The sequence below is a fragment of the Natator depressus genome, chromosome 10 (assembly GCF_965152275.1).
Source record: "Natator depressus isolate rNatDep1 chromosome 10, rNatDep2.hap1, whole genome shotgun sequence".
Taxonomy (NCBI): domain Eukaryota; kingdom Metazoa; phylum Chordata; order Testudines; family Cheloniidae; genus Natator; species Natator depressus.
This window is the reverse complement of record NC_134243.1, coordinates 79,614,708-79,858,500: the sequence shown is the minus strand read 5'-3', so window position 1 is coordinate 79,858,500 and position 243,793 is coordinate 79,614,708. Positions and strand designations below refer to the sequence as shown.

The 243,793-nt window shown below is 44.8% G+C and overlaps 5 protein-coding genes and 1 long non-coding RNA gene across 9 annotated transcripts in view; 3 read left to right on the top strand and 3 right to left on the bottom strand.

Moving 5' to 3' along the window:
- Window positions 1-216: 216 nt before the first annotated feature.
- Window positions 217-17,361, top strand: CLN6 (CLN6 transmembrane ER protein). Its single transcript, XM_074966620.1, has 7 exons — window positions 217-364; window positions 3,415-3,529; window positions 4,525-4,623; window positions 7,538-7,726; window positions 7,833-7,888; window positions 10,840-10,962; window positions 14,063-17,361. The coding sequence occupies exons 1-7, from the start codon at window positions 282-284 to the stop codon at window positions 14,349-14,351; spliced, it is 954 nt and encodes a 317-aa protein (XP_074822721.1). The 5' UTR covers window positions 217-281; the 3' UTR covers window positions 14,352-17,361.
- A 2,946-nt stretch (window positions 17,362-20,307) lies between these two features.
- Window positions 20,308-34,059, top strand: CALML4 (calmodulin like 4). Its single transcript, XM_074966624.1, has 5 exons — window positions 20,308-20,436; window positions 20,537-20,567; window positions 25,750-25,890; window positions 27,301-27,489; window positions 32,972-34,059. Exons 1-5 carry the CDS (start codon window positions 20,434-20,436, stop codon window positions 33,067-33,069), a joined length of 462 nt encoding a protein of 153 aa, XP_074822725.1. The 5' UTR covers window positions 20,308-20,433; the 3' UTR covers window positions 33,070-34,059.
- A 5,083-nt stretch (window positions 34,060-39,142) lies between these two features.
- On the bottom strand, window positions 39,143-127,859 carry PIAS1 (protein inhibitor of activated STAT 1). 2 transcript variants are annotated; one of them, XM_074966616.1, is made up of 14 exons: window positions 127,819-127,859; window positions 87,972-88,416; window positions 62,314-62,398; window positions 61,555-61,602; window positions 60,061-60,151; window positions 58,979-59,113; window positions 53,694-53,799; window positions 51,609-51,682; window positions 46,128-46,288; window positions 44,577-44,734; window positions 44,003-44,180; window positions 42,374-42,516; window positions 42,005-42,042; window positions 39,143-40,777 (listed from the first exon to the last, which is right to left on the bottom strand). In XM_074966616.1, the coding sequence occupies exons 1-14, from the start codon at window positions 127,840-127,842 to the stop codon at window positions 40,484-40,486; spliced, it is 1,980 nt and encodes a 659-aa protein (XP_074822717.1). In that variant the 5' UTR covers window positions 127,843-127,859; the 3' UTR covers window positions 39,143-40,483. The 2 variants fall into 2 exon arrangements, with proteins under 2 accessions (XP_074822717.1, XP_074822718.1); XM_074966617.1 differs by having other exon boundaries at window positions 44,577-44,707.
- A 531-nt stretch (window positions 127,860-128,390) lies between these two features.
- Window positions 128,391-141,549, top strand: LOC141994595 (uncharacterized). The gene is made up of 3 exons (XR_012641179.1): window positions 128,391-128,695; window positions 130,001-130,088; window positions 141,239-141,549. It is a non-coding gene; the product is annotated as an uncharacterized LOC141994595 (long non-coding RNA).
- Window positions 141,550-176,023: 34,474 nt separating this feature from the next.
- Window positions 176,024-186,027, bottom strand: SKOR1 (SKI family transcriptional corepressor 1). 2 transcript variants are annotated; one of them, XM_074964837.1, is made up of 9 exons: window positions 185,759-186,027; window positions 181,855-183,775; window positions 180,977-181,073; window positions 180,188-180,295; window positions 179,389-179,460; window positions 178,009-178,083; window positions 177,679-177,753; window positions 177,102-177,167; window positions 176,024-176,744 (listed from the first exon to the last, which is right to left on the bottom strand). In XM_074964837.1, exons 2-9 carry the CDS (start codon window positions 183,757-183,759, stop codon window positions 176,647-176,649), a joined length of 2,496 nt encoding a protein of 831 aa, XP_074820938.1. In that variant the 5' UTR covers window positions 183,760-183,775; window positions 185,759-186,027; the 3' UTR covers window positions 176,024-176,646. The 2 variants fall into 2 exon arrangements, with proteins under 2 accessions (XP_074820938.1, XP_074820937.1); XM_074964836.1 differs by lacking the exon at window positions 185,759-186,027 and adding an exon at window positions 183,967-184,227.
- Window positions 186,028-201,517: 15,490 nt separating this feature from the next.
- The window catches only part of MAP2K5 (mitogen-activated protein kinase kinase 5), a 194,704-nt gene continuing 152,428 nt past the window's right edge, over window positions 201,518-243,793 (bottom strand). For both annotated transcript variants that reach the window (XM_074966609.1, XM_074966610.1), the window contains exons 20-22: window positions 240,956-241,017; window positions 238,262-238,307; window positions 201,518-203,309 (exon numbers count right to left, since the gene is read on the bottom strand). In XM_074966609.1, the coding sequence (XP_074822710.1) occupies window positions 203,205-203,309; window positions 238,262-238,307; window positions 240,956-241,017 (213 nt within the window). In that variant the 3' untranslated portion in view covers window positions 201,518-203,204. The remainder of the gene's footprint in view (window positions 203,310-238,261; window positions 238,308-240,955; window positions 241,018-243,793) is intronic.

Below are 243,793 nucleotides of genomic sequence, written 5' to 3'. Positions count from 1 at the left end.
GACAGAGGGGGCCCGGCCCAAGCTCAGGCTGGCTCCGTGGTCGTGACAGAGCCAGGGATAGGACCCAGGAGTCCTGGGGGCCAATCCGAGCGCAGGCAGCGGCTGCATTTCACCCCCGCCCCCCCGGCTTGCCGGCCAGCCAGCGTCCTCCCCCCGCCCTCCTTCCCCAACGACGCCCCGCCTCCCGCCCCGTCACCCTCCCTCTGGGGCGGGCGCACGGAGCCCCGGGCTGCAGCCGAGGCAGATGCGACGGGACGCGGAGCGGCCAGCGAGCCGGGCACATGCAGGGCTCGGCGCGGAGGCGGCAGTTCCCGCCGGCGGCCCCGGGCTCCCAGCAGCCGGGCGGGTCCTTGTACCAGGGCAGGTGAGCGCGTCCCCCGGCCGCCCCGGGAGATGGGCGCGGGGGAGCCGGGCGCGGGGGGGGGCCGCCTGGCCGCGCGGGAGCCGGGCGCGGGGGGGAGCCGTCTGGCCGCGGGCGAGCCGGGCGTCGCGGGGGAGAGCCGCCTGGCCGCGCGCCGCGGGCGAGCCGGGCGCGGGGGGGAGCCGCCTGGCCCCGAGCCGTGCGCTGCGGCCACCTGGCGAGGGCAGGTTCCGGAAAGCCCGGGCGCCTGGCTCGTTTGCACGGGAGGCGGGGATCAGCCCGCTCGGTGTGACCGGGCAGGGAGGCCAATGCTTGGGGCGCGCCCCGCCCCATGTACCGCCCCCTGCTCCAGCCTGCGGGTCCCGGTCTGCGCCCTGCTCGCTGCTTCAGAGCCGCGAATCCCCCTTCCGCTCCTGTCCGGCCCGGGCGGGCCCCGCGGGCAGCCCCCACCGCCTAAGCTCTTCACTGCAGCAATTGTTGCCCCCGTTTCGCTGCTCCTGCCTTTCCTTCCGGCGCGGCGACTAACCGCCCGGGCTCATGGTGCAAGGGTCTAGTACAGCAGGCCCTGGTCCGCTCTCGCTCTGGTTCGCAGAGGCGCAGGCCCTGCGTGCACTTTATGCGTGGTTAGTGAATCAGCAGCACTCTCTTTAATCCCCAAGGTCTGGCTGATTCCTCCAGGTCTGCACAGCTCCCAGCTTGCCTAATCCACCAGGAAAATACTCTCCTCCTCCCGGCGGAAACAACGCTCCTTTCCTCCTAAAGAGCCCTAGATAATCGTTCCAGCGTTGCCCCAAAATACACTCAGACACCCTCAGGAAGAGCAGCCCCCAGCCTGTCGCAGGGCCAGCCTAGGAATACACAAGAAACAAGACGAACATTCCCCCACCTTCTGCTGTGCAAAGTATCAAAAGTAAATCTAAAAGGGCCTTTTGCTTTCCCCCTCCTCTTGTTCTGTCACCCTACTGATCTGTCCACTCCTGTCTTTTTCTTCCCAAATAATAGTCACCGTTACTTGTCTGTATATATTAAATCCTACTTTCCTTGCACCAGAGATCTTAGGTAGAAGTTTTAAAAGCATCTATGAGAATTAGGAGCCTAAGTAGTCACTGGTGCCAATAAGATTTAAGTTCCTAAACTGCTTACTTGCTTTTGAAAATTTCACTCTTTACCTCACTTTTTTACCTTTGAAGAGTCCTGGAGGCCTCTGGCACTATGTGGGTAATAAATCTCTTATATAGATACCACCAGTCAGGGGAACACTCGGGACAGATAAATATTGCAACAAATAAAAGAATCAAGCCCAAGGATCCATACTTCCTTTGTGACACTAGATCTGGGGCACAGAAGAAGTGTACATATTGAACTCAGCGAAGCATCTCCTCTCCAGCTGGAGAACGGATGAAAAGGATGGGCCATTTTATTAACGAAGACCTGATCTACACTAGGAAATTAGCGGCAAAGAGTCCTGGGGCACCTTATAGACTAACAGACGTACTGGAGCATAAGCTTTCGTGGATGAATACCCACTTCATCGGATGCATACACAAAGTGGGTATTCACCCACAAAAGCGTATGCTCCAGTACGTCTGTTAGTCTATAAGGTGCCACAGGACTCTTTGCCGCTTGCACAGATCCAGACTAACACGGCGACCCTTCTGATACTAAGAAATTAGATCAGGATAATTGTTAAAAAATCCACATCCCCGAGTAACACAGTTAAATTGACCTAACCCCTGGCATAGACAGCTCTAGGTCGACAGGAGAAGTCGCCTCTCAGGGAGGTGGAGTACCCATGCCACTGGGATAACCCCTCCTGTCGGCATAGGTGGTGTCTTCCCTGAAGCGCTACTGCAGCCTCTTACGTGTAGACAAGCCCAAAGTCTCACAGGACCACTGGCTACTGTAAAGAAGAAAAAGCTTTTATAACATTAGATTTCCTTTCCAATACCATCACTCTTTCTGTATTGCAGCTTGTTTAGAATATGCCCCTTTGTAAGACAACTGTCAGCCATTGTGAGCTGGACGGGCTAAGAACTAAGCTTCAACATTAGATAATATTTTAGCATTTGATCTCTCGAAACAGTCTCAAGGGCAATAGGTTTCAGAACAGTGACATTAATGTAAAGCTGCTGTTTACCTCTAGGTGCACAAAGGCCTGATCCAGCTGTTGCATTCAAGGGGAAGACTCCCGTTACTTCAGTGGGAGTTGGATCACAAGGCATGCTAACGGGAGTTTGCACAGGCAGACGGAGAGAACAATAACCCCTAAATTAGAAAATAAAGGTGGACACATTTCCAAAGTCGCACCATTTCTTTTGCCATTCGAGTGGCATTGGGCTGCAAAGGAGGAGAGAAATTGCTGGGGGAGTAAGGCTTTGTCATGCAAAGTTTAAAAATAGTTGTATTTCGTTCAACACTTAAAATAAACACGTTCCCCAAAAAACGGCATACATGCTTATTTTTAGCCAGTAATTTTTTTTCACAAGTGTTTGTTGCTTTTGATGAATAGTGCTTTGCATTTCTGTACTGCCTCTCAACCAAGGATTTTAACCTTTGCTTGTTCCTCAGAGCGCAGTTCAACGGAGCTGCTTTGTCACACAGCAAAGCGTAAGAGAAGCAGTGGGGTCCAGGGGATAGGGCACTGAACTGGGCGTCCATACCCCTGGGTTTCAGTCCCAGCTTCTCCAGTGATCTGTTGTGTGACCTGGGGTTAGGTGCTTAAGTCAGACATTTAGGCACCACTGCTCAGCTGGTGCTCAAAGTCTCCTAGGCACCTAGGTTTCTGCTGGTAGGCATTGCAAAGCCACCTAAGTTTTTAACCTATTGCCCCCATCCAACAAGCTGCTTGGAGCTCTCACTCACACGTCTCATCCCCAGCAGGAGTCTCAAAGCAGGTGTTCCCCAGCCTGCTCTTCCACAACCCATTCATATCTTATTAAAATGGAGCCTTCTTAAAGTGCAGGACTAAAGGGTATTTTCTTCCCATTACTGTCAAGAAAGTGACCTTCTGGAAACATAAAGGGCTGAGGTTGTCTCTCCTATCTCGTTAATAGGCATGGGTCAGCCAAGAATGAAGACACGTTTAAGACTTCTCAGTTTCATTTTGACCTGTGGTTCTACTTCACTCTACAGAACTGGGTGTTGGACTTTGGCCGTCCAATAGCTATGGTGAGTAGGACAGCTTAGCTGGCAGTGCCAGTCAGCTGAGGGCAACACAAAGGGTGTAGGAGGATGTAGAAGGAAGAGATTTTGAGCAGTCCAAGGAGCAGTGGGTAAAATTAGTGGAACTATGTTAGCTAAGCACAGAGAATTATCCCTGCACACTGGAACCCCAAGGTCTAAATCCTACGTCTGCCAGAACAACTTAAATTGCATCTTCTCTGTTCTCTAGGGATGGTCTTTGATTGCGTATCATTGTCATCATGGTGCTATTGCTGTTGCCTGAGTTTCAGTGACTGGTGCTAACTATACTGCTTACTTGGCAGAGCAGAAACCTCAGAAGTTTGGTCTTATCTCAGTACCAGCTTCCCTGCATCAAAATTAAATGGAGAGGCTGGTAGCATCTGTCACTAATACACAGTACATTGTGCCCACCTCCAGGAACTGCCATGTCTGAGAGCAAAAATCCCATCTATCTATTATGGCTGACTGGTTTTCACTTTCAAGCTGTAATTTTTGTTGGGCTACATGATTGAAGATGACCCCAGTGCCGGGAAGCCTACAGAGTGTATTAAATAAACAATGGATTTGGAATGGGCTTCTTAACAACCAGCCATGCAAATTAACAGCATTAGCTTTTGGCATTGTTGTAGGAGTAAGTGGATAAGGAGGAGAAAGAGCAGTGTGTTCTCATCTTATTTCAAAGTTCCAGTTTTATGGAGGCTTAATATAAATCAGAAAATGTCTCTGGAAAATTGATAGTCAACTGGGTTTACTTCATTAACAGCTAGTCAAAGCCAAGACAATCAGTTGGGATGGGATGTGACTGCACACCAAAACTCATTCTCTTTCTTGTAATCACTAAACATTCAGCCAGTCACCGTGGGCTGCAGATAAAAGTTATAAATATCATGCAATACTTGTATTTAAATCCGTTGCCTGCTCTACATTACAGGCAAGGTATTTGAAGGCTTACTGACATTTTGTTTTTCTTCTCTCCTCAGATTATTCTACCTTTAGAGTGGTTTCCATTAAACAAACCTAGTGCAGGAGATTATTTTCATATGGCTTACAATGTTATCACACCATTTCTTCTTTTAAAGGTAAACCTCAAAGCATGGACGTTACATTTTTGAAACAAACACTGGGTATGGGCAAAACCTCCAAAGACAAGAGGTTTTGCTGCAGGAAATCTTGAGGGAGAGTATGCATAACAACCCTGCTCAAATTCAGAAATCCCTTGCCAGGGGCCAGTTCCACCCAGGGTAGAACTACTCTGAAATGCTTATGGGGGAAAAAATGGCAACTTTTAAAGAACAAGATGTTAACCAGCCTGAGGTAACTGTAAAGTTCATTTGTCTTCTGACCTGCTGAGGCTAGAAACATTTTTAGCGGTTGGGTAGAAATGTTTTCATTGTCAGTAACTTGTCCAAGCCCTGGGCCAATGATCAGGGACGGATTTGATCCTTTCATCGCTGTGTGGGGGTAGCACTTCTCATTCTTATTAATTTCCCCGCCTATCATGAACTGTACCTCCAGGTTGGTTTCCCCTCTGCCTGTTCATAGGAACATACAAAGTGCCGCACTGTATCAGACCCATGGTCCCATTGAGTTCAGTAGCCTGTCTCTGACGGTGGTCAAAATCAGAAGCTTCAGTGGATGGTTTCATAGATGTAAAGCCAGAATGGCCCACTAGGATTAGCTCTAGTCTGACTTCCTGTATAACACAAACCAGAGAGTTTCATCCAGTAATTTTTGCATCAGCCCAATAACTTCTAGGTAAACTTAAGGCATCCAGTCTTGAGTTAAGACTTCAGGTGTTGGAGAATCCACTATATCCAGAGGTTAATTGTTCCAGTGGTTAATTACCCAAATGGGGAAAAGTTTGCATCTTATCTCAAGCCTGAATTTTTCTAGCTTTAGCTTCCAGCCATTGGATCGTATGTCTTTGTCAGCTACAGTAAAGAGCCCTCTACTCTCAGAAAGCTTCTCCCAATCAGAACACGCAAGAAGCCCTGCAGTAAGCAGCTGTGAACATTTTGTGCTCAACCTTACTAGTTAGAAATTGAATTATGCCCTGGAGTGAATTATGCCCTTCCAAAAATTTTTTTTGTAAATCCTTACCTTGGATATGTGTTATTCACACCAATGTCCAATCCCTTTCTGAATCTTGTTAAGCTCTTGGCTGCAATGGTATCTTGTGGCTGAGAGTACCATAGGGTAACAAAGCATCAGGTGAGAAAGTGTGTCCTTCCATCAGTTTTCGCTTTCTGGCCTTTCAATTTAATTGGATATCTTCTTGGAATTTTATGAAAGGATGAATAGGAATGTCCAACCCAACATCTCTAGGTCATTCATTATTTAGTATACCTTTATCATGTCTTCTCTCATTTGTCTTCTACAATACAGCCCCTATCTTTTCCATCTGTCTTCGGTTGGAAGATTTTTGCTTGGCTCTTATCCGTGTTGCTCACCTCTGAACCCCTCTTTCTGACATTCATTAAGTCATTATAAAAAATCAATTGAAAGCTAAACTTTAAAAATAGATTGTCTTGATTATTACTATCTTTTGAAAAACTTCTGCTAAGAAGCTTATTATTGGCAGCAGAGAAAAGGGCAGGCAGAAGACCATTGTAGCTGATTTTTCCAAGCTAGGAAGGAGAACACAGCCAGAGCTATGGAGATGATCAGCTGTGTTTCCATGTGAAGCACCCTTATCAAAACTAGTCTTGAGAACTGACCTTTGGTGGAGTTTAGCTCTTCAACCAGCACTAGAGAGAAGCCAAGAATGCTTTCGGTCAGGAGGTGAAACTGTTCCAAAAGTCAGTCGGATTTGCAGCCACTCCAATGTTTTCCTTTAGGCCCTTGATCCCAGTCTCCCAAAGCATTGAAGGTCAAATTAATGCAGTCTAGAAGCCTCCCTGCTGTGGAAGCCACTGATAATCCAATTCGGGGCATTCGTGCTGCTTTGACGTCTCTGTTACTGAATTGTCCTTTCTGGGGTGAAATTCAGCCCTGGGCAGAGGACCTGCACAAGATGCTAGTGATTGCCCCACCCCAAGGATTGGGCCATAAGAGCTTGAGTAGAATACACACATGGTCGTGGGCAGGTTCCCACGCAGAGGAGAATTTCACCCATAAAGTTCAGCTTGGCTGCTGGTAGCAAAGGGTTATTGAATTCACCAAGCAATTTGATACGGTGCTTTGATTTTTCCCTTACATTAGTGCAGAGTAAAGGAAGCTTCACCTTCAGAAACAACTAATAACCTGAAGTATAGAGAAAAACGAGTCAAACTCCTCAGAACACAGTTCAGCAGAGAGTATAGTCCAGCAGACGTCTGCACGAATTGAAGGAGGAGTTAGAGCATCATACGGTAACTTGGAGCCTTGCTGGAGGTGACACTCACCACTGGAGAGCACAAAGAGGCTTTCAGACAGAATCATTATGCTGCTCAGAGCACGAACGACAGAAAGCCACAGCCGTTTTTCTTCTTAGGAATCGTGCTTTTGCTCATGGCTGATGAATAAATCAATAGCTTTGCGTACTATTTTGAATCATTGACTTAGTTGCAGTGCTGGTGCAGTTAAGGATGGGCTGTCAGGTTTGAGGCTAAAAATAAGGTGATTTATTTATTTTTCCTATCAAAATTATAAATAAATAAAACCCGTTTCTTTGGTCCCCTGAGCTATCTGCATCCCTGATACGGCAATAGGGGGAGTTAGGAAACAGCTTCTCCTCTGGGTAGTGGGTTCTATAATTGTCCAGCGGAAGATGCAAGGAATGCCTCAGGGGAGCATCTGACAGGATACAGGACTGGACGGACCACGGCTCTGATCTGCTAAGGCGACATGCAGTTTGCAATGTTGTGTGGAATAACTTACTTGTTGGGGAGGGGATGGACAAAGACTTAAAGCTGGCTTTTTACAGTGGCTAGACTCGATCGTGTTTTATTTCCCCTCTGTTTCTATCTTCTGCTTTCTGGTTCAGACACCCCTAACCAGCCCCTTGAATTGCAGCTCATTGAAAGGTCCCCTAAGACCCTGCCCAGATCAGTGGTCTACGTCAGCATCATCGTGTTTGTCATGGGAGCGAGCATCCATCTGGTGGGCGACTCCGTCAACCACCGTTTGATTTTCAGCGGGTACCAGCACCATCTGTCCGTAAGAGAGAACCCAATCATCAAAAACCTCAAGCCGGAGACGCTGGTAAGGACGCTGGGGTGTGCAGCAGCATTGGTTTTAAGCTGCCTGGTTTTGTGTACTACGGTAACGCCCCTGCATGCCATTCTAACCCTGCTTCATTCCGTTGCAGATTGATTCTTTTGAGCTGCTGTACTACTACGATGAATACTTAGGGCATTCAATGTGGTAAGTGATTTACAGCGTGTCTGAGAGCCGCAAAACGTGGCAGGAGATAAATCTGTTCTGTTCGCAGCTCGTAGGACGCAGAATAAAGCACACACTCTAGGAGACCTGGGTAGGTACATTCCCATAGCAGGTGCCAGTAGCACAAGCCATCCCTTTGGAAAACTGCCCCAGCCATTTTCACTTTGTCCCTGTCGCTATCCTTCCTCTGTCCACAATTCCAGACCACTCTGTGTTCTTGACAGCAGGAGGACTCTGTTCAGAGCCATGCTATTTTCTATATAGGATGAGCACTTGGGGCCCTTGAAATGGGCAGCTGTGTAGGGCTCTTAGGACGAGGAGCATCCTTGCAGGCACCGGTCAGGATTCTGCAGGCTCACTGTCTCTCGTCTTTTTCCCCTTTTAATGTTCTTCCACTCCAGGGGTGTCCCACTGGGGCATGTCTACACTGCAGTTAGACGCCTGTGCCAGCTGGCTCGGGCTCGCAGGGCTGTTTAACAGCAGTGTAGACATCCAGTGGAGTCCAGCCTCTAGGACCTGCGAGGAGTCCCAGAGGTCGGGCTGTAGCCTGCGCCTCGCAGTCTGCACAGCAACGAAACTGCCCCGCAAGCCTGAGGCGGCTGGCACAGGCCTGCTACGGGTTTTAATTACAGTGTAGCCCTTCCCCTTTGTGAGTAAGGTTGGACTTTGCTCCTTCAGCTGGCCAGAGGCAGTTGCCATGGAACAACACAAGGACTATGCATCTGCAGTAGTCGAGTCGCTGCCGGGCCTGGGAACTAGTGCATTTCCCAACCCAGCTTGCCCTGTGTCAGAGTTATTGCCGAATGGTGCGGAGCCTCCACGGCTTGGCCCAGGCAGCCGGGTTCGCTCAGCATCAATCTTGGTTTTTCACGAGGCAAATCTAGGACCAAACAGGCTCAGTAACAGCAGGCGCAACTGCTCAAGGAGTTGCAGGTCCTGCCTCAGCATGACTAGATGACCTCTCAAGATCCTTTCCCACCGTACACGTCTGCTATTAAACCCTCTGCCTACCAGTGCTACAGCCCCTGAAGGCATGAACCGATCGACGTCTTTACTCCAAAATGAAACTCCCCTGTGTCAGTTCATTAGTGAAACTCCCTGACCAGTTTTTCCTTAAGCTAGTTCCCATCTCTTATGCCATATAGACGCTCAGTAACCTCACTAGCAACTCACCGGTCAGGCTTGCATCCATCCGCTCTCAAATCCGTTGTGTTTCAGTTCACATGATCACAAAGAACTGCTGGCTGTTATTAGAGAAAGGACAGGACTGCTGAGTAAAACTGTGACTCACCCTTGCACATGGTGCGAATGGGGGTCTTGCTGTCTTCAAAGGAACACAGAAATTCCACAAAATCCTCCACAGTGCAATACGTTTTGGCTGGCACTGCAGTAGCAATAACCTTGCCTGAGCAGGCCCCCGCCCAGGGCAGGTTGAGGGACCCAGGCTCCCCACAGCTGCCAGCGTGGCTCTCCTCAACCCAGCTCTGCCAGAGGGGCGGCTCGGAGCCACAGCCCAGTCATGATACGAGCCAGGCAGGCATCTGTGGGGAGCCGCAGCAGACCGTCCATCTGCCCTGGGCGTAGGGCCCGAGCAGCCCCTGTCCCTACCCCCCAGGCCTTCCGCCCAGGGCAGGTGGAGGATCCGCTGCAGCTCCCCACAGCTGCCCACCTGCTCTTACCATCAGAGCCCTGCACGGATACAAAATGCGTATCCGCATCCACGCTGGTGTCCGCAGAAATGGCCCACGGATATAAAACGGATTTTCAGGGCTCTAGATATGAGCAGCCCCCATTCCTGAGAGAAACAGTCACTGCTCTGTGTGCATTTTGTCCTGGCAGTGGATTTTAGCATGGACCCCATAGTGTCTCTACTGCAAAAATGGCATGAGGCCTCCTTGAACGCTGCAAATATAAATACTTTCACCCACAAGCTATTGTCACGTCCCTGCAGTACTCGTTAGGGCTAGATCTGTGAAACAAGCAAAGTCAGTTTGTCTTAAGGAACACAAGTCAGCTGGCCCTTAACCAAGGCTCATTCAGTCTGTTTAAACCCCAGACTGGCTCTGCCCAGTGATGCCCGGCTTTTTAAACGCTGTCTTTCCAAGTGGCTCAATTTTTTTAATAAAGTCCCTACGCATCCTATCAAGCCAGACGGTGCAAAAAATGCAAGTGTCAGATGGGGAACTTGCATCACTTACTAATCAGCAAACTCTTGCTTGTCCTTTGAGAGGCAAGGACGTCTATTTTCCTTTGAAAGCACTTTGCACGCACCCCATATACAATAACTCAGTGCCAGGCATTGCCAGCACTTTGCATCTCTTATCCGCACAGCTGTAATCTTGTGGCTACAGCGGTGACCACAACAGAGGGGGCTGTAGCATTACAATCAACACAGTGGCATGACCCTGAATGCAGACCACGCCTTCCCATTGGTGCAGTGTTTCCAGCTAGCCACTTCAGCACAGGCCTTGGCCAGTTCGTGGGTTCACCGGAAGTGGCCCCCGTTAGCCTCACTCAATTTCATTTGCCAAAAGGATTCCTAGGTTTGGCCCAGGGAACTAGCTGATGGTAGCCAGAGTCTGAGGCAAATCTGTAGCTGCAGAGTAAAGGGTTTCAGCCCTTGCAAACTAACTCGGCTTTGGAAGGTTGTGAAAAGCCTCAGAACTACGTTCAGACTCTGACATGGAGAACAGCTCTTCAGCCTTGGCTCGGAATAGGCCTACCCGGCTGTTTTTAGCCCCAGAGCGTGAGCCCCACCAGCCCAAGACTGTAGACCCTGGCTCTGAGTTGCTGCCGTGGGTGTGTTGGTGGGGGGGGTTGCAGTCGAGACGTACCCTGTGAAAGGAGTCGTCCCATGTCTGTCTCAAGCCGGTGTGCTAGAATGGGGTTTTCGTTACTAGCAACCTGACCACAGCTTTCTTCTCCTGTCACAGGTATATTCCTTTCTTTCTCATACTCTTTATATATTTTACCGGCTGCTTCACACCCATTAAAGAAGAGAGCAGAATGCCATTAGCCGCCTTGCTGCTTATGGGGCCAAGCGGCCTTTATTACTGGTAAGTTAGCTAAGCTCCATGTGCAGGTAAGGGACATAGAAAACTAGCGGATGTTTGAATAATGATGCACGTGACTAGATGGCTCAGAGAATAGGTAATGAGAACCGAGCTGGTACAGTAACTGGCACTGCATAAGACCGCCTCTGTATGAGACTGTGCCCCTCAGAGCAGGGTGGGAGACACGCTGGTGGGTCTCACATCAGCTATTCTGGGGACAGAGGCTCTGGGACAGGCAGTGTCCAGCAGTTCAGCTCTCTGGTGGGAAAAGCAAATTGGTGGGTGCGGTGGGGGAAGTGAAAATTCCTTTACCATGAGATGCCATGGAGAAGTTGGCATTCCTGGCAGACAGAGCTGGCCTGGAGGAGCTTACAAATGACTTAACATCCAGGACCTGCTTTCTGCATCAGAACCTTTGCTTTGGAGCTAGTGGGCTGTCAGTCACCTCTCCTTCCTAAGGGGCAGCTTACATCACCACATGGGATCAACAATACAGCATCTCTTACACCCACCCACCCCCCCCCCGGTAGGGTCTGGCTGCCCTGCCGCTGGGAGTGAGCCTTGCAGCCCAGCTGAACAGACTCAGACTAGCACAAGAACAATAGCTTGGCCGTGCCAGCTCAGGCTGGCAGGCCTTTGGGGCGTTAGCTGGACTTGAGAGCCCGAGCACCAGCCTAAGTCGCAGTGTCCACATTGCTCTTTTTAGCACGCTAGCTTGAGTCTGTCTAGCCAGGCTGGGAGACCTGCTCCCAGCTGCAGTACGCAGGTACCCGGAGACTATGCCCATGACTACACCAGACTTTCGGGTCAGCAGCCGATCCCAGCCTACACCGTAAATCCGCCTGGTTAGCATGAAAAACACTGAATGCTACTTCACCATCTCACCATCCCCTAGGAGTATTCAAGTGAGATTATTATGATCTCTCGACTTCGGATGTTCAGCCTTGATTTTATTTGCCGTATGCACAATCTGTAGAGCCTGGAGCACGCTGTGTTCCATGCAACTTCTAGGAATATTCACCTTTCCTGTGCAAGTCAATCAACAATAATCATCCAAAGTTATTTATAATAATGGAAATCCCCTTTTATCAGTCATCTAGGCTTTTTAATATATAAATACAAGTCCTCTTCATCTGCATGCTGCTTTCCTGCTCTGCCTCCTTAGCTGGAATAGCCTTTGGAGAAAGGGCTTATTTATTTCCCATTTTCATTATTCTCCTCTTTCCAAATGCTTTCCCTGATGGCGACCAAAGAGCTTGTCATTTGTCTTCAGAGATTATGTTCTCTCTTATCCAGATCTCTGCCCCCTGCCAAGATTGTATTTCATACACTAAATTAATTTTTTATAGTCAAATCAGCTTAATGGTTTAGCCAACTCTCAGTTACCCCATTCTAATTTCCTTTAACTACATCAGCCTGGAGTTCTGCAATTCCTGTTCTTTTATGTATTTAGGAATGGAAAAGATTTAAAAGCCAGGGGGAGCTTAATTCCTTCACTTCTCCCTCCTCTCAGTTCCCTTTTTGGTTCAGATCTCTGTAAGCAGTAACCCATTTTATCATTCTGGTTTGGCTCTGTCCTGCCTGTCCCACTGTGATCTATTAATTAAGAGCTGTTCTATAAAGCCTCCAGTTAGTTTCCAATTTTCCTGATTCACTTTGCTGGCATCTCTAAGTCTCTCCTGGATCGTAGTACACAGCTTCATATTGATTCACACCAAGAACCAGGGCATGACTAGATAGGAGAGATATGGAGCACTATAAATGCCCCCACAAAAAAGTTGGATTTATGGCATTCATGAAAAATGCCAGCCACCCCTTTTAAAAAACAAACTTCTGCCTCTCATGGCCCAACCTCTACAATCGCTAATGCCCTGTCTATCCTGCAGGCTTTGCACTGATGAGACCACAGCAGTGCAAATCCTCAGTGTATACATGATGCACCAGTGCAAGTCTGGTGCACTGGTACAATCTGCTCTGCCAAATCACACTTGGGCAAGATCTGTTTGCACAGGTGCAGCACATCTGCATCAGGGTTTGCATTGGAGTGACTACCTCACAACGTAAGTACTGGGGCCTCGTGGATTGAGAGTAAAACTGGGACTCCGGAGACCTGGGTTCTATTCCCAGCTCAGCTACTGGCTCGCTGGGACCTTGGGCAAGCCACCTCCCATCTATGTGCCTCAGTTTCCCCATCTGTAAAATAGGGTGAACGGTATATTGTAAAGCTATACAAGAGTGAGGAGATATTTATATTATAGTATAGTTACACTGGTGCCAATTTCCTTAGTCTAGACAAGTCTCAAGTGTAAAGTGTCCTATTGAACCTCCCAGCCAATCAGCTTCTGCCCTGTGTGTTGCACTCTCACTCATCCGTCATGTTGAAGCTAGAATCTAGTCAGGTGGGAAGAGAGATGGCCAGTTTTAAAATCACATTCTGAACAAGGCGGGCAAACACATTGAGTTACTTATGGTACCAGTTACAACTTTTGGTTATTAAAACGGATTTAAAATACATAGTTTTCTAATTTCCACATTGAGAATTACCCTGACAACTGACAAATGTAAAGACGCAGCCCTGCAGCTAAGTTTCATTTTGGCTGAACAAATGCGTTCTAGTATCGTAAGGCGGAAAGAGTTTTAAAATTTAACTTTGAGAATTTATGCGGCTCGGACTCTCCCTCACCTTGGCCAATGAAAGTCAGTTACTGTCAAGTTCCCGGCATTGCAATGGCTGCATGAGGGAATGTTTATTTGAAAACATCTGTTCATGTATGAAATATAGGGAAGAGGCATGAGGCAGTGGTTTGAGAATGAGACTAGGAGCCAAAAATACTCCACTCTGATGGATTTCCTCTGGGGAAATCCCTTAATCCCCTGCCTCAGTTTCCCCAGCACTACATAATACCAGTTACTCACCGTGAAGCTTAGTGTTGGTAAAGGGGAAGATTTTCCAATGGTACAAGACACAGGTAGCTGCTCAGGTCCCACTGGAAGTCCCAAGTCTCCCCGCAAAGTGCTTTCCATCCATCAATAGCTATAGACAGGCTAAGGATTATGATTGCTGCGTAGTCACAGAGGCATGAATGATATTTTTGCATTGCAGGTATCTTGTGACAGAAGGTCAGATTTTCATCCTCTACATTTTTACGTTCTTTGCCATGATGGCTTTAGTCATGCACCAGAAACGGAAAGGACTGGTCTTGGACAGCAACGGACTCTTCCTCTTCTACTCTTTCATTACTACATTGGTCTTAATTGGTGCTTGGGTGGTTTGGCTGTGGAATGACAAAATCCTCAGGAAGAAGTATCCTGGCGTCATTTACATTCCAGAGCCCTGGGCCTTTTATACCTTACACCTGAGCAATCTCCATTCGGCAAAGGAAGGTTTTTAAGCGGCGATATCTTCGGAGCGGTGGATCTCTCGTTTTTCCTAATGTGGGTGTGTTTCAAATCAGTTACTGACTGCGGTAGCTGGACCGTGTGCTGTACGCGAACCCAACCCGGGGGCGGGGCTTTGTTTGAATTGGAGGGGAGGGGTTAAGTCCGCTGTGAAATACTTACCCTAGTGCGTTGGAAGTTACTTTCCAAAGCTGCCATTCTACACGTTCTAGTTTGCGTTCAATGCTGGTACATAACTGACCTTGGCGGGAGCGCTGACAGACTCCAGTCGGTATCCGAACAGACTGCAGAATGGCAGGCTCCTGTTGTACAGTAAAACTTGTCCTGAGCTAGCACACGGTGGGGCATTTCCCCCCAGTCTTTGGTAAAGGGCCAGCCTTTCCTTTCTGAGCTGAACGAGGGAAGTGCTCTCATTCCTGGACCTCTGGAACATGGCATGCAATGACTTTAGAGCAGCGGTTCTCACTTTGGGGTCCCAACCCACAGTTTAGGTCGCAACCCCATTTTAATGGGGTCGTCAAGGCTGGCGTTAGACTGGCTGGGGTCCGGGGCCAAAGCCCGAGCCTACCATCTGGGGCCAAAGCTGAAGACTGAGGGCTTCAGCCCTAGGTGGTGGGGGCTCAGGTTACAGGCCCCCCTGCCCGGGGCTGAAGCCCCAGTTTTGGCACCCCCACCCCCGCACGGGGTGGCAGGGCTCAGGTTTTGGCTTTGGCCCTCCCACCCAGGACAGCGAGGGCTTGGGCGGGCTCAGGCTTTGGTCCCCCCTCTTGGGGTCGTGTAGTAATTTTTATTGTCAGAAGGGGGTCGTGGTGCAGTGAAGTTTGAGAACCCCTGCTTTAGAGAGCCCTCCTCCCCTGAGCCTGGCACAGCCGAGCGATCCAACATCTTGGCATGGATCATTGAATTCATCCCCTCCTCCCATACTACGCAAAGGCATCACATAAGGGGCTGCACGGGGCTTGGAGGGGGCAGGGCAGTTCAGCCTACACTTGGTGGCTGCTCTTCCAGCCTGGAACAGGGGCTGCAACTGTGAGTGCCACTTACACCAGGGGTCATGGGCACTCGTGTATTTTAGACCCATGGCCACAGTCTCACCACCCCAATCCATGCACTAGGCTCTCCTATTGTGCACAGTTAATGTTAACTGAGAGAGAAAGTGAAACTAACCATCTTTGCACCCGTAAGTTACACATTCCTCAGCTGCTTTAAAGCAGAAAACACCCCCGCAACATGAACCAGGAACCAAAGAGCAGATGCGTTTAGCAGCTCACTGCGTTTCTGATCACAGGTGCTCAGCGGGTTAGGATTTAAGGGATAGCACCCCTTTGCCCCCTGAATCCCGCTGCCATGCACAGTGACTCTTGCGGACTGGCTTTAGTTCCTCCTGCCCATTGTGGATTTGGACTTTGCGACTGTGCTGAACACTCTCAGGGAGGGAGACTGGCTAACACCACAGCAATGAGGGCCAGGAAGGATTGATCGGACCACCCCGAGCTAGACAGGACTGGGGGCTAGGGGGCCTGCACAAAGGGTTAAACACCTCCCTGGGCTAATGACCTGGCTCACAAACCCTTCCCTCACCCAGCTATTTCCACCCCACTCACCCTAATCTTTTCCCCCCAGCCCAGCTGTTCCCCACATGCTTGTACTCCTGGGTCTTTCCGCTCACTCCTCTCCCTTCATCCTCTTCCCAGGCAGGGTAGGAGCTGGTATCTGGAGTGGTCTCTTTCTCAGGTCCCTCCTGGACCCTGGCATCCCCCAGAGGGGAGGGGAGGGGGCTGCAGGTCCTGCCTGGTATGGGGACTGGTGCAGTAGCCGGATTCTATCTGCACCCCTCCCCTCTCCACTGCTGCCTGCTTACTCTGCAGGTGCCCTTCAGCTGTTCCCCACTGACAATACGTCACTATAGGCTTAAAAATAGTACCAGGTTTCAGGAAACTCCTGCACCGTAGCCGTCTATAACCTGTCAGGATAGTCACAGCAACATTAGCAGGCTGAGTGTGTCGCTTGTGACTTGATATGCTTCTTGACTCAGTGAGAATTTAACGAATAGGTTTGACTAGATTCCCGTCTCAGGACAGGACCGGAGTAGCCAGGGATCCTTTTAATCTCCCCTCCCACCCAAACTCCTACCTTTGTTTCCTCACTCTCAGGTTATACAGTATTAATGCAGACTTTGATTTCCCTTCCTGGAAGCCTTTAACTAAATAAAGCAGGAATGACCCAGCGCTGCTCGGTTTTAACCTACCTACAGCTGAGATGGACTTCAATGCATATCTGCCAATTCTTCAGCATCTCCCCCTGCCTGGCAGCATGGCACGGGGCTCTCCAAGCCTGCCAGGTTCTGATCGCCATCTGCGTCCGCTGGTAGCAGCGAGGCTTGGCGACCTTCAGTGCCGCGCAGGATCAAGACCAAAGGGTGTCTCTCTGCAGCTTCTTTGCTCCGCAGAGCTCAAGGGAAGACTCATTTTGTTGGCGGGGCAGCTTGCCGATAACTGTGATGTGAAGCAGGCAAACCTGCAAAGATAAGAGACGCTGGCGTCAGTTCTTGTACCTGGCAGCTCCCTGGTTCTGCGTTTCTTTTCAGGCGCCCCAAAATGGGACCTGTTCAGTGAACATTCAGTTGCATTTGGCAGCTTGTCCAGCACAATCTAATGACCCCTTGAGTGGAAAGTGTCTAGGCAAGTGTAGAACGTACTGGACTTTGGTGACTCACCCACGCTCCTCCATTATTTTTGCATGCTACATCCAGTCTGGTGTCTGTCGCACCTTATGTCCTTTGTAACACAACTCATTAATTCTCTTCTGATACTCAGGTAGCAAACAATGCAATAGGTGTGCAGAATCTTTATGAACTAAAGCTGTTTTTTACCTCCTGGAATTCTTTGGCTAAATCCTTGTTATTTATATCCGTCACATCGTATTACACCCTAGTGTGGCACAACCCAAGTGTAAATGAAGTGTTCTTCACAAAAACCCCAAAATAAAAGCATTTGTGTATGGCTGGAAGTAGTTATTGAACCAGTTCTGTTCTTTATGGGAGGTGGGTGCCCAGCTGGTTGGAAAAAGCACACAGTGGTGGTTCACAGTCAAGCGGGAAGGGCATATCGAGTGGGGTCCCCCAGAGATCGGTCCTAGGTCTGGTTCTATCCAATATCTTCATAAACGATTTGGATAGTGGCATAGAGAGTACACTTATGAAGTTGGCAGACGATAACAAGCTGGGAGGACTTACAAGTAGTTTGGAAGACAGGATTAGAATTCAAAATGATCAACACAAACTGGAGAAATGGTCTGAAATAAGTCGGATGAAATTCAATAAGGACAAAGGCAAAGAGGAATAATCAATTGCACAAATACACATACAAAATAGAAATGACTGCCTAGGAAGGAGTACTGCAGAAAAGGATCTGGGGGTCATAGTGGATCACAAACTAAATACGAGTCCACAGTGCGATGATATTGCAAAAAAAGCGAACCTCACTGTATTAGCAGGAGTGTTGTAAGCAAGACATGAGAAGAAATTCTTCTGCTTTACTCAGTACTGATAAGGCCTCAACTGTCCAGTTCTAGGCACCACACTTTGGGAAAGATGTGAACAGACTGGAGAAAGTCCAGAGGAAGGCAACAAAAATTATTAAAGGTCTAGAAAACATGATGCAGGACGAAAGATTGAAAAAATTGAGTTTGTTTAGTCTGGAGAAGAGAAGACAGAGGGGACATGATAACAGTTTTCAAGTACATAAAAGGTGGTTACACGGAGGAGGGAGAAAAATTGTTCTAGTTAACCTCAGGATAGGACAAGTAACAATGGGCTTAAATTGCAGCCAGGGTGGTTTAGGTTAGTCATTAGGAAACAGTTCCTAACTGTCAGGGTAGGTAAGCAATGGAACAAATTACCTAGGGGAGTTGTGGAATCTCCATCACTGGAGATTTTTAAGAGCAGGTTGGACAAACACCTGTCAGGGATGGTCTAGAGAATACTTAGTCCTGCCTCAGTTCCAGGGATTGGGCTAGATGATCTATTAAAGTCCCTTCCTCTCTTACCTTTCTATGATTTTAAGATCTTTGGCCTAAAAGAACGTAAGGGCCCATCTACTGTACATTGTAAGTACAACCAAGCCAGAGGACTAATTTGCAGCACAGCTGGAACTGGCCTAAAGATTGGAAATGTGCTGCAATCAAGCAAATATTTTGTTACTAGGTCACAGGCTCAATTGTAATTGTAGCGTAGACAAGGTCCTGGGTGGCTGGGCCTCATCCCCACTCGTTCATTGTGCGATTGCCAGATTTTTCTTTATAAAGCATTGACAGCATCCGAGGGCCTGTACAAACAGGCGAGATGACACCATTCCTGCACTGAGAGTCTTACAATGTAAGTGGGTAACATATAGGCAAGGGGAGAGGCAGATGCTCAGATTCACTCTTTTGCAGGTGAAACACCAAACCATTTAGTATATTCAGACCCTGCACACAATGCTGTATGTAGCCTGACATGCTCGAAACATCAGGCTTCTGAGGGTTCCTTTAGACTGGTTTGAAAACCTTAGCTGGATGGATAAAGACCAGCTACATTTGAGGTCTTAAATTCCTTATCACTTCAGTGTAAGGGGGGGGGGTGTAGCGGAGAGGCAGTTGAAAATGTTGCTTACATTTTTTCCACAAAAAACAGCTTTTTGAACAATATGAAACGGCATCTCAGACGATTTCTGTATCCTTCAAACTCCCATTTTTCCACAGATCAATTCAAAACTAATTTTAAATATTGGATTTTTGCCCTTCTCTGGGCTTGGAAGGGGACAAAACATGGGAAAACTTGCATTTTGATTCCATCCAGTTTGAACAGAAATACATGTTTGGTTTCAAGTTTTCATCAAAAAGTTGGGAAAAAACAAAAAATTGAACATTTTTTGTTCAAAGTAATTCCTGTTTTTCAACCAACCCTGAGACTGTAGCTTTGTGTGTTTCTTTACAATGTATAGTAAAGGCCTGGACATAGATCCACCCCTTCCCTCCACTTTCAATATTTTTTCTGACCCCTCCCCCCATATTATATTTTTATATTTATATCTATCTATCTATCTATCTTCTTAGAAATATATATCTATGGGTTTTCCTAAGCAGAGAGCTGGGAAGGGGACTTTCAATCCTGAAGAATGTTTGCTCCAAGTGGTTTCATGAAATAAATATTAAAACTCTCTGGTCTGTTTTGAACAGTTTCAAAATCACCTCCCCTTTCTCTGATGTCAAATCTACTAACTCTCTAGACTTCCACAGAGCATTTAGGGGCAGATAAGACCTGCCACCTTTGCAATGGTTAAAAAAACCCCAAAACCAAGCACATCTTTCAATCCTCCTTTATACACCCTAAAAGCAGACAAGACTAATTCTAGTCACCTTTTGAACAACTGGCCAGTCGGGATATAATCATCAACATCATTTACAGAGCAAAACCTGTTGCAATTTGCTCATAGAGCGCTCAATTCAAAAACTAACTTCCTCTCTTGCCCAGCAGCAAAACCCTATCAAGAGTGAATTATATATAAATAAATACCCCCTTCTGCCCTTCTAAACAACCTCATTAGATATTAGTGATTCTATGGGCTTGTCTCTAAGTGTTGGTATTTAAGCACAGCATGAGGTGCATTGCACTCTATTGGGGATTACCAAGCCTTTTATACTCAACCTGGAGTTGTTTCATTATTGAGTCTGACCTAAGGCTGAAGGTGACCGCAAATTAGACAGAGGAAGAGTCTGCCCCCGGTTTCCTGCTCCTTTATAAACACTCCTTCAAGAATTCTGAAATTGTAAGCTTGTGGCAGGAGCAATCTTTTGATTAGAACAGAGTGTGTGTGCCTATCTGATTAACAGCTGTTGCTGGTAGTTGGAATCCAACCCCCAGCATGGATCAGGTCTTGTATCCATGGCAGCAGGGTATTTATTACAGTTCCTACCACTCTCCACCCAGGATTGGCGGACTTTAGCCCTTAATCATATCGAAAAGTAGGAGAACACAGGGACTGACTCTCTGACCAGCTGAAATAAAACAAAGGGGGGGGGGAGATTCCTTAACAAATGGTGAGTGACAAACGTTTTTGATCTATTTGAAACGTGCCTCATTGTGCTACATTCAGAAATTGAACATTTTTTCCTCCCCTCCTTCCTTTTTCCGCTACAGGCAAAATTTCTGTCCCAGGATCAAATTAATGGTACGTACCGTTGCTTTTTAATGAGCAGGATCAGTTTAACAAGTTTACCGCTAACAGCGTTTCTCATTAAAGGGTCTCATTCTGGGGAATTTACTTCGTTGTTTAACATTCTCATAATTCTTGAGGTGAACTGTCTCTGCTAGCTAATGTTTTTTAAAAGGGAACATTAGATGCAGTCAGCCGGAGACGTCCTCTCTGCAGTTGGCTGCTGGGGGTGGGGTGCGGTTTGGGCTAGCAAAGGAAAGGGAGCAAGAAACTGGAGTATCTTACAAACCATTTGTATGTATCGTTCTTAAAAACTAAGAACGCTGGATTTCAGGGGGAAAGAGGTTTAACTCCCCGCCCCCAACCCTTTAACATTACATCTCTGGACAAATAAGGAAGAGAGAATATTTGAAGCAATAATTGGAGATACTGACGCAGTACTGTAAAGCTTTGGACCTTAAGCAAACCCCTAGAAAGGCAGGGGAAGGCTGGTTTGTTGAGCAAAGCACGGGACCGAGTCAGGAGAGCCAAGTTCTAATTCCCACTTCTTCCTGCATGACCCTTGGCAAGTCACTTACCACCTCTCTCTGTGTTTCCCTCTCTCAAAATGGCCACAGCAGCGATCTGCCTTATTAACCACTTGGAAAGAGCAGCAGGATCCTTGAATGGGAGGCAAAATAGAAACCTTGGTTTGATTATATGAACCCGGGGTGGGAGAGCAGGCCCAGGGATTGGAGGGTGCTGATTTGGAGAGGTAGTAGGCAGACAGCTAAGACAGGGGATACCTGGGGGGGGGGGCAAATGGCATGCGGCAAGCAGCTGCCACTGGCCCTGCACAATACCGGCCGGCGAGGGGGATCGGAAAGGGTGGGAGAAAGTCAGGGTAGGGAGGAGCTGCAGAGCCAGCTCTGAGACGTGCTGGAAATCTTTCATCTCTGAGCCAGTCCCCCCAAGCCACTTAGTTCTTCACCCTGACCCACCAGGAAAGCACTGGGGGCAGGGCACACAAAACTTTGGCCTTTGAGCAGCATCAGTTGATCCCAAGCTGTTTCCCGGAAGCATCTTTTGAAAGGAGAATCACATACAACTAGGACAGGCTTCCTTACACCCCGGGTACAGACTCCTGCCCTTTGGAGCCCGTCTCTTAGCTGGAGCTGGTCTCAGGGAAGGTACCTCCACGGTATTGTCCACTCAGCCAGTCACAAAACTCTGCACTTTAACTCCAGGAAAGAGCTCATCACAATCCAATCCCCATCACGAGCACTTACGGGATAGAAAGAGGTTGGGTTCTACATAGCCCCTGGCACCCTCAAGGTAGCTCAAGGCACTGTACAAATTACTAAGTAACGCTGGCGTGTGTCAGGGCTGAGTAGCCAACAGGGCAGCCTACGAGCTCTCATTGCCCGGGACAGTGGGATCTGCTGCTAAGGTTATTTTTAGAAAACTATCTGGAGTTCAGAATGCAATTCACAAAGCACAGCAGAACTAATGCGCGCACACGACAGCAGGTCGGTCAGTGGTGTCTCCTCTAGGGCCGGCAGGAGCACCCGTTCTGTCTGCAGACTGGCCGAGGTCAGTAGAGTGCAGTCTCAGGGCAAGGCCTCCAAATGCTTGTGAGTGCAGTAAAAAGAACTAAAGAGGACGCGTTTCCACCAGTCCCCCATTGTGTGACGCACCTTACGTTTCTCAAAACAATGACCCAGCACCAAGCACATTGCTGGCATTGTCTCTCAGGGTGAAATCCTAGCCCCACGAAGTCAAGGGGAGGTTAGCCATTCACTCTAAGAGGGCCAGGATTTCACCTCTAGAGACCAAGCAGGGTCTGGGCTCGCCTTTGGCCTGGGATTGCGTGGGCTAACCACCCCCCTGGGATGGGCTAGACCATTGCTGGGGGCCTGACTAGCATAGCCCCAGTGTAAAACCTGCCTCAGCTCTTCCTTCTCCTGGGAATAAACGGCATCCGCGCCAATGTTCAAATTCAGAAGGTACACTGGAAAGAGCAGCATGGCCCATCAGCCACCCCAAAGTGCACACACAGCGAGCAAGTTTCATAGTCCCCACAAGGCATGAGAGTCTTCATCTCATCCAAAGGAGGGGCGTTGAACATGGTGCATATCCTCCCCCTCCCCACAGGTCACCCCGGCCACATGGGCACAAGCTCTGGTGAGAGGCTTGAACGAAGGATGCTCCAGCCCAGAAGCAAGAGTGCTACCAAACGAGCCCTACAGACACTAATTATTGCTGCTGGAAAATTCAGCGGGGGAGATTTTTGACAGGGAGTCGCACCCACGCACCCCGTCAGCCCATATTTAAAAGCCTGGTTGCACAAACTAAAAAAGCACTTGACCCTAAACAAACAATTCAGTGGGTGCTGAGGTGGTCTATATGTAGTAGGCAAAGGCAATGGGTCAGTGGTTGGACGGAGGTCTGGGAGTTGAAAGCTGGCTTCTACCCCCAATCTCTGCAATGGACTTGCTTTTGCTCAGTCTTTGCATTCGGATCAAAATCTGTCCAGCTGCACTCTACAGCCCTAATTAACAGCAGAGAGTAACCAGCCTGCGAAAACCAACATACGGGCTTATCTAATTGCACAACAGAAAGCACTGATATCAGGCTGCTGGAAAGCAATAGGGAAGCTCGCTTATTGCTAAAGCACTGGCCGGCTCCATCAGCCCAACTAGTTAAAATCCAGACTCACTTTATTAGATAAAGGAGTTGACCTTTCGAAATTCAGGATCCATCTTCACCAACAAATTGACTGTTCTTTAGCCTGATCTATGGAGACAGGTCCTTACGGTCTCAGTCGTCTTAATGAAATCGGCTACTAGCCAGATCCTCACAGAGCTGGGGCAAGGTTTTAACCATCTTCTCAAACCAGCCATCTGTTTTCTATGACTCCATGGCTGTGAAGTTTTCACCTTTACTCCAGCCCCTGCCACGGAATCTAAATTCTTATTTCTAGCCCTTAAAGCTGTCAGGGGAACCTTTGAATGCAACCGACGCAGTGAAAGTCTGCCAGAGTCTCCATACACAACAAAGCTGAGGAGAACTGCTCCCATTCATCTCAGGGCAGCATTAATCTTGAGTTCTGTTTCCATCATGAGGATATGGGGAAGAGGGTGGGGAAAAGGTTAGCAAGACTAGCGTATATATTTGTTTTGCCGTAGCCTTGGTCATGGGCCAGGATCTCATTGTGGTAAGTGCTCTACAAACAAAAAAACATGGACCTTACCACAGAGATCACCCCTACCCCACAGAATTGTATTTTGGCTTGGTAGTAGGTCGCAGCGTCACGACTGATTTCTTTCAGTACAATTTAAAATGACATCACAGCACGGTGTGTCTAGTTCCCTATTTTCCCTTTGTTCATTTCCTTAGGCTTGTCATCCAGCCATGGGTCCTTTGGGAATCGGAGGGAAAAGGAGTCAGGGAAGTGAGCCGTTTGTCTCTGTAGGTTTCTCTTAGTTGTTCAGAGAATGTCGGTCAATTGTTTCAACACCACCGTCCTCTTCTCATTAGTATTCCACCCAGTAGATTTAGACAGTTAAGTGTTTAAAAAGCTATTTCCCAAGCAGAGATCCTTTGCCGCTCTGATGAATGTTTAGGAGCTCAAGAACTCCATAGCTCATTAGTCTGAATATATTAAAGGAGGCTTGAGTTGCTAGGGCTCATGGAATTCACTGTTCTGTACTCCTACTCCAAACAGGGGTTTGTTCCCAGGACCATCTACAGACTCCCTAACGTCTCACCACTGTTACAGGATCATAGAATCATAGCACTAGAAGGGACCTCAAGAGGTCATCTAGTCCAGTCTGCTGCACTCATGGCAGGACTAAGTATTATCTAGACCATCCCTGACGAGTGTGTGTCTAACCTGCTCTTAAAAATCTCCAATGATGGAGATTCCACAACCTCCCTAGGCAATTTACTCCAGTGCTTAACTACCCTGACGGTGAGGAAGTTTTTCCTAATGTCCAACCTAAACCTCCTTTGCTGCAATTTAAGCCCATTGCTTCTTGTCCTATCCTCAGAGGTTAAGAAGAACAATTCTTCTCCCTCCTTCTTGTAACAGTCTTTTGTGTACTTGAAAACTGTTATGTCCCCTCTCAGTCTTCTCTTTTCCAGACTAAAAAAACCCAGTTTTTTCAATCTTCCCTCGTAGGCCATGTTTTCTAGACCTTAATCATTTTTGTTGCTCTCCTCTGGACTTTCTCCAGTTTGTTCACATCCTTCCTGAAATGTTGCGCCCAGAATTGGGCACAATACTCCAGTTGTGGCCTAATCAGCATGGTGTACAGTAGAAGAATTATTTCTCGTGTCTTGCTTACAACACTCCTGCTAATATATCCCAGAATGATATTCATTTTTTTTTTTTGCAACAGTGTTGCACTGTTGATCCATACTTGGCTTATGGTCCACTCTGACCCCCAGATCCCTTTTCACAGTACTCCTTCTTAGGCAGTCATTTCCCATTTTGTATGCGTGCAACTGATTGTTCCTTCCTCAAACAAAGTACTTTGCATTTGTCCTTATTGAGTTTCATCCTATTTACTTCAGACCATTTCTCCAGATCATTTTGAATTTTAATCCTATCCTCCAAAGCACTTGCAACCCCTCCCAGCTTGGTATTGTCCACAAACTTTATAAGTGTACTCTCTATGCCATTATCTAAATCATTGGTGAAGATATTGAGCAGAACCGGACCCAGAACTGATCCCTGTGGGACCCCACTCGTTATGCCCTTCCAGCATGACTGAGAACCACTGATAACTTCTTGAGGTCCCTTCCAACCCTACATTTCTGTGATGGGAGCTAGCTGCACTATGAGCCACTAGAGAAGCTAGAAGGAAAAGGCCATCCACCACTTTGACCACAAGTTCAGGAGCTGAATTTAAGGACAAGCCTCAACAGCTCCTTTTCTCTACTCCCTTCTCTTCTTTGGAAAGGTCTAGTATGTATGTACACACACACACACACACACACACACAGAGTGTTCAGGGAGTCATCTGATGCTTTAGCTACAAGGGTTGATGAAATGCTGGAAGAGCTAAAACTCTGACCAAGTCAATTGGTCATTTTGCAGGTTTAAATAGTCTAGCTGCTTTTTCCTCCTGACTAGTAGACTGCAGGGAAATTTCACTTTCAAACTAAGGCAATATTGGATGGCAACACACATCGGTTTTTGTTTTTAAACTAGAATTCAAGGAATGCTTTTCTCTATACGATAAGAAACAAAAAGGCAAGATAAATGCCAGTGACCTGATCACAGTGATGCGGTGCTTGGGAACCAGCCCAACTCTGGGAGAGGTAGAGAGACATCTTCAAGGACATAAAATTGGTAAGTAAAATAAATCTGGACCGCGAGGATTATTAAAACAAGGCAGGTGACATGTAGAGCTCTCAATCTGACAATAACCAAGTGAAAAGTAAGTCTAAAATGTTCAACAAGGAGGACCCCACCCAAACTAGCAGAAGAGGAAGAAGTTGGACATGATGGTATTTGCTAAGACTCACCTTTTCTGCTGTCGAGACGCTATAGTAATAAAAATGAGCAAGGCAGGAATCTAGGTAGATTGGGGTCTAAGATGAGACAGCCTAGGCAATACTGGGTAACCAGAACTTGGGCACAAGAGGGGTCAGATGTGCTGGATGATGGATAGGAAGGGCACATTTAGAAGACTTCACAGACAAGTCAAGCACAGGTATCAAAATGGTGCCCTAAGGACATCAAGAGGAGTGGGGAAAGGAGACACGCTTAAGAACCCTGTGCTGTCACAGTTGTGTGGAGCCCTCCCGAGATCAGAGAGTCCCCTCAAACCAGGCTAGGAAGGGAACAAAAAAGGTCATTTTCAGCTCCAGATGTTTTATTCAATTGTCTCTAAAAAGCACAGACTCGGGGGAGGGGGGTCAAAGAAGAGTCATGAACTGAGGTGGTCTGCACCAACCCATTGTGGGGCAGGGGCTTTCCGAGTGTCTGACAAGGCTACAGAATTGTTATAGCTAAAGACCGGGCTCCTCCAACCACCGGGGGGGGGGGGGGGGGGGAGCATCTATACCCGGATGAGCTGAAATGTGGTTCAGGCCCTTGCCCTGGGACAAAGGTTACTCCCCAGGCGTGCCCCCACGACGGGGCACGTGGCAGTGTACTCAGGCCAAGGCAGCACCACCACCAGTCTTAATGATTCTTTCAATTCGTACTGGGCCCAAGGAGGGCACCCGCCCCGAACGCTGGGCGCCCTTAACCCTTGTTTTAAACACCCCTCAGACCCGTGAAGAGCCAGACTCTCAATTAATCCTACACAGCCCTGATCCTTATCACCACGTGCTGGGACCCAAAGGTGTTGCCATTAGCTAGCACGCTGAGACGCCTCCGAGCTCGGTGGAATGCAGGCAAGCCCTGGCTAACGGCCTGAAGATGGACCTCCCACCTCACCGGCATGGCACAGGCCTAGCGCTGCGTGAGGGTCTCAGAAGGGAAGCAAGGCAATTCCTAGTTCGTAAGATGAGGATTGCCAAGGAGTAAGAGCGCGTCAGTCTGTGGAACAGCCCTGCAAGGCAGGGCCTCAGTGAGAGACTAACTGCCTGGATCTGGTGCATACAAACAAGAAGAGACAACGAATCTAGCTCAGGGAAGTAGGCCGAGCTCTCAGAGGAAAGGGGAAGAGCGAAGGCCGGAGGAGGCTGGGCTGATGGGGCGCGTATATGCCACTAGCTAAAGAACGTTTGTTGCTTTGTGTCATGTTTCCAGACAGAAAGGCAGAACTGGATTTTTCCACTTTCCTGACCATCATGTACAGGCAAAGGCAGCAGGAAGACCCTGAGAAGGAAATCCTGGCAGCCCTGGCAATGACAGACAAGCAGAAGAAGGGTTTCATCACCGCTTCTGAGCTGAGAGCTAAACTCACCAGGCTCGGAGAAAAGCTCTCAGAGGACGAAGGTACAGCATCAAAGGGCAGCATAAGTTCAACACCTTTCTAACCCCCTCCTCTCCCTCCACCCAACCCCCACTGGAGTCAGAGATGAGATCACAAACACCTGTGGGTGGGTAGCATGTGACCTGCCTTCGCCAGTGATCTTCAACCTCGAAGGGCCGGGGCACACGCTTCGTGGTAGAGCCAAGTCACCGGGGGTCACAATCCAATCACGGCACAGCGTGCTGACGTTGCGTCATGAGGCTTGCATTATGACATTGTGTTATCACAACTCTAGGTCATCACACTAATGCCACACATTGCTGCAACATTAGGGTACCACTGAGTTGCTCTTTGCAGCTTCACACAGTATTCTTTTGCTTTTCTTTTTACTCTCTTCTGGTCCAACTAGTCATCGGTACCTTTCCTACATGAGGCAGAAGAGGAGAGCCAACCCAAATCACAAGGGCCACATACCACTCCATAGCCCCAAGCTAAGGCTTTGATCTAAATCATAAACAAGCCGCTGCCTTATTCTCCATAAATATTTTGTTCGTCTCAGGTTAAAGTTGGCTGGAGGCTAGGAAGAAGTAGAGAGGAGTTACTCACCTGGCAGCAGATAGTCAGAACAGAGCCACACTCTTGGGATACACCTGCAGAAAAGATAAACCCGTTAATTAGGCGACATCCTGCACCAGGGCGGAGGCAGTGAAAGGTACCCCCCTGGGTTTTCTTTTTTTATGAGACTGCTTCCTTTTTGTTTGGTGGAGGATCAAGCCTTAGGCCTATCCTTAAAGTACAACCAAGGGAGCACAGAAGGGGGAAGGCAAACCCTGCCGTGAGGGGGGCTGATTACCCAGGCCCGCCATCGCCAGATGGGGAAGCAGTAAATCTGGCCAGACAAAGGAGGTACCTTGCCACAATCCTTAGTCAAAAATCTGCCCCCAGCAATTACAAGAGCTCTCAGGGGGCATCAAAAATGATCTGAAGAAGTTTTTATGGGACTGATTTTACCTCAGCCTTTTACAATCCTCTGAAAAGCTTTTTCTGCTTCAAATGTCATATGCATTGTCTGTGGACAGAAGCTTTTGGGGCAAGGGGGGGTCTAAATTTGAGAGAAATCAGACAAGCCATTTTTTGGAGATAGGCAGAGAAATGTGCCAAATGCCATCACACCAGGTAGTTCAAATGTTCATGGTACTTTATTACTCAAAAATGGATCCGCTGAACACTTCACATTTGGCTGCAGTTCTCTCAAAACTCCGGTGCATTTTGCCATATTCCAGGAAAGAGGCTCTCTAGCTTTGAAGTTACTCAATCCCTCTCTGTCGTGGTTCCTTGCTCTCCACTCTGCCTCGTCGTCAGGGGCAGTTGTCTTCAGGCTCGGGCTGCACCGAGGGGGGTGGGGCGAGTCCTACGCGGTCTGGGGCTCTGGGGCCATCTAGCAGAGGCAAGTACGCCACAGTAGTCTGGGGCTCCTGTCCCTACCCATGGGCGGCACAGTGCCCGATGTAGTCTCTAGCCCGCAGCCTTGGAGCTGGGGCTGATACCAATTAACGGGGCCGGGCTGATAACTGGCTGTAGCCTACGTCTCCGGGCCTCCGGCAGCCAAACACAGTCAATAGCCCAAGCCCTTTGGGGTGGGGCAGAGCAGAGAGCAGGCTTTAGCCTAAGTTTGGGGCTCAGGCAGCCAGCAAACGCACATCGTCTCGGGGTTCAGGTAGGGGTGAGCACCCACACAGTCTAGGGGGCTCCAACAAGGATTGAGCACCCAGCAAGCAGTCTAGGGTGCTGGCAGGGGTGTTCACGAAGCACAGGCCTCCTGGCCTAAGATGGGGAGTCGGCCACCCCGGGGCTGGGGTGCCAGGGGGACACAGGCCCGCCCTACTCCACCGCGTTCCAGCCCAGGACCCTAACAGTGGCAGAGGGGTCTGGCACTGGGTCAGTGGGGATCCAGCCGCAACATGCCAACCCAGACGCAGTCATCCCTGTAGCTGGCCAGTTGTCGGCTGCCCCGGGCTACTTCCTAACTCCCCGGGGTTTGGTATCTCTGGTCTCCACTGGTCCTCGGGCTACACAGCTGACGGTAGTCCCAGCAACTTCTCGCCTGGGTCCGTCCCGGGTGCCTCAACAAGGCAGGGGCATCTGTCTCCTCCACTGGCTCCAGCCCAACTGAGCTGCAGAGCCCTCCCTTTATACTTCCTGCCCCGCCCTTGTATGTCCGGTGAGGGGGTGGGTTGGATTTGGCTCCACCCACCAAAGGGAGCGTAGTGCTCCCTCACTCTCCAGTCCGGAGGGAGGCCACTTTACCTCACTACTGTCTCACATTAGGAACTTTAGAAAGACCCATCTAGAGTCTGGCAGATTTGGTAAGATTTGCTTAAAACCCAAGTCCACAGACTGTGTGTGCACATCCCCAGGCTCTTCACTGGCACAAGAACTGCCCTTCTTAATGCTAACGTGGAATTTAAATTTAATGGGTACACTCCCTCCATTTACCAGCATTAACTAAACCAGTTTTCAGGGAGATGTCTCAACAAGGCAGTGCCTCTTTACATAGCCCAGTTAGAGTATTCTAGAACAGCAGCTTATACACGTTTTTGCATCTAAAACAGGTTACTTATAACTCAAGTTATTGTTAAAGCTGAACAAAAATAAATAGTGAAACAAATTCTGGAGGCATTAGCCAGAATTAAAAACATCCTCGGTTGTTCTGTACATCCTAGGCACTTCACATTCATTTGAGAGCAGACACAGAGTTTGCCAGCCAAATTACAATGCACTATAGATTTTAATGAAGCAGGCAGCGGAATAAGGAATCCACTCAAGACCTTGGCTTGACACAATGAACTCTAGCTTGTTAAGCTGCAATAAATATTTCATGCTGCAACGGACTCAATTTCAAAAGCCTCCGCTATGTTCGGTAACTACTGGCATGTGGCTTCATTTGTGGTGTTGCTTAAAGTGGGCTTTTAAAAGCCTTCATCTCTCCAGCAAAATATCATTTTCCATTTTCCAGACAGGAACGAACAAAAGTTACCCTGGTGCAGTATTTAAAATGCTGCTCTGCTTTGGCTGGGGTGGGGTTGAAGTTTATCTGTTTTTAAAGGTGCATGGTTACCATGTGGATAGTCTCATGTTTGAAAGTAGAAGTATTAGATCTCTTGATCACACAAAGAACAGTTACTTACCTTACAGTAACTATGGTTCTGCAAGATGCGTCGTCCAGGTGGATTCCACTCTTGTAGTCCTGGGAGGTAAGAGGGAACAGAGGCACAATTGGACCCACTCTGCTCTTGGGTTGGGGGGGGCAGGTGTGGCCCCAACACACACGGCTGGCCAAAAGGATCTGATCCTAGGCGTACGGGGCACACGCACACCGACAGTATGTCTGCACAGGAACTAGACACCCGCGGCTGGCCCGTGCCCCCTGACTCGGGCTCGTAGGGCTGTTTCACTGCCAGAGCCCAGGCTTTAGGACCCTGTGGGGTGGGGGGTCCCAGAGCTCAGGCTCCAGTCTGAGTCTGGATGTCTACACTGCAATAAAATAGCCCCAAAGCCAGAGGGTTTTTCTTTGCTGTGTAGACGTCCCCCAAGAGTGGAATCCAGGTGGGCAATCCCTCCATCACACGGCACGGCTCCTTGCCTGCCTTCTTCCCCCAGAAATTACACGGACTCCAGGGGTGGTGCCCTCACCGTTTCCACAACGGTCCCTGTGCAGCAGTCTATTTATAGCACCAACCGTGCTTTCTGGCCCTCTCCTCAGGGCCTGAGGGGAACAGAGGTCTCCCTGCCTTGAGGCCTCTATGTAACTGGGCTCACCTCCCTCTCCTTGGCACTTCCTTCCTGCCTCTTTATCAGCCTTGGGCTGATGGGCTAATTGGCTCCCAGCCAGCAAGCCTGATTGTCTAAATTACCCCCCTCAACTTTCCCAAGGGGAACTAATGAACATCAGAGTGATCAGAGTGCAGGTTCACCTGTTCACCCCCTGCACGAACTGAAATTGTATGGCCTGTGTTATCCAGGGGAGACTAGACGATTTAATGGTCCTTTCTGACCTTAAAAAAAAAAAAAAAAATCTATGGAACTGTCGCCCAAAACAATATCTGCCACAAAATCTCTAGATAGACAAGGTGGGGAGGGTAATATCTGTTATTGGACCAACTGTTTGTGGTGAGAGAAGCTTTTGAGCCACACAGAGCTACAACTAGACTGCATACAAAGTCACTAGATTTTTTAAATATTAATTTTAACACCTACAGAAGAAATAGGCAAGCAACTAGATTCCTCTTCCCTCCTGCCATTTGAGAAGAGAAAGATGTCAAAGTCTCCCATAGTGATTTGGTGCAATATGCCGTGTTGGTCCCAGGATATTAGAGATGCAAAGTGTGTGAGGTAATATCTTTTATTGGACCAGCTTCTGGTGGTGAGAGAGACACGCTTCCAAGCTTACACAGAGCTCTTCTTTAGGTCACAAGGAGAGCTCTCTCTAAGCTCAAAAGCTCGTCTCTCTCACCAACGGCAGTTAGTCCAACAAAAGATATTCCCTCCCCCACCTTGTCTTTCTTGGTACAATATGACGTTGCAGTTGCACTTTCACATACTGTCTCTTCTGTGAACATGTTTGACTGGCACTTTATTATTTGAACAGGATACTTGAAAATAGATAATCTATAACAGATATATCTACTGCCCATTTGAATCGCTTAGTTTGGTGGGGAGGAGGGGGCAGCGTCCAATACTGAAGGTCAGAACATTAGATGTGTTGCCAAGACTTTTGCACAGCCATGGTGAAAAGCATCAGCATTGCATCACTGTCCCCCGAAGCCATTGGCTCAGCAATTTATCCCTCGCACTCCGTTCATTCTTGCATTGCTAGAGCTATATTATAAACCAGAACTCTAAAGCCATCATGAAATTTCTCTTGGGTTCAAACACTGAGGGCCTGTCCATAGGACAAAATGGCACTGGCATTTCTAAGGTGTGAATTTAAGCCAATTTTGTTGGCTGCAATTGCAGTGCAATCCTCAGCATGGACACTTATTTTGGTTTAAGTGTGGTTTAGTTTAAGTCAATAGGGAATACGTTTAAATTAAACCCAAATAAGCCACTCACACTGAAATAAGAGTGTGTCCGCACAGGGCTTGCCCACATTTAAAAATTGGTTAAAGTTAAACCGGTGAAAGTTTCCGATGTAGGTAAGGCCTGCGGGTCAGATCCTCACGTCGTGCAAGTCAGCTGAACTCCATGGGCTTTAACAGAACTACAATTTATGTCAGCTGAGGAATGACCCTCTGTGCTTGTGTTTCCCAGTGAGTGTCCACCTCTCCATGCCAAACTCTGAACTCAGTGTAGATCAGCCACTAATATTTCAAGTAACTAAATCAAATTTTCATTTAACAACAAAAGCCAGATTTTTAACAGTCATTTAAATAAAAGAAATTGAAGGAGGATGACACAGTACCTAAAATAAGTTGAACTGAGATGGTTACATTTTGTTATTTACAGTGGATGACCTTCTAAGAGAAGCTAACATTGCACCAAATGGGATCGTGAAATATGAAGAATTCATCCACACCATCACCCTTCCTCTTGCAGACTACTGAATTTCAGAATGACGAGACTGCATCGGTAGGGAAATAGGCAAGCTTTTCCAGCTTACATTTTCCTGGATCACTTTTGGGCTCACTGGAATCAGCACTGCTTGCCTTTAAGGAGCAATGTTTTGCCTTATTAGATGGAAGTATTTATGTTTGAACAGGTTTTTCCCATTGCAAGGCCCGGCCACACCTTCCTTGTCAGTTGGAATGGAGTGTTCATGTCAAACACTGGATGTATTATTTTAAATTAATTGAATGCCATGTTATTTTGCATAAAGCTTATCATGCTTACAAACCCACTCATTAGTAATTAGCATTTTAAAAACACGTTATACTTTAATGGGGACAGTTTTTCAGAGTAAAATCAGCTACCTACCTTAATGTCACAGGGAGATGGTTGTTCTTGAGAGTAAAAGGAAGAAAGAACAGCTATTTGGCCTGACTCTGTGAGCCTGTGGTAGCCAACTATTCCCTGTGTATAAGGTATCCTAGGGTGCTTGACTATGCTACCCATAAACCTTGGCAAGTTTGGAACGACCATGCATATCGCTCGCACCACTGCCTGGATACACACAACCCACTGATCAATCGTCTTGCTGTTATGGAGAAGCCGAGCCAACACGCCAGTGGGAAGGGGAGCTCAGGACCCTGTTGGCTATCTGGATGAGGACAGTGGTCAGGCAGATGTGAGTTCTTCCAAACAGAATCACAGCAACAGTGGTTACCGGGCTTACAGTGAACTGCGAGAAACAGGAGCCTTCCTATTACTCTGCAAGCATGATAAGAGGTTCCCTGTGCAGCATAACTTTACTCATCCAGACTCTTGGGGAGTGGAGGATAAAGAGGAGCAAGATCTCCATACTACCATGCTTATGACCTTTTATTAATCAGGAAGCTACATCAACTTGCAACACCATAGGAAATCTCCATGAAGTTGGTCCAATAAACAATATTACGTCACCCACATTGTCTCTCTGTGAAGTTAGACACCCACAGCGACTCCTGAGGGCTTTGCATAAGAAATCTCAATCCTATGCAGAAAAGAGAGCCATAGTCCTTGACCGAAACACTGTGGGATAGCTGCCCAGAACATACTCCTAAAGACACTTCAGCAGTGTGGACACAACAATACAGTTGTGATGGCAGAACCATGTAGCCTCGTCAGGGCTGTAAACTAGGGTGATCAAACCCATTCAGTGGAGTGGGCTGAATTTCAGCTTTAAGTATGGTCCCTTGACCTGGGTATAAATTTAGGACTACATAAACGCCTTGGTCCCCAGCAGATGTCAATGGGAGGTTGGCACAGACTATGGTCTTTATCTAGTAACTGAACTTGTAATGCTATCTCTTCAGTACATTAGCAAGATACTATACTCCCTGCTAGGATCACTGCTGTATCTGTCCATTGGTGCTCTTCCTCCCCACTCCTCCTTTCTTCCCTGCAGCAACTCTGCAATTCCCATCCTCCTCTCATTCCCTTTATCAGATGATCAGCAACAAAGTAGTTAATGTAGATACATTAGGGAATTAACTCTAAAGCCTAAGATGGGGTGGGGGAGATGTCATTGTTTCAGACTACATGCAGACTCAGGAAAACTCAGTATATTGATTTCTCCTGTTCACATTTGAGAAGTTCTTTCTTCAGCTATTAAAGCCAGAAACTTTCATTTTCAAAAAGTAAACACAGATCCTGCAGAACATGAATATTCCATGCAGGCCATCTAAACATGTCAAATGGGCTGGATCCATGTTTGACTTAGCTAGAACATTTCAGTTCATGAAAAATTAAAGAGTGCCCACAACGTTTAGGCCCTCTACATACAACTTTTACCCCGGGTTTTGTTAACAGAAACCTTGTTTGTGCATCCCCACCTCCGTGCTAACCACATCTGTATCAATATGTTCTAGTAGCTCTCTCATAAAGGTTCTCCATGACACAGAACGTCCAGAGGACATGGTCAGTGGCATCAGGGGCCAGGCACGCTGGGTTATATTACTGCAGAGCTGGGATGAAGGAGGATAGGCCAAACCAATTATGTGAACATGGTTATTGGGTCCTGCTCATGTTGCAAAACAATATGTTGAAGTGGTTACTGGGTGACAACTCTGTGAGAGTCTAGGCCTCAAGCAGGGGCAAGACACAGAGCCAGCCAACCATGGTTACTAATTATGACCGCAAGATGTCAACTGATGACAAGCAGGCACATCCCTAAGTCTGCACATAGCCTCATTAAAGGCAGCAGGGATCCATTCACAGAGTCAGCTGTGGGCTCAGGACTCTAGTTTTAGTCATATTTCATGTGTGGCCACAGTGTTTAGAGCCAACCGTGTCAGTAACTGACCACAAAAACTTGGTTAAAAGTTGTCCTGTGGACAGGCTTGTTGGGTCTTTCAAACAGTAAGTTGGGCCCCAACGCTCTTGGAGGTGGGCATTTTTTCCCTGTTTTAAATATGGAAAACTGAGACACAAAAGGGTGAAGTGACTTGCCCAAAGTCTTGCAAGAGATGGGAGTGGATCCAAAAAATCTGTCATTCACCCCAGTGCCATCCCTTGTGCATTTCCCGCTTTCATTTACTCACGAAGACTTGAGTTGCAGATTTTGCAGTTCCCATGCCATTATCAGCCATCATGAGGTAACACCATAATGAACTCAAATCCTTGCCTACAAAATACTTGAGAGGTGGTTTTATTTTTTAAGTCTTTTAAACAGCAAAGGGCTGTGTGTTGAGGGGACACTATCCCTTGCCAGGCATAAATCTGATCAACCTACCCTGTCACATATCTGTCTACAATGTCCACTCAATTTATCATCTTTGAGCTTTCCACCGTCCACGAAAAATACTCCATGGACTTGTAAAAATTAGACAAAATCTTACCAGCAGCTTAACACTTAAGCACCCCTCCAATAACAAAGAGGGAGGTCCTGAAGATAGAGGGGGAGAACTCCAGTAAGGAAATAGTTCTTGCTTTTAAATGTCCAAATTATGCCTTTTCTCCCCTACCATTAAGTTCTACAAATATCTTGACATTACAAGTGAGGACAGTCTACTTATTACATTCACTGGTCCCTTTTGAGGAGTGTGCCAGTAGCTTGTTCAGAGCAGTGAAATAGGTTCTCTCATTTGTATTAGCTGCCAACTACCAATGGCTCAAGATAGCCATTTGACAATCTCTCCCATTGTTCAGCACATTTGACAACTGAAACAAATGCTTTCGGGCAGAATGGATATAAAAGGTGTTGATGAGGCATGGACATTGCTCAGAGCAAACACAGTGTATTAATCTAGAATGTGTTGTAACAGCCTGTTTCCACCAGCCAGGTATAAACGCTTCCGAAGTGAAAACTAGACAAGAATGGGGACAGTGCGTTTTATATACTCTCACACAAACAAGACACCACTGATAGAACTGGAGGAGACTGGTGCGCTGAATGCTCTACTTAAATTCAGATACAAAATGACATATCCCATGCTATGAAACATCATTTAGCAATGAAGCATGCCTGTGCGAATTACATTCCTGTGAGTTTCCCACTCCACAGGGAGCATCCAGCATTACTTAATTTAGAGAAGACAAGATAACTGATTTTTTTTTTATTACATCTAAAGATTTCTACATAAACAGGTAACATTCAATAGGTAAACAATTTTTTCCAATGCATGTAATAAATATTTTCACTTGGTACTTTTATACAAACTGACATTGGTCTACTATACATTTTTAAAAGCCATTTTACTGGTTTGGCATGCTGTATGGAAACGAAGAGAAATTTTAAGGCAATGAATCACAGATTTAAATTCATGGAATTAATGGTAACTTGTTAATATCCTGCTTATATACATTTCCCCTTTGTTAATTAAAACAACTAACAGCAGCGCTTTCTGGGACCACCAGCTATTCTCCCTTGTTAGAAATCTAAGCTCTGTTTAAAACGAAAAGAAAAACAAACACATTGATCAAACAAAATCCTTTCTGAATACATGTTAAAATGTGCTTTACAACCCTGAAATGTCAATGCAGTGAAGGATTTTCTGTGATATGCTCTCCCCGCAGTTCTTCGCTTTAAATGAGAAGGCAGCTCCAAGCCAGTTCAATAAAAATCTACAAGCCATCCCACCCCTGAGAGGGTTCTTGAATCCTTGCCCTGAAGGGTAACGAACAGGTGTAGAATTGCTACAATGCCTATATGAATGAAAGCGCTAGGAAATATTTTGAACGCTCAGTATGTTAAATTTTAGCATAGTTCAGATTTTGTTTTGCGTGGTTTTGTTTTTTAAAAGAATGCATCCAATAATGCCCACAAGTGATTCAAAACCACTTCACCCCTGCTGCTGAAACAACAGCTGTTTACTCAGATCTGTGTGTACAGACACACACACACATGCAGTAATAGACATGACAGACAGACACGCACGCCCCCACCCCCTTTTAGCGGAAGAACTTGAGGACAAAGGAAACAATTGGTACCCCACAGCTACGGGTTACACAGATTCAGTAATGTACAGTCAGGTTAGCAGTACTGCAAACCAGCCAAAAGCAGGAGTTACTTTACGGCATCTTTAATAAATATGCAACGAGTGATTTTTTTTTTTTAAACTAAATCATAAGGAATTCCTGGAGAATTCAGACAGACAGACTTCTGCTCAGTAATGTTAACTGTAGTCAGATACAAAGTTCCGGCAAGTTATCAATCTTACAAAACCTCAGAGAATGAAACAAATAGCCACAAAACATACAGAATGAATACCACATAGGAGAATCAAAGAGCATTTGCTGTCCTATGTGAAACAATGAGATTAAAACAGGAAGCTGAACTGAAAAGCCTTTCTGCTCTTATTTACTGGTTTGAGGGATCATCGGCTGACCTTGGCTTTTGGAAGGTAAGCTAAGGATGAAAGATTCCCAACTCTTTTACAATATATTCGCCACATTCAGTTCTCTAGGGTTGCCAAGGTTTTAATCAAATTTTTAATTTTGTTTTTAAAAACAGGTTTTCAGCTCACCTTTAACACAGCAGAATCAGTATGAACACTGCCACCACTCAGATGTAAAATAGTCATGAACTCCCCAGAATTTCATTCTTTAATTTTCATTTTATTAGGTTTTATAAGGCGGGGCCACATCTGCTCTCAGTTACACTGGTGCGAGTCTGGAGGAATCAGTCACTTCAGATTTATACTAGGTATTACAGTGAAGCATCTGCTTTTTAATTACCAATTTAATAACCCAATGGATTTGTTAGACTAAAATTTATAAACTAGTTATATTCCTAATGAAGGTTTAAAAACCTCCATCTCAGACTGAATTTAAAAATGAAGTATTTCCTGTTTTCTCCTTCTATTTATTTATTTGAAACGGACATTTAATAAATTATAAAAGAGGTGTAAGTGAAATATATCTAGATCAGCCAGATATGTATGGAATACACATGCATGGGAAAAACTATTTAACTCACTTTTAACTCACACACACTGATCTATAAATACATATATACACACACATTTACATATAAACACAAACAGTTTGTTTTCAAAATTCAAGTCAACTATTCAGTGGCAGAGGGATGCTGTAAAAACTCTAAAAACAATTTTGATGCCACATATTCATGTGAACCTGTCAATTTACCATTCAACTGATCTTACAGCAATGCCTAATTCTACTTGGATTAAAGTAAGTAATTTTTTTTTTTAAATCAATGCAAAGTTTAAAGAGACAACTTTATATGCAAAAAGTGGCCCTTGTCAATGCTTGAACTAGCTGATATCAACTGTTTGGGACATAAAAATTCAGACAAGAATCTGCTAATTGTGGTATTCCTTCCTATCCTTCCTGATAAGCTTGTTACCTGCACTTTCAACTAGCTAAAAAAATATTTTTCACACCAGAGGACATATTCACACTCTCTGGTGAGGACTTTGGGACACAATAGAATCACCTCCCTCCTCCATCCCCCAACTCTTATTTTAAAGAATCTCCTGAAAAACTGCTTTCCATCTATTTACATGTTTCTCTATTTAATAAGAATGGATCAGTCCAAACGATCCATCAGTTCTAAAAAAGACTTTCCTATGTCATGCATTCTTTAAAAAAAAAAAAAAAAAAAAAAAGTAATAGGAATTGGAGAACACGTTTGGCTCACACAGTTCAATAAAAGCATACTTAAAAACAGGGAATCACTCAAAATAACTAGGAGGCCAAAAAGAGAAAAATCCAATTTGGAACCACTAACAGATTTCTACAGACAGACATTTCGATACAGTTAAGTGAGTGGGCTATGGTTTGGGTGCTGTTTTTGTTTAGATGGTGTTTTAAGCTTAATGTCTAACATTGAATGTTAACTTAATTTTGATGCATCTGAAGTCAAAAGACGATGTATCACCACCACTGACAGCAGCACAAACCATGCAATAGTGCATTCTAAACCATACTTCCTTCTCTTTGTTTGACAGGTTTCTTTTTGGCAGAAATTTAATCTATTGTGGCCAAAAGTAGGTATTCACTGACAGAGCCATTTTGGCCCCAATTCAGTAAGCTACTTAAGCACACTGCTCACTTTAAAGCACATGAGTCATTCCACACCTTAAAATTTAACACACGTTTAAGTACCTTGTTGATTGGGACCGCAATTATTTAAAGGATTAATACTGGAGGTTAGAAATAAAAATCTAGAGTGACAATGTGTCAGTGCTTTTATATGGGGCTAGATTCTATGAAACTGTCCTGTCTCAAAACAATACCTCAGCTTCAGATTGTATCAAGTCTGGCCCATAAGAGTAACTGACACACTAATGAGCTTGCAACATGTTTGATGAAAGAGCTGGAACCCCACATGCCAACTGAACATACAGTCATATAGAATCAGAAATGACATTTAAAACACACTCCCATATCCTGCACTACAGAGGGTATGCGGTGGAATAGTACAAGTAGGGTATATATCACTTTAAGCGTAATAAATCTGTGCTGAAAAGGGGTTAAGAGGAATTCAGTTCTACCATCAATTGTAAATGGTGTTTCCAAAAGAAAAAACCTCTTGCAACGTAGAAATTCCTTTCCTTTTTCATTAACATTACTGTGAAGAAAATAATGCCATGTGTGTCCAAACTAAAATAAGTAAATCACTGGACAAATGCATACGTGTAAAATCTTCAGCATCCAGAAAAATGAACTGAAGTTTCTTTTTTTTCTTTTTTCTTTTTTTTTTTTTGTACTTTTCTTTTTGTTTTGTTTTACCAGTCAGGCCATCTTAGGTTTATATACAAAAGTAAAACTGAAAATATAGTTTTGTTCTCTGTACACGTCTTAAGTTTTTCTTTCCTAAAAAAGGAAAAAAAACACCTTGTCTACGTTTCTAAATAGAGTAAGATAAAACCCAAGCACAAAGATCTCTTTTTCTGACAAGTCCATTTAGTCCAAGAATTAGTCCAATGAAATAATGTCCGGTATGCCAAAGATAGATGCCGTGTCTGTGCTGCTTCTATTTGCAACTGGATGGCCATGATTCTCTCGCAAGCTGTTGGAGGACACAAGACTGCTGTTACTACCACTATTGCTACCATTAGTGGCTGGGAGAGTACTGCTTCCTCCTGCATTCAACTGATCGAGAAACATCTGGGATGAAGCGTATGGGAAAAAACGAGGGTGCAAGAGTTCTGGATCATCTGACGCAGAAACTGCCGCCGCTGCAGCAGCGAGAAGGGAAGTGTTGTAATGCTGTGAAAAAAGACAACGTTGTAAAGTTACACTTCTGATTCCACAGGTTTTCTTCACAGCGGCACAAACGAGGTAGAAAGTATCTGTGTATTCTAAGCTTCCAGAATTCTAGAAACTGACAACCATTTGTCTACTCTGTGTTGTCCAAGTGTTACTTTGTAAGACAATTTGTACAAGCAAGTGAACTGAAGGCCTTGGTTTCTAAAGCCAGAAGAAAACTGGAAACAAAATTAGTACTGGTTTCAAAGTAGCAGCCGTGTTAGTCTGTATCCACAAAAAGAAAAGGAGTACTTGTGGCACCTTAGAGACTAACAAATTCATTTGAGCATAAGCTTTCGTGAGCTACAGCTCACTTCATCGGATGCATCCGATGAAGTGAGCTGTAGCTCACGAAAGCTTATGCTCAAATAAATGTGTTAGTCTCTTAAGTGCCACAAGTCCTCCTTTTTTTAAAATTAGTTTGCTCCTACTGGATACTAAGCAATCTCTCTCAATTCCAAACCATAATGAGATACTATTGGGATGGTGAGAAGCAGTGTACTTTCCCTTTCTTACCCCTCCCCCACAAAAAAACCCACCTATTGGCAAGAAAACTACTCATACTTGAATGGAATCTTTTGGCCAAAATTGAGACACACAAGCCACCCACTACTGTGACATTAGAGCCAGATACTTATTTTTACAGTCGGAAGACCTCTCTTACTGCACTCAAGAAACAGATACAGGAATAGTCTGCTTAAAATCAGTAGGTAGCGATCACGGATTCCAGTAGTACCGTTATTTTTTTTAGCATACAGGCGAGCCCCAAAAGAAGTGAGCTTTCAGCTTTAAAATGACATTAACGAGAAATACTAGTTGCCGATGATCCTTTTTAAATTTAAAATAATTTAAAAGTAATTTGCATTTTGCTCTTTCTGCCAGTGGTTTCTAGTTTGCATTTCTCCTCACAATGAAAGCAGACTGCTCAGGTTCAATTCCTGCTATACATATACTAGTGCAATGATGCAATATTTGCCATGCAAACTAAAGGGCAATGATTATTTCAGAAGAATTTCCATTCCTGTTTATTTTATTATTTCAGAAAAATTTCTCTTAGCATTCAAGTTCTGTAAAGCCTTTTTTACAAAAACCTATACACTGGCTCAATTTCTGAATCTCCTGAATCCCTTTAGAAGGGATTTACTTAAAACTAACTTATGCTGCATTACTCATTTTTCTACAACTTACCTGATTGTCTCCTGATAGGAAAGGGAAGAAATCTAATCCTGTGGAAAGTCAAAATAAAAAGGTTTTCAGTTTCTCAAGAGAACGTTGCCCTTCCCGCCCCCAAAATCAAATAATTTAACCAAAGTGTGATGTGGATGATCATGAAATTTAACTCTTAGTTATACCTAGACAGTGAAGTACAGTGTGTAGGAGAGATTAAGTGTTTTTATCCCTTCAGATAAGAGTTAACCTGAGTTACGCATAGAATTATCTTCTATGAGCCCCAAAATAATATTTTGTATGACTGGACCACTAATCAATTGTACATTTACACTGCTTCACAATAGCGTGAACTTTTTACGTTCAATTCAAAGCAGTAAGAAGCCTAACCTTGTAAATCATAAGGCATAGGTGTCATGTGGAATGGATGCCTGTAGTCCTGAATAAGTGATGTATTCATGTAACTTGTGTCAACAGCAGGAAGGCTTGGGGTTCTTGAAACGGGAGATGCTTGATGGGGTAGGTTTAAAATGCTGCAAAGGAAAGAATGTTTTTCACACTTTGTAAACATGTTTGGTTTAAATATTAAAACAGTTTGAAGAGCGCAAATTCCTGCTTGCGGAAAAAACAAAACCCAAAATACCAACACATGCATCATACAGAGCTTTAAAAAACAAAAAGTTAGTCCTGAAGAAGTCATTCAAAATGTGGCGTGCATTACAGTAAAAGCACATGTCGCTCAGGCAAAAGACATATCCCTGACACCAGAGGGGACAGCCCCCACCAAATTTCAAAGTCTTGTTCCAAAGCATAACGGTCTAGAACTTTAACAAATAACAGTTGTAAGAAGTTTTTTTACAACTGGGGGCGGGGGGGAGACAACACATTTTTCCTCTAATCTTGCTCTCAGAAATGGCTGAATCATTTGCACAGAAACATAAAACAACAGACATCTGCATGGAAAATTTCAGCCCACATGGTTACATTTTGTCAAAGTTATAAAGATATGAAAACAGGTCTTATAACGGAAAGTGTTAGGCAACTTTAACTTTAGTCAGAGGTAGCACTGCCTATATTAATAAAAGAATGAATAGCCATCACGAGTCAGGACAAAAGGACCTGAGGATTTAAGAGTTGTGTGTGTGTGTGTGTGTGTGTGTGTGTGTGTGTGTGTGTACACACACGCGCACAACTCTTAAATTATATATGTACACACTCACACACACACACACACACACACACACACAGTTAAAAGCCTGCATAACATCCCAACAATTATTTCTATATGCTACACAAGGCATTTCCTATGGAGCAACAGCCAAGGAGATCTTAACAAGACTCACATGATCACTGAGTGGCTTCAGTACTGGGATAATAATCAGAACAATGGCACAATCCCTTTGTATAGACCCAGTGTTTTCATCCATGCATGTTTTGCCAGTTCTGCTCTATTAACAGCATCGCTATTTATTTATAGCTGGTTATTCTGGTATTCTATACTGCTACTTTGCTGGTGGTAGTCTTTTGCAAAAACAGACAATACACCCACACCACACTATGTAAGTTTCTCATACTGCTGTTGTTCTCAGTTGTGTACTTTGTTTCCACAATTCTCTACTAGCACAGATTAATTTCCAAACCTTTCAAAATATTTGTTTCTTCAACTACACTAGCTCAAGACCTTTTTCAATGGTTTCCTTTTTTGTCATAGGTCAGTTACAAAAATGGCTTCATCATTGTACTGTGTTTTGTAGTAAAACCCATAAAGTTCAGCCTGTGAAGTTGCAGCAAGACAAATCTTCACTTCTGCTAGCAGACCACCATCTTTTTAACTCCCAGACTGGGAGTTATGAGCTACTGAGATCAAGCCATAGTTTGTGGTATCAAGTTCTTTTGTAATAAACTTTGAATAGTGAACTTCCGAGGTGCAATTAAATTTCACTTGAAATTTGTTTTCACCATTGCTTGTCGTGAACATATTTTCATCTTAACTAAAAATAGTGCCCACTTTATTCTTACCCCTTATTATTTAGTGGTGATGCAGGAGAAATGGAAGGACAGCTCCTCTTGGCAGACGGTTCCTCCTCCTCCTCATCTGAGGAGCTGTCTATGGTTAGATCAATCACTTCTACTTTCTTATTTTTATTTGATTGCTGGTGAGAAGACACTTGATGATCCAAAGAAGAACTTATGCATCCTACAAAGATTTAAGAAACACGCTAATTACTCAAGCTATAATTTATATTGTACATGCATTACAACGAAGACAAGCGTCACTTGGTTAAATTAAAATTATACATGCTTGCCATAAATAAAGCTTAGAAGCCAACAAAAGTGAAAAGAAAACCAGATTAAAAAGCATTAACAAAGCTTCAGAAATACAGACAGGCTCACATGGATGTTAATGTTACTCAAACATCTTACTTCAGTTTCATCAATAAAAAGCTACAGCTACACAAAGGGAACGGGCATGTTCCGTTGTTCATAGAATTGTAGTACTCTTTTAGAAACAAACTCACATTTTAATATTTTAAACAATGTGGGTAAACAATACGAGATTTAGTTTGTACCTTCAAAAGTTTAAGAGACTTACCATCAACTCCATTATAAGACGCAGTTACTTCTTGAACCTCCTTTTTTGATCTCATGGGAGCCCATGACCCGTCCTCCTTAAACTGAATTTCATCACAGTCTGTGCAGTACTTCAAGATTTCCATAAACAACCTGTGAAGCAAAAACCTTAATATCCATCTTCAAAAAATAAAAAGGAAATGGAGAAAAACTTTAAATTAGATTAAATTAAGGTAAATTAGAACCATTCTTTTGAAAGGATTAGTCCTATTTGAGAATTTCAGGCATTTCTCTCTCCTCATTACAAGTTCTCAACAAGGAAACTGAAATGTTAAAATATTACTTAAAATAATAATCTGCACATTCGCTTAATGATACAGTAGAATCTCGACTGTCCAAACCTCAATGTGTTGAGCTCCTTGTTGTCCAAAACAGGTTCGTGCCCCACTATGTATATTACGATGAAAATTCCCCTATTTATCCAAATTTAGTCAATGACTTCCCTGACATTTAGATAATCAAGGATATAATGTATTTTCTAGGAATCCAAACATTTGGGTAACTCAAATGGACTCTAGTACATTGCATCAAGAAATGATGCACAAATTGATAAGTAAGTACATTTATCTCAAGGCAAAACAGTGAGGAACAATCACTGCTCATAACTACACACCCCAATTTGCCACCGTAACCATCAGTTGCTTGTTTCCCTTAAGATTCCTTCCACTATGGATGAAGTAATGTTAACAAAAAAATTAAACACAAAGCTTCTTTAAACTGACTGTGAACACAGCTGGCCTAACCATGTACGAAGATGTCTGAGGGGCAGCCATTTCTGAAGCAGGCTCTCAGAAATTATTCCATCTGTAAAGTGGACAGGGCCACTGAGTAAAATGAACAAAATCCCTCAAAAGAGGAGGCCAGAGGGCAGACAATACTACTCTAAGGAATGAATTTCCTACTGACTGTGCAATTAGCTCTTATTTCTGTAAAATAATATTCTATGTTGATCCCTACTGCTGAGGGATAAAATCTAGAGGAAGGATTAGGAGAGAGGATAGTTAAAATAGCATAATCACCTTGATATATCTTCTTTACCAACAGAGCTATGGATATTAGCTTTTTGGTGACTCAAGTGTATCAATCCACAGAGATTCACTTTGGGAAATAAGTTTCAACCTGGGAAAGAGTGATCCTTCCCAGTAATTAAAATTAAGCTTTTTCTCCTGAACAGAACCACATGATAATTTCCTCATTCCCCCCAGGACACACACACTGCTTTTGGAGAAGCAAATTCCTGCCCAGGTGGATTGGGATCTGAAGAACTAATGCTGAGCACTGAATCCATATGTTGCAGGTGTGCACAGAAGCTGGTGCTTGCTTTCAGTGAGGTTTTTAGGTTCTTTGGGGGTTTTTTTTAGTAAGTAGCATCAGGGAAATAAACACATGTAACAACTCCAAATGTAGAATGTGCAAAAAATTTAGATAGGAATGTCTGCTTATAAACTATTCCCAGACACGGTACATCGCAATTACAAATTATGCACTGTATTTTGCTCCAAATGTTACTTACCCATCAATAATGAGGTGTTCATAGGGAGCCTTCTTGTCACAAACAGGACAAACCCAAGTAGGTTTCTTCTCATTCATCTGAATGTACAGAGTGGCATCAAAACACTGCAGATGTGAACAAGTCAGGGCCCTACATGGGATAGTTAGCCGCATTTTCCCAAGCTTTAGGAGGAGAAAAAAAACAAACAAAAAATGGTTGCCTCTTTTGAAAAACAAACGTTCATCTGTTTTAACCACGAAGATGCAACTGTGCTAGAATTCAGTTTCTAAACATTAAGTATTTCAGGAAATACAAGTTCTGATTATTATATTCAAGTCACACACCTTTGCTCTGTCTTTTCTGTGTACCGATAGCATCAATAACAAGTGCTACTACAGATAGATTTTTTGTAAACAAAGTTCAGACATGGGAAATGGAAGACCATTTCATTTTTATACTCCTGGCCCAAAATGCAAAGTCAATTTACCTTTAGTGTTTTAGACTAATAAATATGAAAAATAATTATTCTCCCTCACTGGTGTACTGGAAGCTACAGCTAATTTGCCATCCACTACCACCACACCTAGTCTCTTTCAGCACTACAGAGTATCTACATAGTGTGGAAGACTATATAAGAGATGACGAGGTTCACTCCCAGCCTTTGAGACAGGAAGTGTCTTTTTATTCTGTGTTTGTTCAGCACCATGTGGCTTTGCTCCATCACTGGGGATCCCAGCCAACACCATCCTCCAAATCAACAACTGCCGACCTGAAGTATGTCCAAAATGGAAAAATCTATTCCAAAAGAACAGTGCCTAAGCAATGTAGATGATCACGCTCACACAGCATACTACAGGAAGAGAGAGCGCTCAGCCTAAGATTTAGACAAGAAAAATCTTGACAAAGAAAATACAGTCCAAAACCAATCCAGAGCCTAAAAATATTCCAGGCTCTCCCATTTAAGTAAAATACCTAATGGAACTGTTTGCAGGATGTTTCAGAAACTACATGGTCATGTACACTCCTAAGAGGCAATACAGGACTAGCGCCACAGGGTGGCACTCGCTCTCAAAACATCAGCGAAGCTAAAAACACCAACAAAAGAGAACAAAGGCTCTGCTTGCAGTGAACTACTTCCTTCCCAAAGCTTCTCCACAGCAACCTTTAAGCAGCGTGAAATACCTGCTTCCATTCTCAGCAACATTCATCCATACAGTAGTTTCTAACCCATATCTTTATCTTGTTTATTTTTCTTCCCTCTGGCTTTCAATCACTAACACAAGTCACCTACAGATGGGAGGGGAGTCATACATCTCCCAGAGGAATATGCAGTAATGGTAGTATAGAGATCAGTCAGCAGGAGGTGCTATGCATGCCATGTGTTTGGCAACCCTTCCCCCAATACCCATGACCAAGCATATTATTTCTTTCACACAGTACTAGTCCCCCTGATCCACGTCTGTTCTAAATTCATATCTCCCAGATGGTAGGTCAATGGCTCATTTGTCTTTTGGGCACAGTACAATTCACCAACTACAATCAGTATCATGATTAAGCATGTTGGAAACAAAGACCTTTTGTTTTCCAGAACCTGGATGCTTAAATATGATGCAAAATAAAAACAATAGCAGCAGCAGAGCAGTGACACAAAACTCCCCAGGAAAAAACAGGTTAACGAGTATTGTAACAAGCTTTGCGGTGTAGGACGTTGAACTCATTCTTAAATACATGACACCAAATAATGCAATGCCACACACATCAAGTTTTCTTCTCATAATACCATTACCACATTACACACATAATTTCTGAATAGTAGTTAAGACTTAATAGGATACCTAAATACAGTGTGTGCAATGTGGACAAGAAATGATGGTCTCATTTCCCAGCTTTGCATGAAAACTTATTGGGTTAGATCCTTCAGTGTGGCCAAGCTGTGTTCATGTTACTAAGGTAAAAGATGCAGAGGGGAGGGAAACTTAGATCATCTTTACACACCACATAAAGGAACAATACAGGGTTCAAGTCCAATATTTTGGCTACAGTCTCACATCATTTAGCCTAATACATTGTAAATGCATATAACAGAGTTATCTTCACAATAAAAAGAGAAAAAACAAAGAAAACAAAAAAAGGAAGTTTAGAATTTGCAGAAAATTGTAGAACGACAATAGTTGCCAGATTGGGGGGGAGGGGTGTGTGAAATTCATGTCAATTATTTACTCCTTTCCTCAAGGCTGGGGTTATTTCTGGAAACACACACATGGTCTTTCAAACTTCCTCATGCAAACTGTCCTATCAGCAGCCTCTTTGTTGCTGAATCCTGGGTCAGCTCCTTCCAGGTCCTTGCTTGAATTTCACAAAGTTGGGATAGGGCTTATTTGCAAAAGCAGCTTACAAGGAAATTCAGAGCATATTCAGAGGTGATTTTTCAGCCTCTTAGAACCTTTATATTTTTCTCCTCTCAAATTTAGGGCCCAGCCTTGCAACCTTTATTCATGCATGTAGTCCCATTTATTCCTTTAGAACTACTTTCATAAGCAAGAATTGGGATAGCTCAGTGGTTTGAGCATTGGCCTGCTAAACCCAGGGTTGTGAGTTCAATCCTTGAGGGGCCATTTAGGGATCTGGGGCAAAAATTGGGGCTTGGCCTTGCTTTGAGCAGGGGGTTGGACTAGATGACCTCCTGAGGTCCCTTCCAACCCTGATATTCTATTCTATGAATCACTCCTGCAAGTGAGGGCTGCAGCACGGGTCTTTTAGCAGCCATTTTTCACCATGCCATGCTTTACATTCTTTGGTTCTGGTACTTGAATTACTGGAGATTAAGAACACTTAAAAAAAAAAAAAAAAAAGATGAGACTTTACTCTCAAAAAGCGAAGAGATTTTCTTCAAACTTTCCAAAGGAAAATTTACCTTGCGTCTGAGACCAAGCATTGACAGTTTCTGGGAAAAATTTCTTCAGGGAACTGAAAGTTATGTATTAGCAAATGAGAACAAGGGTTTTGTCATAGAATTGTGTTCAGGACCATGAATACTATGTTATTAGTCACCATCCTAGTTCATTTATATTGCAAAAGCCACTTTACAGGACACACAGGAAGATATGGTATCTGTCCTTAAGAACTTCTGCAATGACAGAACAATGAAAGAGGAACAGTGAAGCACACTGAAGGATGACTCCCAAAGCGTGTGCATGTTACATACACATCACCAGGATGATACAGAAAAATATGCCTAACATATTCTGTTCTAAACCTTATGTTTATTAGAAGAGACTAGGCTTAAAGAGAAAGAGGTAGCATAGACTGCGATAAAAACCATTCCACAAGAGCCACTTCTCAAAGCTCGGTTGGGTATTTCATTTATATTTCACATCATTAAAAACTTAATTTTTCATTTCTGCATTAATTTTAATTCAGCTATCTTTAAGCTTGCAGCCATGGAGACTGCCTTGCTCTAAGTCCTTCCTGCTCTAATATTAATTCATCTGAACCAAAACTCAGACAAAGAGCAAACATTTAAAAAGCTCTAGCTAAAAGGACAGATTACGAGACCCCAAGTTGCAAAAAAACCCTCTTACTATTCCTATACATAAAAGAAAATACCTGTAAGCTTGTTTTTCCTAGATCAATTTCTAGGTATGTTTAAGAATAAAACTGATGGACTGTTCTTTACCTCTATAAATAGGGGTAAATAGGACAACAAACCGATGTATTGTTTTAGAAAACTGGTCAGCAGGAAACCAAAACCAAAAGGTTGCAAAAACTATTAAATTGCCAAAAGTGCCAATGAAAGGCAATCAGCTACTACTGAAGTAAACATCTGTGACTCCAAAAGATGCACCAGGATTTAAGTGACTGAGCTACTATATTAGCACTGTTAACGCCTAAAAATTAGACAGTTCCTAGATTTAGTAAATGAATCCCTATTACTGCTTTTCATTGGAGCCTAAGTAGTCTTTAACTTTAGGAAATAAGAGCATTGTACTTAAAGAATTAAACCATGACAGCACAGTACTAGTACTTCCTAAGGTAATGAGGTTCCAACAGTACATAACAAAAATTTAACTATGCAAAGATTCAACAAAATCAAGTTACTCTAAAGTTAATAATATTATGTATACAAGAGTGTTCTTGACCGTTACATTAATACATTATTTGTATTACATCTCCCAAACTCTTAAGAACAGGATTTCACTTTTTATAAAAGCAATACTCCTGCACTCTCTCTTGCTTAATAAAAAGAGTACTTTTATCTGGTGACATAAGTGTTAAATACTATTATAGCTAATATGTGCCATACCAAAAAGCCTTAAGAATGAAGATTAAATATCAAAATATCCAGCACAGCTATAAACATATAATAATCTGCCTAACAAATACTTTTATAAAGAAGAGTCAGCAAAGTGAATTGTGTTCTTTGCAAGGTGGAGCTTTTTTATCCAAAAATATCTTTCCATTGTCAGAATCCAAGAGGCCATTTAATAACCTTACAAATAAGCCCCAATTTTGCCAGGCAACAGAGTAAGTAGCAAAGTCAGCTTTATTCTTGAGAGTCACATTTCAAAACTGAAAACTTTCAGCATCACGCTTGAGTGGATCTAGACAAATCAGGAAACAGATGCATCCTTATTCTTGACACAGTTTAAGTTTTAGCTGCAATTAAGACACTGTTGACCAAAGACAGAGCACACAGTAATGAAGAAGTATGTTACATTTCATGGGAAAACTAAGGGTATACAGGATGCAAAATAAAGTCCATAACAATTATCATTCATACCTGTGTAATTCAGCTGGTGATAAGAACTGTAATATGTACAAACTATTGTTTAATTCCTCTTCTTTTCCAGCTCCTTTCACCTCTGGTAACAGTTTAATAAATCTGTTTTGATTAATGTGTCTGATCTCATTTCCAAATTCCAAGGGACTAATAACTGAAGTCATTTGTGAGTTACACAGATTGGTATGGGAAGCAAGCAACCCTGTCTATTTCAAATTTTGCAGCAACCTTTATTTGCTTAAAATGTCCTTCGGACTATTGATTCTTTTTTTAAATTGAAAACAATAAAACCCTGTAATTGAAGCGTACATATATACCTATCAACTTCAGCTCCAGGAATTTCTCTCTTTGGCTCCAGGAGCCAGCTGTTGGTGTACAGGTATATGCGGGTACATTCATCCTATTGCTAACAGTGGTTGTACCATGGCCAAGCACCAAGAAGTTAAGCTACGTTCAATATCTAGATAAACTATCCCCTTTTAGGACCCAACCCATCAACACTTAAAGGTGATTAACTTAAAGCATTTGCATAGCCCCAGTGAAGTGAATGGAACTATTCACACACTCAAAGTTAATCACGTGCTTATGTGCTTTGCTGGATCCCAAACTCACAAAGTTAATATATAAGTGAACACAGCTTTTAACTTGCATTAAAAATTGTCCCATAACAGCCAGTTCAGTCTCATCAGAACCAACTTTGCAGGAGTTACTTTTATACTTACTGGACACAGAAGAGAAACTCTTAAACTGGTTGTAGCTATTTCACTGTCTGGGTCTGCAGTCAGTTTCTCTTTTACTGCCATTTGAAGGAAGAAGAAAAAAGAAAAAACAGAGAAAGGTTTGTTATGCACACTTCACCAGGATGATGACAGTAATACACATGCCTAAAACAATCTGCTTTAAACCTGCAGTTTGCCATGCCTATTTGGAATGAGCAACATTGATTATATTGTCCCAAACTCCTGCAGTCTGTAAACCTGAAGAAAAATATTCATGCGTGCATGTGTAGAGTGTAGTTCCCATGCAGTTTCTACTCTCCTAAAACTTCAGTGGAGCACCATGAAAGGAGAAACTTCTTAAACACAATACTTCATTTCTAAAAAAGAGTTTCTGCATAAAAATACTAGATTTTTATGGGTAGGCAATTTTAAAGTGATAAGCTCTCTAATAAAGCAATATCAAGTTCTTTGGTCAACTGCCGGATTTAGGCACATTAAAAAAAATAATTTGTTAAATCCTGCATGTAGGCTTGCAACGTCCTGCCTCTTTGAAATAGGTATTAGGGGCTCCAATGATTCAAGGGAAATGCACCACGGGTTGCAGAATTGATAGGCAAAAGGAGGAGCATGACCAGGCAGGCACTCGTATAGAATTAGTATTGTAAGGACTGCAGTCAAATATAGGCCCTGGCTCCTCCCTTGCACCCTCTATTTTTGTCTATAAAAAGAGTTATAAAAAGTAACATAGCTGAGATTTAAATGCAGAGAAATCAGGCAATTCCAAGTCACAGTTGCTACATGAGCCTTAGCTGCTCCTTCTTAGTGGGTGTTTCATTAATGTGTATACCTTGTAAGTGCAGTGCGGCCAAGCTTAACACAACAACCTTGAGAGGAGGAGACAAACGGCTCACGAAACTTTGTTGGATTGCCTGATTTTTGTGCCCTTAAATCTCAAATCATAATGTTACATTAACAGAGTTTCAACTGTTCAATATTATTTTTGTACTTGGCATTTAGTGGTGTCCTAGTCTATGTAGGTTCTGCTATGGTGTTCATCACTGTAGTGCCTGTGTACCTTCCAGAAGTAAATGAAGCAACATGACTAAGTTCTGTCACATGTTTGCTCCCTCATCCTCTCCTTGGGAAGAAACGTGCACAGCAGCGTGTTCTGTTTTTTGTTTTTTAAGTTAATTACACACACACACACACACACACACACACACACACCCCGCTGTATCTTTGCATTAGAGAAGGCAAGATCAAGGAAACACACCTTGCACTTAGCCCAGAAGGTGATGAGGTTTGGGATGGTCCAGTGGGGGGAGGTCATTCCACAGTCTTGGACCATCCCCCAGTCAATCACTGTTTCCTGCACAGATGAGCTTTACCCTTATTGTGGAAACTTCCATTGTGCCAGGGGAGCTAAGTTGTCGACCACGGTCAACGTATCAGTATGTTGATATCAGGGAACATCATCAGCCACTGAGTTCACATTAGGAACTCTGAGCAAAATGCCAGGTGAAATTAGTTTACTGTTTTTTAACAAATTAAAACCGGATTAGTTGAGTAGCCAAAAATTCTCTTGCATTTTTACTCTACTGTGGCAATGGTCTTACCGGGCTGGCTCATAATTCAGGCAAAGGCCTTTGATTACTCAGGTTTAGACTGGACTTCAGTGATAGCCATCAATGGAATGAATGGATTCTAGGATTCTCTCTTTTTAAAAGAAAGGTTTGAGAGTTCACTATATTTTTTTCCTGCGAAGGGTGAATTAAGCAATGATAAGTATTTGGGGGGAAAAGAAAAGGCTAGAGTTGCAAAGTTACACCGTGGGTGGCGTGGAAGCCTGAAAGAGCAGTAACTATCACAGTAGTACAGTGATACAGAACAACCAACAAGTCTGCTAGTGAAGATTTAGTTTCTGAAGGGATCAGGAGGTTTTTCCTTTTTTTCCTTATTCCTGTGGCTCAAAAATGTAGATTTACAAAAAGTAGCCTCGAGTATCGTACCAGAGGCCAGGGCTAAAAATCTTCTTACAAAAGCTGTTTCTTTATATTTAGATCAAGAATTTGAATGCATCAGACATACTTAGTGCTTTAGAATGATCAGGATTCCTTATTCCTTTTGCTCGCAACCTCTGTAGTAACACTGTAGAAGACAGCTGTTTTACAAGATAAACTGCCATAGAATAATTCTGGAAAACAAACATATAATGAAACAACTCAGCTGATATAATCAAAACAACAAAGAATCTGCATAAACACCATGTAAAATTTATAATCTCTGCGATTATGTGGACCTAGACTTCAACCATCGCTACAAAATGGTGGCATAACTTTTTCAGACTAAAGAAAATCCATTGTGTCTATGTTCTTAGTAGGTACTAGGAAGTTCTCAGGACCAGGATTTTAGTCTTTAGTATAGAAGCAGCACGGCGAATCACAAGCTCCACTGAGATTAGAGCCAGGTGCAAGGGAAGTTATATATTCAGCTATTCCACCACCACAGTTATCACTTTTCTCAAAATTTCAAATCTGCAACTTGGGGCATTTCGTCAACAAGCAATTTATAAAGGATAATTTCATATCAATAGCATTAAGCCAAAGTGCAGTACTGCACACACATTTAAGGTAAAAAGTCATGTCAAATTTGGTCTAAAGTTCAAGTTTTGAAAAATAAGCTTTTATAAAACTTAAGACCAGTAGACATGCTTCCATGAAAATATTTCATTTAACTGCATTTGAAACAAGTGGTCTTTTAAAAACCAAAAAAACCAAAACAATCCAAGCTTTGCATTCTGTGCAGTGTTTACAACCCAATCTCTACAAGCAGTGCCCTGACACGTGAGAATCTGAAAGGGAAGTTGATTACTGAACCCCACACCTAGTTTTATTGTTGGAGCCAAGAGAACAAACTAAAACTGTACAGTTGTGAAGATTTTAGATTTTTAAAGTTATCTGGGGGTTTTCATATGAACAATATCATATCATAAGTAAGTACACTGTCTTTTTTAAAAATAGGATATGAAACCACACAGTACAAGCAGAAACCCCAAGGACAAAAAAAATTGTGTCCTCATGTTGCATGGCAGGAGCACATTCAAAACCATCTGGTACAAAATTTTCTCTCTCTCTAAACTTGAGCACGATTCACAATTATTTTTTTAAAATATAGAATAGTCAGGTTCTTTTAAATAGTTTATCACAGAAAACACACGCTAAGAATGTTCTTTGTGGGCAATCCCCCACTTCTGGATTCATTAAGCCATTCACATTATTTGTTTAGGATAATGATAAATATGAGAAAGAACTTCAACAATAGTTGGTAGGTGCAGAGGGCTAGAGGGCTCCCCCAAAAATGTATTTTCTGAGCCACCCCAAGTCCGCGCACACACCCAGCTCAGCAGGAAAAAACCCACATCTGACTGAGCCAGGGCCAGAAACAGGCTGGGGAATGGTGTAGCGATGGCCCTGCCTCAGTGCTGGATTCCTGGCAGGTGGAGCTAGATTCCTCAGCCCCAGCTGAGAGCACTGGCTCCCAAATGGCACTTCCCAGGAAGTTTCACTGGGATGGGGTGAGAGTCCCTGGGGGACCATCCTGAGATGAGTGGACCCAGCCCCACAGCCGCCTGCATGGTAAGCATGGGGTGACCTAAGCGCCCCCCTAAAAGGACATTTTTACCAGCCACTTATGTCTTCAATAATAATATATACCATAAAATTTCACAATTTAAATACCAGAAACACATTATTTTAAATATTTTGCTCTTGCTAGAGATGCTTCCATCATTAAAAACCTCTACTGCTTTAACATGTTTGTTTAATACCTCAATTAGGATAGAAGCTAGGGAAATGCTAATTAACATTGTGAAATTATTTACTGACAGCTTGAATCTACAAAGCTAGGTACTTGCCCAAGGCAACTTTCACAGAAGTCTTTGGAAAGCAGATTGTGCAGACACCACAATTAGGACTTCACTAAAGGTATACTCTACCAGCTGAGACATGTAACCCAATATTTAAAAAGAACAAATGCCCAATTTTTATCTATCATGCACATCCATAAAATAAAACTAATTTCTACTGATTTATTGGCAGGATCCAAATAATAGAATTAGGAAGCATTATTTCTTGTGGGGAAAAGATCTGACTAATCATTTTTGTTAGATACACTGAGTTTATTTGCCATTATTCTTCTAGTTTTGATGACTATAAATTCAAAAGCTTTTCCAAGATACAGCTATGCAATTTCAATTATAGCAAATGTCCATTTACACCCAGAAAGCTTTGTGAAAACAGCTACTTCACTATAAAAAGCAGCACGGTGTTGGTTTTTTCAATGCATTTCCAATAGACAAGAAATAATCTGCAGTAAACTAAAGCAGGTGAATTTTTTTGGAAACTTGTTTGACATTTTGAGGCTCATTTGTTTTTTTTTCTTTTGCCTAAAAGGCCAGTAGTTTTAAAAACAGCATTCAGCAGGCATTTGTTCCATAATCTAACTGGAGATCTGGTCATGCTTCAACTTCAATCCATTTTGATAGGGGGAAAATACAAGAGTGATATTGTATACCTGACTGTTGTGCACAGATGGGCAATAACTATTTTTCTACACTGTTTCAATGAATCATGGGTTTTAGTCCACACTTGGAATAGATGATACTACATCTCAGGCTAATTCTCAGACTCTAGAGAAATAGGATGGCTGCTGGTAGCAAAGCCACATCTGATCAGCATTTCTCAAGTTCTCATTGATTTTGTTAAGCATATCTGGCTTTCATCATGAACATATACACACAGATTCTCAATGCATTGATCACTGATAGAGGATTGGGTCTCATGGACTGACTGACTAACCAACTAAATAAAAAATACTTTCCACAGGCTATTCCAGATGGATAGAATTTCAGTGGAACATCAATCATTTAAAAACACTAATTACATCCTCCCTTCCCCCAAAACATGCTATAAAACAAAACAGTGCAGTTAATAAAGTATGTGGATAAAATACAGCTGTGAGAATTGAAGCGTTAAATGGCAAGTTTAAATCCCCACATGCACTACTGAGCTTTCATACTTTCGAAGATTTACCTCTGCATTTTCAGAGTTAAGAAACACTCCCCCATGCAACGTGTTACACACGGGTAGGCCAGCATTACAAATCTCTTTGATCTCAGGTAACATGCGATAGCACACAGGCATAAAGCGGTAGAGGGCGGAGGAAAAGAGGAAACAAAAAATCCTTAGTTACCCATTACTATACTCCATAAGTGTTTTTCTCACCAATTAAGCTTGCTTGTTAGCTTTCTAACGTATGCTGAAGGACAGGTGAGTCGCATCATACGTACATTTAACTTACGCAAATTCAACTATACGCGCTCGGCCAAAAAAAAAAAAAAAAAGATACCTGTAAATAGCACGGGCGATTCCGCCCACCATTCCACTCAACGAGCCTATGGCCCGGAGTGCAGGTGAGATGGGAGACGTGAATCTGCTGTTCCCTCAGTCGGTCTCAGTTCTGGCGTGCCTCTCATAGCGTGAGCATCTCGCTGTGCTGAGTGTGATTCTAGTGTTTAAAGATACTGTACGTATTTTTTCTACAACATGGCCCCTAAACGCAAGCCAACTACTTCATCTGGTGCTCAACCGAAGAAACAGCGATCTGTTCCAACGCTGGAGGAAAAACTGGCTGTGCTGGACTTATTGAGAGACGGTATGTCGGTCTCCAACACGGAGCATAAATATGGCCACAACAAATCTAGCATCCGTGCCATCAAGATTCGCGAGAGAGAAATTCGTCAAGCCGTGGCATCAAGTGCTCCAATAACTGCTAAGGTGACGAGCCAGGTGCGTGATAAAACTTTAGTGAAGACTGAAAAGGCATTAAACTTATGACTGGAAGACATGAACCGTAAACGTGTGCAGATCGATGGCAACGCATTGCGAGAAAAGGCTCTTAGCCTCTACGCGCTGTTCAAACCTCCCGCCAAAGAGAGACAGCCTTCTGACGAGAAGGAATTCAAAGCCAGCCAAGGTTGGCTTAAGAGTTTTAGAAACCGCTTCGACCTCAAAAACGTGCAGACTACTGGTGAAGCTGCATCTGACAACGAAGAGGCAGCAAAAGCCTGCCCCGAACAATTAAAGAAAATCATAGAAGAAAAGGGCTATCTTCCCGAACAAGTTTTTAATGCTGACAAGACTGGGCTCTTCTGGGAAAAAATGCCCAACCGCACTTACACTACGAAATCAGAAAGACAAGCCCCTGGCTTCAAAGCAGCTAAAGACTGTGTTGTTTTGTGGCAATGAGGCTGGGCATTTAATAAAGCCGGGCTTGCTCTACAGCAGTGGTTCCCAAACTTTAGCAGCCCGGGAACCCCTTTCACTAAATTGTGAAATCTCGTGAACCCCCTCCTAAAAATGAATATTTCCAGGGATTTAAGTTTAAATTTCCTCCACACTCTGTGAAGCTCCTGCTGCTGGACCCCTTTGACCGCCCCGGTCAACTGAGCTCCACTGAGCTCGGGCTGCCAGCCCCAACTGCCCTGCCCTGTTCTCCCTGGGGCTCGGGCTGCCAGCCCCAACTGCCCTGCCCTGTTCTCCCTGGGGCTCGGGCTGTATGCCCTGCAACCGGGTCCCACCTGCTGCCTCCAATGCCTGGGGTCCTCTGGCTACCATTAGTGAATTTTTTCTGGCAAACCCCCGTAACATTGTGAACCCCAGTTTGGGAACCACTGCTCTACAGGGCTGCAAATCCCTGTGCCCTAAAAGGCAAGAACAAAAATCTCCTGCCTGTGTTCTAGCAATCAAATAAAAAGGCCTAGGTGATGGCAGCATTGTTTCTGGATTGGTTCCACAAGTGTTTCATTCCGGAGGTCAAGCGGTACCTCGAAGAGAAAGGACTTGACTTTTAAGTGTTGCTGATTGTAGACAATGCTCCTGGCCACCCTACGGCACTCCGGTTTGCACGTAACGACGTTGACTTCGTCTTTCTCTTCCCCCCCCCCCCCCCCATACCACCTCCATCCTCTCGACCAAGGCGTGATTCGCTGTTTCAAGGCCATGTACACGAGGCTTACGTTCTCACGGACACGTAGCGCTATGGATGTTGATCCCAATCTTAATGTGATAGAGTGTATACTCAAAAAGAAAAGAAGGACTTGTAGCACCTTAGAGACTAACAAATTTATTTGAGCATAAGCTTTCGTGAGCTGTACTTTATGGGTGATTTAAGGGATTTTTAAGGGTAATTTTGACTATACGCGATTTTCACCTTACGCTGACTTTATTACCTAACCCCCGCGTAAGATGCGACTCCACTGTAGAGCTGATTAAAACTTTTCTCTAATACATAGATCTGACCAAATAGTAACTCACTCTTCCAATTTCTGCAGTCCATGAAACGACGATGGTGTTTGGTACCGTTGTAGACAATCTGACAAGTGAGGTAATATTGATTGGTCGGCTAGGTCGCTTTGGTTCAACACCATTTTTGGTTGGTGGAAGATAGCCCTAAAATGAAACAATTATTTTTTCATTTTTCCCTTTACAAGAGATATTTTAATCTCATTTTTCCTAACAAACTCCACGCACTGTTTATGGAGGGATATTAACCTGCTTTTTTCCCCCCTAAGTATTTAAAAACACAACCAGCAGCCAAGATCTAAATCTTGTAACTGCTGACACCCTTCCAATTTGAAAACTCATCTTCCCAATGCAGATTTTTAGATTTAGGGAATTTTATGCTAGCCATTCTACATCAGTTACTGTTGAAGGTCTGCCATGGTAAATCTTGGAAAACTGTGCAACAGTCATAGTAACAATATGACAACTCCTAGAAATCATGATGAAAGTTACAGTCACAGACAGGTATTTACGAACCAACTCAACACTGCAGAACCACGCTTATAAATATAGTTTAAAATATTTATCTTTATGGGGACACTAAGGGTATGTCAACACAGCAATTAAAAACCAATGGCAGGCCTGGGTCAGCTGACTCAGGCTCACAGTGGATGGGCTGCAGGGCTGTAAAATTGTGGTGTAGACATTTGGGCTCAGGCTGGAGCCCAAGCTCTAGGACCCAACGAGTGGGAGAGTTCCAGAGTCCAGGCTCCAGCCTGAGCCTAAATATCTACACCACAATTTTACAAACCTCACAAACCCGAGTCAGCTGACATGGGCCCGCCAGTTTAATTGCTGCGTAGACATACCCATCGACAGCTGGGGTACCTAGGTCTGAGCCCTTTCCCTTACACAGTAGGGTTACACTTTTCAATAACAGCTTGCCTAACTTTTTATCCAGTTCATTCACCCAACAATCAGACCCCCCCCCCATCCAATGTCAAAACAAACATTAAAAAACACGGAAGCCGCTATTCTTATGATATTTCAGGCAAACATACATCCTTAGCTGTACTACTGACATGATACAAATCAAAAGAACCTCTATTACTTACTGGAAGGCTACATGGTTTCCCATTTACTTTCACACAGAGATTGGGTGGGAAGTGATCTTCTTGTGGACAACTGGTTTCTGATAAACAAAACCTAAATGCAAAGAGTTTTGATCACCTTTCATATTTAAAATGTGTTAAACAAGTTCTTAAAGGACTTCATGTTACTAGATATGGATTTTTGCTACTGAATTATGTGTGTTTAAGAAGATTCAGATGACGGTCTGAGCAGCAGGTAGAATTAAATCTTCAACTTTGATAGAGAAGTCTGGAATTATTGAGTTGTTCTGTATTGCCATGTGACCAACAGGCAGAAAAGCCCCAAGCACAAGTACTTGTTTGGATAAAGAGGGCTCTAGGTTCCTCCATGCGTGGCTTGTTTCTATGACTCACTCATTATGAGACAAAGCATGTTCCTGCTACCAGAATCTTTTAGTGTCTGTCCAGTTTCTCTTCCCTCGATCTTCGCTGCCTGACCTCACCTTACTAAAGCCAAGGTTTTTGCAAAGGAGAGAATACATGCTACCTCTCCAACTATTCCTCCTTTATCTAAGATAAGCAGGCCATGCTGCAGCAGCTAAGGCTTCCAGTGTTAGTCTGATGCTCAAGGTCAGACCTTCTACCTCAGTTCAGACAGTTTCTGATAATGCTAACCTCAGTATTATGAAGGCATGTTTGCTGCTGGAAGCTGTATTAGACAGACCCTCTTTTGTCCTCTGAGGTGACTGTAGATCCCCCGACCTCCTATGTACCAGCCTTACTGATGCGCCAGATTCAAAAGTAACCTTTTAGCTCCTCTAGATGTCTGCTAGGGGACTCGCACTACCCATTCAGAAATACCACTAAATTAAAGAGAGATTATAGGATCAAACCAAATTACAGTAGGTCTGTCAGCAAACCCAAAACAGACTGACTGTGATTTCCCCACCTCCTGTCTCCCTGGTTAAAGACATGGAATGGGGCTGCTATGCTTGACATTTGCACCAGTTGAACAAAGTGGCCAGCACCCAACAGAAATCATGCTGGAACATCCCGTCTTCTGCTTCCTCTCTAGATCTAGCTGAGGGAGGCCCAGGCACCCATATCCAACAACAGATCTGAAGTGGGGGCAGGAAGCACAAGCACAACCTACAACTGCAAACAGAGGGAAGTTATGGTCACAGCTGAGTGCATCTAGGGCTGCTGACAGACTGGATGGACAGTCATGAGGAGCTTCTGAAAAGCTGCACAGAGCAAGGGCAAATAGCTGTAGTCTGCTCTTTTTGCAGTACCCCCAGACTGGGATTTCTAGCAGGAGTCAGCTCCTTCCTATGCCTCCTTCCCCCACTGTTAGAATACAGCAGGATTAGACTTATTTCTTCCCTCATAGCCCCTGAAAGAGCAATAATGATTTACTGGGGTGCATACACATTAGAAGGAGATGTCATAATAAGATTTATATTCCCAAACTATTTAAAAATCCACTGGCCCCAAGATTATACTGTATGAATACTGTACCTTAGCTGGACCTGTACTGTGAAGTCACATTTGGTCCCAGAAATGTCCCTAGCAAAGATAGGACAAATACAAATTAAAAATGTGGCACATATAAAAACAAAACCTGAAAAGCAAAGCTCTGATGAGTGAGTACACTACCACAATCTGTGATACTTAATCTCTTGTGTAGGCATGCTCCTCCAAAACCGAGATTTAGCAGATTGCTCACTTGAGGACTCATCAAATGCTCACTGGACTATAAAGGACACTGGATTAAGCCTCTTGTCAGCAGTTATGGCCCATTCTTTCACTACTATCTCTACACTTCGCATATTCGCCACTATTCCTGGAGCGCCTTCCTTCTCTGGTCCATCAAACTATCAGGCTCTGTTCTTTTAAACCACTTCTGAACTATTGATCTCCATCATGTTGACCATAATAACTGAATCAATATTCTCAATCTCCATATCTTCCTTGGTTTTATATATTGGAAAAAAAATTCCGAGTATGTTCACATGCTTAAAAGGAGGAATCACATCACCATGCTCATCGCCTCCTCTCGCCACCCTTCGTCACTCTCGTCACATTACTAAAATTCAGATTATGAGCTCTTTCGGGCTGGGCCTGTGTCTTTTGTATGTATTCTGTGAACTGCCTAGTACACTACTGGATATTAAGACAGATTAGGGTTTGTTTTGGTCTTTTTTGAAGATACTGTACACTGGTTCAGTTTCAGAGTTCAGAAATACTACCCTGAAGGATTTATAGAAATGCACTTACATTGAACTGCTGATTTGCTGCACTTGTTGTGGTGTCAATGCAAATGCAAAACAGGTTTCTCGAAATCGCTGGCTATTATCTGATGCTAGGAAAAAGAAAAAGACAGAGTCACTATAAAATACAGCAATACAGAAAATATATGTAGCATGGTACGTTGCTTTAGAATAAAACTAAAATAGCTTAATATATATTTATATCACACATGATATAGTGTTAAAAGTATCTGCTGTTGTTTGTTTTAGTAACTTATTTCAAAGGCACCTAGATATACACCTTTATTAAAGCTTTTATAAAAGCTAAAAAAAAAAACTGAACATTTTAATGAGAACCATATTAAGGCAGTGACAAATCAACTGAAGAAATAGCATTTTCCATCTAGCAGTCAAAGAGAAATAAAAAAAGGTTAACATTGTCAAGACTATTATTTGGCTTTAAAGTACAAAATGAGTGAAAATGCTTTTCAAAGAAACCTTTAAAATTACATTTTTTCCTCTGGATTCATTTTCATTATACGTTCCTGAATTAGTCTCTAAAAGTACAGTAATTATATATATGAGAAAAATACAGAATTTACAGCTGAATGAGATGAGCAGTTCCCATCAAAACCACTATATATATTTAACAATATATGTTATACACTCACGCTTCGTGAGATGTACAACTCAGACATAACAGCTGTGCTTAATTTATTAAAATACAAATCTTTCAACATCGGAGCCATAATAAAATAAACATTATGCATGCATTACACACCTGTTGGGGAAGAAGGAGTAAATGAAATTCTAAGCTACGCAGGCTTGTGCCTGCAACTTCTCCCTTGCATGCGGATACTGCAAAGATCACTGTATTGTCACATACCATACAATCTGTGGATAAAGTACTTTCAACTGCAAAGCTATTAGAAATGGTACCTTTCCTGAGCACTAAAAGTTGCTTGCTTTTAAAAAAAAAAATCCATCTAGGAAATTTTAACCATGGTAACAGAGGACAATTTGTAACAAAGAAGAACATTACGCTTAATTACTTCTAACCATTTGTATCATGTTATGATGACTAACTCCTGCTTTGTGTTTTAAACACCTACCAGTCTGATGATTTTCTACTTTGCTACCATCCACTTCCAACTCATTCCTGAGGAACCATGGATGTTTAACAGGATACCAGAAGGATCAACCCACAGTAAGGCAACAATATATCTGCAGCTTGGACCCAATTATAAAATGGATACTATGCAGGTATTTGATGGATTCTAAACACCACAGTGACACCTTTAAATTACATTCAGATCTTTATTTTGTGTCAATAACACAGGTGTTGGGTATTGTCATAAGTGTGCACAGACAACACGCAGAACAGCTCATTTATAAGATATTTTATTGAGCCATCACTTTGGTCAATACATACCATGAACAGTACTTCTAAGGGATAACAACTGTTGCGCTATTAAAATGTGTGCAGGCAACCAATAAAGCCATATGGATATAAGCAGACAACATGCCAGTAACCGCTTTTTTTTTTTTGCGGGAGGGGCGGGGGGAGGAGAACCTATTTAAATAGAAAAAAGTGTGTGTTTATCTAGCCTCCTGTCATTTATACTAAAATCAATTTCATTAACAGATATCACCCAGGATATATCCTGGCTGGTTAAAGAGATGGAACATATGTAAAGTAGGACAATGTTTATTAATAAACATTTATATTATGAGAGCACCCACAGACCAATCAGGATTAGGGTTCTAGCACATAGCTGTTAGATTGATGTTAACTGTCCCTGCTAACCATTCCTACCAACCCCAAACTCATGCTATTATTCTTTTTTAAAATACAGAATACCATTTCTTCCTCTGCCAAACTAGAGATAGCACACTCTGGTGCAAAGACCAAGGTCCAAATCAATCACAACTATGGTAATTTATGAATTTTGGAAAAGTATGAATACAATGCACACGATGTACAATATAAACAAAAACATTTTTATACTCCATATATATTACACAAACACCCCATAGCCAGATATAAAAGAACAGATTAATAAGTGATCTATTGTGTTCAACCCAAGATAAACTACCCAATCATTCTAATACGCTGCCCTGCAAAAGATGCTTTAAAAAGGGGGGCGGGACGCAGGGTGGTGAAGAATTTGTTCTCTTCTTTGTTTTTGAAGATACGAAAGGTGGCCTGAACAATTCTTGTTTTGATTTTTAAATTTCTTGCTTGTTTTTTACCTTAGAAATTTCAAGTCTGGTTTTGCTAGAGAAGCTCTGGAAGGTCTCAGGGATGTTTGTTGTAAGCTGCAACACCTTAACTGAAGGACAAAGGTGTTGAATGTTTAACAAAGGCTTCCTTTAGCCAACATTTAATTATTCAGTGAAGTTAAATAGGTGTTCAAAAACAACGTTCTAGAACAGTCTGGCTAGAAATCTCTTCCTCTCAGTTGCTCAGCTTTCAACTTTATTGGCTCTGGCAACACCACCAGTCTATGTGAAACCTAGGTATAGAATATGGGTGAAATAAACTAACAGAAAAAAGCATTTTTAAAAACTCTCACACACATACTCTCCTCTTTTTGCCCTCCCACTTAGTTCTACATAATAAGACAACAAAAAAGGCCATAAACTCAATTTTCCACCCCCTTCTTTGCAAGTCTCTTTTAATCCATCAGCTTGTTTTGATTTTTACTAAGGAAAAATACACAGGCCCGTGACCTTGAAAAGTAACTTCAAATCCTCTGTATAAAATTTCATGGTGCTTCCCAGTTCTGCCAAATTGTTACCATCTTATAATGTAGAAGTACATTCTTCTGTGCTGACATGGGAGATTCCATAAGTCAAACATCTCATATGCTATAGCCTTGGCACATTTATAAAAGAACAGATGCCTTTTGCTTGAATTGATTTAGTTCCAAAAATATGTTATTTTATGGAAACTATCATCCCTCAAATTCATATAACCTTTAAAATATCTGACGAAATCATAAAAATCTTAAATGATCCTTTTTAAATTTAGGATTAGTTTATTTAATCAAAGACCATTACCTAGACTTAAACATACCCTGAAAGGGATAAGAAAAAAATTAGGCTTGTTTTTGCTTTTTTAAACCATCATTGTTAGTTTATATTCCAAGATAACAGCAATGAAAACATGTAGTGAGTTTTTCTATTCTTGGTTATCAATTGAATACCCACTCCATCCCAATATCTGAGCAGAAATCAGCATTTGATAAACCAGTGGTACCCAAAATGTGGGCTTCAGACTATTAATGATCTATTCTACAAAGACGTGCTTGATCACAAGGTGCAGGCTTTTCTCCCCATTCCCAGGTGCAAAACAACATTGTCCAAATACACCAGACCCTCGCTAGAACGCGTGATTTGGGATCCATGCGGGGACTGCTTTAAAATTAATTCTAGTTAAAGTAATTAAATTTGGGATCAATGGCCACGACCGCGTTATATACGAATTCGCACTATATAGACGCACGTTCTAGCGAGGGTCCGATGTATTGCTTTTCCATGTAAGCAATTGCTGTAATCATCACAGGAATGTTACCCAACTGCAAATAGAAAGGAAGAGTCCTTATGAATTGAAGGAAAGTTGGTCCAGAAGCCATTTCAAATAAGAATATCCACCTTAAGAAAAGATTTCAGAATCCTAGTCAGACAAAGCAGTAAGCAAATGATCATCACTGACATCACCACCTGCAGGAAACTGTGTAGCTCAGTATGTTGGTTAAAGCCAATATTAGTTTGGATGTGACCTAGCAAAACTGTGTCTGATACTATTAGTAAAGAGATTGTCCATCTGAAAAAAAAAATTTTAAGTGTGAATATGTCAAAGTGTGGAATTCAGTGTGCACTCTATTAATTGAATTTAACCTTCTAAAATTAATATATTCCAATAGGTAACAAAGACCACAATTGTATATTTGCATTTATATTACGTTGTAATATCAAGGTCATAGTCACTTTTTAAATGACATGCGATTGTCTTGAACTCTTAACAACCTAGGAAGTGTTTAAGTTCAAATACATGTACACTTAGAGTGTCCAACTGGGTGTTTTGTGTATGCATGCATGAGAGAAAGCTTTAAACTCTGTACCTTGGGGGGAGCACCCTGTAACCCCCCTATTCATCATTTAAATATGATTGTGATCTTGCATATAAAGCATGCCAGGTAAGGTATCAGGGGAAATGTAATGATCTGCTGGAAGTCACTGTTCTATCTAAACATGTATATCATTAGTACATATGAAGTTATGAGATTGTGTTGTACGGCTGTCAGTAAAACATGCTGTAAGTTGGGGAATCGACCAGGTATTAGCTCCGCAGAGACAACAGCAAGGAAAGTAACCAACGCCCAGGCAGGCGTCAAACAACCATCAACACCCATTGTCCAGCAAGGGAGTTACAATTCAATGACTCACCCGGCATAAGGCAAAACCAAGGGAATTGCTCAGCCTTGCCTGGGGACTCAGCAATGTCCATCAGACATGCCTGGACTTGTGTTCTCCGAGCACATGGACTAAGGGTATAAAACAGAACACAATGGCCCCATGTTTGGCCTTTTCTCCCCCACCTGTGCTGCAAGCAACAAGGACACTGAGAAGACTGAAGACTCCAACAGAGGAGACTGGCCAACGTTTCAAGGGTGAAACCCGTGTACTAAGAATTGCAATATTCAGGGGGGTGAGAAAAACTACTTAATCTAGATGTTGCCCAGTCTAATAGGGTTGAGAGTTTAGACTGCGTGCTTATATTTTATTTTGTTAACTACTCTGACTTTCTGCCTATCACTTTTAATCAGTTAAAAATCTATCTTTTGTAGTCAATAAACTTGTTTTACTGTTTATCTTTACCAGTAGGTTTGCCTGAAATGTTTGGTAAATCTGTTCAGGTTTACAAAGGTTGGCGTATGTCCACTTTCCACTGAGACTTGCATTGCTCATCTTGAGCTCACCTTGAGCAGTGCAAGACGGTATATTCCTGAGGTACGAAGCTGGGAGATGCAGGGATTCGGCTGATGCCTCTCTCAGTGTGATTCATGAGCAGCTAGGGCTCTGGAGTCACTAAGGACCTGCCTGCCTGGGCACTCTGCCGAGGCATAGCAAGCTTCTAGGTAAACAGACATGCAAACAGACCTTATAATGTTTTAAAGTTCTTTTTCTTTTATGCTTTGTTGTGTTCCTACTGTTAAGATTCAACAATAGTTTGGTTTAAGAAAGCTGCCTGGTTACTGTATTAACCACTGGCCACAGTTCCTGAGAGTCTGATCACAGGATTCTCATTACTGTGGGTCTTGATTACTTCCACATCTTTTTCCCAGGCATTGAGAAATGCATTCTTGTGCCGCTCATAAAGATTCAGAATGGTGCAGCAAAGATAATTTTCCTCGCCCATCGCTTCGACCATGTTACCCCTCTCTGAATCCTTATGCAATGGTTCTCAACCTATTTATCATTGTGGGCTGCACATGCAGCTCTCTTTGTGTTATGTGGGCCACACACACACACACACACCCTGTATGATGTGTCATGGGCCACAGCTGTGTGCTGAATGGGCTGCAAGCGGCCTGCAGGTTGAGAACCACTGCTCTAATGGTTCCCATTTCTCTACTGCATCCAACGTAAGTGGCCTGGCTGCACTTTCAGGCCCATCATGACTTTTCCCCATCATACCGATCATCCCTCGCATTTAGTAGTGAGGTCTATTCCTGGCTCCAATTGGCCCAGGAGGCCAGCCTTCAACACCCACTTGTTAAGTTTTCAAACAAGAACCTTCCTGCTTTCTCCCACCTCACATCTGAGAGGTGCTCACTATACACATCTGCAAAATTACCTCCATATCCTCCTTTAAATCCCTCCTTAAAACTCTCCTTTGCCATGATGCCTACAAAAAACGGCTGACCAATAAGGTCTCACTGTTTCCTTATACTCTCCCATCTGTCTGTATGTGTGGTGCCTCTTATACTTAGATTATAAACCCTTTGGGGACAGTCTTTTTGTCTTGCGTTTGTACAGTGCCTAGAACAATGGGATCCTGGTCCTTGACTGGGGCTCCTAGGTGCTACGGCAACAAAGTATTTTTATTAATAAAGGTTCCAAACTGAGTTGGGCCTGCTGAGTGGGGATATGATTGAGCTCTATAAAATCATGACTGGTGTGGAGAAAGTGAATAATGAAGTGTCATTTACCCTTTCTCATAATACAAGATCTCGGGGTCACCAAATGAAATTAAATAGGCAGAAGGTTTTAAACAAACAAAAGGAAGTATTTCTTCACACAACGCACAGTCAACCTGTGGAACTCTTTGCCAGAGGATGTTGTGAAGACCAAGACTATAACAGGGTTCAAAAAAGAACTAGATAAATTCATGGAGGATAGGTCCATCAATGGCTATTAGCCAGGATGGACAGGGATGGGTGTCCCCAGCCTCTGTTTGCCAGAAGCTGGGAATGAGCAACAGGGACTGGATCACTTGATGATTACCTGTTCACTCCCTCTGGGCACCTGGCATTGGCCACTATCGGAAGACAGGATACTGGGCTAGACGGACCTTTGGTCTTACCCACTATGGCTGTTCTCATGAGTAATCACTGTTAGTGCACAAGGTACTTTAAGCTAGGGCCAAGTCTAAGAATGGCAGGATTCCACGGAGAGGTAAAAGCAAGTGGCCAAAACAACTGAGAGGGAGCACTCAATAAGACCAGAAGATGGGACAGAGGAGAGCTAGCCCTGTAGCTGTGTGTCTTAAGTCAAGTCTCTGGTTGCTTCCAAATCCTTGGAAGGTCCTCAGTCCCTTGGTTAGAATGCTCCCATTAGCATAAGTTCATAGTCCAGAGGTTTGAGCAGGAAAGAGACAAAATGCAGATGTTTGCAGGGCCTTTTATTGCTTCTGCCAAGTGAAGGGAAACCCATGGTTCTCACTGTGGAAAATTACAGGGAACAGGATGGTGTTTGGAGTCACATGGGCAAATAACATGTCATGCCCATGCATGCTTCGCTTAGTCATAGTAGAAGCCATCATCCATACCTTAGTTAGCACGTTCAAAGGAAGTCCATTAAGTGTAGATAGGTGTCTCCCATGGTCCACTGTGAGTTAAGCGTTCCTTGATGAGCCACTTAACTTGAATAATCCCTTTAAGATGTGCAAGCTAAATACCTTGTGGGTGTTACCACATGAGCAAACATTTGAAATACAGGTACAAAAAGTTAATATTCATAACGTCAGATACAAAAATGAAACATGTATACAAATAGCATAATCATATTCAGCAAATCATAATTTTTATATTGACACCTTACTTGACATACTTTGTATGAGATTTGTTGCAATTATATAACGGTGGTAGCAACAATGATCTGCATGGTCATATTTTAATCAGATAATGTCACACAGAAAATCATTAACATCAGAAATGGAAAATTTGAAGTATTAATGTTTATATAAGTCTAAAGGAAAAATATAAGTACTCCAAATACTTCCAGATATTAACTGAGAATAATATGAAGACCCGACCTAACACTGCTAGTTCTAGCTCAGGGACTGAGCTTTCAAAGTCATTTACACTATAAGAGTATCAGTATTACAGAAAACATTCATTCCTTAGTGAGAAATTATTGGATTTAAGGAAATTAGAAATGGATAAAAAGCCTACCACCTTTCTGAACTGAACCTTTTACACAATTCCTATACTTCTACTGGATTTATAGGATATGAACAGGTCTTGATACAACTGAAATCATAATCCACCTTTACAGTCCAAGACTACTGTGCTGGGGTATACAAACCCCGCACAGGGCCCAAAGGGGTTAAAAGGCAATAATGGGCCCAGGTAACCCCATCCCTACAGGCCAGCTGAGCATACTCCAGCAGGAAGAGCAGATTAAAAGGCGCTCAGAAGCCCAGGCAAGGGATGATGGACAGGCTGCAGGAGAGCTGAATCCTTCTTTCAGGAAGCCAGACAGAAGGTTGGGCCTGGGAGGGGACTACACATAGCAGGTAATGCCACCAGCAACCGCCACCACTTCAAGAAGCAGCAGGTCTTACAAAGAAGCCCTGTTCACTTGGGACTTTGTGAAGTTATTGACTGTTCAGACTATATGTATCATGCCCCAAAATGAAGGGGCACATAGGCGAAAGTAGCCCAGGGTGGCAGATTTAGGCTCTCTAAGGGGAGGATCCTGCCATTGTTACTTTCCACAGGGCCCTGGCCTGGGACCTGGTAGAGTGGGAGGGCCCAGGTTCTCCTACCACACCATGCTTAAGGACAAAGACCCCAGACACAGTGGGGAGGCCCAAATAATGCCAGCCTAGAGGCACGGACCAGGCACTGCTACTGCCCCCCCGACAGTAAGACAAGCGGCTGGAGAACAGGTGCACTAACCACCAGGCTACCTGGCCCTCCAAGCCCCCCATCACAAAGACCATTCACTATGACATAAAATATATTTCACATTTGAAGTGACGTGTGGCAGCAATTCCATGCAAGCAGCACTATTATTTAACAAAGGGAAAACAAAAAAATATATATATTTTTTTAAATCAATACTAAAAGGGAGAATTTAAGTCAGGACACAAAGACCACACGACAACTTTCACTTAACTATGAGTGATTAAGACCTTTGTGGTTACATCTCACCATTAGCATAGTGTCCTATGCTGGGGCGCTGGCTCAATGGTGTACAACTTGATTATTTTAAAAGTGGCCTGTAGAGGGGGAAAAATGGTTTAAAATGTCAGAAGGTAAAAAAATTTTATATAAAGCATGTGTGTAAGTATAATGTGTATACATACACACAGCCAGCTCTGAAGCACAGCTATGCTGGAAGGAGGGAAGGGGGCTGAGAGGAGTTCACGCTCTTAACTGATATAGCTATGCCAGTAACCACCCCCATGTACACCAGCTCACACCAGCAAAAAAAGAGTAAGCTTCGTCTCTGCAAGGGAGCTTTGCTGTTGCAACTATATCAGCAATGCCTTTGTAGTGCCAGCTAGTCCTTCGAAATATCAGGAACCTCAAGTCTCATCTTCCCTGTGTTGCTGAATGACTTATTGGATGATTTAGATATGCATTAGGAACTCTCCTGGCCCTTATCAGAAAGGTCAGAGGTTTGAATCTTTAACAGAGCGCTTTTTCCCCCCTATGGTCTTAAATAAATAGGTGTCAACAACAAAAATTGTAGACAGTCTGCATAAAAATACATTTCTCATTGCAAATCGGTTTCTCTTGCAGGGTTTCTCTATTGCAGGGATTTTCAAACTTCATTGCCCCGTGACCCCCTTCTGATAAAGTTACTGCATAACCCCAGGAGGGGGCGGAGCCTGAACCCCATCATCCTGGGTGTGGGGAAGAGCACACTGCAGCCTGAGCCCTGCTGCCCCGGGTGGGGTGGAAAGGGGGCCATTGCCTGAGCCCTGCCATCCCAGGAAGGGCTGAAGCTAGGGCTTCAGCCCTGGGTCCCAGCAAGTTGAATGCTGGCCCTGGCCACCCCATTCAAAGTGAGTCGTGACCCACTTTGGAGTCCTGACCCACAGTTTGAGAACCACTGCTCTATTGTCAGAAAGCTGCTAGTTTGGTCATCCACTGCGTCTGGTCTGGGTTAAGTATGCAAGACAAATTTCTATTCTGTGTATGATACATACATACATACATACATACACACACACACACACGACATATCGTTACGTATACAGATCAAGAAAAATTGGCAGAAAATGTTATCCCTCTGCAGGTTGCTTTAATTTTTGTACGTACTCTGAAAAATGCTAAGTATTATTAGTACAGTACAGACCTGTTTACATGCGAATCCGCTTAACGCACGTAGCGCCATGCCTCCCAGTGCTACCTATTTAACACGCGAGACTCGTTAACACGGGGTATGGGGACTTGCTATGTAGCGCTACAGATTTGCTCACTAACTCACTGACGCAGAAATCGACAGGAAGTGCAGAGCAGAAACGTGTCGTACGTCTTTACTGATATTGGTAAAGACATATCACACATGCTTAGTCATGGTCAAGCTAGAAAGAGATATATATAGAGAGAGAGATATATATAGTAGTATTATAGTAAAATATATATATACACACATACATACATACATACACACACACACACACACACCCCCCATTAGAAAATTTTCACCGTAGGCCTACTATACTGGCAGAGGGCAAGCGGCAGTGTCCCTACCCTGTAGGAGAAAAGCTAGCTGCAACAGACCGAGTAAATAGCGGAGAAACCCAGCCTGACGTTTCCAAAGCTATTGGGGTTGCTGCATCTACTCTCCGAGGAGGGCTAAAAAACTAATCTAAACTGAACGGCTTTGCACAAAACATCGATTCTGCCGCAGGGCTTAAGCGAAAACGTGCGCGCTATTCAGTAAAACCCACAACGGACAAAGCCACGTGCATGTGGTTTGCTCAGGAAAGGCTGAAAGGAATGCTACTAAGTGGGCCAATTCGTCAAGCCCAAGCGACAAAATGTGGAAATTTAATGGGGGATGAATCATTCCAAGCCAGCAAGGGGTTTTTATAAGACATTTTAAAAAGGGTCATGGCATAGCACAGGTATCAATTACTGGAGAAAGCCCATCAGCCGATGAATCAGCCGCAAACGTGTTTCATCTGCGGCGAATGACAAACTTCATAAGAAAGAAAAAAAATGCAAGCCAGAAAGAGCAGAAAACAACAGTGTTTTTTGTGTTTTGTTTTTTAAAGTGAATCAGACACTTTTTTTCAGCACGGTCCTCTTAACCCGTGGTCCGTTAACACACGGTCGTGATGGCTTGACTCCGACATCCGCGCGTCAATGGGTCTATACAGTAGTCTTCTTTGGGATTCAGGAACGTATCCCATAAAATCTTTAATCAACTCTATACTATCACATCCATAAAAAGGGTACATTCATTAAGATTGTGTGATGCTTCCTAATGTAACCAGCTGGACATCAGACTGTCAATTTATTTAGTCAAAAATGCTTTCCCTCTTACTAAATAATTAAGAGCTAACATTTATACACTACTGTATTTTGACTAAATTATTAGTCTTACCAGTGTTATACTAGAACCACCACAGAAATTTAGACCATAAGAAAAGTCATTACCGAACTGGCTCATGACCAGTGACTTCTAATAACTGTTTATTTCTGAAGACAGAAACACAGTATTACATAAAGCAACCATATCAAGACAGTACAACATTTTAGGAAACTTTTGCCAAGGTCAATGAATGACCTTTGATTGTTCACTCATTGAGCCATAGTGATGAGCAATTCTGATTATTCAAAATAATTCTAGACAATCCAAAAGGTGGAAGTTCACGGGGCAAGCGGTGAGTCGTTTCTGCTTAGCCAGTTCCTCCCAAAAACTAGAAAATATCTAGTTTGCTACCAAGTAATTTTGTAGGGTTTTTGTTGGGGGGAAGGGGGGAGAGAATACATTCACACTATAAAGCCTTTTGATAGGCAGATACAAAGAGTACTATTGAAAAAAATGACACATTAGCTTCAAATTAACTCATGCATCATTGGATCCAGAAGCAAGCACAGAAAAAGCTCGCTTATAAGAAATTAATATTATTTAGAAAGTATTTGGTACAGGATTAAAGTTGCAACATAACTCAACAGAAATTCACAGTGAAGGCTAATATGCATTGCTTCTCTGCCTAACCAGATATCCCTAATCAGCTTCACTACCGCAATCCTCAACATCCTGCATACAATAGACACTCCCCTCCCACCCCCGGTAACCCACCACTATCACCAGACCTGTCTCTTAGCACTAAACTGCTCCCTTCCTCTCTAATCAGAGAAACAAGTATTAGAGGCGGCACCTTTTGAATGTTCTGTCCTTTGCTCCACATCCATTTAAATGCATACATCTAATACAGAACATAGGATAGAGTCACCTGGAATCTGACCACTGCCATAGAAGAATGCTACCACTTATCGGGAAAGAATGCCACTAATCACTATGGTGTCTGTCACAAGAGTCCAGAGAGCACATTGGACACCTGAACAGATTAAGATTTGGCTTCTAGGAATAGAAACAATGGGGCATTCCATTCTATGCAGCCATATACATTGCACAGACAGAAGAATGGCAAGAACACATGCCAGCTTGGCGCTAAGAATTGGAACAGAACAGTCTAGCACTTAATAAGCAACTGACAATCAAAACTCCTATATTCCTTTCTCTGTTCTGCCACTGACTCGCTGTAACACCATGGCCAAATCATTTAATCTGAGTGCCTCATTTTACCCATCTGTAAAGAGAGTCTTGTAACACTTCTCTCGTGGATATTGTGAAGCTTATGTTTGTGAAGTCCTTTGAGATCTTTGGATGAAAGCTGCTAAAGAAACATGCAAATCAGTCTTCTCTCTCCTGTAAACTGACCTCTGGTTCCTGCCTAGATTCTCTGGAGGAGAAAGGTAATCCCATTTGTCTGGGTTGCTATGGAACGGCACTAGATAATCTTTCGTGGGCTAGAACCCATTTCATCAGATGGATGGAGAGGAAAATATGGTAGGCAGTATACCTGCCTACCGTATTTTCCACTCCCATGCATCTGATGAAGTGGGTTCTAGCTGCCTACTGTATTTTCCACTCCCGTGCATCTGATGAAGTGGGTTATAGCCCACAAAAGATTATGCCCAAATAAATTTGTTAGTCTCTAAGATGTCACAAGGACTCCTTGTTGTTTTTGCTGATACAGACTAACATGGATACCCCTCTGAAACTAGATAATCTGTCATTGTGCAGTGACAAAGCACTTAACTAACTGTAATTGCAAGACATGCATTGTCACTGAATGCAATATTTCAAGTTTTGGTCAGTTTGTTGAAATCTCAAATTCATTTCTATACCCAGAGCTTTTAGCAATCAATTTTTAAAAGTTTAAAGTAAAAAACCCTAAATTTAACAACAAAGAAAACAACTTTTAGAACAAATGCCTAAATGCATACGATACTGACAGACGGGAAAGACTAAGAGCTACAATTAACTTGTGTAAACATTATACATTTTAGAACTGTCCATAACATATTTTATATACAGAAGAAAGCAATGGAAATTCCATGCAACTGGATAAACAGTTATTTACACTATCTTTTTAAAGCATGCATTACAGTACTTCTGAGTAATGAATACAACCTCTGCAGACTTCCCCACAGTCAAGAAAGAACGTCACCATTGATACTTGTTACCCCATCCTCCTCTCCTCACTCCCCAACAGTCCATTTGTTTGTTTCTTCCACCGGCTAGATCTGGTCTTTTACACGGTACGCTTGTTTGCAGCAGGTGCTGTAAGTTACTATACTTTTGTACTATGCTAGTGCAAAGGGGCCTCAACTTGACTGACGTCCCTTGGCACTACCACTAAATAACTATGAAACAACCTAGGCTCTTCACTGAACACCCTTTCTAAGAGGCCAACTAAGGCAGGGATCCCTTAAACTTTATCCAAAGTTTTCAAACCTGGATGCCTAAAGTTAGATTCCCAAACTTATATTTAGGCATCTAAACATGAGCAGCTTGGTTTTTCCAGAAGTGATGAGCATTCACAAATCCCACTGAAATTAGTGGGATCTGCAGATGTTCAGCATCTTTGAGGGGGAAAAAATCAAGCCACTTGATTTATTTAGGCACTTAAATCTGGATTTGGGGGCCCAACTTTAGCCATTTAGGCTTGAAATTTTTGGTCTCTATCCCCTACAGCACTGATAGCAGCTGAGTAATCCTTAGGGGTATTAAATAACTACCTTTATCAAGGAGCCTTTACAGGAATATCACAATGCTGGTTAAAGGAGCCTCATGAAGTGAAGTATATTTTCAGCCTATACTGAGATGAAAGTGGCTGAAATTCTATAACAAGCAAGAGAGTTTGGGGCAGCCAAAAGGCTCCATTTTGCTTGGGAATCTGCCTCTTAAGACATGCAAACAAAGCCCTAAGATTAGGTAATTCAGGGTAATACCAAACCCTATAATGACAACCACCAAATCTTTGTGTCATGTTTGTTTTCTCGAGCATTTTGATTTGGTTTTTTTTAAGCTATGGTGAGGCAAGAGAAGCACTGACTGAGAAATTCCAGATTAAGGTTCCTTCTAATGCCAATAGCCCTTCTGATACCTACGAAAGAAAATTTTTCTGTTGGGTTTGGAGGTCAACAAGGTCCCAGAGCATTTGCCAGCTCAGCATCCTCTCTTACAGACAGATGTGTGTACAACCTAAACGGAATAGACACACACACACACACACACAATTTGGCAAAGCACTTCTGCGCATGCTGTACTTTGACAATGGGACTACTCATATGCTTTGACAGGCTTTGAGTTAACCATGTGCTTAAGTGCTTGTTAAACTGGGGCCATAGTTCCTTCTGGCACAAGCTTTCACTCTTAAATATAAAAATTCCACTCTGATCTTAGACAGGCAACATCTAACAATCAACCACTGCAGGACCCATTCAGAGGGAGCAGCAGATATGCCTTTGAAGACATGTATACTCCATACTGAAGTATCTTGTAAGACGCAAGACTTCAGTTCTGAAGATTGCTCAATCTCTCTGCCTTGCTATCTGCTACATTGTAAATTGAAAAACTAAATTCCATCTCCTGCAGCTGAAAAGCTAACAGGTTGGTTAGAAACTACACTAGACTTGAAAATATGGAGACCCTAGACTACAGAATGATTGATTTCTTGTATTTAAGGGATACCAAGTGCAAATAAGAAGCTGAAACAAAAAATTACAATAAATTAATGTATTGTGTTTCTAGTTTAGTCAAACCACAAGAAAGAAAAATTAGCAGTTCACTCTTGCATTACTAAAAGAGTTGCAAAACCGGAAATCAGAAAGCTCACAGCGGAGCTGAAAGAACTTGGTGTTTTGTTGAACTTCCTCCCACAAAGCACATCAACATATGTGCCTTTTCTTTCTCACTTGTTAAAAGAGATAGTAAAAGCTTTACTTCCCTAATAAGCCTCACCCTGGTTATGCATAGCAATGGGTCTGCCTACCAATATATGAAAGGCAAAAATCGTTACTAAGTCAAGTATTTGCAGCTTCAAAATTAGATTTCTAAGTGTACAAATTAGATTGTCTAGTGAATAGTCTTGACTGCAGTCAATCTTACCAAAAGAACTTCAATGAAGTGGGTTTTAGCCCACGAAAGCTTATGCCCAAATACATGTGTTAGTCTCTAAGGTGCCACAAATACTCCTCGCTTTTTTTGCTGATACAGACTAACATGGTTACCACTCTGAAACCTGTTCATTATGACTGTAGTTCAGTGGTATGATCTACTCTCATTGAATGCCCAAGGGTCAGCTGAATTCTTAACACATGACTAACCACTCCCTTTAATGGCTACTTTTTAGGTAAATGTAAATAAAAGATGTGCCACTCTCCTAACTGCTTTCAGAAAGCTGACATGAGAGGTGCAGGATTTCAAGAAAAGAACTGGGTCTGACTGAGACCCAGGGCATCCAGCAGAAGTTGTTTCCACTTGCTGGAGACAGGAATCATTGGAGCCTGGCAGCCAAGAAACACCATGTGTAGGACTGCCAACTCTGACCGAAGTTATTCCAGGAGATTTCCCCCCCAATGTGAATGTCATTTTCTTAAAATATCCTATTAAAATCTCCTGGATTGCTTTCCATAGTCACCGGGAGATTGATGCCGATTCCAGGAGACTCCAGGCCAAACCTGGAGGATTGGCAACCCTATTTACACAGGTACAGGGACATCACTAAAAGCTCTGTTCTTCTGTCTTCCCCTGCTGTAAAGCTATGACAGGTAGACAAAATCATAGCCTTCCAGCAGGGGAAGACATTCAAAATCAAAATTTACATGGCTTATATCTATATATCTTTTAGATCAGGATACAGTAAATGCCAGTTCATAGCGGACCGTAATTATTAGCTATATGATAGGTAACCCATTTTATTTAGCAAGGTTCTAGAAGAGTAAAACCTCCCACAGTACTTGTTATCTTTTAATGTAAAAAGCAAGTTCAAAAATTCGCAGTTACAAACACACAAAAATACCATCTTCTTGTTGCAAAAACTTCATGTAGGTATTTCTAATGCGGTCTTCACCATGGTATCTGAGCACCAACAAAGTTATGGAAAATCAATTATCTCACTGCTAAACACCAGAAAGAGCTAGTTTATAAGTCTTAGCATAGGGAATATGGAGTATATTCGAAATGTAACATAAAAACAGGCAATTAGAATCCCAGAAACCGCCTTTCAAATAGTATAGACACACACAATCACTCTAGAGAGAAATATCTAGCAAAAAGAACAGGAGTACTTGTGGCACATTGGAGACTAACAAATTTATTGGAGCATAAGCTTTTGTGGGCTACGGCCCACTTCATTGGATGCATAGAATGGAACATTAGTAAGATAGATAGATATACATACACATACACACACACACACACACACACACAGAAGGTGGAAGTTGCCAGACAAAAGAAATATCTAGATCGCTCATAGTTCAAATACTTTAAATACTCTAACATAATTGCAAAAAGGCTAACTATTGTTCCCATTATAACTTGTTGCTGAGTGAATTCAAATTTGGTTATCCTGATTTGAGGGCACTCAGTACTTGAATGATCAGGCCCAAAGTATGTACACTGAAATGTACACTCTTTAACCTTGGGGTAAAACAAAAGGTGTATATTTACTCATTTGATAGCTTTTTGGGGAGTTATACTGGGGAAAATCGTGCTTCTACTCAAGTCAATAATTCCTACGAACTTCAATAGGGTCAGGATTTTACCCCCATAGTTTTATCAATGGCTTATCTCTCTCTCTCACACACACACACACACACTCTTACTTTAAACTTTTCAGAATACAGGCCTACACCCCTGAGCACCAGAACTATTGCAACACCGACAGATCCCAGTTGTCAGCAGGTGGGATCGAACCTGGGACCTCTGGAGCTTAGTGCATGAGCCTCTACTGCATGAACCAAAACGCAGCACAAACATGGCTGCATTTGTTGACTTATCAAGAACATTCTAGTGAGATATAATTTTTGTTTTTTAGTCTTCAGTTGTTCTTGCATTTTTATTCTCCACTTCTAATCCTGATCTTGAATGGTGTAGATTTTATTAAACAAGCTCATTTTGAGGTTTTGAGCCCTTAAGAAGTCTCCAAACTACTAAACTTGAAGAGTGAATATATTTTAAAGATTGATGAGGATTAGGTCAATCCTAGTGTACCAGAAATCAGCTTACATTTAAATTTAAGGTCTAATTATAAAAACCCTGAAAAATCACGTTTAATGCAACCATCACATTCTACAGTAAGACCTGTGATCATCAGTTCAAATTTGAATACATTTCTTTAATTCAGAACTAATTAAATAAAGTTCAGTCAACTACGTAGCCGTGCTATATGCAGGGAGATCTCCAGCAGGCAAATTTGAACCACTACTACTAACATACTGCTTCAGCATTCGTCCCTTCATGTTACAGTTCGATTTTGACAGCTCATTATATACTAAAATCACTCCCACAAAAACCTAAGTTTTTTTTTAAAATTAAGTAAAATCGCTTAAAATTTAGCTTTTACAGCACAAACTACAGCTATTTTGCACACTAACAGCATATAGCTGATGCACTATTTGCCTAATGTGTTTGATAAGGGTTTGACATTTGCAGTTGACATCACATCAACTTCTCCATTTTCTCAGTTTCATGCGTGTCAGTTTTATGCTGCTAAGCAAAAATTAGTTGGTCACATGCACATATTTTCTGATTTTTAGATCTACCAAACCAATTGTGAAAGTGGGATGACCACCAATTACCTGCCTATCTGCATAAAAAGTGTTTTATTCCGAGGCCTTTCTACGGTATTCATTATAGTAACAAACTAAAATTTTGCAAGATTTGTGCGCGCGTGCGCACACACACACACACACACGACTAGTCTGACAGACACTCACTTTTCCGTGTTACTAACCTTTCCTAACTGTGTTCTCAATTTAGTGACAGAATCTGTACAGGCTTTGTATGCTTCTTTCACATGACCGGATAGGATTCCTTTTGAAGCCAGAAAGCCGGTGTTACAGTTTTCAAATATATTCAGGTATTTTAGAGTTATTCTGACAGACCAAAACCAGGCTACGAGCCTAACAATTCCCACACAGTTAGGTGTGCCAATATAGCACAAAAAGTGTTCACTCTTTAAACGTTAATATTTTTACAGAAAATCTAGAAAGGGACATGTTTTCCTAGTGTGAAAGCGTTCTGTAGCTAAAGCAATACCCCTTCGGTATTTTCTGAGAGGGAAAAGATACCCACCCCCCACAAGCCTGGAACAATTTTAGAAAAGCTCTATAGGTGGTTCAGACTATATTTTCACTAAATCAGAACATAATGTACGCGTTTAATTCTGCTGGGTGAATCATTGCCAATTCGCTTAGACAAGATAATTTTCAGCAAGGTAAAGATGTTATACCCAGAAGTCAAGGCAAGTCACGATTGTTTGCATCATCAGTGAACTGTAGGTTCAGTCCAGAATGTTTTAGTAAGATACCCTAGAGATACCCAAAACAACTCAAAGAAGATTCTTCACTAAGGGACTGTGACAGAACATACCCGTGTTCACACCCTACACACACTTTGAATAATGTTTGTACAAGTTATGCCTTGCAAGGTACCATTTAAAAACTCAACTTGCTTATTAATACTACCATAACAAAATACACATAGCAATATTGTACGCCAAGTTATGAATATAAGCTGAAAGGATGACTCAAGTATGCTTCCAAGATAAGTCTAGGGAGTGGTTAACCAGTTCCTCAGAGACAAAGGGAAAGCAACTAAGCTGATGGACCATTACCTGCTAAGTGGCCATTCTTTGGCAAGGAAGGGGGCAGGGACAAAAATCTGCATCTGAGCAAAGAAACAGCATGAAGTTTCCTTTCTTCACCAGGCTGCCTGTGACCTTGCTCCCAGCTGTAAATGCTTCTCAAAGAGGGACAGGACTATAAAAAGAAGGGGCAGACACCCCAAAACACTCCCCACTCATCACATTCTCTGCACCAGAGAGGACAAAAGGAAACAGCCACTGGGCTTTGGGGTAGGGGTCCTGACCTGAAGAGTTTTGTCAGTAATCTTACTGGAAGTATGTGGTGAGAATTGCTTGAATCTAATATAATTTAAGTTGGACACTAGTAAGGAATTTATATTTTTCTTGTATGCCTCATTACTTAAAATCTCTCTTTGTTACAGTTAATAAACTTAATTAATTGTTTTCACTAATCCAGTGCACAACCGTAAGTGTTCAGGTAACTCCACTTGGGGTAATAAGCAGTGTGTAGATTATTCCCCTAAAGAATAACAGATTTAATATATTTGTACTGTCCAGGAGAGGGCTGGCAGTACAGGACATACATTTCTAGGGGAAAATCTGGGATTGGGAGCGTTGGAGTCACCCTGTGCTAATCTTTCTGGCTGGTAAGAGCAGAGATGTGGCTGGCTGGCTGCAGCACATGCAGAACAGACATAGCAGGGAGAGACTTACATGCTGGAGGCTGTCAGCAGTCCAGGTTGGTGGCTACAGCAGCAAGGCATTGTAAAGGTCACCCCATGTTACAGGACAGGTGTGACATAGCCCCCACTAGTCTAGATTATGCCACGGTATGTCACAAGGACATACAGGTGAGTCGCATCATACGCGCATTTAACTTACGCAAATTCAACTATACGCGCTCGGCAAAAAAACAAGATACCTGTAAATAACGCGGGTGATTCCGCCCACCATTCCACTCAATGAGCGTATGGCCCGGAGTGCGGGTGAGATGGGAGACGTGAATCTGCTGTTCCCTCAGTTGGTCTCAGTTCTGGCGTGCCTCTCATAGCGTGAGCATCTCGCTGTGCTGAGTGTGATTCTAGTGTTTAAAGATACTGTACGTATTTTTTCTACAACATGGCCCCTAAACGCAAGCCAACTACTTCATCTGGTGCTCAACCGAAGAAACAGCGATCTGTTCCAACGCTGTAAGAAAAACTGGCTGTGTTGGACTTATTGAGAGATGGTATGTCGGTCTCCAAAGCGGAGCGTAAATATGGCCGCAACGAATCTAGCATCCATGCCATCAAGATTCGCGAGAGAGAAATTCGTCAAGCCGTGGCATCAAGTGCTCCAATAACTGCTGAGGTGACGAGCCAGGTGCGTGATAAAACTTTAGTGAAGACTGAAAAGGCATTAAACTTATGACTGGAAGACATGAACCGTAAACGTGTGCCGATCGATGGCAACGCATTGCGAGAAAAGACTCTTAGCCTCTACGCGCTGTTCAAACCTCCCGCCAAAGAGAGACAGCCTTCTGACGAGAAGGAATTCAAAGCCAGCCAAGGTTGGCTTAACAGTTTTAGGGACCGCTTCGACCTCAAAAACGTGCAGACTACTGGTGAAGCTGCATCTGACAACGAAGAGGCAGCAAAAGCCTGCCCCGAACAATTAAAGAAAATCATAGAAGAAAAGGGCTATCTTCCCGAACAAGTTTTTAATGCTGACAAGACTGGGCTCTTCTGGGAAAAAATGCCCAACCGCACTTATACTTCGAAATCAGAAAGACAAGCCCCTGACTTCAAAACAGCTAAAGACCGTGTGACTGTGTTGTTTTGTGGCAATGCATCTAGGCATTTAATAAAGCCGGGCTTGCTCCACAGGGCTGCAAATCCCCGTGCCCTAAAAGGCACAAACAAAAATCTCCTGCCTCTGTTCTGGCAATCAAATAAAAAGGCTTGGGTGACGGCAGCATTGTTTCTGGATTGGTTCCACAAGTGTTTCATTCCGGAGGTCAAGCGGTACCTCGAAGAGAAAGGACTTGACTTTTAAGTGTTGCTGATCGTAGACAATGCTCCTGGCCACCCTGCGGCACTCCAGTTTGCACATAACGACGTTGAAGTAGTCTCTCTCTCTCTTCCCACAATACCACCTTCATCCTCCAACCTCTTGACCAGGCATGATTCACTGTTTCAAGGCCACGTACACAAGGCTTAAATTCTCACGGATACGTAGCGCTATGGATGCTGATCCCAATCTTAATGTGATGGAGTGTTGGTAGTCCTTCAACACTGCCGACTGCATCACTTATATTAAACAGGCAATGGATGCAATCAAGCCTGAAACAGTCAATGCATGTTGGCGAAACCTATGGAAAGAATGTGTGAATGATTTTAAGGGTTTCCAGACCATTCACAAAGAAGTGAAACACATTGTTCAGGTGGCCAGGCAAGTGGGTGGTGATGGCTTCGTCGACACCCCCGAGGAAGAAATTGAAGAATTAATTGAGAGCCATAGAGAAACAGACTAACGAAGAATCAGAGGAACTGATAAAATCGTCTACAGAAGACGAAGATGACGACGACGAACAGGAAGAGCCAGCAAGTTGGAATCTTCATAAATTTGCTGAAGTGTTCCAAGCAGCAAAACACTTGAATGATTTAATTTCTGAATACGATCCCTCTATGGAACGAAGCCTCAAAATCACACGGAGTATTACGGACGATTTGAGACCATATCAAGAAATGTTTGAGTAGCTCAAGAGACAACAGCGACAGTTGCCAATCACCATGTTTTTCAAGGAAAAACAACCAGCAGCAGATGAGCCTACGCAATCAACTCCTCGAGCTGAACCAGAGCCAACCACTTTGTCTACGACTCGCTTTCCGTCACCCAAGCTCTCCATCACCTCCATCTCCTGGATCGACATCAAGCCCTGATGACCCCCTGTAATTACCCCCCCTGTAATTAAAAAGACGGTACTGTAAAATTATATTTTGCATATATACTCTATTATATACTGTAAATTACTGTATACATATTACTGAACAGGGTTGTATACACAAAACCATATACAGTATACTGTACTTTATGGGCAATTTAAGGGATTTTCTAGGGTAATTTTTACTATATGCGATTTTCGCCTTACGCGCTCACTTTAGAACCTAACCCCCGCGTAAGATGCGACTCTACTGTATAAGAATTGGGATTTATTACAGAACAATGCTTTTGAGGGTTTGGTGTAAAGCCTCATCATTAGGCTTGGCAGAATTAAGTTTGAATTTTTTTAAATAGTTTCAACAGGTAATATTTTTAAGCTTTTAATTTTTTTTTATTGATTTAAATTTTCAGTTATGAAAAATTATTAATGGGAGGTCAGACAATTATTTAATGTCAGGAGACATTGAGATTCAAAGTCAAAGCTTTACATACAAATTGCCCTCATCACATGTCAAAATATAGAAAGTAAATATCCTTAAATCATCAAATCATCCCCTTTTTGCTATTCATTCACTAGTCCATTTGTAACAAGCCTAATTCAAAAATTTTTAAATGACTGGATTTTGACTCAAGTTATCAAGCAGCATTTTTCTTTCTTTGCCTATCTGTGACTTTGATGATCATTGATAGAAATATATGTTTGGTTGCTTTGTGTATGTGCAGTGAAATTGATGTTTACTGACATTCACCAATAAAAATCTAGTCCTTCCAAGCCTACTCATGATCAATATTCATTGCTAGAACACATTTAATTAGAGATTATACTAATCATCTTAAATCAGGTGCATCGTCCAATGCAGATGCTTTCTTGACTTTGCAACATCTAACATTGCTAAAAATCAACCGTGTCCCATATACTGCTGAGCTGGGACCAGACATCTCCTGTTCTCATAAAAAAAACAAAAAACAAAAAACCACAAGCTTAGAGGCAGCTCTCTTGGGGCCAGAAGGCATGTTGTAAATCCCTTCAAGTCTCAATGCTACAGACAATATAAGCATAATCTTTTTTATTAACTGCAGGGCTGTGGAAAAGCTAAACAAGAGTTGTGCACTGGAAATGCTCTGAAGGAAAAATGAGAGAATCTGCAATTGAACAGAGCAATGGCAGGGAATGATAATTCCACTACTCTGTACTGTGGAGTCTGCTATTCTGAGTTCTCAGAAAGAGCACACCTAGTGTAAACACTAGCCCTGTAGATTTGAGGTTTACAAGTCCAATGTCACTTTGTGAATATACTGTCCCTGCACTGGTCCAGCTCACTACTGCAAACTACGTGGTATATTACAAGTCCAGAGAAGATAAACAGTTGATTGAATAGCTACTGTATAGCCCTCTAACATTGGCTGTCTGTCACAGAGAACAATGCACCAGGATTCAGAGTAGCAGCCATGTTAGTCTGTATCCGCAAAAAGAAAAGGAGTACTTGTGGCACCTTAGAGACTAACCAATTTATTTGAGCATAAGCTTTCGTGAGCTACAGCTCACTTCATCGGATGCATACTGTGTCATGAAAGCTTTATGCTCAAATAAATTGGTTAGTCTCTAAGGTGCCACAAGTACTCCTTTTCCTTTTGCAAATACAGACTAACATGGCTGTTACTCTGAAACCTGTCTAAACGGAATGTCTTCAATTGTGGGTGAAGTAATCAGCATTCCAGTTTCCAATCAATGATGCCCATCTTACAGGCATAAGAACTTTTATTAACACTAATGTTTAAAATCAAGTTTACACAAGTTAAGAATGAAGGTACTGTACATCTGGGGTTAGGCTTGAGTTATGAGAGATTCCAAGTATCGGTTACCAGGTTCACAAGATACATTCATAGCACATAACCAGCATAGACCCAAATTGGGGTGCGGGAGTTTTTAAAGCATCAGTGAATAAGTGATCTCAGGTATGCCACCCACAGAACGTATTTAGAGTCCAAGTCAGTATTGGTGTCGCGAATAGGTACATGGGTGGGGTGCGTCCCTTGATGCTTCAGGGAAGGAAGTGGGTTATTTCTGTGACCGGCAGTCTTGTTTACTCTATATTAGAAGATATTTTAACAGTCTGGAGCTACACTCTGAGGAAACAAGTGACAAGAGACTTACATCTATTGCCTTCTTTTGTTCTTGACAACAGAAAAAATGGCTGGTAAATTCCATTTGCCTACCTGGTAATCACATTAATTAGTGAACTGGCTACCTACAATATTTGAGTACAAAGGGTATAACTCTATTTTGGGTATGACAAACAAAAGATCTGTGCCTTTTCGAGAATTTATGTAACCGAGTAACTACTCTGAAAAGGATTAAGTGAAACCTAAATAAATTAGGGTGCACAGAACTCAAGGAAAGTCTTTGACCAGTACCAGAGACTGACAACAGGTTCCATTTGTGAGAAGCGGGGAGCTAGTCATTCTGAATCCCAATTAAAGTCTCCGGGCTGGTCTCATCGTGGGAAGTGCGGGGATGAAATCAAAAAATTCCTATTCACCTATAAAAGGTCCAAGGAATAAAAGAAACCAAAAGATAACAGTGCAGGCTGTATTTCAAACAGGAGAAATCACAAGGGCCTGGAAGGTGCATCAGCCATTTGAAGACAAAGCAAGTGGTCTGGAAGACTAACACACTTTGAGGGGGGAGGAAGGACTTCCTTGCAACAATGAAGGGGATACCTGAATATTTGGTGCAAACATCCATCAAAATAACTGAAGACATAAACTAAAACTACCATGTACCCAACAACATAAAACAAACATTTTATTTTATTAAAGTAGAGAAATTAATACACAGCCTTTTTCTATACTGTAGTTAGTGGCACGGTGATTGTCAAGGAAGCAGGTCCTCAATTGTATTTACATTTAGAAATACCTATTTGTAAACCAATTACTTAAAGTCTTTTCAAAGTTTTAAAGCGTTGGTTTTTTTAAGCTGAATCAAGTGTTTACATCTGCCAATTGCTAAACCAGTGGGTTTTTCCTCACTGACATAAAAAAGCATTAGTGTGCGTTCTTCTTCTATTTGTGGCTTTTTTTCAAAATGCCCCCATACCGCCTGTAGTCAGTTCTGCTAAAGACTAGACAATTGCTATTTACCCTGCACTATAAGAAGAAACCAAAAGGACTGGTTCTGACATGCATGCCAGGAGTCCTACTGAAATCAATGGGACCACGTAAGCACTTAAAGTTAAAAAAGTGCTTTGCTGAACCAGGGACCAGAACAGGAACACAAATTGCTATGTGCTGCTCTGTAAGACTCCAAATTATCCTAGTCAGCTACACAAATATGTTATAGATTATAACCACAAGACATTTTAAATACAAAGTTTGCAGATCTTTCATAGTTAGTAAATTTAAGTCCAGAATGCACCATTATGATTGTTTAATCTGATTTCCTACATAACACAGACCATAGAATTTTTTATGTATTTGCTGGGCCCAAGTTTTTGTTGAACTTTCTGGTTTAAGCACCTGCTTTTAGTTGTTCAGACTTCCTTATTTTTTAAGTTCCCTTTTCGAAAGCTCCGAGCCACAGTGAGCTTGTTTTTCGCCCATTACTTCCAATGAGGACGTTGAACTTATTTATACGGGAGGCAACAGTACTTAGTGTCTTAACTACAGTTACTATTTGAACCAATCTATGGGTATTACTGAAGATGGCGTGTCTCCTCTTGTGCACTATAGAACAAGTTGTTCCAAGAGGCAACTATTTCTTGTATCTAGAAATATTGGTTCTCTAAATCATGTTTTTATTTAACATTTAAGCCAGTTTATGCGCTAGAAGCTGAAGCCCCCACCCCCCGCCGCCCCTTTATTACTGAAGAGATATTCTAAATACAGAATTAACAACATTATAGCCTTACCTAGACTAGTTGGTTTTATCAGTTCATCCAGCAAGTCATAAAAAGGTAATTTCTGAAGCTTTATGTCTGGATGGACAGGGTGGAGCGCGGCTGTTAGGTGGGGAAGTTCCAGTTCATGTTTAGGTCCCAGAAGAGAAACAGGAAGCAATGGTGACGTTGCAGGGTGGCCATCATAAGTGAGCTGTGGAATGGTAGATGGAGACAAAGTTGCTGGCATGGAAGTTGAGTGTACGCTGGGGAGAGACAAGTCTGCAGGTGTCATGATTTTCTGAGGGAACCTCCGCCTATAGAGTTCTTTAATTTTCATTTGGACAGCAGGGCTGCAGCCGGCTTTTAACAAATGCAGTGCTTTTGTGAGAAGTTCGTGTTTGCGTCCGTGCTTGTTCCTCCCCGCGTATCCCAGAAGTACTTGCAGCTCAGAAACTCTAAGGCTCATAACCATTTGCTTGAAGACAAACAAAATTCATAAATATTAGTATTACAGTTACCACCTCTGCAGTGTTAATACTTTTCTGTTAATCTTTTTTATCACAGCTTATTTAGAACCTGACATTTCTATCCCATCCTTGACTATCTAGAACACAACTTAAAATGGGATTGTGTTTATTGAGTACTAGTATCAATCTAGATGTAGACAGTCTGGAACAGCCTTTTTACTTTAAAAGGTACTGAACTTTGATTTGCTAAGTGTGATCCAAGACCATCATGGCAGGAGTGAAAATTTTAGGAGAAAGCGGACCAGCTTCAAAAAAAAGACCAGTGGGGGTAGAGGGGGGGGAAGAGAGAGGGGAGAAGATTTGAAATGGGAGATACCAGTACATTATTCGTAAGTTTAATATGTTTTCTTTCAATTGTACATTTCAGTAAATACAGTTATGGTCTAATAAGTTTGGTTCCACTAATATGACCAAAATATTAGGGAGTACTTGAAGGGCAGGACACAAGTCTTAAAACACCATTTTGAATTAGCTTATGCTACATGGAAATTTAAAGTAGTGTTTCCAACAAAAAGAAACGACAGAGCATAAATCCATTCATTTAAAAAAAAAAAAAAAGAAAGAAAGAGAGAAACCATCTCTAAAATTCAGAGCCCATTAACTGACAAGCACCAACTATCACAGCGGTCTATACCAGGGGTCTCAAACTCAAATGACCACGAGGGCCACATGAGGACTAGTACATTGGCCCGAGGGCAGCACCACTGACTCTGCCCCCCCTACGCTGCCCCACCCCCACTCCACCCCTTCCACCACTCTGCCCCTGCCCTGCCTCTTCCCACCCCTTCCCTGAAATCCCCACCCCAACTCTGCCCCTTTCCTGCCCCCAGGGGGTGCAGGAGGGGTGCAGGGTGCAGCAGGGGGCTCAGGGCAGAGGGTCGGGGTGCAGGGTGAGTCAGGGGGTCGGGGTGCAGGAGGGGTGTGGGGTGCAGGGTGCAGGAGGGGGCTCAGGGCAGGGGGTTCGGCTGCAGGAGGGGTTCAGGGGCGGGGGCTGGCCTGGCACACACCGGGGGCAAGGCAGGCTCCCAGTGCACGCCAGGCCGGAGCCACTCTAGGTAAATGCTGGGGGGGGGCCCCCCCGCGGGGAGCTGGTGGGCCACAGGAAATAGCCCCACAGGCTGCGTGTTTGAGACCCCTGTTCTATACAAATAAAATAACTTCAGCATAAAGTTTGCAGTGTATTCAATACAGGTATTTGGAAGGATATTTTGTTATCCACCATCTTACTTGACTCCTAGTTTTAGGGCTGTACACTGCTGCCTATCACCATAATACCTGAGCACAGTCAAAATATGTCAGTCAGAAGAAGAAACTACTAAAGTAGTCAGTTTTCAGAGTAGCAGCCGTGTTAGTCTGTATTCACAAAAAGAAAAGGAGGACTTGTGGCACCTTAGAGACTAACAAATTTATTTGAGCATAAGCTTTCATGAGCTACAGCTTATGCTCAAATAAATTTGTTAGTCTCTAAGGTGCCACAAGTACTCCTTTTCTTTTTGTAAAGTAGTCATTGTATTTCTTTTAACCATGAGTTTCTTTTGTCATCACTGTTTTTCACCCCCTTTCTCCACTTCTGCTAGTCAATTTTCAACCCCGCATATCAGTCCTACCTCTCCCCCACATCCCTACTAAAAAGACAGAGAACTTGAGCGAAGGCAAAATAAGAAGCTGCTAGCTACGGTGGCTAAGGTAGCTGCAATCAAGGACTAGTATACTCCAAACTTGAAAAATCTTACAACATTTCATCAAGGTAACTTCAAATACTATGTTTTTTAAAATGCATTCTGTTTAAGCTGTTTACCTTAAGTGGCTCCTCTAAACAGGAATGAATAATAAAATGTTAACTTTAAAAAATAATATACAAGTACATGTGTTTATGCTCTAGACCATTTAAGTGTTCTGAAGGACATATCACCTTGGTTTGCCTCAAGATCCATTTTCTCTTACCCATTTATATCAAAAGCATTACCTAGTGCTGACTTAGTTTTTGAGGTGGGAGTTTTTACATGCAAAGGAAACCTCCCGTGAGGTGGATAAAAAGACAGCCACGAGAGCCAAATCATTTGACAATGTTTAAGTTTGATGATACTGTCATTTTAAAAAGGCACAACAGAACTTAGATCAAGTGGCAAAGAGGAACTAGAGTGTGCATTTGAGGCAAAGGGAGGGGGGAGGGAAATAGCCACAGGTTTCAAAAATACTTAGAGGGGGTTTTATTTCATTTGGCATCGATAGGACCCTACCAAATTCACAGCTGTGAAAAACAAGTCATGGACCATGAAATCTGACCTCCCCTGTGAAATCTGGCTATTGTAGGGGAGGGGCAGGGCTCAGGGGGCCCCAGCTGGGAGCTCCTACCATGGGCCGGGCTCCAGCTGCTAGTCCGAACCCAGGGTGAGGAGGGACAGGACTTCCTTTTCCCCTGCAGGGGCCGCTCTCAATTCTGTGTCAGACCCACCTCTGGGAACCTCCCGCATCTGCAGGAAGCTCCAAGGCCAAAACTGTCAGCCCCTGACCTGGGCAGAGAGGCTGCGGTGAAAACCCATCCCCCCATACCCTGCAACCCTCATTTTTGCTCTGCTGCTGGCACTGGCATTGACTTTAGAGCTTGGCATCTGGCCAGCAGCCACTGCTCTCTGGCTGCCCACCTCTGAAGGCAGCACCCCTGCCAGCAGCAGGCAGAAGTAAGGGTGGCAATCCCACAACTCTTCTACAATAGCCTTACAACCCCCCACCCCCACAACTCCCTTTTGGGTGAGGTTACAACCTAAGTTCCCTCTAAACTGCGTGGTTGCCTATTAAACCCCAGGCACGGGTCCAGGGCTGTGGCCGGGGGAGAGGCGCCCCTACCCGCTGGCCCCAGCGCAGACCTGCCCCAGACTTGCCGTGGCAGGTGGAGAGGAGCCCTTCCCCCAGCCCAGCCGGAGCTGCCAGAGAGAGGAGCTCCTCCCTTGGCCCAGCCCAGCCCCACCAGAGCTGCCCTGGCTGGGGAGAGGCACCTCTCCCCAGGCCCCAAGCTGCTACGGCAAGAGAGGGCTGGGGGGAATCCTCTCTCCTGACCGCAGCCCTGGGGCAGCCTGCACCCCAAACCCCTCATTCCCACCCCAGAGCCCACCCCATGTCCCGCACCCTAACCCTCTGCCCCAGCCTGGAGCTCCCTCCCATACTCCGAACCCCTCGCCCCACCCACCACTATATGAATTTTGTTACAAAATTCATTCCACACATGGATGTAAAAAAATTAGAGGGAACAATGGTTACAACACCATGAAATTTCATATGTAAACATCTGAAGCTGTGAAATTGACTATTTTTAAAACCCTATGACCATGAAATAGACCAAAATGAACCATGAATTTAGTAGGGCCCTAGGCATTGACCATCACTGTTAGCTGAATTACTATGAAATTTTCAGATGCCATTTCCAGTCTAAAATTAGCAATTCACTTCTATTTTCCTTTTCATACACTCAAAACATTATATATAGGCTTTATCCTTTCCATATATGATTGGTCCCTTTAGTCTTGCATAGTCTCTCCTGTTTCCCAAGATGGCCAGCTAAATGAAACCAATGACAAGTGTAGATTGCTTCACTTCTCTTAGGGAACTGAGAGGACTTTTGTGTAATGAAACTGAGAATCCGCTGTGCATACAGTACTTCCCTACAACCCCAACAGAAACAAAGTCCTGAACAAGGCTCTGGTCAGTTTCTCTTTGGAAGCTCTGCCAATGACTGGGGAAGAGTTCTATTCAGAATAGCAACAGACCAATGAGACACCATTCTGAAGGATTTTCCTGCAGGGGAATTTTGGATATGCAAGGGGTCATGGGAAATTAAAAGCCCACAGTCCCAAAATGACCACCTGTTTTTTCTTGTATGGAATTTTCTAAAACCCTACCTTTATTATTCGGTATTTCTAATGTCAATTTACAACGATAAATTTCAAGATAATATTCATTGGGTTTGAGGAGTAATTAGGATAGGCTGGGGCCTAAAATAATGGCAATATTTTGTAGTCAAGTAGTATCAGGCTTCTGAGTTTCCACAACCATGGAAACTGCTGTGGAGTCCACTCCTTACCACCATTTGCTGCCTTAGTGTAATGAGAAATCTAAGGTTCCATTTAAAAAGAGATGTTGTCACTTGCAGGTAGGAAGGTAACTTGAGATGCAAAAGGAGTATAAAATGATGCTCTGATGTATTCCGGAACTCTTCAAACCACCAAAACCATAGTTCTGATATGTATACTGCCTCACTCACTTAATGAATTAACTCTGAAACCTAAAATATGGCAAGATTATAGAGAGCTCTCACTACTTGTTGTTTTAGCAGAAACATGCTTATCCCACAAACCCAACCAATCTTCCCCATCTCCCTAGATGTCAAGAGTCTGAAATGTTCCCTACCCAGTTGCTAAAACCTCCAGCTTCCTGCATGAAATCTTCTACAGTGTGGGTAGGTATTGTCAATATATACTAGTCTGTGGTGTACTAAAAACTGAAGGAACGTAGTATTTTTAAAAATAGCTACTGTACTGATTAAAATGAAGGTATTTAAATATGAAAATGAATTATGTAATTTAAATAAAGTTGTCACAGAATTTCTGTATTTCTGTTAACGTAAGAACGGCCATAGTGGGTCAGACCAAACGTCCATCTAGCCGAGTATCCTGTCTTCCGACAGTGGCCAGAGCCAGATGCTTCAGACAGAATGAACAGAACCGGGCAATTATCAAGTGATCCATCTCCTGTCATCCAGTCCCAGCTTCTGGCAGTCAGAGGTTTAGGGACGCCCAGACCATGGGGTTGCAACAGACAAATATGATCCAAGGACCATGCTGCAGAAATTTGGGCCAGTTTGGTGCAGAGTACACATGCTTTGGGCACAGTTGAGAAATCTATTAGTATCTTTTACATATGCAGCTACTCCATACTCCTAGCTAAAGGGTATTAGGGTATTTCTTTATATTGGTTTATTCAAGTAGAGCAGATGAGCTTTCATAAAAAGAGAGAGTGTCTTAGAACATTTCAGTCACTCACAATATACTGTTGACAACTGAGAGGGAAAGTGACATTTAAGTACATCTGAGACACTGAAATACAACATTTAAATCTTCCTTGTGTTTAAAGAGACTCATTTGTTAAGCTGAAGGGTTTAAACAACTATTATAACCATTTCTTCAGTGGCTAGAATCTCTCATAATTCTGCAGTTTTCTTGCTTTGGTAAGAATCTCCAGATTCAGTTCTTGGAAACATTGGGGAAACCCAGACTGGATAAGGAAGTTTTCCAACTAGAGAGACACCCCATGAATAGGAGTTTTCCCCTTAAAGGTTAAACACACAAAATGTGTAGTAAGTACTGATATGATGAAAGCATGATCCATAGCATAAACCAACTTCATTAGCCAAAATAAATAACATTCTTCACTGATTTCCTATCCTGAAACCCCTGTACCTGAACCTTATTTTTAAAAAGATACAGTAACTGGATTACACTGGCAACATTAAGAAGCTAAAAGCGACATTGAGTACACCTGTTTCAGGGAACCCCATCAACCTGGAACTATTTTAAAGTTGATTTTTGAAACAGACTAGATTTTAGGTATTTTCTTGCTGATTTTTGTGGTTTTATGATGTTTTCCTATTTTATTGACTTTTTATTTTTATTTTTTTAAATAAAAAAAAAAAGTGTCCTCCTTCCCTGTTGTAGCATAAGAGCTACAGGAAAAATATGGGAACTCACTAAGGCCACATCTACACTAGCATTTCATCAACATAGCTCTCAGTTAGGGGTGTGGAGAGGTTTGAGCCCTGACTGACAACTGTGCTGGCAGAATCTCCTAGTATAGATGGAGTTATACCTCCAAAACTGTGCTTTTACTGGTATAGGTTGTTTCGCTTGGGAGGTGAAATAAGCTATGCCAGAAAACCCCAGCTTTGCCAATATAAGCTACATCCACACTAGGATCCCTTTGCCAGAAAAGCATTCCTAGTGTCGATAAAGTCAAACTATAGTGAGGATACACTGATTATACACCAAGTGCTGTCAAGCATACAAAGTAAACAAATCAGAAAAAATAATTCTCTGATTTTTCCAGCCTCATCTACACTTAAATGTTTTGCTAATATGGCTATACAGGCAAAACTCCTTTAGCATAGACAAATTTTAATATAGTACATGTCATAAAGCAGAAACACAAAGGGTCTGGGACAGCTTAAGGGCTGTTCAAAGTGAATATCAGGGTAAGATGATAAACAAGCATTGTAAGGAAAGTGTCTGTTTATTTTGACTCATTAGTCATGACCTTGTAACACTAGAGGCTAGAGCTAACCTGAAAATATAAATCTGGCATTTCTTGTTTGGCTACATAACAAACAAATTATGCTCCTGTGTAATAGCGTGGAGCATTAGTCATGAAGGAGAATTATCTTACATATAAAAATCTCACCCTGGTCTTCTGGTGCTGTATCTCATGGTTCATTTTTTCACTTTAAGATACAGATGCACTGATGGCCTTGGGTGAGTCATTTAATTTCTGTATCTCAATGTGAGCGATGTGCAGACTAAAACACTTTGAAAAGAACACTCTACAAGTATTATTCAAAATTGCCCTCTTGGTTTTATGACGCTCATGGACTTGTTCCACCCCATCTCTGACATGGCTGCACACATTTATTTCCCTCCTAACAGGAAAGGATGTACTTCCATTTGTGCTGCCTCCAGCTGTCTGTCTTCCCCAATCCTTTCCAAACAAGTAACTCCTTTTAAATTAAGCCAGAGTTTTATCAAACACTGGAAGTAAAGGTTGTACAAGCACCAAAGGCAAAAAGATAACACCTAGGTGCATTTAAGGGCAGGACCAAAGGAAGGAGATTTTTGCCTAAAGCTCCCACATTGGCCCACACTTTCTCATTTCAGTATGGGAAAGACAAAGACAACCCAGGAAACAAGTATTTCTACATCCACAGTAGTTGGTCAAGTGGCATACTTAGAGAAGTCAGGAAGGACACATTAGTCTAGGATGCTGACTAAAAAGTTGTGACCCTTCTCTGGAATGTTACTGCATTGGCAGACACTTTTAAATATGTATTTGGATGGGCACCAAACCGCACATTTTGCCTAAAGCCGCACAACAACCTTTATGACATTCCACCCATTATTCTAAAAGGTCTTACTCAGTACCAAGGAAGCTGAAAACCTTATTCATCTTTTAAAGGAAGTAAATATTTTTTTAAAAAACAGAAAGGAGGGGGAAGGTAGATAAAGACTAAGGGTAGAGTGGAAGCGGGGACAGGGGGGACTATAACCTTAAAGATGAGCTAGAAGTGACAGGGAAGTAGCGGAAAAAACAGAATGAAAAAAAAATGGAAGAGGGAAAAGTTACCATCAGTAGAAGAACTTTCTCACCTAAAATCAAAGATTAAAATACCAAAGAATTTTTTAAATTGCCAGTAACAAGTGGCAATAGTTATAAAATGTCTCCAAACCAAGGACCGGGGGGGAGAGGAGGGGAAGAGAGAGAAGAAGAGTGAGAATACACATGTGTGTCCTGGGGATCTTCTTTCCCAGAGTTTTTTTTTAAAAATGTTAACTTATTCTGTCTCACCCCCTCCCCGCCGCCAACAAAAGCCTCTCCAAAAACTATAAATCATAGTCGCTGCAGAATTTCTATTGAGTTTCCAACAGGAAATACACAGTTAATAACAGAAAATTATCAGAGCTAACAGCCCTGGTGCTGATGCCAAGGAAATGCAAAGTTTTTCTTTTAAAATATATAACTGATGGAAGTCAGACAAAGTCCCAACGGCACATAAATGGATTTTACGAGTCTCAGAATATGCCACTAATAAGAACTAGAAGCTGAGAAACAAGACATCAGAAATGTGGGATATCTGTATAGACACAAAGTTAAAGACTTTCATTGTATTACTACCTGATCCTGCAAACACTTATGCACATATATAATTTTACTCACTCGGGTAGCTCCACTGACTTACCTGGGACTACTCACATGCTTAAATGTTTGGAGAACCTAAGCCTGATTTATAAAAGTCCAAGTTATGCTAGCTGTAAGCAGGAACCTCGGACGTTATCAGTATGTTTATTTAAATAATTAATGAGTTACAAAAACAAAAATAAAAAAGGAAAGCTGACTAATGACCACACTTTGCTCTACTCTGCGCACAGTGTAAGGCACGGGCCAGTCTACACTAAGATTTTGTACGGGCTTCTATCAGAGAGGTATTGAGGGTATGTCTACACCACAGTCCTTACTGTTGCTGAAGTATAAGCACTTGCTTCAGCAATGGAAGGGGTTTTTCTGTCTATAGAAGACTGACCTCCTTGAGAGGCAGTAGATGGATTATAGGAAGAATTCTTCCATCGCCCTACCGACATCTACACCAGGGCTCGGGTCGGCTTAACTATGTCTCACAGCGGTGTACATTTTTCACACTCCTGTAGCTAGATCAATCTTTAAGTTTTAGATATAGACGAGGCCTGAATAGATAAGGAGAACTGGCAGCAGGTATTGTTTAGGTGAGCCTTAAGGATTCAGACACATTTAGTGTTAGCAGAGTTCTACAATTGTTTCCCAGACAAATACAGACAGACATTTTTTCTTCTTCTGTGATTCAAGCTATAAACTACTACTCTAAGAAGTTTATAGCATGGTTCTAAAATATGGTTCTAAATGAGGTCCTCAAAAAATTAATCCTTGTTCACAATGAAAACCATACTGAAGGATTAAATCATAGTACAGAAAGGGTCTCCATTAATCTCACTGTACCTACAGCATCCAGCAGCATTAACACATTGTTTCACTGCCAGATAGCTCTTTGACACTAGAAACAAGGGTCTCTCTGGATGTTCTGGTAAAATCTTACGATTGCTGATGAGGCGGCTTTGTGACGTTCCTCTCTGGTGTTATCTGGACCGGTGATCTGCTAGGCCACTCCAATCCTTGACTCTGGGAGCTAGCCTTACGCTGCTCTTCTGCGAGAACCCCCACCCCTGGGCTGTTCATGCACAGCCTCTGGCACGTAAGCTGCTCCCAGCTACTTGCAACCGAATGACACTAACCAATATCTCCAGTCCCAAACACAATCCTGGGAACCTCCGTCTTGCAGGGTCCAGTTATGCCCGCTGGATGCTGCAGGCTTATATGAATTTGTCAGTTTAACAAAGAAATTGATATGTATCAAGCTTGTTATCCCACGGGGAGCCTCTAACACACTTCAAACCAAACACACTGCTTCAGGAGGAATAAACAAACAAATTTATTAACTATAAAGATTGACTTATAATCACTTAAAATCTAAGCACAACAGGTCAGATTTGGTCAAATGAAATAAAAGCAAAATGCATTCTAAGCTGATCTTAACACTTTCAATGCCCTTACAAACTTAGATGCTTCTCACCATAGGCTGGCTGGTTGCCCTTCAGCCAGGCTCTCCCCTTTGATCAGGGCTTCAGTCATTTGGTGGTGATGTCTGTAGATGGAGGTGGAAGAGAGAGGAAGAGTATGGCAAATGTCTCTTCCTTTTATCATAGCCTTTCCTCCCTCTTGGCTTTGTCCCCACCCCTTCATAATCAGGTTAGCATTACTGAGTCTCTCCAAGCAAGATTGAGCAATTCCCCTGGTGTGGCCTCATGCAGGTGAGTCATTGCATTGTAGCTCCCTTGCTAGACAATGGCTGTTGATGGATTGTTTGACATCCTGCCCAGGCATTGGTTACTTTCCTTGCTGTTGCCTCTGGGGAGCTAATATCTGGCTGATTCCCCCAATTTACAGCATATTTTAGTGACCACCATACAACACAATTCTCAGAACTTCACATGCATTAATGATATACATATATGGATAGAGAAATGACTTTCAGCAGATCATAACCTTTCCCCTGATACCTTACAAGGCATGCTTTATATGTAAGATCACAATTATATGAAAATGAGGAAGGAGGCACGCTCCGCCAAGGTATAGAACTACTCTAAGAAGTTTATAGCATGGTTCTAAAATATGGTTCTAAATGAGGTCCTCAAAAATTAATTCTTGCTCACAATGAAAACCATACTAAAGGATTAAATGATGCTACAGAAAGGGTCTCCATTACTCTCAATATACCAGAGGTGGCCAACCTGTGGCTCCAGAGCCACATGCAGCTCTTCAGAAGTTAATATGCGGCTCCTTGTAGAGGCAGACTGACTGACTCTGGGGCTGGAGCTACAGGCACCACTTTCCATTGTGCCGGGGGATGCTCACTGCTCAACCCCTGGCTCTGCCACAGGCCCTGCCCTCACTCCACCCCTTCCCATGCCCTCCCCGAGCCTGCCATGCCCTCGCTCCTCCTCCCCAGAGCCTCCTGCATGCCACAAAACAGCTGATTGGGAGGTGCTGGGAGGGAGGGAGAAGCACTGACTGGCAGGGCTGTCGGTAGGTGGGAGGAGCTGGGAGCAGGGTGGGGAGCTGATAGGGGGCTGCTGACATATTATTGTGGCTCTTTGGGAATGTACATTGATAAATTCTGGCTCCTTTTCAGGCTCAGGTTGGCAACCCCTGCACTATACCTACAGCATCCAGCAGTATTAATACATTGTTTTCCTGCCAGATAGCTCTTTGACACTAGGAACAAGAGTCTCTCTGGATATTGTGGTAAAATCTTACAATTGCTGGTGATGAGGCTTTACATCATGTATGGCTAAGATTTGTTCATCCCTTCAGGAATTTTACAAACTAAACAACTGGAATTCCAGGATCACAGTAAGATTTATGAAAATATTAGCAAGGATGTCAGGAAGAACAACATATTCCTTCTCTGTATGAAGTCACGTTCCCTAATCTTAAATCCCATTTGTAAGACTAGCATGCTGTTAAAATAGAACTTTAAAAATTGTAATCAGCCAATTGAAAAATTGCAAGAGAGTAAGACCAAAAAAAATTCATGGAAACCTCAAGCCCCTCCATGACAGGTTGTAACTGTCTGCATCTATCTAATGCATACAGAACACTAAAAGGATGAAGTTACAGTAATTCAATATGGAAGGGAGGCAAAAGTAGAAAAGTACAGTAATAAATATACAACACACTATGACCTTTATGGAGGATATTGCTTTTCATAATGAAAAACTCAGCTCCTTTCTGGTGTTACCCAAGCAATGTTTTCCCAAGGTGGTGTAAAAAAAAAAAAAAAAAAAAAAATGTACAAAATAATTAGGGCTGTCGATCAATCACAGTTAACTCACACAATTAACTCAAAAAAATTAATCACAATTAATCGCACCATTAAACATAGAATACCAATTGAAAGTTATTAAATATTTTTGGATGTTCTTCTACATTTTCAAATATATCAATTTCAATTGCAACATAGAATACAAAGTGTACAGTGCTCACTTTATATGATTATTTTTGATTACAAATATCTGCACTGTAAAAATCTTCACCTCATACAAGTACTGTAATGCAATCTCTTTAGCATCAAAGTGAAACTTACAAATGTAGTTTGTTACATAACTGCACTCAAAAACAAAGTAATGTAAAACTTTAGAGCCTACAAGTCCACTCAGTCCCACTTCTTGTCCAGCCAACTGCTAAGAGAAACAAGTTTGTTTACATTTACAGGAGATGCTGCCCACTTCTTAATTACAATGTCACCTGAAAGTGAGAACAGGCATTCACATGGCACGCTTGTAGCTGGCGTTGCAAGATATTTACGTGCCAGATGTGCTAAAGATCCATATGCCTCTTCATGCTTCGGCCATCGCTCCAGAGGACATGTGTCCATGCTGATAACGCTTGTTAAAAAAATAATGCGTTAATTAAATTTGTGACTGAACTCCTTGGGGGAGAATTGTATGGCTCCTGCTCTGTTTTACCAGGATTCTGCCATATATTTCATGTTATACCAGTCTTGATGACCCAGCACGTTGTTCATTTTAAGAACACTTTCGCTGCAAATTTGACAAAATGCAAAGATACCAATGTGAAATTTCTAAAGAGAGCTACAGCACTTGACCCAAGATTTAAGAATCTGAAGTGCCTTCCAAAATCTGAGAGGGACGAGGTGTGGAGCATGCTTTCAGAAGTCTTAAAAGAGCAACACTCTGATGTGGAAACTACAGAACCCAAACCACCAAGAAAGAAAATCAACCTTCTGCTGTTGGCATCTGACTCAGATGATGAAAATGAACATGCATTGGTCCGCACTGCTTTGGATCGTTATTGAGCAGAACCCATCATTGGCATGGACGCTTGTCCTCTGGAATGGTGGCTGAAGCATTATGGGACATATGAACCTTTAGCACATCTGGCACATAAATATTCTATTATTGTTTAACAGCACGATTAATCGTACATTACTTTTTTTAATCACGCAATTAATCGTGATTAATTTTTTTAAATCGATTGACAGCCCTAAAAATAATAAGTAGGTGCCAATTAGGTGTCCCTATAATACACAGGTGATGTAGTGTCCTTACCTGAGGAAAACCTTATTTTATGTATTTATTCCCTGAGAAGAACAGTTCATAATTGTTCGTTTTGAACAAATGCTTTCATTCACTGGTCCAATTTGCAAATAAAAAGTTTCAGGTAACCTTATTTTATTGTTAAGAATAATTTGCTATCCAAGTGATTTCAACATACTGCAACTGCAAGGAAAAAAATAAACTAGAATTGATCCAATGTGCTAGTTCCCTCTCTTCTAAGTCAGTCACCTTAAGCAGCTCACATGTAACACCACCTAGTTCATGGTTCTGATTTGCTAACACTATGCTTCTCACTCCAGTGGCAAAAGTATGATATACAGCTTCAAAAGTCAGATACCATTTACTGCATAATGATCTCACACAACACCTGTCAGTTTTCTTACTAATAAAACCACTGAAAGCCTTTTAATATATCAGTTCAAAAAACAGTTTTAGCACTTCAGAGTTATTAAAAATTCTGTTTGGACATCTAAGAAAAGAAAAAACATCTTTCTCGCACAGAGGCTTACTGATTTATTATAGATTAACTCCCATCATTTTGTTTTAAGGTCTCAGAAATGAGCTGTATTTGATGTCTAGAACCTGTTGTCTGGTTTATAATGGACCCAGCATCTAATGAAAATTCCAAGATGTCATGGGAGTACATCAGTGTCAATATATTACTGGAGTGTGGATAACAACAGAATAGCCTCTAAACCTCTTTTTTTTTTTTTTTTGGCAGTTTGGCCCACAAACTTAAAAACAACAAAATAAACCAAAATAAACAAATGAAAATACCCAATTTATCTGTGTAGGTGGTTTAAGGCCAAGATTGTTCAAGTGTCACTAACAATTTCTAGTTATCCAAATGCCCAGCTTAAGAAACCTGAAACAGAGGCACTCACCTCCTGAGTGCCCACTAGTGGCTGGGTGTGGTACTGCAATCGTTTTCCTGCTCCTGGCACTCTCTGCAAGTTGCCAGCCTTGTTAGGTGGATCTTCAGTGGCTCAGCCCTCCGGTCAAATCACACAGTGAACAATGGACCACTTCTGGGGTAACAAATAGTTCAACCGTGTTATCAGCCCTCACGAGGGTCTTTAGCCTCACCTCTGGGTCCTTTACATCCAGCTCTGTGCTCGGGCTTCTAAAGCAGCTTTGTCCCCTTCTCAGGGCTTAGGCCACTTCACCAGTGGGGGAACCTAGGCCCACCCACTACTCTAGATTCTAAGCCAGGAACCCTATAAACAGCAGCTACATGCTGCTCCCTTTAATTAGTTGCTGCTGCAGTCCCTTGGCCTCTTCCCACTTGGTCCCTTCACCTTTGGGTTAGAGCTCTCAGGTCCTCTCACTCCCAGGTTTAGCAAATGTAATCAGTCAAGCTCCTTTGGTCCGAGCGGAGCCCCCTTCCTTACCTCTCTTGTTCCAGCCAGGAACAAACCTGCAAGGCCCTGCAGCTCCTTTTAGCTAAGCCTGCTGGGCTCTAGTTGACTGCTTCCTCAAGGCCTCTTTCCTCCACTGGGGCAGGGTTTAGTAGCACCACAGGGCCTCCAGAAGGTGGCCCCAAAGGCCTGGTACACTCAGTCACAACACCACAAAAGGGCTTAGTTTTCAGAAAGCACCAAGCATCCATATTTTGAAAACCAGGCCCCTTTACAGTGCCTCAAGTAGGTCACACAAAAATCACTAGTCACTTTTGAAAATCTTGGCCTCAAATCTGTTTGGACTAAGGTGGGACACACTCACCTGTACCTAAACGATCTTCAGTATAGGGGCAAATAGGTACCTATATGGATATATGTGGGAATGACTGTTTCTATTTCCATCTGTACTGTGCTATAAGCAAAAGATGCTCTGACATCCTGTCTGGAATTTCTTCTCACTGATAGATATGCTCAATGCTATTCAAAGATCATCTCTGTTGTGATCAGTTGTTTGAAGCCAGAACCTTTCTAAAAGCTTCCTTTACTGAAGAAAACTATTTCTAAGATGTTATGATCCTTGAATCAACCTATCCAAAATTCAGGAAATAAGTTGATGAACGGGATTTCTAACCATACTTAAGAGAAAGCCTTGGACACTGAAACAGAACCTCTGAGCAGCAGCATTTTACTCCAAAAGCGAGTATGCACAGGAGGCCCTAAACCTTGCCATTAATACTATCATGCTTCGGTATCCAATTCATTTCATGGCTTCACAGAATACACCATAACCAGAAAGTAGCAAGTTCCATAAGCTCTCAACTGACATCTGTGGAACAACTAGAGCCAACAGCATACAAGGAATAAACATGCTGTGCTTGGAAGCAGGCACAAGCCTATATATTGCATTGGAGACAGAGAAAAATAATTAAGATCAAGCTTACAGTAACGAGTACTCACACATAGTACTACAAGTCTCAGCCTAAAGCAATTCCAGTTTTTCCCAAGTTCACAAAAGGGAGAATTTTGAAGAGAAGAGCAGCACTTGAGATCACACAGGGCTGTTTTCCCAGGCCCAGGAGACCATATCTAATCCTATATCAATAACTTGACTTAGAGATCTTTAGGGACACCTACCACCTGCTGGAGACAAAACTAGTGGAAAGCCCTGTCCAGGAAAGCCCACTCTGAGAACAAATATCAACATTCACGACAGCAAGACAGACACGATGGTGATGAGATAAAATACATTTTCTTTCCAGTGAATGACTATCTGCCAAAAGTTTAGAACTCTGAATGCCACTCTCCCAACATCTTTAAAGGTGTTCCATGATTTTCAGAGATGGCTGTGGAATTTGCTATGCCATACAACCATAAAATCGCCACTTAGCCATATTTAAGCTGCCCTTTATTTAATACAAGTCACATTTGATATTAATCCACTCCAGAAGCTTTATCTTCAAGAGATTTTATTCACTAGTATACTAAGTTATTACTACTGGCATTAAGAGGTTGTACAATACGGTAGTAATCTTTATTTTATTTCTAGGAAACTCAAATTTTCTTCCCAGGACGTTCAAGCTTCATTTTCCCCTGTATATTTAGCCTTGCAGATGGGACTTGTTTTACAGTGCTATTCATTAATATAATGTTAAAGACAAGTAATTACAAAAACTAATTTAACAGGTTTTTTATATGCAATGGTGTGTCTGTGTAAAGAATAATATAGCTTTTATGGGTAAAGACAAATGAGGAAGGTCATAAATAAGACATGCTTTCAAGGATTTGGGATAGGGTTATTGTCAGACAAATTTGCTTTTTATTAAAAATGCTCTTACCCTTGACTAAGCCATCCAGCTGGTTGACGGAACGGTTTTAGTTCCTGTGTAACAAGCCTCACTAGAGCCCGCCTAGAGCTACAAACACAACTGTGTTAAGGGCCCCAGAAACAAAATGGTTGGACCTGGCCCAGTTACAGCATGTCTAAGGATAACATGGGGAAACTATTCCATGGTATCTGTGAAATCAAGCCAACTAGTAGTCCAGTCATCTATGGAGCATTCAAAATTCATACTTTTGTCTATCCCATTTTCCCTTCTAGTATAACCAGCAAAAATTATGAAAGTGTTTGCTTTTACAAATCACAATGCACCAAAAAAGACAAGCATCCATTTTTCTACCTTTTGATGTCCAGATTTAAGCTTCTGCACACTTGAAAAATCAATGCCCAAATATACAGCTTCAAGTATTAAATTGTGATTTGCAGAACAAGAAATCCCATATATGAAAAAGAGGTGCCACTTCAGCCAGAACTCTTACTACAGCATTGAGTAGAGATGGAAGCTGTGTTTTTATTTCATAAATATCATCCAGCGCAGAAGATATATACCCAAGTAGCTTTTAGAAGTCAATTTTTAAAAGAAAAGATGGACTAAGATTTCTTATACTGAAATAGAATGCAAGTGGAATTTAACAAATGTACTGATACAGTATTGGGGGAGGGAAAGAGATGACAGCCGGAAGTTGTTTGTGGAATATCTTAAGTGCAAGAATTAAAGCAACTCACGGTAAAGACTATTTTTGCACTCAGTTTTGTTGCTACTTGGTTTTGGTAGCAGTCATTTAAACCTCTTCAAACTCCAATAGACATGTCCCTCTCTTCAGTCTTGTCAGCTAAATTAAGTGTTTGATATGGGAACAAACTTGTTTACTCAAAACACAGATGTTTATGCCCCTTCAAGTTAAAGAAAAATTCATCCTCCTTTTTTTTAATATTTTCTTTTACTTTAGAGAGCTGCAAAGTGATCAGTTCTTCATGCCCTAAAGAGTATACACTTTTCTATCCTTTACAAATCAGAGAATGATATTGAATTTTTTAGGTTTCAGAGTAACAGCCGTGTTAATCTGTATTCGCAAAAAGAAAAGGAGTACTCTAAGGTGCCACAGGTACTCATTGAATTTTTTACTGTTTACTTAACATGAAATGAAACGAAACAGAGTATATTAATTTTATTAAAAGTGTAAATTGTGCAAACAGCTAGAAAGAGGATAAGACACACCAAAAGGCACCTAAAATTTGCAACAGTAGACTTTGCACTCCATGGTCACAAATTCCCAGGCAGCACCATAGGAGATAGCAGCAGACTGCACCCTCATTCATTACTTGAGATATCTATATAAATTTCAGTTTACAGCTCAGTATCTAAAGTTCATGTCAATGCTAGATACTGAACTGCATTCTGAAGCCAGTGTACACCCCCCAACAAAGTAACCATGCCTATACCCTGGTGGGCGACAGACAAGAGTAAGCTTTCAGAGTAGCAGCCGTGTTAGTCTGTATTCGCAAAGAGAAAAGGAGTACTTGTGGCACCTTAGAGGCTAACAAAATTATTTGAGCATAAGCTTTAGTGAGCTACAGCTCAGATGTTCCATTTCCTTCCTTGCTATCAGCCCAAGAAGAAAATAAGTGGCAAAATTGTTTTCTGGCTTTGTGGCATCCCTGTTCACAAGATCTCCCTCTGAAATATGAATTCCCTCCCCCTGTGAATTACACCAATAGGCATACAAAAGGGAGTGATTCTAAATTGTCAAAGGCTTGTCTACACATGGAGTTCTTTCTGATTAACTATTCCAGAATAAGAGTGCCCACACATGGAGTTAATTGGGATTGCGCCAAGTATAGACATACCCAAGTGCTTTGTTAAGGCAGAACCAAGTACCATAGGATAGAAATACACATTTGATATTACAAGACCTTTCACCCACCCTGCCTGATGTAGGAGACAGTTTGACAGTGTGTTCACAGCAGTGACAAAGCCAACTTAGAAAGGAACATTACTACAGTATCCACACAGCTTTGGGTAAATTAAGCTTTTTGGGGGGAGGGGAGAGAGTGCATTGCCCATGCATGTATATCTTGGTATGAGACAGAGAAGCATTTTACTTTAATATTACAGCCCTTTAGTACATTACTGCTTATACCATTCTCAGTGTTTCCACTGCATGATTGTGGAGCCTCCAGTAGGCAAAATACTCCCTAGGGACAACCTCACCCTAAGCTTAAAAATAAGTAAGTTTGACTACTTTTGTCACAAGGAACCCCTAACTTTACTATAATTAGTCACTTGCCAGCACTGTCTCGGTCGGGTTAGTTTCTGTTTCATCTGTATAGTCAATTTCCCTTGGGTTTTTCACACAACAGGGAGAGGGGAAAAAAACTGTTTAAGATTTTCTTTAAAATGTATAAAAATTGGCAAGGAGACTCAGGGGCAGAACAGGTGTAGTACCAGTAACCACTTTTAAACTTCTTTATTAAAATTGACTACATTTTAAGTTGTCAGTATCCCTTTAAATCAAAGGTTATCCAGACAAAGAGTCATTTCAAAAAAGATAAATGCAAGACCTATTGGAAGTCTTAAATATCTATTTGTTATCTATTCGCCCTATGATACAGTCTTTAATTACAGGTTTCAGAGTAACAGCCGTGTTAGTCTGTATTCGTAAAAAGAAAAAAGAAAAGGAGTACTTGTGGCACCTTAGAGACTAACCAGTTTATTTGAGCATGAGCTTTCGTGAGCTACAGCTCACTTCATCGGATGCATAGCATATCGTGGAAACTGCAGAAGACATTATATACTCTGTGTGTATATAATGTCTTCTGCAGTTTCCACGATATGCTATGCATCCGATGAAGTGAGCTGTAGCTCACGAAAGCTCATGCTCAAATAAACTGGTTAGTCTCTAAGGTGCCACAAGTACTCCTTTTCTTTTTTCTTTAATTACAGGATCACATACCTCACCCTCGCCCCCACCCCCACCAACCCCACCCCCCCCCTTTTTTTTTTTTAAACAGAACCCATGCTGGACAGTGCTTACTTAGTGAGCAGGTAATCAATATTTTGTTTTTCGACATGTGGACCCATGCCTTATTTACTTCTATGAAGACCGAATTAATTTTCTCATATGATTTTCAGTACAGTATCAATGCTTCATAATTTTCAGAGCAACCCTGAGAGATGCAGAAGTATTATTACCCCCACTTTACAGAGGGGTTCAGAGAAGGGAGACAAGAACTATTAGATTGGCAGATTATCCCATATCTGCCCACTGCCATCAGAGAGAGGATACTGGGACAGATGGATTATGGGTCTGATCCAGTCTAGCTATTCTCTTGTTCCTAAGTACATATTAAAGTTTGCACAGTGTAAATTTAAATTAGACTTACTATTGGAAAGAGAACCGGGGGGAAGGGCGGGAAACCCTAATGAACTATGTACCCTTACCAATGTTTTAAAAAAAATATGGGATATTAGAATTGGTCCTTTGAAAATGTAACTATCAGGAAACAAACCTAAAACAAAAACCCTCTTACTGACTTTGTAATGACTGTTACCAAGGAGGAGGGACAGCTCAGTGGTTTGAGCATTGGCCTGCTAAACCCAGGGTTGTGAGTTCAATCTTTGACGGGGCCATTTAGGGACCTGGGGCAGAAATTGGGGATTGGTCTTGCTTTGAGCAGGAGGTTGGACTAGATGACCTCCTGAGGTCCCTCCCAACCCTATGATTCTATGTACGTGGATCCAGACCCTCATAGGCAGGAGTCTCAGTCAGATGTATTATTATTTGGAAAGATCACGGTTCTAAAGAGAGCAAAAAAGTGCCAGAATATAAGAATATAATCAGACTAACCCCAAGGTTGTTGAGAAATGTCAATTTCCACTGTTTGTCTCAAAGCTGATTTCAGGTTTTAGCCCAGAGATCATTGGGGACAGTGGGAGGACAGGACACCAGCATGGTCCTCATTCAGTAACATACTGTTGTGGTCTCTACCCTCTCTCAACACCACTCCCTTGCTAACTGCTAAAAACAGTGTCCAGGCACTGAGACCAAGTTGTTTCCCAGTCATCTATTACACTTTCAGGGTGAAAGTAACAGCCACTCACACCTCCCTGTCATTCCATGTCCTCCAACCTCGCTGCCATCATCACCCAGCCCTTTCAATGTTTAACATTATTCATATGTACACATTTCCATGTTGTTAGCATAATACACTGCATTTTACCCAATATCCATAATATTAAGGTCCCAAATACCATAGCCAAACCACCCAGTTTTCCAAATGCTCCTGTTTTTACTATGTCAACATGTAAAACAATTCTCAAAAAAAAAAAAATCACAACTCCTCATGTCTGATTTTGAGCCAAATAAGGAAATGTATTTAAATATTCCAGTATTAAACATTAGCATAAAATAGATTTGGTAAGTGGATGCAAGCCCCTTTCGCTTCTAGATCACTTGTTCAAACCTAGTTAAAAAAGTGATAGACTTCTGGGCACTATCAGCCATTTCAGTGTTTATAAGATCTGTTGGTAATCAGTACAGTTCCCAGTGGGTTTGGGGTGAGGGTGCCACCTATCTATGATGTTATCGGTTTAAAATATGACCATATAGATCATCATTGCAACCACTGTTATACATTTGCAACAAATCTTGTACAAAATGTGGCATGTAAGATGTCTATGAAAAAGTTATGATTGGCTGGTTATGATTATACTATCTGTATGCATATATCATTTTTGGTATTCGAAGTTACGAATATTGGCTCTATGCCTGGATTTCAAATGTTTGCTCCTGGGGTAACACCCACAAGGTATCAGAGTAACAGCCGTGTTAGTCTGTATTGGCAAAAAGAAAAGGAGGACTTGTGGCACCTTAGAGACTAACCAATTTATTTGAGCATAAGCTTTCGTGAGCTACAGCTCACTTCATCGGATGTGGTATGTGCATACTATGGTATGCATCCGATGAAGTGAGCTGTAGCTCACGAAAGCTTACGCTCAAATAAATTGGTTAGTCTCTAAGGTGCCACAAGTACTCCTTTTCTTTTTGCCCACAAGGTAGTCAGCCAGCACATCTTTGAGGGACTATTCAAATTAAGTGGCTCATTAAGAAACACTTAACGGACAATGGGAGATGCTCACCTACACTGAATGGACTGTCCTGCAAACATGCTGTTTGAAGTACAGGTAATGGCTTCTATTGTGTCCAAATCTTCATGCATGGACATGTGACTTGCCCATGTGACTCCAAACACTATCTTGTCACCTGTAATTTTCCACTAGCTGAGCTGAGGGCTTTGTTTGAAACAATGGGTTCCCTCCACATGGCAGAAGAGATAAAAGGCCCTGGAAAACCCTTCATTTTGCCTCTTTTCTGCTCCAGCCTCTGGACTATGAACTTATATTAATGGAAGCATTCTAACCAAGGAATTGAGGATCTTGCAATGATTTGGAAGCAGCTAGAGACTTGACTTAAACCAGCAGTTTATTCCATTACTGCTACAAGCCTGAACCAAGAACTTTGCAATTATTGTATGTATTTGATTCCTTTAACCAATTTTAACTCTCAACTTACTTTCTTTTTATGAATAAACCTTTATATTTGAGATACTAAAGGATTGGCATCAGCGTGATTTTTGGGTAAGATCTAAGTTATATACTGATTTGGGCGTGTGGCTGGTCCTTTGGGATCAGAAGAACCTTTTATTTGAAGAGATTGGTTTTAAAGAACCACTCATCTCTAAGTCTAGTGTTTTCAGTGGTAATACAAGGACTGGAATGCCTAAAGAAACTGCTTTTATGACTTCTTTTTAGCCAGTGTGGTGAAGCAGAAGTTTACTTTTGTTGCTGGTTTGGTATATCCTATGGGGAATTAGCCACGAGTCTTGGGGCGTATCTGTCCTATTTCTCAGCAGTTTGTCCTGAATTTGGCATCCTCAGTTGTGGCCCACTGAGGCACAGTTACACTACCACAACTGTTGGGAGGAAAAAATGTTCTTGGTGAAAGAGAGAAAAAGGACTGGCCATCAATTGATGCAGAGTTTATGCTCTTTCTTCAATGACAATTTTAAGCCAAGATTTTAAAAAGTGACTGGTGATTTTGAATGACTAACTTGATATAACTTAAAAGGCCTTGATTTTCACAAACCACCAATCCTCTAAAATTCAGGCACTCAAAAATCACTAGTCATAAGTCTTGGTTTCACCCTTCCAATCAGCCATTGAATGGAACAGAAGATGTATTCCCTTCCCTGAGCAAGGTCCCTAGATAGCAGCCTGGTAAGAATTTCAGCTGTGGGTGACGGGCTTCTGACCAAAGAGCGTTTTTCCCCCCTGGGCCTTGTGGATGCCTTTGACATCTTATATATCAGCCTCTCTGAGTAGCAAGTGTCTAGAATATTTTTCAAGTACTTGGTGCCTACAAGGACTTGAAAATATACCAGACATTTAATTCATATCTTTACGTTGTCTCTTGTCTCATTCACTGGCTGCCTCAGTAGGGGCAAGGACTGAATCATCCTCTCATCCTTAGGCCTTGTCTATACGAGGAAAGTGCAGTGTATTAACCCATAATTAGAAAAACGTTAACGGATGTAACAGCTTTAAATATGATTTTGCCTTAGAGTGAACAAAGACAGTTGTGTTATATTTAAAAACACAAAAACAAACATTAACTGGTCATGGTTAATCCCAAGGCAAAAATCACATTTAATGTTGTGTACATGTTCCTGCATTCCCCACCCCACCCCCACTATAGACAATGCCCATAGAGACAGTTGTTCTAAGTTAGGGTTGAAGCACATGAATGAGGCAGATTGGAAGCTGTTCTGCAGGAAGAGGGAGTATTTCACTTCTCAGCACCATTAATCTGGCACTCCCTCATTCGAACACTACATTTCTTTCTTAATAAAAGATTGCCTTAACTTATTTTCCACCCAATGGAAATAAACCCTGCATTCTAGCTAAAAATGTATATGCCAAGTTAAAAAAAATCGCTAAACAGACTACAGAACAGATCAGGGATGGGCAAACTTTTTACCCCAAGGGCCACATCTGGGAATAGAAATTGTATGGCAGGCCATGAATGCTCACAAAATTGGGGTTGGGGTGTGGGAGGGGGTGAGGGCTCCGGAGTGGGGCCAGAAATGAGGAGTTATGGGTGTGGGAGGGGGCTCTGGTCTGGGGCAGGGGTGTGGGCTCTGGGGTGTGGCTGGAGATGTGGGGTTTGGGGTGCAGGCTCCGAGCGGCACTTACCTCAAGTGGCTCCTGGAAGCAGCAGCATGTCCCTTCTCTGGCTCCTACGCAGAGGTACACCCAGGTGGCTCTGCACACTGCCCCGTCCACAGGCACCACCCCTGCAGCTCCCATTGGATGCAGGGTTCCCAGCCAATGGGAGCTGCACGGGTAGCGCTTGGAACAGGGGCAGCATACAGAGTGGAGGCCCTTGGCTGTCCTACACATAGGAGCTGGAGGGGGGGGGGTGTTCTGTACCTCCTGGGAACACCCTACACTCCCATGTTCATCCTTATAATATGATTCTGTGGTATCTAATGCAAAGTTTGTCATGCCAGGTGTCTTTGGAAGGCTCATGATGTACTGAGCATTGTTGTTATGGTAATGTTATAGTAATGTTATAGTAATCATCATTATAGTAATGTTTAGGTTGTAATTTCATGTATATAGTTATAAGGCTGAAAATGTGTCCTCATGGCTTAAAGCAAGCCCAGGCAAAAACTCACCAAGAACAGAGGAGCAGTTCACACCTCATGAGGGCATGTATAGGACAAACCCAGCCCAGCCTCACAGGAATAAAGGACACTGGCCTAAGAAACAAAGGATCTGTTGGACTCTCAAGTGAGTGACCCCCTCTTCCTTTGGTCAGTTTGGAACTGTGATGAGGTAATGCTCACCTGACACTGAAGGGGGGGAAGCCAAGAGGGAAGAAAGAACATGATAAAGGGAGAAACGTTTGCCTTGCTCTTCCTCTCTCTTCCACCTCCATCTACAGACATTACCACCAAGCGACTGAAGCGCTGATCAAAGGGCAACCAGCCAGCCTGTGGTGAGAAGCATCTAAGTTTGTAAGGGCACTGAAAGCGTTAAGCTCAGATTAGAATGTGTTTTGCTTTTATTTCATTTAACCAAATCCGACTTATTGTGCTTTGACTTATAATCACTTAAAATCAATCTTTGTCATTAATAAATGTATTTGTTTATTCTACCTGAAGCAGTGCATTTGGTTTGAAGCGTGGCAGAGACTCGCTTTGTTAAATTGGCAAACTCATATAAGCTTGCAGTGTCCAGCAGGCATAACTGGACACTGCAAGATGGAGGTTCCCAGGGTTGTGTCTGGAACCGGAGATATTGGCTAGTGTCATTCAGTTGCATAATCCAAGGAGCAGCTTACATGCCAGAGGCTGTGCGTGAACAGCCCAGGAGTGGGGGTTCTCACAGCAGATCAGGGTAAGGCTAGCTCCCAGAGTCGAGGATTGGAGTGACCTAGCAGATCACCAGTCCAGATAACACCAGAGGGAAACGTCACAGTGGGCCGTGGCGTGGCCCCCAACCCTGCTTCCAGGATCCACATGGAGTGGCCCCAACCCTGCTCCCCAACTGGAGCGGGGCTATGCGGCTGCTTCTAGGAGCCGCATGGAGTGGCTCCCGACCCTGCTCCCTGGCTGGAGCACCGGAGCGGGGAAAGCCCCAGACCCCGCTCCCCAGTGTGAGCTCGATGGCTAGATTAAAACGGTTGGTGGGACGGATCCTGCATGTAGGCCATAGTTTTCCTACCCCTGGAATAGATATTGCATTTAGCTCAGCTTTAGCCACACTAATGACTGCTACTAAAAGAGCAGTCTAAGAAGATCATAGTTCAACATCAAAGCTATTTGGTCAAGCTTTCCACAGAAAAGAGAAAGTACATTACAAAAACGTGAAGGGTGCAAAGTAAGGCACTCGGGAAATTAGAAAGTTATGATGGCTTGTGCAACTTTAACTCAGCCCCTTGTAAGTAAGCCTTTTTCTATCATCACATGCTATTTTTAACATCCCAGATCCCTGCCTCATTCAGAGCACAAGATGGATGGTGCTCAGTGAATGAAACAGCTGGTTGGTATTTCTTCTCATATTTATTGTTAAGGGTATGGCCCCTACTTCATTTATCGTACACATCCAAATCCTGCACTGAATAAGGATTTCTCATTTAATAAATCTTTCCAGAGTGATCATCAACGTATTAGCTGATTGACTCTCTCACATTAATGAATTTATCCTCACAACATCCCTATTACACATATACAGAACTGAGGCACAGAGAAATGAAGTGACTAGCGCAAGATCACACAGGGAGACTGTGGCAGAGAGAGGAACAGAACTCAGACCTCCTGGGTTTCTGTTGCCACAAGTCCATTCATCCTCTTACAGTAAGCTCCTGCCACATTCACCTTACACTGTGATTAAGACAATGATGCTCTGGACTTAAACCAATTCACCACACAACACTACTCAGGTGCAATCAGAAAGTGACAGTCCTGAAGAAGATAAAAAGCATATCATCATAGGCACATGGGGACAAATAAAGATAGCACAAGAAATCTTCACATTGTCATTTCCTGCTCGAGTCCTTCACTTTGTGAGTTAACCATTTTTATAATGCATTTCTGTATTAAATAAATACCATGAACTTTTTTATATTCAATTCGTTCCTTTTGAGTCCTGCCTCCTTCCCAAACACCTTCACTAACCTGTAAGACACAGCACTGCCTATTATACTTTCCTAAGATACACATGCATGTACAAAAATAGAAAGCATGCCACTAAAAGATTACAAAAGCCAGTGTGCATGCATAAAGTTCATACTCTTATAGTTTTGATAAATCACTAGTTTTAACTAGAGCACCAGAAGTCCCCAAATCAGATGTGCCTAACTCTACCAAATTTCAAAGTTTCTACCATTACCAATGTGCTTGAGCTGTTTAAAACAAAAAGTATTTTTTTCTTTCACTCATTTCTCCAAAACTGCTGAACAATTGACTCAAGTGTTCAGAAAAATTTTACTCTAAACTGAGAAAAGTCTCTCAAATTTCAGCCAGAAAATGCTTTTAAAAAAGGAATGAAGTTACAAGCAATTGAAAATAACCCCTTAGAATGAAAACACTTATGCAATGTCAACTATAGGGGTCCCTATCCGAAATGCCTGCAACAAAAACTGAAATTGTAGCCTCTTCTGATAGCTCACAAAAAGCTATCACCAAGATGCTCCAGCAGATTAATTGAAGAGATGCTGCCAGGCCAACCTAGGTTCCAAGGTTTTACAAAATCTAGGATAAAGAGTGTTTTGTTTTTATTCCAATTCAAAGTTCTAGAATTAAACTTTCCTCTGCAGCACTTGCAAAAAAATAACAGAATCATGGAGTGCTACAAAAGCACAGTTAGAGGGCAAGCAGAGATTCAGGTTCAGCCCATTTTTCAAAGTGCTCAAGAATCTACATGCATACTCAAGTAGTCCTGAAAACCGCTATTTCTCATTAGAGGCTGGGATAGAGCTGCTGGTACAAATTTGGGGTCATTTCACCAAGGGATTCCTGAAATACAGTGCATAGGGAGGACCAGTCAGTAAATTTTTCCCATCCATATAACATTTTTGCACATTTCTGTGGCACAGACTATGGTACTGATCTGGACAAAATTGAGATTACCCAACTGAATTTGACCTCAGTACCTTGTGTGACAGAATGGGATAGGTCTCCACCAAACTGGGAACTCCATTTGTTTTGTGATTTCCACTTTTGTACGATCTCCCATTTTGTGTGCTAACTGCTATTTTGCATTCAGTGTTGAAAAGTCAAGGTCAGTCTATTCCAGACACTGCCCTACCACAGAAGAACGTGGGACACCCCAATGACGATCACCAATGAGAGTATCCTCAAGAGCCAGCAACTGATTCTACATTGGCCCATCTCAGGGGACAATGGATTTCTTGACACGGGACTCTCTTGGCTGGGACTGGAATTACCCACTGTACGTACGTGACTAAAGGGGGTCAGAGACTGTTGTTTTTTTTTTAAGGAGGGGTATGCTTTTTGAGAAGAGGGCCCATTCACCACCTCAGAAGATGGGGCCGGAGGAAAAGAGAGCAGGAAGGGACCTGCAATGCTGACCAGACCTTAGACTCTCAGGGGGAGAGATCAGATTAAGGGGTTGGGGTGAAGAAAGACACGTCTCATGACTACAGCGCTCTGCCCCACTCTAATGGTGGCCGGGCCTGCTGCAGGCCTAACAAACGTGGGTCTTTAACTCCAGCAGCAGAGTCGCATGGTTTTAGATCCAGAGGTTCTAGCTTTGCTCCCCAGTACTGACAACTCACCCATGGCCCATCACAAATGCACTATGAGACTGGAGCATCTTCAACCAGGTGCAGTGCACTGTATCAACCATGTAAAGGAGCTCAATTCGTAACACACGTATGTGGGCCAGGTCTATATTAGGTGAATACACGCATTCTTCAACGGGATAGCTAACACGTTAAAGCCCTAGCCACGACAGGACAGGCTGCAGTTTTACCGCGGTAATATTGGTCGAGTTGAAGTATCACCTCGATTAGCTACAGTGAGGTAAAACTACAACCTGCCCTACCTACACTAGGATTTTAATGTGTTGGCGAACTCACGGTTAAAAAAAAAAAAAAAAAGACACCACCTTCTCCCCCACCCCCCCCAGGAAGCACACACTAGCCCTTGAACCTGAGCCCTATCCAAAGACTGAATACAAATCTGCCCTCAGCTGATTTCTGAGAATGTCTGGTATGCAGAGTACAACTCAGTCTCATTTCTGCTGGGACGGTAAAAGAGCTTCTTCAGGAAATATTGCCCGAAGTGCAGGCTATGTTATGGAGCAGCAGTTGTAACTCCCCAAATTAAGACTGAAAAATTCTCTTAAACAGAAAGGTTTGCTCAAAGTGTTCTATAATCTACACAAGTAAGATGACTGTTTTGAAAACTGGTATGCCACAACAAGGATAGACTCTGTAGTATAAAATTCGGAGTCACGTGGCCAAGAAATTCAAGAGATACACGTATCAGAGGGGTAGCCGTGTAAGTCTGTATCCACAAAAACAACCAGGAGTCCGGTGGCACCTTAAAGACTAAGATTTATTTGGGCGTAAGCTTTCGTGGGTAAAAACGTAACACCATTAATTTGGGCCTGAATAGGGACTGGGAGAGGCTGGCTCACAACAAAAGCAATTTTCCCTCTCTTGGTATTGAGAGGGTGGCACATCCACCCTGACTGAATTGGCCTTATCATCACTGGTTCTCCACTTGTAAAGTAACTCCCTCCTCTTCATTTGCCAGTATATCTATGTCTGTATCTGTAATTTTCACTCCATGCATCTAAAGAAGTGGTTTTTTACCCACGAAATCTTATGCCCAAATAAATCTGTTAGTCTTTAAGGTGCCACCGGACTCCTCATTGTTCCTGAGATACAGGCTCCCTCCCCACCCAGAAAAAGCAAACTGCTTCTAAAATTCAGATTTATCAACTTTTTTGCATGGCTGACCTTCTTATATCAGTACGCTGACCCTGAGTTCAGCTATTCAATGGTATTAGTTTTGAAATATTTCTATATTACATTACAAAACTCTTACTATCCCTGCTTACCATGTTTGCCCCTCTACAAGCTATTGTTTCTTCAAAAACTCTTTATGCATAACTCACAGTGTTTTAGGTGAAAACAGGTACTGGCCCTTGAACTGAAGGTCCTTTGAGTTCAAATCCTCATCAGGAGATTTGCATGTTTTGCACATTAGTGCTCTCCACCCACCTTTTTTTGGTGTCTGGGGCCACAACTGGACTCCTTTTGCAAGCCTGAGTATCATGGGCAACTCTGAGGCAGTTCAGCAGCCCACAACTGTATGCCCAATGCATCTGCCCAAGTCTCACCCTTGGTGTTTGGTGGCTAGTATGGCATGTGACATGGTGGTGTGGGGGCAGTGTCCTGAGTATAACTATCTATCACATTGAAAATGACACCAGAGAAGCCAACACAGAGGACCCAGAAAGGACAAATCAGTTCTGTGACAGGAGAGGCTCACTGAACTCCTGCTATGCATGGATCAGTTCTCCGGCTAGGCATGAGGGATCAGGTCTGTGCTGGGAGCTGGGAACAGGCATGCAGTGATGAGATCAGGGGAGGAGGGAGAACACCTACTGAGATGAATGAAATACTTCATACCTCTGTGAGCCTCCCATTCTGCAGAAAAGTGTACTGCAGCCCTTCCCACACACTAGCCAAAAACGGAGTAAGGAATAGGAGTAGGTCACCACACACACACACACACCCCAAACGGATATTTCCATTGATAACTGAAATTCACAGCTAGGGAAAGTAAGAAAGATATCACTTGATATCCTTAAATCAAAACTTATTAGTTATTTACTTTGTATATTTTAACATTATGTTGATAGCTTTAAAACTTAAAACACAAAGTAACCTTTTGAATCTGAACATCTACTGTCATCAAATAATTGTCTGCCCCCCCAAGTTTCTGCAACTGTGAAAATTTAAATAAATAGAAAAATGCTTAAAAATAAACAGATACTATCAAAATTATTTTTAAAAATATAAAAATCAAGTTCTGCCAAGCCTAGCTATGAGTCATTTCCCCTCTCCCTCGCTGTCTCCACCTGGCAGATAAACTCCTCACATCCCATCGTGTATCACGTTCCTTCCTATTAGTGGCCCCTGCAACCTTAGTAGGAGCATGGTGGGACCAGGAGGAAGGCATACCTGACAGAGAAGTGATGTGTCCAGAAATTCCCCTTGTGTACCTCAGTCATGCTCCCTTCACTACCACCACTGCCTCAGAAAACAAGGGAAATTTACTGCAAAAAAAAAGCTTCATTAATGCAGAGTTAAGGTTGTTTAGCCTTGTCTCATATGTGTTAAGAACATGGAAGGTGGCTAAACTTAAACCTCTGAAAACAAGGAAGGAGAATTAAGGTAACGTCTCCCACACCACACCCCGACGCAATCTTTACTCTGCCCCAAATCATCTGTCAGAGATAACAGAACTGTGTCCTTTCAGAGCACGTAAAGGCCTAGGATGAAAGTCACATTTAGGATGGGCCAAGTGAACACAAGCTAGCTAAGCCCAACCTCCACTCAATCACTTCACTTACTCCAAACAAACCCCCAAAGACTTGCCAGAAGTTAATACCTGTTCATCCTTGGCCTAAGGGTTCCCTGAGACATCACCTTTGGTTCCCTAACTGAGCCTTGTGGTACCCTCTGATGTATTCAAGCAGACTGGTAGAACCTCCCCCCAGATAAACAATTACTCCTGAGGGCATTCTATGCCAAAGCATTAAAAATTCTGCACCAAAAACTTAAATTCTGCGCACAGTCCCATCCTCTCCTGCTACAAGCCCATCCAGCACTAGCAGCTGATCCTGGCGCAGGGCAGGAGCCCGTGGCTGGGGTGTCCCAAGCCCTGAGGTGATTTACCTCTCCGCTGGCTGCTCCAGGTGCCTGAAATGATGTACCTGCACCGCTAGGGAATGATGCATGACTGCTCTTGCAGCTTCCCTTTGATTCCCTGTAAGAAAGCCATTTTTCTGCGGGGAAGCAAAGAAATCCGTGGGCGATATGAATTCTGCATACATGTAGTGGTGCAAAATTCCCCCAGGAGTAAACAATGCAGAACAGAAGATGCACAGCAGTACATGAATGTTAGTGCAAATGTCAAGCTGGGGTGGGCACAGAATATGCAAGTATTAGAACAGAATGAAACTCTTACAGTCCCATACCTAGAGGAACGTCAGCTTCTGGAGGAGACAGTGGAACCATTCTAGCAGCCTTGAAACTCTTCAGACATTTACAGGACTCTTTCATGCATTCTTAGATTTTAATGCTAAGAGGCTTAGGTTTTAGAGCCAATCATCTAATCAGACCTCTTGCATAGCAGCCCAGAAAACAGGTATCCCGGCTTCCTCTATCTGCTCTTCTCACTTAGCAAGCTGCTGTATCTTGCCCTGCCACAACAATTCTTGAATCAACAGAGCTACAGCTAACACAACGAGGATTAGCAAGAGCATATGAAGAGGAACACAGACCTAGAAATGAGTCAGTCACAACATAGAACATGGCTGATTTTGCTAGGAATAGGGCAGACTTGATTTGCTCCAAGTTCTTATTGCCAGGTCAAGGGGGACAGAGTGAAAGTTCTGTGGAGACATGCCATGGGAGATATTGCCTTAAACTGTATTTTTTTTGTTTTCAAAGGTTTAAGTTTAGCATCCTGTGTGTTCTGAGAAAGCACTAGACAACCTTAACTCTGCATTAATCAAGTTTTTTGGCAGTCATTATATTTAAGCACGAGAGCCAAAAAAGACTAATTTTTGTTGCCTGATGAAGACGACAAATTCCAAAAGTAGACAATTGTTGAGAGTTGTATTTTTAAAAAATTCTTTCACCTTTAACGACCAAAGAAGTTAACAAAGAGAATCTACTTTTTAAAGATACGATTTTTAAATTTTTCCTTTTCAGGAACCATTTACACTGAGAAGAATTAGTTTTACCATGTGAAATTTGTACATAAGTAAACATTTTCCCTCTGAAAATGTTCTCAGTATTATTTAGATGATATAGTGTTGCAATAGTGACAGAGCAATAAACAGTACAATCCATGAGAGAATCAACAATCAGAGGCAAATCCTGAGTTTTATCAAGAGGATTCTTTAGGGTTCAGCTGTGCAAGCACATGTCAAAGTAGCCAGCCAAACAACGCACTTCCCCAAAAGCAAAGTTTCTCTTTGGTTAAAATTCAGATGTGTCTACAAAAATCAGAATCAAGGTTCCTACTCACAACGAACAGCCGTAGTTCAGGCATTTGAGGTATGAAAGGTGTAGCAGGTACGCAGTAGCACCCTTATGAGACAAAACCACATTTACACTCTGCATCAGCCTTGTAGTTCTCCTAAGGTCTTGATTCCCTTCTACACACCAAGATATAAAGGAGCCTTGAATCAGAAAGGCACCTTAACGTCTTGCATTGGAGCCACAGCACCCAAAGCACAGCAGTAACAGCCAAAAGAGAAAGAAAGGCATTTCTGATACAAGCTTAAGTGCAGAAAAAAATTCTGCCTACAAACAGAACCAAAAGGGCTGACCACCAGTATTTTGAGGTGAAAGGAAAGAAGAGCGCTGAACTCGCTTCAGTCACAAACGCGCTGGGATCTTAGGTGATCTCAACGTCCAGAGTGCTTTCTCCTCCCCCACAAAATAACCCTTTTAAAGTAGTTTCTGCTATGGCCTCATAAGCATTATTGCAATCAACAGAGATTACAAGAGATACTTAAGGAAATGGAGAGACCAACAACTCAGAGGGAATGGAAGGGATGAGGGTATTTCAAAATAATTAAACCTCAATTGTTGAAAAGTTTGGGGGTTTGGTGCTAAGGAAAATAGTAATCAAAATGTCAGGCTCTATGGGAACAGGTTACAGGGACTAAAACAACTATGCTAAACACAGTTGTGACAAGTTTGCACCTATATTTATGCTTCACATAAAGGTAGGTCAGAGTTCATGTCACACAAATCAAATTAAGAGACTCACAAATACCCGTTTTTGCTAAGAATGAAGAGGCACAGTATCTATTTGTTGTGTATACATCCTGCTGTATGGGATATCCTTTAAAAAGATTCCCTTACGTGTCTGCCCACAACCTTTTCCCACAAATGGCCAAATAAGCTGAAACCTCTCTCTGGTCTCTAAAAATGCCAGGGAAGGGGGAAATCAACCTAGAGCAGGGGTCGTCAATAGGCAGACCATGGGCCAAACCCGGACTGCCAGACGCTTTTGAACAGACTGCGACATCTTTTTATTTGTTATTGGTTTTGTATTATTTTCTCCAGAGTCTGGACCTTGACAATATCTTGACCAAGAAATTTGGACCTTGACAAAAAATAATTGATTACCCCGACCTATAGGGTAAGGCTAACAGATATCCTTTACCTATACTTTTCAAAGCAAACAAAAACAAACTTCCAATCTTTTGATAATCATATGATTTGTATTACCATAGCACCTGATATCTTGATTGTACAATCAAAAGGGAAATTAACAAGAAGTTTCATGGAAAAAATAACTCATCAGCATTTATTAAACTACTATAAATAATTATTGGCTCCTACACCTTTCCTCCTCTTTCTCTCAGAGGTCCATGAATAAAAATTCCACTCCTAACCCCTTGAACAATTTATCAAGGGTTGTGGTGGATTCTCCATCACAGGGAATTTTTTTTGAAAGGTATGTGTTAGGAACTATTTTGGGCAGCTTCTTTGGTCTCTGTTATACAGGAAGTGAGGCTATATGATCACAACAGTCCCTTCTGCCCTTGGAATCTAATAATACACCTCTCTGCAAATACTTTAGAATGGCCTCTACTGAAGCATGAGCCCTTCACAAGTGTGTGCACCCTATGTGTGCGTGCAACAGAATGAAATGCGGTGGGTGGACTTTTACAGCAGAATGACGATGCACAGCAGCCCATTTTATTCATTTGATCTTTGCAGTTCCACAGTGAGCAAAAGCTTAAAGAAAGACACCCAGTTCAAAATACATTGGAAACCATGACCAATGCTGGCAAAAGTAAGTATGAAAATAACATGTTCTATTGACTCACAAGTGAGAAAGACAAACTTAAAAGCACAGAAGTGTGCAAGCCAAAATATAAAAGGATTAAGTAAAGATGCCTGTCATTAAAAAATTTCTGTACATAAAATGCTCATCGAACATTGAAATAGGTAGCTTTTGTTTTTTAGCACTGGCAATGCAATTTAACTTAACTTCCATACAGCACGTCCCCTACTAGGAAACCCGTATCTCATTATTATTACTACCTGAAAGCTATGCTACTAATGTGTCCCCATTATAACAGCTTCCCTACATGTAGCAAAAGAGTATTTCATATTTGAATTTTTTTAAATCAGTTTGTACCCAATTTTTTGTGTTAATGCTATTATGTATTTCATTCCAACTCTTGGTTCACTTTTTTAAAAAACAGAAATTGTATCCAACAAGAAATACACCAGGGATCTGTTCAATACCCAAAGCCACTTTCTTAAAATGAGAGAGAACAAAGGAGGAAACCTCCCAGCATGCGCTTTCCAAACCAGCTTCTTTGGACCACATCAAGACAGACAATACTAAAGCACAAGCTCTTCTTTTTTATTCTTTGATCCCTGTATAACAATTGATTATCCAAAACTGTGTAATGGTTACCAAAAGACTCGAGTACCAGGCAAAGATCAGAATAATCTAATTCTTCCATTCTTGAAATTGGTTAATACTGAAGGAAAGGTTTAATCACCCAAGTATACAAACTCCAATTAGAAAGAGCTTTAAATAGCATACCTTGAGATAAATTAGAATCTGCATGCAGTTGTATGCGATATTGGGGTTGGGGGGCGGGGGTGTTTAAGAATAAGAAAATTAAACACACATCTCGTCTTAGAGTTAGCGAAGTAAAACAGACTAAAATAGACTTTCAAAAGCCGCCACGTTTCACAGAAAAGGGATGAAAACAAAATATTGGTTCAATTTATTCAGAACTTTTAATACACCAAGAAATATGGTAATCTTATGCCCAAGATCTGCAAAAGACATTTGATGTTATATGAATGTTTTTCTAACAGCACAAAAATGATCAAGTCATGTAGAATATTTCAGTCCTTTTCATCTTAGGAAACAGGACATCAATGTAGGCTTTACACTTTTGTCTAAAAATTGTACCTATTACAAGTAACAGTGACTGAGAAAAACAGTTCTAATTTTTTTTTCCAATTTTACTTTAAATATTTCGCAGCACTATATGTATAATCGAGGTCACTGTTTTCTCTATATAATTCTGTAGACCCTTCACACAAACAAGACAGGAAAATGTTATCTAAAGACAAAAATTGGCACGAGACGCCCAGAGGCATATACCTTGCAACTACTTGGTTGGAGTTTTGTTTTGTTTTAAGTTTACTAGATTTCAAGTTGATGATAGTCCTTTAATTGGTCTGTGGATAAGAGAAGAGGACAACAATTTTGCCTGAGAAAAATAAAATGCTAAAGGAACTCAATTGTTCACTTTGTAAACAGAAATTTTAATGTGTCTTAAATTCTGATGGAGAGTTTTCATTCAAGTAAATCCCCTTTTAACGTCAAACCTAGGATGAGGAAAACTGATTTATTGGGGTATATTCTTACTTAATATATTTATTTCACCCAACTTCCAATATAACATATGACCCCTTACTGTTAACACACTTCCTGTAAAGATTTGCTCCATCTAGCATTTTAAATAATAGGATTTCTCAGGAGGCTTACAACACAAGGTGTCTCCCCACTTCCTTCCACCAAACTAATGCCACCCATAATTCAGTAAACAGATCTGATATCACCTGATGTTTCTTGTTTCACAACATGCAAAGAAAAAGATGAACAGGGAAGAATAGAGAGTCTGAAAAAAATGTATTTGACCTTGTCAGGTGGAAAGCTTTCCATGGCAAAGTAGGGAGCCCCTAGTCCATCAATTTGTAAAGACTATAAGATTGTGTTGGTTATAAAATTACAACAATTACCCTTATGGCTACAAATATAATCTTCCAAATGTACATCTATGCAGTGTTGCCCTCTCAGGTCTGGCCTTCCTAAGCAGCATCAGAGTGAAATTAACAAGCCACTAGTCAGTTTCAGAGCTATCATTCAGAACCCTGAAGGCAGCAGTGAAACTGAAAAGAATCATCACAATTTCTTTCTGCTGCTGGTTGGGAAAGCAATGAACTGCAGCAGCACAGGCTGGCATAGGAAAAGGCCAACAAACAGGAGAGAGAAAAAGGCAAAAATAGACACAGAAGACAAGAGATGGAGAAGAATAATGGATACAAATACAGCCCTATGCTGAGAGCAACGGGGAAGCTAGGGAAGAAAGAGCAAGAAAGTCCTCCTATCCTTTCTTTCAGCAGCTAAAACACCCCTCCCATCTCTCCACAAACACAGTCTCAGGAGGCTCTGAGATGGCAAAGGATGGGAGCGTCAAATTTATCAGACCTTTGAGGTACTGATACAAGTGACTATTCTAGTAGGAATCCCAGTCCTCTCCCCCACTTCCTTCCACCAAACTAATGCCACCTCTCACCCATCCAAAAAAAATCTTGGGTATCAGTTTCTGCCTGGTAGCTGGCTGGCTGGCAAATTTTACAATCCATCCAAACCAACCAACCTAAAAAACGTTCACTATTAAACATATCAACTAAGCCCATTGCTGTTAGGTTAGAGTCAGTCAGCAACATGCTCTCCTGTATTTTCTATACTAAGATGAATTAAGTAGTTAAGCAGGGAAAACAAACTTTCAACATTTTATCTTTAATATTATATAGACGGCAAAATTTTTAGAAGGCTGGGGGAGGAGGAAGGGCTTCCTAAGGTCTCATGCAATATCACCAGCAAGATCCCTCTGAAAACAAGAAGCAGTGGAGGATATTAACAGGATTCATTCATCTTCGGCTGGCACAAAAAATCACCATCATCGCATACACAGACCCCAAAGGAGCTAATCACCTTCCTGAACAGGCACGGAATGTTAAAAAAAAAACAAACACACACACACCTCTTCACAACCTGACTATGCATACAATACCCACAATAACTTCCCTCCCCACTGAATGCATCCAATGAAGTGAGCTGTAGCTCATGAAAGCTTATGCTCAAATAAATTTGTCAGTCTCTAAGGTGCCACAAGTACTCCTTTTCTTTTTTCACAATAACTTTATACATATAGTATATGTATTTGGGTCATGCACCCAAAAACAAGTGACATAAACCTTAGATGGACACTAAGAGGGAAAAGACAGACAGACATTTTAAGGAAAGGGAATTCCCTCAGACACATAATAAACATTACAAATTATATACTCTAAAACCTCTTATTGTGGACCTCATGATGCTTCATGCTGATCAGAAATATATAGGGGTTGGAGGAAAGAAAAGGGGAAAACACATACATAGACATTCCATAACATATAAGATTTCCATTTTGATCCTCAAAGTTATTTGCACTTTACTTTTATTTTAAAGAGTCAGCGTGAACAGCAGCTTTTGAGATAAACTTAGTTCATTTTTTGTATTATATCAAGTTGTGAGCAACGTGTTTGGTTTCTCTCTTTTGTTACTACTACAAATATCAGGTTGGATGTGTTGTACAAATAAAGTTATACTGTCTCCTCAAATCTATGATGATCTCTGTCTGACCCCAGCACTGGGGTTGTGATAGGATCCACCCATACCAAGCTTGTTCATTCAGACATCAAGTATCTCATTTTAGGATTCGTTTTGAAGCAGATTTTTCAGAAATCTCTCTTGAAGGATTAGTTGCAAATTTGCATTCTAATGAGACTTTAAAACTCTCATTTAAATAATCTCCTTTATTCAAGTTATCAAACCCAGAGACAGACACATTAAGTGAGGGGACAGAGGAAAGGTTCTCTCATAAGAACGGCCACACTGGATCAGACCAATGGTCCATCTAGCCGAGCGTTCCAACAGTGGCCAATGCCAGGTGCCCCCGAAGGAATGAACAGAACAGGTAATCATCGAGTGATTCATCCCCTGTTGCCCATTCCCAGCGTCTGGCAAACAGGGATATTTCAGAGCATGGTTTTGGATCCCCGTCCATCCTGGCTAATAGCCATTGATTGACCTATCCCTCCTTGAATTTATCTAGGGTGTTTTTTTTTTTAAACTCTGTTAGAGTATTAGCCTTCACAACATTCTCTGGCAAAGAATTCCACAGGTTGACTGTACGTTGTATGAAGAAATACTTCCTTTTCTGCATTTTAAACCTGCTGCCTATTATTTTCATTTGGTGACCCCTAGTTCTTGGGTTATGAGGAGTAAACACCACCTCATTTACTTTCTCCAAGTTCTTTCCTCTCAAAGAGAGGAAACACCCACCACCTTGATTTCCTTCTATCCCCCCTTTTCTGAGAGTAATTGGGGGCTTTAATTATAAAGCAAGGGAGGCTGTCAATTCAGGGAAATTAAAGGACAGTTCCTCTTCCAGCCTCATAACATACATAGCAACCCAATCCAGCAGATTCCCTCCCCCTCTTGTACTAACTAAAGCATCTCTCCATAGGGGTCCATTTAAAAACTTTGCTGAGTGCTCAGAGATGGGGGAAGGGTGAGCACGGAGAGGAGGATCTGTGGCACTAGCGATCCTCCTCCCTCCCCAGTGAGGCAGGGAAAGAGAGTATTTATGCCTGTATCTGTAATTTTCACTCCATACATCTGAAGAAATGTTGTTTTTTACCCACAAAAGCTTATGCCCAAAATAAATCTGTTAATCTTTAAGGTGCCACCGGACTCCCCATTGCTTTTGTGGATACAGACTAACACAGCTACCCCTCTGATACTTGAAAAAGAGAGAGGCATCCTCCTCCTGTAATCACCACTAAATCACTCACTTCTTCTCTTTAGCCTTTTTATTTGCATTCTAGCTGAGCAAACCCTCCAAGAAAATACGACCAACGGTACTACACGCCACCACCACTTGTGTTTACTTCCTGAGGCAGAGCCCCATGTCAATAGCCCTTCGTACAACACTAAATGGTCTCCCTCTCCTCCCCATTGGGAGCTGGATATTTGGGGCGCAGGGATAAGCTACCTCCTTCAAACACTCTATGTATCTGGGGGAGGGGGAAAGTCCCAGCAGGAGCATCGAACCTACGACAACACAATCCGCCCCCGGCCCCCCAAGCTGCGAGTGTGAACCCTGGGGGCTGAGGGGACGGACATACTAATCCTAGGTGAGGGGAGCCTCAGCTTCCTGCTCATCCCAGTCCTTCGAGACCCCCACCCCGGGAAGGCTTGGGGGCAGAACTGGCTGTGCAGCACAGCAGGGGGCACGGTCTCTGGGGCTCGGGTCTCCCGCCACCCCCGGCCGCTGCGGGGGAGGGCAGCTGCTGAAAGGCCTGGGTGGGAGGGGGCAAAGATAGGTCCCGTGTCCGTCCCGTCCCCCCATCTGTCCTGGCCCCCTCAGCCCCTGCTACTGCGCTGAGGGGAGGAGCAGGGCAGGTTCCCGCCACCCCTCCCGGGCGATGAGGAGAGAGGGGCATGGGGAGGCCGAGTGCAGCTGCGGGGGGGGGGGGGAGAAGCTCTGAGCTGGCCAGGGGCGAAGGACAAACACCCCCCCCAATCTGGCTCAGCCCCTGCTGAGGAGGGGCGGGGGAGGGGCAGCCCCCCATCCCCTGAGAGGAGCGGGCTGTGGGGACAGGCGGGGGACGGGGTGCAGATGGGGGAGGGGAAGGGTAGCCTCCCCCCAGCTGCTGAGGGGGGCGGGGAGCAGCTCTAGCCAGGCGGGGTCGAAGGACCGGTCCCCCCCGCAGACTTGGCCCCTCAAGCCCCTGCTGCTGAGTGGGGGGGGGGGGTTGCGGTGGCAGCAGCCTCCCCAGTAGCAGGCAGGGCCCGGGAGCCGCTCGCCCCCGCCGAGCCCCGGCGCTGCAGAGGGGCCCGACCCCGGCGGCGCGGGCGACCCGAGCGGGGCGGGGAGGGGGGATCGCGCAGGGAATTGAAGCTGCGCTTTACCTTTAGTTCCGCACTGTCCGCCATCTTGTAACTCCGGGCGCAGGCGCAATGAACCCCGCCGGGACCCCGCCCCGCACGCAGCGCGCTGCGTTTGAATCGCACGGCGCCATTTTGTCCCCGCCCCGCCCCGCCCCCCCCCGGGCGGGCGGAGGCGCCGCCTGTCTGCCCTGTAGTGGACCCCCGCGGCCGGCCCGGAGTCGGGGCCCGTCCCCCTACACCGCTGGCGGGGACCCAGGGCCCAGCCCCTTACACCGCAGTGCAACAGCCCCGCATCCCGAGCCGGGGGGAGGGCAACGCATGTCAGACCTGGGGGGCAGAGGACACTGGGGGGGGGGAGTTGATGGGGAGGGTCTGGGTGATGGGGGAGGGGTATTGGGGGTGGGGGGAGGAGGACAGGGCTAAATCCTGAACAGTCCTCAGGAGGGAAGCCCCACTGGGAGCGGCAGGGGGCCGTGCCTCCAGGGCGGTCAAGGTCCTGGGGCCCACCAGCGCATTACGCTGGTGGGCCGCCTGCCACAGTCTATCGTGGGACTAGGGCCTTACCAAATTCACACTCCATTTTGGTCAATTTCATGGCCAGAGGATTTAAAAAATTTAATGATTTCAGCTGTTTAAATCTGAAATTCCAGGGTGTTGTAATTGTCGCAGCATAGCCTGCCCCTCTGGTTCCTGCACCTAGGGGCAGCCAGGGGTCTCCACTCCGCACGCTGCCCCCATCCCCAGGGCCGCCCCTGCAGCTCCCATGGGCCGGGAACCGCAGCCAGTGGGAGCTGCAGAGGTGGTGCCTGCAGACAGGGCAGTGCGCAGAGCCACCTGGCTGCGCCGCCATGTATGAGCCGGAGAAGGGACATGCCACTGCTTCCGGAAGCCACTTGAGGTAAGTGCTGCCCAGAGCCTGAACCCCATCCTGCTGCCCCAGTCCTGATCCCCCTCCTGCCCTCCAAAACCCTCAGTCCCAGCCCAGCGCCCACACTCCCAGCCAGAGCCCTCACCCCCCCCTACCCACACCCCCCTTCCCTGCCCCACACCGGAGCACCCTCCCGCACCCTGAACTCCTCATTTCTGTCCCCACCCTGGAACCTGCACCCTCAACCAGAGCCTGCACCCCAACCCCCATTTTATGAGCATTCATGGCCTGCCATACAATTTCCATTCCCAGATGTGGCCCTCGGGCCAAAAAGTTTACCCAATCCTGCTCTATACTAATACACAAGTGAATTGTCCTGGGCCTTTGGCATGAGCTGGCATCTGGCTCATGGAAGGTGTCACAGATACTACAAACTTTGCCTGTGACTGCTGAATCAGAAGCCCTGACACCCCATGAGACTCTTGCATACACCCAAACAGGGTACTGAGAGTTTCTATGTGAAAGTGAAAGCTAACCCCATTTTAAGTTCTGCTACTATTGAGTTGTGATGATTTTTAGGGTTACCTAAGGTGTCTGTGGTAAATCACTACAGCCTGCTTACAATAAGAGGAAATCTTGTGTGTGCCCAGAGGGGGCTCTACCAATTTTGCCACCCCAAGCAGTCGCCGAATTGCCACAGTGCCCAGAAGAGCGGCAGAGCTGCCCCCCAAAAGCCGCTGCCACGGGAAGAGTAGTGGAGCTGCCACCGAATTGCCACCACGGGACACGGACTGCCGCCCCATTTGGAATGCCGCCTCACGCACCTGCTTGGAAAGCTGGTGCCTGGAGCCAGCCCTGTGTGTGCCTACCAGGGGAAACCACATTACAATTATCGGCTATTGGGCAACACGAGCACTCCACTCGGGCTCTGCAAGCCTCGCTCTTTTCCAATGCAGGCTAGCAATTTACATCCCACAATGCACATCAATCCACGGCTTCCAATAAAGCAGTGCACCCCAGTTCACCACCCTTCCCAGCACAATGCGCTTTGATAGGCTTATGCTAAAATCAAACAGAAGTTTCTTTAACAGCTTGAGATAAAGATTCAAAATTAAGCCAAGTAAAATGATTTGGAACCGTAAAGTTACTAGTAAAACAAAACATGTAATCTATTGCATCTACTTATTAAGTTACCTTATTAGACAGGATTCTCTCTCTCACCCAAAGGTCATTCCTTGCAGCACTTGTCCAGTCCCAAAAGCTGGGATTCAATTTTCATGAGCTAATCCCATGCCACTCCTCTATAATGGATAATCAGTCATTTATTTTCTCTAGGTAGTAACAGGCTATTGGCTCATTGCCCTATGGACCATCTCTTCCAAGAACTCTCCTGGGGCTCCTGTGTCTTTGAATATGCTTAAGGGTAAGGCTGCCTCTTCCCCAGACAGTAAATACAAACTGGCCCCTGTCCATTGTTCTCAGGTTGATTGGGCTTCCAGACTCCCCCTCTTCAGGTGATGTTTCACTCCAAAACAGATCTGGAACACATCATCCTAAAATTGGTTCCTTTACAAACACCTAGCAATAACCATGACAATGAGCTAGTTCTTAGCTTTCAGTAGAGACCACATATGGCCCCCTTCTATGCGATATCGAGAAAATGATCAGACATGGATGTAATCTACCTGCCAGGGCATGTATATAATCATAGGAGTCCCTGGGAAGTGGAGGCCCCTCTCATGCATGGAGGTCACAGTGAGGGGCTGATGGTAACGGGAGGTGCTCTTTCACTGCGGGGACTGCCAGAGAAGGATTTTAATTGTAAATGGAAAATATGGGTATAAATTACCCATTCCCCCATCCCCCTTGATCTGAAAGTCTTGGCTTTATGAAAACAAAACATCCTGCGCCCATAATCCCTGATACTTCAGAAATTATTGGAAGCTGTAGCATTTTAGACTATTACTGTACAATACTATACTGATTGGTGTTAGAGAATGGCTCCCTCCCCAGTCAGAGTGTAATATACTGCTCTTGGGAAAAGCATCACCTCCTTTTTGCATCTTGGAGTCTGTGTGGACTAGACTGCTTCTGAGTGCCACCCGTGCCAGGCTATTACCACAACTGCAGCATCAGCTAGCAGGCTGCCACCACAGTGTTCACTGCATTTACAACAATGCCTATAGGAGAGAGATACATACAATGTGCACTTGCACAAGGAAAAATTTTGTAACTTCTTTTTGCACCAGTGCAAGAAAAGTGGGAGCAGGGAAAGCCCTGCATTTTCCTAGCATATACAAGATCAATGACTGCTGTTTATTTCCTCTCTACAAATAGCAAGGAGAACAATGGGAGATGCCTTTTCATAGATGTTCAGGCCAGAAGGGACCATTGCATTATTTTGTCTGATGATCCCTTCCAGAGACGAAAGGATGGCTCTTGGACTCAGGAGGATCCAGAATTTTCCATAGCACTTATGGATAAGCTGGGTTCTTTTAACAGGAGGCATGATAACGTAATGCCTTTTAGAGGGCAAATAAATTACTACTTATGAAAACTTAAGGAAGTTACATAGGTGGTTGCAAAATCAAGCAACTTAAGTGCTGAATGTAGGTTGCATGTGCAACCTCAGCTTGGCTCCCTTATGCCTATGTATTATAATAAACTTTGGTTACATGATCACATGTTATTTTTTTTCCATATGACCTCTGCCTCATTCAGTGCACAAGATGGACATGCTCATGGAAGGGAATAAAGCAGCTGTTTGAGATTTTATTTCTTAAATTCAGGTAGTGCCCCCTGCCTACTTCAAAGCCTGCAATTAATACAGACTTACTAATTTCTTCATGGTCTTTTCCAGGACACTTGTCACCATAGTATGAGTACCTCACAAACATTTCATGACTATCTCCACTGCAAGGTAAAAGACCATTAATATCCCTGTTCTGTATATGCGGAAACCATGAGAAAAACTTGTCTGAGGCCATACAAGGAATCGGGGCAGAGCCAGGTTTATTATTCAGTACCTCCTGGATCCCACTCCTGTATTAACCCTTTTCATCTATGCCATTAGCCAAAATTTGAAGTCTAGCAGTTTGTTTACATTAGGAGGAGAAATTGGATGACTGAGTCAGGTATATCTTTAATGCAATCCTGTTAATTTACCAACAATGTACATAAAAAAAACCTTGTTTTCCTGAATGCGGTAGAAATCAAACGGCAGAAGACAGGTTTCTTTGCTCACAGTCCCAAGCTTCTTTCCAGCCAGCACTTTACCCAAAAGCGTGCTCTCAGGTTTTTCTTAGGGTCACACTACCTGACTGTCTCATGCTTCTTTACTCCTTCTCTGTGTGTTCCTCTTATTTCTCTTTTTTTCCCCCCCCCCTCTCTGACCCACAACTGCATGCAATCAAAATCAGTTCCCAGCCCTTGTGTTTAAGTTCAGCCCACAGTGAAGTCCCTCTGCCCAAATACTTCAGATTCCACAGTGGCCTTACACATGGCCTGTGTTTGGGGTGGTGACTCCTATTGTTCCAGACATCTTAAAGGGGCCTTTAATTTTTCCCTCATTTGACTGAATGGAAGGCAGTTATACACTCACCGCTTCAAAGAGGTTTTTCCTCAACATAAATGTGCGTTTCTCCTGACCTCACTGTCTTATTGCAGAGGTTCTGAGCATCCACAGCTCTCATTGTCTTCAGTTGCAGTTCTGATTGTTTGGCTTTTCGCCACATCAAGCCCCCAGGTGTCTTGAGTCAGGCTCCCAGAAAAATAAGGAACAATTAGTGGTCATTTGACAACGTTTTGGGATAAATTACTTGCTCAGCATCACATTGGAAGACTGTGGTAGAGGCTGAGATAGAACTGAATCCTGTGTGCCAGCCACAAAAGCATCTGTTCTCTTCCTGCTGCAGCTCCTGCCTTGTTCTCTGCACACCTTCTGACTTCTAGAGCAAATGAGGCACACAACAGTTGAGTCTCCTGTAGGCTATGATATTTTAGTCTTATTTCAGTTGTTGGGTTTAGTGGGCGGGTGCTAACCGGTGGCCTGTGGTATACAGGAGGTCAGACTACATGATCTGGAGGGCCCTTCTGGCCTTACACTTTAGTCTCCATGGGTATATCTACACAGAAAAGAAGAAGAAAAAAATAACCCACACCCTGCAGCAGTGAGTCACAGAGCTCAGGTCAACTGACTCAGGCTGGTGGGGCTGGTGCAGCAGGACTAAAAATAGCATGTAGATGCTGGAGCCCAGGCTCCAGCCCATGCCCTAAGCCCATCCCCCCTTGCCAGGTTTCAGAGCCCGCCCGAGCCTGTGCAACTAACCTGATATTTTTAGCTCAGCAGCATGAGCCCCACACACATGGGTCAGTTGCTGTGTAGCCAGACCCTAAGGCAGCTTATCTAGCCAAATACAGCCTGCCCTGCTCAATTACAAGTCACTCAACAGTGGTTCCCTGAAGAAAGTCGGAAGACAAGGCCCTAAAACAAATTCAAGAGATGTCCTGTCCATCCAGATGTACCATTGTCCCCTCTCCATAGTTAGCTATTTCGGTGGACTAAACCAGCCCCATTTGCAGTACCGTATTTTAAGGGATATTATATAATTAAATCATTAAACGTAGGAATTAGATATAATCCAGTCACTTATTTCTTTCAAAAGACATTTGCCGAGTCCAACATCAACATGCAAATCCCTGTTTCAAGGCTTGTGTCTTAGAGGCTTGTCCCTCCCTTTCCCACATGCACACTTAGCTTCCCACTGAACTCCCTGGATTTTAAGCAGGTGCTTTAAGTGCTTTGCTGAATCAGGGCATAATGCCATCAAGCTTGAGATGGAGCCAAAAACCTGCCTATTGTCCTCTCAAGACATGCAACCTTGCTTTTAATATTAGTTATTAATATTGACTATAGCCTGTATGAGGAGCTTCCTCAATTGTAGGAAAGAAAGGAAACAAGTATAAATGGAAGAGTAAAGAAAGTTCAAATGCCAGACACTGGATTATCTCTGAATACAGTGTATTCATGTGTACTTTGTACCTTTTTAGATCTAGGTGTTGATCTCTTGTCAATGAAAAGGCAATTGACCTTAAAAAAAAAAAAAAAAAAAAAAAACACACACACACACACACACACACAATCCTTATAAACCAGAGCTTCTTGTAATACCCAGTAAAAGAATTTGCAACAATCACTTCATCCTGACCGATGGGGGTTGGTGGGGGGAGGGGGAAGGAGATTGTGTTATACCCAGTGTTAAAATAAAAGCACAACCCTTTCTGAAATGACAAGCAGCTGAACCATTAACATAAATTGCTACTTACACCAAAGTATTTAGCTTTTTTGACACCTTCTGCGTCCTCCTGCAGACAAAGCTGATACAGATCCACTATTTCTCAGTTTGGCCTTAATAGAACTACATTTTAGTTTTACAAATACCATATATTCTTGAGTATAAATGAAAAACATTTTTAACATATGGGTAAGGGCTGTTTATACGCAACTAATTTGGGCTCCTCTTTCCCCCTCAGATTTAGGGGTTGGGATTAGCGGGCGAGGAAAGGCTTTGTCTACACACTGCGGATTTTCAGAGAGTCCTGCCTGGGTACTCTAACATGGCTGCAGCTCCACTGGTAGTATTAATGGCGGAGCACTAGTGTAGACTAGCCATCGGTGTTTTTACCTCCATGTCACTTAGACCTGCATTTGGTATTGCAAGTGGCTCATAAACCAAGCTAGTAAAAAAAACTTAAATGGTTTCCATTTTTCAGGGTTCAGAAATGAAACAATTTCTCTTTTGTTTTTCTTAAAAAATGAATTTTCCAAAAAAATCAGGTTTTAGAAATTTCATATACTAAAAATCTTGAGTGTTCGTTCCCCTCCTTTTTTTATTGCCATAGTGCAATAAAATATCCAGAGTCCACCCTTACCACCACCACCCCAAACATTTTCATTTTGCTACTCTGAAACTTTTCCAAACTTCCTCAACTTTGTAAAAGTTGAGTAGCAGAGTTAGTTTCATTTTTCCTTTTCTACTCTCCCCCCACCCCCCCCCAACATTGAGGAAGTTTTGAAAAGTTAGGTTTCGTTTCAATGAACTGGGAAATTTTAAAAAAAATCCAACAGCTTCTCATGAAAATTAAGGTTGTTGGGTTTTTTTTTTTTAAATTTAAAAAAAGGACTTTCATCAGAATGTTTCCAACAACAAAAACTCCCAGCAGCTCTAATTGTAAGCATTTTTGTGAGTAAAAAAGTTGATTCTTGAAAACCAGTTATGCTGTTTTTTAGTATCAATACAACTTCAGCACTTGCCATCATAAACAGACTCATCATAAATATATCCTGGGTTTAATCAGCTGACACGCTGCTGAAAATGTGTGCTGGTCTACACTGACCGCTAAGGTGTAGTCTGCATGGGATCATCGGACTCATTTGTTGAAAATCATATACAGACAACATTTTGTAATATAGATAAGCTCTGTGGGTATATACAGTAGGTCAATAGGGCTAGCTGAGTGACATAGGTAACTTACCCCTGTGCTCTGCTCAGGGAGGTGGGAGCACTGCAGAGGTATATATAATAGATCCACAGTGGCTAGCATAGGTGACCAGTGGGCTCTCCCCAGTGAGCACCAGGTTTGTTCTGTGCTGGAGGCCTGATTCTCCTCCCACTCATGCCAGTGTAAATCAGTAGTGACTCCACTGAAGTTAACAGACTTCCACTGTGGTAAAGCCTATGAGAGGGGAAAATCAAGCTCCCCAGTCTTGCTCCCCTACACTAGTGAGAGATGGGAGTATTATGCAGACAGTTAACATACCAGGTTTCATCCTTGTCTAGCCCCGTTAACAGCAGCAAAGTCACAGGCAAAGCTCCTGCTCTCTCTTTTACTCACCCTATATTAAGCCTTGGAATTGCAGCATATTGTAGTGGGAATGACCATTATAGGTAAGGTTGCCTCACAGTCTCCGTTTTAACAATCTGTTTGGATCAATTTAGGAGTTCCTGACACTGTCCCCTTTCTCACTTTCCAGGCTTGATTTTTGCCCAAAGATGAAGTAAAAACCAGTTAGTCCACTTTTGAGAATTTTTTTGTTTTACTCACTCTGATTCCCATTCGAAACAAACAATTGCAACTTATTTTTCTAACAGTGGTACAGCTGGAATGTGTGGGCATATAGAACATTAAAATTTGGCATTGAAATAGGGGTCATTGAGAAGTAGTATGTAGAAGAGCATTCTGGTGAAAATTGCTTTGATACACAAGCAGATCTGTGAACCAGTCACCGTGTCAGATAAACCAAGTCCATTCAACTCTTTCTATAGAAAGTAGATGTGGAATTCCACAATATGCTACAGCTTAGGTTTAACCACATAGGACTAATAGTGAAGTTTTGCTGGCATATACAAACCACCTAAATCCACTACTAAATGAGTTAATTGTCTCATCCCTTGCACTGGGGCTAAGGAAGGGTATGTTCCTAGTTGAAAAAAGAAAAACACACCACAAAAAAAAAGAACGTTCAATCCATGGCTGCTGGCTAAATTATTAAAGCCTGACAGAGAGAATTTGTTATATAGAAAACCTAAGATATATTGGACCATGTTGCCAATGAAAATTATGTAAATATATAAGAGTGAAAAATATTACAAGGCACTGCATATATGTATCTAAGGTTGTAGAAAAAGTTTTATATTGCATTACTTGAGAAGGGTGTAGTGTCTGATCATGTAATTAAAGACGATTGTAACTCTGGCCCCTTGTGAGAATGTATTACAAGGTCGTATAGGCAACCTTCATTTTGGGCCTTCCTCCTGCAACTTAATGTTCTTTTCACATAGTTTTTTTGAGTAGCTATATTTTGTAATGCCAGAGACTCCAAACCTACCTACAATCGAGGAGACTCCAAACCGAGCTCCATCAAGGTGCGATGGGAAAAGAGAAAGCTTTCAGCTCTATTTTTGTATTTAAACTTTTGCACATTTGATGTTACTTGAATGCTGTGCGTGTGTTCGTATTTTCTCTGCCTGAATTACAGGCATTCCAATTCCAACCAACCAGCTCTTCAAGTACAAGTTATTACACCTTCAGGACAACAGTTACATGAAGCACAATTAGCCCATTTTCTATTATTCGTTTAGCCTCTTTTTCCCCTTAATATCACATGGGTGAATTTAGTGCTTATGAAAGTGACTTAGCACCGATTTGACTTGGTCTGTGCCCTGCAAGCTCACTCATATTGCTCTGCCAGTGTCCCTCCGGCCTGACCTGCCATAATAGCTTTATTTTATGCCTGTCTTGAACAAAATAGACCAGGATAAGGCCCCCAGATTCATGGTCAGTAAGGACCAAAAGCAGGTTGAGAAAACAGGTCTTCCCAAAAAAAAAAAAAAAAAAAAAAAAAAAAAGCCAATATAATTGTCAACTACACCACCTACTTCCCCAGCGATTATCTTAATGTTTGGCTTCTGAATGATTGATTCCTTTAAAGTTCACACACACTTCTGCCCACATAAAAGGAAGGTTCCCAGGTACAAGAGGAAAGAGATTGGAGGTGTCATAAATATAAAGGGAAGGGTAAACCCCTTTAAAATCCCTCCTGGCCAGAGGAAATCTCCTCTCACCTGTAAAGGGTTAAGAAGCTAAAAGTAACCTCGCTGGCACCTGACCAAAATGACCAATGAGGAGACAAGATACTTTCAAAAGCTGGGAGGAGGGAGAGAAACAAAGGGTCTGTGTGTCTGTCTATATTCTGTCTTTGCTGGGGATAGATCAGGAATGGAGTCTTAGAACTTTTAGTAAGTAATCTAGCTAGGTACGTGTTAGATTATGATTTCTTTAAATGGCTGAGAAAAGAATTGTGCTGAATAGAATAACTATTTCTGTCTGTGTATCTTTTTGGTAACTTAAGGTTTTGCCTAGAGGGGTTCTCTATGTTTTGAATCTAATCACCCTGTAAGGTATCTACCATCCTGATTTTACAGGGGGGAGTTCTTATTTCTAATTACTTCTATTTTTATTAAAAGTCTTCTTGTAAGAAAACTGAATGCTTTTTCATTGTTCTCAGATCCAAGGGTTTGGGTCTGTGGTCACCTATGCAAATTGGTGAGGCTTTTTATCCAACATTTCCCAGGAAAGGGGGGGCGCAAGTGTTGGGAGGATTGTTCATTGTTCTTAGGATCTAAGGGTCTGGGTCTGTAGTCACCTAGGCAAATTGGTGAGGCTTTTTTACCAAACCTTGTCCAGAAAGTGGGGTGCAAGGTTTTGGGAAGTATTTTGGGGGAAAGACGTGTCCAAACAGCTCTTCCCCAGTAACCAGTATTTGTTTGGTGGTGGTAGCGGCCAATCCAAGGACAAAGGGTGGAATATTTTGTACCTTGGGGAAGTTTTGACCTAAGCTGGTAAAGATAAGCTTAGGAGGTTTTTCATGCAGGTCCCCACATCTGTACCCTAGAGTTCAGAGTGGGGGAGGAGCCTTGACAGGAGGATTATTCGTAGACAAGTAACTGGGGTTCCATGGAAAGGAAAACAAAAGTCTTGACTAATTATTTAATGTATAAGGTCCATAATCCGTGCAATTCAAAGACTATTTGTACTAGATGGACATCAGGCTACAGGGAAACTACCTTCTCCATTGACAAGGAAGATGAATAATTCACTTCCTGCCAGCATTAGCTGAGAAAATAATGGGCTTTATCCTGCAGGCTTGATAGGTTTTACTCAGATTTTATTCCAGAAAACTCCCGTTGGTGGGTGGATATAATAAGGATTTAGCCCTCTACAGGGTTCATAACTCTACAAGCTTTTATTAGCCCTGACAAGGAAAGAGTCACTTTTTAGGAAGAATTTTAGGAATGCTTTCTTCAGGAAGGACAAGCACTGATTCTTGAGATATTTGGCAATACATGTAAGAGCATTTTCTGCTCTGCCTGGATGGAATCCAGCTTTTGTCAACAAAATACAGCTTCACTGGGCTGCAAATGTCTCAATGTTATTTTTATCATTACTTTATTATTGAGTCTCATACCATAGATGTAATGCAAGAAAAAAAGGGGGAAGATAAACGTGAAACAATTGCAATGGGCCATAACCAATTTACAATGAAGTTTAAGATGGAGTATGAGTCTCAAAGCTCAATACAAACTAGGGGACTGGATGGCTCAGAGGACTGGAATTGTCCTGGAACAAGCAAGAAGTTGCAAGGAAAAGCGTGGAAAACTGCAGGACGTTTCCTCCGATTTTAGCTGAAACATTGAGGGAATTGTCTTAGTTTGGGAAGTATGATGTAATGCTTCCCAGGGGTACCCAGGGCTGTGAGGCACCTTGCTAGCACCTGCCCTTAGTGTGAGGAAGCTTGTCTGTACCTGCTAGACATCTGCTCTCAAACTCCACCGGCCAAGGGAAACGTAAGCGCTCCCCATTAGGTCTACACAGGCCCTGTTTCTTCTCTACAGGTTAGCAACAGGCCCATTCCAATAGTCTCCCTGTAGCATCCAACCTCTGGTCCACTGGATACTCACAGTATTCCCAGATTCACTGCTTCCAAAGAAACAGCACAGTCCAACTTATCAGTTCCACTTCAAAAACACACAGCACTTAGATAGGTTTATAGTGAAATCAAGTATAAGGCTATTTATCAAAGTGCAGAGATTCAAGTAACAGCAAGAAGCAGTATTGGAAACAAATGGTTACACATAAAACAAAATCATTACATTCTATAGCCTAGACTTGGTTACCTCGATATTCTCATGGCTTGTAGGGTATTGCTTACCCAAAGTCCTTGCAGCGTTTTGCAGCTAGACTTGAGACAGACATGCTGACAGCTTATCTCCTAGGTGAAGGACACAGTGCATTCCTTTACCTCCCAAGATATACAAGTCTCATCCATTGTCTTTATTCATAAATAGGACACTCCCCCATTCTGTTTTGTTTCTTTCTGTAGATTTTATTTCTTGTAGCTATATCAGCATTTTGACTGGCACTTGACTCAGTCTGCAAATAGCCCTCCAGGATGAGGCAGACAATACTTCTGTGTCTGGTTAAATGTGTAAGTGTCTGTTGGCTCCTGCCTCAAAGAAACGTGCCCCAGACATGTCACTTCCTGGTGACCTACCTTAACTCCAAGACCTTAAGAACACAGTTTTCATTATAGATAGAGAACTTCTTAAATATTATCCATTTTGCAATGATTATGATGACCAGCAGGCTATTGGCTCTCCCTAGAGACCTCACATGCCACCCTTTTGTGAACTACTATATACACACACACACACACGTATTAGGTACTAGGAACTACTCTATCTGACCAAGGGGATCCCTGTAAAATCCCTATACAACCTCTGTGCCTTCTGGCACCAAGAGATCCCTGGGTCATACTGTGGTCCCGATTCATCATTGCTCAGCACCTTGTGCTGTCATTTAAACCAATGCAAACTCAGTACTATTCTGCCAGGACAGCATTTTATATCCACTTTGCACAGGGAAAAACAACTGTACAAGATGGCGGAGAGTCAGGTCCTGTAACAACAAGTCTTTTCTTCTTTTAAGAGTCTATATTAGCCTTTTCCCCTACAATTCCCCACTGTTGCTATTATCCATACCGATCCACTGAAAACAATGTTAGGAGCATGAAGGTAGATACAGCACTGTCAGCCACCAGTATTTTAACCACCATGCTGTCTAGACCTGCTCATAGCAGAGTTAGATGACACTCTGGTTTAAGTGCCAGCAGCCAGCCAGTGGAAGATATATGATGCAGCTACAGAATTACCTTTAAAAAGCACTGACATTCTCAATTGTTAGGACATTCCTGTTTTAAAAGAATTGCTTTACCCTAAAGAGCACTGCAAATGAAGCTGAGTTACAGTAGCAAGAAGGGTTGATTTCAAACAGCTTATATAAAAACAGAGCTAATTATACTGTAGTAATTACCTGGAAAGGATATGTATGTTGTTTTTCCGTCAGTACTACTATTTTTGAACTTTGCTTTGTTCTCCTGGATTGTTGGAGTCATGCTATCGCCAAATGTCCTTCCAATCTCACCATTAACATGCAGCGTCCCAAATACAGCCATTTCCTGACGAAGTTCAGTTGCAGATTGTGCTGGTTTATTCAAAATCTTTCGTGCTTAATTTCACTTCCCTCTTCAGCATATCCTCAGCACCTCACGTTTGGAAAATGTTTGTGCAAATAAAATATTTCTAACAAACATTTTAGTCCGGACTATATAAGATGGTAACTTTGCTACTAGATTCTAGAAATAGCACCCAATGGGGATTTACTCCTGTCTGTCAGAAGATACATTTGTATACCCTTCAATTATGTTCTTCTGTTAATTGCCCCTTTCCTGCCAGCATTTTTCTGGATAATAGAGAGGTCTCACCACCCTCTTGTAATTTCAATGAGAAAAGAATTTTAAAACAAGATTAGACAATGCAGAATATCTAGTCATAAGAATCTTGATCAAGCTTGCTTGGTATGACCCTGATCCTACCTCCAATAAAATTATTGCCTCCATGAAGAGCAGGAATAATTGTGATTTATAAGAGTTGTTTTCTCTCTCTCTCATTTTAGGTATGTGTTATTGATGTCTGTGATTTTTCAGTAGCAGCCAGTAAAAGCAACCAACCAATGAAAGCAAGCACTGCAAACACGGTCATCACAACACTCCCAAGAGGGGAATGTTGTCCAGTGGCAAGAACAGGGAAGTGGGAGTCAAATCTTTGAATCTTTCCTAATTGTCCCATTGACTCGCTATCCAACTTTGAACAAGACATGCCTCACATTACTCTTTTGTAAAATGGGGATAAGCATGTTTATCTCATTGAGATGTTGAGATCTATAATTAACATCTGAAAAATGCTTTCAGGTTCTTGGATGAAAAGTGGTCGAGTTGGAATGCCTGCAACATTCAAATAAATAGCAACAACAACATGTATTGCATCTAGTGCCTTCATCTTCAAAGTTCTTTACAAATGTTAATGATTAACAAAGAAAAATATCAATAAAGATCATATTTACCCATTAAAATTATTCTCCCAAAGCATAAATAACTACATCTGCCTCCAAGGCAAAAATAATTTAAAGAAAACCTAAATGCCAACTCCAGTATCAAAGTGTAAATCCCCAGTGGCACCATCCATGGAAAATCTACTTTGAGCTAAGGATTATTAGTTTATACTTTTAATTAAGATAATTGGACACTGGGCCCAATCCTGCAACCACCTAGATCAGAGTGAGTTTTTATAATTGACTTCAGGGAGAGCAAGATTAGGCTGTCAGTGAGGAAAACAAAGAACATCAGGCTGGCCCAGTGGTCTGGTATGTTGGTGCCCTGCACTATAGGGTTTCATTGTATTGAAGTGTGCTGGAATAAGGCTGCTTGCCTGCTGGCCCTCTCCATCAGGGACCCTACCAAAGAGGAGATAGCTATTCTCAGGAGCCTGACAGTAAGCAAAATTGTAAATAAACACATATGCTTGTTGTGTCTATGGAATAATGAATCAGAAAGCTGAGGAAACACTGCATGAGAGACATTCTAGAGCCAACATTCAGACACTGTATTCTTAAAAATTCCCCAGTCTGAGTGTCGAACAAAAAAGAGGTAAGAAATCATAATGCACAAGACTAACATTAAAACCATTCTTGTAAAGAGCTGCACATTGCAGGGGGTTTTCTTCTGAAATTCCATATTCCAGCTGGCACTAAATTAAATATGCTGTCATTGCAGGAGAACAAAAATCTGTCAAATTTACTGAAGAGTTCATAGGAAACTAGACCGTCAAAATGTATGTTCAGCAATTTTAAACCAATACTTAAAGAAGGTGTTTCCTTATATTTTCCCTGCTGTGCCCTTCATCTGTCTGAGCCTCCTTACTCATAGATTTCAATTGCCACCTTTAAATAAAAACAGAAAAACTCTGAGCAAAGAAAATAATGACCACAGAGAGTTTAACACATTTCTATAGATCTCCTTTACTACAGAGATTACAACATGTCAATGACATTCCCTATGACCGTGCACCCTAACATACATTCTGGAATGTAATGGACTATCATAGATTTTTATAAAATCTGTTTCTTACTCCATATACTGTGCAAGTCATTTTAGGCAGCACATCAGTGTTCAATAGAAATACTTCCTTTTAGCGTATTCTCAGTGATTGGCAATATGAACTTGCCAGAGGTGTCCCCCACAAAACCTAAGCTGCTCTCTAACCTTTTCTGCCTTTCTGTGAAGAAAAGTCATCTGAAAACGCATTTTGTAGTCTTGTTAATTTCATATGGTTGTTTCTCCAGAATGGGCTGAAGGCTCTACAAAGACTCAGGGATTAAAATGTCCCAGTTAATCAATTGCACAAGGGCAAGCAGGCAAAGCTTCAAGTGTGTTTGTTTGGTTTTCGGATAGAAATCACATATTACCTTTGGGAAATACTCTTATTGCTTCTGTTAACCATAGTTTTTGGTCTCCTTTTGTTGAACTGGGAGGCAGGAATGAGGTTTTTTGGTTGTTTTTGTTTTTTACATCACATACTCATGTGTCACTGTTGCACTAACCTTGCAGTTACTATATATAATGCTACATATTATTACTGAAAGTATTTTACAAACTTTAATTAATCCTCAACATCCCTAGATGGAACGCAAGGACCCAATTAATTGTATATCATTATTGTCATGGCCCCAAAAGGCTGGCACATTTAAACTTGGGTAATTCCTTGTAGGACAGACATTGTGTGGACTGAAGACAAAACTTCTGTTAATAAATATGCCATTGCTACAGAATGTTTCAGATCGGAATGCATTTTAAACAGCACAAACCAGACTTGGATCTCAGGACAAACAGCCAAGAGATCTCTCTCTCATCATGTGCTCTTAGAATAATCTTCTGCCTCTCTTCTAGCTCCACACAGTTCCTCTGTTTGCAATCCTCAGCTCCTAACACAAAGGACTCTTTGTCTGTAACTGTGCCCCAAACACATAAGTAGTGTCTGTTCTTGGCCATATGCTTTCAGATGGACTGATGGGATTCCAAGCTATATTTCCACAGTATGCATCCGATGAAGTGAGCTGTAGCTCACGAAAGCTTATGCTCAAATAAATTGGTTAGTCTCTAAGGTGCCACAAGTACTCCTTTTCTTTTTGCGAATACAGACTAACACGGCTGTTACTCTGAAAGCTATGAACAGGACAGTCCGGGCCAATGTTACATGACTAGGATCACTGGCAAATGCTGTAGCTGCCAAAATTTACCACTGGCACTATTCCATTGGCAGAAGGAATGCTGGAAGCTGTGCAGCAAAGAATGCCTGAGCCTTGTCTACACTAACGCTGGCACTACTGCTACCACTGCTGGTGCTGTATCAGTGGTGAACTCTAGCTCTAAAGCTTACTAGAGTAGACAAAGCCTAGAGGAGCTAATAGAAGAGAGGAGCTATAATGGGTCATTACACAAAGTAAAATTATTTCCCCATGTTTATTCCCCCCCTCACTGTTCCTCACATGTTCTTGACAACTGCTGGAAATGGCCCACCTTGATTATCACTACAAAAGTTTGGGGGGGTTTTCTCTCTCCTGCTGGTAATAGCTCACCTTACCTGATCACTCTCATTAGTATGTATGGTAACACCCATTGTTTTATGTTCTCTATGTATATAAAATCTCCCCACTGCATTTTCCACTGCATGCATCCGATGAAGTGAGCCGTTGCTCACGAAAGCTTATGCTCAAATAAATTGGTTAGTCTCTAAGGTGCCACAAGTACTCCTTTTCTTTTTGCAGATACAGACTAACACGGCTGCTACTCTGATAACTGGTTTGATGACACCTATTTTATCCCAGACTGACTCATCTTAAAAACAGTCGTTCTTCAAACTGACTCAATAGTGCTAATGCACACTACAGTTAAAACCATGCGAGCAGCATCCCAGGAAACTCAGAGTGGCTAACTCACAACCCCAGCATGGTTTCCTTGATCAACAGTTATAGTAAAAATAAGAATACTCTTGTATATTGCACTTTCCATCGTTAGAGATCAAAGCACTTGAACAATGGTGATCACAGTGTCATTGTCCCCATTTCACAGAGAGGGAAACTGAGGCAGAGGGGAGGTCGTTTGCCCAAGATCACCCAGCAGGCCAGGGGCAGAGCCAGTTAATTGAGCCCTGGCTTCCTGAATCAAGTGCTCCAGCCACCAGACAATATTGCCTATCATGTCTCAAACTACCTAGCTGGGTAGATTATAGTGGGATATCCACAATGGTCAAGGAAGCCCTGTTTGAATCAAACTAGCAGTTGAAGTGCTTGAACCCAGCATCTTACTAGCATGGGGGACAGAGTTTAAATTCTTATAATTTGTGCTCCACTGAAGTCAAGCTTGTTCCTCACTCTTGTCAGAGTGCCCTTCGTTTTCCAGCAGAAATGGACGCTGGATTCTGGAATGGCTCCAGGCCCAAATTCTTCCTTATCTTTGATTATTTCTTTCCCCATTTTACCACACCATACTGCACAATGCAGCTTGGCTCAAAGTAAAGCATGGGATTGGTTTAACCAGTATAGATCTCCTGCTGGTGTCTTCCAACCTACCAAAGTGGAAGGAAGGGAGAAAAATACAAACAGTTAGTAGCCTTTGCTAAATTTTCACTTTGATATTGGAGGCTCTCTTTTCATAAATATTTGTGTGCTTGTTTTAAAACACTGCAGATGTTTGTGAATGATTTCATTTCACCATCACTGCCCAAACTGTTGAACCCGGAGTTGCTGTGGGAGTTTGCAAGTTGAGCCTGAGCATTTACTGGTGCTCCAGATGGGGGGATGCGAGGGGAAAGTTTCTTATCTGCCAGGCAGCATGTTATCTAAGTCAGCCAGCTGTGCTGGCAGAGAGAGGGCTGGGGGATGGACAATGTAAGTGTAAGTGAAGACACGGCATTCCAGGAGGACAATGGGCAGAAAAGGAACTTTCCAAACAGTATGTTGCTGTTATCTGTGTCTACAAGCTGCACTGATCATGGGCATGAGGGGAAGAGAGTTAAGCTGAGCATTGTCACTCCATCCAAAGTCACCAGCAACTCCTGACACTCCAACAATCCATCACCTTATTTTTAAATGACACAGTGAAAGCAAGCCCACTCCTGCAGTCTCACATAAGCCTTCCAATTAAACTAAATGGGATTGCTCATAGAATCGTAGGACTGGAAGGGACCTCGAGAGATCATCTAGTCCAGTCCCCTACACTCAAGGCAGGACTAAGTTCTAGACCATTCCTGACAGGTGTTTGTCTAACCTGTTCTTAAAAATCTCCAGTGACGGGGATTCCACAACCTAAGTTCCCTCTAAGCTGCACGGCCGCGCAGCTGCCTATTAAGCCCTGGGCAGGGGCTCAGGGCTGCGGTGGGGAGAGGAGCCCCTCCCCGCCGGCACGGCACGGCACGGACCTGCCCGACTTGCTGCAGCCAGGGGAGAGAAGCCTCTGCCTTGGCCCAGCCCAGCCCCCCCGGAGCTGCCGTGGTGAGGTGCCTCTCCCCAGGCCCCGAGCTGCTGTGGTGAGAGAGTCCTCTCTGACTGCAGCCTCGGGGCAGCCTGCACCCTAAACCCCACATCCCTGGCCCCTGCTCCAGAGCTCACCTCAACCCTCTGCCCCAGCCCTCAGCCCCTCCCACACTCCAAACCCTTTGGCCCCACCCCCACTATATGAATTTTGTTATGTGCACCAAAATTAAGGTGATGCATCACACATCACCTCCATATTGGTGGACATAACAAAATTCATTCCACACATGGGCATAAAACATGCGAGGGAACACTGTCCACAACCTCCCTGGGCAATTTATTCCAGCACTTAACCACCCTGACAGGAAGTTTTTCCTCCTGTCCAACCTAAAATCACCCTTGCTGCAATTTAAGCCCATTGCTTCTTGTCCTGTCCTCAGCGGTGAAGGCAATGTGAGACCAGACCCATGTAAAGAGCTCTGGAACACACTCAAGCATTGGTGTGCTTGACTACCAACACGGGAAGGACCACGTTCAGGTTTCTTTGAAAAGGTAGAAATAGGCGTGCCCCTCACACTCTACAGGTATATCCACCATTGTATGGGGAAGACCCTTCTGCCCCTGCCGAGTCACCAGCATCCATCAGAAAGCATCTTGTCCGCCAGCTTATCGATTCCACCAACTTAGTCCTTAATGCGCAGCTTCAGCTCCTGAGGAAGGCAGTTCTTCAACGAATGCCAAACCAGCTCCACAGGGTTTGAGTTCTGGAAATGGCTATAGGATGGCAAGTTGATTAAAATCCCCCTAGTCCGTGTTCTAACACACTGCTTTGGAAGAGGGGTCTTTTAGTCTCCATGAATGCTGCAGAATCAACAAGCCTGTTTGCAGTGGGCAAATTTCCCCCCAAAATTCTATCCCAGAGGCTGGTTGGAGCTATAGTGTAGATCAGGCCAATGGCAGCTTGAATCCAATTTTTGTAGAATCAGTTTTGAAGCCAGTATTATATATGCGCCACCTTCTTTCAGCTGTTACCATAACCCTGGTGTGTTGCTTCTAACTGTGGTAGATACACAGTTTTCAAAAAGATATGTGATGACAGTGGATCTTATAGATCCTGATCCTTGAAGTGATGTCCCTGTGGCAAAGCAAGGGAGCCAGTGGAAGAATTAGGATTAGCCCCCCCAAGAGCAGAGTTGGGTGAATTCCTCCCTCCTCCCAGAAAAATGTCTCTTCAATCAAAAGAAAAATGGTTTCTTTTGTTTGAAATGTTCTGGTTTGAAAAAAAAAAAAGTCAGAAACATTTTAAAATGAAAACTGAACATTTTTTCAATCAAAAATGGATTTCAAAAACCCCAAATGTCTCCGTTTTTCAGAGGAAACTATTTGCAGCACGTTTAGAAAGGGAAAAAAGCCACCATTAAAAATTCCTGCAACAAACAATTGGCACTTTTTGGCCGGTTGCTCTCCTGGAATTCCTGAGCATCCCGTCCCGTGTTCCCATCTGAGCTCCCTCTAACACACACAAATATTCTTGTGGCAATGGTGACACTATGGAGAACACTATCGACCAAATTTTGCCCTCACCAGTATAGATATTACATATCTGTTAATATAAATGGGAGCCTGGTATGTGAATTTGAGGACAGAATTTGGGCCTTTGCCTACTGAACCCCTCTGTGGGAAGACAATTAGGTAAAATTGACACCGTGAAAAGCTAAGGACCAGGAAACAGAAACAAAGAGAAGAAGAAATCTTTGTTACTCCTGCCATGTTCAACACTAATGTAATAGTGTCTCATGATATAATGCTTTAGGTCTTGATTTAAGTACCCTATGCCTAACCTCACAGTGTTCAGCACACTATGTTCCACAACAAACGGAAGTGAGTTGTTATCGGTTAATTAGAGTCTGTTCTTTATCAGTTCTGTGAAGTTACAGAACTTACATTTATGTACAGATTCTGCTTTTATTAGAGCCAGTCAACAGTGAAAGTCTGTTACCAGCACTGGAGCTGTACTACGGCACAGTAAAAGCCATAATCCCCGAAGCCTGAGACTCATGCACGGTACAGGGCATATTAACAAATCTCCCTCCATATCATGTACCCTAGAAGAATCTGTGGAGGATGAAATGATCGAGATTATGGCCACATGACCATGCTTCTCTTCAAAACACTCAGTTCTCAATTTTTGCCACCACTGTGCCACACATCATTTGGATGAGTCCGTTCCTTCTAGTGTTTTAGTAAGATGGAGGTTCCCCTGTCAGTGAGGTAGAACCATCCATAAAATTAGAAAGAGAAAAGGCCAATGCAGTTATCCAGTCCATATCCCCACCTACATTTTCAATAATTATGGACCAGATTCCACAACCCTTCCTCACACTGGAGTAGGTTTTACTCACGCAAGCAAGCAGTCCCACTGCAGGATCATGTAAATACAGCCACCAAACTGAAATTTGATCTTTTTATAGTCCCTTTACCTTCTGCTGCAACCTCTTCCATCTTGCAGAGTTGATGACGTGTGATTTCATCCCATTGAAGCTGTAACTCTTTGCTTATCTAATCTTATAGGAGGTCTTCCAGCAGCAATGATAACTGGGTGTAACTGATTCAAAAGGCATCCATTGAGCTCAGGCAGACCACATGGTCCCACAAGAAAATGACAAAGGCCATTACTTGGGCTCACAACACCATCGCAGATGCATTAGGAGATTCGGGGTGAAGTCTCATGGACTTCGGGGGGGGGGGGGGAGGGACAAGATTTCACACACCATTCACAATCACAATCCTTCATGCTCTTTCTGTACCAGGCCCTTCAGATTTTATTACATTTTTGGGGCCACATTCTATTTGTCCAATAGTCCCATTAACTTCCTTGGGACTATCAGTATGACTAACATGAGACATGTCTGGCCCAACATTCCTTTTCATGAACTTTGTTCTGCTGCTCTTGAGTTAATAGCTGCCCACAGAGTTCTTTATGAGGCTCTGGGCTTTTAGCCATTCTTGTTGCTCAGAGCAGCCTTTGCCTATAGACATTATTTTAGCCAGCTCCACTGGTTTTTCTAAAACTGAGCTCCAGAAACATCTCAGAATGTGGTTCTGATTCGCCACATCTGTTATTTTTATGTATTGTTTTAGTCCACACAGATTTATAAGAGGTGTTACGTAACTTCGCATTGTGTCACATCTTTCAACATATTTCCACAATTAGAAGCCCACATGTACATTCAAGCATGAGCCTGCCCCAGGTTTGTACGTCTTTTAGCCCAGCCAGCCTGGGATACAAAGATGAGCTGTGACTGTGGTTTTCTTGTTTTTCCCCAGGAACTAGACTGTCATTTACTAATGGCCAAGTGCAACTGTGATATGTGCCTCATGGATCACTTTTGCATTTGCATTAAAAAAAACAAACACCCATATATTGCTTGAATCGTGCACACTGTTGAACAAGTAGACATTTATCCATGGGATTGAACCATCTTTTATGTACACTAATGAGCTCATGTTACAGAAATATTTTAACATTATAAATATTAATCTTATGAGAAAAAATATATTTGCACTCAAAATCTATTTAAGGGATGGTATAAATAATGAACAAGTCCTGTTTTACAGAAATGAAATGTAACATTCCTGTTGGCATTCACTAGTAGCAGCATGTTGTATGGTCACTCTCATAATAAGTGTTTTTCATCTTCAGAACGCTGCGCAAACATTAACTAATCAATCCACACAACCTGCCTGTGAGGTAGCTGCAGATATCTGAAGTTTTGCTTATAAATGCAATAATACAGTCACAATCTGGGAAACAAGCTTTGATGAGTCGGAGGCAGTCCAGAGAGCAAGACTGCCTGATCTGACTGGGAGTTTGGTGCCAAATCTGATGAACTGACATAGCGACTGGCAGAAGAAGTTGATAAATATGGATCCTTCTAAAAGCCTAGAAGTGAAGGGGCTATGGTAAATAGGCTAGATCTCCAAGTAGTGGAGCCCCTGGACCAAGTAAGGAGGGATCCTGAAGAATCAGTGGCAGCGTCTATAAAGAATCCCATGTAGAAGGATTGTGGAGAGTTCCGCGTGCTCTAGTTTGCGATGAAGACAAAGAGCTATATTTGCATGTGGTCCGTTTAGCCTTCATGACCAAAATAGGCGTTCTGCCTTTTGCAAGAGAGTAGAGGGCCAGACTTGGAGCTCAAAGGTGGTGATCAATAACCCAACCACTGATCAAGGGGACAAACTCTGAAAGGAAGCCAAAAACAAAGACAATAAATGGGCCTAATCTGTGACTACATTAGGTAATACGGACTGAGAGATCGAAAGCCCAAATCGAGGAGACAGGATGGCACACTGCCTCCAATGCCCCAGGTGAAAGGGTAAGTTGGGCATTCTCACTCATTGTACTAATGTAGGAACAAATGACATGAGTGAAGGAAGAGTCTGTAGAAAACATGGACCTGAATGGAGAGCTCAGAACAGAAGCAATGGAGAGATCTCCTCAGTGAAGCTTCCAGTGCAAAGCATGAGTGTAGAAAAGCAAAGAATGATACAGGAGACCAGTCAATGGGTACACCCATGCTGTAGAATGGAGGGTTTGGGATGCACTGTACGTTGCCTTTGGCAATGAAAGTTCACCTTTTAGATTAGATGGAATCTATTAAACAGATTGGGGCATTCTGGTCTATCTTGCCACCCAGGCAAGGTGGACTATGTGATAGACGGTCACATTACACCAAAAATCACAACAATATTCAGGTTACTCCCAGTCCCAAAGGATAGTCACTTATACCAGGTCAATTGAACTCAGATCTCAAAACCAAAGAAAACAGTTGTAGCCAACCTTGTAATCAGCTAACTAAAGAAAAGAAATGAAAGTTGTTTTCAAGGTTAAAAACAGGAAACACACACAAATGAGTTACAGTCTTAGATTTAAAAAGATAATATAAGCTTCTATGATAAGCAGCTCTATACCTCATTTAGGGCTGACCCAGGCCAAGCAACATGAGGATCTCTTTATTATGTTTAGGAATCTTTGCCCCTCAGAGTCCAGACAGCAAAAAGATCCTAGTTTCTCCATGCCATGGATTTTAACCCACCCCCCACCCCAGAATTCAAGATGATGGGATGAGATCATGTGCAGGTTGCCCCTTCCCAGAGGGAGTGGGGAATGCAATCAACAAGGTCTCTGTCCTTTGATGCTACACAATGTCTTGTTTGCCTTCAATGAAGAATCTTGTGTGAAGGACAGGCACTTTGTCTGAATTAATGCTTCTTCTCCTGTTTGGTGACTTACACAATTACAGAGGTTTACAATGCAAACACTGAATATAACTTTATACCATGGTTACAGAAGTTTTAAGTGAGATCAGTATATGCAGCATCCTACACTATTCATAAGATCTAGACACCAAACACATTCTTACAACTCTAATATTTATCTTACCTGTGGGTTAGTGTTGTTAAGGCCAGACTGGTTTCCAGCTCTGCACTTTTCAGTGTTCAGTGAGGGCCTAGGCCTTGGCATGAGCTGGCACCTGGTCTGCCTGCATCACAGGAACAAGCAGCTGAGCTGCTAACTGCAATCGCTCTTTAAAAATCAGCTGTGCTACCAGAGGGGAGAAGGTTAGTAAAGGTCATACCTATATTTTTGAAAAGGGCACTTGAGTGATCTGGGGAATGTAAGACTATTGCGCTTTGCTTCTGTACCCAGTAAACTCATTGAAAAGACCACACAAAACTGAATTATAAAATACCTAGATAACCATAATATGAGATATGATCTAACCGACATCATGGCTTCTGTGAAAAAAGAAATCATGCCTCACTAATCTAGTCACATTCTTTGAACAGGTCATCAAAATAGTGGGTAAAAACTGGTTGATTTGGATTGTCAAAAAGCCTCTGATAAAGTCCTTAACAAGAGGTTAATCAGGAAACTAAGTAGTCATGGGGTGAGAGAAAGTACTGTCACAGATCAGAAACTGGCTAAGAGGCAGAGAACAAAAGTAGGAATAAGCAATCTGTTTTTCCATGGCAAAAACTTAACAGCAAAGTGCCACAAGGTTCCATTCCAGAACCAGTGTTGATTAATATATTTTTAATTATCTGCAAAATGAGTCATTTATCTTAGAGAGGATACAAATAAGAATGGATAAGATAAAGATACACTAAATAATGAAGTTAGATTTTCACTCCATTAAATGAAATTGAGAGGTGGCAAACTGAAAACTGATAAGAGGAAACTTTTTCCACAGAGAACAATTAACCTGTGGAACTCATTGCCACATGATGTAATTGAGGCCAAGAGCTTAACAGACTTGAGGAAAGGATTGGAGATTTCTATGGATAATAAAAATATCCAGAATTATAATAGTAAGGATTAAAAGTAACCAAGAGTTTTGGGAGTAGAAACCCTCATGCTTCAGGCATCAGCCAGCCACTAACTAATAGAGGTCAGGAAGAAACCTTCCTTGTAGGCAGGCTATGCCACAGCTGCCTTCCACATATATTATTGTGCCTCCAAAGCAGGTACTGGACACTGTCAGAGACAGGATAACTGACTAGATGGACTGCTGGTCTGGTGAAGTCTGGCAATCCCTTGTTTGAGAAGTACTAACATGGGCACAAGCTTTATTGTGCCCAGGCCTGTCTTATAAATAAGAAGTAGCTCTTGTTAGCTGAGAAGGTAGTTTCGTTTCATAGAACACGTCTCTTCTTTCCCCCCTCATTTGCTCTTTTTTCCCCTTCCAGCCCCAGTTAAACTAGAGACCTATCAAAGGACTTTTCTTTACAAGTCTGTGGGGTTGGGGTTTTTTAAGTGACTCCCCCCACCACCCCCCATTGCTGGAAAAGAATTCCCAAAGAAGACCATGTTGCTTTGCAACAGGAGACAGTTTGAATTTGATTACATCTTAGTAAGTGAGAGTCTTCTACTGTAAGCTTAATCTGACTTTCCCCTATACGTGAACCACTGCGATCCCTGGAAATTTCCAGCCGGGCACTTCTCTAATGAAAAAGTCAGGCTTGCTCTCTTAGGTCAAATATCCTGCATGCAGTTTCTAATTTGGACCCCTGCTCTGGAAAACTTGATTAGGGCTGTGAAAATGAGTTTTTATTAGGGAGGACAGAGTTATTGCCAAGGGTTATTTTTCAAGGGAGTAGACCTAGTCCCAGCACTGTGCTATTCTGGATGCCCTGGCAATGGTTTATGGCAAATATGCAACCAAAGTCTGGCATGACTCATAATGTTTGCTTTGGATGAGTTGCCATGGGATTACAAACAAAAGGCTTGCTAACTTGGTGCATATATCATTCCGCCTGGATTTTCTTTAATATTTTTGCATAGTTTTACACATTCATTTATTGCAGTTCCCGAGCTCTATTCCAAAAAAAGTCTCAGTACTAAAACACACAGAGACAACCACTAACCAAATAGGAGCACATTGGATCTGCTCGCAGACACAGAGTACTCACCCATGGGTGCCAGGTTTGTATAATTTTTGATGGTGCCCAGAATGGGTCCAAGCAGAGCCGTCCCATTCATAGGACGGACTAGGGCAACCACATCAAGCCCTGCACTTTGCAGGGGGCGGGGGGGGGGGAATGCAGGGTCCAGGACAGCCTGAGGAGTTAGCAAGGGCCTGGCACCGGCAGCAGTGAGCAGCCCAGCCCCTGCTCTGCCCCCTTCCTGCCCTCATTCCACCCCAACCCCAACCCCAACCCCACCTCTTTCCAGCTTCTGCCCCCTAAGCAACACCAGGAGCTAGCAGGGCAGGGCAGGGCAGAGTGGGGTGGAGCCAACTCAATCACTGCTACTAGCACCAAGCTGCCCTGGATCCCACATCCCCCTGAAGCACTGCCCCCCCAAAGCATGGTAAGCCCAAACATTGGTGGAGCTGGGCCCATATTCCTAAATATTGGTGGAGCATGGGCCCATATGACTCACCAGCTATGTACTCACCCACTCTTAAAAATCAAAATAAAACTCCTCAACGGATGCTTTTTCATAGAACTGGTGGTCAGCTAGCGTGCTCTCTCTCTCTCTCTCTCTCTCAGGGGAGTCTAGAAGTTTATGCTATTTAGTGACCCTCCCAAGAGGATGTGATGGGGTATCCACTCCCACCCAAGGCAGAGCAAGTTAAGTTAGGTCAATTAACCTTATAGGCTGCACCTGGAGGAGAACCAGGGCTCAATAAAGCCTGGTGGAAGATGACATTCAGCTGGGAAGGAGTATATTAGGTCTGCATAAAGGGATGAAGCTGAGACCAGAAGGGAGCCACAGTGGAAGGAGTGTGTGGTTATTTCCTGTGCTGGGTGATAGGTGGTTTGTGTGGGGGTTAGGGAATTTGCCAAGAAGTGAGAGAGGGGATGCCAGTCTACAGTTACTCCCTAGGAGGAGGGAGTATGGGGTGCAGAAAATAGGGAAGGAAGTGGGAAGGAGTCTAGAGAAATAGCATGGGATCTGGAAGCGAGCAGATCATAGCTGCTGCACATAAGGTCCTTGGGCTGAAACCCAGAGTAATGGGCAGGCCTAGGTTCCCCTACCAGCCACTGGAAAAATAGCGCAGGACCTGGCCTTGGATGGAATACTATCTGGAATGGTGTGTGGGCAGCTGATCTCATGGAATTTTAATACCCCAGAGGCGGAGGACTGTACAGTGCCCTGGCTGGAGGGCTGAGTCACAGAGCACTGAGAGTCCCAGGGAGCAAGGGGGGATGTGGTTTGAGTGACTGTCAGAAGGGGGTGTCAGATCTGACTGGTGCTAATCCCAAGATGTGGCCACAAGGAGGCACCACACTGGGGAGCAAACCCAGTGACAGGGGCTTTATGTCTACGTAGTGAGTAGTCACAGACTAAAATAAGCCAGGAATGTATGGGGGAAATGTGCAATGCTTGGCAGTAAATGGAGTGCTCAGTAAAGGGGATGGACTGACGGTCCTAGGGACTGAAGGCTTCCATTTATCCCAGAGCATAGGCAGGAATGGTGCAAGGTTCCCCACACTCCCCCATCATTGTACCTCAGCCCTGTCCTAGAGAGACCAACCTGAGGGTCAGGATCCTGCTGACAGCCTGCAGGGACCAGCTAGTGCCAACAAAAACCCAGTTTCCCCATCTACCGCCTCAGCCTAAAGAGACACCCACCAGAGTTTGGCCCATGGGATGGGGATTAACGAGACCATTCCTGCCCTCAGACGGTGCAAGGTGCTGGCTGCACAAGCATCCTTCTTGGTGCCACCAGGTGAACAAACGTTAAGCACCTTCAGCTCACAGAGACAACCACCCCTGGAAGAAAGGCACAGCCGAGAGCTGGACTGCAAGTAACAACGCACCAATTAACCTCTTCAAGCAATCTTCTGTCCTCACCACCCGAGATCTGGGCAAGCACCTGTTTGAAGCGGCAGCCCCTAGAACATGGTATGACTGGGGGCAGGTCCTAGCGATTAAAAAAAAAAAAAAAATTGCTCCACGGGTTTCTTGTGGCAGGGGAGCTGGGAGGCTGCTTGTATTTTAGCAGTGATAGACCAAAGCAGGGGGGTTAGATCCAGGTTAGGGTTTGATGCTGTGGTTTGGTCCAAGGCTGAATCAGGGTTTGGAGTGAGAACTGACAGTGCGGGACCTTCTCCAGGCTCCCCACTCTGACAGGCTGCTTTGGGGTTGGCTCCCAGCTGGAACCTACTCCTGCCTGTAATCTGTGATCCCTCCTGTCCTCTCCTGTCCCAGCAGCACCCTCCCCCAGCAAAGTCATGCTATTCCCCACCTGCTCTTCTCTGCCCTGTCATGCAGTCTATTGCTGGCTGTCCCCAATTCCCCTCTCAGCCTCCCTGAAGTCTGCCACTCTCACACCTACCTAATCCCTTTTCACCCTCCCTCTCAAAACTTGTTGACCCTGCTCTCCCTCCCCGACACCGAGCCATGTCTGCCTGGAAATATCAGGGAACCAGACATTGCCATTTGATTGGTTTCATGCACACAGCAGACACTGCTAAGTGGGAATGTACAGGCCCATAGGAGGGGAGTGACAATCCGCTCATCATTCAATCCATATGTATCTGGGGGGACCCCTGCAGGCCCCTGTGATTGGCGAGAAATAGGTCTGCAGACAATGAGCAAAGCCTGTTCGATGCATGATTGCGGAATAGGCTGTAAACAGAAATACATTCCACATGGCACTCATCCTTTATCGACTGCGTGAGCACAAGCCTGGTCTGGTTTGACAAGCAGAAAGAAGATGCGTTCCTCCATTCAGTTTGGGAGGAAAGGCATCTAGTGGCTGACCTGAAAGATACACACAGCCTGCCACCGTGGGGCCAGCAGCTGCTCCTTCTTTAAATGCCACAAATTTACTTTCCACTGTCATAAACTTGCTGAGGGGAGTCTGAGCTTCTTCACTTAGCTTTTCTTTATGCCCAGTGTCTTCACTAGCACAGGAACCATCAGGCTTCTCTTTATAGCTATACTGTAAAGCCCTGAGATGCTCTGATTTCACACCCTATCTGGCTATGGCTCTTTTCCAATATTGGTAATTAATGTGTGTCCATCCATTTGCAATGCAGGATCAAGGTGGCTGTTCAGGGGGAGGGAGGCCTAGCAGTTAGAGCAAGTCAACGCCTTGCCCTAGCCTTTAAAAACAAAAAACAAAAGCTATTTTTAAAGCGAGTGATTTGCTTGGGTACAGAAATGTACCCAATTCCATATGCTGTGCAGTTATATGCATTTACATAGCCAGTTGCGCAATCAAGTCCTCACCTGCCATGAGCCTATCCACACACAGACTTGCACCAGTTTTACTAACCCAATGCAAAGATCTGTATGGATGCTCTTGTTTCAGTTTAAGTGCAGGTTGAGTTGAAACCTACTCCAAATCAGTTTAAGCTAAACTGAAGCAAGGGTGGCCATGTGGCCTTCTACACAAATTTAACTCAACTGGTTTAAAGCGACAACTTAAATTAAGCCAGTATAACTCTGCATATAGATTAGCCCTACATATACTAAGTCTTTTATGACCCCTAGATGGGTTATATCTTAGGAAGGTCCAAATGCTGAGGGACTAGTCACTGGCATTTCTGCCTGAGTAAGGACCTCAAAACTTGACACAATGATCAATTAACTCAAAAGATTCTTGTACCTCTCTGTCAGAGCTGGAAGCTCTGGTCAAGTTGCCAATTGCTGTTCTCTACACCCCTTGGATTTATTCTCTTCCATGTCAGGTTTACTTGAACCCACTGAAGTAAAGGTGAGTCTCAGAATAAAGCTAGCCAGTCTCAAGCTTTCTGGATCACAATAGTTTTACCTGAGTGTGTGGGACCGGAAGATCTTGTATGGGACCAGCTGTTACAAGTTTCATTAGGAAACTAAACCCAAGCCACACAACTCCATCTGGTGAGAGACAGCAAGTAGTTACACAGCACAGAAAGTTCTGCAGAAATGCTCTGCTGATCTCATTTCTACATTGAAACCCAAAGCTGGCTGAGTTGCATAAAATATTTTCATTTGCAAAAGTTGGCACAGCTAGTTGGAAACTTTAAAGAGGAGGGGGGGAGTGTAGTGGTAGCCATGTTGGTCCCAGGATATTAGAGAGACAAGATGGGTGAGGTAATCTTTTTATTAGACCAACTTCTGTTGGAGAGACAGACAGACAGACAAAGTTTTGAGCCAAGAGCAGCTCTGTGGGGCTCAAAAACTTCTCTTTCATCAACAGAAGTTAGTCCAATAAAATACATTAACTCACCCTGTGTGTGTGGTTCTGTACACCACAGACTGGGCCCACAATTCAAGACATGCAAATCCAAATAGACATGGTTCCAGCTAAACTGGTTTCTAACGTCTTAGGCTATAAGCTCCTTGGGGTTGGGACCATCCTTTTGTTCTGTTTGTACAACACCTAGCACAATGGGATCCTGGTGACGGCTGGGGCTTCTAGCTGCTACTGTCATACAAATAAATAATAAACCCACCACCACAATGTGGCTGCCCTACTTAGGAACATGGTCTCTTATCTTCTGTGAAGAGGGTCTAAGTGTCCTACAGTTTGTCCTGCATGTAAGACTAGGAGATTGCTCTTGCTGCACAGAATATGGGACATGGCCCAGGATTGCTGCCATGCTGGATAAGGGGGGAAGCAATCCCTGCACAACATCCCTGTTCTACTGCAAACCGAATAAACTGTCACAAAACCCACAGCACTTCCTTTTCCTGAGCTGGTTTCCTTTGTTTCTAGTATTAGTCTTGGTTTACACAGAGTGCAAGATATTCAGTGGAGGGAACATGGCTCTGTGTTTGTAAAGCACCGTATAAAAAGAATGGTGACTAATTGCCTTCAGTGGTCAGTGCCACTCCAGGAAACGGGGTCCTTTTGTCCTGTAGACTCAGGGAGAGTGAAACTGGATTATTCTCATGGAAAATGCAGCCCTTCAGCCCTAGTATCCTAGTTCATGTTCAGGCTGAGGCCTTTAGCCACCAGTGGCTTAGTGCCAAGATCACATTCCCCTGCCTGGACACTTACATATAGCTGAAGAATCAGAGCACTGTTGAAGTCTATTTTAGAACAGAAACCCCAAATATCTAATCTAGCATTTACTGTATTTGTGACTGTCCAGGCTCCACGTCCTAACCAATCCTCATTGCAGCTCCATGCCCTTTGCAAACAAATGAGAAAGTCTTCTTTCTGGCTAACACCATGGTGTAATTTTGGCTGACTGAATTTTGCTCTTTCCTCTGCCTTCCCGGAGTGTCACCAAAATCCCATTCTAACAGTTAAATTTTCAAAAGTATCTGTGTGACTTAGGAACCCAAGATCTACTTTCAAAGTGACTTAGCTGCCTAACTTCCATTGACTTTCACTGAGGCGCCTATGTGCCTAAATCCCATTTTCAAAACCAACTTAGGAGCCTAAGTGACTTTGGGACTCTTGAGCTAGTGTAAAAATTGCTCCAATATCTAATTCCTAAAGTGATTGACAAGTGTTAACTCAGTAACCTGCATCCAAACTGGACAGATCCATTCAGTGACTCAACAAAAGCAAAGATACCAAACAAAAATGTTTCTTCTTTTAAAAAAAAAAAACACACAACACAGTTTTCTTGGATATTTGTGTCTTTAATCCCTTGGACTTTCCAAAGAATTTGTTTCTTGACACAGCAGGTGGGATCTGAAGAATTCCTGTAACAGAAAAGGAGGCTATTAAAATGATATTTTATTCATACCTCCCTAGCATGCACCTCATATACAAATGTGTCAAATAAATAGTGCTCTAGGGACTTTGGGTAACTATGGTAGATTGTTTGGTTTCTTTAGCAAACTTATCAGGCTTCTTCAGTTACTGAGATGTTATTGGCAAAAGTATAAATTAATTGTTTAACAAGCCCAAAAACATTTGAGATCTCTCTCTCTCGTTAGTGCAAGCCCCAAAACTAAGCTACATATGCCAGGGAAACCTTGTTGTACCAATAAATTAAAAACCAGCAGGATCTTATTAAAGGGAAAAAGGCAAAATACCACATTTATTGTGAATACAGAAAGAATCATAGTAAGCAGTTAGTTACAGCTGTAACATTCCATTCAATCTCATCTTTATTCACTCATTCATTCATACAAACACACACACACACACACACACAGGTTCTGCAAGGTTGTTATCATAGTAAGCAGTTAGTTATAGCTATAACATTCCATTCAATCTCATATTTATTCACACATTCACACATTCACACACACACACACACAGGTTCTGCAAGGTTGTCATCATAGTTACCAGCCTTAGAGTTGCTCATGCCAAGCCACTGGCCAGGTGGCCTGGACATGAGGAGGGAGCAGGGCCTTGTCAGATGCTCATCTGATGCTCCTGGAAGTTGGTTTGCAGAATCAGACCCCAAAGTTCTCACTTTTTTAGAGTCTATTTTTATAGGAATTTCTTCCTATGCCAGTCTATGGGAATTGCTTCATCATGCTGTTGCTGAATCAATCAGCAGATAGCACATTCCTGACGGCTCCGTGCTGCTAGATGTTATCTTGTTCTTTGGTTCTCCCATTCTTGAGGCTGTTGGGTGGATTCCAGTCTGCCCTCCGGGGTCCTCTGGTTATTTCCACTTGACGCCTTCTTCAGCCGATGGACACTGGATTCTTAGGCTGGCACCTCCCTGATCATTCAGTTCTTATCCACACCAAGCATCCATCCACATCCATCCTCTATCTCTATTTTAATCACAGTTGTTAATACAACAAAAGGGCGGGGAGTCTCTGGGTGCTGTGTCTGTTGTTAGAGTATTGCTTTGAGTCTCTCTCTGTGAATTGCTTTGAGAACAGACTCTGTCTTAGAATGTACTAATGCAATTAGCAGCTTGCAAGTTTCACATACAGAGGGAGAGAAACAGTACCAAAAACCAAGAGACCTCTTAATTAGTAATACCCTGGAATTTAAACTATGGGGAATCAAACTCATTTGTGATTTTAATACAGAACTTCTTTAATATGATCCAACAACCTCCCCCAGCCCATTGAGCAACTGGTCTACCAGCCTTGGGAGGTAGCCAGGGCCTCCTTGGGGCCAAAAGGTAGAACCAAGAACTCTAAGCAGCTTACTGGGAAGGTAAATACTGATGTGGGCCAGGCATCCGAGGCCATGTCCACATGACAGCACTGCTACGGCGTTGCTGCTGTGACATTGCAGTGCCACAGTGTAGACGCATCCAACATTGATGGAAAGGGTTTTTCCTGTCAACAGAGTTAATCCACCTCTCGAAGGAGGTAGCTAAGTTGATGGAAGACTCCTTCCATCAACCTAACTCCGTGAGCTGTAGCTCACAAAAGCTTATGCTCAAATAAATTGGTCTGTCTCTAAGGTGCCACAAGTCCTTTTCTTTTTGCGAATACAGACTAACACGGCTGCTACTCTGAAACCTGTCAGTATGGGTTAGGATTGGCTTACTAGTCTTTCACAGGGCATGCAATTTTCACAGCCCTGAGTGATATAGCTAGATCGAGCTAATTTTTAGGTGTACCAGCCCTGAGTCCAAAGTTACCTACCAATAATCCTTAGTGAGGTCAGCTGTGGTTAGTAATTGCCTCCCCCCCGAACATGGCCAGTATCTCAGGCATTCTAAACATGGGGTATGGCTCTGAGCCGGTAACAGTACTGAGCTTTCTGTAATCCACACGGACTCTAACTGACCCATCCTCCTTAGGTACCAGTACTACAGGGAATGCTCATGGACCATTTGGCTGCTGGATCACTCCTAATTCCAGCATGTCAGCAATTTCTTACTCTGGGTTGTTTTCCTGGGAACCCTGATGGGTGAGCTTTTAATCGGAGCTTTAGATCCCATCTCCACCCGGTGGACAGCAAGTGAGGTGCATCCAGCCCTACTGGAAAACACCTGTTGAGTACCCTCGGCTTGCTGTGTGGGGATTCAGTGATCAGAGGCCAGGGCAGGAGGGCTGGTCCCTGTTTCTGCTGTCAGATCGATCTAGGGATCCTGTCCTTCATCCTCCCAGTGTCTGCACCAGCTGGAGTCATTCACAGGATACGCTCAGTGCCTGTCGAGCAATTAAACAGCTCCACCACATCGTTCCCCTCGTCAAGCTGAGGATTTGAAAGGGCCCTTCCCAGGCAGCTGGGAGTTTATTCCTTCGCACTGGAATGAGCGCCAGCACTCGGTCCCCCATACCATATGTCGGGGTGATCAGACCAGACTTCCTGTTTCCCCTGAGCTCTAGCTAAATTCTCTCAGCCAAACCCAGGAGCTCAGTCAGTTTACCCAAACACTCCCCTATGGACTCTTCTTCAGGAGAGGTCATCCCTTCCTGCATTAGGTCCAGGGTGGCCCTGTGTGCTCCACCCCCAGAGCAGTTCAAAAAGGGAGACTTTGTGGATTCCTAAGGAACCTTCCAGTTGGCAAACAGCAGATCTGGTAAACGTTTATCCCAGTCACTAGCGTGTTGGTCCCCAAAAGCTTTCAACATTGTTTTAAGGGTTCTATTAAATTGCTCAACTGGCCCATTTGTGGGGGGTGGGAGGTAGAAAGACAATAGGAAGTGTTGAACCCCCATGTTTCTCCTATAGTCCCTCATGAAGAGCAGACAGAGTCTGACCCCCTGATCAATCAAAACCTCACAGGAAAACCCCACCCAGCTGACCAGGCTAGTAAGGTGCTGGCCACCTTTTCTGCCTCTATAAAAGAGGGAGCCACTGCTTGTGGGCATCATGTGTTGTAGTCTACCACCACTAGACTACACTTGTCCCTGTTTGTGGGGTCCTTTAGCAAAGTTACCCAGTGTCCACAGTGACCCTCTGAAAGGAAAAGGAGTACTTGTGGCACCTTAGAGAGGCTAACCAATTTATTTGAGCATAAGCTTTCGTGAGCTACAGCTCACTTCATCGGATGCATACTGTGGAAAGTATAGATGATCTTTTTATACACACAAAGCATGAAAAAAATGGGTGTTTACCACTACAAAAGGTTCTCTCTCCCCCCACCCCACTCTCCTGCTGGTAATAGCTTATCTAAAGTGATCACTCTCCTTACAATGTGTATGATAATCAAGTTGAAAGGCTTCCTCTATGATGGGAAAGGGATGGGGCAGCCTTGCCCTATCCCAGCCCTTTCCCATCCTGACAGGGATCAGAGGATTTTCTCACGGCCTCAAAATCCTGAGGCCTGTAGAAATTCTAGAGTAAGCGCTATACTCCCATGGGTCCTGAGAAGGGTAGAGCAGGGGTCAGGTTTAGTAGCCTAAGACAGTACTTTTGTGGTACTACCACTTGTCTCCATGTGCCCAATGGCTCAACTTTCCCAGAGAAACCTCTCCAAGCCCCTCCTATCAGGGGGCTGCCAGGGGGTCTGCTGCAGCCCTAGGTTTTTCCAGAGTGGGATCATCCAGTTGCTCAAGTCTGAATTTCAAAAAAAGAGCTGGGGGTGGGGGGGTCTCAGCTGAGCCTGGTCACTAGGGCCCACTTCCCCCAGCTGCTATCAGCGGGGACCTCTATACAGTCCACAGGAGCAAGCCACCCAGAGTGTGTTGACATGCTGGGGTGCACTCTAGCACCCTAAAAAGAGCTGTGCAGGCAGCCTGTTGAAGTTGTGGCTGAGGCTGGAGCTCAGGCTCTGAAGGGGCCCAAACAAGGAAGCTGGGGAGCCAATATAGCCAGTCTTTTTATTGCCACAAGGCAACACACTGCCCCGTGCTAGAAGGTCAGGTCCAGGTGGCAGTGACCTGCACTCCCAACACCAGAACCAGCCCTGGTGGTCCAGTCAATAACCCTGACTGGGTCCAATCCCAAAAGGGAATCAGTTAAACACTTTCCCAACAGAGGTGGATAGGGAAAAGGCCCACAGATGGAGGGACACTGAGGCCCAAGTAATGCTGGTGTGCCCAAGGTAAGTGGACTCCTTGAGGATCATCCCTGACAGATTGACCCATTCAGAGAATAATGGGACCCCCTTTCTAAGTCCCGCTGGCTCAAGTCCATCTGAAATGGGGTGACAATCAGGGTCTGTGGGTTTTGGGAGTGGACCCCAATGACATCCCACTGTCTTGCTGTGACATGACCTAGCGTCCTGCATGCAGGACACTTTCTCGAAGCAAAAAAGCTTCTGCCCTTGGCTGTGACCCTAAACTGCAAGCAGCCAGGCTGCAAAGCAGCTGGGAGTGGCTCCCTGACAGCGAGTGCACAGCTGGGGGCCATGCGGAGCCCAGACACATCTGGACAGCCCACAGGCAGCCTGGAGCTTGCAGAACTCACACGAGCACGCAATAAAGAGCTGGTTTGCCATTTGTAAAAACAAAACATGGTGATTTTCTTCATTCCAAGTTTCCTTTAACTATTTTAAAAATATAAATGTTTTTAAATGGACTAATCAAGACAAAAATGTTTCTATTTTATCAAAAACAAAAACATTCCATTTATCTCCTTTTTTTAAGCCTTTAGTTCTCCAAAGGAATTCCAAAAAGTTTTGGTTTGACCTGAAATGGATTCTCCTCCCACCCCCATTTTTCAGACTAACCAGCGAACCAAAATAATAATAATCATCCATTAATCACACATCTCTAGTTCCAGGGATGTTGTCTGAGCACCAGCAGCTGAGGACATGGCTAATTTGTGATCACAAATTAGCAGCAAGGTGAAGTCTTGAGACATTTGCTATTAAGCTGTGAAAGAGTTTGGGAACTCCTGACCTCTGGGCATTAAACTGATACATAAGTTCCGAAGTCAAAAGCTCCTCCAAAACAAACACACCATAGGAAGTTGAAAAGCAGTGTCTAGGAGGGGTACTGGTGATGCTTCTCTGGCTACCCAGGACTGTGAGTGATCTTGTTCCCCCCTTCCTCCAATGGGAGGGAGTTTTACTCATGATAACTGGTGGTAGGTCCCCAACACCAGCAGCCTTTCAGACACTCAAGCAGTCTCCTCCAGGCTATGCCAGCCTTGTCTTTGCCTTGCTGATTCAGAAGCAGTGCACCCCAGTCCCCTTGAAACAGTCCCCTATGATAACCTGCCCCTGGCTACTCACAGAAATCCCAGATCCCCTGCCCCAGAGGAGCAGTGCACCCTAGTTTCACCTTAAATCGCCACCCCTGTGTAACATACAGAACTTGTAATAAAACAGGAGAAGGGTTATTTAAAACAGAGCAGAAATTCACCTAAAAATAAGAGTGGTGGAAACAAATAGTTTCCCAACAAAATAAAAGTGTAAACTAGGGCCTACACTTTCCTAACTGATCAAGTAAGTTTCCCCCCCAAAATTCAGTCTGTTGCAAAGTTGGCTGGATTCACAGGAAACAGAATCTAAACTTCCATGAAACCACCACAAGATGTTTCCTCAGCGAATGGATTCAGAGTGCATTGCATCGCTCTGTGTTATACTGAAATGGTCTTTTTGCCTTATTCATAGGCAAGGTGACTCCCTGTCTACTGTAATGTTTCAAGGGGGTTTGATTGTTTGCAGTTGTCTCTGGTGATTTTCCATGGTTAGTCTTGGGATCTAGCAAAGCTGGACAATTGAGCCCTGCATTACAACAGCGACTAACTAGGGATGGGTGACAACTCCCTCCTCCTGGAATGGGCCATCACAGACATTATCCCCCAGTTACTAACTTTTACTCCAAGACCATAAAACATACTTTCAGTAGAATTTCATTATTCCTTAAATATCACCCATATACACACCTTGCAATGATTGAGTCTCGATAAGCCATGACCTTTCTGTAGATATCTATAATGGGTAACATGAGGTAAGTACCCTGCAAGGCACATTGGTCTCAGGCCTGACAAACTCACTACACCAAGAGTGGCTTGAAAAGAACCAAGGACCCCTTGCCAAGGGGTCTCTATCACAGTATTGAGAATCATTCTACTCACTGCCATAGTATTCACTGGCATCAGGACAACTCTAGTGCCCCAGGTAGCTCACTCCTTTGGCCCTCTAATCAGTGTTTAATTTGTGCCAGGGCTTAGCCCCGGCTTCTCTAGGTTTGGCAGTTCATAGCCCTGACACCTCTAGGCTTGGCGCATCAGTTATGAAAGTAAAAAATTTGCTTAAGCCCCAGCCCCTCTTCCATTACAAATTAAGCACTGCCTGGGATGGCCTGTCCATCTTCCATGGCCCTGCCCTGTGGCCAAGTCACAATCTAAATTCAATCCTTTTCCAGGGTGACCAGAGTCCAACTGAATCCAAACATCTAAACCAATTGGTCTTCTGCCCCTCTTCAGCTACACCAACATTCCTTCTTCCCAACAGCTTCTCCCAGGGGTCTCCCTGCTTCTTACAGGCCCTATCTCAGCACCTACTCCCTGAAGGTCCTCTTCAGCCTACCTTCACCAGGCTCCTCCCTGAGGGCATTCTCTTCTCTCCCTATGTAGGCCTCTCTGAGCCTCCCACAGCTGAGGTCACTAATAGTAATTGAGCCACCAGATCAGGATCAGCCGGGCATAGCTGCTGCTCACCTTAGAGGGCTAGCCAACCTGTGATGGGTTCTGGGGAAGGCAGGCCTTAGGACTAGTGAGACTGCGGTAAGAGAAGAGAACACAGCCTTAGCACAAGGACACCCAAGTTACCCGGCAATTTGCCAGGAATCTGAGGGTTACATCTAATGGAGTAGATCGCCACTGGTCTTTATCCTTAATCTGGAGCTGCTGCCCTCAGACCCCTCCGGCATGCAAAGCTAAGTCTTGATCTGAGCAGAGGGAGATCGGTCCAGCTCTGCAAAGGAATTTAGTTCCCTAACTTCCACTGAGAGCATTGGAAGTCTGGAGCCTAAATAGTTTTGTGGGTCTGTGCCCTAGTCCCATCTCGTCTCTTCATTTCATTCATTCCAGGTAGAAAACACTGGGCGAAGCGTTGTGCGCTGCCCCCTCCACGGGCCACCTGCATCCCATGTGAAACACAAGCAGGCCCACTGGGTGCCCCCACATTCAGCCCAGATTAGGCCACCCCGACCCTAACCAAACTATTTCCTCCCTTTCACCAGCTGCTGAAGTGTTGTGGTTGAGCCCCCTGAGTTAAACTCCCAAAAATTTCTCACCAAAGGTCCTAGGGTGTGGAACTCCCTGCCACTGGAAATCAGGCCAGGGCCCAGCTGTGCACATACACAATGGCCTGAAATCACCAGAGTGATCTGAGTGTGCAGAAGGAGCCACAAAAATGATTCAAGGACTGGAGGAAATGCCTTATAGTGACAGACTTAAGCGAGCTCAATCCATTTAGCACATCCAAAAGCAAACAGAGAGGACTTGATTTCAGTGTGTCCACTGACCATCATGGGGAGACATGGTACTAAAGGGCTCTCCAGTCTAGCAGAGAAAAGCATAACCACCACCTACTCAAAGCTGAAGCCAGACCAATTCAAATGAGAAATTAGGGCAGAAATTGTTCACAGCCAGGGTGATTCGTTCTTGGAACCAGCTACCAGCGGTGCAAGTGAGTTGGTACTGTCAGGTACGCCATACCATTACGACATTTATTGACGGTACGCCGTACCTGAAAGGCACATTTTCAAGAATGAATTGTAGAGCCCTGCGCGGATACAAATTTATACCCACGGATGCGGACAGCCACAAATAGAAATCTGTATCCACTGAACCCCAGGGCTCTCCCGGGAACCGCAGCGGTGTAAAGAGGAGAACATGGGGCTGCCGCCCCCAGCCCTGTCCCCCAGTGGGGCTGTACAGACCGCAGCCAGGAGATGCAGATGCGTGGAAGGGCGGGGGGTGGCCGGTACAGCTGTGGCGGAGGAGCTGCTGATGCTGGCTCCTGGGACTGGTGGCCCCACATTCTGCTCCTTTCACCGCTGCGGTTCCCGGGAGAGCCCTCAGCTCAGCAGATCTTTTTTATCTGCTGATATCCTCATCCTCAGGTACACGGTTGTATCCATGCAGGGCTCTAGTCAGAGAACTTTTTTGGGGTGGGGGTGGGGAGGGTTGGTACCATACTGGTAAGAGTTAAAATCCACTTGCTCCACTGCCAGCTACCCAGGGAGGTGGTGGATTCTCCAGCTCTTGGATGCCTTCATGGAAGAGATGCTTTAGCCAAATACAAGTTTCAGGAATTTAGACTAGATGATCTAATAGTCCCTTCTGGCATTAAGACTATGCATCCACTCAGCCCACCTGGCACAGAAACCAGAACAAGAGAAGGGGAGGTGTTTAAGCCCTAATCTTGTCAAAGCTCAGTGTGATCTTCACATGTATTAGTGCTGAATTGCTGTGGGGACAGGCACCTTAGAAAGAGGGGTGGGTCCTGGTATTTAAAGGGCATATGCCTGGCCTCTGATCTTGCCAGTACCTTGGTGCCTGTGAATAATTGCAGGCATAATTCAAAGCATTTAAATATCCATCGACCTGACTGCACCCACAACAAGCAGTTCAGAGGAGGGTGTCTATTTGATGTTGTCAGCAGTAAGAAGTAATCTAAAAAGTCGTTTTACAGTTAAAGTCCAAAGCAGTCTCAGCCCTGTCCCTGGGAACAATCACGTATGCTTCCCACAAACCAACAGCCATGCATGCTATAGAGAAATGGCACTTAAGAAGTCTGGGCAAGACCGGAGGTGCAGTGTTCAGCTCACTGAAACGGTCCACCATTGGCTTAAAAGAACAACTCCATCGCTAAAGCTAACAGGCCTTCTGCTTTCCATAATCTAGACTTTGCCACAGAGTCCAATACAGACGCTCCAGGCTGTTTCTGTTTTAATTATTTCAAAACCCTAACTGGCTGTTTATTTTCAGGGACTATTGTCTGCATTCAACTATTTTAAGAGTCAAAAAAATTGAAGCCTTTCCTTCATTCTGCTGCTAAAGTTTAATTCACTCTAATTACTTCGTATTACATAGACTAGAATAGTTTCATAATTTCTAGTATATTAAGCACTTAATATGTTGTGTCATTTGAAGTCGCATATTAAATTCAGCAAAGTACATTTTAATGAGAGTTAAGTGGTGTGAAAGTATTAATACCACATAATAGTTCATTTTTGAGCTCATATATTTGTTAAGTCTTACCACTATATACAACTACAGTTTAAACAGGTGACTATGTTTATTCTCCTGTCATATCACTTTCAAGAGGGCCTGTTGTGGTGAATGTAGAACAGAGTCCTGTGGAAGAGGTTCATGAAGGATTCATTGCTGACGGCTGGAAGGTAGAGTTGCTTGAGAAAGCTTAATTCCAGCCAAGACAGTCGTGGTGTTTCCGCCTTTTCATTTCTTTCACTCGTGGCCTACTTAGACCAAAAAATGTGTGCTACAGGAAGCGGTGCTGGTGACTCAGTGGCAGATTTTCGCAGCACAGTGCTGCTGAGCCAAAGCCCCGGCATGGTGCGAGGGGGCAGTGTGCCGATGCAGGTGCTCTCTGCCGCCAGACGCATCAAAAGCCAAGGCTTTCGGCATTCACCATCCCAAAGCACTTTTCATGCCCGAGTACGGGTGTCAGCCCCAGCCTTCTGGCCCAGCTCCAATTCAGTTAATTACATTCTGCCTAGTGGAGGGCCAGTCCGGAGGACAATAGCCAATGGCTTCCAGGCAAAGCAAGCCCCAGAAGGTCCGAGATGCTGGCTGCCCAGCAAGCGGATCTATCCAGATGCTACAAGGCGGGGGGGGGGGGCACGGGGGGGAGAGAAGAAGGAGGAGATGAAACTCCAGTTGCTCCATCTCTCCCCTCAGGATGAGACTTCACCTGACTGAGCTCCCTGTCCCCATGCCCGGCCTTTCCCAGTACCACACTCAGCCCAATTGCTCACCGCTTCACTGGAGAGGCAAAGCCCACAGGAATTTCTACAGGCCCAAGGTTGGAGTGACGACCCTGGGTAACCCACACACCTCCTGGGTGTGGTGTTCTGTCCCATCTAGTGGCACCAAGACCACTTCGAGAGGGATAAGTGAGTCTGCTCTAAAGCTGAGCTAAGAGCCAGTTGGCTTTTAGCTCATGCAGTAGAGGCTCATGCACTAAGCTCCAGAGGTTCCAGGTTCGATCCCACCCACTGATGACCGGGTCTGTCAGCATCACACCTGCACAGCCCCCAGTGCAAAGCGCCCCAGTGCATAGGGCCACACCTTGAAGGTATGATGCTCATGCCCCCTCCCCACACCGTTCCCGCTCACAGGAAGAGAAATGCTGGCAGGGAAGTGAGGGAGGGAGTCCCTGAGAATCACATGCTGCAACTTCTCCCTTCAGCACTTAGGCCCTGGAGGGAGGCTCCTTCCAGCATGTGGGGGTCAGAGAAACTTCACACAGGCCCACCCACTGCTTCTAGAAGGTAGGGGAAGTGGGGAGGGCCACTGTCACAGGGGCATGAGGGGGCTGCATGTCAAGTGGGCCACCTTCACTGGCCCAGTGCGGCGTTGGTACACCCCATCACACAATCAGCAGGACTCCCTTTTGGATCAAACAATTGCAGTTAGGGGAACAGGCCTCCTGGCAGGGCCCAATAAACCCTCTGTCTAGGCTGGAGCCTCCTGGCTGGGGCAAACAATTGCAGCTGGACTTTGAGCCTCTGGGCAGGGTAAAGCCAACAAGTAGTCTGCAATCCTTGGGCAGGGCAAAGAGACAAACAGACATGGCCCCTGAGCCTCCTGGCTAGGGCAGACAATAGCAGTTGGGGATTCGGACGCTCTAGGTAGGGCAGGGCAAACAATCAGTCTATGGCTGTAGCCCCCCCCCCAGTAGCCACATCTAGTGGCAAGTTCCATGGGGCGGGGGGAAGGTGTTAAGGGAATCCTGGCCCACCCTATTCCACCAGGTTCTGACCCAGGACCCTATGAAGCCAGGAAATTCCCAGTTAAGTGTTCAAGAATCAGCTTCTGATACATTCCCTGGGTCACTTCCTACCACACGACTCATCTCGGGCATCTCCTCGGCTGGTAGCAGCTCAGCATCCCACTCAGTGTCTCCATGATCACCTGGTCATCCGCAGCGTGGTCCATCTCTGCCAGTGACTTTTTGCAACACATCCTCCCTCCTCCTCAGCCAGCCCAGACTGACCTGGGATGCCTCCTTTTATCTGTCCCTTCCACCTGGAGCATGAGCAGCAGGGGTGAGGGGGCGTGGTCTCCTGGGCCCACAGTGATTGGTCAGGCCCCATTGGCCGAGTGTGGGGTTAGCATACCCTGTAAGAGGCACCAACAACTACCTGCAGTTTCATCTCACGCTCACAGCAGCGTTCACGGGGCCACTGCCCAAAGTGCCCGGATTACGGGCCAGAGCGGGGCTACCACCACAGTGCGCCAGCCAGGAATGAGCCAGCCTCACTGCATTTCACACAGACATGGTGGCTTCACGGATGCAAGATACCTGACCATCAATTCCTGCTGCTGCCCTGCCCACTCCCCTGACCCCCAAAAACGCAGCTGTTCACACTGCTGGGTTCTCCCCACCCACCCCCCAAGCCATGGAAGCAGAAAAGGCCTCCTTGGTGGGGAAAGGTGGGTTCACCAACAGCTTCTGCGCAAATGGCTTAGATAATGGTATTGTCCGAATGCCGAACAAAACTATCCGTAGTACACCAGCAGCATCGGGTCTGGTGAGTACTTGGATGGGAAACCCACTCAGAGAGGAGCTGGTGATGGAGTCGTTAGCTGGAGTCGTTAGTTTCCCTGCAGGTCACTAAAGCACAATATTACCAGCCCCAGCATTCAGAAATCATGACTCAGCCCCCACCGCCCCCCCTCCCCCCAGAACCTCAGAACTTTAAAAAAATAATAAGTTTGGGGTTCTTTTTCTTTCCCTTCTGGTTTTTGCGCTTTTCAGCCTCACTCCGGTTACATTTGCAAGTTTTCCTCCACAACCACAAGGGCGAGAAACTTTTTTTTTTTTTTAATGAAAGCTGAGATTCTTGTCCAGTCACTGGACTCCTAGAACTGGAGCTTGAAGTAAAACATCACTATTTTGCATTTTTATTTAAATTATATTTTGCCAGCTATTACAACACCTTACAAATGCGAAACCCATTTTGAAGGCTTCCAAAGTGTTTCGCAAATCAGGAGGTTCTTTAAAAGCCACTGAAATGTTGCCACCTCTCAGGTGGAGTGCAATAGCTTGTTCAGAGCAAGCACACGGTAACATTGCAAACCATTAAACCAGGGAGATGAAGCACGCATGCCAGATGGTATTAAGCTAAAATTTCAGGGGCAATCTAGGTAGGCAGGACATAATTTCCAAGCTGAACTTGCATGAGGAGTCTTGAGCTAACACCTCTACTCCTGTGAAAACCGTCATGGGCTCTTTGACCATCAGAAGTGATCAAGGTCTCTGGTTTCCAGCACATCTGAAAGCTGATACCTGTAACAGCGCATTGTTCCCAATACCAGGCTGAGGCAATGGTTCAACGCCAAGAAGAAAGAGTGCCACCTTTCTGTGTATCACACACACACACACATCTACATTATGGGGCTGATTCTCCAGTGTCTTTTACCCTGTGTGCTCATCTCCACCTGTGCGCAGTGTATATAAACTACTACCTAGTCACCCTTTCAAGCTCCTCAGAGGAGCAGTGATATGAAAGCTTTGGTGCATTTTATTCCCAGAGCAAGGTCTACCTGTCCCCCTTCTTACAAGGGCAGAGAATCCCTTCAAATACTTCAGGCCTGATTCTCTGTTGCCCTTCCCTTGAGCCTGGCGTCACCTACCCCTCTGACAAATGAGTGTAAAAGGCGACCAGGTAAGATCAAGTGTTTGCAGAGAGGTAAATGAATACACACGGTACAAGGCAATGGAGAGTCTGATCCTGACACTGCAGTTTACCTGGACAAAGCAGTTCCCTTTGATATACTGCTCCTTCTTTTGCTGACCCAAGAAATTTTGAAACAGCAACTGCATCTCCTTTAACCTTCATAATCTCCCATATATAATGGAGACTCTGGATTTTACCTGGCTATTCAGGAGCCAATGAGAAAGCACAGCCTAGAGGTCACAACTGTGTATTTCCATAGATGGGCACTTAATTTGGGATTGCATCCCTGCAGCATTGTTGTGGTGCTTCCAGTTAATTTGTACCTCTACTTGAAGGTGAAGTAAAGGGAAAGAGGCATATGGAGGCTGGAATAGAAGTCCATTCGGCCATCTGCTGCTCAACCTCATGGCAATTCAGCGGCAACTCCAAAGTTACCAAACGTTAACTGCCAGGTGTGTCTGCCAAGGAGCAAGGTGCCATGATGGGGGGGCACGGTGATCACCTGGGGCCTATGAAAAGAGAGACAATGAGCTGGAGGAGTATAGGTTGGCAGAAATGAAGCCTATGAGCCACACAATTGCTTTTAAAACTGTCGTTTAATTGTAGGGCTATGGAGATATTGATGGCCCCAAAAGTCAAAATGAAGACATGTTTATCACATAACACATCACTCTTTAGCATATAAAATAACAGATTTAATATAAAGAAGAGAATGTTTAGTATATAAAAATGCGATATGATTTTAAATGGCTGGTATCACATGTCATTTGGTTTGCAATGTGCCTCTGTTATGTGCACTGATGTCATCACACCAGTAGTGGGACAAACCTGAAAACTCTGGGGTTGGAATTAAAGTGTTTTTGGCTCACAGTGAAATTTAATTTGAAATGCAAATAGTCATTGGCGGCAAATCTGGCACTTTGTTGCGTTCAACCAAAACTGTGCTCTTTGGAAACGTTGTAGGGCTGGTAACAGCTCATTCAAAACCCTGCCTAGTGTCCCCTTCTCCAGAAGAAATATTCTGGCACCTGCATTTTGACATGCCAACGTTGTTTTCTTCCACCATACTAAGAAGACTGCAATAGTTGTAAGGTGCAGCGTTGAAATGAGTCTGAGCGGCTTTTGCTGCCAAGCCTTTCTCACAAGGAAGAGGTAAGGCTAAGTGCGCTTGTGTATAATAAAAATGGACTAAAGAAGTCGTATGCAACTGGTTTTCCCAGCAACTTTGAATGCCTTGAAATTTGGAGTCTGGGGGTGACAGGCCTAGAATTACCTGCAGTTCCTATTTAGCGTCGCACGGTGGCAGCCTTAGGATAAGAAATATATTTATGAACTCCAGTAGGCTCGGGTGGTGGGAGGGGGGGGTGGTTGTTAATAACACCATATTTCCCCTATTAATGTTTCATTTAATTTAATTAGCATCTGAGAAACTAATTAAAATAGATACCAGCTCCCCACAATCAGCAATAAATTGTATCATTATCAATAATTGTGCACAGAGCAATAATTCAGCTATTCACGCTGGTTTTTAACACGCATGCCACTGCGCCAAGCCGGGCGAGCTCCAGAAGGCGTGTGGCCGCCGGTTCGCGGCCAGGCCTCGCCGGCGGGTCCGCTCAAACGCCTCGCGTCGCCGTCAGGTGCGCGGCTCTTGCTTCAAGTAACAGGGCCCGGGCAAGAAATCCCAAAGCTGGGGCCAGGGGCTTTCCACCGCTCGGCTCTTTGGCTGAATCAACGAACCCTCAGTCGCGCCCCGATGGAGCAGCGACTCTGGGGGGCAGCGGCCCAGGTCAGCTCCTGCCCCCCTCCCCAGGGCAGAGGCCACTTTAAAGCGATCTGAGCCAGGCAGACCTGGGAGCGGGGGTTTCAGAAGATAAACGGGGCGGGGGGAGGGGGACAGAGAGATCTTATTTGGAACAAGAAACTGACCAAACAAATGCTGCGTATGGCTCCCAGGGTAACAGCCTGGACCTTTTCATGGAGCAATTTCAGGGCGAATTCGGCATCTATTTACCGATGGATACACCATATATACAAACCCAGTTAGTAAGTAACCTACAGCCCTCTTGTTCAGGGACGGGGAGGCGCAACTGTACCCCCCAAGATCTGACCAGCTGATGAAAGGATGCTGGGGTGTCTCACTGAACAGATCCCGCTCCCTCCCTGGGGGCCTGGCCACGTGCAGGGGTGTCCAGGGCCTCGCCAAAAGATTGGCAGCTTGGCCTGGCGATCAGCTGACCAGAGGACCCCCTGCCTGTCATGTTAGCCCCCCGTTGCTTCTATTTAATGTGGCAATGCTGCCCCACTGGCTAGGCCAGGAGAGCCTCCCCCATCCCGCCTGGGGCGGCCAGGGGCGCCCCCCCCCCCCACTTGGAGTCCGCCGTCCCTCCTTCATCTGCAGCTGTTTCTGGCTAGGTGCATCCCGGGCTCAACGCAGGTATTCAGGGCGAAGGGGTGCGCCAGCCACTCAGCACCGGAGTCCCCTGGGTGACACCAGCCTAGAAATGCGCCTTAGTGAGTTCCCGGGCGGCTCCACAGAGGAGGAAACTTTGCAAAGAAAAGCTTCACCCCGCCCCCGCCCCCATTTACCTCTCCCGCCCCCCCCCCCATGCCCCTTGCAGCGCAGCGCTCGGGCCAGGTGAGGCCCGCGACACCCCCAGCTGGCCCATGCGGAGAGAAACAGGCTCAGGGCCGCTCTGCCTGTCCTCCGGGTCTCACTCCGATTCGGGGAGGGGGGCTGGGAAGGTGCGAGCAGGTGGCTAACGCTGGGCGTTGTTTGGACCTTTGCACCAAGGGCGGGAGATGCCCCAGCTCCGGGCTGGGAGCGGGCCAAGGAGCCAGCCAGTCTCGGGGCAGGGGCCGGGGGGCTCTAGGAAGCCCGCTGTCTTCACCCCTCGGCGCTGCGGAGCAAGAGGGCCGGCTCCTGGCCCCCTGGCAGCAGCAGCGGGTCCCGGCCAGAGGAAATGGGGCCTGAACAGCTGATCTCGCCTCCAGCCTCTGCTTTGCGCGGCTGGCTCTGGGGATGGGGGAGCGGCGGCGGCAATGAACCAAAACCAGGGCGCGCCAGAGGCCGCCCGGCTGACTGCCGGGGAGATGGCCCCGGGCTGCTAAGCTGCTGCCGGGACTCCTGCGTGTCCCTTCGCCGTCCCCGGCCGGCTGGGGCCGATACCGCGCCTCGGCTCCTCCGGCTGCAGCTGGGGCGGTCAGGCCCTGGGGGCTAATTGAGTAAGAGCCTCCTGGTCCCATGGGGGAAGAGCCTTTGCCCCCTGCCCAGGCGGGGGGAGAGAACCAGAGATGGGGGAGGCGGCAGAGGGAGGGGCTGGGTATTTCCCTGGTGCTCTCTCGCTGGGAAGCAGGACGGCCCCCCTCCCAGCCCTGGCTAGCCCGGCAGAGGGGGAGGCAGACCCGGCTCTCTAGGATTCTGCTCGGAACTGGATTGTGGACACCCTGGTCCAGGCATTGCCCTGGGCCTCCCCCGGACTTCTCTGTTTGGCCCTTTCCCCCGTTTTCGCCAGTAAGGGCCGCTACCCCTGCTTCGACGCCGGCCTGAGCTCATTCGGAGTCAGCTCGAGCCAGTCCCTTTCACACTTCGATTGAGCCGAATCGCTTCGAACACAGTTCGGTACCCGACTTCCTCGTCTCCAGGCTGGCCAATAACTCAGCCGCCACCCCGCTGTGCTTAAAGGGTGCTTTTATTAAAGAACAAAAATCGCTTACAGAGGTTTCTCCCCCCACAACAGGGGGGAGGGTTTTTATTATTATTATTATTATTATTATTTCTTCTCCTTTCCTTGGGTGTACCGTGAGTCGCAAACCGCCCAATAAAGTGCTGTGACATCCATCATTTACAAGGGATCGTCGAGGGGAAATAAATATACATCATAAATCAATAAAAATTCAACAAATACTGGACCAAGAGAAATCACAGTACATTTATATGCATTGCACATAGCCACTGTTCCCAGTCTAGACGAGGGTTTCAAGAAGTGGACAGACAGGTAGGCATGGAGCGGGGCAGACAGTGAGCAAGGAGAAAGTCTCTGGCAGAATTCCTGGGATCGATTCGATTCACAGCGGACCTCGTCTGTGGGCGTTTTGTTTTGCTAATTCGCTTTTGGTCCGTTTACACCTTGACGGTCAGCTGCCCGGATTCCCAGACTTTATGAGCTGTATTTACACTCCTAGAAACCCTGGGCCCGAGAGCTCCACACAGTCCTGTATTTACACGTGTCTCCTTAGAAATGGCTTGTGGCTGCGTTTTCCCTTTCGCGGCGCAAGGGGCTGCCGGCTATTTACACTCCGAAATCGCATGGCTTTGGCGGGGAGGGCGGGGGGGGGCTCATTGGGGCAGCAGGGGCGGCTTGAAGGAGCAGTTCCCCGTGCAGTGGCGAGGCGTGAGCATTTTGCAGGAGAAGTGGTGGAGCGCGTCGTGGGCCTCTGCAAAGGGACAGACACAAAGCAAACTCGTTACTCCTGGTGCCCCGCACGCGTTCACACCGGGCTCGGTTCGGATCCCCATCGCCCAGGGGGAAGCAGCTAGGCTTCCCCTGACAGCCGTACAATCTAACGTGCATCCTTCAAGGACAATGGATTGAGGCGATTTCCAGATCTGTCGCCCCCCTGCACACCTGGTTCAACATTTCCCTCTTTTATCGACACGCGTTGGTTTCCCCGTTTGGTTTCAACCCCAAGTGGCCCGCGTTTTATTTCGCATCCGTGTACCCCTTCCCCCCGCGGAAAATGATTTTCCAGGTGGGCATTTCCCCCATCTCCTCCCCTGCTTTGGAGAGATACCTTTTAACTTCTGCTGGATGGCGTAGCGAGCTTTCCTCTCCTGGTCCAATTCGTTACACAAGGTATCTGGGAAGAGGGGGGAAACGGATCAGAGATGTGATGCCTTCAGAGTGAAGGGCATAAATCATCACACAACACAGCCACTTCGAGGTTGAATGAAACCAGGCTCTGGAGTTCGGGGTTTAAAACCAAACCAACCAAGGAGCGCGCTGGCTTAGGATCGCAGTCTGGTATTGGAAAGCAACGGCTGAGAATTACGCTTTAAGGCAGATGGATACAGTCAAAATTCAAGCAAACTTAGGCATTACTTCCCAGGTAATTTTACGCCTCGGTTTTTAATTTAGAAGCCCTGGAAATTGCTGCGATAAGAAGTTCAATCACTCCTGTGTAATGATGCCTCCGAGCCGTATGCTGGGCTGGCTGGCAATTCGGGGGCTAATCAGAGTATACAGAAGGATATTCAATAAAAAAAATAATTGTTAAATTACCTCCCATTTACATGTAAATGACTGAGCTCACACGGCAAGCGCCCTACCAGGGCGTCTACGCGCAGGCTCTCACCGGAGTCGGGCCTTACCTCTGACAATTTGTAGCTGCTGAACCATTTCTTCCCTGTACGCCAGCTCCCTCTTCATCTGATCCTGAAAATTATCTGTGCGGATGGCAGGCAGCCGTCAGTGAGAACGGTAACGCAGCTCTCCCCCCTCGGCCCGAGCATGCATCTAGTGGGGAGGTGTAAAGCAGGCCTGCGGATGGGAGACAGGTCCTACCTTTTCGGATGGGGCTTGCTCAAAAGAGTGGGAAGCTACAAGGCCCCAGTGGGACAGGTTAAAGTGGATTTTAAGTCATTATAAAAACTGGAGTCGTTGATGCGTGAAACGTCTGGGGGGGGGGGGGGGGCGGGTACCTTTTAGACTTTGGAATTCCCGTTCTAATTTCTTCCTGAGCTCCACTTGCTCCAGGAGCAGTTTTTGCAACTCGTCTGTGGAAAGAGAAAGAGAACACACACTTTCCACATGGAGAAGGATCGGCGTTTGCTTTAATCGCATTACATTAATCACAGGAGTTAATCACTCCCGGGGAAAAAAATACCTACAGCCAACAGAAAATTATAAACGGGGCGCTCTGCCTGGGAACTAAAGGCACCTGAAATCTGTGGGGTCCATCCTAAGGGACGGGGCTGGGAGCTGCGTCCGTTTTAAGGAGCCCACAAGCACCCTCGAAGACAGGAGGATAAAACCCTGTGACGCTTTCTGCGATAGGAGAGAGGCTGCAAGAACGGCGGGTCGGTGGTTTTAAGGCCAATCTGAATTCATCATCGAGTCATGAATCATTCCTCGGGATTTCCGATCGCCCGTGTTTGGAACATTTCAGCTCTTCGCGCTGAATCAAGGGGACGCGTCAAACCCCTGCCCATTAAGGACAATGCAAATCACCCCCCAGCCTTCAGCTTCCTCACTGATTTATGGAAAGTGACAACGGAAGGTGGAGGTGAAGTAACTCTCTCACGCAGCAGCCTGGCCCCCTTTCACGGTTTCTCTAAATGCTGACGGGGGTAGTTACAGTTTGGGACCCCTGGCCAGGCCTCGACAGCTCTCCAGGCAGCCAAAAGAGAAACGAGCCCTTCTCGGAGAGTTTATGCCCCTTTATTGGCAGACAGGCCACCATCGCTGCGCGCTTGTCTCTACCCGGCCTGTCTCAACGCGCCCCGCATCTCTGCTAGGTGCGCGATTCGATCCGCTTCCACTCCGTTCCAGATTAGGATTCGGTCCTTTGGACAGGACGGAGGAGTAGATCCCATTTACCCAAATCTCTCTAGCTCACCATCCGTCTATCTCACTTGTTCAAAGCCCAACAGGGAGAGGAAATGGCGTACAAAGCCCTCTGTGTACTCGGATTGCTCCGGTAGTGTTTCCCCGCGTCAGGAGTTTCACACACACTTCTTGGGGCCGCGTCATCTGCTGCAGAGATGGCATCGCTTCTCCTGGCGAGAAGGCAAGAGCCTGCGCTTTCCAAACCCTCCTGGGTTGATCCCGCCTTCCACGGTCTTTGTGTAAGAACTTAAAATCGGCTACTTGTCCCAGTCCAGTTCATTGGATTGCAGGGCCCATTACATACCAAGAACTGAAACTCGAAGTAAAGCCCCAGAGATTCCTCCCCCACCACACACGCACCCAGTCGGGACCTGCGGTTACTGAGCTGACAAAACAGATTGTGGGAGGACGCAGCTGAGACGCTAATGGAAAAATCCCCCTGCCCGAGGGTCACCAGAGCCCCGGAACCTCACCTCTTGCCAGATTTTCAATGTCTTTTTCAACTAGTTGGGTCCCCATAAAGTCAAGGCTGAGACCTTCCTCACCTGCAGTGCAGAACATGCATAGCGTTAGATTGCTTCTGGAGGAGACCTGAGGGTCAGAGAGACAGTGAGAAGCAAGCACCGGTTTGAGTTCCTCTCTGGTACTGGCGCGAGGGACTGTGTCACTCGTGCAAGAGCCAGACTGTCCATAAACAGTGCCCCGGCCCGGGCCAGGAAGTTTACTCACAAGCTGTGAAAGACACAACCGCTAAGTCTTCTAATCGTTGGGCTGGAGATCAGCGAGTCCTGTTCGCATTAAACACAGCTTGACTGTAAGCTCCTTGGAGAAGCGACCTTATCTTGCTAACTGCGGCACACCTCATACCAGTGGAGTATTAAATAATGAAAGTGGGGTGGGGGTTAAAGCTAAAACCGGATCCTACTTCTCATGTGTGTAAGTGACAAAACCCTGAAAGGGAAAAAATCAAGGCCATAGCAACCTAGGAAAAGTGACTTGTAATTCACCGAGTTATTTAAATATTTATTTGCCTAAAGCTGTAGGGGACACCTTTTTACTGGTGATTTAAATGAGCTCCTTTCAGGGGAGAAAAAGTCCTGTCAAAAATATCTATTATTTCGGCGGAAGATAAGGAGCGCAGGAGTTGTGATTTATTGGCCCTTTGCACGCACTCCGGTTTCCACCGCAGTTTGCGTCTGAAAGGTCACAGACCGGGTTACAAAACAAAAGCCTCCTTTGGAGCAGAAGGGCAATCCTGTGCCTGCCGCTTACCTCTGTCGGTATTTACAGGACTTGGATGCGAGACATTCCTTTGGTCTTGATAGGATTTGCTGGTCTCTAAATCCTCTGCTGTCGAGTGATTGTCGTCTTTATCTTGCTCTTAAAGTTAATAAACCGATTTTCAACCATAAGCAAAGAAAGTATTATCCTAATATATCCTTAATTACATAATTAAGGACAAAGTCCTTATTAAAGCCTTCTAATCCTAATCGCTTTGCAAGTGGACAGGAGCTTGCTCTCCTGGAGGTTTACTGAAAGGTGCATTCAAGCTCCCCTAGAGCGCACACGCGCTCCTAAACAGGCGGGACCAAGAGAGAGGCTGAACCGAGTTGAAAATAGAGTAAAAAATCACAGGCTTCTCCGTTACAAATTCAGCAGCTGCTTCGAAGTTTTCGCTACCAAACCTTTTGCAAGCGGTAACTCCACCAGATACAGGGAGAGTAAAATACTTGCCATTTAAGGGCAGTTTACACCCAGCAAACATGTGCCCCTAAATAAATCCGACTAAAAAAAAGCAGTCACCCGAAATGACACCCGAGGTTTGGATTATTTGCACGAAAGACCTTCCCTTAAAACAGCTAAATTTGTTTGAAGGTCCTGCCAAAAATGGAAATGACATGTAAAGATTCATATAGTCTATTAGCAGGCTTGGAATAAGAATTATTCCAAAGGAGGTGGTGATGGGGGGGGGGGTGAGTGTTGTCTCTCTTTTCTCTCCCCCTCCCCCGTTTAAAATTTCAAGCCATCGGAGACAATGGCGAGCAAAGAGGGCAATTTTACCATTTGCCTCGGGGTTGCAAAGGTAAGTGGCTGCAGGCCCCAGTGAAGCAGCGTTCTTCAGAGCCTGCAGATGGTCTTCTCTTTCCTGGGTGTAGACCTTCAAAATAAAGGGAAAAATTAAACGGAATTAGTTGGGGGGGGGGGTGGTCACACCAGCGAGGATCCCCAGCCAGCCCCAGACGCCACGGAGTTCGGGGCACTTACTGCTGCGGGGGGTTGCCAGAGAGTGACTTCCCCGCGGCAGAAGGCGACGATCGTTTTATTAAGCGTAATTATTAGCGCTCCGGAGAAAATTACCCCCATTAAAATCCAACCGCAGAGTACAAGAGCTTTTCAAAGCCTGGAGCCCCCACAGACCCAGCAGACACCTAATTTTAGGCAATTTCCCCCCTAACCATGAAAGCAATCCTTCTAATCAGGTTAATTAGCTGTGGTTTAATGCGGCTGCATGTAAATTTACAGGTGCGCCGAATAACCCCTTTTAAAATAATAACGGGGGGGGCCTGAATCAAACCCCCCCGATGCGCCGTGGCATTCATAGCGTGCGGGGTTGAATATCCTGCCGGCTGCGGACAGTGCCCGTCCCCTGCCAGCTTCCCCCCAGAGCCAGGCACGGCTCCTGTGTCTCGGATAAAGCCACGCAGGCCCCTGGCGATCGGAGCCGTGTCCGCTTCCTCCCACGTCTGCCCCCCTCCCCAGGGCCGGGTCTCCATCACCTGCCCCGACACGGCATGCTCCCGCCTGCACCGCGGCCAGGCCTGGCCTCCCCCGGGGCCTGGGCCTTGCACCCACGCCCGGGGCTCCAGGGGCCCGTGGGCTCAGCGCCCGAGCTCGGGAAGGGCCCGGTTTGGAGCTGGGTGCCCGGCGGAGCCTCCCACCTCGTAGCCGCCCCTGCTGCTGCTCCTCTGCGGGCTCCCCTCGGGCGGCGGCCGGTTCCCTTCCTCCGGCCCCTGCTCCCCGGCTTTCTCCTCGGCCAGAGGCGGCGGCGGCGGCTCCTCCGCCCTGGGCAGCAGCTGCGGCTCCTCCGCCGCCTCCTCCTCCTCCTCGTCCTCGGGGAAGCGGTTGGACTCCACGTCCACCTCGGGCTCGTCGGCCGTGTCGGCGCCGGGCGAGAGGGAGCGGTAGCTGGAGCTGCCCTCGCTGAGGAAGTCCGGGGACAGGTAGCCGGCCGCGCCCCGGCCCGCCCCGCCGTAGGCCTCCCGGGTGCCGTACAGCTTGGCGATGCTCTCCGCGTCCTTCACCACGGGGCGGAAGGCGGAGAGGTAGCTGCCCTTGCGGGGCAGGGGCAGCGGGGGCAGCAGCGCCTCGTCCCCGGACCGCTCCTCCTCGGCGGCCGCCCTGGAGAGGGCGCTGGAGCAGCGCTCGCCGTCCGCCCCGGAGCCCTCCTGCGGGGTGGCGCTGCTGCGCCCGCTGCCCGACGGCTCCGAGCCCTCCAGCTCGCTGTGGCGGCCGCCCAGGCCCGGGGGGTCGGCGGCGGCCGCGGCGGCGGCGGCGGCGGCCGCCACCACCACCGCGGTGGCGGCCGCTTTGGCCTGGCTCTGGGCCGGGTAGGGCGGCACGGGCAGGCTGCCGGCGGCCGGCCAGAACATAGGGAAGGGCGGGTAGACGCCGCCGTCCTTGCCCGCCCCGGCCTGGTGCGGCGGCGGCTGCTGCTGGGGTTGGTGGGGGTGCGGGTGGCCCCAGAACATGCCCGGCGGCAGGGCGCCCCCCTTGCCGGGCTCGCCCCCGCCGGCTCCGCCCAGCGAGTCCTCCTGCTTCTTGGGGCAGAGCCCGAAGGCGGCGGCCGGGAAGCCGTAGGGGTGCGGGAAGAGCGGCGGCGGCAGCTTCTGCAGCATGCCGAAGCCTTTGCTGGGCACCGGGATGACCGGGTAGCTGCGCACCGCGCCGGCCCCGCCGTGCGCCCCGGCCAGGCTCAGCGCGCCGCGCTCCCCCGGCGCCTCCTCACCGCTGCAGCGCAGGCTCTTGTGCGCCGGGGCCAGCTCGGCTCCGCCGGGCGGCGGCGGGTGCAGGGCGGCCTTGGCGGCCGGGGAGGCGCCGGCGGCGGCCGCCCCGTGCAGGGAGAAGGTCCGCTTGCGGGTGCCGCCGTTGAACATGGCCTTGACATCCTCCCAGGCGTGGCTCAGCTCGTCCGTGGCCGTCTTGTCGCCCAGCTTGAGGTGGCGGCGCCAGGAGTTGAAGTTGGCGGCGTCGGGCTGGGTGTACTTGGAGTCCGGCGTGCGGTGGGAGTGGAAGATGAACTTGTTGGGCGAGAAGTACATGCTGCAGTAGCCGCACTTGATGCACTTGGCCCGGGAGCTGTTGTAGCGGGCCGGGATGAAGCTGCCCCGCGAGCCCCAGGCGCACTCGTGCACCACGTCGAAGGCGAAGTTCTCCGGCAGCTTGGGCGGCTTGTGCTCGCCCAGGAAGGACTTGCAGAGCCGCTCCGCCTCCCGCTTGGTGATCATGCCGCAGCGCCGGGACGAGATGGGCATGGCCCCGGCCCGCCGCAGGATCTCCAGCTGCACCGGGGTGCACTGCACGCAGGTGATGCCCAGCGCCACCCGCCGGTTGTGGATCTCATTGTAGCTGTAGTTCTTGAGCAGGGTGTTGGAGATCTGCGCCAGGCACAGGCGCTCCTGCCCGTCGATGACCAGGGACACTATGGGCACGCCGTACAGGGAGGTCTCACCCACTTGGTTGGGCTTGAGGGGATTGGAGCCCGAGTAGGGCTGCAGCTCTTGCTTTGAATTCGGGGAGGAGCTTGCGTCTCTCCCCGTTCCCATCTGACTGGCAATCGCCTCCATCCCCCCCAGAACAATCCTGCAAAACAAAAACACAACAAAAGGCAGAGATTAGCCACGCACCCGCGGCCCTGGCTGCTCGGCTCTGGCGTGCAAACCGAACCCTTGCTCCTGGGGGAAAGCAGCCAGCCAGGAAGCCTGGTAAACTCCAGCTGCGGACCCTGCCTGGGCAGCGTTTGGCCTTTTGTGTCGCAGCCGATCTTCCCCTACCTGGTAAAACTGTCTTAGCAGCCGCACTGCATCCGTCTCTACACCGCGGCAGGGGCATTGCACAGGCAGAAAATCCCCTGGGCGCTGGATGGTACAAGGAGACGTTTGGAGAGGCTGCCGCTATTCTTTGTGGCTTGAAAGGTTTTGCTGTGTGTTAAGTAAGACCTGTTCCCCCTTATCCTCCCTCCCCCGGTCACCTATTATTCCAGGATCTGTCTGCGGTTCCAGACCCATGCAGACCTGAGAAGCAGGGCCAAAATGTCATTTTAAATCTACCACAATTACTGCATTCCGTGGGCACACGCAGAGGAAGAGAATCTCGAACATAAAATATTAACGATCGACACAATGCACCTCTGTGTGTCGCAAAGGAATCGCTCGGGGTATTTAGTTACAAATGAAAATAGCACAGCCAGAAATGAAAACACAAACCGACCCTGTTTGTTGTCAGATTTCGCCTTTGGATCGCAAGCCTGCCTGGTCACTTGGCCATTTCTGAGCAGAAGTGGGGGGCATTAAACGCAACAGCCCAACATCCCTTCGTGAAGCGTTTGGGATTTTTTTTGGGGGGGGGGTTCCCCCTCTTTCCCTCTATTTTTAATCTCCCACGTTTCAGACGCTCGGTTTCTCCCTCTAACCTATTCCCTGTTTGTTTGTTTGTGTTAAATAGCACCTCGGCTAGGTAAGTGCTGGAGGAAAGAAAAACAGACTTTAATGAGCGCTGCGTGCAATTGTATTTACACATTAGAGGAGCTACTCAGTAAATAACTAGCTAACCTGGCTGCTCCACTTTAGATAACCGTGAGGGGATTTACACTAACCGCGGTTTTAAATAAACTCACTGTCTTTCTTAGCCTCCCAGTAATCCTGCGGTGACACGGGGCCACATGCATTTAATCAAAACCACTGCGCTCATGCTTTAAAGGGTTCCCATTTGTCAGCCCGAAAGAGTACCACAAAACCAGAGAAGATTCAGGAAATGCTCTGCAGCCGAAAACTGTCGGGTTTCCTCCGCGACTTTGGGCCCCGAGTTATTTTTAAATGCGCTGGACCAACAATTCTACTTGAAACAAGTTGAGCGTGCACGGAGATTCTCCCTTGTCGAATGCCATTGCAGGGGATTAGGAGCGAGGAAGATTACTGACCTGCCCCATAAGGCTCCCAACTCGCCCAGAGAGCAGAAGGAATCGTGAGCCAAGCAAATTAGCTTATCTAAAAGGGATCGCCGCATTAAGCAGCTTTCATTGTAATTACACAAAATAGCTGGAGTAGTGTCCTCCTCGAAATCAGACTCAAACTTCACCCCACTTCTGTCTAAACGCTGCCATGTTCCAGACAAAGGGGCTTCACTGTCTTGGCTGCAGCCAAAATATTCCTAGCTGGGATCCAATATTGGGAACACGTATTTATTTAGATTTATGGGGGGGGGGTGTGATTTTTTGTTTATTTTTAAGTGACTAATTCAGGACAGCAAGTTATTCACCCCTCACACCAGCACCTCACATCCCAACGCCTAATCGGACGTGAAACAGGCAGAATGTGGCCGAGTGTCATGGAATTAAAAGGAATTACTTTGAGATCAACAGAAACGAAGGAGGCGCCAGCCAGGGAAGGAGCAGAGAGGCAGGCGGCAGACGGGAAAGCCCGAAATGTCGCTGAGCCACGTATTGTTTCAACGACTCCCAGGGTCTGCTTGGATTTTCGGGTGTCGGGTTCGAAGCAGGGTTGCAAAATAAATTCAAGGAAAGCCATGGAATGCGGGTGCAGGTTTGCAGGGAGGGGAAGGGCTTACCTTGTGCGGAGCAATCCCTGGAGCGACGGGCAAGGTCGGAAGCAGTTGTCAAAATAGCCCAGCGCCCCAAAACCAATCCACCCGCAGCTCGCTAGGTTCCGTTCTTGCCAGGCTGCAGCGGCATCCACAACCCAATGAAGGTGCGGAGTTTCATGGGAGCGCCCGGGCTCCTGCCCTCCGCCCGTGTCCTCCCGCGCGGAGATGCAACAAGAAAAGTGACCACATGGCAGGTCCAAGGGAGGATCCTGATCCTTAGCTGAAGACGCTGCACATTGATCCAGTGACAGCTAAAATAATAGAAAGGCACACCCACTTAGCACCCGCGTATTTACATTAACTGCCTTCGGGACCCGGGCGCGCGTCAATCACGGTTGCGCTCCAGTCAATCAAAACGCAGCCCGGGCTGCTTTAAGGGGGGGGGAACAAAAATTGCTGGGGGAGGGGAAAGGGGGGGGAGGAAAGGAAAAGCGCTTAGAAAAATCCACGCGATCTGGCAAAGGTAAGCGCTTGGATTTGTCCACCTTTCACCTGCCGCTGGGCCATCTCCCCGCGCTGCAAGCGGAGCGAAACTCGGGCTGGGGGAGGAAGGGGCTAAAAGAAAGGGGAGCCGCGGGGGAGGCCCGTCCTGACACACCTTTCTGCCTGTCTTTCTTTCTCCTGCCCGCCAGCCTTAGAGCGATGGAGGCTGGCCGACGGGCGAGGCGTCAGTGCCGGGGGGTCACCGAGCGGCTCCTCTCCGGGAGCCGCGTCCCCAGGGTGGGCGCCTGCCGTGTGGAGAAGGACAGGAACCAAACCGCTGTGGTTGGAGTTTTATTTTTTTAGCCAAGCTGGGTCCAAAGTTGGCGCGCTGGGAGAGCGGCTGGGGCTGCAAACCCTGAGCATAAAACCGGTTCCGGAAAGTTTGCAGCCCAGGGTGCATTCGGGGGCACGCTGGGGCTTCCCCCCGCCGCCCCCAGAGTTAGCCTTACCTCGATTAGCTGGCGCGAGAAGGGCAGGCCAATGTGGCACTCAGCTACCCAGCAGAGGAACCGCTGGGAGAGGGAGAGAAGCGGCGAAAACCTGGAGGGGCCGGAGCCAGGTGTTTTCTCAGCCTCCCAAAGCAGCCCCGAGAAGCCCTCGCCCGGGCTGGCTGGGGGGCCTGGCGGTGCCCAGCGCGGTAACAAACGGGAGCAAAAGGGGAGGGGGGAATCGATGGCTGGAGAAATTGAGGAATTTATTATTTATCACGTTAAGGGGCATCCAAAGAGGCCTCCGAGAGAGGCCAATCAATTCTTGTTTGAAAGTAAAGACGCCATGAAATGCGACAGAAAGTCATCCCGGCCTCTGGCTAACGATCTCTTCGGCGGGGTAATTAGAAGGCGCAGTAAAAAGGGAAGGCGCTGATTGTTTTTTAAACTTTGCATTCAGAGGTAGCCGCAGGCTGGGTCCCCTCCCCTGCCCGCTGCCTGCGAGCCCCGAGGCGAGCCGCCTGCCTCGGCTCCAACCCCCCTCCCTGCGAGCCCGCTGATCTATTTGTGCAATACTCGCCGGTAACGAAATCCTGGTGAGATTAACTATTTATAAGCTGATCAATAACCATCCTTCAGCTCTTTGGGGACCCTGGCAGCTCCCTGGCCTCGCTCAGGAACCGCAGGGATGAGGAGCAGGGAATCTCTGTCTCTAAATCCGCCCAGGAGCTCGGCTGTCTGAACCCGGAGAGCCACCGGGAACATCAGCCCTAAAGTCCCCGAAAGAACCATTATTGCTCGCCCAGGACGAACCCGGTCACTCGCCTGCGTGTGGGGGCTCCACGGGCCAGGCACGAAGTCGGGCTGGTGGCGTGACTTGAGTGGGGAAAGCTGGACCGTGTTATTCGTTAGTTAAACTCCCCGCAACGGGGCTCCGGGGTCCTGGGTCATTCGGGGATTGTGATGAATTAGGCAGAGGGATTTGGGGGGGGGGGGGTAAGGCCATTACTGCGCTACCTGTCCAAAGGAAAACCCCCAGCCTCCGTGTCCAAAACTCCCCCGTAAACCTCAGTCCTCTTTGCGGCTCCTGCAGAAATGGGAACTGCTTAAAATCAAACCATCTTAACTAAAGGAAGCGAGTCTCTCCCGGGGCTATCGAACTGGCGGCTGATCCGCTGCGTGGGCCGCTGGGTTTGACGGGGGAGATTTTTAAAAGCGCGCCTTATCGTTTACAAAAATGATCAACCCTAAAAAGGCATTTCCACAACCAAACCAGCCCAGCCTTTCCCTGCAGCTCCGCTCCTCGGGCTGTTTCTAAAGCATTGTGGCATTAAGTGCTCTTAATGGCCACGTTAATTAAACTGTAATTAATCATACTGTCCGGCCCAAATTTGAGCAATTACACTAATCAAACAGAAGTTAATAACGGCCCTCGAATCGCCCCCAGCTATTACTTGTGTTAAGCAGCCTCCCGTTCAGCTAGAGCCGCTTTTGCCCTCCGCCGACATACGTGTTACATATTAAAGCAAGTATTGTTATGAAAATCATATTGCCTGCCTGGGATTTAATGTGTCATTAAACGTATTTGTCCTTGAAAGCAGATTTAGGGCCATAAATCTCTTCCTCGGAATACGATTCAAGTCCAGCCTTTCAGGGCTGGGGCCGGACCAGTCCTTTTCAAACACACCAGAATTAATCACAGCTCCGGGGGGGGGGGGCTTTAAAAGCCAGGGAGCTGGGAAGCGGTGGGTGCCCCACCCTGGAGCTTGGGGCACAGGCTCCTGCCCGCATAAAAGTGCGGTTAAGGCGGCCACTTTAAGTCCCTGTCCCCAGCGCTCCCCGCCGTCAGATTGAAATTCGCCCCGCCCGGGTTACCTAGCCCGGCTGGGGGGCGGGTTGGATGCAACATTTATACAGACTCTAGGTAACCCTGCCCCACCCGCCTTCCCCGCAATAATTACACTCGGCTGCGGTAATTATTCCTCGCCTTTTAATTATTTAAAGCAACCACTGAAGGCTGCGTCGTGCCCAACGATTGCGCCGCGCTGACGGGTCCGAGGAGCTCGCCGACCCGCGGAAGGGATGGGCCCCGGGCCCCTTGCAAGGGGCTCAGCGCACCCTGGCTGCCGCCTTCATTCGACTTTCCAGGCGTCATTTTAGCGGGGTCCCTTTGCCCGCTTTACGGCGGCCGGCTGCGCAGCCCGCCTGTGAACTCGGCAGCCCGGGCGCGGAGCCCTCTAAACAAATGCGTAGTTAAATATTCATTAGGCATTATTACTGCACGAGCAAAGCAGGCGGTGCCACCCGGCCTGGCTGCGGCGGATCTGCATGGCCCTTGAAAAGATAAACCCTTTTCGTAAGCCAGAGGGAAGTGTGTTTCTGGAGGCAGATAACACCCGGCCCGTGCGCCAGCCTTTAGACGTTATTTTCATAGAGTTTGTAAATGACAAGAGTTACGGGTTCGATATTAATTAGACGGGACGTTTATTTTTGTGATTTGCTCCCTTCCGAAGCAGTCCCGGTTTGGGCTGGTTTTGGGAGGGGCGCTGAGTGGCGCCTTTGCCGGTCGCCGTGTAAACGCGCGGCGAGGAGGCGAAGTATCCCTGTAACTGCTCCGGGGGACGCGCAGGGCACCGCGTTTAATAGCGCGTTTGGCGTCAGAGCGGCCGGGGCTCAGCGGAGTTTCTAGGGGCACCGGAATAGTCCCGTCCCGCGCCCCACCGCGCAAACTCCGCGGGTTTGGGGGGGGGGGTCTGGGACGCGCGGCTTCGCCCTGGGCTCCCAGCCCCCGCCAGCCCAGGGAACAGGAGGCCGCGCCAGGCTCAGGTGGCCTCCTCGAGTACGAGACCAGCCCCGCTTCTCCTGCCCGGGGCAGGCGGGACCTGCCCGCGGCTCCTGCCCTATAGCCCCCGGGAGGCGGTCAGGCCCTGCTCCCTGCCAGGAGCCGGCCTCAACCCCCAGGACAAGGCCATGCCCAGGGAGCATGGTCCCCTCGCCCGTGGGACCCGGGCCCGCTCCTGTTCACGGGGGCAGTGTTCGGGCTCCCCCGGGAGAGGCGACAGGTCTGGCGAATGCCCGGTCTGGCGAATGCCCCGTCTGGCCCCGGCCCCTGCTGGGGCAGCCTCCCCCCGTGCCTCCCCAGCCATGCAGGTTGGATGGTGAGAAGGGGCTGTTTGCACTGCTGGACGAGCTACACAAACAGCGGTGTGTACACACACACACACACACACACACACACACACAGAGGATCGTGTGTATACACACACACACACACACACACTGGGTGGTGCATATACATAGGCCTTTTCTGAGCGGTGCAAATACGTACACACGTGTGTATCTATCTACACAGACACACGCACAGGCTGGTGAATAGATCTATACCCCCTGCCCTCTCGGGGGGCTTTTCCCAGCCAGCCCCAGGTAAAACCGATGCACGGGCCCTGGCCCCTACGGCGCGCCCCTGCGTTTGCCGGCCCCGGGCCGTGCTGGGGGCGGGGGGAGCAGCCCTGGGTACGTGCCCCTAGGTGGGGGAAACTCTCCGCGGGGCTCCCCAGGGGGGCTCAGGCTGGCAGGGCCCGGGGCTGCTGCGCAAACCCTGCGCCGGAGCCGTGTGAACAGAAGGGAAGGAGGTGGATCGCTCCCGAGGCTGCCCCCAGACACACAGCCCTGCCAGGGCGAGAGAAGGAGGCCGAATCCGCCTGCTCAGGGCCACCGCTGCCTCCAGCCCCTCGGCTCTTCCTTGTGCCCCAGCGCTGGGCTGGGGGTCGAGCTACAGGCCCTGCCCAGCTGGGGAATTCCGGCAAGGGGCCCTCCCCTGTAGCAAGCCCCTCCCCAAACGCCGGGGGAGCCGCCGGGGAAGTCGGGGCTCAAGGGGGCCGGGCCAGGATCGAACCTGTGACCCGTCGGAGAGGAGCCCGACCTGGTCCAGCTGCCATGTCCGGTTCGATGAGAGGTCCCGACCCGGTCCATTCCCCCCTGACCCCCTCTCCCCCCAGCCCTGCCCGCACCCTGGCCCCGGGCGTGCAGGGATCCCCGGGGTGGGGGGGGGAACGGTTCACCCCGGCAGCGGGGAAAGGGTTCGCGGCCGCCCAGGGCCCACGGGCCTTGTCCCTGACCCCGGAGGAAGCCGGGGCCGGGGAAAGGTGCCCGGCCTCCCAGCCCGTCCCGCTTCCTTCCTTCGCAGGAGCGCCTCGCAAGCCCACATCTTTTAACAGTTGAATTAACTGCAGTTTTTGTCAGTTAATTAGGTTTAATTTACATAATTAGTACAGTATAAAGAGTATTGGGGATAATCAGGAGGTACGTCTCGCTTACTGTGTAAACACGGATTCGGAATTAAAAATCAGATGTAATTAAGGCGTGTGCGCGCCGGTTTTAATTGTAACGAATTTCTAATTAACGCTCAATGATCACCCAGTGCAAAGAGCTGGAACATTTGAGGGGGCTTTTTAAAAACCCCATTTGTACTTTACTGACTATTTGGTGATTGAGGTGCTGGGCCCGGCAGGCAAACCCCGCAGCCTGCAGCACCGAGCTCCCGTCAGACTGTAACCTGCAGGGGACCAGCAGCGGCTGAGCCCGGCTCCTCTGCACACCGGGCCTGCTAATGGGAGCGGGCCCATTACAACCGTCTCTTGGCTTTGATCTAGCGAGTCCATCACAGCCTGGGACTGCACAAGCCAGTCTAAGCTGGATTGTTTTATGATAACCACGGAGTATGTGCAAGGATGAATGAGCTGAAAAGGGGGGTAATCAGTGAGGTGGCAAATGTTGCAGCCCAAACAAAATTACTCAGGATAGTTAAATCCAAAGGAGGCTGGGAAGAGCTACAAACGGATCTCACAAACCGGGGTGACCGGGCAACAAAATGGCAGCTGAAATTCAATGTTGATAAATGCAAGGTGGAAAACAATCCCAGCAATGCATACAAGATGATGAGGGTCTAAATTAGCTGTTACCACTCAAGAAAGAGACCTTGGAGTTCTTGTGAATAGTTCTCTGAAAACACCCATTCAGTGTGCAGGGGCAGCCAAAAAAGCTAACCGAGTGTTGGGAATCATTAGGAAAGGGCGAGATAATGAGACAGAAAATATCGTAAGACCTCTATATAAATCCATGATATGCCCACACCTTGAATACTGCTTGCAGTTCTGGTTGCCCCATCTATCTATCCTAGAACTGGAAAAGGTACAGAGATGGGCAACAAAAAATGATTAGGGAATAGCTCCCATATGAGGGGAGAGTTAAAAAGCCTGAGACTTTTCATCTTGGAAAAGAGAGGACTAAGGGGGGAATATGTGCTAGAGGTCTATACAAGTGTGAAAAACCAGGGGTCACCCAATGAAATTAACAGGCAGCAGGTTTAAAACAAATAAAAGGAAGCATTTCTTCACACAACGCACAGCCAACCTGTGGAACTCATTGCCAGGGGATGTTGTGAAGGTCAAAACTATAAGGGGGTTCAAAAAAGAACTGGATAAGTTCATGGTGATAGGTCCATCAATGGCTATTAGCCAATGTGGTCGGAGAGACAACCCCATGCTCTGGGAGTCCCTAAACCTCTGACTGCCAGAAGCTGGGGGCGGATAACAGGGGCTGGATCGCTGCCTGGTCTGGTCCTTCCCTCTGGGGCACCTGGCCTTGGCCGCTGTCAGAAACAGGACACTGGCTATGGACCATTGGTCTGACCCAGAACTGCCCTTCTTATGAATTAGCTTCCTGACATAGGGCCGTCTGAGCCAGGTCTACGGCCCGTGAGAGGCAGAGGAGAAGAGGCCTCCGCCCGAAAGGGCTACAGAACGTCCCAGCGCGGCTGCAGATCATTTCACCCCCCGGCCCGAACTGTTCTCGGGGTACTGGGACAAGGCACCGTGTCCTGCAACACCTGGGTGCCTGCCACCAGGCAGCGCCTGGCTGTAACTGCCCTTCCGGGGGGCAGCAGAGACGCCCCCCCCGCACGGAGAGCGCCCGGCCCTGGCTTTGCCTTTCCCCTGGCAGCGACAGGAAGGCAGCTGGACACTGGGTTATTGGCCCTGAGGAGCAGGAATCCCTTCAGCCTGGTCAATCCCGGCGAGACTCTCCGGGGGTCGCTACCCTGCGCCCCCATCTCAGGCCTCCTGGCCACGCCCGCGGGGCCGCCCAGACCCCAGAGCCCTGTCAGGAGAAGCAGCTCAGGAGTGGGTCCCAACTCCCAGTGCTCCATCGGGTGCGAAGGCGGCGACTCTGAATCCCCCACCACCACCCTTCTGCGCGCCCAGAGGGGCCGGGGAAGAAGCGCAGCAGCTGCGCGCACAAAGGAGAGCAAAGCCCGGGCGCTAAACACATCAGACGAGGCCAGTGTCCCGATGCTGGGGAGCTTCCCTCTGCCCCGAGCCGCTCGCTGACACAGGCCGGCGGCCCCCGCAGGCAGCCCGGCTGCAGCGGGGACCGGGAACGCGCCGGCCAGGGGGACGTGGAGACAAATGCGTCGGATTTTGGTGTGCGGGCTTCCTTTCGCCTTCACGGTGCGCAGCTCCCGGCCCAGCCGCCCCTCCCTGGGGCTGTCACCAGCCGCCGTGGGGCAAATGTCTCGGTTCCTGCATGGGGGCAAGGGTGCCAGTCATCGGGGAGGGGATCCTGACCCTGCCTGTGCAAGCGGGGCGGATGAAAGAAAGATGCCGCTTGGGAAGCAGGAAGGTGGGGGCTTAAAACAGGGCTTTTTTTGGGGGGGGGAGTGGTTTTGAAATATTCTCCTAGCTTCCAACGCCCCCCAGATCGCAGGCCGCACGGTCCCACCCAGACACAGCTCTGCGGGGGGGCGGCAGTGCCAGGGCCATTCAAACCGACCTTTGCGTGCTGGCTTTTCCACCCGGGTGAAACTGGCCTACCAGAGCCAGGGCTGGTGCCAGGCTCCCGGGGCTGGCTTCTCTCTCCACGCCGCCGCAGGTTCAAGCCCCGAGAGATTGGGGACCCAGGGTCGCTGGCTTAGAACAAGCCAAGGCAGGAACTTAGGGAAACGGACTATGCCGGGCGGCCAGTAGCAAGGCTCGGTTTGGGGGGCCAACCTCCACCAGGGAGGGCCGCTACCCGGCTGGGTCTATTTTAACCTTCCCCCCAAACACACACCGGCTGAGAAAGGCTTCTCCCTGGCTGGTGCAAAGTGGCGTGTGAATTCCCCAGCGCCTGCCCCGGAGTCGCTCACCTTTACTTCTGAAGCAGGCTGGCGACTAATTTTGTAGGTTAAAACTTACAGAGCCGTGTCCTAGGAGGAGAGAAGAAAAGGCCTCCCAGGCCCGTCTCTCCTGGAGGGGCTGGGGGCAGATTGCCCCATAAATCAAGGCGGTCTAATTCAGTGGAAGTTTAATAAACGCCTCCTATTGGAAATGAATGTTCCCCATTTAACAGTTGTATCAGCACCATATAAAACCGTGACCCCCATAAATTTAATTTTAGAGGCAGATCAATCCGGGCTTCTCTCTATCGATCCGCGCCGGCTCGCTACATTGAGATCCTCTTCTGCAGCCATTTTCCGGGGGAAAATAGCATTTCGATTAGACTCTTTATTAGGAAAAGATTGCTCGGAGAGGCCTGAAAATTAAACGGTGACATTTTAATTACTGGACATTGATAAAAGAATCCAGGTAATGGCTGTTTACAGGCTTGGCACACTTTGTCTGACCTGATGTGCTAATCAACTTGGATGGGGTTGGCAAAGGTCAGCGGCTCAGGCAAATAGACTGGAGCGACGCTCCGGGCCCGGGCGAGCCGGGGTCAGGCGTTTTCCAGAGGGGCTGCTCAGAGACAGCACCGGCCGGCCGGAACCGGGCGAAGGAGCCCCGCTCTCCCCTGGCCGGCCGCAGCCGCCGGACCCCCGGGCCGCAGGAGCCGCGCCCCACCCTGGCTCCTGGATTTTACAGCCGGCTCGCCAGGGAAGCCAAGCGCAGCCTCCCCCCGCCCCCGCCCATTAACTCCCCTGCTTATTAGTCATCCCCACGTAATAAACCATCACCCCCCCCCCCCCGCAGCCACCCAGCGGCAGCCTGCATTCCCCCAAAGCCGGCGACACCTGGAGAAACTGACCGCAGCGCGCTGTTTAATCACCCGCTCCCCGGGGCCCAGATGTATTTACCGCCCTCGCGGAGCACAACAGAGCTGCTGGCCGGCCCCAGCCACTTCCTTCCCCGAGAAACTTCAGCCCAGCCGCAGGGGACGGGGCGGCAGCCCGCTTAGCGTTCTGCTAAACGCCGGGGCCCCCCGCCGGCTCCAAGCCTGGAGGACGCCGGGTGGCGGTAAGCGATGTAGCAAAACGAAATTTACGCGCTCCATAGACTAGCCTTTATTGATCAGGGTAAACCAGCGCCTTCGAGACCTCACCCGCCAGCCTGAGCGGAAAGAAGCTAATAGGAGCAAGGAAGCCTTGGTTCGCCCCCTGTCTGCGCCGGCGTAGGGGAGAGGCAAAGCGACCAGACTGAAAGGGAACGAAGCCGACCGAGCTACTCAAAGCAGCCGCGGAGAGCAGGGAGACAAACCTCCAGCCGGGCTCCAAAAGCTTCTGAGCTGCGCCTGAAAGGCAGGCTTGAAAGAGACGCCTGGGATTTCTCTCCCCACCTCCGCCCCCCATCCAGGGTAAAAGGACTCTGAATTTCCAGAAAATTTCACTCACCTGCCCCTGGAACGGGCCCAGCTGGTCTCTCTCAGCTCATCCCGGAGAGTTTGTCTCAACCACTGAGAAGTTTGTCTCCTTACAGCTTTTAAAAGCCCCCGAACATCCATTTTCCATTAAAAATCTCTTGGGCTCACCAGGTACTTCTAAACCTTGAACTTTCCCTGCAGGATTCCCCAGCCAGCTCAGCTGCCATAGGAAGCGGCTGAGGTGAAACAGAAGCGCCTGTCCTAGCCAGTAAGGCTCAATCTATAAATCCTGCCCTCCCTGCACACTTGTAGTTTATGGCTAGCCGCTTTACTGAAGGTAACCACCCCCCCCCCCCAGTCAGTACAAATCTTCAGCAATTGTACAGCAAGAGTCCAGCTGAATGTTTCTAGGAATAAAGATGGGGATTGCTTACCCTGGGTGGTTTGTCATTTTAAAAGCACACCACCCTATTTTGGCCCATCCAAAGATTTCCTTAAAAATAATTGTCATAACTAAAGAACTGCCACGGGTTTGTACTTCCTTAGCAGCAGGCCAACACACTGAGCTAATTAAATTCAGAAGAAGAGGCCCCGGGGTGAATGAACTCATAGTTTCACATTCTTAGGGGGCAGGGGTAATTGGTCCATAGTTAAGGTTGTAACTGAGTTCCCATTACAGGCCTGATTTGGGCTCCCACTCTGCTGTCTGCAGAGACATCTCTGGGCGCAGATAGAATTGCCCTACAATCGCTGAAGCGATTCCAAGAAAGGGGTCCCATTTCCCTACAAATTCGGCTTGGAAACATAGTCTCTGTATTTTTGTTGTTGGTTCTGGTGCCACTTTCTAGCAAAAATACATCGTCGTCCTCCCCCTGGACTTCCCTAACAGAGCTCTAATGCCCCCCTCGCTGCTAGAGGATAGCTGTCATTTACTAATGTCCCCAAGGAAGGTCAGTGTGGGCCATGTACTCTCATAGGGATGAAATACTAGGCAGGTGTAGGAGCAGTGGCTCAGTCAAGGACGTGTTGAGATTTGCACTTAAGGCAGGCTTAAAAATCCCTTTGTTTCATCCTTTTCCGACGGTGCGTATCCTAGGGTGGCAGAAGGACCAGAGACAAGCAGAATGCATGGGGTTTGAGGAATTAGGGGTAGAAGCTAGTGGGGGTGGAAAAGGAGACGGTTGGTATGCAGGAGGAATGGGGCACAGAGGTATCTGCATGTAGGGCTCAATGCACCGTTGGCTTTCCAAGGCACTTAACTTTCTATGAGCAGGGCCTTAACTTCAGCTGAGTGTTTCTGCTGGTATTTTTAGCAAGGAAAGGTCACTCAGCAGGGAACCTCGTACAATCCTAAGAGACTCCCTTCCTCCCTCCCTCTCAGGTGGTCCAAGTCTGGCTGTGATGGAGAAAGGCTTGGTGTGGTGGGCTTCGGTTAGAATTTCCTCTCCGCGTTTATTTTAAACCATAGGAATATCAGGAAAATCAAGTCTGGTCTCCCTTGGTTCTGCTAGAGAACTTGCTGGAGGTCTTGGATTGCACCTATGGGGATCTCGCACATCTCCATGGAAGGGGCAAGGATGCTGAGTCATTAACAAAAAACCCCCCTCCTCCAAAGTGTTCATTACTCACTGAAGTTAATAAGTGTTAACAAAAACCAAACTATGAAATACTCTCCCACACTCAAAGGCTCCACTTCCACTCTTCTGCCTCTCAATGCTGTCATTTCAAACTACTGCAGCCAGGGGGCGCGTCTACACTAGCAACTACTGGGTCTGTACAGCGCAGACTTGGGAGTAATAGTGAAAGCTGCCATGTAGACAGGGCTCAGGCATTCCAGTCACCATGTTTTCTAACCCTGCTCTGACACTATCTGAGCCCTGACTACATGAGTGCTTCCACCATTGCCTACGATCAATGGAGACAAGGCCATTGCTGAGTATAGACAAGGCCCAAATCCCTAATGTATAAAGCCAAGCAGATTTTGTTTCAAACATTCCAGGTCTCCTTTTCCCATCATAAAGAAGTAAAAGGTCCCAAGATCAATTTCTCTTCCTTTGTGGGTTTACAGGTTACCTCGCCCTGGAGGAAGGCTATGCAACAGCGTTCAGAAAATAGATACTTTAATACCAGACTCAGTTTTCCAGTTTTTTAAACCTCTTAATGTCAGAGACTGCATGCTAAGGCTGAAAAGCTCGGCAGTGACTTTTTTTAGTGACTGCTCGGTTATTAATGCTAGCACATTATTGGTTGTTACTTGTCACTTAAGAAAAAGTGAGCATAGGAACTAGAAGAGGGGCATTTCTCTGGCAGGTGGAGATCCTGCACTTGTGAAACCACGGCTTGGTGTATTTCCCCAATTCTGTTTTCTTTGCCAATAAACACACGCACAAAGAGCCTTGCAAGCTATTAGTGAGCAAACAAAGAATGACACTTTGCCTTTGGAAAACTGACAGCAGGACAGAGTTTGTTAAGGAATACAAGAAACAAAAGTATTTTCTAATTCTGTACTGCAAATATCAATGCATTTAAGATAAAACTAATGCTGGTTCCCCTCAGAGGATTAGCTCTGACTGGTAATGACTGCAGCTGGTATGAAAAAAACATAACATTTGAAAATCTGATTAAAAAAGAGTAAAAATTTCTACTACTGTCTTTTTTCCTGGAGACAGATAGGTGGAATATATTATATAGGTGGAATTAGATATATAGGTGAAATTTTTTCTTTCGCTTTCAACTGGTTCTAACAGCGACAAGCTATGGATGGAATGGTATGTTTGGGTTGATATTCTAGGGATATGAGATATATATATATATACCTGAATGAAACTGATGCAGGTTTTCTGTTGAAATCCTGATTAAGTCATTTGTGGGATAAGCACCTTGATGCCATTTCCTTTTTTCCTATGGTTGTGTGAGAAACCGGTGCACACACGTGCCGTAGGAGTTCTCTTAATTCTTTAGATTACTTCTGATGGACTCTCTTGGTATCTTCTGAGGAGAGGGATGAACTGCTGGAGGCTGTGATGGTGTCGAACTTGTTCCAAGCGTTTCTGCTTTCAGATGACAGATCTCTCCTAATTTGGAACTCATGTCACAATCCAGGTTTCATAAAGTTATGGCAGGAATGAAAAGGTGCAGAACTGGAGTCTCAGAACTCCTAGATTTACATGCTTAATGCCATTAAGCCTTAACCCTTAGAATGGGGGTTCTCAAACTGGGGCTCAGGACCCCTCAGGGGGTCATGAGGTTCTTACATGGGGGGTCAGGAGCTGCCAGCCTCCACCCCAAACCCTGCTTCACCTCCAGCATTTATAATGGTGTTAAATATATTAAAAAGTGTTTTTAATTTATAAGGGGGGGGGTCACACTCAGAGGCTTGCTGTGTGAAAGGGGTCACCAGTACAAAAGTTTGAGAATCACTGCCTTAGAACATCCAACATTTTGAGCCCACCTGACAGGGATGAGAGCAGGGAAAGCTAATTGCATGTTCGTCATCTCCTTTTCATAAGAGTGGAGGGAGAGATGAAGTTAAACAGAAGTTTTGAAGGTGTTGCTGCTTTGGGCTAATTTGCTTAGCAGCAAGAATATCAAAGTAATTTCTAATTATGTATTGTGAGAAGTGCCAGAGACTGGATTTCATTCTCAGTTTAATAGAACAAATATAGCAGCAGCCCAAATTTCCCTCAGTGCTGAGAACGTGCCTCGTTCCTTCTGTCTAGGCGAGTTACATGGTGCTGCAGTACCTGAGTGCCTCACAGTTGTTAATGGATATATCTTCACAACAGGAACAGGGAAGCACTGTTCTCCCCCTTTTTACTGACGGGGAACCGAGGCACAGAGACACTCAGGCCTGGTCTACACCTAAGACTTAGAGCAGCCTAACTACATTGCTCAAGGCTGTGAAAAATGTTGCATTCTGAGCGCCATCGTTAGATTGACCTAACACCCGGCATAGATGCTGCTCAGTTGACGGAAGGATTCTTCTGGTGATCTAGCTACTGCCTCTCGCAGAGATCGATTAACTACATCAACAGAAACCCCCCACTCTATCGATGTAGGAAGCATCTACATTAGAGCCCTACAGCTACAGAGGTTGTAGTGTGGACATGGCTTACGTACTTGCCCAGTCTCACAAAGTCTGAGGTAGAGCAGGGAATAGAACCCAGGTCATTGGAGTGCTAGCTAACACCATAACCACTAGGCCATACTTCCTCTGTCGTAATCTAGAGGGCCCATCATTAAGGTGAGAGGGGAATCAAGTCCCTATGCCTATTCAATCCTGGGTATCTCTACAGAGATCAGTTGTGGTGGTACTTTGTGAAGTGGACGTGTCCACAGCCACTGGGTGGGGACAGCTTTCAGCCACTGCCCACAGTGGGTCAGACAGGAAGTAGTGTCTCATAAGTGAGTGGTTTCATATACTCTTACCAATTCCTTGCATCAATTCCAGTCCCCCATGTTATTGTAGAAACAATGAATTCAAGGATCTGGAAAGGGAAAGACGACCATGATCCAAAACTTCCACAATTATTGTCAGGTTGATTAAGTATAATCAGAAAGACTGCAAGGCTAATGACAAATCTCAAAGAAACATAACACTATCTGTCAGGGTTAAGGATGAGACTTTTCAAAGTTACATCAGTTAATATCAGAAGTATGAATGTGCAGGTTGAAATCCTCCCCACCCCCAGACGAAAGCAAGAGAAAAAGCCTTGTTTTTACTGACTTTTTAACTAAATCTGAGAGAGACTTTTTATCCAGAGCAAGCTCATGTAAACTGCTGGGAGATAAATAAACGAAAGAGCTGCCTACAGGCTGGTTGGCTCAAAGGAAAGGAATTTGTCTCACTTTAGAAAAGGGACCTGAAGGTATTGGTCACATTGACTCATTCATTGTGCTGTTATCTGCCAGGGAGGTTGTGACACCGGAGCAATTAAGACAAACTTTAGTCTATAAGTTCATGCCTGCAATCGCTATACTTCAAAACAAGATAAATGACACCTCCAAGGAAGGAAACAAAGTATTTTCCAGACTACCTCCAAAGTAACATTTAGGATTTGCAATTGTTCAGCAGAAATTTTTCACTACAAGGGGCTTCATCTATTATTATCCACTTCAGTTCCTTTAGTGACATTTTAGTTTTAACACAAGAAAACGCCAGCTTAAATGCTTAATTTATTATAATAAAACACTCCGCGTCCTTCTTTTAAGAGCCTTCTCTATGCATTAATGTGAACGGAGTGTGTGTGTGTTTTTATAACTAGCATTTTAATATAAAGATTGATTAAAGATGAGCCAATCTGTTGTGAAAATGTAAACTGGAACCCTAGTCATAAGAAGCCCACACTATATGTAAGGTAATTATTCAGCTTTCCTTTGAGGTAACAGTCAGCTTGATAGCTTTTGTTCTTTAAATAGTAGTAATGAAAAAGTAGGGCATAATATACCATATTTGTACTAGGTCTATAAAAAGACTGACTGCTGCGTGATGTCTACAGAACATTTCATGTAACAATGAACTTTCCCATTTGACAACGGACAGTCATGTGGCAATCTGAGGATACGGCGTATTATTGGGGTTGGAAGGATTAGATTATCATTGGTAAATGTTAAACATCCAATTCACTGTACACACACAGACCTACGAAAATACATTTCCACCAATAATAGAAATTTACCGCTAGGCAAAGTAAGAAAAATGCTGCTGGAGAAGTCAGTGGAGTGTGAGTTCAGGCCATTTCCTTTGTACATTTTGACATGTGATGCTGACAATTTGTGATTTAATGGTTATAAAACTTTAACAACATTTGAATCTCAGCATCTACTGTCATTTAGTAACTATTGTCAGACCCCCACCATAGTCTGACAACTCATAATATACTGCAATGTGAAGATTTAAATAGAAAAAAAATGCTTAAAAAGATCAGTGTCAAAATTATAAAAAATAAAAATAGAATTCTGCCAAGCCTACTTATTATTATGCAAAACTCTGAGGTGCTAATTTTAATATCTTGTCCACCCAACCCACACAGTGCTGTTGGATCTTGTCAGAAACCCAGGTTGTCACCTCGCTGTGGCAGGGCCTGTGTTTTCATCACTTTTTTGTATAGCGCCTAACACAGCAGGATCCAGCCTGGGTCTGCTAGGAGCTACTAGGATACTAGAATAACAATATTCAAATGTTGCCGTCTAGGAAAGGGATGAAGAAAGGAAAAGAGGAGTTAATTACCATTTCTGTACATTTTCAGGAATGCCAAGAAATGCTTTTAAAGCAAAACGGCAGGACAGGAGGCACCTGAATGGTGCTGAATGCCTCAAGTTTACACCTATCAGCAAGCAGCTTGTGTGTTGTCAATTACACCAAAGAGTTTATGCAGGATTCCCAACTTATCCTCTGCTTTACAGGATTTCTACACACCACCAACGCTCATGAAATAGTCTATTTGCTTATATTATTTATTCAAAAGGTCTCCCAGGAACCTTATAATACATTAAAGTGGACTAAAGGCCATTTTTTTTTGGTTTCCCAATTTTTAACCTGTTAGATCAATGCCAATATATCCATGACCAGTCTAATACAAACAAAACACTTCATGTTCATATGTTCGGTAAGAGGGCGACACAAGGCTCTTAGAACCCCTTGGTTTTTCTCCAGCCCGCTGGGGCCCCGTGCGGGATTGTTCAGGACATTTCCCAGTGGTTTGATCAGCCTCCTGTTAAATGTCCCAAGTGATGGGGTGTCCGTTACTAGGAGTCAATGCTGCAAGGGGACTCCACCTCCCTCAGCACAAGACTTCTTCAGGCGCCCACTCCGCCAAAACTTCTTGTCCCAATCAAAACACGCTCCAGCAGGCTCTGCCCTACCTTCCCAGACCACAACACTGACCCTTTCTTCTAGCCCTTTCAAACTCCCTCTCAATTTCTGGAGAGACACTGCAGTTGCTGGGTTTGGGGACACTATTCTGGTGGGGATGGGGCAAAGCGGGCTGGGGTATCAGGAAACGGGGAAGGAGCTCACCTGGGGTGTGGAGAAGACAGTGTTTGGATTATGGCTTGCAACAGGATCTACATCGAGAAATAAACTTTAGGTTAGGATACAATTTCCCAGGGGAGGCGATTGAAGCCTTATGACTTGGGACATTTAAGACTAGAGGGGGCCGATTACTGGAAACTACACCGTAGAGATACAGCGTGTTAATCGTATAAAAAACCCTAACAGCTCAAGTTGCCCAGGGATACAAGTATGGTTCCAAGTGCCTTCAAAGGCAGGATTTGATCCCGTGTCGGAGTTTTTACCCTGCAATAGCCACAAATAAAATCCATGACATTTTCACGGCCCCACTGTTGATACACTTGTGGTATTTTTATTCTTCCAAGAGACACCTTCACCTGTCATAAGGATGGTGAATGCCAGCTTCGTGTTTTATTAAACAAATACAATTCAACGCCTCCCCCCCGCCCCACATCCTTGATGTCTGCGGCCAAAGACAGTCTACACTTGCGTAGAAACTTCTTTGTACAGTCAACGTGTCATTTTTACAATAGCAAAAGATTAAGGGTTAAAAAATAGCCTGGAGCCAAGAAATATACAGTACACTCAATAACAAAAAATATATATATACACTATAGATGCTTTAAGGCCGTGTACAGTTTGATTGAAGACAATTTGAGGACATTAAACCAGTCAGCAACAAAGGAAATGTGTGGAGAAAATGCCCTAAAGTCAGAAAAAGCAGCAGCAAATATCCTGAAAGGTTTTGTTGATGCTTCTAAAAATATTTTTTCTGTGGAATATGCCATCTCTCTTGACAGTGCGACGTGGGGCTGGTTTTCCTTTTGCTAGTCCCGGTTCTCTTTCACCTCACCCCATTGTGATTCATTGCTGCTCATTGAGGGCCCTGGTGAGACCGCCTCTCCTCCAGCATCCTGCACACCCACATGGAGACAACTTCAGCATTCCCATCATTGTACTGCATGATGAATGGGTGACCCTGGGAAATGGGAGAGAAACAGATTTAGCCGCACTAGTCGAGTCTCTCTGCTTTTCCAAGTAAACTTTTTTCTTTTAAATTTCCCGAAAAATAAATCAGAATCTTGTTAGTTTCGTAGTTTTGGAAATGTTCCTAGAACAATATAAACACACCATGGGAACAGCTTTTTCCAGTCAAATTTAATAACGAGACACTGCTAATGAATGTCCCATCTTTTCTCCCAGTGTCTCAGTAGGTCTGCATGTAAGCACTGCCTGATTATTTTTCTTTGCTCTTACAGCCTCTCGTCTTGCTGTGGTACAGGATATACATTCTTGTAGTAGGGAGAGAGATTTTTAGTTTATTATTTTTTTAACATTTATACTGTGGGAGTGCCTAGCGGCCTCAGCCAGGTTGGGCCCCATTGTGCTAGGCATGAGTTAAATGAGTCTCTGCCCCAAAGAGTTTACAATCTAAAAGACAAGACTGCCTAGGAAGGAGTACTGCGGAAAGGGATCTGGGGGTCACAGTGGATCATAAGCTAAATATGAGTCAACAGTGTAACGCTGTTGCAAAAAAAGTGAACATCATTCTGGGATGTATTAGCAGGAGTGTCATAAGCAAGAAACGAGAAGTCATTCTTCCGCTCTACTCCGTGCTGATTAGGCCTCAACCAGAGTATTGTCCCCAGTTCTGGGCACCACACTTCAGGAAAGATGTGGACAAATTGGAGTGAGTCCAGAGAAGAGCAACAAAAATGAATAAAGGTCTGGAAAACATGACCTATGAGGGAAGATTGAAAATATTGGGTTTGTTTAGTCTGGAGAAGAGAAGACAGATGGGACATGATCACAGTTTTTGGGTAATAAAAGTTGTTACAAGGAGGAGGGAGAAGAATTGTTCTTAACCTCTGAGGATAGGACAAGAAGCAATGGGCTTAAATTGCAGCAAGGGAGATTTAGGTTGGACATTAGGAAAAACTTCCTGTCAGGATGGTTAAGCACTGGAGTAAATTGCCTAAGGAGGTTGTGGAATCTCCATCATTGGGGATTTTTAAGAGCAGGTTGGACAAACACCTGTCAGGGACGGTCTAGAGAATACTTAGTCCTGCCTTGAGTGGAGGGGACTGGACTAGATGACCTCTCAGGATCCCCTCCAGTCCTATGATTCTATGATTTACACATGTCCTTGCTCTATAGACATGGAAGGCTGGTGCCTTAACTCACTGTGTGACCTAGCCCCTGGAACATGCATTAACTCTGGGTGCTGTGCAAATTCCCTATAAAATCTAAATATAAAATAGTAAGTTTTCATTCTGACTTGGTCATTGAGTCCCAAGTTCTAACACACATGAGAACAAATGCCACTGGCACACAAAGGAAGACAGTTTGCAGAACACAATGTATAAGCTGAGGTCTGAACACACACACAATGGATTCAAGTCATTTGGAGGTTGAATGAAGGGGAGTGACCTGTTGCCAAAGGAATGAAAAGCTCATATAAGTATAACTAAGAAAACCCTAAAATATCGACTCCCAGCTTTATCAGAAGCTACTGAAGGAGGTGATGGAAGAACTTACATCCACAGTGCAGTCTAACCTGTGAAGTCGGTAGCTGCTGCAGACACTGAAGAATTGTATCCAGGGGAGCCGCAAAAAAACTGCAAGAGCACTTCAGGATGAAAGACAAACGTGGACTAAGGGTTCAGCTGCCAGCCTAGGCTGCTCACGTCTCTGGAGGTGGCAGCTAACAATCTTACTGTGCCTCTCAAATGAATACAAATCCACAGAAATCCAGTATCCCACATGCACAAATGAAAGAGAGAATAACTGCCAGACAAAACCCCCACCAAAATGAAAACCTCTGCACTGAATCAATCAAGAGCAGCTCAGTTTTACACCATATTAATCCAAGAAACCTTGAAAACAACAACTGTCTAATCCAGAGATACCTATCACGAAATCCGCAGGGAGTGAGAAGTACTTGTGGAAGGCATCAGTGTACACAGGACAGTGCCAAGCACAGACGTGAACAGTTTTGCTTAATGGCAGGAGGCACACTGAGAACAAGAAAGGGTCTAATAGGGTGTTTGGGGAAACCGGGGAGTAACTTGGGCTATGATGGATCCTGAGGAAGCCCTGGGATAAACCGAATGCTGCTGATGCTAACAGCACCAGGTAAAAGCAATAAAACACTCCAAAGGTCAGGGCCAACAACGTCAAAAGCTACAAGAATAAAATATGCCCAGTCTCGACAGACAATACGGAGGATAAGCAATATGCTGCTGCTTGTCAGAGCAGTTTCAAGGCTATGAGCCGATCAGAAGCTAGGCTAAACTTAATAAAAGAATGAAATGTGCCGAGAGCCCTTCTGGCAGTTCCCGCGTACCAGCCACTCCGATCTCAACCACCTTCCCAATGTAACCATTTTGGATGGGACAGAAGCAGCCTCTTTGCTCAAGGAATTGGGCACTTCAGGAAAGTGAGTGACGACACGGAGCACGACAGAACCTGGCCTTGGGGACGGGGACACGGATGGCGATGTCAACAACTAACCCCAGAAGTACGCAAAGTTTGTTTCCCTGAAGTGAATTTTTCGTGCTGGGGAGAGGTGTCCAACTGACAGCCCTGGAGACGGAGCTTCTTTGATCCTATATAGCATGGGCCAGACGCAGATTCGGGACAGATGCAGAAGAGAAAGAAAACACAGCAGCTCCAGTTAGACCCACCAGCCATCTGGACACTGCGGCCAACGGGCCACGTTCCAGCAGCTCCACATATTTTCTGGAAACTCAGGCGGGTCCTAGGAAAAAGGGGGCAGAACAACAGCTGGCATGACCCAAGCTCTGACCGTGAAGAGCAGCTCTCCCTACACGGAGTGTGATATTCCCGTTCACAGCTGGTACCAGTCCTCTGGGGACTGTCGGAGGGAGGCAGGAGACATACCAGGAGGAGGGCAGCATGGCTCACCTTGGGCATACTGCCACTTTGCGGTCAGGGTCAGGTCAGGTTCTGCTGAACTCAGGGACCTTTGAACCAGCTCCACATGCTGGCTGAGGAAAATCTATCAGGAGCACAGAGGCCACGGCTGGTGGTGGGGAACAGACAGAGTTCACGGCTCAATCCCCCTGAGTTCTGCACATGGCCAGATACAGGCTCCTAAAGGGTAGGAAGCCAGCACCCTGCTGGGCCTGAATTTCTGAAGAGTGCGCTCGCAGTTTGAGCTTTACTATATGCTTCTGTGGGAAAGTGTGAAACAACAGAGCAAGAAGACAGACAAAGACACTGCATAATCAAGCTAACCTCATCAACAGTCAGTGGGAGCCAGCTCTCATTTCCTTCATTCTCAGAGGGCCAATTTCCACAATTAAAATGGCGAGGGCTGAGGCAACATGGTCCACAAACTTCTCAAGAGAAGATGGAGGTGTAATCGGTAAAGGACATGACTAGCAGGAGCAGGTGGATACAAAAGTGGGACAAGCAGGTAGGGGCCAGGAGAGAGCAAGTGTGCCCACCCTCTAACAATGATCAGATGAGGAGGTAGGAGAACATTAACAAAAGGGAAATGTAAAGTCAATACCCCGCAGGCATGAAAATGCAGCACATTTTGGAACTAGTGAAGAGAGACGTTTACCTGTTCACTTAACAGCATCAACATCAGTTTCTGCAGACTGATACTCTATGCCTTCTTGTCTATATCCCTATACCTAGAGAGACCAGACCTAGCAGGTAGTTTTACCATTGACAACCCCACGCAGGTCACTTTTCATGGCCAAGCTGCTACTGAATCTCAGATAGCTTTATGAATGGTTTCAACAAAGTTATCTCCCATACTCACCAGCTGGCCTAACTTTGCTAGCAAAAACCAGTAGTTAGGAAGGTCTTAGACACAGCCTCCTAGCACAAGGACTATGTCACATAGGCCGAGCACAGTGCTGCTTACGAGGCAATGAATGCCTCTTCTAGATTATACAGCCCAGGTGCATCCTTCTAAGGCATTTTCCCCCATGATTTAACTGCATTCCACAGCAACTATCCCAGGGAAGAATTTTGTCCTTTAGTTTGAATAAACTAGAAGTTGCACTCCTAATGCGAATCACCATTGTAAACCTAACTGTTCATGAAAGGAGTGTCCACACCCTTGTTTTTGTATTTCTTTATTTATCAGGTGCCTACAATATACTGCCTGTTAAAAAGCCTCCAGATTTGTCTTGGAGACTGGCTATCACTTGATGGCAGGTCTGCAGGTTGTGGAGATCAGTTCAAACCTTTCATTACGCTTTCAAGCCGTGGCACCATTGCTAGGCCAAAGGGGAGCACTGCGAATTGGTAGTGGGTGGTCCCACCTATGAAACGTAGGAACCTTCTGTGTCCATGACAGATTGATATTTGAAGGTAAGTGTCTTTAAGGTCGAGGGCAGAGTACCAGTCTCCCGGATCCAGGGAAGGAATGATGGAGGCCAGGGAGACCATGCGGAATTTTAACTTCTTGAGATACTTATTAAGGCTCCGCAGGTAGCCCCCCTTTGGCCTTTGGGATAAAAAAAATAACAGGAGTAAAATCCTTCCCGCCTCAAGTGCAGAGGGACTTCCTCCACAGCTCCCACTCGCAGAAGGCCCTACACCCCCTGAGTGAGCAGATGCTCGTGAGAAAGGTCCCTGAAGAGGGATGGAGTCGGGGGGGGGGGCGCGTGGGAGAGGGAGGGGTAGAAATAAACTGGAGGGTGTACCCCCCTGTTACCGTGCTGAGGACCCACTGGTCTGGTGTTATAGAGGCCCAGGCAGGGAGCAAGGGAGACAGACGGTTGGAAAAAAACAGGGGTACTGGATCCAGGACACAGGCTGGAACGTCGCCCTCAAGCATACCCTCAAAACGCCTGCTTATTACCCGATGGTTGCTGGTAGAGCTCAAGGGAGCTGAGGCAGCTGGCTATTGGCCTTGCTGGCGCTTGTAGCTCCTACCCTTTCTGTGGAAGGGCTCTGCTCGGGATTGGCCCCCGAACCTGTGGGAGTGCTGCAGTTTGAACCGCTTTCTCGCGGGAGCTGGCATGTAGAGGCCCAGCGAGTGCAAGGTAGCCCTAGAGTCTTTCCGGCCATGTAACTTGCTGTCTGTCTGTTCTGTGAACAGCGCCAGGCTATCAAAAGGGAGGTCCTGGATGGACTGCTGGACCTCCACTGACAGGCCCGATGACTGCAGCCAGGACTCATGCCTCATGGAAATGTTCGAAGCCATGGTCCGAGCCACGAAGTCCATCACATCTGAGGCCACTTAGAGGGCTGCCCTGGCCACAGCTCTGCCCTCATTCAGAATAGCCAGGAACTCCTGCCTGGGCTCATCTGGCAGCAAGTGTGCAAACTTGGCCATGGACTGCCAGATGTTAAAGTCATAGCCGCCTAGGAGGGCCTGATAATTGGCCACTCTTAACTGTAGGCTGGCCATTGAATAAAATTTTCTGCCAAAGAGATTGAGCCTCTTCACCTCCTTATTCTTAAGGGTTGATCCCGGTTGGCCCTTCCTATCACGCTCATTGGCTGCCGATACCACCAGTGAGCTAGGAGTGGGGTGTGTATATAGGTATTCAAATCCCTTAGCAGGCACGTAATCCCTTCTCTCCACCTGCTTGGAAATGGGGGGCAGGGAAGAGGGAGTTTGCCACAAGGCTTTGCTCAGCTTTACCACTCCCTCGTGGACAGGTAATGCCACCCTGGAGGGAGCTGCTACGCTCAAAACAACAAACAGGGAGTTGGTGGGTTCTGCCAACTCCTCGGCCTCTAACCCCAGGTTTTAAGCCACCCTCTTAAGAAGCTCCTGGTGGGCTTTTATATCATCCTGGGGGACTGTGTGGGAAGGCCCCGCTATCACCTTATCGGGTGAAGACGATAAGGAGATGTGTGATGGTGGGTCTGCCACCTCCGTGACCTCTGCCAGGGGAGCCCCAGCTGGGGCTGGCTGACCCTAAGGATCTTGATCAGACTCGGCTTCCTAGTCCAGGGGCTGGCGGGAGACTGTTGCTGACTGTTTCACAGACGTCCCTGACACTGATCGGTGCCCCTTTGATGGTTGGGGAAAACCCCAGCGGTTCCATAGCTGCCAGGAAGCTGGCCATTGACTTTGGGGACATGTGGGCACTTGTGGTCCTGATGGGAATGTCGATGCTCACAGTGGGTGGCCCTGGCCTGCTGGTAGATCTTCCTTCTCATTTTCTGCACCTGGGGACGGGGAGACAGGTCTGGGGGACCAGGACAGTGCCAATGCTGCCTCTCTACCGGAATCCTGTTGGCCCTCTCCGTGCATCCCTACCTGTGACCTGTACCAGGAAGACAGATCCCAGTGCCACACCTCTGGCTATCAACACCTCACACTTTGAGAGCTGTGCCGCTCCATGGATCGGGAGCAAGAGGATCGACGTCCCAGTACAGGGGATCGACACTTTGCCCGTGGGGATCCATATTGGCGACCTGGTGACGGGACTCTGGGGACCAGTGTCTGGACTCTCTGGAGCGGTGCCGTGCGCTTGGAGATCTATCCCGCCACTCCAGGAACCAGTGCCAGGACTCCGGGGACTGGCAATGCACCTCCATAGGTGTGCACCAGACAGCTGGCAAACGATGCTGGGATCCTAAGGAACACTGCCTAGAAACTGGGGAATGACACCGGGAACTGTGACAGATAAGACGGTGGCACTGCTCTGGTGAGCGCTGGTGGGGCACTCCCTGCATTGCGGAGCAGTGCCACACCGATGGGGATTGCTGGAAAGGTCCCAGAGCAGGTTTACCCCTCTAATGGAGCACCTCGCTGGCTGGCGTGGGTGGCACTGGAAGGGACAATATGTCCTTAGTGGCCTGAAAGGCCTCTGGTGTGGACGGCACTGCCAGGTGCCGAGTACCTCTTCCGCTTCCTGGGGTGGTGGGCAGGTCACAAAGGGTGCTCAACAGCTCAACCGGTGTGGAAGCCTGGCCACCGTTCAGAGGGGAAGAGCTGCCCCATGCAGGTCTTTGCTCTCCTCTGGCTCTCTCCTTCCCAGAGAATGCCCTTTCCTGGCCTCTCTCTGCCGGTACTGGGGATGGGGATCGGCGCCGGTCAGAGGCCGGCGCTGGTTGGAGGCCAGCGCTGGCGGTGTGCTCTGCACCGAAGCTGCGGTGCTTGGAGCAGAGTCCGATCTGGCCGGCCCCGAAACAGGTGCGAGGGCCGACTCCATAAGGAGCGCTCTTAGTCGAATGTCCCGCTCCTCTTTGGTTTGCGACTTGAAACTCTTACAAATGTGACACTTGTTGCTCATGTGGGTCTCCCCCAAACACTTAAGACAGCTTTGGTGGGGATCACTGACTGGCATAGATTTTTTGCAGCAGTCACAAGGCTTAAAGCCTGGGGACTGGGGCATGTCCCATCCCTGCACTGTCCCGCAGGGGACTAACTAACTATTTCTAACTCATACGCTAACAGAACCAATACACTATTCAAACGTTCTAAGAACTATCTACAAGAGAATTCACAACTAGGCACAGCTGAGAAGGAAAGCTTGCCGAGGCAAGGAGACGTTCCAGCACCATCACTGGAAGTAGGAAGGAACAGAGGGGGGGGGAGCCGCTGGCGCCCCCTATGCCGGCACATACACGCGCCATTCCAGATGGTGCCAGAGCTGGTCCCCTGTGGATACCACTGAGGGAAAAACTTCTGGCACGTGGCGAGCACACACACCTCCAATGGAATGGACCTGAGCAAGCACTCGAAGAAGAATCATTAAATCACACAAACTGGACTTGCTCTGAGGTTGTGCTCAGAGATGGACAGGAAGGAATATTTGAAATGGCAGGTTCTTGGAGGGTTGGCAGAAAGGCAGCCAAGTGTGCCGGGCTCTTGCAGGTGCCATTTTTAAGGAGGGTTGATGTAGGAGCCAAGTGTGTGACTACTGCTGGATGGCCATAACCTGTGTGTAGTTTCAAGTGCTGAGGAAAAGAGCAGCTGCTGTATGCCAAACCGCTGCCATCTATAAAGGACTTTTTCTCTTAACCAGTTTTTCAAAGTTCACGTCCTCCTTGCTGAATGCATAGTTCACTACATCCAGGCCAAGTCAGAACTTTTAAATCCACGTTGCTTTTAAGTGAGCAGAGCAGAGTTTTCTCAAGGTGCGAAAATCTCATCTTCCTGCCCGCTCCTCATGGGTGGATAATGGCTAAAATGGCGGAAGGAATTTTCTTCAAACTTCTGAAGCTGCTATTAAACTTCCACCATTTCAGCCTACAAAGGTACTTTGGGGAAAATAAAACAGTGGGAATACGTCACACGTCTATGGCATTTTCTGAGAATCTCAAAGTACTTTACAAACATTAAGTAACTGAATGTTTTCCTGTGAACCAGGGACTCATTCTGCATAGGCGGTGAGACCGCAGCACAGCGACTGGCCCAAAGTAAACAGAGTGAAATTCATCTGTGTGCAAAGGGCAAGCATAATGCCTAGGCAGCACTTAAATCCCATTTCCCCTGCAGTGAAGCAGAGGTGAAACAGAACCCAGGTATCCTGGTCCATCCCCTTCTCTACTTATTAGTCAATGTTCTCCTTTACACAGAGACTTTAGATTGAGTGTGCCTTCAACTAAAACTGTGGAACTGCTGTAACTGTCTGGAACTGAAGGCCGGATCTCCAGCTGGTGTAATTCCACACCTCAGTTGAGGATCTGCTCCTTAATGACCACAGTGGCTTCAAACCAGAGACTTAAACATGACTCCTGTGTGATTTCAGGTTTCAAATTTAAATTAATCAGTTCAAATAACTTGCTTTCCACGCCTTAGATTTTCAGTGCTTTGCACAAGGGTTCATATTGCAAGCCCTTAATTTAAGGCCTTGGAAATGGTGTGCAGCTGCTATCTGCCCTTTCAATCACTCTTCCTGAGTTTATTCTTCACAATTGCTGCAGAAATAGATGTTCTCCCCAAATATTCCATTATTATCCCTAAACTGCTTACCTCTAGCCATTCTAGACTGTACCCAGCAACCTACACTGGTCAAGGAGCTCTCAACCTTTCATCTGTGCAGATACATGTGTTCTTCTGTACAGTAATTGGTCAGAAAATGGCCCATTGAGAGAAGAGAATGTGACTAGATTTTTTCGGTGATTTGATTCTAGATCTTTCAGTTACATCTTTTGGTCATGGTGGCTTACAGTTCAAAGCTACGGAAAGTCTAGAGAAAGAGAGGACAACATGTAAGCACACAGATGCGTAAGGCACCGTTCGTATGGATGATTTCTTTTCTTTCAACCCCCCAAGCTGTTAGAAATACATTTGCTCTGGTCTTGACAATATAAGATTGGAACGGAGGTAAAGGGAGTGTGCATCCCTCTCCCTGTGTTACATGCTGCTTCTAAACAGTGAACATGTCTTGTATACTTGGGCTTTGACCTGAACATTTTCAGAACTATTTAAAAATAACTAATTTTTCCTTCTTGGTTTTTAATTGTGGGGCTAATCAGGGAAGGGCAAGAGACTTGGCTTCTGGCTTCCATTCCCAACTCTGCTGTGTCCACTCCTGTGTGACCTTTGCAAAGTCACTTAACCTTTCTGTGCCTTATGTGTAAAATGGGGATAGTTATTCGGCCCTATCTCACAGGCGTGCTGCGATATAGAATTCATTAATGTTTGTAAAACACTTTGAGATCCTTGGATATAAGGTGCGAGAAAAGGGTGAAGTCTCATTATATACAATTTAACCTAAATCCACCTAACCTGCCTTTTAAACAAGCCAACCACAAACAAAGTAACAAAACACAGGTCAAGGACACAAGTGAGACCTAGCGGGGGAAAAACCAAGAACCCATAGCCAAGGAAGAGCACACACATTGGTGCAATAAAAAAGAAGCTATTAAGCAAAGAGTCAGCTTCTCCCATGAATCTCTTTTATGAGAGACAGGCTCCCTGCAGAGGAAGACATCTCAAATCCGGGATACCCTTGCAGTTAAGCGACTTTCACTGTGCAGTGGAAGCCAGCATGGTAGGCAGGGTTTAAAATATCAGCTGTGATGCGTCTCAGAGACATGGAGGTTGTTCCACGTTGGGGGATCTCAGCGTATTTCGACTGCAGTAGATCAAAGCACTCTATGGAACTTTTAGTGCACCGCAGTAGGGTCCATACAGACACTTAGCGTGTGGTTGGCTAGCTAGAACACAGCAGACTGACACCCATCTTGCCGTGCACTAACTCACCATATAGATCAGCCCTCAAACCCTATATTTTCATGCTCCTTTCCACCCCAAGAGTAACCTTAATTTGAAATGACCGAGCTTTCAATGTTTAGGGTTTTTTTAAACTACAACATTCTATCAGGGATTTTCCGTAAACTGTAGAGATGTTTCTGCCATTAACTCCCTCTTAATTTTATTGGGTGTGGGAATTTCGTCTATTTTGGGCTTTTATACGTTTTTTAATGTCACTCACTGACACTTTTATTTACAGCATAGCCTTGGAAACTCTGCACCGGTGGGTCCAGAGCCTGGAAACTCTATGCTGGTCAGTCCCAGCTGTGCCACCTTCCAGTGAGACAAAACTTGAAGTGCCAACAAGCCCTGCCAACTTGATCAGACCCACTTTGTCTGGGCTGGGCTGGGGAGAAAGGGAGGGATGGATTTGAGACATTGAGAGAGATTCAACTATATATAAACAGTAACACACAGTGCAATAATCCATCAAAGACAGCCTCTGCCTACTCAGGATCATGCATGGAGTGCAGGTGAAATACAAAATATGTAAAGGTACCTGAATGTAACTAATCAGCCAAAGACACATCAGGGCAAACATTTAAAAGTTCCTAAAAACCCCAGAGGTTACAGAGGTAGCATTCTAATATACTATTAACAATAACCTTTTTATAAAACCACCCTGACACATCTTCAGCATCTTGCTGCTACTCAGCTATCTAACCTCCTGTTTCCTTGTCTTTAGGTATCCAGGGTCCGAAGATGACCAATTCTCATAATCCAAAATGGGTGGCCCAGGGATTATCGAGTGAGTCAATTAGGCCCTGATTCAGGAAAGCATTTAAGCATGTATTGACGTCCTATTGGTGCCCTGTCCTGAACTGGGGCCTTCAACAGGAGACCGTGTTTTTTTAAATTGGGGGTAGAAACTAGGAATGGGTTGAATAAAGTTAAACTCAAAGCTACTAGCTCAGAACTATAGCTATGGTGCTGGCGGTCTACGTAGTTCTGAGAGCGCTCCAGGCTGTTAGAAAGAGAGGAGTTTCCTTTGTTCCTGTTCACGATCATTTCAAGAAAAACTAAAAACAGCCACAGAAAGGATGCCAACTATTAAAGAATTCTGGTCACTGTGCATTTCAGCAACAAATAAAAACCACCCGCATCAACAGAAACCACTTTAGCATTGAGCAATATGTTCCAAAAAAACAAACACAACCTGCTGTACTTAAATATTCTGTTATTGGTTTACTTTGTTTTACACGGTAACACTGAAGAAAATTAAATGTACAGAAGCTTGAAATGTATTTTCAGTTGCAGTGAACAGTTTTGCAGTCACAGGGCGACCTGGAGTTATCTGCTTGGGGGCTGTGATGGGGCGGACTGGCCCCGCACTGGGACTGAGAGAGTTAACCATTCCCTGCTGGCAGAGGAAGCCACGCCCCTGAGGCTCTCCTGGGCATGCTCCAACAGGGAGTCAAGTATAAAAGCCTGCAGAGCTGCTCAGTCAGGGCTGGTGGCTGAGGAAGGACGACGCTCAGCGGAGGCTCCAGCCCAGGAGCAGTGGTGACTCGTAAGGGAGGGAGCCGAGGGGCCAGGAAGTGGGACCAGAAACTGGCAGCTGTGGGAGCGTCGGGAGCTGAAGACCTTGATGCCACAGGGACTGCTACGTTTGGAGAACTGGTAGGAAGTGATCCAGGAAAGGGAAGGGAGTGGTATCTCCCACCACCCTGAGGGCAGCGTGTTGCGGTACGATTCCCTGCTGACCCGGGGTGGATCATGCTGTCAATGACAGGGCCCTGGGTTGGAGCCCGGTGGGCCTGGGCTCCTCTACTGGGGTCACTAAACCCCCCCTTTTTTATGACGACATAGTTCACCGACCCCTCTCTTACCTCAAAGGAGATAGATGAACTCTGGCTGCTAGGCCAAACTATCCTACGAGGGGAAGAGAACTTAGAGGGACTCTGGCCCTCGGGCCACATTGCTTTAGGAGCGCACTATAGAGACTCCAGCTGCTAGACCACGCTATCCCACCAGGGAAGAGAGTTTCGGGAGACTCAGGCCATTGGACCATGCTGCTTTAGGAGTGCATGGTAGGGACTCCACCCGCTAGACCGCGCTATCCCACCAGGGGAAGAAGATTTAGAGGGACTCTGGCCATTGGGCCATACAGCCCTGACTACCAGGGAGGTGGTAGAACCGGCATAGAAGCTGGGAGGCAGGGTTAACCTTGCCCCCCCCTGGAATCAAAGGGGTTGACGAGGTACAAAACCCTCCACAGGGGTGTTTGGTAACTCTTTTGCCACAACTGTTCTGTTTATGACACCAGGAAGTCAGCCTTGGTACACTAGTTACAAGGCCTCCATTCCGCAATTGGATTCACATAGAGAAACAGTTGTGCCTGCAAGGTCATGGTCTAAACCTGTGTCAGAATGGTCTAGGCTATAATTCTCCAGCAACATGACAATATGGGCATAGAACAGAACCTGGTTCATTTGCACTAATGTCTGAGATTACCCACCCATTGGGAATCAGCAAATAAGGGACCAATATAACACCTGCACACCCCTGCAAGGAGAATGCTTTATAAGCATACTTTGTTTATGTATGGTCAATGGTAGATTAGCTAACATTTGTGACACTAGGCATTGTCCAGAGTAATCATTTCTTAAAGGAAAAATGGGGATGGGGCAGGGAGTCTTGTACCATGAGACCTTACTGCAACACTGAAGGAACTAATCAAGAGATATGTCCAGTAGGAGGTGCTTGGAGGATGTGGCCCTAAGGTATCATGATACAGTTTCATAATGGGTCTGATCCTGTTCTCACTTCATTATTTTTAGGTTTCTATACACATCCATTAAAAATGAGAACGATCTCCTTACCAATTCTTAAATATGCAACCATAAAATAGACCACTCCTGTAAGCCCCTTTCAACCCGGGATCAATACATCCACAACAGACAAGCAGCAAAATATATACTTAAGAACATGTCCCATCAGCACCTTCCCATTTGCCCCCAGCTAAGGAAAATAATTAGACCTTGCATTTGCCAGGGAGTTTTTGCCTCTGATTTAAATTGGGATCAGACTCTGGCCCAATAGGATATAATCTGTGGCAAAGCAACTTAAACATTCAATGGGAAGTTGGATGTTTTTGAGCACAGAGCATTCTGCACTGGAAAAGGTCAGGCAAGGCAGGCCAGGGCTGGCCGGAGAGTGAGTGTCAGCCAGTCTAATTTTCTGTGTCAACTCTGAAAATGAGATAAGCAATGACAAACCAGGATTTTTAAATGAACTTGTCACATCTTATTTTCTTGATAAAGGGTTCATTTTTCTCTGTCCCAATAGATAGTTAACTCTTAAAGAGGTAACTACCTATTAGACGGTGCCGTAAATGGTTTACACATCTAAAATGAAAACAAAAGGGCATGGAGAGTCCAAATGCAGAACCTTGACAATTAGAGAGAATTGTCCTTGAAACGTCGATAATTTAGCCTGACCAATTAAACAGCTATTATGCAAGGGGAACAGTTCCATAACTGTATTCATCTTGAAAATTACAGATTTGCTTTCACACGGTTGTCCTCATGTCTGAAAATATCCTTCCTAACATGAACTCCCTTCCTCTGCCCATTACAACAGATTTTAAATTATATTCCTCAGCAGGTTTACAAACAGACTGGTTCTTTCCAAACGTGCAGCGCTTTCCCATAAGGTGTTTACATGCTTCACTGTTAAAGGCATGCAGCACACAGGATGGACACTGGCAAGACCACTACTCCATGGGGATAAAATTAACCCTTTGGAGAGGTCTAGCCTGAAGCCTTTGCACCCTCAAAATAGGGCTCAAGCAGGTCTCAAATGGTGCGTAGGCTTTGTACTGGCCCTATGCACAAGGGTGAATTTCACCCCCTGGACCACCTCCAAACACGTAAGCTAAGACATCGCTGCTGTTGTTATATGTATTGAAGTAGCTCCTAGAGGCCCCAGTCAAGGATGAGGGCTCCACTTTGCTACGTGCTAGAGTACACGCATACAACGCAAGGATGGCTGTTGTGTAAATAATCTGTCTTGCCCAGCTAGACACTGTTCCTTTAACTGCCACGCATTGGGGCAGAGACCGCCTTTTTGTTCGTTGTTCGCACACGCTTAGCACAAAGGGGTCCTGGGCCATGGCTTGGTCCAGATATATAACACATAACATGGATATGAACAGTTTGGTGAAACGTCTTTAACTCCAGAGAACTTAAACCATACAACAGAGAGTATTTACTGTATTACCTTGAACGGTCAAATTATGACAGGGAAGTATTGCATGGATCAAGACATTTGAGTTTACTGCTTTGGGTGGAGAAACTAAAAGATGGCTAATTATCAACAAATGCGAGTTACATTTCCTTGCACATCCTGACATCTTGTGCTAACATCTTTAAAACAGTCTTCCATTCAGAGCGGTACCAGGCACAGACAAGTGGGAAGTAAGACATTAATCTAATCCTAATACATAAAAAAAGAATACCTGTTATTCGGGGGATTATGCTTTTATGTTCATGACTGGCTGATAAGAAGCCAAACAGGAACAGCCTGACAAATTAGAAATGGCCATCAAAGGAGCTGTGCAGTTCTGCCAGGCATTTGTTGGCAAATAACCAGGACCGGCTCAAGGCACCAGCACAGCAAGTGCATGCTTGGGGGCGGCACATTTCCAGGGGTGGCATTCCGGCCACCCTTTTTTTCCCCCTGGCCCCGCTCAGTCAACCAATGAGCCCCTGCGTGGGGCGGGGCAGTGGGCTCAGAGCAGGGGTCCCAGCCCAGGGGCGGTCCCTGCCCAGGCCTCCCGCTGCCGGGGGAGCAGGGCAATGCGGCTCCTCCGCCCCTGCCACAAGTCTCACAAGCAGCAGAGGAGCCGGACCCGAGCAGAGCCCGGGATTGGGGCAGGACCTGCTGCCCCGGGCGGCTCGGCGCTGGGAGGATGCCCCGGGTCCGCCCCCCTCCCTGCGGCTGACCCGCCCCCCCAGACGCTCTGTCAGTTACTGTCCCCTCTGTAGGGGTGGGGCCGGGTCTGAGATCGGGCTGGGGGCCCACGGGCAGGATGTACAGCCCCAAGCACCTCACTCCAAACACTGCTATAGCATTACACATTCTTTTAACATTACCAGTATCAGTGGCATCTGGTGAGCGCAGTTTCTCAAAACTGAAATTATTAAAAAATTATTTGAGGTCCACCAGGTCTCAAAATAGTTTGTCAGGACTCGCATTCATTTCAATTGAAAGTACCATTGCAAACATTTTAGATTTCACTACATTATTAAAAGACTATGCAAGTATAAAAACCAGAAAAATTCAGTTCATATAAATTCTTTTAATTTATGAAAAACTGGGCGCACCGGAAGACACTAATGTTTTTCATTACAGTGTGTAGTTGAACCCAAATTGTTTGTAATTGTGATTTTGTTAAAATTAAAGGAGTACACTAGTAGGAAATTGTTTTATTTCACTAACTACAAATTCTCTGTTTTCATTTTTAAAAAATTTTAAACAGTCAAAAAACCCCCAAACAAACCAACCTACAAATTTATGTGTAAAAGCCAAAAAAAAAGGGGAGGGGGGAGGGGAGATGGTGGCCAAAAATTTTTTTGCTTGGGGCGGCAAAAAACTTAGAGACGGCCCTGCAAATAACCACTGCTGCTGTTGTTTACAACAGTGTCACTTCTCTAAAACCCTCTTGCAAGACTGGGCTGGGCTCAATTTCTTATCAACACACACTGTCAAATTATGTATTTTCATTTAAAAGTCTGAATTCAACATAACAAAAAAATATCATAAAAAGATCCCAACTGTTGCACTGGGACACAGACTACGAGGATGACAGCAGTGCCTTTAGACAGCATTTCAAATACAGTTTATTAGTGTGTGAATCGAAAAGGGTATTTTTATTGCATGATATAATGCAATGGGACTGTGGGCGCTCTGCAGAAAGACCTTGCACTCAGAAGTGTAATGAACCCCTAGTCCAAAAAACATTATACTGTACATTAACCTATCATTAATGGCACATTAGGGCTAGGGGCATTGCACGCTTGCTGGTCAGGGCTCCATCAGGACAGTACAGAGAAAACTACACTGTCTTCACAGGGCTTAAAACAAACAGAGAGAATAAATATTACTGATAGCTACAGGCTGCTTTAAAGGAAGTTCACTCCCCACCTAGCATGCAATTTTGATAGCCCATTCTTTTTTTAAAAAGGGAAAGAAAAGACTACGGTGCAGCCGTTTCCTGAGAAGGATTAGAAATGGCATTTAAACCCTTTAAACCAATGAGTGAACGTCCCCATGAGGCTTCAACAGGGAGATTTCCATGAACAGAACACACAAAAAGCCATAGCATCTTTAAAAACAAACACACAAACAAAATCCTGAAACCCTCTCCTCTTCAGCCCATCCTTTATTCACTTTATAAACTGCCACCTGGTATGTCTGGGGATTCAGTCAGTACCACCTTTTTCTCCACGTATCAGTAAGTGCACTTTGATTTAAACATCACAAAGCCACCATGACATCTGTTATATTCTGCAAATGGTCTTCGACACTTGGGATTTTTCAGTCCTTTCTCCAACCTATGAAGCCCATCCTACCCCAATGACAACCACCCTCAGGCAAAGGCCGACGAGCTCAGCCACCCCACAACCCTTTGGCCGGATCCCAAGAAAGCCTGGACAATCCTTCCTTAATTGGCTTGAAGAGTGAGACAGACACTCCTCCAGCAACATCCTATAGCTTAAGGAAACATGCACTGAGCGAAAAGACCATGAGTTCCAGGCCCCAGCTCTTCCTCTGACTGCTGTTAGTATTTCTGTTCCCTTTGTAACGCTCATTATTAATCAAGGCCTCGGACCGTAAGGGAGGTAACTACCATTCAGACCTTTTGCAGACAGAGCACCAGAGATTGCACAAAGCACTTCAGACACAGCTGGGAACAGAACTCAGATCTCTAACATAAGAGATGCAAGTCAACTATCCGGTCACATGGCTTTTCAGAAGGTACCTGCAAAATCAGGTGCTTGTGTAACACACATTAACACAGCCTGGCTCTGTGTCACCCTCTAGTGGCAAGGCCACATACAGAAGTTTTGAGTTTGCTACCACCTCCACTGGTAAAGGCTGTTAGATCCTGAGACCCCAGATTCAGTTCCTATGGACAACCCAAACAGGGAAATTGTTCAACTTGGTTGTGACCATGTTCTGCTCTCTCAGCCAGAAGGAGCCTCCAGGAATCCTGATGTCTAACATTCTATTGTTGTATCGCAACAACTGTGTAATTCACTGGCAAAGTGTGTATTTTGTCTTCCTCGATAGGCTGGTCCACACAGATGTTAACAGCATGTTTCCCTCCACCAGTGACTTCTGTGGCTGAAGTGGTATAAAGCTGTAAAAGTCATGGGTTCGAACGCTGCTGATGACCCATGTGGACCATGGAGTATATAAATTAGTGCAAAGACTTTGGAGTAATTGTTGGAATTATTTTATGTTGCAAAAATTTGTACTCAGAAGTGAATTTAGATGTTGTGTTAATATCGAACGTGTATGCCTACCCATATTACAATCACACATTCACTTGCAGTGTAGACATATCCTATAGATCTAGATCAGTAGTTTTCAAACTGCAGGTCGCGATCCAGTACTGGGTCGCGGTGGCTCTGGTCAGCATCGCTGACCGGGCTGTTAAAAGTCCCGTCAGCGGTGCTGTCAGGCTAAGGCAGGATAGTCTCTTCCTGTTCCGACACCGCGCTGCACCCCAGAAGCAGCCAGCAGCAGATCCAGCTCCTAGGTGGGGGGGCCACAGGGCTCCACACGCTGCTCCCGCCCCAAGCACCAGCTCCGTACTCCCATTGGCCAGGAACTGCAGGAGGGCGGGGTGGTGCCTGCAGGCGAGAGCCACGCAGAACAGCTTGCGTGCCTCCACCTAGGAGCTGGACCTGCTGCTGGCTGCTTCTCGGGCGCAGCGCGGTCCGCGATGCCGGGACAGGCAGGAAGCCTGCCTTAACAGCCCCGCTGCGCTGCTGACCAGGAGCTGCCCGAGGTAAGCCCACGCCCCAATCCCCTGCCCTAGCCCTGAGCCCCCTCCAAACCCGGAGCCCCTTCCTGTACCCCAAACCCCTCATCCCCAGCTCCGGTGGGTCGCGGGCATCAACAACTTTCTTCAACTGGGTTGTCAGAAAAAAAAGTTTGAAAACCACTGCTCTAGATGAACCCCAGTTTGTGTAAGCTTCAAAAAGATCAGCACTTGATTTAACAGACATCCCTTTCCAGAAAGGAAACCTCATTCTTTAAAGAATAACATTAGCACTGATGACACAATGTTAGAGCCTCGCTAATGAGCTCCGGTGCCTTTCATCTATAGGTCACCAGTTTGAATCCAGCCAAGTTTAGTACAGATTAAAAGGGTTCCTCTGTAATGGCTGTTTGGTGATTCCTATACGAGATCAGTTTGGTGTGCCCCACTTCTCAGGTCCTACGGCAGAATCTCAGCACCATGCTGTGCGCTAGACTTGGAGCAGGGACTGTGTGTTCACACAGTATTAACACAATGGTGCTCCAATCTCAACTGGGTGCTATAGCAAAAGGCAACGTTAGGTTATGACAAATGTGCGAGAGTTGCCAACACTATAATCGTCACGCACTAATTAAGGGGAATGGGAGAGTTCAAAAATCAGGAGAAAAACACCCCCCCCTCCACCTACCACCAACCAAAAATAATAATCTTTTGCAAAACAAAGAAACAAACAAAACCTAAGACTTCTTGCCCCATAGTACCTGTAGCCTGTGCTGGCTTGGAGAGTAAATAAGGACTTAAATTTTATTTAGAGACTTGTGTGTACAGGGAGAGTTATAAAACGGCACAGATCAGTGGTATTTCCTGGACACATGACAAAGCAGGTACGTGAGCATATCTATAAGCAAAATCAAATGTTAAAGTTTCCATTCTGCTTCTGCATTAGCTTATTTTGAACCGTTAAAAGAACAGCCTCACTGTGAGGATACACTTCCAGGTGTCTGTTAAATGCTGAATTTGTTTGTCGCATGGCCTCCCTAACATACACTGTAATTAAAATGTTGATTACTAAACGGTTTAAATATATGACAGACAATGCAGTTAAAGCCTACAGTTAGGTCAATATGTGATTTAGATTTGCCATTTATAAACCCTCATTTAAATTTTGCATACATTAATCACTACCATACTTCAATGTTCTGATATCCACCTGACTACACTATTCAAATAAAACTTGCTGCCCCAGGGAAATCCTACTTATTCTTAATTGTTTCGAGGCTTTGATGGGCTTTTAATCTAAGATTAATTTATGCAATTTTAAATAACTCTTCTTATGATTAATAAGCTTGAAAATTAAAAAGAGTCTAAAGCAATTATAATGAGCATTTGGTCATAACCTCATTAGGGGAAGGAGTGAAGGATACAGCTCTGAAATTCTTACAAGACTACAATTTAAGGTTACTTTCAGAGAAGTCAAACATAATCCTTGAAATTGCAAAGGCAGATTAGCCTAGGTCAGTGTCAGAACTATGGTCATCTAGATTACCATACTAATGATTTTATCTCAATGGTGACAGATAAGATGTTGAAAAGAGGTACAAAAAATATTGGCAAATGAACGATGCTGCAAAGTGCTTAAGCCCTTGGAGCGGTTTTCCATTATCTGTGTTTAGGTATCACATGGGATTTCAGAAGTGCCCTGGTCATTTTTTGGTATTTGTATCTTTATCTATGAATAAACTTCTTGCAAGGCCGTTTCACTTTTCATATGGTATAATTAAGATGTCACTAATTTTCCGCTGCCCTACTCTTGTCCGGGCTCCAAACTAGAGAGATTGCTCCAGTTTAGAGAGTTCGTCTTTAGACAATGGAACTGCATCAGCACAATGGATGGTCCTAAGAGGGAAAACTTCTTACCTGGTAATTCTGCTTTTCAGAAGATCATCATCATGCAGGACGCTCCTCAGTCTCATGTCTCCAGTGAAAATCGTATGAAAACCTCCCCTGGCTCCTAGCATTTTTGATCCTCATCTACACTGCAAAACCTACCCCATGCGGCAGCAAGTCTCAGAGCCTGGGTCAGCTGACTAGATTCACCCTGCAGGGCTAAAAATAGCAGCACAGATGTTCTCACAGGGGCTGAAGCCTGAGCTCTGAAACCCAGTGATGGGGCTGTGGGGGGGGGGGAGAAGCCCTCAGAGTCTGGCTCCTGCCCGAGTGGGAATGTTCACACTGCTATTTTTAGCCCCGTAGCGTGAACCCCATAAGCCCAAGTCAATTGACCCAACCTCTGAGACTTGCCGCCACATGCTTCTTTTTGGCAGTGTATATGGACCCGAGACAGGATTAGGCCACTGCAGAGGCCTCGGAGATTGAGGCAGGGCTAAAAGCACATTGCTCTCCAGCTGACCTATACCTGCCTCAGAGGGTCAACTACAGTGAGTTAAAGGAGTTTCTTGCATGACTTTCTCAAGACAGAAAATCCAGCAGCAAAATCTGTGTATTGATGGTATCTTTGAAGAATGAGTTCATCCTCCATTTTGATGGGTGAAAATCTGGTTACTTTCACAAAGGAGAAAAACTTTTATAGTAATGTCGATCTTCTGTTATGCTTTTTAATATACATTATTTACACCTGGTTGACACTTTATTTAAGAATGGATTTAGGCAGCCATTTTTGATACTGCAACAGTATAAATTAGAGAGACCCAACGTTTATTTGGCAACCTGCAGACCATGCTTTCCACAGCAATTGCACTTTGATAATTTGTTGAAACATCAACTGCCTTCAGCATCCCCTTTGGTGCTTAACTAACAAGCCAGGTGTTAATTGCAGGTAATGACATTTTTCCAGGGTTTATTGCTTCTTAAAAGACCAATGCAACAGAACTACAAGGAGATTAATATGCCTACTGTTGATCTGAGCCTTTGCAGCCAGTGCCGAGGCTATAAAGAATAGTATATAGGAAAAAGGAGAGTGGCATGTAATCCCATATAAGGCCCTGATTCAGGAAGCATGCATCGTACTTCAAGCATCTGTCTAACCCCAAGGGAACTACTTAGGTAAGTAAAGTTAGGCATGTGCTTTAGTACAGTCTTGAAGAGGGCCTATATTTTTCTACTGATTTCAGTGAACTTTGGATCAGGTCTTAGAAAGAAAGTCAAAGTCTACTGTTAATAGATATATTTTCATGAAAAAGAGAAACACCCATCCCCCCTTTATAATTAGACAGTTTGACTAGATTTAAAAATTCCTTCTGCAGTCTTTGCCATACAAACACTGCAGTAGCAAATGCAACATGAGAATCAGAAAACTGACTGGAAACAAAAGTTAAATTAGTCTTATTTTCATCTTCCACAGTGAGTGTAATGCAAATAGTAGATAAGTCAGGTCAATGAAGTCAGCTTATGTCGACCTAACTCTGTAAGCATGGGTGGTGGGTATCATAGGCAGGGGTAGGCTGTGCCTCCCGAAACAGCCTAGCCCGGCTCAGCCCATGCTCTGTCCCCAGGCCAGGCCCCTTCCTGCGGTTCCCAGCACTCTGCCCTGGCTGGCCTGCTTCCCGCAGGGACTCAGAGCGGCTAACGCTGGGGCTGCACTGCCTGGCACTGGGGCTGCTCTGGGTTCCTGCAGGAGAGGGGGGCAGAAGAGGAGAGGGAGAGAGGGGCAGAACGGGAGGGGCGGGGCCTGGAGCACAAGGGGAGGGGCCAGGGGCTAGCCTCCCCCAACGGCAAGATCACTGGCTGCCCATGTCTGTAAACGTCTATGCTACAGCATTGCTCCCGCAGAGGTAAGTGTTGACCTAATATCTCCACCTCCATGAGAGGCATAGCGTTTAGGTTGATGCAGTTAGGGTGACGCAGTTTAGACCCTGGGTTACTTCTGTCACCTGTCAGCACCATGTACAGCTAGCAGTTCGGAGCCCGGCACTGAGAGCCCAAGTTCTCAGCGCCATGCAGCCGGGCTCCCAGCATGGAGTTCCATGCGGAGCTGACAGCCCAGGCTCTCAGCCCCCGACACTGCCCCACTTAAGTCGGCACAAGCGCTTCTGGTGAGGAAGCGCACTACCGGCAGAAAGACAGTAGTGTGGACATGAAACACCACAGTCATTACTGCAGTGGCTGTAAGTCGACCTAACATAGGTCGACTTAATTGTGTACTTTAGACCAGGCCAAAGTCCTTCCATTCTAATGATATAGAGTAAAATTAATAAGAAGAAAGAATGTTTTTAAAAACAGATTTCAGAGTAGCAGCCTTGTTAGTCTGTATTCGCAAAAAGGAGTACTTGTGGCACCTTAGAGACTAACCAATTTATTTGAGCATAAAAACAGACACACTCTTTAACGTGACACCGTCTCTGTAATGTATATACATATTTGTGAGAGGTATAAAATAATACAAACAAGTATTAAATGACCCAAAGTGAAAACAATGACAAATCATATTCATCTTGTACAATATATGCACAACGTGTAACTCAAATGAATTGAGGTAAAACTGCATATAAATGAGTGTAGTCTTAGAAGACACAGACAGCAATGCTACAAACAAAATATCACCACTAGCTACACAAAATGTAAATTTTCCTTTAAAACCACGCAAGGCCATTGAAATGGCCATTCAGATACTCCTGCGATAACAAATGATCAAGGTCATCAAAACGACTTCCCTTTTCAGCCCTGCACTTTCGCAGCACGCTTTTCAAACGAGGCTGCTTACACAAGAAGAAACTCACTCTTTAAAGTTAGCGGGCCAGATCGTCAGTTGGTGTAAACAGACGTCAGTGGAGCTCTGCTAATTTACAGGAGCCGAGGATTTATCTGCACAGCGCCAATTAAATTGTAAATAGGCAGATGCACATTTATGAGACAATGAACTTTTCCATAGAAGTACTTTGCTATTACTGTCTGGATAAACCTGCACATTCCAGTGCTGAAGCATCTGCCTTCATTGGGAGTTAAAGCAGAGAGTTCCAGAGGAGAGGCACACAGCTTAAAAAATCATGTTTAATTTAAAAATTAGAAACTGGAGCAGGCTGTGAGCACAGAGGTTGATTGAAACAAAATTTAAATTCTGTCAAGCCCATTTAAACACAGGGGCCCTTCATAGACAATTAGCTGCTCCCTGTGAATGCTGAATAAACTCAGGCCTGGTCACTGTTAGAAGAGAGTAGGCCTACTGTGAGGACTGGGAAAAAAATTAACTAAAATCAGACTGTATGAAATATTTAGCCTCTCAGTTTATCACAGGGGTTTGAAAGTGTAAACAAGACAAAAATCGATTCCTCGGTGCCCTCAAATCAATCCCCCAAAATGGTTAGGGCATCTGTTTCTTCTAAATTTTGTTTACTCTGGCAGATTTGCCTTAATTGCAGTTGTTTATCTCCCATTGTCCCCGGGGCCCTAATCTCCCGATTACTAATACTTAACACTCATTTCACATCTAAAGCCACTTCTAATCCTCAACAGGTTTCTGGGGCTCTTAAAATTATTGAAACCGTGGAGACAGGAGACACAGCCTCTTTGTGAAAGGAACATTTTCTTATCTACTACCAGCTGGGTCCAATCATCACCAGGGATGGCTACAACAAAGGTGCTAAAAGGCTCTTTCACAATCACTGCTACTCTACAGGGAATTCAGTGGATAAAAAAGAGCTTTGATGGAAAAAATCTGAACAAGAGGGCTATAACAGTCCAGCCAAATAAAGTTACTGTCATAATCAAATGCTGTCAATCACAATGAAAATCCAATTAAAAATGTTTCAGAGCAGCCCTCTTAAGTAGAAAAATATCCCCTATTTATATGCATTTTTGCACAAATTAAAAAAGTAGTATTAACTGATTTTTTTTTTTTTTCTAAACAACTTCAGACCCTGATCCTGCAACTGGATTTGTGCACAAGAATCTGCTGGCATGCATCCCATTGCAAAATTGGAGTCAAAGCATACAGGTCACCGAAAGTCTTCAGAAAGTCTTCAGAGGCACAGCCCTCTCTTTTGCTTTGTGTATACTGCACTGATAGGCAGCTGTTGTTATTATTTAATATTTACACTGAAGCTGTACCTACGTGCTCCAATCACGATTCAGGCCTCACTGTGGCAAGCACTGCACAGAGATACGAAGATCCACTCTTTTATCCTAAAAAGCTTAAAATCTATGCAGTGACTGAGTCCATTTGCAATTCCATTTTTATTTGGATTAAATAAATTATCAGATTAACAAATCAGTGTTGTGTGCCAGCCCTGCTGTAGGACTGGCAGAAATGACATGATTTTGAACAGACAAGATGGGGGAGGTAATATCTTTTAGCGGACCAACTTCTACTGGTGAGTGAGACAAGCTTTCGAGCTTACAAAGAGACCCGAAGAAGAGACCTGCGTAGCCTGAGAGCTTGTCTCTCTCATCCACAGAAATTGGGCCAATAAGAGATATTACCTCATCACTGTCTCTCTCTAATATCCTGGGACCAACACGGCTCCAAAAACACGGCACACATGATTTTGAACAGACATACAGGAAAGACAAAGCATGGGAAACAACACATATGACTGTTGTTGTAAACCGTGAATTGAAATTCTTCTAAACATAGGGAAAAACAAAAAGTAGTTGACATAAAAAAAACAACAGACCCCACTACAAACAAACAAACCTTTAATGAAGCTGAATTGATAGATTTGCAATTTCAGTACCAAAATATGAGGTTTCAAATAATTTTGATGGGACTGGAAAAACCGCAGAAAAACTTAGTAAGAATTCCAATTAGGTCTGGTCTACTTTGAAAATTTAGATGAACCTAGCCACGTTGCTTAGAGGTCTGAAAAAATTCACACCCCTGAACACCATCGTTAAGATGACATAATCCTGGCTACAGACACAGCTATGTCAATGGAAGAATTCTTCCGCAGACCGAGCTATCGCCACTCAGGGAGGTAGATTACCCACATGGATGGGAAAAACTCTTCCGTCAATGTAGGAAGCATCTATAGCACGGTGCAGCAGCTGAGCTGCTGTAGTGTAGACATAGCTTTATTCTTAAGTTCCTGTACAAGACACTTGCCCCTCAAATTAAACAAACTCTCAAGTCCAATAGATTCTTGGTTGGGAGTTGTCAGATTCATTTTACCAGAAACATTCACGATGTCATTCTTGCTTATTGCCAATTCATTTCTCTTGGTTTCTTAGATTTTTATACACTTTAAAGTCTCATACAAGCTATTTCTTTCCACATTCCATTGAAAAGTACTAGGATATTCTGAAGCTCTAGGGCATGTTAGAAAGAGCAAGTTAGATTCTCACATTTTCTGCAAAAAGTGACTGGTTATACAAACAATGGGACTGTGGAAGCTACCAAACAAATCTAATGCAGTCATTCTAATAATGCTGGCAAGTTAACCTTCCCACAAGCTTAGCTCTTCTAAAATTGCTGGATTCACTGACACTCATGGAATACATTTCTGGATTTTAACAGGTGATTTCTCAAGTGATTAGAAATAAACTATATCCCATGAATAGCGACAGATTTATTTATTTATTTATTTATTGAAGTGGACTAGGGAATTGGTTGGCCTATACAACTACCTGAAATAATACACAGTTCCCCCACTACTATGAGCTACACTGATCAATGAAAATGATGACTAATGTACAATGAATGGTTAAAAAAAAGACACTAAAGACAGAGGATGAAATCCTGAAGTTTTGCCATTGACTTAAGAGCCAGGTTTTCATCCAGAACCTCTTGTCCACAAAAGATGAAGCCTGATAGCTTGAAAGTTTCTCATATTTGTGTCAGCTACAATGCCTGGGTCTGTCTCATTTCCTTAGGAAACCCGAAGACAGACCTATCACATCTTAAATATGCTTAGTGTCTACCAGAGTTTCTCCTTGTCATGGTCTGAACTATGATCATTGTGACAGAGGACAGACTAAATGCTTGCAAACAAAGCCATTCATCAGGAGTTCAAGCATAGACAATTTGACACAGGACAAATCTTCTATGATAGGAGATTCCTGTACTGACTGATTTCCCAGTAAAATAAGTTGTATGTAAGTGGTTAAGAATTGAAAACTCTTGACTCACTGTGATCAGGGAATGGCAGGTAAATTTTATCTATCTATAATATTCTCTTAAAAAGATTTACTAGACATGTTTGTGGAAAACAAAGCTTGTTTCCCAAGGTTAGACAGCCCTCTGTTCTTTCACAAGTGTTAATGTCATAAAAAAAAAATTACAACTGTCTCAAGCGTTCAGTCAATGCTTCCATTGTTGTATTTCTGTGCAATTAAAGAGCTCAAGTAAAATTACTTGCTGGTGGATTCCTGTTTATAAATACACACAATTGGTTCCTGTTTTGGCTTTTACTCAGAGATGTTTTAACAGGAAAGCCATATACGATTATATTATTTCTTCCCTCAATTTTTAAAGTGCAGTTAAAATCTTCACTGTATGTCATATGCAATAGGCAAATTCAGTGAGCAGAAACCAAGTTCAGAATAATATGTTTATTATTATTACTATTTTATATGGTCCATGGTTTATATACTTATATTTTCAATCTACTGTATTTGGGGAAATATAAGCAAAACAGCATCTGTTCCAGAGAGTTCACATTTCGATGACCTTAAGAAAACTTAATAAAATATAGAAACAAATTATCAATCTGAAAATTATTAACTGCACCTAAGGAGACCAGAGAGCCGATTCTGGTTATTACCCTGAAATTGTGATAGAGGGACTGTTTGTTAAACTTAAGACTGTGATAGGAAAAACATGATTTTCAGTAGTTAATATTTTTCTTTATACAAACTATATAATTTACCATTACTCCCCACTAAGCAATAAAGTATCAGCAAAAATAAATAAATAAATAAATAAATAAACAGAAATGATCCTAAAATATATATTGCTTGGACTGTTTTTTTTAAAAAAGCTACAAGTGAGAATTTTAACTAAAAGACCAAAACAAAAATTAACATATTTATGTAAAGTTAATTCAATGTAAAAGTTTAAATTGATTTTGCTGCAACGCTGATCGGTTCCTGGCCAAAAGCTCTGCACCTATCTACCAGACCCTTCTTTGAGAAATCTGAACTCCATCACCATGGATGTGCCCTTTTATGCACCCAAAATAAAATGCAAAGAAATAACTGCTACCTACATGGCTTTTGGTGTCTCAAATCCCATTCTATTCAGTAAAATCACTTACATTAAAAAATAATCACAGGAGGCATAGCATAATTCCATCGTGCGTTAGTCGTAAACCCGACAAGGAAATTCTACAGTTCTGCTTGCACGCTCTGAAAAGTGCATGGAATCTGCAAAACACAAGGCCACCCTTACACCCAAAGAAGAAAAGGGTTTTCAACAATCACTAAGGCAGAATAGGGGATATCATAAAGACAATTTCTGCGCTAGCTTGTTTTCTGAAACTCTCTTTGCCACTGAGCAGCTAGAACAGATAATAACTATTAGTAAATCAAACTCCTGCAATATCCAGCTGTGTCTCACACATTTACATACAGATAGAATGGGTATATGTTTTTAATATGTATGCGATACGTACTTTTACCACAGCTGAAGTGCATGCTACAAAGGAGGAGGAGAATGGGAATGGAATCAGCATGAGATAATAAAGTGGCCTAGATAAAGTATTAGCCAGCGATTGATCTCAAACAGGGGATGCTGCTTCTCTCTGACCTGATTACTTACTATGCATAGATTCCATTAAATAGAGCTTAGAAATGGAAAGCGTCTGAAAAATACCGTAAATGCACAGACAGCATCCTGAGCTAAATCAGTGAGTGAATACATACCCACATGTACAGTACATGTGTGTGGTTCAAACTGTACCTGCATAACCTCATCCAACTATCTTATTAGATAAACATGTACCCATTCCAGGCAGAGTCAGCCTTGAAACCCTGGATATATTTATTTTTTAAATGAAAAAAAGCAAGCAAATCCACCATTTTATTAAAACTAGGCTCTCTTTTTCTCCCTTGCACAGAATAATTGTTTGTTAGGGGTATTCCAATATCTTGTGCAGACTTCTGCTATGTTCAAGCAGCATATTGTGTTTTATTTAATCTGACTCCATGTCTGTATCTGTATATGGACTCACACAACACTCAAAGAAAGAGCATGTTAGAGATAAAAGAACAGCCACAGTAAGAATACCGCTGAGAGTCTCCACTGGTGAATTATGAAGATCATTCTTCTCCTAGGAAGGAAGACTTTTCTCATAGCTCACTAAAATGACTTTTTTTTTCCTCCATGAGAAGTTGGTTAATTTGAAATACTTTAAAATAATTAAATCACTGCATATGTTCCTGTATAAACTGAGAAACTGATGCCATAACCTCAAGGCAAAAAACTGGGTTTTTTTTGGGTGGGTGGGCCAAAGAAAAGGCACACTGACTGAGCTTAACCATAGGTAGGGCCCTACCAAATTCACAGTCCATTTTGGTCAATTTCACAGTCATAGGACTTTAAAAATCATACATTTCATGATTTCAGCTACTTAAATCTGAAATTTCAGGGTGTTGTAATTGTAGGGGTCCTGACCCAAAAAGGAGTTGTTGGGGGGGTAGGGGGACGCAAGGTTACTGTAAGGGGGGTTGCGGTGCAGCTACCCTTAATGCTGCGCTGCTGGTGGTGGCGGTGGCGCTGCCTTCCGAGCTGGGCAGCTGGAGAGCGGCCGCTGCTGGCCGGGAGCCCAGCTCTGAAGGCAGAGCTGATGCCAGCAGCAGCAGCAGCAGTGCAGAAGGAAGGAAGGTTGGCCTGGTACGGTGTTGCCACCCTTACTTCTGCGCTGCTGCCTGCAGAGCTGGGCCTTCAGTCAGCAGCCACCACGCTCCGGCCACCCAGCTCTGAAGGCAGTAGTGCAAAAGTAAGGGTGGCATTGGTATGGTATTGCCATCCTTACTTCTGTGCTGCTATGGCGGGGCGCTGCCCTCAGAGCTGGGCACCCGGCCAACAGCCACTGCTCTCTGGCCACCAGCTCTGAAGGCAGCGCAGAATCAAGGGAGGCAATACTGCAACCCCACAAAAATAACTTTGTGACCCGCCCTGCAACTCCCTTTTGGGTCAGGACCCTAATTTGAGAAACACTGGTCTCCCCTATGAAATCTGTATAGTATAGGATAAAAGCACACAGAAGACCAGATTTCACAGCCTGGGACGCATTTTTCGTAGCTGTGAATTTGGTAGGGCCCTAACCAAAGGGCATTAATTTACGTTAGTTGTTTGTGAGGGAAATTCAGTGTTCGCTATACAAGAACATACGTCGTACTGAAGAGTTTGACTTTGTATAGGAATTTCATGCATCCTCTACGTTGGCTTGACGTTTTCCAAGAAATCTGAAAAATAAAGTGCTCCAGCAACCTGACAAGATAGGTCAAATCCATCCTTGGTGTAACTCCACTGACTTCAACGGAGTTACACTGGGTTGGATCCGGTATACCAGATGTTGTTAGTTGGCTTTTGAAATGCATTTAACAATTGAGGGATCAGAAGAGGATCTCATTTTGCATTCAGCCTTTAATTATATGAAATTGGCTGCAAAATGTTGACATCCAGCACAACTAATGTGTATATAGTACAAAATATCAGCTCATATTTTGCTTGGTGCTATGGATGATTACATGTTACTTCTTTCATCCTGGTGAGTACATTTCACCTCAAAACATTTTGTAGGTTGAAATCCTGGCCCCATTGATGTTAACTGGGTCAAAATTTCACCCATACTCTGTATATCACTTACCCCACCACTGTGGTGTAACACAAAAACTGTATTAACAGTGCAAACCACCACTACAATTTAGGTAAGGAAGTGAAGATTACCAACAGACCCTACAATGGGAATTCAGGGAGGCAGAATAATGGGAATTTGGAGAGGCTATCAGGAACCAACACCTCTTCATCTCTAGTGAAAACTGTCACGGGATATTTAATGAGCATATATTGTCAGAACTTTAGGACTGAGGTTTCATATAAAAAGGGTTCACTTTAAAGTCATAACTGAATTAACCGTAGCTTTATGAACCATGATTATTAAGTACAGTTATGACAGAACTATTTTGTTCTAGTGCTAAACTCATCTTCTCCTAGGAAAGCACCCACTGAACTGCCAGAATTAAGCCACCTATCTGGAGTTCTAGACTATTGGACTGGGTTGGCCCACAACAGAAGGTGAAGCAGCTGCTCTGGTAAGTTCTTGATTGGCACCAAGACATCTCAAGAGGAGCTATGTTAACCACATAGCTTTCCAAACTCCCAAAGCTTAAGTGCATCCGCTCTGTAAATCACAATGCACACAGAACAAGAAAGCAGGAAAGGGAATGGAGTCTTCAGCCTGTTGGTACATTCTTAGGAGATGGCCAATTTACAGGTAGGAAAAAAAGTGCCATTCTCCAATGGAGAACATCCAACAATCTGCAGTCCTAAGAGGAGAACAACGGTAGTATAAAGAGAAAGAAAACAGAACATTGTGTTCAAGAAAAGATCCAAAATTTGAAGGTTGCATTGGTAAAAGATTGCATACATGGTATATAAAGGTGAGAGGGTCCCAGGGGCCAGCCAAATGTCTGCGGGTCTGAGTCAGCTGACATGGGAGAGCAGTGGTGTTTAATTGCAGTGTAGATTTATCCAGTAAGGCATTATTGCTTGGCATGATATCTTTGTGATGGTGGTTCTTTCCTCAGTCTTCTTCTGTCAGCATCAAGGAGTTAAAAGCATGCTGGAGCTGGGGAGCCCTAGTTTACAGTGTTTGATACTACAGTGATGATGTCTATTTATGTACTTAGATAGATAGTAAGTATATTATAGGACACTCTTGATTCCTCTGGCTGATAAGAAACATGATGGGGCAGCCATACAGCACCCCCAACTGGCAGGATCTCTGGTTGCTATGGTGACATGGGTTCCCACATGCAATAATAACTAGTCAACCTGATTTTGAGGATGGACCATGCAAAACAAGGCAGAAGAGACAATTACCAAAAAAAAAAAAAAAAAAAGGTCTCAGTGCCCCTAATAGGAGAAAAATTGAGGAAAAAGCAGAGAGATCATGCAAAATTTCTTCCAGTTGTGTTTGGTAGATGCCATTAAATGGAATTATATGGCTTCTTTTGGGATATCCATGCCAGGGTGATGGAAGGTCCCTAAAAGGGGGTGTCCTGGTGCCTGAACTGTGGCCCTCGCACTGTCCCCTTCCCTGAGACCCCGCCCCCTCCCCTCATCACTCATCCATATGGCTGGTGAAAAGCAATGGGGCCATGGCCCCCTCCGTTTTGGTGCCCGTGGTCCGTGCATTATTTGAGAACTTTCGAGAGTCACTGCTATATATTCAGTTGTGCATAGAGGGAACGCTCTAGTGCACCATTTTGGACTGGCAGAGGCTCTGCCTTGGAGAATTTCTTTGCACATGGATTATGGTTTAAAGAAGCAATCTGACTGAGGACCAGCAGTTCCCAGCCACATGTATAAAACCTTATGATCACAACATCCAGAATTACTTATCACCATGAGCTTGATTTTCAGAAGCAGTTTTTGGTTTGCCCCCATAAATCATTACAGGCACCAGCTGGGCTTTGATGATGCAATCAGTTGGTAGTTAAAAGAAAAGGAGGACTAGTGGCACCTTAGAGACGAACAAATTTATTTGAGCATAAGCTTTCGTGAGCTACAGCTCACTTCATCGGATGCCTTCAGGGATGCATTCGGCCAATGGGGACTGCGGGAAGCGGCATGGGCCGAGGGATATACTGGCCGCTGCTTCCCGCAGCCCCCATTGGCCGGGCACAGTGAACCGCAGCCAGTGGGAGCCGCGATTGGCCGAACCTGCGGACGCGGCAGGTAAACAAACTGGCCCAGCCCGCCAGGGGCTTTCCCTGAACAAGGGGCGTCCCAAGTTTGGGAAACACTGTACTACAGGATTCACAATCAGCTGACCTACCATTTGAACCCAACACTCTTTGGATACATCTACACCATAAATGAAGGTGTGATTATAGCCTGGGTAGTTATACCCATGCTGGCTTTAATTTAGCTGGTGCGGCAGTGAGGACATGGCAGTGTGGGCTAGCCACCCCGGTACAATCCCAGTGGGGATCCTGGGAACATATTTTGATTGCAGACCTGTGCTAGGGTCTGCCAGTGCTACGCACGTAGCTAGATTAAAGGTAGGTAGCCTACCCACGCAGCAATCACACCTTCATCTGCAGTATAGACATATCCTTTTTGTCTACACCAATAGGCTGCAGCATGTTACTCTGCCCCAGAGAGATGTGATTTTTTTTTTGGTGAAACCTTAAAACCCCCCCTGAAAACTGATGCCTTTCTCACAAAGCTACCTTCTCACCAACCCAACACAAGATACTTCACAGTTATGTGGGGAGTTTGTATACTTCAGGACCAGTGGAAAGAGCCATTATGCTGAAGGCAATCTGAAGATTTGGGGTCAAATGCTACTCACTTTATTCAATCAAACAGTCCTAATGACTTCACTTCCTTAATCTTAATGGGATTATTCTCTTGTGTAGGGCAAGAAGGATGTGGTCCTTAATCTCTAAATCTTATGTTATTTTCCCCCATCTCACTCTCTCTCCTCTGTACTCCTACATCTTTCCTACTTCTCTTTTCCCGTCAACAGCCCTCCAAAACTTTGCACTGCGCTAGACTGTCTTTCAGCCCAAAGGCTGGCTGTGACTTGTTCTGGAGAGCGGTCCCTGAGCTGGAGTCAGAGTTTGCTGCAGAACAGCGTGGGGCGGCTCTCAGCCCCGTCAGGCTAGGAATGGGGAATCAAGCTGAGTCACAAATACCATTTTCCATGTGTGTGTGTGGGGGGGGGGGGGGGGAGAGTGTGTGCTGCTCTTTCATTTAACCATCAGGCCAGCTCTGTGTGTAGTGTATTTAACAGCTGTATGTCCATTTCTAATTAAACAGAAAGCACTACGAGGGGGAAACGTTGAGTACTAAAATATTTTTTCTTTAAAATAGTAAGTTATTTTCCCCAATAGCTACTCTTCTAAAATTATTTTAAAAATACCATTTTAAAAGAGGAACAACATACTCCAGGGCATGTAGTTGTAGAGATATATATATGCACTTCCCCAGTACGATAGGCACTCACCCTTTGGCCTCATTTTTATGACTCTACACCCTGGAGTGGTGTTATTGCTTACCAATACATACATATATACTTATGGGTGTACGTGAGATCTGCAGATGTTTTATTTATAAGTGGCAGGCCTTACTGCATCATTGAAACATGCATTTACAAACAGATATAGGTTTTATGAACCCCTATTCCGTTGTTTTAATAGCTAAGCTATCCAGCCATAGCATAATAATGCACAAGGTAAATGTGTCTCCATTTCTAGAACCTGTTCCAAGTTTTCTCAGATGTGACTAACGGCAAGAATTTTCCAACCATCAAAAGTTAATAAAAAAAAAGACAAAATAAGGCTGTCTAAATCCTTGGTAACAAACACATACTGATGCAAAGTGGAGGGGTTTTTGGTGAACTTTAAGGCCCTAATTGAGCAAGGGTGCGCCTAACTTAAGCACGTGAGTAGATCCATTGAAGTTAATATGGTTAAAAATTAGGTACACAGTTAAATGCTTTGTTGAGCAGGGCCTACACTGAGACAAGTCTGAATTCTAAGATATCTGCCTCAAAGGGTAATTTTAGAGGTAAGTCTCTAACTGGAGAACAGCTGCAATGCCCCCAGTTCACAGCATGTAAGTAAGAAAGGAGGTAAGTTACACGTATATTTCGTTATCTTGTTACTGTCGCTTAAAGTTATCCTTAAGTATGCAATGCAAAGAATGAAAAAACATCATCATTTATATAAAACTACAAAGTACATCTGGCAGTGATAAGCAACATAATATCACTTTAAAGACAGGGAATGGTGTGTGAAACATTAGTAGGAGTGGACTATAATTATTGTTTACTAATGCTAGATACTACCATTATTCTAACAGCTTGTGCATTGTCAAATCAACATTCTGCATTAAACAAATGACCACTTGGGAATTGTTTGGGAACAGCTCTCCTATTACTGCTTGACTAAAAAATGCCATTTACAAGCAAAGAAAACTGCCTCTGAGCCGAAAACAAGACACTGGAAGCCTTTCTGAGGAAAGATACGTATGCACTTGATCCTCTACAGCCAATCTAATTTCATTCTAGAATATAAACGAAAACAGTGACAACAGGAATTTCCTGAAGGATTTCATTAACACTGTAATACATTGAACATATCCTCTGTTTTCAATCTTCAGGTTTTGAAAGGTTCTGAGTGGTAAATGATGACAAAGAATGACTGACATTAAATTGTAATCCCTGAACAGGCAAACTGAAAGACCTTTGCATTTAGTTTCAAAACGGTTTGACTGAAATTGATACCTGCATGAAAGTCCCAAGAAAAGATCAGGTGAATTCCTGATTCCATGGGAGTTTTGCCACTGATGTCAATGGAGCCAAGATTCCACCCCCCAAATGCAGTAAACTTGGTAACCTTGGGGTGAAATCCTGGCCCCATGCAAGAGAGTGGCAAAACTCCCATTGACTTCAGTGGAGCCAGGATTTCACTCTTGGTTTCTGTGTGCGCTTTGCAAACGTATTTTTGCTGCACAACGTAGAAACAAAGTTTATATTTAACTTTGCAAGTATTGGTGAGAAAAACATATATACTTCAAGATACATTACGGAGTTCCACTTACCATTAAGTCTTCAGGTGCTGGCCTTTCCTTTGGTTGCTTTCTCATGCTATGTATCATAAAAGTGAAATGGTTATATATAAACAACTATTCATTTATTTCACATGCTTAAATACTGAAGAAGTCTTCCTTTAACACAGGCAGATCGCCTAGAATTTCAATGTACTTCTTAACTTTACCAATTACAAACTGAAGACATGGCTCCTAATAGTGCCCAAAATGTTAATCAATTTCTCTCTTCTTTTTTCAGCTTTTGACTCCATACAGGGTTGCTGCATCCTTAATAAAACTGTTATGTATTCAACTGCTGATGAGAAGATTCTGTAGAATATGACGGATTTTCTACTTGTCTTGTTGTGTGTGTCTGAGCATTTCAAGCCTGAAATGCGATGGGTCACTTTTATCACTTTTAGAAGGTGGTCAGATCTACCACAAACTTCCAAAGAATGTTCTCTTACCATGTCTAGAACCACTTATTTTCTAAATTAATTTGGGGATCCTTGTTACTGGGGATTCCTTTAAAGATAGTGATCAGTATAAACAAATCAACTGAGAAATCATGGTAAATTTTTTCTCATTTTGACATTATGATATAGCTGGACAGACGTAGAATACACACAGGTGGAAAGTTTAATTTTTAACACTAAACAGCTATAGGGTAGCACGCAGTGCCCTGGAGTGTCTCCCTTAATTTTTTCACACTTATTTCCACTGCTCTGCAGGCTGATGGTTCATTACAGAGCATTAAGCGGTTTATAAGATCATGTTTCTCATCCAAATAGTCCTAGTTTTGTGTGCAACAGGTGCAATTAGCTTTTGTAGACGGAGTTTAGCTGCTTGAAGGAGCACTATAACATGGCACTGAGGTGACCATCAGGAGCTGCCTACTGACTAATTGGATTACGTCCAAACAGCCAGAGTTTATGGTGTAACTGGCATAAAGTCAAAGTCTGATGTGCTCTTCTCTTGATGTGCCTAATACTTATCGGAGTTAACTGCTAACATGGTATACAAAGTAATTTTTTTGGACAATAATGCCTCATACTAAAATAAGCTGCATACTGTGCAGGTTAATATTAAACTATATCTAAAAAAAGGTAAATATTCTTGTAGTAAATAGGGGCCATAGTACTATTAATGATTCAAAGGACAATTTGCCTTTCTTATAACCACATGTACCTCAAATAATGCACACATTAGCAAGTAATCCAAGCTGTATGAATAGTGGGTGGGTAACAGTCCTAATCTGATATTCCAAAGTAGCTGTATCTCTTGGGAAAACCAGGCTATTATCCACCATCATTCACGTTTCTTGACATCTGTGGAAATTTTAACACAGGTTAACCCCCCTTCTTTCTCAATAACATTTTTTATGCAACATCTAATTAATTTTTTTGGAAGGGATAAGAAGGTGCAGTCTCCTGCACATCAGTTAGTTATGCTGTAAAATCACTGAACATTGGGGCCTGCTGTAAGTTTTAGCCATCGAAAAGGAGGCCTGTAGTATATAAACACAAACTGTGTATTTATTATTTTAATTAACTGATAAATCATACTGTATATTCTTCATTTTCAATACCATTTGCCACACACGATGGGAATCTTGAGAGAGAGAGTTTCTTGGAATTGTTTCATACATAATATATTAAGATATCTGAATATTCATTTTATTTGCATAGTTTTTGGCTCATTGGCCCTAATATGTGCTAGAGAACTTGAAATGTCTTAAAGCACAATCTACCACATCGCAGACAGCTATGGGCCTGATCCTCTGTGGGGCTCAGTGCCTTTAACCTCATTGGCTTCACTGGGAAAGCTTCCCTAAATCACTCCTCTCCTAAACACTGCTGCAGGGCCAGATTCTCAGCTGGCATAAACTGGCACAGCTCCATTGATTACACTGACTCCACTGGCCTGCCAATTTACACCAGCTGGCCCAGGCAGTGCATTGCAATAAACGGAAACATCTTAGTCAAAAACATCACATTTATACAAAGTTCAATGTCAGTTATTCTGCCTTCATTTTATTACTTAAATGGCTGCTTCCTTTTTAAATGAGACATTAAAAAAACCCAATAAGCATTTCCTCTCTCATCTTTGCTACAATGAATTGTACTTAGAGCTTTAACCTTTTGTTGCATAGGAAATTTATTCTTTCAACAATATTTTCTCCCCTCTCTCTGAAATTTAAGTGCCTTCCACCGAACTATTCAGTTTGGAAGAAAGAACATACGCCCTATGGTGCACTTTAAAATATGACTCAGAATAAAAATTACTTACTGGAAAGCCAATGAATTAATCAAGGACATTGTTTACCTTTCTAAACATTGAGGCAGTTTTATGAGTAATAATACCAGCAGCTCTGAATAATGAAGTTATAAATATGATTCTCTCTTTCCCCCAACCCTCCCAACTGAATTCTTAAACTAGTCTCTGTGCACAAGAATGCACCCAGATTCATCGCCGTTTATTAAAACAGGCAAAACCCTCTTAAGTACTTTGACGACCCTTCGTGTAAATAACGTTTACATAATTTAAACAGTTTGCTCAGCTTTGCTGCCCCATCTGCCCAAGGCCCCCGAGTCCCTCTCGCCTCAGAAAGGATGCAGGGGAAGCCATAAGGTCTCATGGAGCTGCAGAGTTAATGGCATGTATCATTTACATTGAGGGCATGGCATGTTTGCAAACTGAGCTTACCATTGAGTGATGAAGTGTACAAATGGCTCAGAGAACTCCCCAACCGGAAGGACTGGCGATTCCTGGGATTGGTTTGATATTTGGGGGAGGGAGGGAGAAGGGAAGGAAGAAAGAGTCAGAAGTGAGGACAATTTTTAAAAAGGGAAGCAATGTAACATTAAAAACGCAGTATGAAACAATGCCCCATCTCACACAGAGAAATAGAGAAAAAGGTACAAATTCTTCTGAACATGTGTTATAAAACACTGAATTTAAAGTAATGAGTACTACACAACGGGTAGAAACATGTGGAAAGACACCGAGGAGAGGTGAAAAAAGGACAATGATAGCCACAGGGTAGAAAGGAAGGTAGGGAAAGTGTAAATGAGAAATTAATGATTATTTAAGTAACACACAAATGGTCTTGTAATTAACAAAGAGCTGTGAAATTATTCTTGTGTTGACCTTTGTTTCTTTCACTGAATTCACTTTTTATTTACACTCATGTTTATTTACACTTATTCATTTCAGAACTGTCCTACTATGCATAGCTCTTGCTAGATTTAAAAGAAAAATTGTTACAAGAAATAAAAGAAATTATAATGGAAGATTTGCCAGCCTAGCTAAATTAACTACGAAGTATTTATGAAAGCAAATAAATTAAGAGCACAAGCAAAAAATTACACAGAGAGCAAACAACATTACCATTTGCAAAGGAGGGCTTTACGAATTTAGGAGTTTTTCCAAGAATGACAGAGAGCTCCACTGTGTTTATAGTGTAACAGCTCAGGATGTAATGAAATTACACTGCAGAGTACTTGAACAGTGTCATCTCATTAGACCTACAGTTGGAACAAGAGAGCCACATAAAACAGGCAGCTGCAAATGACTCCATTCTCATCTATTCTCATTTGCTATTAAAAATACCTTTCGGCAGCTTTTTTCCTTCCTGACATCCCTACACAAAGTACCCTGCAAAGTATGATACATGCACCTATTTAAATTAACAAAGGAATGACTTATTTTAATCTCACTGTGCTTTGGAGTGCTTTGGCCATTTGGATGAGCAATATATCATTACATACAACCTTCCAGCGCTGCAGGCAAGAAACTCAGAGCGTGCAGCATTTGGTGGGAGCCAAACAATTTCTCTAGCACACAACTGTGTCAAATGCATGCATGTATTCATTATTGAGAATGCGAGGAAATAGCTTTGATGTAGTGGAAAAAAGAAGATGATAAAAGCACCTCTGCAATGTGTGTATCATTATCAATGGTGGCAGATAGATACAACTGCAGAGCCTCCTATGTGATTAGTAAATATACATATAATTGCTGTGACCAATTATCAGAAAAATGAGATAGGTAATTACAAGCCAGAAAATTAACCAGAACTCTTATTAAGGTTTCATTTCCAATTCGAACAATTGGAAACTGCTGGAAAATACAATTAAATCAAAAGTAAACGAAGAGTAAAAGGAGAAGCCAGCATCGCTCTGCAATTTTCAAAGAGTTCTATTAAATGTATAGAATGTTTGACATGCACCTTCATTCTCGCTGAATTTGTCCAAGAGGAGGGAAAGGTTAATATTTCTAAACTTAAAAAAAGACATCAGTATAGGAAGGTTTTCACTGGAGAGTAGAAGAAACATAAGGAAACACAGAGCCTTTAAACTTCCCTTAGTTCAGAGAATCACATGCAGAAGTTACCCATATGTAAGATGAAAAATTCAGGGCTGTGCTGAATGGAGACAGGCTGGTGTACATATTTCCATGGTTTTCTGCTGCCCTACCTATACTCGGGTCTGAGTTTAGAAATGGTAACTGCCCCCGCTCCCAAGTGGGATGCGGGGATTAAAACAGAACATATCCACATAACACACAAAATGCTCACTGGATATATTTCACACAACTCTTTGAAAACTGGAAGCTGGAGCTACCTCCGCAGACCACTCTGGGGAGCTAGTTCTGCGCAAGGACCACCCCTTCATCAGAAGAGAGCACTGCCAATCCCACCAGGGGCACAAGTGAGGAGGAGTCTAAAATGCTCATCTTCTGAGAACTGCAAATGTGGATCAATTTATGCCAGAGTGGAGGAGGAGGCCAGGCAGCACTTAACACCTATTTGGTAGGTGATAATTTCTGCAATCACAAAGGGGGCAGCACCACAGGATCTGCCTATACCCAGGGCTCTGGAGCGGAGCCCACGGAGCAGCGGAGCTGCAGGTTTTTGCCTGGAGCTGGAGCGGAGCCGGAACACAGCTCCAAAGCCCTGCCTATACCAGAGTGAAACTACATTATGGAAAGTGGAGTGAACATCCACTGAATTGTATGAACCAATTGGAGACTCTCCCTCTACTTCACTGGAACTAGAATTCCTGGGCTCCCTGGTACAGGAATCAACAGAACTATAAGAAACACCACACTAAAAAACTGCAAGGTACTCAGTAACACGACATCATTAATACCTTTGTCCTGAAACTCCCTGTACAGAGCACAGCAAGTAGCCCAAGGCTGCTGTGCTCCAGCCAAGCGAGAAAGGAGGCTTCACCTGGGTGCGAGCAAGGTCAAAGGCAAAGCACAGCCATCCACCATGAGTGGAAATTTCTAACTCACTGCACGCCGGCTCCCTTCTATCTTATAAGCGAGGCTGCGAGGACATCAATCACAGCAGTTTCCAGGTGATACTCTACTCTCAGAAGTTTAGAATAAAAAGAAGTGGGGGCAGTAGGTGGAGGATAACCTACATGATTCTCAGCATGTAAACTGGGTGCTTAGCTCTAGTCTTTCCATTGAGTTCCACGGGCTTCAGATGCAGTCCTTAAGGCTCATTTCTGCTAACGGGCGCAGACACCCTGG

Coding starts and splice junctions, on each gene's coding strand:
- CLN6 (XM_074966620.1), top strand. CDS start 282: ATGCAGGGCTCGGCGCGGAGGCGGCAGTTCCCGCCGGCGGCCCCGGGC. Junction 4,624..7,537: donor CACCATTTCTTCTTTTAAAG/GTAAACCTCAAA, acceptor CTTGAATTGCAG/CTCATTGAAAGGTCCCCTAA. Junction 7,889..10,839: donor TACTTAGGGCATTCAATGTG/GTAAGTGATTTA, acceptor CTCCTGTCACAG/GTATATTCCTTTCTTTCTCA.
- CALML4 (XM_074966624.1), top strand. Junction 20,568..25,749: donor GTCCCAGGATCAAATTAATG/GTACGTACCGTT, acceptor TTTTTAAACTAG/AATTCAAGGAATGCTTTTCT. Junction 27,490..32,971: donor AAAGCTCTCAGAGGACGAAG/GTACAGCATCAA, acceptor TGTTATTTACAG/TGGATGACCTTCTAAGAGAA.
- PIAS1 (XM_074966616.1), bottom strand. CDS start 127,842: ATGGCGGACAGTGCGGAACTAAAG. Junction 62,399..87,971: donor GATAAAACCAACTAGTCTAG/GTAAGGCTATAA, acceptor TCTTTTTCCTAG/CATCAGATAATAGCCAGCGA. Junction 60,152..61,554: donor ACAGTACAGGTCCAGCTAAG/GTACAGTATTCA, acceptor CTTTGCATTTAG/GTTTTGTTTATCAGAAACCA.
- SKOR1 (XM_074964837.1), bottom strand. CDS start 183,759: ATGGAGGCGATTGCCAGTCAGATGGGAACGGGGAGAGACGCAAGCTCC. Junction 177,168..177,678: donor GCAGCTACAAATTGTCAGAG/GTAAGGCCCGAC, acceptor CCCTCTTCCCAG/ATACCTTGTGTAACGAATTG. Junction 176,745..177,101: donor CATCCAGCAGAAGTTAAAAG/GTATCTCTCCAA, acceptor GTCCCTTTGCAG/AGGCCCACGACGCGCTCCAC.